Source organism: Ixodes scapularis, unplaced genomic scaffold (assembly GCF_016920785.2).
Source record: "Ixodes scapularis isolate PalLabHiFi unplaced genomic scaffold, ASM1692078v2 PGA_scaffold1__304_contigs__length_218370807, whole genome shotgun sequence".
Classification (NCBI taxonomy): domain Eukaryota; kingdom Metazoa; phylum Arthropoda; class Arachnida; order Ixodida; family Ixodidae; genus Ixodes; species Ixodes scapularis.
In genome coordinates this window covers 126680212-126968569 of record NW_024609846.1, presented here as the reverse complement: position 1 = coordinate 126968569, position 288358 = coordinate 126680212, and the positions used below count along the sequence as shown (strand labels likewise).

Sequence of the window (288358 nt, the reverse complement as noted above, 5' to 3'; positions counted from 1 at the left end):
CATGCTCCGTTGTGTCTCTCCCCTTGGTAGCAAAATATTGTAAGAGAAAATTGGTCGTTAATTGTCATTATTTTCATATCATCGCTGTATCAACGCGAACGTTTCGCCGTGGATTTTTTTAGGAGGCAAAAAGAAAAAGAGCATAATGTTAAAAATTTGTGTAGGACCGTGTTGACAAAAGGAGGCGTTGACAGAAAACAATAACCCGAAAAAGATTTACTGTTTCTTAATTTAATTTGATGCACTAAGTGCTGCTGCAGATGATTTTTATACTTTCAACTTCGATACATTTAATAACATATTTTATTTAGCATAAAAAATATACCACTGGGAGTGCAAACTATTTTATCTTAATGGCTGCAATGCAATTTGCTGGTGTATAAACAGCACAGGATATTAAATGCGTGAACAGAAACAGCCTTGGTTCGTGGTGTGCGTGTTCATAAACTTCCTCTACCCCCTCGATCCCTTACCCCCCTCCCTTTCCTCCCCTCCACCCCCCCCCCCCACCCCCCTTGCCCCGCGTGTCCCTCATTTCCCTAGCAGGAAGGTGGTCACCCTACAGCGTTTGCGAAAACATAATCTTCTATCGTCATAAAATTTGAGTGTGCGATATGTGATGTCATGAGGAAGACACCATAGTAACTTTTGTGCACTAGTTAGATCGAATTTATTGCGTTTCCTACAGTTCATGCGCCAACGCTGGGCTCAACTTTGATAATCCTGTGAGGATGTGGCTTGCTTTTCGCCCAATGAAGTAACAAGAAGCGGACGTTTGACAAACTAGGGCTCAAGGTGACCAAATTTCAGTTGTAGTTCACTGGTACTAGACGGGATTGCTGACATTGAGCTCAAAGATGCACTCGTGGGGTGAGGTGACTAAGCCACGTCTTACTGCGTTTGCATACGCACGCACAATATCCGGTGTTTCGGCAACCAAGGAAAGTGCCCCGGTCTTCGTTTTGTATCGCTCGAGAATGAGTGTAATGTACATTCGTAAAAAGTCGGATAATGGAGAACTCAAGCAGCGCGTTTGGTCGCGGCGTCGAAACCGAAACTGAGTGGCCAACTAGTTTCCAGAGTGCACTGCGTGGTATTTCGCCGCGATGGGGCGCGTCGGTTTTGGAAGAAGTCTAAATGGGGTGACAGGGACGCGCCGAAAGCATGCTTTCCTCGTGTTGATGGAAAGAGTTGTCCATCTGTTTCCTCAGTGTGGCAGCGTCTTAAAGAAGCCCTGCAGCGACTTTTGTTACTCTTCTTTTTAATTTGCACAGAGTCAGAACGCACTAAACTTAATAACTTAGTGAACTTTTATTTTCTTGAAATTCGCTTTATTGTAAAAGTTATCGGCATATTAAAATTACAAAAACAAATAAAAAAATAACCTCCTTCATGACGTCCCTGGTCCTGTCCCCCCCCCCCCCCCCCCCCTCTTTCCCGCGCCTGCGGACCGTGGTGACTGCCGAACGTGGGGAGGGAGGGGAAGACGAGGAAAGCAACACCTCCTAGAAATAAGGCCGTAGCGCTCCGAGTGGTTACGTCACAATGTCGGAGAAGGAAGTCCATGGTGCAACTACGCGAGAAAATTTCTGTCATCGGAGTGGCACGGTGGTGTTCGTGAGCGTTTATCCGACATTAATATATGTTTTAAAAGTGCAGTCTTGTACAATTTATTATATATATATATATAATATAAACGTAATATACAACACGCTATCAAGGTTCAAAGTACCAATTTTATTTTTATAATTATCCCCGTAACCGCGGGACTACGTGCTGTCCCGCAGCTCCCCACACTTCGAATGAACCGGTCCGCTGCGACGTTTTCTTCCCTCGTACGGGCTCCGATTCTGGTAAATTTACGTTGTGTGTGAGCTGCTGACATAGGCGTACCAACCGGGGGGGGGGGGGGGGGGGGCAAGGGGGGCGCTTGCCCCCCCCCAGTTCTCAGAGGGGGGGGGGCAAGGCATGTGTTTTGCCCCCCCCCCCCCCCCCAGCCCCCCTGAAACGGCCGCCAGTGGGCAGGGCAAACACTGGCCGGCGACGCCCGAGGTATACCAAGGGCACCGCCCCCCGACCCGCGCCGCGCGGGCATATTTTTAACGCGGAGGCGATACATACCCTAGCAACGGCGCTCACGCCGGATTGGCTGGTTCGTGGAGACAGGCGCTGCCGCCGTCAACATAGCCAGCGGTACAATACGAGTTTCCGAAGCGGTAGCGTAACTTAGTGGTAAGATGTCTGCCTCATACGTATCAGACCCCGGTTCTATCTATGGTGTAGACTTACTTTTATTTTTTTTTCTCGAACATTTTGTTTTGTCGAGGCATTTGGCGATATTTACGATATTAATTTTTTTACGATTAACACTGAAAAAAATCGAATGTTGTTGACGAAACATCGCTGAACATATGGGACTCTATTTACAGAGGTGCATGGGGGACAGCGGGGCTTGGGTTGCCGACGGCGTGTACCAGGGAAGGGGGGGGGGGGGGGCTAAGTGGGTTAATAGTTTTGTAATTAGCAGCCGCACACTGAACGCACGCGCGGGCGTGGGCTATCGCGCTTCGAGAGATTCACGCACCGTCCGAATCCGAAATTTAAGTTCCGGCGCGTTGCCGAGCAGCCAATCCGACGTGACGGTCGTTGCTAGGGGGTATATCGCATGCGCCGTAAAAGGAGCCAGTGACCAAAGCGCCCGGTGCGCATACACCAACTAGCTCTCTCCTCCCCCCTCCCCTCTTTTAGAACACCTACACACACACACGCCGTAAAAGTTGGTGGTGGACCCAATCTGCCGAACTTCAGATTCGGCAAAGTTCCGTACATGCCGATATTTTGAAAGAAAGTTCGGCAAAGATTCGGCAGAAATTTGGCAGATGTCTGCGCAAGCGCACGGACGCGACGGGGCCATGGATCGCAGATGGACGCAGTAGTAGGAAACCTGTACCAACTCGGCCACCTGTCAATCAAAGTCCCAAGGGGGCGGGGCCAGCCCGGACCAATCACAGAGCCGCAGGGCGGGGCCTCTTCCCTCTCTCCCATCCCAGGGACCAATGACAGGGCATGGGCGTTGGCCAGTGACCAATCGGAGCTCGCCGGGGTCCCGCCCCCCGAGGTACGCGGTACAGGTGTAAGGTCACGTACCTCAGACCTCAAACCACAAGCGTGGTTAACCAGGTGTTGACAGCTGTGGTCATCATCTGATAACAACCACGTGATGTCACAGGGTCCGAGCTTCGTCCGACAGAGGGTGCTCACGTGATGTCGCACAGCTACCGTGATGTCGCAGCTACCGCCCGATCCAAAGGGCTCAGCCGTATTCATCCATCCATCCATCCAACAGGGTTTGTGCTGCATCCGAAAGAGGGCGCTGCGCTGCGGTCACATGATCAGGTTAACAGGGCAGTTGCGGTGAGCGGACGTGTTTCCTGGTTCTGCTCGAGCATCCGAAGCTAAGTGCCAGTTTTTCTTTTCTCTCTCTTTTTTTGAGAGTTGATTGGAGGTGACTATGCGGTAGCAGTATTAGGTTTGAACAGCAGCAGTTAACGTTAGTTTCGCAAAGTAGGCTCTGTTTGAATTTTTGGCGGGAAGGGACGGTTTGTTCGCGGTCTAGACATGGGTCTTGATTTGGGTCGGCATGACGGGTGGTAACGGGTTGGTGCAGTGCGAGGGGTGTGGGAGGTGGTTTACCTAGAGGAGACGGGTTTCGGGAGCCTGGAGGAGGCGGCGGGGATGAGTTTCGAGTGTCGGCTTAGTGTGAAGCTTCAGCAGGTAACTGGGGAATGGGAGGGTAGAGTTCGGGAGATTGAGGCCCAGCTTAAGGCAGAAGGAGAGAGGCGGGTGGGTCTCGAGGCCCAGGTAGAGGAGCTGACTACACTCTAAAAAAAGGGTAGTCATACGTGACTACCTTTGGGGTGGTAAAAAGTTGTCCCAAATATAACGACCCCTAGGGTAAAAATGACGACTTCACACGTAGTCAAAAAGCAGGTAGTCAAATTCGACTACCCCCAAAAGCAACATGGCGGACGGTTAGCGAGGCTCGGATTCCTCGGTAAGGCCTAGCGAACAGCACGGCTTTTCGGCTGAGTTAGAGAATAGGGCGCGTACGCCTATTCGACGTCTTCCAAGCGCCATCAGACACTCAAAACATCCGTCCTTAGACACCGGTACCGTACCAATTAGCCGGGATGACGGCAGCGTGTTTGCCGGAATCGCCGCGATTGCACCCGACGGCATCTCGCTAGATTGACTGTATTTTTACCGCCGGCGGAGAACGCTCAAAAAAGAAATCGTAACGCGAGTAATGGGCACGCTGACTTTATTCAAAACAACGCATCATTGTCGTTTGCGGCGATGAATCGCCGGGGACCTTCGTCGACACCGGCGGGAGGCGTTTAACTCGCACCAACGCCCCGCTATCTTTCTTTCTTTTTGTTTTTTTCCCTATCTCTTCTTGTTTGTGCCTACCTCAACCGACGTGGTTATCCATTGCTGCCTGCACTTCGCAGCTCTTTGACACAGAACAATAATTTAGGAGGCCGAGTGACACAATTATTACGATTGTTTTCAATCTGAGAGGCACGTAGGGAGCCCAGTGGACCGCAGAGCCTGGACGGCTGGACCGTATGCCAGCTGTTTGCAATCAGTAGCTACAGGACTGCACAACACTTCGCTTATTGAATAAGGCGGCAGCTTGCGCCACCTAGGAGTTGTAGTAACCGCTAGATGCACTAAAAAAAAAGTTCATTCACTAACTCTCCTGAGGCTCCTGACTACGTACGTACTGCACCTATGACAACTCATGCGCCAACACACACCAACCACGATACTGAACACCTGTACGGGTACACACATATCAACAGTACGACAAGGCACAAGCAACTGCAACACAACACCTCCGCGACTCTCTACTCTGACGACGCTACCGACCCGATTCGTATATATGCCCTACACGGTTCTGACAAGGATCAGGGAAGTGACTGCCGCTGTTTAGTTAATGAATACAAAGAGTATCTGCAAGTATTATTAGTATACAGTTATTCTGAGTATTTAGATTGGGCGGCTAGCCACCTCTCTTAATCTAACGCTTTGAAAGGCAACATGATATGAAAGTAATCAGCTAAAGTAACACCATATGGCAAATTCGAAACGGAAGTAAAAAGAAAATGGGGCAATTTTATAACATATCGCCGAGAGGCATCCAGTTTGATCAATGCGAAAATTCAGAGAAAGTGTGAGGAATGGATGAGTAACGTAAGTAAGAAAGATAGAAACGCTGCCAAGAAGTTTTGGAAGCACTTGAACTCACTCGGTGAAACGACGCAAGCTAGACAGAAGTCCATACTCTCGCATCAGCGAGATCAATTAGAGGGAGATGATGCGATACAATACATAGGAGCAGTGATGCAGGAGAAATTTCGGGAACTGGTACATGTGGAAGATAGGAGAACCGAAGGAAATAGCAGCCCAGTTTATGACATCGCGGATTTTGGACAAAGAGAATGGGAAAAGGCGGAACGAAGAGTCCCTAGTGGCACGTCGACAGGCACAGATGGTATCCCTATCGAACTGGTGAAGAATCTGGGTCCTAAATCTAAGGCAAAACTAAGGGAGGTAGTGAGTACCATGATAACAAAAGGAAATATTCCAGATGAATGGAGGCTTAGTAGGATGAGTATGATATATAAGGAAAAGGGAGATAAGTCTGATATTAGGAATTATCGTCCCATAACCGTGACACCGGTTATTTACAGGTTGGTAATGCAGATTATAAAGAACAGACTGGAGGAGTGGGTAGATTGCGAGGACATACTGGGCGAGTTACAGAACGGGTTTCGGAAACAAAGAAGGTAGGAGGACAATTTATTTTCTCTAACACAGTGTATAGAAATAGCGCAAAAAGAAAGCAGGTAGCTCTGGCTGGCCTTTCTGGATATCAAGGGTGCCTGTGACAATGTGAATCAAAGGAACCTGTGGGACACAATGGAGAGCTTAAACCTAGATGAAGGACTAACAGCACTATTAAGGAACATTTACAAAGACAACAAGGTGATTATAACCTGGGAAGGAAAGGCGACAGGGAAAATAGAGATAAGACGAGGCCTTAGGCCGGGGTGCCCGTTATCGCCTTTGCTGTTTATGTTGTATCTGAGAGGATTGGAGGATAGACTAGAGAAGAGTGGGCTTGGATTCGACATTTCTTACAGTAAGCTAGGCCAAAAAATTCAGCAATTACCGGGATTGATGTATGCGGATGATATCGTACTAATGGCTAACAACAGGACAGAGTTGCAGGAATTAATGAGCATCTGTGGTAGGGAAGGAGAGGAATTAGGTTTAGAATTCAGTAGCGAAAAATCAACAGTCATGATTTTGAACGAGGATGAAGTTGAGGGGCTGAATATACAGAATATTACATTTGAGAGAGCTAGTAAATACAAGTATCTAGGAGTATGGATATGTGATGGTGCAGAATATCTCAGAGAGCATGAAAAGTATATAATAGGTAAAAGCAACAGAAATGCAGCTGTAATGAAAAATAGAGCACTTTGGAATTACAACAGGTATGAGGTGGTGAGAGAGATTTGGAAAGGGGTCATGGTGCCTGGCTTGACTTTTGGAAACGCAGTGCTATGCATGAAATCCGAAGTGCATGCGAGACTAGAAATAAAACAGCGCGGAGTAGGTAGACTGACTTTGGGGGCACATTGCAAAACGCCAAACCAGGGAGTACAAGGAGACATGGGATGGGCGTCATTTGAGAGCACGGAAGCGGTGAGCAAGATAGAATTTGAGGATAGGTTGAGGCAAATGGATGGGGAACAATGGGCACGGAAGGTTTTCAGCTATTTATACATGAGGAGTGTAGACACAAAGTGGAGACAGCGCACTAGGAAATTAAGAGGAAAGTTTTTAGGCTTTAGCGAAGATACGGAAGAGCAAGTCTCAGTTAAGAAGAAAGTTAAGGCCACAGAAAGATATCGGTGGCTAGAGGGAATGCAGACAAAGACGGCTCTGGAAAGCTATAGATTAAACAAAACAGTTATTGCCAAAGAAAGCATTTATGACAATTCTAGGGGAAGCTCATTGCTGTTTGAGGCGAGGACGGGTGTTCTGCGAACGAGAACATACAGAGTGAAAAAATAGTCAGAGTGCAGGCGAGCTGGTGTAAGTTGAACATGATTGTAAACCTGAGACTGGGGCAGGAAGAGAACACAACAGAAGGTAGTAGTTCTCATTTTTGGAGATGGCCCCAGTTCCGGCTGGTAGCAGTGTATAGTATTGTTTCTTTGGACTGGGTGATTTGTTAGAGGGAACGCACCTTTGAAGGTCAAACCCTTTCTTTGTGTTCAGTAGTGTTTCACCTACGTTCGCCGGGTAGCGGTGGTTATGCTAGAATGTGTCCCTTTGTGTGAGTGTCCCACATCCAAGGTCAAGGGAGATAAGAGAAGGTTTACCGAAGTGTCATTGTCCTCTTGTCATGTTTTTTTTTCTTTGTAGAGACGACGTTGGAGATGGGGTATATAAAGCGTGTTCGAAATAAACTTTGCAGCTGAGTTTGAGACGTTGCCTCCTCTTTTACTACCTTCTGTTGTGTTCTCTTCCTGCCCCAGTCTCAGGTTTACAATCATGTTCATACAGAGTGAAGTACCAGGAAATGGATACAGTGTGCACTGCTTGTGGAGAGGAGGACGAGACGGCTGAGCACTTGACACTCTACTGTAAAGGGCTTCACCCTATGCCTACCGAAGACAGCATAGATTTAAGAAAGTCATTGGGTTTTAGAGACAGCGAAGGGAGGGTGGATTTCAAGACTGTAGAGATTACCGAGCATAGATTAAGTGAATGGTGGCAGAAATCGAGAAAACTAGGTATTTTCTTATTCACTGATGGCAAGGGGGTTTCATATCCTCACTTTCTTTGCACTACGGAGTGAATATAGATTTCACATTTAAATATTCTAAGCTTAAATGGTAAAATAAAATGGCTAGGTGGCTAAGCTACCGCCCGATCCAAAGGGCTCAGCCGTATTCATCCATCCATGATGGTCACGTGACATTATTTGAATCGCTGCGCGGTAAATGCATTTTAATCGCTAAAAATTGGCTCGGCGGCCGGCTGGGAATCGTCCTCTCTACCTTGGGCACAGCAGCTCGACACCCTACCTACCTGAGCCACGAGCACATTGCTTCCGAGACCGCTTAACTCGCCTTAGTTGTCCGTGTGTGTGTGCATTCAGATCACGTGATGTCCCGCGCGCTACTTGGCTTTTGTAATACGGTTAAAAACAGAATGCGTCATTGCCGCAGGTCATGTGACCATGGTCGTGTGACTTTGCTCGTCTCCCTATCACGTGATTTCGCGCGCGTGATTCAAACGGTGCTCGCGGACTCGTCACCTCGGAAATGGCTTTCGTAATATAAGTGAAAAAAAAAAAAAAAAAATCTTTTCACGGAATTTTACCGCGTCATTGCTCCAGGTCATGTGACGAAGCCTATCTACAATACCTTCATGCAGGAACAAGTCTAGACAGGTTTTGATATATCTCGAGAGCTCAGAATGTTATTTTCTTTTTCTTTCTTTTTTTCATATGCAAATGAAATGCATTGTTTTGACCAACGAGGTAGAGGGGCTTAGAGTGATAAACCGGAAGTTCGGAAGTGGCACCCCCCCCCCCCCCCCGGTTGCCGCCATGTTTTACGCAAATGTGACCACTCGTCACGTGACCTCCCAAGAACCGTGACGTCACAGTTAATATGGCAGCGCCCATAGCTGGCGGATGCGAGTTTGTTCGGTGCGCGGCAGCCGTGATGTGCAGCTGCTTTCCGACGATTTCGGGCTTTTTCGTGCTCGCTGACGCAGGTATAATGTGAAAATATGAAGAAATTAGACTTTATACCCTTTTTGCGCAAGATCGCTCTGGATCATCTGAATATTAACACCTGTAAGACAGAATCAGCCGTATCGCCGTAGCGGTGCTCGGATTCGGGATCTGTTCGAGGATCGATAGAACTTTGAGTCCTTTTAGCATGACATTTTCGCATTCTCTTAGCTTTGTTTGAACGTTGAAATGTCTGAGAATCGACGCGAAATGTATGCGTCAAATGTAGGGCCTAGCGGAATTTGTTTCAGCCCTAGGTAACTGCATAATCACAGCAACTTTTAGCGAGGAAGCTCCTGGGATCTTTAACCCTTTGTGCTAATCGACGGTTCTACATTCGATCGCTTTTCTTCCTTTTTTAATGAGTGCGAAGTGCACCCTTATTTTCAGTTACGAGGATGACGCTTTATTGAGTGTGGGGATGAATATTTTCTGTCCCTTCTAGGTTTTGATGTCTCTTTTCTACCCCAGTCTCAGGTTAATTCGATGTGGTTAATATTCACCAGCCCGCCTGCACCCTGCGATTTTTTTATATATTGTACTGTTTTGGTGTATGCATGGATTAACTGCACCTTTTCCTATTTCGTAGGATTTATTGCAGCAATACTTTTTTTCACCAAGAGTGCATTGTATTAGTCGGTCAATTATTTACTTGTTCTAATTACCTAGATAAGATGATTCATATTTGTGTTCATCCCTTGCCTGAAGAGCAGTCTTGTTGAAAAATGTTGACCGTTCCTTTCGGTGTCTTCAATGGACTTTTTTTTGAAAAGTGTGGGTTGCCTATACTTCGTATCATTGTAACCTAGAAAAGGGCAACCGCCACAACCCCCTCGAGCCAATCAGGGAGACAGAGCGAAGGTGTGTGACAAATCTGTACAAAAGAACACTCTGGATGACATGTTGTCATGTGCCTCTCTCCAACGTGCAAATTGGCTCACCGAGACTGTAGCCTTTGCCGTTTGCCAAATTGTGATGAAACGAATTACAATAGATACTATACTCTAATTACCCTAGGCTTTCATACTTTGGTCATTTGTTTGACAAGAATGCTATGTCCGCCATCACTGTGAACTCGGCTCAGCGCCTATTGGAGTCGAATGCTGCATTAGCATTCGACGTGAACTGGGGCCCATTTGTGTGCTTTACGCCGAAAAAAATGGTAACAGTTGTGTTGCTTGATGGGGTCCTGCAAAGGGTCTATTGTGTCATACGTATAGGAAGTGTCCTGCTATATAACAATGCATCAACACATACAATTAAAGTATATGCCCAGAGGTGTGATTGTTTTTGCAATTAACAAGTTGCAGCAGTGTGCTTTAATGTTATTATCATATGTGCAGTTTTAAGTATCCTCTCTGCAATGCCGACGAAGGCCCCTGGAGGGAATAAATTAATAAATAACATTTTCACATCACTGGAGTTGGTTTTCGGATGTGCCACAAGTACAGGAGAAGTGGAGGGAGTGCAGCCTAATGCAACAAGTCTGCAAGTCTGGTATGTCCCATTAATTAATACTGAAGGGTCAGAGATGCGAGTGTCCTCAAACGGACCTGCGCGTGCGGTGAACACAATTCTTGGTGTATAAACTCTCAAGGCGTAAAGGCAAGCAGAAATATGTTTATCTGGTGAGTGTATCAAATATGTTTATTTCCACTGGATTACATAATTATGGATTCTTAGTTAATGGTTCCAGAACGAGTTCTTCCTGCGACAGTTTCCTGTCAGGCGTTCAGTCGTAATACCTGTGGACCTAGTGGGATGACGCTCCTGGCACGTCGGTGTTCAGTTCGGTCGAGTAGCAACTTTGACCGACTGATGCCATCTTGTGATTATACGTCATGTGCGGCCACTGACATCTGATGCACTGAAGCTACAGGGCCGGCTTCTAAATTGCAAAATTTTCCTGGTAGTTTTCTGCATCAATGTAGCAAGCTCGGGCATGTATTGGTTATGTGGCTGTGCCTTTTGCTGGTACCGTTGACTTGATAGCTGGCAACAATGTTTGTTTGCTATCTAAGCCATTTCACTTCCATTTTGCAATGGAGATTCATTCTGCATCCCACGACCACTGCCACTTGTGTAAGTCTTGTGTGGCAAAGTGAAGTCTCGTGGTGCTTGCAGTCCACTTTTGAGAGCAACCAACAATTCTATTTCTTTAAGTCCTGCAGTGAGCGGCATTCTCCCTCAAAGTTGGAAATTGTGTGCTTCGTGGCGTGGACACAGATAATTAGTGTCAGCAAATTATAAGGTATTGCCCTTGAATGACATCCGACACCAGATCAACTCTCCTTAAATTGCCGCTCACCTGCTTTGTCGTGCTTACCTCCCGTCCAGATGAAGTAGATCACGAGCTTCGGGGAAATGTCGGCACCAGGGACAAAGACCGCCGAAGATAATCCTCAATCTTCCGCGGACGCTCGTCGAGATGTGGTCGTGGGTCGTTTGGCACGAACCCTTGCGGGCCAATTCATTGGTACGGGCACCTCCAGTAGACGTGGTCGGCCTCGTGCACTCGTGCAGTGGTAGCAGAGTGGCTTTCGGTTGGCCATTCGCAGTACCTTTGTTTTCCTCGGTTTACTTCGTTCAGCCCGGACCTACACTGGTTCTTCCCGATGTCGGGAATGCTTCGGCTTTGGGGTGTCTCGTTGAATTCGCGTTGAATAGTAACAAGTAGCCGGTGGTGGTCGTTGTGACTTTGTGGCATAAGTCGCCCTCGGTTCGTCAGATGCCGCTTCGCTCGAAGAAGTCTCCAGTTGAAATGCCTGTCGAACTTCTGAAACAAACTCGGCGGTCAAAATAAAAGCCGGGCAACTGATGGCAGGAACTAGCTTTCTTATCTCCTCCCGGACACCGTTGTGGATGATGTCACGGATGCCTGGGGGCTGGCGTCGAAGTTGCAGCTGGATGACTCGAGTGTCGAGACGCTGGGAATTTTTGATAGTGACAGGCTCGGGCCTGCAATGTACATTCAATGTTCGAAGCCTCATTGATATGAACCCTTCGACTGTTGTCGTGGGGTTGCGGACAAGGCTGCCGAAGGTGTTGTCCCTCACATGAGGGACATGGAATTCTTAGCTTCTTGTCTTCTGTAGCATCAGGGTTGGCGTAGGTGCTCGTTCAGAAGCAAAACATCCTCCACGAAGGTGGTGACGCTCTCGTTGGGGCCGTGTCCTCGACAGAATCAGGAATTCGGCTCTCTCTCGTCAATGTTGGCTGAGGAACGTGCACTTCAGCTCGATCTTGCAAACTTCCCACGACGTTAAGGAGGATTCGTGGTTCTCAAACCAGTGCCTCGCAGTTTCTTCCACGAGAAGTATAGGTTCTGCAGGAGCTGGTTGTCCATCTACCCACTGTGGCGGGCGACACGGTCATATTGTTCAATCCAGCCCTCGACGTCTTATGCACTTTGCGTGAAAGGGCATCAGAGTGCGAGGTGTGACGGGCATGCAAACGATGGTGGAAGCGGACGTGGTTTGCTGCTACAGGTTTGTCATTGTTGGCTTAGCTTCGGTTTTGTGGCAAAAGACCTAATTCCGCTGGTTCTTGCTGGTAGCAGCTACTGGCTTGGATTTCAAGTTCTTCGTGGTGTATTTCCGAGTTTCATCCTTGTGGTACTCGCTCGTCTTGCAGTTTTTCTCCCGGGCTCGGGATAGGCCTTGGTTCACGGCTCGCCGGGGGTTTAAAACTCAGGATAATGTGCCACCCGTGTCTTGTTATCGGGGAACTCGGCTGAGGAGCCGCCAGGGTCCACACAGAGTGAAGGGCTATGGGTAAAGTGCGCCGACCCTCCACCAGAACATACAATGACAGCTGAGCATGGCCTGGAACTTTTCAGAATAGTAAATATTGGTAGAAAATATAACTGGAGCAAGCATACATGACAATATAACAAAACAGATAGAAAAGAGTCTATCCTGACCACTAAAGAAGCTGCAATGCTTTAGTGGCATTCTGTCCAAATAATTCATCTCCTTCGGGGTCTGGCGACTGCCGTGGACGAGCTGAACTGAAATCGATGTTGGACCACTTTTCTGGTAATGAGCCGTTGCAGGCTGCCGTCGCAAAGCGGCGTGAGCGAGCGGACTGGGTAGGTAACGCGCGCAATGAAATGTCCATACGGCTTGCAATTCGCGTAAGGAGTGTTGATGAAACTTTGGTGTCGGCGAAGCGTGCGACAGACCAGCGGAATCAATACCAACTGCAACACCTGTGCTCCGTGAAAGTGCAAGTCTACGCCAGAACAATTTAGTAGGCAGCACAGCATCACCTAAAGCACGGCACAGGAACTGCGAGCTTGAAGGCAGCTCTTCGGCGCGCGGCACACCTGTGCTCCGTGAAAGTGCACGCCTACGCCGGAACAATTTGGGAAGCAGCACATGCAGTATCATTTAGCACGGCACGGGAATTACAAACGGCAAGGTAGCTCTCCAGTGCACCGCACAACCAAAGTGAGCCTTCGGTGATTTGAACGAAGCGGCACCACGATTGCACACTGCCAAGCACAACTCACGCAATTTCCGTCGCTAAACTGTGTATCCAAATATATTGCACACTCTTTACTGCAGATATCGAAGGTTCCGATGGTCAACGAGAGCACAGAAACGTCGCCTTAAAAATTATCCTAGCGGTGTCCGAATCAATCCGATTTCAGAGCAACGTAGAGCCGATTGTCTCCTTCGTGGCAATATCCCCGTCGGTCACTAGCAAAATGCACACCGTTCCTCCGTATTTTCACGTTATACCTACGTCAGACGCCACGCTGAACTCTGAAGTCGCTTTCGACCGGCCCCATACAACCTCATATGACGGCTTCCGCGTCTAAAATCAACTCGCCGAGACGAACGACAACGAACAAAGCATCCAACAAGCTCCGGCCAATGCTCCGGCCCAGCTGGAGCCAGCCGCTGCATGGGCGCTGCCATCTTTCCTGTGACGTCAGGTCTTTGGTTTGGTCATGTGACGAGTGGTCAGATTTGCGTACAATGGCAGCCACCTTAGGCGGGTCACTTTCGAGTGCAGACCGGAACCCCGGTTTATCGCTCTAAGCCCCTCTACCTCGTTGGTTTTGACGCTCCGCTCGTTCGCTTTTGTTTATTCAGCTGTCGCATTTGGGCTCGGAACGTCACTTGTGCGCCGGAGGTCGACCTGACAAGATGCTCGTGCGTGAACGTCTCGATGACTGCGCAGAAGAACACACTCGATGAAGCGATGTCGAAGCCTGCGCTACACATCGAAAAGCAAACAACTTCTTTGTGTCTGCGTTCGATCTGCTGGTGGACCTCGTCATTTTTGGCAAGTTCGTTCCATATGAAGTGGACCCCGTTGTGTTCAGGATAATAGTCCACGTCTACGAGAGCTACAAGGGGCGGGACAAGGAGTGGAAGTCGCACGAGCAGCCCTTTGTGCTCTTATCACAATGGTCGGGCGAGGTGTTGACCAAGGTTACCGCATCGGACACGACGGACGTGGTGGAATTCATCGCGGATACGCTGAAGGCCATCAAACGCGCGATGCACTGTAAGCACCACATCGAAGCCACCTACATCCATTGCCTGGCCACCGACGTTCTTCGATATCGCCTCGTCACCGTGGATACCGTGGACTCGTGGAAATAAAATAACTAACCCTAAGATGACTGCGTGTCTCTCTCCTGTGGTTGGTCGCCTTGTTAAAGACTGGACCCTGATAGCGGTTCGGTCAGTCTGCTATCGACCTACGTACAGATCGGTCGCGAAGAAGCGAAATGAGGGATGAGTTTTACGTGAATCTATTCTCAAATGCCTTGTCGGACATTTTTCACGACAATAGTTTGAGCAAGTTCAAAGTACAATTGTCTCAACCTATTATATTAAACGAACCGTACGAGGTAGCCCTAGGGGAACTTAACTTCCCATTTAGCATTACAAATGTGACAAGCCCATCTAACGAGCTGTACTTGGCCAGGCCTACGGATGCCGGGAAAGTGGAAGGCACCAAAAAGCTACGAATACAGCCAAAGCAAGACTATATCACGCTGGTGAAAAGTGCCTTTCGAGAGCTCTTTGGTCCCAAGACGAGCTTCGAGCGAAAAGGAAAATGTTACTCTTTAAGCTTCCAGAGAAACAACGCACTGCGCATGTCACCTACATTGTCGAAAAAACTCGGATTTGCAGAGATCGTTTTTGGAACAGGTCAGCCCGTCGAAGGCAGCCCCGTGGAGGAAGATACATTCGATCGGGAGGTAGAGGTAGAGCTGACGAGGGTAAAGCACCTGATGACTCAGGATCAAATTGAGATCTTCGAGGGCTTCTACGAATCGCCAGAAGATTTCATTAACGCGATAAACAGCGCGTACCAGTCTCAACTTAAGCTCAATTCTTCGAAAATATTGCTTCGTTATAATCCATACATCAAAGTCGTAGAGTTACAGTTGCGCAACAGCGGGTATATCTTAATCAATGCTCACTTATCCCACATGCTTGGCTTTGGTCAGAAAAGCGTGTACACTTCCTTCTCGGTGGCAGACCGTGATGTCATATTCCCCAGCAATTACATTTTTACCTTGTGCGGACCCTCTCCCTGGCTCCTCCGCGCACCGTGACCTTGCCGGTCCCCGCCGCCGTACTGTCGGGCGCTCCTTCGTTCCCCGCGACCTTCCCGTTTTCCGTCGCCGTCCTGTCGCGGAACGTCCGAGCTCTCCGGGAGGAACGGGGCAAGCGCCCCCTCACCCAGCGCTGACGTCGGAGGGTCGGCTCGCAGCAAGGTTCCCGATTGGACGGTCGGCGGGACAAGGACTTGGGAAGGTCTTAAAAGGGGAACGGAGACAAAGGAAGGGGTCTTTGGCTGGCGACTTCGAAAGGGACCGGTCAGGGAGGTCATCGGGACGACAGCGACGAGCGGCTCTTCAACGACGTGAGTTTGAGTAAACTCTTTTGAACACGCACTGTGTGGGTGACTTCTTGGGGAGCGAGCGAGGCACGTCCCGATCGGGCGTCGATCAGGTGGCGACCCACAACCTATTGCGATATCATAGAAGCGGAGCACGTCGGTGACGTGAAAGCTCCTCTCTTGAGAGTCGTCCCATTCGTAGTGTCAAAACGAAACGAAATGATATCGTATTCTTTAAATCTACCCCAATATAAGAAGGTGATCGTAAAAGAAGTCAGCACCATTCGTCTCGAGCTTGTTGGCGAGCGAGGAAGCTACATCCCATTTCTGGACGGATCGGGTCGCGTTGCAGCCCCTCTTCATTTTAGAAAATGCACGTAAAGTCCCCACCGTGTTGTTTAGAACATTTCTCGCGGTTCCGGAGGAAGACCGCTCACGCATTTTGTGTCCGGGCCCCTGTTCCAAGTTGGGAGCGGACTACTGTCGGACATTTATCAGAGGCTATCGCCAGTGTTTACAAAGCGAGTGGCCCCTTACCTGGGTCGAAAACTAGTGTCCACGGGTAGAGATATCGCATAGCGAATGAGGGAGGGTTCCTCGCTGAAGGACGCCGTAAAGAAGGGAATTGGCCGCACGTATCGAAGCACCAGAGACGAGTTTCTCCAAAAGCTGCAGTCTGGCGGAGGGCATAAAAGAAAGGCGTCCAGCCAGTGCTGTTCAGTTTCTGGACGACAAAAGAAACGAAAAGTCGTGCATGACTTTTTCGATGCCTAAAAAAAAAAAAAAAAAAATGACGGGCGATATTTTTACCCTGCACGAGCGTTCCTGTCTGTGCACCAGCGGAGAGCTCGATCTGTTCTCTCTTTGGCCTACGTCTTTTGCTTTGGAAAAGTCCGAATATATCGAATTCTTTCCGGTCGCCACGACAACACCCACTTCCGTCTTAGAATTTCACGTTCCGTCTTTAGGACCTTACTTCTACGATCTGAAATCAAGCTTACTGCACATCCAGTCAAAAATCGTGCGAGCCAATGGCGACCCCGCGAGCACCACCGCGACGGACGGAACTGTCACGCACGATAAGATCATACCGGTTCAGGCATTTGGAAGCTCCCTTTTTCAATACTTACACGTGTATCTGAATCAGACTTTGGTGAGCCAGTACGAGAATTATGCTTATCGTTCCTATCTCGATATTCTCCTGCACGCAAACCAGACCGAGTAGGGATCACTCTCTTTCTGCGATGTTGTACGAAAAAGACCCGGTAAATACGTCCGAAAAGCTCGACCTTCCCGCCGATGCTAAGGGCCTTATGGGACGTTTCAAAAGAACCGAAGGTAGTACGCTCTGTGATTTGTTTTGTCCTCTTAGGAGTGACATATGTCACCAGAACAAGCTTCTTTTGAACGGGGTGGATATTCGCATCGTGCTGCGGCAAAATACCGAAGATTTCAGGCTCTTGGCCGCTTCGACGGTTCCCCAGAAACACGTCGTCCAACTTCCTCGCATTGTGCTCTACATTCGACGCGTGCAAGTGGCCCCGACGGTGCTTGTGGGCATCGAAAGGCGTCTGCAGTCCTCTCCCGCGACTTATCTACTACGTAGGGTGGAGATCAAGACCAGAACCGTTTCTCCCGGTGTGTCGCACATTGTCCTCGACGATCTGTATCCGCATCGAGTGCCGTCAAAGCTCCTCGTCGCTTTCGTGAAGAGCGAGGCGTTTCAGGGAAGTCGCGAGCACGACCCCTTCAAGCTCGAACACTTCAACCTGAAAACGGCGGTCCTGGACGTGGGTGGCTGCCAGCAGACGGAGCAGTTTGATTTTGCTCAAGATCTGTACATGAAGGCCTATATGAGCTTCCAACACCGCCCCAATCGAAGAGACGTCCCCTACTCTGAAGGTGCCTTCTCAAAAGACTCCTTTCTGCTCTACTACATTTTGACTCCGGACAGGGAACAGCAGAGTCATTGTCCAATCTTCACGGCGAACGTGAGACTCACCTTGACCTTCAAGCAAGATCTAACTAAAGTCATCACCATTCTCTTTATGTCAGAAACGCCTCGCGTCCTGGAAATTGACAAGGAGAGAAACGTCAAGTTTGCCACTTGAAATGGAAGAACACGAATTTTACCTAATGTTCGCGGGAAATCACTGCACGCGTCCCTGGTTTTGTGGCACGTTCGCGTGCGACGAGATTGGTCAAGAGACAGCGTCACCCGGTCTTTACGTAGTGAATACGGCACCGAGGTCTTCGTTCGGTGAACACTGGGTTCTTTTCTACGTATGCCCAAAGGACAAGGCAATTAGTTATTTTGACAGTTTCGGAATGATTCCGATTCACGAGGAATTTTACGACTTCAATGGAGGCGCGGCGAGTTTCTTCTACTCAAAGAGACGAATTCAAGGGACTCTGTCGCACACGTGCGGACTTTACTGTCTATACGTGGGTGCGCGCCTGTGTTGCGGTGTACCGCTCCGTGAGTGCATTCAAGCTTTCTCGGCGAGCGACTAGCGACGGAACGACCTACACATTTCCATACTCGTGCGCAAGCAATTTCCTTCTTCCGCTTTAAAGCTCTCCTGCTGCTCCGCTCTGTAACCTGATCTCGAAATAAAGCCACAAAAAGGACACAAAGCGAGGATGGATCTTTTTCTATTTTTTATTCAATATGCATGCATCTAAGATATTCTCAAAACATGGAGAAACAGATGGCGCGCGACAGCTCTTTATACAAATATCGAACACTTGGTGAAAAAAAACAAAAAAAAAAAACCTCGCGCTACACAAAAATGGCTCTTTACAATACCCTCTGTACACACACACACACACACAAATACATCAGCTTGAAATGAAAAAAAAAGCACTTCACAAAAGGCTCCAATGTCCGAAAGGAAGAGTTGAAACGCCGTCGGAGTCGATGAAGCGCTTGTTGTAAAACGGGTTGAGTCCTATCTTCTCCATGACAACAGCCTTGTTCTCGCACAACTTACGAGCGATAGTCCGCTGCGTGATCTTGTGCAGAGTTTGTTGCTCGAGAGTTTGAACGTACAGCTCGTAGGTTAGCTTACGGTACTCGTACCTTTTCACTCTTTTCGCCCTCACGTAGTGCTCTCTAGAGGCTAGTTCCATCGAATAGAGTTTGGGTTTTAAACAAATAAATCCAAGATTGTGATCTTTTGGGAGCTCGTTTTTGAACACTCCTAGTTTTATTTTGTTTGCGGGAGAGAACAAGGGGTGATCGGCTGGGTACCCAGAAGTATCCAGGTGAGTTTCGGCAAGGATCGCGAGCTTCGAGTCTACATCCGGGTCGGTGATTTGGAGGATGAACGAGTCCGTGTCGCTGTACGCTGCGCGAGCGTCGGGGAAAACGCGCCTGACCTGCTTGTAGAAAAATTCGTACATGACCAGTTTGGACATCACTAGGATAGAGAAGCCCGCGTACACGGGTTTGTTTAAGTGTAGGGTTCTCTGGGAAAACTGAAAGATCACAAACTGTCTGAGGTTAGGTTTCTCCAGGTTTTTCAGCACTTCCTCCTCGCTCACGCTAATGACAACGTTATTGTACTAACGTGGGTTTTCGATAGTCTTGCCATAAATTGAATTCATAATGAGCTTAGATAGGTTCTTTTGAAAAGCATTTGTCGCCTGTTTTCGGAGGTTGTGGTTAAAGTCGATGAAATGTTTAAGAAATGCCCTCTGCGAAAACTTCAAAACGCGATGAATGACCTTTAGTTTTAAGCCCAACTCCAGATACAGCTTGAGATTTCGGTAGTGGATAATGTAATTGCGTTTCGGGAAAAAGGTGAGAAGCAGCTTTCGCTCAGACTCTCGCTGGGGTAGGTGACATTTTTCGACGAGCGCTTTTTGATAGGGTGAGATCCATTCGAGCGGGACTCCTCGTTTCTCGGGAGCCAGGGGAAAGTCCGCGTGCGAATCGTGTAGTTCCCCGAGGGTAGTCAAGGTCCACCTCTAAAATGTAACTTTCGGGCGCGTCGTCGGGAACCTGCTGGAAGTGGAGAGCGTCGATTTCCTGGCGGTCTAGCCAGCGAAAATCTGCGCATGGAAGGGATTGTCGCATGATGGAAGCGTAAAGACCGTTCACGTCAAGGTCTAAAATTTGAGAAACCGCCGTGTTCGGATCGAAACATGCGGTTCCTGGCACGTTAGCCCTCGTGTTGCGAATGGCACATTGAACGATTCCTCCACGCAAACCCGCTTCGATGAAGAGATACGCATCCACGTCGTCGAGCAGCTGCAGTTTCACCCCAGTTTGTTTAAGTGCGCAGGCGAAACTGAGCGCGGGGAGGGAAACGTAGTGTAACGGATCGAGCTCGTACGTGTCTAAAGTCCATTTCCTTAAATTTTGGAACACGTCGGCGCGCGAAGTAGGCAGTCGAGTTGCAGGTAGCAGTCACTGTATTCTCCTAGGCTTTTGAAATTAAATGTTTCAAAGACGGTTTGGGCGTGACGGTAGACCTCCTCTGAAATTTGGCTGTCGTTAAGCTTGTTGTAAAACGACTCGGGCGGCGGTAGCTCGGGCTCCCGGTAAGCCTCGAAACTGGTCACGTAGTCGTAGGGAAATACGCCTTTCCGCACCAGAAGCTCAACGTGCTGCGGAAAAGCCTGCTTTAGAAAGCACAGGTCCCTTGGAACGGAGGTCCTGAACCAGCGCGTCCGAGCTGGTGGGGAGAAATGCCAGACTGTCGAGAAACCGCAGGTTACCCACGTTGAGTCGCTTAAATTGCTGGCAGCTATTGGCGAGCACTTTAATATCTTTAGACTCGAATAAGTCGAGTTTCGGTAGTATTAAGGCCAGGTCATACGAATGGTTGTGCGCGAGCACTGGAATGACTTTCTTGTTTACTCTCAAATTAAAATTGCATCCCTGACACAACGACTGCCTGTACGATCCGCTGAAGTGGTCGTGATCTCTGACTTTTCTCTTTCGATTTCCGAACGATTCGCCACAAATCGCGCAGTGAGAGGCCGACGCATGAGTCTCTTCGTTCACGCTCACCATTGGCACTTCCTCACTTCGAATCCATTCGCCAATGAGCTTTGACAATTGATTAAGGATGGAAATGAACTTTTCCGCGCAGTCCTCGCCCCGGTACAAAAACTGCTCGACGATGCGCGAGTCCGTGGCTCGGATTACGAGTATGCAAAACGAACTGGGGACGTGCTTCTCGTAAGCCTGACCCATGTTTTCCGCTTCCAGAATGGCCTCGAAATCGTAGACGCAAAAGTAGGGGAAAGGTTCCATCGTGTGTGGGCTCCGGAAATACAGCGCGTCCCCCTTCGCGGGACACACTGTTCGGACTGCCTTCTTTTCTTTACACAGCGATAAATGACTCCCCAGCGCAGTGTGAAAGCGAAAGCCCATCATACACCTTTTACAGCAAAAACGGTGACTGCGGCTGTTCGCGAACAGTCCGGCAAAGTTGGTGATTAGAACAAAGTGATCGTCTATTAGAAGCAAATCCACGTGCTTCTCCCGCTCGCTATCGTTGACTTTGAGCGGGTAGACGAACCTTTGTTCTCGATCATAACCGTACACGTTCACGGACACGGAGTTTTCCTCTCGAAAGCCTGCACGTCTTGCGGAAACGTCACTGGATACCTGGTGGGGAACCAATACTTGGTCAAATGCTCTCGGTAGCAAGAAGCTCTCGATCGTTTAGAGGGTACGGGATGGAGACCGGCGAGCACAGAAAACCCAAAGCACATGTTTCTTTCCGAGTCATTCAGTTGCTCGGTCACATTCACTAGGCACTTTCTGCTTGGGAGTTCACCGGGCAACACGAAGCTTGCACAACGTATACCGTGGGCGGAATGAAACGTCCAACGGTGATGGTGCAGGTCTGAGTGGCGACGACGACAAGCCCAGATCCTCGTTCTTGATACTGTTCGAGGCGAGCAGAGATTTCGGCGCATGCAGTCTGTAGAGCATCGTGAATGCTACCTTCGGCCCAGACCCTGTGTACTAAGCAATGAAAGTAGTGCACGCTGAATTCGAATTCATCGTCGCCATTGAGACGAGTCATTGCCACGGTTAGTGTGATGAAAAAACGCAATGGCATTTCATAATGCCTAAAAACATTGGCCATTGCGTCGGACTGAAGCCGAAAAAGCGTGGACACATCGTGAGACTCGTCGTCGCGCTCGTGCAAATGCATATCATAACGCGCGGTAAAGTTTCAAATGGCGCACAGCGAGTTGATGAAGGGAAGGAAATCTTGCGAGCGGGATATTGTGAACCTGGGCCAGGTGAACTTGTAACGACTCCGCGCTGGAGTACTGCTGCCGCTTTCGCGCATCGCACAAGTGGCAGGTTGCCATTTTTTTTTTAATTGCTCCGCGTAACTCACAAGTTTTTAGTCAGATCATGAGCAGGTAACAACGGGTGGCCGCACGTCACCGATGGTTTTTTTCCATTAATAGTCCGGTCACTGCCTTCGTCTTATGGATATCTTCCTCGTTGAGCTCGGCGAATGGTTTCGGTAAAAATGCTTTTACGACGTCGCTCTCAAGTTGGAGAGTAACACAAACTGATGGTCCGTAACGGGTGTCCATTCGCCTCAGATCCAGCACGGGTATCTTAACATTACACGGAATGGTGGTCATGCTTACGAAGACAGAGGATGACGACGCTCGCAGTGAAGACAGCTTGTTCAGGATCCCGTCCATTTTGAATTGACCGCGGAGTGGGCGGTGCCGATAGCTCGAGGTGAGAGTACAGGTCTGAAAATAATCACGTTAGTGCTCGGCGGACCTGCAAAGCTTTTTCTCGCATTACCTTTTTTTTTCCGCGGAGAGAAAGCAGTGGACGGAGATAAGGGAATGAACCCTCGGCATTTATACCAAGCGGATTGCGAAATGACGACTCGCCGTGAATCAACACGTGCGTCACTATATAAAAAAAAAACAAAAAAAAACAACAACAACAACAACAACATGAGACTGAAAAACAAAAGCGAACGAGCGGATTGTCAACACAACGTATTTAATTTGCATATAAAAAAGTCACATTCCGAGCTCTCGATACACGTCCAAACATGTCTAGACTTGTTCCTGTTAGGTACGTACTTGGGTAAACATTGTGATTTGGGTATACGTTCGGGCGTCGATATAAACCGCACTGTTGCGACGCGTGTGAGCATTATTCGTGAAGCAAAAGCCGCGCGAGTCTCCCGTCGCGCGGGAATGTGCTTCGCGCGAGTACTTAGAAACGTGTCTGCGATGCCTTCTTTTCACGCGTGCACGAGCGTAGCATGCATGGTCAAAGACATGTCTTCCGGCCTGGACAAATTTTGTTTCCAAACGCCGGCATCAATCACGATGATTGGATCCTCTAAATCTGGCAAAAGCACGTATATTCGCAAATTGTTGAGATTTAGAAGAGAAATGTTCGGCAAAGAGTTTCACGTCATCTACTACGTTTTTGTGTTTCCCCAGAGCTGGTTTTCGGAGACGAGCGGGGTCATTTTCACCAAGGAGATCCCGCAAAATTTAGACCCCGAAGGAAATTCGCTGATCATATTCGACGAAGTTCTCGCAGATCGTACGAAGCTCAAAGACATTTGTGATTATTTTATAGGAGCTGCTCATCACTATAATGCCTCGGTCATTTTCACCGCGCAGAACATGTTCCTCCAAGACGCGTACTTTAGAACAATAAGCCTAAATTCTTCGGCCTTAATTATATTCCGTTCAGTTAGGATTGCCGATCAGCTCCAAGTGCTATTCCGACAGCTCTTTGGGGGTAGCAGGGGGCAGGTTCTACCGCGCATATATTCGGACGCGTGTACAACGCCGTTCAGTTACATTCTGATAGACCTATCGCAAACTTGTCCCGATAATTTCCGTGTGAAAGCAAAAATCTTGCTGGACGAGGGTCCAGAAGTCGCGTACGACACGTCCGTCTCCTAATGAACCGCATCACCAAGCACGCAAGATTCTTGCACCTGTTGTCGGAAGCCAAATCGTGTAGGCAAAGGGAATCACTACTACGTCACGCCAAGGAGGAGCATCTGAAAATAATCAGGGAAATTTGTTTAAACCTGTGCGCCGGAAACCTCCCTCTCTCCGCAGCTATAAAAAAAGAAAGTGAAGAGATTTGCACCCGTCATACGGTCACTGGGAAATCGAAAAGACACGCACAAGAACGTAAGAAAGACGTTGGTATTGAAGGGAGGTTTCGTACCCCTGATCCTTCCTGCTCTTCTAGGCCTCATATCAACGATCGGGGGAAGATCCATCGCAAAGGCTATCGGAGTCTGAAAAGCATGAAAAAGTACCATCTTGTATCTTACAGAGAGAACATTCCCGAGATTCTGAAAGAAGACGACGAACCGGACGACATCAAGCTAAAGAAAATAATTCAAACGCTACACAAAATGTTACGTCCGTACACGTCGAATGAGAGTAGCGCACACATCGACGAGGTTAAAGCGACACCCATCAGGGAACAACGGACAACGCAGACGAGCGAGGAACAGCGTGGGGACGACCCTTCCGTCATAGTCAATTACTTGAGAAAAACCTACAAGCAAAAGGGTCGATCGCTTCTGGCTCTACTGAGGCCGGTGCTCACCTAAGAGCTGGGACCCACAAACCCTGGAAATTTCGATCGACGAAAAACCTCTACAGGGATCCAACATTGTGGACCTGGTTTCCTATTTAGTTTCACGCTCAAAGAAATTGCCAGTTCCGGCTCACTTCGATCGCGTCACGAGGTTATTGGTCAAAGAGAACCTGCCAGTGACCATCGTGGATCGCGATCGCTTTAAAAAAAGTACCCTCAAAGCGCGGGCGATCATTCGTCGAGGTGCGTCTTCTTCTTCGGTCACTTCGCCGAAGCGCCTTGCTTCGTACCGCTTTCCCGGAGCAGCGGACTGGGTCACCGACCCCATCGCCGACCGAACCGGCTCCTGCTGATCCCGTTTCTACCGCCGCACCTCGTGCCTCGCAGCGCCTGGTCGAGAGAGCATGGAAGAAATTCTAGACAAGGATTACTTTGACGAGGAAATTCTTTCCGCTTTTCACCCACGACACCGAGCGAAGGTCGAGACGCTCCTCGGCGCGATTTCCTCGGTAATTGCCTACACCCCCGAGGGAACGCTGGTGGTTCACGGAGAGCCGCTCGAGGGATCCAGCATTGTAGAGCTTCTGCACGACGAGCTGTACAACAGGCAGCCTCCCTGGATGAGAGGCGCCATTTCCTCTCTCGTCAATTGTCACCTGAACCTGACAGCGTTTCGAGCTCGCAACTACCGACCAACAAAGCGGTGCGCCCAGAAAGCATGTCTTCGTCACAAAAGAAGGGGAGCAAAGCCGTCTACTACGAAGCAAGTCATCCAGCCTCTTTCGGTGGAATCAACAGGCTCGCACGACATACGGGACAAAGAACGCGGAAAAGTTTCGAGAAGGATCGGACGCATACACACTGTTCAGGGAAACCAAGCGCCCTCGCGTTTACCGCAAAACGCTATCCTAGGGACTGCGAGACGTCTATCAAGCTGACCTAGTGGAAATTAAAAAAATTGCCAAATACAACGATGGAAAACGGTATATTTTGTTTGTGATTGACACGTTCTCACGATTTCTCACCGTCGTCCCCATAGCTCGAAAGACGGGCGAGGAAGTTGTCAGGGCGTTGAAAATTGACTTTCGGAAAGTGGGGAAAAGCAAGCGTTTATGTGCGGATCGTGGTCGTGAATTTTACGGAAGATTGGTCCTTTCGTTTCTGGAGAAAAACGGCATTAGATTGTATTCCGTGAATTCAAAGCAAAAGGCTTCGATAGTGGAACGCGTAAAACGCACCATAATGAGTCGGGTTTCAAGTACTTTGAGTATGCACGAACCAAACGATTAATTGAAATCCTCCCGGAAATCGTCAAATCTTATAATTTTAGCCACCACAGGACACTGAACGCTAGGCCGGTCGATGTCACCCCACAGAACCAGACCGAATTTTTCTTTCACTTGTTCCCCGATCCCGGTCGCGTGAAAATACCTAAATTTTGCGTAAGTGAGCATGTGCGCATCCCCAAAGATCGTCACGTTCTCTTGAAGAAGTACAAGCAGTCGTTCACGGACGAGGTGTTTATCGTGGACCGAATTCGATTAGGTGTGCCCAATACCTACCACCTAGTCAATATGGTGAGAAAAGAGCCCGTTCTCGGCTCTTTTTACGAGGCAGAACTGCAGCGCGTTTCCCTGGCCGAGAGCAAGACCTGGATCGTGGAAAAGATTTTGAGACGCCGACGTGCGCCCCATCTGCAATACCTCGTAAAATGGAGGGGCTACAATTCCTCGCACAACAGTTTGGTTAATGCGAAGGATTTTGAACAATAAAAGAGATGAAGAAAAAAAAATGTTCGCGTCCTTTACCCGATGCGTCGAGCGATCGTGGGCTCTGTGTGCACAGATCGCGCGAAACACACACACACGCGTAATGAGTTTTATCATTTTTTATTCAAAAATTTTGACAGGAGCAATATAGCTTCACGATCGAGATTTATTCTGTACAATGAGGCTTTCCTTCCTCCGATCAGTCGCTGAATTTGATAGATGTTCAGAGGACATCTTCGAAGGTACATGGACTCGCTGATGATGCAGCTGTATTCACACTCGAGATCATATTTCTGGGGAGCAAGAACGTCCAGCTCATTGAGACAGTGCTTCAGCGCCTCAGTCTGATTCCTGTTCAAATTTACACCGGCTCTTTTCGGATAGCCCTCTTTTGACCATACACGTATTGCTAGCACGGATGTAGGACACTGATGTACTTTGATCTCCTTGTTCAGACTCATCTCGAGCGTGCAATTTCCGTGCATGCTCGCGTTCGACATGCTGACGCCGATGGTGATCACGCAGACAATTAGAAAGGAGCCCATGATGAATGCGAGAAGAGACTTGACGGAGGCGAGCGTCACCGCCATAATGACGGTGCGTCGTCGTCATTTACCACATATATATTGGACATTGCGTAAACATGCGACAGTAATGGGGGCGCCACGAGGCTACGAGGCCGCGAACACCGCTTGAATCGCGCGCGCGAAATCACGTGATAGGAAGACGAGCAACGTTAGCGCCCAGCGATGCATTACGTCACACGACCATCGTCACATGACCTGCGGCAATGACGCATCCTGTTTTTTACCGCATTAGAAAAGCCAAGTGGCAGGAAAACACGTGATCTGAATTGCACACACACACACACACGGACAACTAAGACGAGTTAAGCGGTCTCGAAAGCAATGTTGACATTCAAGAAGTAGTTCCGGAATGGTTACCTTTGTTTAGTTGTCTCATAGATATAAAATAATTTTGACTTAACAAATGACATTGAACCATGCCCGTGAACTGTGAATAAGTGGTTTATGTTTATCTTTCCATGCAATAAAGAAAAAAAAATGTGCTCGTAGCTCAAGGGGTTGAGTGTCGGGCTGGTGTGCACGAAGTAGAGAGGTCGATTGCCGGCCGCGGAGCCTTTTTTAGCGATTAAAATGCATTTACCGCGCAGCGATTCAAATAATGTCACGTGACCATCATGTAAGCGGAGCGCAGCGCCCTCTTTCGGATGCAGCACAAACCCTGTGCGACATCACGTGAGCGCCCTCTGTCGGACGCAGCTCGAACCCTGTGACATCACACGTGAGACGCCCTGAGCGCCGCAATTCAAGTCCTATAGTGCTCTCTGTCGGACGAAGCTCGGACCCTGTGACATCACGTGGTTCTTATCAGGTGATGACCACAGCTGTCAACACCTGGTCAACCGCGCTTGTGGTTTGAGGTCTGAGATTTGAGGTCTGAGGTTTGAGGTTTGAGGTACGTGACCTCACACCTGTACCGCGTACATCGGGGGGAGGGCGGGACCCGGGCGAGCTCCGATTGGTTACTGTCCAACGCCCATGCCCTGTCATTGGTCCCTGGGATGGGAGAGAGGGAAGAGGCTCCGCCCTGCGGCTCTGTGATTGGTCGGGACTGGCCCCGCCCCCTTGGGGCTTTGATTAACAGGTGGCTGAGTTGGTACAGGTTTCCTACTACTTAATATTAATAGTAATTGGGTAGTCGTAATAGGGATATATTGCAAGATAACCATCCCCGGTACAGTATTAGGCAGAGCAAAGTTGCAACGGGGCATAAGTTTTGCACGATATTGGACAATATTAAAGTTAAACTAGCGGTCTCGCATTTCTCATGAAGTTTGACGATACACGAAGACTTGTTTCTTTGCGCACAGGGTTCCTAGCCGGTATCCTACAGGGTGTCTTGCTCTGGAAAGGTCGGCCCAGGTGAGACAATTTTCGTGAGCTGTCGTCGAAATGCCTCGGCCTAGCCCAACTCCTTTCTTTCCAACTACCTCAATTACGGCGCTGTTGGCTCTCAACGGCCACGAAATTACGCACGGCTTCGACGATGAAGGTACGTGGTCACATTAAGCCAACACCAACTATGCTATGAAAGCCTATGAGCATCCTCCTTTAACTCCACGTAACGTCATCCCTCTCGGATGGCGCCAGCCCAGCTATTGTAGTTCTGAGCCCGACACTGAGCGTCCTTCGGCGCATTGACTGGACCCGAGGCCCTGCAGAACGCTGACTTGGTGCTGGTGTCTAATCAGCGTCTGCGCGCCATCTCACTGCGATGATTAGAGCCCTGCATATCCGCAGATATCCGCAGTACACTGGCGGATGCGGGTAAAAATTAGACGAATTTTGGCGGATTGCGGATCGGATGCGGATGTCAGGGGCTGCGGATGCGGATATCCGCTGATCCGGATATAAATTTTTGCCCGGTGGCATTCAGTCAGTCGACTGACGTTTCATCTACAGATAGCTTCGTCGACATGCGACGCTTGATCGAAAGGCTTCCCGTTGTTCGTTTCATCGAACAACCTGAAATGTTTCGTCGCACACAACCCTGCTATTTTTGTAAAAATCTTTTTCCGTCTCGCCTGGATTACAAGGGGGAGGGGGCATGGTTTGGTTAGGCATGCCTTAGTGAATCGCGCGCTAGCTTTTAGCGGCTTAGTGAAGAAATACGTTGTTGACAAAACGTCGCAGGGGCATGCGCCCACAAAACGTACAGCATCGACGAACTGTGTGTCCATGAATATATGTCCGTGAAAAGATGTCCACGAACCGTATTTCCAGAAAACGCGTTTCGAAGAAACGGTAGGGATCTTAAGAAAGATCTGATTCTTACTGAAGATCGCTTCAGTTAGTTCATTTTATCTCGTCAAAAATACTATCTATAGAGAAAGAAAAAGTTAAGAATGCGGGGCATCAATCGTCCCGAGAAAGCTAGTTCTTTGGCAGAGAAAGAGCGGAAAACTTTCTCCGGGCAAAGAAAACCTCAGACGAACATGTCACAAGAAAGTAGAAGAAACCTCCCCCTCTCCGCAGAGAGTGGTGTGGCCATGATAGCAAAAACAAAGGAAGTGCTTCGACAGCGAGGAGGACACTGTGGCGCCACGGTTTGCAAAATTTCGGAATCAGCGGCGCACGCACATGAGCAGCCCGTAAACTGTTTTTTTTTTTTTTTTTTTTTGTATGCTGAGAGTTTTGGCCAAGAAACAGTAGTTCATATTTGTCCGGTTACAATTCCCGAAGCAGCAAAACTGAAGCCAGACAAGCTGTAGGGCATTTTTAATTGACGGAGCTCAGAACGACTGGGGGCTCCTGCATTGAAGCTTATTTTTCTGTAATACACGCAGACATAATTTTGAATCTATCCGACTTAGTGGAGGATTGCTACTTGTGGCGAACTAATCACAAATTTTTATCTTGCAGTTTCTATATGGCTGCAGGTAGCAGGTGCTGTTTTCATTAAAAGGTGAGGATTTCACATTCTGTTTTCAAACATCAAGTTTTTGAATGATAGTCCTAAACAATTAACTTTCTTTCTCAGTAAATGCCAGATCCTCCAGTTCAGGAATATGTTAAATACATTTGGTATGGATAAGCCTAGTGTTTTGCTTCTTCATTCATAATTTGACAACAGCAGCATTTTTTTTTATTTTATCACTCAGAAATACACACAAGGAGAGACTGCGTTGCAAAGAAATGTCGTGCTGAACGAGATATTCCAACTCGTATATAGTCTTATTGGTAGCCGATATAATATATTGGATTCCAATATCCATAATACGTTAAGTACACTGGAATCGTAAACCCTTATTGGATCTCCATACGACACATGGGGATCCAATAAGGGTTTATACGGTATGGGATTCCAATGTTTTTAGCGTAGTATGGATATTGGAATTCCATACCAACCCTTATTGTAATACAATACAATAAATGTAATGTTTTCCAACACACTTTCCATATCGTATTTTAATGCAATAAAAAGATATTGTTTACCAATATCCATAATACGCTGTTCAGATTGGGTCTTTCCAATAGGGCAGTCGAACTGTTGCCCAAGCGGAGGGTTCCAAAGCCTGCGGCGGGATGGCCATACTATACCCGCGTTCCGTAAAGGCCGCGTACAACCTGCGCACCTTGATATAAGCGTCAGCGTCCCGTCCCGTCCGCATGCATCCGGGCCCTAGGGACTCATCGGCCCTCTGAGGGGGCGGCTGTACAGCAAGTAAGCCCGCCTGAACCGTTCACGCCTCAAGGCAAGCTGGCCATCTACAAGCCCACAGGAATGTCTCCCGCCTCATCCCCGGCCTGGTCGTGACGCGACATGACTCATGAAAAATTTTGCTGCCAGTGCCACGAACAGCCAGAGTGAAGTCGCGAAAAAGCATCCGATAAATCAACTCCTCTAGGAACCACCATTGTGAAGGGAGAGCCGTCCCTTTGCCCTTTGCCGTTCGTTGGGATGAGGCGAAGCAACAAGCCGTCTTGGGCCAGCAATTACAAATCGTAGTGCTCATTAACTGACCTGCCACCGTACTCAGTGTAAACTTTCATTTTCGCACATCTTCCTTCACCGGCTGACAAACTCGTCCTCCAGCGTTCTTGGTGTCAACTGGTATTCCCGCCATTTTTCTGACACCCGCTGACAAATTAGTCCACCAGCGTTGCCGGTGTCCACTGGTATCCCCATAATTTTTCTGACGCCCAGTGACAAACTCGTGCGCCAGAGTCCCCGGTGTCAACTGCTATTCCCGCAATGTTTTCGACGCCCGCTAACAAAAACCCAATTGCATCCCGGGCCTCGACAAGCTCTTCCTTGCTCGTCACTTCACCCCTAGCCACGATCTTTTGTCCACTCGTGCAGCTTCCGAAATCTGCAGAAAGTCCTGGCAGTTCCCCTTCTGCCAGTCGCTATCCTGCCTTCGAGCGACCATGTGGTGCCTCTTCTCCGCCTCCGAAAACGACTTTCCTACATCTTACCCGTGCTCCCCGTCACCTCCCCCCCCCCCCCCCCCCCCCGTTGCATCGCCCCCCTCCCAACCGCTATTCTGGGGTGCTCAAGCAAGCGCGTCCTCAACCTAGTCCTTCTAGTTCTTTTGGTTCTCGATTCGACGAGACACCTGCTGAGCTCTCCTGTGAGACAAGTCGACAAAATACCAACAGACTTTCTCTTGATGGGCATTGTTAGCGTCAGTGAACAACCCGCTCAACGAGTCCGTGGGACGCTCTGGGGACAACCAGAAGGAGAGGCATACCGACCGAGCTCCACGCCAGGCGCCATATCTATGTGGGATCGCTCCATAATAATCGCCGGCCGATTGGTCTGTGCTTCGCTCGTCTTCCAAGGAGTGGCAAAACACAACGATAAGACAGCGAACGGGTTTATTGTACTTCCCGATGGCCCGTCCTCAAGAGCCGGCAGTCCGGGCTCGCCGACCCTGGTTGTCGCCCGTCGTTCAGAGCTCGCAGTTGGAGTCCGTGTTCAGGCCTGCGGATCGTCCTTCACACGCCAGCGCTGCGTAGGTTAGCTGTTCCGGACGGTCATAGCTTGAGTCTCGCTGCGGAACCAATTCGGGATCGTCATGGCCTAGGCCGCTCTAGCCAGGGCTCGTCGTTCACACCGGTCCTGGTGCAAATTTCGCTATGAGTCAGGCCAGCTAGAACGGCTCCATCGCTCCTGCCCGGCCCCAGGCTTGCGCAGCAAGCGCTGTCACGCGGCAGCTCGCGTCTCTTCGGCCGACCGTTTTTCACGTGCCCTCCACCCCGTCGTCTTCCACCCTTGTCTCCCACAAGCTTGACAATTCAATGTTGTCATGTCCTCTCCGTGGTCACTAGGAAATGCTTTTAACCCTGAGGGTTCAATGTTGTCATGTCCTCTCTGAGGTGACTAGGAGATGCTTTCAACCTTGATGATTCAATGATTATAATGCAATTAAATGCAAAGGTGCAAGCGAGCTGGACAAGAAAGACGAAAATATTCCCTGGAGAAGGGGAACAAGAGGGACAAAGGACAAACACAAATCTCCAAACGCAGATGGGTGACAGGGGCGCGACCGAAAAATCCACCTGGTCCGGGTATCGAGCCCGGGACCTCTGCATTTCCACTGGAGCGCTCTACCAACTAAGCTAACCAGGGGTTAGACGTCAACAGAGCAAACAGGTTTTATCCGCTGCCACCAGTCTAACACCAACAAGGGTGAAAGGCTTGCATTTTAAGGTTATGATTATAATGCAATTAAATGCAAAGATGCAAACGAGCTGGACAAGAATGACGAAAATAATCCCTGGAGAAGGGAACAAGAGGGACAAAGGACAAACGCAAATCTCCAAATACAGCTAGGTGACTGGTGCACGACCAAAAAAATCCGCCTGGTCCGGGTATTGATCCCGGGACCTCTCCATTTTTAGGAAAATGTTCTACCAACTGAGCTAACCAGGAATCAGCTCAGTTGGATCTTGGGTTCCGGGTTCGATACCCGGACCAGGCAGATTTTTTCTGTCCCGCACCAGTCACCTAGCTGTGTTTAGATATTTTTGTTTGTCTGTTGTCCATCTTGTTCCCCTTCTCCAGGGTTTATTTTCGTCATTCTTGTCCAGCTCGCTTGCACCTTTGCATTTAATTGCATTATAATCATAAGCTTAAAATGCAAGCTTTTCACCCTTGTTGGTGTTAGACAGGTGGCAGCGGATAAAACCTGTTTGCTCTACTGACGTCTAACCCCTGGTTAGCTCAGCTGGTAGAGCGCTTCACTGGAAATGGAGAGGTCCCGGGTTCAATACCCGGACCAGGTGGATTTTGTCGGTCGCGCACCTGTCACCCAGCTGCATTTGGAGATTTGTGTTTATCCTTTGTCCCTCTTGTTCCCCTTCTCCAGGGATTATTTTCATTATTCATTGTTGTAAAGTCCACTCTGTTGTCACTAGAAGATGCTTTTAATTTTGAGTATTCATTGTTGTCATGTACTTTATGGAAACTAGGAGATGCTTTTAACCTTGACGATTCAATGTTGTCATGCCCTCTCTATAGTCACGAGGGGACTTTTAACCTTAAAAATTCTATGTTGTAATGCCTTCTATATGATAACTAGAAAATGCTTTTAACCTTGAGGATTCAATGATGTCGTGCCCTCTTTGTGGTCACTAGGAGGTGATTTAACCTTGAGGATTCAATGTTGTCATGTCCTTTCTATGATAACTAGGAAATGCTTTAACCTTGGGGATTTAATGATGTCATGTCCTCTCTGTGATCACTAGGAGATGCTCTTATCCTTGAGGATTCAATGCTGTCATGCCCTTTCTATGATCTGTAGGAGATGCCTTTAACCTTGAGGATTAAATGATGTCATGTCCTCTCTGTGGTCACTACGAGAGCTTTTAACCTTGAGGATTGAATGTTGCCATGCCCTCTCTGTGGTTACTAGGAGATGATTTTAGCCTTGAAGATTCAATGTTGTCATGTCCTCTCTGTAGTAGCTAGCATCATAGTAGAAAAACCCACTGACAAGGAGCTGAAAAGGACAAGAACCACACCCTCTCAGATAGTATTGTCCTTTTTAGCTCGATGTCTCTGTCCAGGCATAGCAGAGTTCTGGATCAAAATTTGGCTTTTGTCTGGGAGTTTAGAGTTGTGAAAAGCACGAAGAAGACAAATTAGAGCCAAACCTGACCTTCCTTGGCAAGGGTCTGGGTATTTTGGCACTAATTTGCCAAACAAGGGCCAAACTTAGGCTTCGCTGCCTGATAGTTCGGCTGTCGTCTGGCATCTTTGGGCCTAAATTGGCTAACAAATGCTAGAGTTAGGCTTGCTGCCCGGTAGTTCGGCTGATATTTGGCATTTTTGGGCCAAAATCGCCAAACAAATGCAAATGACCCGATTCATTTTCTATATCCACCTGTACATGCTCATCATCATCATCATCACTTCGTTATTATAGATTTTCTCTTTTATCATTTGTTAACATACTGTCGAAAAGGTAACCAGCACACTGCTGCACGGGCTTCTGCCTCTTGGTTACCTCAGGCTCTCGGCAATAAACACCTTGAAAGTTGGCTTTCACTTTTTGATAGTTTGGCTGTCAACTGGCAGCTACGGCTCAAAGTCGCCAAACAGGTGCCAGAACTAGGCTTACTGCCTTGCAGTTCGGCTGATGAGGTATTGGATGTACGCGGGTGGTCTGCAACATAATTAAATACAAATCAAGTTTTCTTCTGCTCGCCACTTTTGACTTTATTTTTTGTGTCTTGATTTCTCCAGGCAAAGGGTGGGCTGAATGTTTTGCCGCGGCTGAACCAGGCTTTGAAAACATATATTTCGTAAGATTGTGGTATTCGCGCGTAGTTACACACGCCAATATCGGTACGATCAATGAGACTGGTTCGACGTTGCAAAAACTGTTGCCATCGAGCAACCGCTGCGCTAGACTGATCTGCGCACGTCATTTAAACAGATATCATTATTAGGCGGCGCATTGCAAAAGCGAGTGTAGCTATGTGAGTGTCTTGCATTGCGATTGAGCACTGTCAAACCCTAACGATAACAAAAAGCGAAAGCGACAGTGGCTCTGTGGTATTGCGCTCGCTTCACATTTGGGGGAACTAAGATAAAATCTTGACGGGGACGATTTTTTTAAAAGTTAATTTTGAAGCATTCGACAGCATGGACCCAGACACTCCTTTCCCTCACAGTCCTTCCCTCCCCCCCCCCCCCCCCGCCCTCCCCCCTTACCAAAGGTGACATTTCAATACTCGGATACGAGATATGGAATGTCTTCACTTTCAGTCAAAAATGCAGAGGGAGCTTCGCTGCTTTGTTCGTACCCCTTAAACTTCGCCTTTTGCTAAGCCTCCCCACCCGCTTTTGTGTGTTCGACTGTCAGCGAGCGCGACGGCCGCATTAAGCAAATCAGAATGGTGGAGCGAAGCGCGTAACCTCACTCCGTAGGACGCGTAGTACTAAAACGCTTGGACGAAAATTTGTAACCTGATTTGTCACTCTGTCGGGCTGATGGGGTCACTGGGCCTGTTGTTTGCGCCGTTTGCCACGTTATAGGTAGGGTGTGTACTTTCCGGTTTTAACCGAAAAACATCGATAAACATCCGTCGGTGACAAAAATATAAAATCGGTTAAAACTGAAAAACACCGGTGGTTGGATATTTTCGCCCTGGTTAAAACCGAAAAACACCGGTCGTTGCATGTTTCCGACCTAGCAAAACCCTTTCCCTGTAGAGGTTCGTCAAACGTGTTATCTCGTGGATCCTGCATTCTTCCAGTGTTTATACATGGCTTGCACGTGGCGTCAGTCCGACCTCCTTTCTGGCGGTCAAAAGCGTCTAGTGAACGCGTTGGAAGCTAAGCTCTCACACGCCTTTCCCCTATTGTGTCTACCATGGCCACCTTTTGTGGAAAAGTTAACGCAGGAGAGGGTAGGCTCTCACGTGCCCTTTTCCCATTGTGTCTGGTCAAGTAATGTCGGTGCAAGCCATGTATTCAGAGGTTGCCGTGGTTCCTGGAAGACACTGCCAACGTCCGTGTCGTACAGGAGCGTGCGTTTTCATAATTGCGGGTTGTGAACCGCGAGGAACGTGCTGCCATGACGGATGCAAGCCTCTCGAAGTATGCTTGCATCTACTATAATAACTAAGAATGAAAATAGATGCTTCCTAGAGAAGAAGCGTATGAAATATGTGAATAAAATTGGAACTCTCTGTCTGTGATCCATCGCATTTTTTTCCACCGATAATCACCGATTTTAGCCTAGTCGTGAGACGTTCCACTGAAATGCACCGGTGCTTTTAAAATAAATGAACACCGAAAAACATCCGCCGATTTTTCTCACTAATAAACACCGGAAAGTACACACCCTAGTTATAGGCAACCTGCAATGCAGTTTAGCGCTACACGTCGCGCCATCTAGCGGCTGCAAAATAATGAAACTGGGTAGGCCAGGGTCGCGGGGGGTCGCGGGTCGCGGGGCTGCGGGCGGGCGCGTCCAGAAACCACGTGTGAACGTTGCATTTCGGATCGGCGTGAGCTTTTTTGGAACCGTTTTTCGTAAAAGTAAGTCCCAACTTCACGTCTCTATAACCTCACCGGGTTCCTGTGACATCTCGACTACTCCTAGAGTTCCCCCCAAAAATAAACGTTGCGACTGCTGCATGAAAGACGGTCACAGTCGCGAAGGTGACTCAAGCGTTGAACTTCACAGCTTCCCCAGCTTCTCTTCGAGATCTTGGGAAGCGACACGGCGACAGAAGTGGATGACTGCAGTGCGACGCAACAAGTAAGTGAATTTTACAGAAACTGTTGGGGGGGGGGGGGGGGGGGGGGGAGTGAACAAAAATCTATGTGCAGACTTGGAAGGTGGTCGGAGGAATTCATTTTGCAGACTACTCGGCAAAATAACATATTTATACAAGTTGTATTACGAGTTGCTTTGACAGCCACATCAGGGAAATACGATAGGAACAATCGGGCCGATTGTTGCTTCGCTGTGACGTCGAGAATCGGGCGATCAGGTCTTCAAGCGAAAGGCCCGTCGGCCCGTTCCGCCACTCCTAATGCCGTTCGGCACGCGTGGTCGCAACCAAAACTTTTCAAACCTGCGAGTTTTCAAAAAGTGGATTTTCGTAGTACAAAGTTTTGTTTGTTTCAGCAACCAAATTTAATGCTGAGTCTGGTAACAAAAGTGGCGGCGTGCAGAAAGCAGAATGCTAAAGTTTTTCATTAGAAAATCTCGTGCGAAGCGTAAATATCCTTCTTACACGTACACTTATTTGTTGCCTGTCGCCATTTTACACCAGGCTTTGCAATGTGCGTACGGTTCTGTAGCATGCAGAGTTTGGTTCTGATTACCCAAATTTTATTCTAGTGTGTGTGGACATCGGGAGGAGAGGACGGCCGAGCGAGGCGCGAGCGGGGGCCAGCCGGCGAGGAAAGAGGAAGAGCGGGCTGCGCGAGGCTGGGGTCGGGCAGGAACGATAGAGCCGTTCTGGCTGGTCTGGACCGGCAGAAGCGGCGAACCCTGATCATACTGGCCTAGTCCATGACGATCCCGGAGTGGTTCCGCAGCAAGACTCTGGCTTTGATAGCCCGGAACAGCTGGCCTACGCAGCACTGGCGTGGGAAGGGCGATTCGCAGGCCTGGACACGGGCTCCGACTCGAAGCCGGGCAACCGGGATCTACAATAAACCCATTCGCTGCCTCCTCGTTGTGTTCTGTCACTTCCTGGGAGACGAGCGAAGCAAAGACCGATCGGGCGGCCACAAGTAGTGAAGACAACTGAAACTGGTGTCCAAATGACGACTCTAGAATATTCTCTAAACACTTGGACCTATCAAGACTCCGATGGTCTTAAAGAAACCGCATAAAAGAAGCAGGGACATGGCACGCAGGTGCACACGGGGACGGGTAAAATCGGGGTCGCTGCCGCTCGCAACGGCCCGACGGGCAAACTGGCCGCCCCATTAACAGAGACGCCTCCGCTTGTGGCGCTGAATGGAGTACTCTCGTGGCGCCGCCTGGCCATTGCCGGCTGCCTATAGAAATAGGCGGGCCACGTAGGTTCGGTCTCCCAAATGCGCTTTTCAGTGGTCTGTTGCTTTTGTGCGTGGCAGACGCGGCCGTGCTTTTTGGTTGTAAACGGCCGGAATACGTCCACGTCAATTTTTCGGTGCGAAACCTCCTTTCTTGACTGTGTTTTTGGGCTGCCCGAGTCGGATTATGCATATATCAAAAATTACATGATGCTGCTTTTATTAGTAAGTACACTAAAAACATGCTTCTGATAGTAGTTCTTTCCTCTCAACCTTCGCGGTTTTTTATGTTTTAATATTTTGTGTCTTGCTTGGCATGAAATCAGTCTTAATTATATTCCATTATTTGCATTTTCATTTTACAGAGAAGTATGACATTTGTATATATTGCCGCGCGCAGGGTCACGGACTTGTAGAAGGTTCTCGTTTATTCTTGCTGCGGACCAATGAGGTAGAGGGGCTTAGAGTGATAAACCGGAAGTTCGGAAGTGGCACCCCCCCGGTTGCCGCCATGTTTTACGCAAATATGACCACTCGTCACGTGACCTCTCAAGAGCGGTGACGTCACAGGTAAGATGGCAGCGCCCAGAGCTGGCGGATGCGAGTCTGTTCGGTGCGCGGCAGCCGTGATGTGCAGCTGCTTTCCGACGATTTCGTGCTTTTTCGTGCTCGCTGACGCAGGTATAATATGAAAATATGAAGGAATGAGACTTTGTACCGTTTTTGCGCAAGATCGCTCTGGATTATCTGGATATTAACACCTGTGAGACAGCATCAGCCGTATCGCCGTACCGGTGCTCGGATTCGGTATCTGTTCGAGGATCGATAAAACTTTGAGTGGTTTTAGCATAAAATTTTCGCATTCTCTTAGCTTTGTTTGAACGTTGGAATGTCTGAGAATCGATGCGAAAGGTATAGGTCGCGTTAGGACCTAGGAGAAGTTGTTCCAGCCCTGCGTCACCGAATAACCATAGCAACTTTTAGCGAGGAAGCTCTTGCGATCTTTAACCCTTTGTGCTAATCGACGATTCTACATTCGATCGCTTTTCTTCCTTTTTTGGTGAGTGCGAAGTGCACACTTATTTTCAGCTACGAGGATGACGTTTTATTGAGTGTGGGGATGAATAAATCGTCGCAGGCACCTGCTTCAAAGCTATTTGACTTGCAATAAGAACAACTGTTTTGGTGTATGCATAGATTAACTGCAGCTTTTTCTCTTTCGTAATATTTATTGCAGCAATACTTTTTTTCGTCAAGAGTGCATTGTATTAGTAGGTCAATTATTTACTTTTTCTAATTACCTGGATAAGATTATTCATATTTGTGTTCATCCCTTGCCTGAAGAGCAGTCTTGTTGAAAAATGTTGACCACCCCTTTCGGTCTCTTCAATAGACTTTTTTGAAAAGTGTGGGTTGCCTATACTTCGTATCATTGTAAAGGGCAACCACCACAGCCCCCTCGAACCAATCAGAGAGACAGAGCGAAGGTGTGTGACAAATCTATGCAGACGAGCACTCTGAATGACATGTTGTCATGTGCCTCTCTCCAACGTGCATATTGACTCACCGAGAGTGTAGCCTTTGCCGTTTGCCAAATTGGGATGAAACGAATTACAGTAGCTACTACTCTAATTACCCCAGGCTTTCATACTTTGGCCATTTGTTCGACAAGAATGTTATGTCCGCCATCACTGTGAACTCGGCTCGGCACCTATTGGACTCGAATGCTGCATTAGCATTCGACATGAACTGGGGCCCATTTGTGTGATCTACGCCGAAAAAAATGGTAACAGTTGTGTTGCTTGATGGGGTTCTGCAAAGGGTCTATTGTGTCATATATATAGAAAGTGTCCTGCTATATAACAATGCATCAACACATACTATTAAAGTATATGCTCAGAGGTGTGTTTGTTTTTGCAATTAAGAAGTTACAGCAGTGTGCTTTAATGTTATTATCATGTGTGTAGTTTGAAGTATCCTCTCTGCAATGCCTACGAAGGCCCCTGGAGGGAATAAATTAATAAATAACATTTTCACATCATTGGAGTTGGTTTTCGGATGTGCCACATGTTCAGGAGAAGTGGAATGAGTGCAGCCCAATGCAACAAGTCTGCCAGTCTGGTATGTCCCATTAATTATTATTGAAGGGTCAGAGATGCGAGTGCCCCCAAAAGGACCTGCGCGTGCGGTGAACACAATTCTTGGTGTATAAACTCTCGAGGCGTAAAGGCAAGCGGAAATAGGTTTATCTGGTTAGTGTATCAAATATGTTTATTTCCACTTGATTACATAATTATTGATTTTTAGTTAATGGTTTCAGAATGAGTTCTTTCTGCGACAGTCTCCTGTCAGGCGTTGAGTCGTAATACCCGGGGACCTTGTTGTGGGATGACGCTCCTGGCACGTCGGTGTTCAGTTTGGTCGAGTAGCAATTTTGACCGACTGATGCCGTCTTGTAATCATACGTCATGTGCGGCCACTGACATCTGATGCACTGAAGCTGCAGGGCTGGCTTCTAATCCACAAAATTTCCCTGGTAGTTTTCTGCATCAATGCAGCAAGCTCGGGCATGTATTGGTTATGTGGCTGTGCCTTTTGCTGTACCGTTGACTTGATAGCTGGCAACAATGTTTGTTTGCTATCCAAGGCACTTCACTTCCATTTCGTAATGGAGATTTATTCTGCATCCCGCGACCACTGCAACTTGTGTAAGTCTCATGTGGCAAAGTGAAGTCTGGTGATGCTTGCAGACCACTTTTGAGAGCAACCAACCATTCTATTTCTTTAAGTCACTGAGCGGCATTCTCCCTCAAAGTTGTAAATCGTGTGCTTCGTGGCGTGGACACAGACAATTAGTGTCAGCAAATTATTACGTATTGTCCCTGGACGACAACCGACACCAGATCAACTCTCTCTGCATTGCCGCTCACCTGCTTTGTCGTGCTTACCTCCCGTCCAGATGAAGTAGATCACGAGCTTCGGGGTAATGTCGACACCAGGGACAAAGACCGCCGAAGATAATCCTCAATCTTCCGCGGACACTCGTCGAGACGTGGTCGAGGGTCATTCGGCACGAACCTTTGCAGGCCAATTCATTGGTACGGGCACCTCCAGTAGACATGGTTGGCCTCATGCAGTAGTAGCAGAGTGGTTTTCGGTCGGCCATTCGCAATACCTCCGTTTTCCTCGGTGTACTTTGTTTAGCGCGGACCTACACTGGTTCTTCCCGATGTCGGGAATGCTTCGGCGTTGGGGTGTCTCGTTGAATTGGCATTCAATAATAACAGGTAGCCGGTGGTGGTCGTTGTGACTTTGAGGCAGAAGTCGCCCTCAGTTCGTCAGATGCCGCTTCACTCAAAGAAGTCTCCAGTTGAAATGCCTGTCAAACTGCTTCTGAAACAATCTCGGCGATCAAAATAAAACCCGGGCAACTGATGGCAGGAACTAGCTTCCTTATCTCCTCCCGGACACCGTTGTGGATGATGTCACGGATGCCTGGCGTCGAAGTTGCAGCTGGACAACTCGAGTGTCGAGACGCTGGGGAGTTGTTGATAGGGACAGGCTCGGGCCTGCAGTGTACATTCAATGTTAGAAGCCTCATTTATATGAACCCTTCGACTGTTGTCGTGGGGTTGCGGACAAGGCTGCTGAAGGTGTTGTCCCTCACATGAGGGACATGGGATTCTTAGCTTCTTGTCTTCTGTAGCATCAGGGTTGGCGTGGGTGCTCGATCAGAAGCAAAAGATCCTCCACGAAGGTGGTGACGCTCTCGTTGGGGCTGTGTCCTGGACAGAATCAGGAATTCGGCTCTCTCTCGTCAATGTTGACTGATGAACGTGCACTTCAGCTCGATCTTGCAAACTTCCCACGACGTTAAGGAAGATTCGTGGTTCTCAAACCAGTGCCTCGCAGTTTCTTCCACGAGAAGTATAGGTTCTGCAGGAGCTGGTTGTCCATCTACCTACTGTGGCGGGCGACACGGACATATTGTTCAATCCAGCCCTTGATGTCTTACGCACCTTGCGTGAAAGTGCATCAGAGTGTGAGATGCAACGGGCATGCAAACGATGGTGGGAGCGGACGTGGTTTGCTGTTACAGGTTTGTCATTGTTGGCTTAGTCAGCTTCGGTTTTTCTGGCAAAAGACCTAATTCCGGTGGTTCTTGCTGATAGCAGCGACTGGCTTGGATTTCAAGTTCTTCGTGGTGTATTTCCGAGTTTCGTCCTTGTGGTACTCTCTCGTCTTGCAGTTTTTCTGCCAGGATCGGGATAGGACTTGGTTCACGGCTTGCCGGGGGTTTAAGACTTGGGAGAATGTGCCCCCCGTGTCTTCTTATCGGGCAACTCGGCTGAGGAGCCGCCAGGGTCCACACAGAGTGAAGGGCTATGGATAAAGTGCGCAGCACCTCCACCAGAACATACAATGACAGCTGAGCATGGCCTGGAACTTTCCAGAATAATAAATATTGATAGAAACTAGGACTGGAGCAAGCATCAGTTACAATATAACAAAACAGACAGAAGAGAGTCTACCATGACCACTAAAGAAGCTGCATTGCTTTAGTGGAATTCTGTTCAAATAAATCCTCTCCTTCGGGGTTTGGCGACTGCCGAGGACGAGCTGAACTGAAATGGATGTGGGACCACTTTTCTGGTAACGAGCCGCTGCAGACTGTCGTCGCAAAGCGGCGTGAACGGGTAGACTAGGTAGGATAACACGCGCGATGAAATGTCCATACAGCTTGCAATTCGCGTAACGAGTGTTGATGAAACTTTGGTGTCGACGAAACGTGCGACAGAACAGCAGAATCAATACCAACAGCAACACCTGTGCTCCGTGAAAGTACACGTCTACGCCACAGCAATTTAGTAGGCAGCACAGCATCACCTAAAGGGCGGCACAGGAACTACTAGCTTGAAGGCAGCTCTCCGGCGCGCCGCACACCTGTGCTCCGTGAAAGTGCACGCCTACGCCGGAACAATTTGGGAACCACTACAGCATCACTTAGCACGGTGCGGGAACTGCAAGCGTCAAGGCAGCTCTCCGATGCACCGCAGAACGAAAGTGGGCCTTCGGTCATTTGAACGAAGCGGCACCACGATTGCACACTGCCAAGCACGAATCATACAATTTCCGTCGCTAAACTGTGTATCCAAATATATTGCACACGCTTCACTGCAGATCTTGAAGGTTCCGATGGTCAACGCGGGCACAGAAACGTTGCCTTAAAATTTATCCTAGCGCTGTCCGAATGAATCCGAGGTCCGAGCAACGTAGGGCCGATTGTCTCTTTCGTGGCAACATCCCCGTCGGTCACTAGCGGAATTCACACCGTTCCTCCGTATTTTCACGTTATACCTACGTCAGACACCACACTGAACTCTGAAGTCGCTTTCGACCGGCCTCATATGACAGCTTCCGCGTTTGAAATCAACTCGCCGAGACGAACGACAACCAACAAAGCATCCGACAAGCTCCGGCCCAGCTGGGGCCAGCCGCTGCATGGGCGCTGCCATCTTTCCTGTGACGTCACGTCTTTGGTTTGGTCATGTGACGAGTGGTCAAATTTGCGTACAATGGCAGCCGCCTTATGGGGGTCACTTTCGAGTGCAGACCGGAACCCCGGTTTATCGCTCTAAGCCCCTCTACCTCGTTGCTGCGGACATAACTTCCATCGTTTATCCCTGCTTTTGTTTTTCTAGAAAGTGCGTGTTCATTCTCGCCCCAAGCGCGCTACGCTCGAACCTTCTCCGTCGAATCTTCGAGATAGTGACTCACTCTAGATAAGAGGCCGCCCGCGACCTTGTTGAGTCAGTTTTCGCCCCAGCGTTTGACTCTGCTCTTTCGCCGACTTCGACGCCCGCGACGTTCTGCTGTTATCTTTTATTTCCTTTTCATTTTTGGGCACAAGTTCGCCCCCATTAAACGTTTCAGTTTCGCCAGTTATTTGTTTCCTCGCCCGTTCATTCGCGACATTTTGGTGGAGGTGCGGGGTACTGCATGTCCGTGCAGCACACCCCTCCAAGTTCCCTCAGTACAAGTCCGAACCCAAGCTCCGGAGGACCCGACGAAGACCATATCGAGACCCGATCAAGTCGCCGCATTCAAGGTCTACCCCCGGAACACGGACTTCTGCCACCCACGACCAAGCCGAAGACGACGATGGCCAACCAGGCGCAGACCCCGGCCACTTCTGCCGTCGTGTACCTGCATGCCGGTCGCACCCAGGACTCCAACGCCTTTCCACGGAGACGTCCACGAGGACATTGAAGACTGGCTGCAACACTATGAACGTGTAGCCCGCCACAACGGATGGTCGACTGAGCAACGCCTCCACAATCTCTACTTCACGCTTGAAGGAACTGCGAGGCACTGGTTTGAAAACGACGAAGCGTCCTTCACTACGTGGGAGTCCTATGCCGCCGAGTTGAAGCGAACGTTCCTCAACCACCACCGTCGGCAGCGAGCGGAGGACCTTCTCCAAACTAGGGTGCAGGGCCCCAACGAAAGCGTGACCAGCTTCGTAGAAGATGTCATGCGCCTATGCGCCGAGCCGATCCCGAGGCAGCCGAGGAGAAGAAGCTTCGCGTCCCTATGCGTGGTGTGAAGGCTGAAATTTTTGGGGGCCTTGCGCGCAATCCCCCGACAACCGTCAACAGTTTTGTGGCTGAAGCCACTAACATCGAGCGCGCGCTGTCGGCCCGAGCAAGCCACTACCATTGACTCGCCGGCGTGCCTGCTCCTCCAACCGACGCATCTTGCCGTCTAGACCTGAACACCACCAATGTCGACGGCCTTCGCGAAATCGTCCGCGACGTTGTCCGGGAGGAGCTCCGGAAGCTGCTATCCGCCGCTGACCGACCCGCCTCGCTCTCCATCGCCGAGGTCGTGCGGGAAGAGGTGCAGAGAGCCATTCAGCCAGAGGCTCCCAGAAGCGTAGCAGTCCCCGAAGAACCGACACTAACTTACGCCGCAGTGGCCCGACGGCCACCGCCTCCTCCTCGCGCCTGTCGCGCCGCCCCGACTTCTGTCTCCTGCGCCGCCGCACGACCGACGCCCCGACGACCAGGTCCAGTACGCCTGCCAGGCGCCCCGCGCACCCCGGAAGACCGACGTGTGGAGAACGCCCGACCGACGCCCTCTATGCTTCCACTGCGGGGAAGCAGACCACACCTACCGCCGATGTCCATACCGGGCTGCGCGGGTTCCACCCGAACGACCCGCGCCCCCGTTATGGTGAACGGACTCGGGAGATTGACGAGTACCTGCGACGACCAGAGTCCCCCGAGCCTGCGCACCGCCGAGAGTCCCGGTTGCCGTCGCCACGACGTCCAGCTGCGCCGATGCACCGACCCCGACGTGAAAGCCTGTCACCCCTCGCTCCTCGCCGGGGAAACTAGGCGCGGCAACCCCTGGAGGTGGAGTTGCCGAAGACGACCGACGCCAAGATCCTCCACGAACTTCGGAGGACCCCCGCTCAAACACCATCAGAGACCGAAACGACGCTTCTGCAACAGTAAAGAATAACCTAAACGACGTCCACGACGCGTCGGCTCTCGTCGACACCGGAGCAGACTACTCCGTCCTGAGTGGGAGGCTCTCCCAACGCCTTCGGAGAGTGACGACGCCGTGGGATGGCCCACAGATACGAACCGCCGGGGGACATCTTATCACGCCAGTCGGAAGATGCACTGCTCGCGTCGAGATTCACGGCGAGACGTGTCCGGTAAAGTTCGTCGTTCTGCGAGACTGTGCGAGAGACGTTATTCTCGGAATGGACTTCTTGTGCGAATACGGCGCCGTCATCGACCTGGAAACCAACGAGTTGAGGCTGCGGAAGCCTGGTGTAGTGTCCGAGGATCACAAAACTACGACAGCCACGTCAGCTACAGTGAGTGTACTCTCCGACCACGTAAACTTGCCCCCTCGCTCGAGTGTACTTGTGCCTGTCGCGACCGAAAAAGGCATCTGCGGAGAAGCTTTGCTGAAAGTTAGCGTCGAACTGCTATTAGCAAGAGGGATCGGCGTCGCAAGAGGCATCGCGGAGCTCCAATACGGACGCACTATTGCACTTATAACGAACTTCCGACAGGAGGTTCAGCACCTTACGAAAGGAACCGCCGTGGGTCATGCCGAGGAACTCCCCGACTCAGCCGCTATCGCCGGAGTATCAGAAGACCTCTCCTCGTGGCCACACGAGACAACGCCGCCTTCGCAGTTCGACATCAAGCCAACCCTGCCTACCCCACAACGGCGACAACTCGGCGACCTGCTCGCCGAGTTCAGTGAGTGCTACTCCACGTCGTCAAAGGTACGCCAAACGACGGTTGGGAAACATCGAATTGTTACTGATGACGACGCACTTCCCGTTCATCGATCGCCGTAACGTGTTTCGGTGAAAGAGAGAGAAGTCATCCAGAAGCAAGTTAAAGAGATGCTCGACGACGACATCATCCAGCCCTCAAACAGTCCGTGGGCTTCACCGGTGGTCCTGGTGAAAAAGAAGGACGGGACTCTTCGGTTCGGCGTGGACTATCGTCGACTGAACGCCGTAACGAAAAAGGACGTCTACCCGCTGCCCCGCATCGACGACACTTTGGACCGGCTGCGCCACGCCCGATACTTTTCGTCGATGGACCTCAAGAGTGGGTACTGGCAGATCGAGGGTCGACGAACGGGATCGTGAGAAGACTGCCTTCGTCACACCGGACGGACTGTACGAATTTAAAGTGATGCCGTTTGGACTGTACACAGCACCGGTGACCTTCCAGCGCGTAATGGAATACCGTCCTCGCAGGCTTGAAACGGCAAAGCTGTCTCGTCTACCTCAATGACGTCGTGGTATTCGCAAGCGACTTCGACGAGCACATGAGACGTCTGCGAGCCGTGCTACAAGCTATCCAGAATGCTGGACTGACGCTCAAGCCGTCAAAATGTCAGTTCGCTTACGGCGAGCTTAAATTCTTGGGCCATGTCGTGAGTGCTGAGGGTGTAAGCCCTTACCCGGCAAAGACATCCGCTGTCGCCACATTTCCGAAGCCATCAGACAAGAAAGCCGTAAGAAGATTTCTTGGACTGTGCGCTTACTACAGGTGTTTCGTTCGCGATTTCGCCAAGATTTCTGCACCACTCACGCAACTGACGAAGGAAGACGTGAACTTTCAGTGGGGGGAGGAGCAAGAACAAGCGTTCGACGAACTGAAGGAAAGACTCCAGTCGCCCCCTATCCTGGGACACTTCGATCCAGCAGCGGACACGGAAGTTCTCACGGACGCCAGCAACGCCGGACTCGGTGCGGTACTCGTCCAAAGACGAGACGGAGCAGAAAGGGTGATCGCTTACGCAAGCCGGGCACTGTCCAAGGCAGAAAAAAATTACTCAACGACCGATAAGAATGTCTCGCTGTCATCTGGGCGTTAACCAAGTTCCGACCGTACCTGTACGGGATCCCGTTTCGCGTTGTCACGGACCACCACGCTCTCTGTTGGCTCGCCAACCTCAAGGACCCGTCAGGACGCCTCGCTCGCAGGAGTCTCCGGCTGCAAGAATTCGACGTAACCATTGTTCATAAATCCGGCCGCAAGCATAATGACGCTGACTGTCTAGGGCTCCAGTCGAACCTCCAATCTCCGGCACCGACGACGATGACGACGCCCGTTTTCTGGGCGCACTTACGCTACCGACATGAGGGCACTGCAACGCGACGACACGGAACTTCGCTCCGTGATCGACCACCTCGAAGGTCGAGGAGGCTCTGTCCCACGGGTCTTTTCTCAGGACCTACCGAGGTTTGTCCTGCGGCGAGGCGTGCTCTTCAGAAAGAATTTCGGAACCAGCGAAACTCCCTGGCTACTGGTTGTCCCTATCAGCCTCCGAGAAGAAACTTTTCAAGCGTGCCACGACGACCCAACGGCCGGACATCTTGGCTACAGCAGGACCCTTGCCCGGATTCGTGACAAGTACTACTGGCCAAAACTCCCGAAGACTGTTCATCTGTACACACGGTCATGTCACGAGTGCCAACGGTTTAAAAAACCTCCCACGAGACCTGCGGGATTCCTGCAACCGAGATCGACCCCTACTACGCCTTTCCAACATATTGGAATGAATTTGCTTGGGCCCTTCCCGCCATCGACGTCGGGGAACCGCTGAATAATCGTTGCCACGGATTACCTTACCTGGTACGCGGAGACGAAAGCGCTTCCGTCGAAAACAGCGGTGGAAGTCGCCAAGTTTTTCGTCGAGTCTATTCTCCTTCGACATGGCGCCCCCGAGGTCTTGATAACCGACCGAGGGTCATCGTTCTTGGCCCAGCTCACGCAAGAGATCCTTCGGCTCAGCCACACCAGCCACCGTCGGACCACGACGTACCACCCGCAGACCAACGGGCTAACGGAGCGGCTCAACAAGGCGATCGCCGACATGAGCTCTATGTACGTCGACGTAGGGCACAAGACGTGGGACGAAGTATTACCATACATCACATTCGCCTACAACACCGCAGCTCAAGAAACAACCGGGTTTACGCCATTCGAGCTGGTGCATGGAAGAAAAGTGACGACCGTGCTGCACGCGATGCTGCCCCATGAGCCTGTGGATGACGGATGCGACGATGCCCATGCGGTCAGTCAGAGAGCAGAAGAAGCACGCCAACTAGCCCGCCTTCGAATCCACGATCAACAGCGTGTCGACGCTCGCCGGTACAATCTTCGTCGCCGCGCGGTCTACTTCCAGCCCGGAGACAGGGTGTGGGTGTGGACACCGATCCGCCGCCGTGGTCTCAGCGAGAAACTGCTGAAGCGCTACTTTGGGCCTTACAAGATCATCCGACGCCTCGGAGATCTGAACTACGAAGTTCTTCCCGACGGAACACGACCATCAACCAGACGTCAGCCGCGACCCGAGGTGGTGCACGTCGTCCGGCTGAAGCCGTATTATGAACGATAGCACTTTCCACCGTCGTCAACGTGTGAACAGTGAACTGTGAACTGTGGCTCGCGATTCTGCTGTCCTTTAGTTGTGGACTTGTTTTTCGCTTTGTGCTGCATCGGGACGATGCGCTTTTAAAGGGGGGTATAATGCCGCGCGCAGGGTCACGGACTTGTAGAAGGTTCTCCTTTATTCTTGCTGCGGACATAACTACCATCGTTTATCCCTGCTTTTGTTTTTCTAAAAAGTGCGTGTTCATTCTCGCCCCAAGCGCGCTATGCTCGAGCCTTCTCCGCCGAATCTTCAAGATAGTGACTCACTCTAGATAAGAGGCCGCCGGCAACCTTGTCGAGTCAGTTTTCGCCCCAGCGTTCGACTCTGCTCTTTCGCCGACTTCGACGCCCGCGACGTTCTGCTGTTATCTTTTATTTCCTTTTCATTTTTGGGCACAAGTTCGCCCCCATTAAACGTTTCAGTTTCGCCAGTTATTCTTTGTTTTCTCGCCCGTTCATTCGCGACAATATGTCGAAAATGAGCTGTTTGTAATTATAGGGATTTAATAAACTTCTGGGAGCGTTTGAAAAAAATTTGTTCGTCCGTTTATGTTATTGATATGCGACAAATGATAGGCAATGTCCTATACAACACAGACTTGCACGACGTTCGGCCAATATGGAGCAGACGTATTATAGAGTATTCGCACAATATTGCGCGAACACTAGACTGGGGCAAAACGACTGTACAGAAATACCTGCTGAATATCGAACGGTGGTGCAAAACTAGACATTTGAGCGATATTGGAACCGACTTTAAACCGGTACTGGCACTACACTGCCAAGTATCGCCGTGCTGCTTGAGAGCGGAAATGATGCGATCTGACTATCCTGTTTCCTACGCTTATTCAATTTAAATTTCTTATGGGGCGGAGAAAAAACTTATGTGGCACACCAGAGAAATTCAATAATTCGGCAGGCCTCTAAGCTTTCTTTGGCACTTTTGGCACTTCTTTAGCACTCCGGTGGCTAGCCAGAGAAGAGCCAAATTCGCCATGCCCCGAATCCCGAAATTAGAATTTTCTTCGGCAGTTATGGCTGAAGTCTGGCACTTACTTTGGCACAACTGTGGTGAACCAGAGGAAAGCCAAACTCTGGCATGTCTGAAATACCCAAATTAGGCGTTGCTTTGGCAGTTATGGCTCCGTTATGGCACTTAATTCGGCATTCTTGTGGCGGACCAGAGAAAAGACAAACTTTGGCATGTCCGAAATACCCAAATTAGGCGTTGCTTTGGCGGTTATGGCTCCAGTATGACACTTCGGCACTGCTGTGGCGGACCAGAGAAAAGCCAAACTTTGGCATATTCTAAATACCCAAATTAGGCGTTGCTTTGGCAGTTATGGCTCCAATATGGCACTAGTTGGGAACGTATGAGGCGGACCAGAGAAAAGCCAAACTTCGGCATGCCCTAGTATCGTCCAACTAGGGTTATAGTATGGCAACGTGCTTTGTCACTGATGAACGCTACGGTGCCAAACCTAACGACAAAAGTTGGGCCCTTAAGTTTGCCAGACCTTGTGGGGTCTTGTCGGCCCCCCTCTCGTCGACAACCGGACGCCGGCGCCTGAGGACTCGTTTTCGGATGCCGCCGTGGCGAAGGCGGCGCCTTTGAAGCTTGGTGCCCGAGTACCTCCTGCCTCGGGACCCATCTTGAAGACGTTGGCGGCGTTGGTGGTGGACATCCAGGACCCCCCCTCCCGGACAGCGTCGGCGCCCGAGGCCCTGCACGTGCTACGGGAAAGATGGGAAAGAAGAGGCTCCGGCCGGTCTGGTGCGGGGTGACGGCGGGAACAGCCGGGAAAGCTCGGACGACGGGAAAGAGGAAAGGGACTCTTGCGCGGGAAACGGGCCACGACGGACGTTCGCGCTGGTGGCGACCGCGCCGCCGGCTCGGGCGACGGCCCGGTGACATGGTCCGGACCTAAACCCCGGATTCGACCCTTGACGGCGACGTCCACAGGATGCGGTGTGGACTAGCACCGCTCGGACGATCCGCATGCAGCATACAGTGGCGGCGCACCCCCTCCAGGCCTCCTCGATTACTTCTCCCGATCCCGAAACCCCCAGCAGAATGCGAGTGGAATAAACCCCTTCTGCCGAGAGTTATGCGTTTGCTGTGTCACGTTCATCCGGATACAGGGGCCTGGGGAATCGGAAGAGAACCCTACAACCTTTGCCCAAGTTGGGCATTGCTCTAGCGTGCTACCTCGGTGAGTTTTTCAACTATGATTCCTCACGCGCCTGACTGCGTGTTTACTCTAATTTCGGTAACAAGGAAATGCTTTTAACATTGATGATTCAATAATGTCATGCCTCTGTGGTCACTAGGAGATGATTTTAACCATGAGGATTCAATGTGGTTATGTCCTCTCTGAGGTCAATAGGAGATGCTTTTGCCCTTAGGGATTCAATGTTGTCATGTCTTCTCTGTGGTCTCTAGGAGAGCTTTTAACATTGAAGATTCAGTGATTTCATGTCCTCTACGTGGTCAAGAAGAGATATTTTTAGCCTTGAGGACTCAAGGCTGCCATGTCCTCTCTGTGGTCACTAGCAGATGCTTTTAACGTTCTCTTGGTCACTGGGAAACGCTTTTAACCATGACGATTAAATGCTGTCTTATCCTCCCTGCGGTCACTCGGAGATGCTTTTAACATTGAGGATTCAATGTCGTCATGTCCTTTCTATGGCCCCTATGTGATGCTATTAACCTTGAGGATTCAAAGCTGTCATTACCTGTGTATGATCAATAGGAGATGATTTTATCCTTGATGATTCAATGCTGTCATGCCCTCTCTAGGGTCACTAGGAGATGCTTTTAACCTTGAGGATTCCATGTTGTTATGTCCTCTGTGTGGTCAATAGGACATGCTTTTAAGCTTGAGGATTGTCCACTTTGTGGGCACTAGGAGAGGCTTTTAACCTTGATTCAATGTTGTCATGTCCCCTCTATGGTCATTAGGAGATGCATTTTACCTTGAGGATTCAATGCAGTCATGCCCTCTCTGAAGTCACTAGGAGATGCTTTTAACCTTGATGATTCAATGCTGCCATGTCCTTTCTGGTAACTAAGAAATGCTTTTAACCTTGGGAATTCAATGTTGTCATGTCCTCTCTATAGTGACTAGATTATTTTAACCTTGAGGATTCAATGTTGTCTTTTCTTTTCTATGGTCATTAGAAGATGATTTAAACTTGAGGATTCAATGTTGACATGTCCTCTCTATGGTCACTTTGGAGGTGCTTTTAACCTTGAAGATTCAATGCTGTCATGTCTTCTCTGTGTTCACTAGCAGGTGCTTTGTAGCTTCAGGATTCAGCGTTATCATGTCCTCTCTGTGGTCACTAGGAGGTGCTTTAACCTTGAGGATTCAAGTGTCATGTCCTCTTTATGCTCACTAGGAGATGCTTTTAACCTTGAAGATTCCATGCTGTCATGTACTCCATGCGCTCACTAGGAGATGCTTTTAACCTTGACGATTTAATGATGTCATGTTATCTCCGTGGTCACTAGGAGGTGCCTTTTGCATTGAGGAATAAATGCTGTCATGTCGTCTTTATGGTCACTAGAAGATGCTTCTTACCTCGAGGATTCAATGTTGTCATGTCCTCTGTGTTGTCGCTGGGAGCTGCTTTTAACCTTAAAGGAGCTGTGCAACGATATTCAATTGGAATGTTTTTCTCTCTACACGAGCTTACTGGCACACCTGGGACTCAAGGATACTCACACGCAACGCCACTGGCCAAGAAACTTCTTTGTTGCGGTGTAATTTCAAGGACAAAAGCGATCATTTTCATTCAATCTCTCCTTCGCAAAATTCGATGACGTAACTCGGGGATCGCAGTACACCCAAGTGACGATATTTGAATGCGGCTCATAGATTGGACCCGAGCATTGCGTGGGCACTCGACTTGGGCTCGTGACAATTGCTATCTCGAGGAGCATTCGGGTTGTAACCCGTGTCCAATCGCTGCAACGACGACAATAGCCGAGCCATAACAATGTCTGGAACTCAGCGCGTGTCCTGCGCTTTGCCAACCCCAGCGCGTGGCTGTGATCAACATTGGCGGCATATAATCGGCTCCAGATCACGTGGCCGCTTGTTCTGGCTGCGAGTTGAGGGGGTGAATGCTGCTCGTTTTTCTTAAATTTTTTTCTGGGACTTCTATTGCGTGAGGTGAAAAACGAACGCGTGTTTCATAGGTCATTAACGTTAGGGATCTGTTTTACGCGGTATTTGTGCAAAGTACAAAAATTGTTGCATTGCTCCTTTAAGGATTCAATGCTGTCACGTCCTCTTTGTGGTCACATTGGTATACTTTGAAACTTGATGATTCAATGTTGTCATGTTCTCTCTATTGTGGCTAAGAGATGCTTTTAACCTTGAGGATTCAATGCTGTCTTATCCTCTCTGTGGTCTCTAGGAGATGCTTCTAACCTTCAAGATTTGATGTTTTCATGTCCTCTTTATGGTAACTGTGATATGCTTTTAACCTTCAGGATTCAATGTTGTCGTGTCCTCTCTGTGGTCACTTAGGGATGCTTTTAACCTTTGAGGATTCAATGCCGTCATATCCTCTCTGTGGTCTCTAGAAGATGGTTTTAACCTTGAGGATTCGATGTTATCATGTCCTCTTTATGGTAACTGTGATATGCTTTTAACCTTCAGGATTCAATGTTGTCGTGTCCTCTGTGGTCACTTGGAGATTCTTTTAACCTTTGAGGATTCAATGCCGTCATATCCTCTCCGTGATCTCTAGGAGATGCTTTTAACCATGAGGATTCGATGTTTTCATGTCCTCTCTATGGTAACTGGGATATGCTTTTAACCTTCAGGATTCACTGTTTTCGTGTCATCTCCTTGGTCACTGGGAAATGATTTACCCTTGAGGATTCAATGCTGTCATATCCTTTCTGTGGTCTCTAGATGCTTTTAACCTTGAGGATTCGATGTTTTTATGTCCTCTATATGGTGACTAGGATATTTTTTTAACCTTCAGGATTCACTGTTTTCGTGTCATCTCTGAGGTCACTGGGAGATGCTTTTACCCTTTAGGATTCAATGCTGTCATATCCTCTCTGTGGACTTTAGGAGAGGCTTTTAACCTTGAGGATTCGATGTTTTTATGTCCTCTCTATGATGACTAGGATATGCTTTTAACCTTCAGGACTCACTGTTTCCGTGTCATATCTGTGGTCACTGGGAGATGCTTTTACCCTTGAGGATTCAATGCTGTCATATCCTCTCTGTGGACCCTAGGAGATGCTTTTAACCTTGAGGATTCAATGTTTTCATGTCCTCTCTATGGTGACTAGGATATGCTTTTAACCTTCAGGATTCAATGTTGTCGTGTCCTTTCTGTGGTCTCCATATGCTTTTAACCTTGAGGATTCGATGTTTTCATGTCCTCTTTGTGGTAACTAGGATATGCTTTTAACCTTCAGGATTCACTGTTTTCGTGTCATCTCTGTGGTCACTGGGAGACGCTTTGACCCTTGAGGATTCAATGCTGTCATATCCTCTTTGTGGACTCTAGGAGATGCTTTTAACCTTAAGGATTCGATGTTTTTATGTCCTCTCTACGGTGACTAGGATATTCTTTTAACCTTCAGGATTCAATATTGTCGTGTCCTCTCTGTGGTCACTGGGAGATACTTTTACCCTTGAGGATTCAATGCTGTCATATCCTCTCTGTGGTCTCTAGATGCTTTTAACCTTGAGGATTCGATGTTTTCATGTCATGTCCTCTCTATAGTGACTAGGATATGCTTTTAACCTTCAGGATTCAATGTTTTCGTGTCATCTCTGTGGTCACTGGGAGATGCTTTGACCCTTGAGGATTCAATGCTGTCATATCCTCTTTGTGGACTCTAGATGCTTTTAACCTTAAGGATTCGATGTTTTTATGTCCTCTCTATGGTGACTAGGATATTCTTTTAACCTTCAGGATTCAATGTTGTCGTGTCCTCCCTGTGGTCACTGGGAGATACTTTTACCCTTGAGGATTCAATGCTGTCATATCCTCTCTGTGGTCTCTAGATGCTTTTAACCTTGAGGATTCGATGTTTTCATGTCCTCTCTATAGTGACTAGGATATGCTTTTAACCTTCAGGATTCACTGTTTTCGTGTCATCTCTGTGGTCACTGGGAGATGCTTTGACCCTTGAGGATTCAATGCTGTCATATCCTCTTTGTGGACTCTAGGAGATGCTTTTAACCTTAAGGATTCGATGTTTTTATGTCCTCTCTACGGTGATTAGGATATTCTTTTAACCTTCAGGATTCAATGTTGTCGTGTCCTCTCTGTGGTCACTGGGATATACCTTTACCCTTGAGGATTCAATGCTGTCATATCCTCTCTGTGGTCTCTAGATGCTTTTAACCTTGAGGATTCGATGTTTTCATGTCCTCTCTATAGTGACTAGGATACGCTTTTAACCTTCAGGATTCAATGTTTCCGTGTCATCTCTGTGGTCACTGGGAGATCCTTTTACCCTTGAGGATTCCATGCTGTCATATGCTTTCTGTGGTCTCTAGATGCTTTTAACCTTGAGGATTCGATGTTTTCATGTCTTCTCTATGGTAACTGGGATATGCTTTTAACCTTCAGGATTCACTGTTTTCGTGTCGTCTCTGTGGTCACTGAGAGATACTTTTACCCTAGAGGATTCAATTCTGTCTTATATGCTCTCTGTGGACTCTAGAAGATGCTTTTAACCTTGAGGATTCGATGTTTTCGTGTCCTCTCTATGGTGACTAGGATATGGTTTAACCTTCAGGATTCAATATTGTCGTGTCCTCTCTGTGCTCACTGGGAGATGCTTTCAACCTTGAGGATTCAATGCTGTCATATCCTCTCTGTGGTCTCTAATGTTTTTAACCTTGAGGATTCGATGTTTTAATGACCTCTCTATGGTAACTGGGATATGCTTTTAACCTTCAGGATTCACTGTTTTCGTGTCATCTCCGTGGTCACTGGGAGATGATTTACCCTTGAGGATTCAATGCTGTCATATCCTTTCTGTGGTCTCTAGATGCTTCTAACCTTGAGGATTCGAGGTTTCCATGTCCTCTCTACGGTAACTGGGATATGCTTTTAACGTTCAGGATTCACTATTTTCGTGTCATCTCTGCGGTCACTGGGAGATGCTTTTACCCTTGAGGATTCAGTGCTGTCATATCCTCTCTGTGGACTCTAGGAGATACTTTTTAACCTTGAGGATTTGATGTTTTCATGTCCTCTCTACGGTGTCTAGGTTATGCTTTTAACCTTGTGGGAGCCACTGGTTTCCCTCCCCCGAGAAGGCGTAAGCCGAGGACGCTCCGGGCGAAGCCGGCTGACTTCGAGCCCGGTCGCTCCGTATCGTGTCGGAGAAACTACGTCACCATGTTGACCTACTCTCTCGCACTCCTCGGAACGTCTCCCCGATTTCGGGGGAACAGTGAGATCGCGCGAGGCAGAGTCCGGCCTGCCCTCCGAGTGGACGGCCGTGTGGTCGAGGAGTCCTGGATTGGACTCCGGGCAACGGGTCGAGTCGCGGCGCGAGCTTGTCCGACTGGCGATGACTCCACGCTAGTGGTTCCCCTGGCTCTGACAGTCGGCGTCCCCACTACCTGTTGACGTCCGTCTGCCGAGAGCCCTAGCCCCGAACCCCCGCAACGACAGGTAGCGGCGTGAGCTCGCCCGACTGGCGATGACTCCGCTCGCATTTACCCCTTTGGCTCTCAGGTCGGCGGGCGCTGCAGGCACACTGTGTCCAAGGCTCGCTTGACCGCAGTGTCTTGTTCGGGACCCCTGGTACTCAATAAACGCTGTTAGATACCGGGATCATCGTTGTTGGCATGGCGTTGGCCAAACCCGGCGCGGCGACCACCCTCGCTGGTAGCCGTCAGCCGCGCGGTGGGACGGGCTTCGGATTTCCCCTCTTGAGCACCGGACCGGTACCCCGGACGTAAAGGTGCGTGATCCTCCCTCTTATTTCCCACAACCTTCAGGATTCAATGTTGTCGTGTCCTCCCTGTGGTCACTGGGAGAAGCTTTTAACCTTGAGGATTCAATGCTGTCATATCCTCTGTGGTCTCTAGATGCTTTTAAGCTTGAGGATTCGATGTTTTCATGTCCTCTCTGTGGTAACTGGAATATCCTTTTAACCTTCGGGATTCACTGTTTTTGTGTCATCTCTGTGGTCGCTGGGAGATGCTTTTACCCTTGAGGATTCAATGCTATCATATCCTCTCTGTGGACTCTAGGATATCCTTTTAACCTCGAGGATTTGATGTTTTCATGTCCTCTCTATGGTGACTAGGATATGCTTTTAACCTTCAGGATTCAATGTTGTCGTGTCCTCTCTGTGGTCAGTGGGAGACGCTTTTAACCTTGAGGATTCAATGCTGTAATATCCTCTGTGGTCTCTAGATGTTTTAACCTTGAGGATTCGATGTTTTCATGTCCTCTCTATGGTAACTGGGATATGCTTTTAACCTTCAAAATTCACTGTTTTCGTGTCATCTCTGTGGTCACTGGGAGATGTTTTTACCCTCGAGGATTCAATGCTATCATATCCTCTCTGTGGACTCTAGGAGATGCTTTTAACCTTGAGGATTCGATGTTTTCATGTCCTCTGGTGACTAGGATATGCTTTTAACCTTCAGGATTCTATGTTGTCGTGTCCTCTCTGTGGTCACTGGGAGATGCTTTTCACCTTGAGGATTCAATGCTGTCATATCCTCCCTGTGGTCTCTAGATGCTTTTAACCTTGAGGATTCGATGTTTTCATGTCCTCTCTATGGTGACTAGGATATGCTTTTAACCTTCAGGATTCATTGTCTTCGTGTCATCTCTGTGGTCACTGGGAGATGCTTTTACCGTTGAGGATTCAATGTTGTCATATCCTCTATGTGGACTCTAGGATACGCTTTTAACCTTGAGGATTTGATGTTTTGATGTCCTCTCTATGGTGACTGGGATATGCTTTTAACCTTGATGCTTTAATGTTTTATGTTATGTCTGTGGTCACTAGGAGATGTCTTTAACCTTGAGGGTTAAATGCTGTCATGTCGTCTTTATTGCCACTAGGAGCTGCTTTTAACATTGCGGATTCAATGTTGTCATATCCTCTCTACGGTCATTACGAGATGATTTAAATGTCAGGATTCGATGTTATCATGTCCTCTCTATGGTCACTAGCATATGCTTTTAACTTTGAGGATTCAATGTTGTGACTTCCTCTCTATGGTCACTAGGAGATGCCTTAAACTTTGAGGATTCGATGTTTTCATGTCCTCTCTATGGTGACTAGGATATGCTTTTTAACCTTCAGGATTCAATGTTGTCGTGTCCTCTCTATGGTCACTAGCATATGTTTTTAAATTTGAGGATACAATGTTGTGACTTCCTCTTTATGGTCACTAGGAGATGCTTTAAATTTGGAAGATTCTATGTTTTCATGTCCTCTGTATGGTGACTAGGATATGCTTCTAACCGTCAGGATTCAATGTTGTTGTGTCCTCTCTATGGTCGCTAGGATATGCTTTTAACTTTGAGGATTCAATGTTGTGACTTCCTCTCTATGGTCACTAGGAGATGCTTTAAATTTTGAAGATTCGATGTTTTATGTCCTCTTTATGGTAACTGGGATATGCCTTTAGCCTTCAGGATTCACTGTTTTCGTGTCATCTCTGTGGTCACTGCAAGATGCTTTTATCCTTGAGGATTCAATGCTGTCATATCCTCTCTGTGGACTCTAGGAGATGCTTCTAACCTTGAGGATTCAATGTTGTCATGTCCTCTTTATGGTCACTATAAGATGCTTTTAACTTTGAGTATTCAATGTTCTTATGTTCGTTCTATGGTCTCTAGGAGATGATCTTAACCTTGAGGATTCAATGTTGTCATGCCCTCTCTGTGGTCACTAGGAGGTACTTTTAACCTTTCAATTTCTCCAAGTATAGCGGAAAAATTAATGTCACGTGACTCATACACCAATTCATTTTCGCCGCTAAATTTGGCGGGAAAATTGATGTCACGTTACCTGTACACTTCAGCTTTCGCGCTAAATTTTGCGGGAAAATTGATATTACGTGACCTATACACCAATTTAGTCTCCGCTAAATTTGGCAGGGAAATTGATATCACGTGACCCTAAACACCTATTCACCTTCCGCGCTAAATAGGGCGGGAAAATTAGTCACGCGACCTATACACAACTTCAATTCCCTGCTAAATTAGGCGGGAAATTGATGTCACGTGACATATAATGCATGTTATGCGTTATAGGTCACTTCAAGGTCCAACGACGCATTTCATGCATTATGGTACTTTGAAGGTAAAGGTCGCTGCCAATGTTTTTATAAAGCTTTGTTTTCCCGCAATAATGCCTATCCAGGCGCTACGGGTTTTTGATGAATTAGAATAAAGAAAAATTAAGGAGCTTTGTGTTGACTCAGACAATGTCGGTTCTCGTAAGAACTTTTTGTACAATTTATTAACGGGCGATAAATATATTGACTGCTTGATTGCTGTGATAACCTTATGTACTTGGCATTTGCTGTGTAATGTATTGTGTTTTTGACTGTTCATGCAAAGGTTTGTTTTTGCCTCCAGCATATATTCTTCAAGAAATGGTACTGAAAAAAATCTATTCTACTTTTCTTTTAAATCAATGTCAATAAATGATGAGACGCATCATCTAAAACGGAAAAAACGCTTTATTTTTTATTGGAGAAAGAAATATCACCAGATGGCATACTGTGGAGAGATTCTACATAAAAAACAATATGACGCTTTAGGCACACAAAAAAATTACATATATATCGCACAGTACTTCGCGGTCGCACTTTGCATAAACACATATGCGGTTTCTTCCTCTTTGCTGGAGCTTCAGGTTCAGAAATGTATGGCACAGACTTTCATGTTGGTGCTTTGTTTGCACAAAATAATAGCACAGAGATCAGCATGTTTGGCGCTTCAACAGCACTAAATGTGGCGCAGGCGTTAAAACAAAAAGTTCCAGCAGCAGAAGCTAATGATGCACAAACATCAATGGCACATGATTACAACTGCCTTTAAGTTGGTTTATCAATACAAGCGAATGGTATATGGCACTTGTGGCATTTGGCACATTTGCGATATATTCATACTGTGCACGTCAATAGAAATAACAATATAATATATGGCACTACAACACACGCGTTTTTCTCTCGTATTTAGGCAGAGTCGTGATGGCATGCTAAAAATAAACGAATCTTTATAAAATCCGAGTCTTTAATAAAATACTTTGCCAGTGGGAGGGATATTATGTAATGCAACTAGTGCGTGTTTCAACCAGGTAATATCATTGCAAAAAGCGAGTGAGACTAGTACGAACGACTCATAAAAGTGACTGCCTGCGGATGTCAACAGTTTTTTAAACACGCCTTCAATGTCCTTTAACGATCCTACCTCCTTAGAAGAATTCATACCACGGAACTTCGGACAGTGAACCATGGAACCAAGGACAGTGAAAATAAATTATAGAGAATAATATTTTGTTGAAGAGACTTCTGAAGCCTCTCTGCGTTTGTTCTTCGTAATGATCACGTGAAACATGTAAATATAGAAAAAAAATATTGAATAGCAGATCATTGCTTAAGGTCTCTCTCGCCAGTTTGTGCTTTGAAATGACTACACAAGAAATGAGCGAGGAAAAATGCCACTGGGAAGTTATATGATTAGCGGTGCATTCGGACAATACCACGTTATGACTCAGTCACATTTGCTGTATGAACTTATCTTCAAAGTATAAAAACAGCATATATTATCAATAAATGAAAGTAAAATTCGATGGTTTCAATTATCCTCCAACTTTTCTTTCATTGTAAATATATTTTTTCGTGTGCTGAACAATTCTGAAAATCATTTCTTGTCCAAGCGAATATGCTTATGTGATATACATCATTTCCACTGCGCTGCATAGCACGTAAAAATGGAACTCTTTGCATGCACGGAGCGGTCGGGGGGTTCACGCCAATAACTGTTATTTAATGAAAATGTTTTTTTTTTCGATGGCCGCAGGTATATTCCGAGATTTCAGTCTTCTATTAACAATTTCTAACGACTCCTCGGCAATTTGCTTATGTAGCGCATCTTTACGTGTTTCTTTTTGTTGAAGAAAAGATGGTAGAAAAATAAGTAAGACACTGCAGTTGACAAACGTTCGACTTTGTACCCACACGCCCCCCCCCCCCCCCCAAAAAAAAAAAAAAAAAACCAAAGCCAAAATGAACAAACCGGTTTGTTGTGTAAAGCTTCAGTGCACTTGGAATCTTGGAATCTTGGAAAGTGTTTGTTCAATCACGAAATAGGCAAAAATCACAGACATTTTAGGGATGGCAGACTGGAGCGATTCAGGTGCATGATATCACGTGAGCATGAAATGCCGCACTGGGAATTAATCGCGATGATGTCCCTACATGAATTTATACACTAATAATACGAACCCCCTTGATCCGAAGTACTGGGCTAATGTCGTCCTCAAATTATCGAAGCATTTTTCATCTTTTGCGCGTTTCTTCGCTCTAGTGCTTTTAGCGCTGTTGTGCCTTAAGGTATCAAATAATAGTGCAAACTGCAAGCGAATTTTTTAGCTAAACGAAATCAGCAGCAGCTCTGACCAGGCTTGGACAATTTCTGCGACTCCGAAGCAAGCTTTGGGTATACGGCCCGAAAGCAATCGATATATGCGATCCTCCGACTGTTCCCCTGTGCTCGCCTAGGGGACATTGAGCTTGAAAACAGGGCTCTACAGACATTGACTGCTTAAGAAACGCAAGGCGTCGCTTATTATGTTCACACTTTTCATTTCGTGATTTTTTCTTTGGCATTCTTATCGGCTATATACGCCGTAAGAATGACAAGATGATCGGCACTAGCCCCGGCCTGTCTTCCTCTCAGTGAATAGAGTGCGGGCAAAGTGCAGTGGAAGTCACGGTGCTCGCGTTCACAAAAACTCAGCACAGAGAGCCGTCCTGCCATTCCTACATTGTCAGTGATTTCGCTAAGAACGAAGGTACATTCAACGATGACGACGCCACGAAGTTGACCAATGAGGGGTTTTCATCTAAAAAATTGCTTAGCGAGAAATGTGCGGCTTCTCGTGCACTCATATTCGCGCGTTACATTAATGCTCTGCATTCGATATTGAAAATCAAGTACCGATTTTTAGAGGCGTAAGTTTCAAGATGCTTCATTATTCCCCCAGCTAAACTAGACAGATGCCGAAACAGGAGGACATTGAAGCCGTTTCAATTCGATATCTCTAAGTGAAAAAAACAAAACAAAAAACATTGAATCAAGGCATATTGGCTTACCTCCTAGTTCGACCAGTATGCATCGGTGTTAGTGAAGATCCATCGGAAAGAAAATATCACGAATAAAATGTATGATATGATACATCCCAAAATATCTCGTTTGCTTGGCTCATATTGCCTTAATGTCTTCAATCCTGCACCATACAAATCTTTCGAATAATGTAGGCCTGCACTCCGTTTTATCTTCCGATGTACCGCAAGGGACGCCACGAGCCACCGGAGTCAATCTATATCTCGGGACGTATCACGTGACCTCCGAATTGGGCGGAGCGACGCGCCGACCGCGATGGCATGCCTGGAACGCTGGGTTGGCAAACGTGGCTCGTAACCACCGTTGCGGTATGTCGTAAAGGCTGATTCACACACTGACGTGTGTGTGTGTGTGCGATCGACTGCGTTGCAACCGATTGCGGCCGCTTAAGGCGACAGAACACACTGACGCCATCTATCGTCAGTCCTGGAACGCGCCTGATCTGCGTTCGGAGACATGGACTGAAGTTTTCCCAGTATTTCCCAGATCCAGTCTAGGCACTGTATGTACGAAAAATAGTCCCTTATATAATTTTCAGGTTAATTGGAAGCAGAAGGGAAACGATGATGCGTAAAATATTTGCAGATCGGAATTGTTCCAGGGCCACCCGGTAGATGGCATCAGCGTGTTCTCTCGTTGTATGTGGTTGCAGTTGCAACGCGGTCAATCACTCAGACGCAGGCATAGGAAAGCACGAGTAGGCCGACTCTTCTTGACATGCGGGCCACTAACGCGACGAAAGGCGCTTAGGCTCGTAGCCTACGGTGCGGTGTAGCTCCGAGGCTACTTCTTCTTCTTCAGCAGCTCATACTGGTACGCCGGCGTGTCCAATGCGGCGCTGCTGACGATGAAGGGCAGTCGCTCCGAGGTGTAGTCCTCGATGTCCAGCACGCCTCTCCAGACCGGATCGCAGAGCCGTCTGTAGTTTGCCCAGTTGGGCTGGAAGCGGTAATAGTTGCAGTCCCGGATCAAGTCTCCCACTCGCTGGACCGCAACGCCGGCACCCAGGAGGTCCTACAAGACGAGATCGGAATTTATGGGCCAGTTCTTGGGGGGGGGGGGGGGGGGGGGGGGGGCGTAACTTTACGGAAAACTTTCATGACACGAACGGATGTGACGTCACGGACGGACGTAATGTCACGGATGAAGATAATTGACATTTCACCAAGAATGATGCATTTTTCTTCAGAAGAAAAACTGTCAAGTGCACTTTTCTCCATAAGAAAAAGTCACCTTTGTGGGCTGGGAGGGAGGGGGGCGAAAGGGGGAGAGGGGGTTCGATTCCTTCCTCTCCTCTTTCAAGAAATCGTCACTGGATTAGAATGTCCCGCAGGTCTATATACCCCATTCACTCGATTGGAAATTTCTTTCGCTGAGGGACCTTTACAGTTCGGGACGAATTGGTTAGCGATCCTCCGCGCGTGACGTGACTCATCGATTGCTTAAAGTACCCATGTTAAAGGTACCTTTATGCTGGCCGTGTGCATAGGGCATAACATATCCCAGCGCTGCTAAATCGCCAAGTCAGCGCTCCATCTCTGTCAGCGCTTACTCAACGCTGAGTTAGCGCTGCATTGTGCGTGTTTGTCCGAGGGAACAGGAAAAGGCAGGGTCACCTGCAGCGGAGCGCCGATACAACGCTGATGCAGCTTAAAGGTAGCGCTATGTCGCTGAGCTAGCGCGATGTGCTGTATGTGTGAACATGCTGTTAAAGGCGTTAACGTTTTCCTTTTCTCTCTTCCCCTTCGTGAATTGCAAGGAGATAAGGTAATTCACAATAGCTGCACTACATTTTTTTAGGAAGGGGGGGGGGGGGGTGGGGGGTATGGTCGGAGGCATGGGCGGAACGTTTTCAATTTCACAGGGGGATAGGGGGGGGGGCTGACGAGCCACATACCCCCCCCCCCCCCCTCCCTGGAAAAGACGCATCTATTTATTTGTTTACTTACCCTCAAGGTCACGAAGCATTACAAAGAGGTGGGCAAAAAAAGTGAAAGCCGTATACAACTCCCTGTAACACCGAATTAGAGCGCAGCTCTTGAGGAGGAGGAGGGAAGGGTACTGGGGGGGGGTGAAGTGACCTGGGGGGTCACGTGACCTTGGGGGTCACGTGACAATGCCGATGATGTCATCAGTGACGTCACTGATGACGTCATCAGTGACGATGACGATGCGGACTCCGATGACGTCATCAGCGATGATGACGATGCGGATGTCGGTGACGTCATCAGTGACGTCACTGATGACGTCATCAGTGATGACGATGCGGATGCCGGTGACGTCATCAATGACGGTGACGTCATCGGGGAGGTCACGCGACCTCGGCGGGGGGTCACGTGACCCTGGGGTGTGGTCACGTGACCTCGAGGGGGGGGGGTGTCACGTGACTTCGCGAGGGGGGTCACGTGACTTCGGGGGGCCACGTTACTTTGGGGTGACCTTGGAAGTCACGTGACCCTGGGATGACGGGGGGGCCGCGTGACCTTGGGGTGAACTTGGTTACGCCGACGCCGACGGCGACGCCGACGCCGCTCAAGCCGGGAACGGGCCCCTAAGACCTGCGCTCTAAAATGAAAGCCGTTTACAACTTCCTGTAACTCCGAATTAGAGCGCAGCTCTTGAGGAGGAGGAGGGAAGGGTACTGAAGGGGGGGTCACGTGATCTCGAAGGGTCACGTGACCTTGACGATGACGATCCGATGACGTCATCAGTGACGTCACTGAGGACGTCATCAGTGACGATGACGATGCGGATGCCAATGACGTCATCAGTGACGTCAGTGACGTCACTGATGACGTATCAGTGATGATGACAATGATGATGCGGATACCGATGACGTCATCAGTGATGTCACTGATGACGTCATCAGTAAAGATGACGATGACGATGCGGATGCCGATAACGTCACCAGGTTGCATGCAACCTGGATTGCGTGCAACAGGTTGCATGCAGCCCAGGCTACATGCCAGCTACATGCAACAAGTTGCATGCAACCCTTGTTGCATGCCAGCTGCATGCAACAGGTTGCATGCAACCCAGGTTGCATGCCAGCTACATGCAACAGGTTGCATGCAAATCCTGAAGGAACCCGAGGTTCTTCCGAAGGAACCCGAGGTCCTACCGAAGAAACCCGAGGTCCTCCCGAGGTCCTCCCGAAGGACCTCGGGTTTCTTCGGGACAACCTCGGGTTCCTTCGGGAGGACCTCGGGTCCCTTCGGAAAAAATTACCCATAATGCACCGCGCGGTTACGCCGACGGCGACGCCGCTCAAGCCGGAAACGGGCGCCTAAGAGCTGCGCTCTAAAAAATATAATTAGTTTTTTCCTCTTGTCGGTTTTGATCACAAACTCCGTCTTAGAACTAAAGTAGCAATTACTATCGTTTTGTTTGTGATATTGCTGGAACAGTATTTACATGCATCATGTGAGGTCCCATTTTACGCCTTCGTGTCTCGATTGTCGAAGTCGAAAGGTACGAAGACAGTGAGAGTTTAAAGACAGAAAGACAGAAAAAGACATAAAGATGGATTGTTTAAACAAGAAAAACACTTGGGTTGATTCATGCTGGTTTTGCTGTCTCCTAATACAAAACGAAAAGAAAAGACGCCCCCCCCCCCCCCCCTTGCCCTCCTCATCACCCCCTCGTTAAATTGAGACAACACCCAAGCAGACAGCTACAGTGGAGCCGGGCTGGCGCTCGGTAACCCGGGCAGGCGCCCCTGAGTCCGCGGTCGTCGGTCGCTGAAGCTTCCTCGCCTTCTCGGTCGCGTCTGGTGGCGACTACGTATTTTGCCGCCTGTTGCCGACAATACGTGCTCTTTTGACGTAGAACTACGTCTTTCGCCGCGCTTGGATGGGGGTGCAAAGTTTAGAAATCGATGTCACGAAAACTTTGTCATGGAACTGACGTCACACAGATAACACCGGAGCGCCGACGGAATTGCATCGGCGCGCTTCTTGATGTCGCTGCTGCCGGGACCCGCGCGTCCTTTCTTGCTTGCTCGCTTGCTCGCATCAACGCGACGCGCTCCTGTTTGATTGAAATGGCGATAGACACCGCTCAGGCAGCCGCGATTTTACGATCTTCGCTCATCGCTCTCGACAGCGTCCGAGCGGCCAAGCTTGCCTGCTCTGCGGAACGTGCAGTTCACGCGACTCTCGTGCGACTCGGCGAAGCATTAAAAACAGTCACAGGAAATTCCACATATCTGCCTCGGAGATAGCAACGCGGGCGGCTGCAGATTTTCCTATATCGGACTCTGAGCCACGGGTATTCGCTTCTTGCGTACCCGACATCCTCATGTGGCAGGAGTCTGTGAACGTTTATTCAGGTGAGGCCGTAGTTCTACGAAAATGTATGCAGCATAGTGACCTATGCACGGACCAATCTTTGTCTGTTATGTCGTTTTATTTTTTTTTTTTTGTTTTTACGAGCCGCCGGGGGCATGCATCAAAGCTCATTTGCCCCCGCTTTCGTCAAAAAAGGCATTTCGCTGCTGTCGCGGCGAGCGAGCGGACCCTCTTCGTCTTGCTTCTGCTTTCCTTTTGAATAGACCCTTTTCAAAATTCCGCGCCATGCTTGTCCGCCATTGCTTGCTCACTTATAGCGAGTTCGTTTCACACGCACTGGCACCGTTCGAGTTCTCTCCCAGAATGCGTCGCACTCACAGAGTGTTGCACGGAAAACTGGACTCAAACGAACTCGCCAAACGCACCGAGTGCAGAATACTGCCGCTGCCGCCATCTATGTTGTAGAAAAGGTACCGACTTCAAACCGAAACTAGCGCCTTTCTGTTCGGAGTGATGCGAGAATGCAGTCGCTACCAACGTTTATCTACGAACGTTGGTCGCTGCAACCTGTAGTTTATAGTTGCGATGACTTCAAGCAGCTAGGCTGCCGTAGAGATAATTACAGACGGCGTAAATTTCCGCAACCAGCTGTCTACAAAGCAGCTGGTTGCGATCTTTCAATTCTTATAACCGTTTACACTGAAGAGAACTGATGATGCTGTCCGAGCAGAAGCTTGATCCGTTTGAGCCTGGTATTATTCGTGAACCACTGAAAGGGTACGGCTTAAAACTAGCCTGTTGGAATATCCAGCAAAACTGGGACTTTCGATTTGGATCGTCATTATAGGTGGATAAGATATTAATTAGCCTTGGTGAGGGCGTCGGTATGGTGATAGACATCTCGGGGGCCGCTGTTGCGTTTGTTCTGAGCATTTCTTTACACACTGGTATATTTCAGCGTTTGTGCGGCAGCAGAGCGATTTAAAACCTGCAAATAAATCACGGGTTGTCAATTGCTTCCTTCGTGAAATAGCAGACGCTCACAGTTCAAGCTCGCGTTTGATTTCGTTGCCCGCGGGACGCGATTTCTATCAGAAAATATACTTTTTTTTTTTTTTTTTTTCCGTTCGGTTTCGCGACACATTGTAGCAGACGAACCCTCGTCGTCTGCTCCCGCTCCTCGCCGGCCCCACCGCAGCGAGGCATGACGGGATTGCATTTTGGCGCACTCCCGATTTTCTCGGTGCAGCGAGTGCATGCACGCGTGGGGTGTCAGCGCTGAAATGAACTCGGAGAGTGCAACCACTCGTGGAGTGCCGGTTGAAACGAACCCGTTCCACGCTGCGAGTGGGCACGCGTGGGCACGAGTGCCGTGAAACGAACTCGCTATTACTCTGAACAAGTATTGGACACGAAAAATGTGTCAGCGTTCTACACGAGCCTGGCTCAGCTCGTATTGAAAACGAGTGCTGCGTCAGCGTTCGGCAGATACTCGGATCTAATCACGTATTTTGTGCTCAAGGATGGATGGATGGATGTAAATGGCTATACCCTCTGTAACGGGCGGCAGGTTGCGCCACCTAGCCTAAGTCTAAAAAGACAGACATATGATTCCTCCCGGCTTTGTAAGCCCGTTTTCTTCCACTATTACCAGGCAGTTTGGGATATCACCATGAAATGGCGATCATCAATATTTCTCGATTGACTTTTGAAAAGGGTCGCTTATAAGGGGTCCCCAGCACCTTTTTCGCCTTTCTCTGTCAGATTTTGTTTAGCATGAGCACTGCAACGATTGCCGTCCCCGAGAGGTTCTATTCCTATGCGGAGCGCAAGTTCGTCTGCTTCTTTTGCAGGCGTTGTGGTGACGTCAGAACGTCGAGCTCTGATTGGCTCTGATTGAAGGATAGTGGGTAGACCTCAAAGCACGCTACCTTGAGGTCTACCCCCTATCCTTCAATCAGAGCCTTTTAAATCTGGGCTTTTATGACGTCCTCATAACTTCTGCAAAAGAAGAAGATGAACTAGCGCTCCCATAGGTATTTCGTGCCATCTGGAAGCTTGCTTTCTTTTTATTTTTTTTTCCGCCTTCAATTTGGTTTTCCAAAATGTTTCGTATATTATTGTTTGCGAAATGTTTGCAGTTAATATATATCGTTGGTCTTTGCTCTGGTTCATGGGCGACACCTGTCGATTAGCGCACGCACCAGTCACAACGCAGATATGAGCCGAGTGTACAGGATGCCCCCCCCCCCCCCCCCTACCCCCCCCCCCCAAAAAAAAAAAAAAATATTTCTTTTTTTTTTTTTTAAATAAACTGCATCACCGAAAGCTTATTCTCCGTCCAAATGTCGCCCTAGCGGTCCGTACCAGATGCGAAAGTTTCCGAACTAAGCGTTACCTTATTCGAAAGTTACGAGTGATTTTCTGAAATTTTCAATGGGAAAATGGGTCCCATTTTTGCCTGTTTTCGCTAACTGACGCCATAGAGCCGCGTGTAATACAGGTCCATTGACCGCCATTTTCCCATTCTAAAAAATTTAGGAAATCGCTTATATTTTTGCCTAAGGTAACGGTTGGTGCTGAATATGTAGCATCTGGTGCCGACCTCTAGCGCTACAGTTGGGCGAAGAATGAGCGTTCAGTGATGCATAGTTTATTTTGCAATTAATTAAAGTTTTTTTTTAGTTTTTTTTTAGGGGGGCATTTTGTACTTGCTTTTCGTGGAGTCCCCAGGGGAAATGTGTGTTTCTGTGTGTGTGTTTGAGGGCGGTCTTATGTCGTGTTATTTTATTGGCATAGACGAGAAGTTAGTGAAAGAGATTTTATTTGATAGATTATTGGGAAGGAAGCGTTTTCAGAAAGAATTCAAAAAGCCGGTTTTTCTAAAACTTTAGGAAAAATTAAGAGTAAGTCAACATATTTGAACTCTATATTTCGATTACAACGTGTCCTTTCATTGTAAGTTCAGTATTGAAGAGACATTGTGACGTACAGGAGGTCCGCTGAATAAGTTGGGTTTATTATTTTCAGAGTCAGTAAAATTAACTTTTTTTAACATACGTATATTAGCATTCAGCAAAAGCTAATTGAGCGAATATAATTTTATACGCACGTCAACAAAACGTTTACCAACTAATAACCCTCTGGTGGCCAAGTGAACTATTCACAGTGAAGCTAGGTGAGTATCTAGTGGATGACATCAAAGGTAATTATATATCCATTGAACCGCAAGCGTCACATCAATGGAAGCACATCTATATCTGCCTAACCTCTCTTTCGCCGTAAAACTGCTCGTTTATGTTCTTTTTTTTTTTCACGAGATAAATTATACTAACGCGTACTTAAGCCAATGATTTTTCACCAGTGCATTTCACCGGCCATTCGCTCCCGGAATATAATCTTGAATGTAACCACCTTCCGGCTTCTATCATCTCTACAGTTAATAGTAAAGTGTTCAAAGACTCTGTTGACACCCTTTGTGTTTTGAATCACCATAAAATAAGTGTAACGTTACTTTTTTTCTTCTGATAGACTTATTTTTCTCTATAATGACGACGGCCCTGAAAGTATTAAAATAAAAAAATAAAAAAAATTCAAGACGGAGCTTTCTGGAAACCTCGAGGGCAAGTGAAAGCATCAAGCAGATGTTCCACAAAGAAAAACACCTGGAAACGCAGCTCTGAGAGGAGTTCGGGACTCTTAGTCAGAAGTACAGCCAGAGTCCTTCAAACTTCGACCAGAGTTCCGTCGGAGTGGTACGGTACCATAGCGATCATTTTTGTTTGGTGACCCACTCTCAGTGAGCTACCACAAATTCGCGATGACAAGTGGATAAAAAACAATTTCTCGTACACCGAAATTTTGTTACGTCTGTAGTTGATCACTGTATGCAAACACCAATCACTCTGTACTGGTCTCTAATAAAGTAAGTTATACGTTTGTTATTTCATTGGTTCTTAAACAAAACGATGCTTAGCAGGCAAAAAAGAGCGAGTTATGAGTTTGCATCGCCTCTATTGATGGCGCTGCTCGCGGAGCTGAATTTTGACGGTAATATCGGTATAAAGAATTTTTTTGAGGCAAAAAGAAGGAATTAAGAATAATAATAATTTGGAGAATGTTGCAAAAAAAAAAAAAAGTTTGAACAGTTGACTGAGAGTGCAGAGGTGAAGACGCTTACATTCGCAAGAAACGCTGCCAGTGCGATGACGCGTCACCGCGAGATATTGGTGGCACATTTAAAGTGGGTTCGAAATTACGATCCAACTTTCTGCTTGCAATACTCCTAGTGGTACTAGCTTGATTATCGGCTCTTAGCCCCCTGGTCGACGCTAGTGCCACCCGTGGCCGCGTACCAAGCTCTCCCATAGCGTTATGGAGAAGCTTCGTAAACAGGTACGCAGTGAATGACTCTGGTATATCTAATACCATCCCTGACTCGGACAGCAAGCACTTTTTTTAAAAACAAAATGCTTCTAGAGATGGCCAGTTCAGAACTAGTCTGGTCTATGCTGTAGCAATATCCAATCTCTGTGTACCAATATCTGTATACCTGTTATACCTCTAGTCAAAACACTCTTTGTGGTAGCGTAAATTCCGAAAATGTGAGCAGTCTCGACACAATATCATATTATTTGATCCGTATCTAATCATATTTAGGCACGTGTACAATCGGGTAGCGTGCCTCTTATTCTTCACGTGTGAAGTTCTTGATTAAGAACTTCACTATGCTTGTTTTCACCTCATAAACCGTAGTAAAAACAAAAAGAAAAGCTTGGCTCCTTTTGCAGTGTTACCAATTTTCTTCTTTGTGTAGTGAATGAACACGCTTGTATGTGCTTTGATAAGATCAGCTTTTAGTTATTTTGTCAAAACATACACGTTTCAAACGTAAAATCTTTGAAATGTTCATTCAACTATGTGGGTACTAACGTTGCAGTGTTTTTAGGAACAAAAATACCCAAATACCTAAAGTGAAAAAAACGCTTTTTAAAGAAATCTGGTTGTCCCTCTATCGGTCTATATGTAAATAGCACAAAAAAAATAAACAACAAAAACAACAGAAGGAATAAATTAATGACTTATTGTTCATTGTGCCCCAAATAGCTGGACGGCCTTAAAGACCGACGACCAGTTCGCGCTTTCCACTTTTCCCTCGCTTCCTCCTCTCCCCCCTTCTACCCTGTCCACCGTTGCCTGTTTCCTCCTCCTCCATAGTGGGGAGGATCTTCTGCCTTGCAGAATCTCGAGTCTGGTCGCCGGTCTTTAAGAAGGGTGCACAAAACAAAAGACAAAAAAAAAAAAAGACCAGCAAGTAATTATTTGTAGTACACTCCTCCTGAGCTTTTCAGCATTATCAGTAAAGAAGTTCGCGTCAGGATTATCTAAACTGTCATACATACGCTGCATGCGTCTCGATGGGGCGCCAGATTCAATGTCAGATGAAAAAAAAAAAGGTCGTGAATCTATTTTTTTGTTGAGGAACAAGAAATGAGATTTTACTTGATAACAGGGGGGGAATCAATAACAGACAGACGTTAGGAACGAGGTTCAGACAGACAGAGCGCTGTCTGTGCACATCGTGAGCGTTAATACATCAAAGCTAAACTTAGCTAACTAGTCCGAATTTTATCATTCTAAACAATAAATCACATTTACTTTGAGCAAGAATGAGATTCACAATTATTCTTTCTTTTTTTTTTTTAGGTTTACAGCGACACTTCTCCGATTACTTTGAATCAATCTATAGAAGTCACTCGGTGCATCCAAGGTTGCAAATTTGCTAGCAGACCTGTCATTTCGGTTATTCATTGTAGGCAATAGACTGTTAGACCAGTGTTAACCCCTAATACGTTTACGGGATATTTTGGCGTCCCAAAAGCTATAGTCATGTTTAGGTAAACGGATTGTGAAGAACTGAGCGTGCAAAGCAAGCGGTCGTTATCTTGACCATAACATGAACTTTAATGTTCATCTAATCGAAACAGCTGTCAACCTTGGTGACTCCTTCGACGTATATACTGTATAATCCTCATTTTCTAGAATAAAAAATAAATGCCGAGACACCCACGCGTTTGGATGATTGAGTAAGTAAATGCGGTGTCTACATTAGAATTTCAGTATGATGGCGCTTCCATGTTGGTGACCTAAGCCTGAGTTGGCACAGGGAGACTTTCAGTGACTTAGACTTTATGTGCGTTAACATTTGCTGACACGTGATTTCTACTTTATAGTCGATTAAACATTAAAACGAGTTTGAATGAGTTGGTTCATACAAAATTAAGATATTAAAAGCGCGAACAATACGTTTACACTCCAATCCATTGTTTTCTACTTTTACAGTACTTTGTTTGCTTGTTTTACAGTATATATTTAAAGTATTTACAGTATTTGCAATATCTGATAGAGTTCTAAGGTGTCAACTTATCCTCTAAAACAATTCGAGAAAAATACAGACCTTTGTCAATTTTAACATCTTGCGAAAAACCTGCAATAAAGAATCGCATACAACCATTGATCTGATCCTTGACTTGAACATGTTTCATTGAAATCGGTGCTATTTCTACGTTACAAATCTTCTCCAGCGGCTGTTTTATAGGCTAAATATTACCAAGAGAAGCATTATACTGACTAAAGTTTTGAAAATGTAACAAAATACAACCTTCTTTATTTGTTCCATCTACTCTCGTTATGAACGAAAATAAGGCTGTCGTTTTAGGGAAAAATTAAGTTTATGGTGGTATCATTAACATACTAACTTTCACATTGCTCAAAATACTTCTGCTTTCAAATAGTTTGCCAAGCTGGCTAATTCACCTTTTGTGGGAATGAAGTTGACATATTTTCACAAAAACCTTCTGAAAGTCAGAAATTTATCGTTCGGTGTTTATAATTAAGAGGGATAAGCGAATATTGAAACTTTAAATGACTATTACTGTGTCATGACCTTCATCAGTAACATTTAAACTATGCTGTCCTAGTACCACATCTTGCGGCTTACATACGAATAACACATGTACCGTCTCCCTCAAAGTTAACCGAGTCACTTCAAAAACGCTGAAGAGGTTATACTGCGCAAAACTAAAATCTGGATTAACTACGTTGGTATACAATGTATTACGTGTGACTATACATTTTCTAAATGTTTTACCGTGAACACAGCATTGGTTTCACGAATGAAGTCGCAATTCAATCGGCACCCCTCGACTCCACCCACTTAGCAACGTGGCCATGTTTCGGTAGCAAAAAGAGACTGACAGAGAGAGCGTAGATCTGTTATTGTTTGCCTGGTCACTAGATGGCAATTGCTGCTATTTTTAAAACTTCGTATTTTGTAATTACTCGAGTTCTAACATAGTGAAAATATGTGTGTACGTTAAGTAATCTAAGTAGTTTTCATATCAATAATGTTGATTTTCTATTTTAGTGTTGAGTTTTTTTATGCAGGTAGGTTCATTCTGTAGGTAACTGTGTTGTAGAACATTAAACAAAACCTTTTTCTAGCGCTTTTGTTGAATTTTGAGGCTTTGTACTGGTTTGGCCCCATCAAGCAATCAAATAGCAAAACGATAATCGTGGACGTTGTGTTGATATTCTAGGGCTAGCAGTGTTGGCTGTTTTATCGGGGAGGCACTCACTTGATCGAATGACGTTTTAGCGAACGCCCACGTTTTACCGAATGACACTTTAGCGAATAGTCGAACGCCGCGAAGCGGCGTTTTCGGGTGGGCCAAATGGGTTCACATTTTTGTAATGAGCCTCCGCAGACTGTCGCCGCGAAGCGGCGTAAAGCGCAGGGCGAGGGATGGGTTAACGCGCGCCCCCGTTATTCGCTAAAACGTCGATTCGCTCAAATGTCGCTGTTCGCTAAAATGTCATTCGCTCATGTGATATGGACCCGTTTTATCGCGTGGTGGGACGAGCACCTAAGTTCACGGCGTTTCGGAGAGGCAAGTAAAGTGCATATTTTTTTACCGTAAAAATAGACTAGGCATCTCCGAACGCTGTCTGCAACTAAATGTAGGGCTAGCAGTCATAACCAGATGAAAAAAATTCACTGGGTAGCCAAGACTATGTTTATATAGAGGGCGTTATTAATACCAAAGGTCGCATTAGAATCGGAAAAAAATATGGCACCTGTACGTAGCAATCTTAAATTTTCATTAAAGGTGAATTTTAGTAGGAAGCATCCCCGTAAATCTTCGTAACGTAGCTACGATTTTTTTCAAAAATAAAATGACACCAACACCCTTCACATGGTCAACGGAGGGCACCAACGCAGATGGTCGAGTTAACCGAGGGTTGCGGCGCCTTCTTCCGATTGCCGCAGGAAGCAGAGGACGGCGTCATTGGCTTTCGATTGAGTGCGTTGGCGGATTGCTGCGTCTATCGGGAGATGGCGCCACATGCGCAACTTTCGGTTAACGCAGTCGTTTGCATCTGCCGTTGACCAACCATGTTCCCATTTTTCACAGAGGGGAGGCACGCCTTGAAATTCCACGAGGAAAAAGTCACCACAAGAATACTCCTTTATTTAAAACTTGAACTCATGCACCAATTTATCGAGCCAATTTAAGGGCAAGGCCCGATAATGGGCTCGGTTGGCCGCCACCGTCTCACCCTAAAAATTACCATTTTTTTCAGGTGAAATTGTACATTTTTTGTATCTCAAACAACTAGCGCTACATTCGGGCAGAGACAGCATTCGGCGATGCGCAGTTCATATTTTGCGGTAAGAGAAAACAACATTTACTTTTATAAAAAAAAACATATCTGATAAACCTTGTCAAATAGGGCGTTTACGTGGTGCGAAACCGATGGTTGGGACTGTTCCAAAAAGCACGTAGCTTTTTCCGGCCTGTCAGCTTCGCACACCGCGGAGAGCATCTTATCCAAACCAATAACGCCTAGATGACAAAGCGCAGTTCTAGGTCTTCTACGTCACGAACCGGGGGCCAGCGTGGGGCACAGCTGGGACACGAGTGATGTATCACTTTTCTGCTAGGACTCGTGTATAATCCCTGCTGGCCGCCGGTAGGTGACGTAGAATATGTAGCCCCACTGCCATGATGCCTAAGAGGTATTGCCAGAACTCGGCGCACTCATTGGGCGCGACAGCAGTATTTCTATTGCCAATCGGCGTCGTTGGTTCCGTCAATGCCTCTAGATAATGGCCAGCATTTGATACTTACGTTGCGTGGGATGGTGCGTATACTATCTCAGGAGTGCCTACGTGTATACTGCCTCATCATGCGTTCGGAACGTCACTCAAAATCCCTGTGATGTCGGCGTAGCCAGGTGAGGAAGTAACAGCTCCAATTGTCATGCGGTCTCAGTGACGAAACGACCAGCCATGAAGCTCTCAATGGCTATCGGGGGCAATAAAATACTATAGACCAATAGAGAATAACTTTTTAACGACATGGTCACAATCTTTAAAATCAGCTTAAAGGGGTTAGGACAAGAAAAATAAACGGGTAGATTATTCTTGAAATAAAACGCTCATACGCTACTTCGTATACACACTAAGTTTCGCGATTTTTAGATTTTTAGTAATTGTAATAATCAATTTACTAATTTTGACAATTTTCATTTGGCGACCAGGCAACACTGCCTAAGTTAGTCCTCCATAGCAGGTTGCGGCATGAGCCGAAAAAGGTGTGGCCGAAGACGGAACCGCCAAGCAAGAAGTTTGAAGATACGTCGTGCCCCGCGTTTCTTACGCTGTCTGTGATTGTAGGGCAATGCATTATGCAAAGATCTTCTTTGTGACCGCATATGCGATGTAGCGATGAGTTCCTTAGCGGCAGGATAAAGCGATTGCGCAGAAAATTATTCTCAGCTTCTAACAAGACAAAGTTGATTGTTGATGCTGATTTCTCGTAATAAGGAACATCAGTGCAGACTTACGTTATAGGAGTAGTGAAGGTACAGAAGAACGGTTTCCTCCTGAATAAACGTGAAACTCGTTAAATTGACAGTTTTTACATATGCTTCTAATACAGGATGGACCCACGTGGTTAAGATGGTTATTCAATGTGTCGAAATATGCATCTAATCTAAGGTAAGGCAGGCTAGCCTCACAGAAGTAGTGGTAGCTGCAGTCCGCCAGACGTGTATCAAACACTCCAAAAGTAGAACAGTTATTGAGTACCCGCAAAAATAATAACAGTGAAGAGCACTAAATATTCAATTCTGAAAGGTATCTGAGTATATAGAGCACTAAGTACTAAAAATGTAACTCGTTAATTGGAAGAAAGTTACAAATTATTCTGAAATTTACAGTCGAGCAGCGAACCACAAGAGTGAAAACTCTAAACAATACTTCACCGAGAGGGGAAAAAAGTGTTTTCGCCAAATGCTTAACTAAACTACATTCTATTCCGCTCATTTGCAATAGACAGCGCCTCTACAGCACCACAGCCTCCCCTATCGGAGTGGGCAGACCGCGCTCGAGAGAGCGCGCATGCCCATCTCGCTGTCCGCACTGTCGCGTTTTTTGCTGCTTCGAGGGAGAGGGGGTCCGCCGACGCACCGAGATACCGGATCCGCCCAGACAGCAGAAACGGCTCTCTCCGATATCTCGAAGGTCGTCCACGACGATAGATCATAGATGCCGTCTGCAACCCCTCCCAAATGAAAAAAGAGAACCCCGAGGCTGCGTCCGTTCAGCCGTTCAAACTACGCAAAAGCTGTCCGCTTCAAGGCCATTGCATTTTTGCGAAGATGTATTCCCTAGTAAAGTGTTGGTTTTGGCCTTCCTCATCCCCCAAACTATGTACCAAAGGGGAAGAAAGGTATCCGGTTCACTACCAGCTTTTACCAGTCGCAATAGTCCTTCCTCTCTAAGACACATGATGTCCTCCCACATGGGGTTGTATACACCCTGCACATTTATTTGGAAGTTTTAATAGATCGATCTGGCAACTCCAAAAACCATGCCCTATACTTCGTCCGTGTCTTTGCGCATGCAGCCTATCGCTCCAGAGTATCGTTATCGCGGTTATCGCAGTGATCTACTAAAACTCCCTATTTACGGAAATAATCCACCTACTCTCCTGGTTAGGAATGCTAGTCGAAAAGCGCTTTGTCCTACCATGTGCCACAAATGAGCGTGTAGGAGATGTTGTTTGATGTAAAGCTCTACCAGGAGACATGCTTCCGCTACTTATGAGGTGGCCACAACTGCATTTGTGGGTCCCCCTTTCCACAAAATCACGAGGGCCACGCATACTTCAGACTAAATGTATATAATCGCACACAACCTAGCGAACACCGTAGCAAAACGGATTTAAATTTGAAGTAAATGCTGACTTTTTAAAGTATTTGTAAGATACCCAGTCCCAGGATACCCTCAAAGTATTTCAGATAGAGTAACTCTAGAGTATTTAGGAGTGTATCCATTACATCAAAACCAGCGCCCAAGGCAAAGAAGTGGCATTTCCCGGGGAAGTTGTTGATTTGATTATTATCGCAGGGTATGCCTTAATCTCATTGGCAATAAAATTTCAACTCTCCGACGTCTGCGCCCATTTCCACCAGGAAAGTAACCTCGCAAAACTGGTGAGATCTAAAGTCACTGACTTTAGTGATACTCAGTGATTGCTGAGTCACCGACAATCTCAAGTGATTAGCTAACGGCGTTGCGTGGTTACGCTTAGGGAAAAGGGCACTGTACGTGACTCTGATACACCAGGCCCATCAAAAAGACCTTCATATTCAAGAGCAAAACAGCAAAGTCTCCCGGTAGTTTGTACCTAAATGCAGGCGACTGTGGGATGACGGTCACAGTAATGTTCATGTATAGCTCAAGTTCCCAAACTACGAAGTTATATGCAAAATTTAAAAAAAGTATCCAAAAATAAAATAACATTTATGTTATCACTTAGCCCCTGCGGTGGTTCCCTTAAAAAAATTACTTTATGTTGTTCGTATTAATTAAGAGCGTGGAGAATCTTTTCTAACGTACGCTGTTTATTAGCCCTTGTCTTGCTTGGATTTGGTCAATGTCTCCAAAGGCGTTTACCCCCTGAGCAGCATATGTTTTTCTTCGGGAGCAAAAAGTTAAAGCGTTGAATGTTACTAGGGCATGGCAATACGTATGGCGCTGGATCACTGACATTATAATCTAAACCATGCGACAAGGAGAAATATGATGTTTCCTAGCCAGCCTTGCCGGTATACTTTCGCTCCTTGGAAGTCACTGACATGTTTTCAGCAAAAGAACTGCTACAAGAAAAACGACGGCGTTGGCCTGTACGTTGTCATAAAGGAGTTAAGGCGCGTTCACACTCTTGCAACCGAGTACGACCGAGAAAGACTTCTTGGGACCGGATGCACTGAGCGGAGCTGGTCCTAAGAGATCGCAAGAGGCTTAAAAACCGGTTTGGTCTCTCTCGGTCGCACTCGGTTGCAAGAGTGTGAACGGGCCTTTAGCCTTGCGTGTGACAATGTTTTCAGCGTCCTGTCTAAAAAAACTTGAAGCTGATATGGTTTGAGGCTGCTCGGCTGCACAGCTTCAACATTTATCTGACCGCCGCAAAGGGCTGAAGAGCAAGCAATACATCAGCGTGCTTTTTATACGACTTCTCTTGACTCAGTATATTTGGTCGCGGTGAATACAGGCTGTTCCTGGGCCTAACAGTAAGCCTATACATCACCAGAATTACCTTCAATGAAAAGTTCCCGTTGTCACTGACCTGGTCCTGAAATGCCTCATTTCTTAAATTATGTCGGCGCATTAAATTTTCGGCAACTCAGATATGCACTCAGTTTGATTCTTACCATTCGGAAGAGCTGATGGCCTGTATTAATTAGGAAAACTATATACAAATATCCAAAGTTTTTTTGATTTTTTTTTAAATTTTGGATAAGTATATATTTTTCTTGGTGTGGTTAGTTTCCTAGTTTAATTTTCAGCTGTACTACGCACCAGCTGAAAATACTGTGATTGAAGGTGGAATTATGAGTTACAGTTCGGGGAAAACGCCAATTCAGGATTTCTTTTTTTTTTTATACCTCTTCAGCCTGAGCTTCCGTAATCATGTAACCTAAGGTTAGTTCGACAAACTACTGCATGACGCGCTTTACGCAAAGATCCTGGATTGTTTAGGAATGAAAGGTCAATTTTAACTGGCCTTAATATAAGAACCAACAGTGACGGGAGTTGAGACGTACGACAGATAGATACTTTACTAGAGGAATACAGAACACTCTCCTCATTTTCATTAGACCGAATGACGGCCGCGCCATAAACCACCCCTGGTGGAGTGGTTTATTCGGCGATGCCTCTCTCCCCGACCCCCTCGCCACCAGATCCACGTGAAGACGACGCCTCGGTATGCAATGCGCTTGACGTGGTCGCGGACGCGAAGGCGGTACCGCTGCCGCCGTTATGCGTGTTCCCGCAGATCTGAGTTGTCGATAGTTTCTATGTAAACTCTGGAAATGTCCTGTATTCCCCTTGTAAAGTGTTTTGCGTAAGGTGTCGAACCCCTTTCGGTGGCGGTAGAGGCGGTATCACTTTTACCCGAGGGCGCGCTCGTGTGAAGCCGGGTGAACCTATAGGAAAAAACCCGTCGGGAGTTGAGGACGTACCTTGTTTCCATCGGCGAATCCCGCTTCGGCCAGGGCGTCGAAGAGGTCGTCCTCGAATCCACTCAGCTGAAAGTGGTGCACAACATCGCCATCACCGAGCAACTCGACCGTGTAACGAGTCCCTCGCTCGAAAAGGACCCGAGAGAACACTTTATGCGCCGAGAAACTGAGAGAGAGGAGGATATGAGAGAACGCGGGGACATAAGAACGCCGAGCACCGGTTGAAACGATTAGCCTTTGTGTCTACTGCACTCGTTGAACGCGTTAGAACGGGCATCGCCGGTGTCAGGCGTCTGGCTCTCGCATTGGACGAGTAGAGTGGAGTCAAAGGCAGCTCTACTTTTGGGTCTACCCACTAATTATTCTAACCAGGGTTCGACCTTCTAACGTCCCCCCGCACTCTAGTCTCTTCCCCTCCCTGCAGTTTCTCGGCGCATAGTCCCCGTCAGCTGAAGAAACGCAGCGCGTAGCGAGTCGCGAGCATCTTATTAGGGAATTTTAGGGAACCGTTTCCGCACATCCGATACGGTAAGATGGGCCCTCCGGTACGAACTGCGCACGTACGATCGCAAAAGACTCGCACGTGTGCAATTCGTACCAAAAGGCGTATTGTATCGTATCGGATGAGCAAAAAACGCTTCCCTAAAACTCTATTTTTGCTCCGCAGCCAGTGAGGTTGCTGCTAACACTTAAGAAACATGGGGCGTAGCGAGACCCTGGCGTCATATTATTGCTCCGCCTCCGAAGAAATGGCGATATTAGCTAATAATAACGCTAAAGGTCGAATCACCAAGGAAGAAGCGGAATGGTAACAAGTCGCGTTCTGCGTTCCTTCAGGTGTCAGTCACTAAGGGACAATGCGCAAGTGAAACGCCACGCTTTGTCCCCGTGCACATCGCGTGCCTCGAGTCTCTTCGTACTCAGAGCAGCATCTATCGCGGAGATCCTTCTATTGTTAGCCGTGATTGGCTGGCTGTCTCCGCGTTCTGCACGAGTATTATAAATCTTTGGGAGCAATTCCATGCGGAGAGCGAGTCGTCTGCTTCTTGCGCAGGAAATGCGGTGACGTCAGAACCACGCCGAGTTCTGATTGGCTTTGATTGGAAGGATAGTGGGTAGCCCCTCAATGCTAGGTGCCTTGAGGTCTACCCGCTACAGTTTCCAATCAGCCAATAGGAGCACGGCGTTCTGACATCATCGAAACCCCTGGGCAAGAAGCGGACGAAGTTGCGCTCCGCACTGTTAGCCGTGATTGACCGGCTGCCTCCGTGTTTGGCGCGAAAGGGAATTCGCTGTCCTCGCTAATGACGAATCATTTTGTGCAACCGACCAACTCAACTATCAGTTGTGCCTCGATTTTAATGGTTTATCTCAAAACTGACGCCACAAAAGCGCGGACTTCGTCACTGTCGCATCCGCTTACAGAGATCAATTAAATTGATTTATCGCAAACGAAGCATACTCTCAAGCTCCTTCTGCCACTGAGAGAGAGAAATGACTGTAAGCCATGAGACGACCCAACATCACTTAGAATAATCAAAGCCTGTGAATAATCGAAGCCTCCTCTACGTCTATACTTAACGTCATCACACTCTTATGGCGCCAATACAGCCATTGGGGCCGAGCCCGGCGCCGAGCGTCCTTTGACGCATTAATTGGACACGAGGCTTAAACAAAAGCTGACGCAGGACTCATATCCGTGTCTCCGCTCGATCTCACCGGGATGACGTCCAAGTGCTAGTGTACAAGCTTTGATCATTCCACGCAGTGTTGGATGAGCGCACTGCCCTGTAGTATACTTCAGCATAACTTGGCAAAAAGGAAAATGCCACGGCCCCAGCGAAATAAGGAGTGTGTTTGACTGAGGAACGCGGCAGCGCTTCATATGGGACTTTGTTGTTGCTACATCGTCAGGTGCCTTGCTCAGACGCGTTTACATTCTCACAAGAACCGCATCGTTCTTCCTGTGGTCCATTTGTGGTGAACGTTGCGAGAAGGGAATTAAACTAGCATAGAGAAGATTAGATACAGAATGGAGTGTAAGCGACGATGAGGAGACCTGCATGCCACGGCCGTACAACGACAAAACTAGCACTGACGGCTGATGCCTTAGTCACTTGTCACTCAGTATTTTCTCCACAGTAAATGGTTGAGTGGATGCATGCATTTGACTCCTTGCGTATCTTGCCGTTTCAATCACTGCCCAGAGCAGAAAAAGAGATTTAAACCTTGAACACTTCTTGGGCCTCATGTTTCGCTGACTTCTTTCTTTAGGTCGCAGAGACTGAGTCTACTACGTGTTTCAAATAGGGAATTGGAAGCACGGACAATCTTTAGAGTGTATAAATATTAGGGGTGGGGTGAAACACCAAACGTTTGGTTTTTGACTGTTTCGGAAATATCCGAACTTTTTGCGTCTGGGGAGGCCTCGCCGTTACCGCACAACGGCGTATATTTGTCTTGTTCGGCCTACAGCGGAGTGGCAAGGTTCGAGTACAGGCAGTACTGTACACTTGCGCTTTTAAAAAATCTTGTCTGAAATTTCGAAACAGTTAGTAGCTTGCGGTGTTAAGGTTACTAGTCCTGAATCCGCTGGATTTCCTTGCCTACCATACGAGTTAGCAATCAAAACGCAACACTTGGGCGCCTTTCTGTCTCCAAACTTGGAGATTCTGGCAACGAGAAATTTGGATGCATTCGTTCGCTTTTTTTTTTTTTTCTATGAACTGTAACCTATAGAGGGAAACCTGACGTGATAGATGGACTCTTACACCAACGAACGATCAGGCTTCGTCGGTAGGACAGGAGGTGGCAGGAAGAACGCCCAGGTGTACCGCATTTATTTACTTATAATGCCTAAGTTACCGATTACAAAACACAGTTCAGTCGGTTTCATTGATTGTTAGCACGATACGGCATGGTGCTTCGTTGTCTGCTTCCTCGCAGCCCTACTCACCTATGTTTTGCTGTCACGACCGTTTAGATATACGAATGACCCAAAGCGCAGTGTGACTGACATGAATAGATGGCTTTCACATGACGTCATCGCATTGTTCTGGTAGCCATTCCTACTTGCCCTTGACAAAAAAAAAATCTCCGATGCGAAATCTGAGGTACGCACTCAGCCGAAAGGCCACCAACAATGGCCGCTGATGTGATGCCAATGGAAGTCATCTATGAGCTAAATGGCCAAACGTCACGATTACGGCCGATTAATTTCTCACCGACAAAGAGCTCGCGTGGGGGCAGACGTCAACAGCGTCCGTCCAGTTCACGGTGGTTCAGTTCCGAGCTCGTCGCCTCGTCGGCTCATATCTGAAGCACGCAAAGGCGTGATGTTTTGGTCACGTGATTGTTGGAATCGACGTCATCGCACCAAGCTGGTGGTCGTTCTTCGTCGGCCCTACTTTTTCTCCCCGAGGGAAACATATTCGCTGATTCGAAATACTCGCTGAAGAAGGTACGCGCTCAGCTGCAAGGCTACCACACCACTGCTGCTGATGTAAGGTCAGTGCAAGCCATGAGTGGGATGCCGCCATCGCTGGTAACGATTGTGAAATAGAAGCCTCTTTGATCACCACTGCTAGCTACAGCACACGGCATACACATCCAAGTTGCAAAAAAAAAAAAAAAGAAAAAAAAAAAGGACAAGACAGCGATGTTTTTCAGGGAAAAATTTACACGAAATATTTAATTAGTGTATGCAATTTGTCAGGTTAATGGTCAGAAAAAGTCACGATGTTCACGAACTTGGGCTGGCATCACTCCGAAATCATCCTAACTTATTCGAAACACTGGAGATTTGACCGTCCTTTCGAAGCTTTCCAAAATCTATTTTGGGCCCGAAATTTGATTCGAAAAAAACGTTTCACCCACCTCTATGCTGGAATAACTCAAGTTTAACTAAACTCTCTACGTTTATTTTGTGAGTATCAGGTGTTTTCAAGATCAAACTTGCACCATTTTATTGATAGAACTGCGAGGATTAATTTTTTTTTTAATGTCACGAACTCTCTAGATTTTAAAATAATAAGCATAAGATAATGTGTTACTTAAATTCCGTCGACAAACCGAATGTTTGCAAGGAAATTCATTAGAAGGAACTTGCGTGTAATCTGTATGGTGAAGACAAAATGAGGTAAATTTATTAATATTTTGTTTTTAGATATCTGTTTTTACTTTATCAACACAGCTCTATAGTGTAAATGCTTTGTTTCATTCCACACTAAAAAATGTGCCCGTGCTACAACTCCGATTAATGACGACAGTTCGGCGAATAATGAGTCCTAAATAGAATAAAACATTACGATTGCGATGTAACACTGAGCAGTACATCTCACGTACCCACGTCAGGCTTGGTGACACGTCACGTGTCTCGTTTTTAGGTCTAAACCTATAGGTTCGGCTTCGCTATTCGCCGAATTCTTTCCGATCCGGGTGCTCTGCAGGAAAGTACACACACACAACCGCATTTTTAAAAGTGGAGTGGCATTTTTGATTCTTGAAATAAGTAGATGATGTTGTTTCTTTGTCTGAAAACCTTAAAACACAAAGGGCGAGGTAATACCGAAGAAAACAAATCGCAGTGATTCGAGTGGAATGCGTCATAAACAACCAAGTTTCAGGTGGAATGCGATGAAACCTCGATAGAATTGCGATTTGTGAGCGTACATAAGTTGCACCTTTTGCCGACAGTGGCCACGCAGGTCGCGTTCGGAAATGAAAGAAAGCTGGGGCCATGTACCAGGAGGAAAGGAAGGCAAAGAGGTTAATCTCGGCAATTAGTCCCGGCTCAGAGAAGAAGGTGAAGGTGGGAAGAACCAACACCTCCCAGATGGCAAGGCCATATTCCTGGGTTTCTCACGCCACCTATCACAGGCCAGCGCGGCCGATACAGATTGAACACTAGCGTTGCGTCTCTATGTTCGGCTGGGAGTGGTGTTGAGTCGGCGGAACGCTAATTGCAACCGAACGCTTAGGCTGAACACGTGTTCAATTCATGCCTCGAGCAGGCCTCCGCTAGGTGACGTCAGAAATCCAGCAGTGCGGCCTTGTTACACAGGAGGTGTAAGAGGAACACGACGCTGCTGTAACAAACCGCTGCGTCAGATGTCAGTGAAACCAAATGGTGAAAGAAAATCATGCAGCGAGTCGGGACACAACGTTCAACCAACAAATTTTATTTCGCGATAAATATATAATTTTCTTTTTCTCTCTTTTTTTTCTTTGTGGTAGATAAACAACAAATAGAGCACAGGGAACAGCCATTACAGGGACTGCCACTATGCAATCGAACCACGGGGAACAAACATCGGGAGAAAAAAATAACAGAAAAGTCTTAAATTACGTCGACATCAACAAGGACAGTGAACAGAAACCGTAACGACAATTCCAAGAACTCGAACCTCTGTACAACTGTGTGTAAAGGTTAAAAAGTATGACCTTGCTCTCGCATACGTCAAAGGGAGTATAAGTTTTCTTTCTTTCTTCCTCTTTTTTTTCCTTTCACTACAGTGCGCACAAACACCGCTGAAGGGCATCCAAAAATAATGCGGACACAATCGAACCTTGCTGACAAATATTTCATACTTTGAGGGGCGGACCGAAACATAACCACAGCTCTGTTACAATCTCGCACAGTCATGCATGGTATGGCAACGGGGACGACGCCCTTGACTCTTTTCAAATCAGAGCAGCACATCGACAGGCTCACGTAGATCATTCTAAAGAGCTCCTGAGGCCTGAAACCTTGTAGGGGAGCATCGTCTTCTTTAAAAAAAGCAGGTGTTCTAAATATTTGCAACCCAAGGCCAAGAACCTTCCAAGTGCTCGTCCTCGAACTTTTCCAATCATTATCGTTAGAAAAGATATGGTGTGGACATCGCGTGCCTGCTGATCAGCACCGGCAGGAGATTGACTTGTTACAAAATATTATTGTACGAAAGAACAAAATGCGCACTGGGGTGTAAACGTTTTAGACTTCGTCATTCTCTCAGCTTAGTGAGGTGTGATAATAGAAAAGTATTATCACACCGGATTAATTGCTGAGTAATTATGCTTTAATGCCTCGCTTGGCTTAACTGATAAAAAAATGTTTTTTCAAATGCTGATGCTGCATGCATCCTCTTTGGGACGACTATCACCGGTTCTCTTGAGAGCTTAGTGTTTTAACGCCGAGTTTCAGTCGCATGGCGTCAGCAAGGTTCGATCATCGAACAAACTATTTGGCAATTCCGCAGTGTTGGCGGCACAACAACAGCCCTATACTCCTTCTACTGTGCTCTCCTTGCTTTGGTCGTGGCATCGCTACTCTACGTTTTTTTTCGTTGTAGGTGATCCTTGCGCCTATCCGACAATTTCACCTAACATGTTTCACCGCTTACGTAATGTCGCTATGTGCGTGATCGCTAACGGTCCAACTTTAACATTGGCGAGCACGCGGGTAATGGGCCAAAATGCCGAGAGGGAAGACTGTTCCTCTATAAATGTTCGGTAACTGCAGTTACTTCAAATGCAGTCAGCATACCTGCGACGCCTTTCTCAGAACTATACGACCCTATTTTAAATAAAGATACCATGCACTTCTAAATCACACGTCACAACGACACCTGTGTCAGTGTGACCCTATTTGTGAATTAAGCTGGCGAGTTGGCGATGGTCTTTTGTGCGCAGATTTTCGCTATCTCTAACTGAGAAATCGTTCTCGCTTTTTTTCTTGCTTGGTTTTTGCCTTTTATTATTTATTCCCGTTAATTTTGATGGGTATATAAATTTTTACGAGTTGTAAATATTTTTTCTCGTTAAAGGGGTCCCCGATCCAAATGTCGATTAAACGTTCGTCAACAACTCTTCTGTCAGTGGCCATTATTTCCGCATAGTGCATATTTCCTTTCAGTGAATTCTTCCAGTTGGTGCATATATCTCTTACTAATTAACACTTTCCGGTCACTGTTACTTTACCTTACTTCACTAGTCGTATGTAGCATATATATATATACACATGTAGACATGCATGGATATACATATCTAGGTAATTATCCTCTGCATTGAAGACAAGGAACGATCACGGCACAGAAGAATGTTCCTGCTAAAGGTAAACTGGAGCGTTAGAACAACGTTTAACAGGCAGCTCGTGAGGAGTACAAAGCCAGCGCTCAATTCGCGAGAGGAACATCTGGACAAACAACAAGGCCACGTGATCACTTTCGCACAGGGGTTCTTCACGCCGGCAATCAAATCCTTGCAAACGCAGGCTTCTTTCAGCCGCTTTTGTTCCAGATGACCGCAGCAGGAGACAACAGCAGGAAGTCAAACGTGGGACACATGCTAAGTTTTTTTTTCTTTTGTTTTGTCAATTGCACTTTTGCAGGACTGTTACACACTAGCAAGACTCGGAAACCAACACGCTCAAAAGATGCTACAGCGAGGGTTCGATTCTCAATCCTATGAAAAACCATTCATTAACGTATGCCATTCGGTTTTGCGGCCAGTTCTTAAATCATTTCTTTTTGCAGACAGATAATTTGGCCTAAATTACACCGAACCGCAAGTAAATGCTTCATATATTTTCCTGCTTCTGTTGGCTTCGATTTTTAAAAACCGTCTCTAAAGTCGAGGCTACAGGGTTCGTTTGCTTTCGTCGACGAAAGATCGGTATTTTAAGACGAAAACGCACGAAATTTATTAATTTTTTTAGACTGTCTATGCCGCTTATTCGGTCAAAAAGTGATATGTCGTTCCTACACGCTCGAGCGTTTCAAAAACAAACAAAGAAATAATTCTCGATGCCACCTTGCGCTGATTTCGGTATCTTACTTGACTGAATCTGATTAGATCGATCGGTCGCATTATACACATTCCGAAATTAACTTGGCAACAACAGAGAAGAGCAGTGCAATGTTCCAACACATGAAAAAGAGCAGGATCACCCAACGAAGGTCGCTTATCACGGAGATTGGAGTAGAGTGAGCTCCAAATTAGAATGGTGTTTCATTTTGAACAATGTAATGAAAATGAACTGAATCGCTCTTCCGATGTTCTAATCTGCGCAAATTGAGAAATGTGAACCCTCGCTGAAGCGTGACAAACGTCTGCGACGCTGGTTTCCGCGAAGATAGTTGCCGGGACTCGGGATCCCTACAGAGACGAACCCCTTTGGCACATAGTACATATGGACAAAAATAATTGGCTCGTACGTCTAGGCGTACGACCTTATAATTGGCTACCCACGGAAATTTCGAAATCTTGTGAGAAATAAGATTATGCGAAATTTCCTGGACGACTAGTGTCACGTTGTGTGCAACAAAATATATTGCCGCTTGGATCAGTTTTGTGGTCGTCTGTCCGCGCTGTTATCCCTTAAGGAATTCCCAATTCATTTCTACTCTACAGGGTTCATCGAAGCAAACACAACGGTGTTATGCGTATCCACTATCAACATTTTTGCACGTGTTCCGAAGTTTCTAGGTTGCATTCAAGTAGCGGTCCGAGGACAACGAGAAAAGCACGATCCACCGCCCGTCTTGGGAAATCCACGCATTTCTTTGCAACTATTAAACGAGAGGGTGACCTTCGACTCTTCTAATATTTAATAAAATAATATTAGTCCTAGGTGACCCATGACTTATTTTCACTTTTGTTCTTTTGCCGTAGCTATCAACATGTCCCATGCCCACTCATTGCCTTGCAGATGAGCAAAACAGTTCGGAACTGCACCTAAACCGCTACAGTGGTGTCGCGAGTCTCGTAGCGCACACGCTGACAGGCCGGCTACAGCACTTGTCTGTGACTACTGCGTCTAGTGAGTGCCTGTCCATGTGGATGCTATGGGATTCTGCTTCGTCGTCTTGTCTTAAGTATAACGGTGCTCCGAGGCGCCACCTAGCAGAGGAGCGAGCGTCCACCACCATATGCAAGTAGAAAGAGCAGTACCGACGTAGCGCCCTCTGTGGGTCTGAAGAGCGGCGTGGAGGCCGACGGGAAGCTCCTGAACACTTGGCGTCCGTTCAGTGGAAGCACGGGCCTGTAGTTGTCGACCAGGAGCGGCGAGTCGTCCTGGGAACCGGCTCGCAGCTGCCGGAACTGTTCCATCTTGAAAAATAGAGAACAAAATGGCGGAAGGACAGAACATGAAGTTAAGCAGAACACGGGAGAACTGTACTGTGAGTAAAGACCGGTTTAAACCAAACCGGGTTGTGCGTCCCAGAAACCGCAGTCTTCGCGACTTCCGGCGGCCGTTGCGGGAGGCAATTTTGCGGTTTACTATGTATGGTCGAGCTAGCTGCATAAGACCCGAGGGATGGGACTGCATTTTTTCTCTCTCTCGCCCGCGATGCGTCGCGAAAGGAGAGTAGAGCTTTCGAGCGCAAGTGAAGTGAGCTTGAATGCGTCGCAAGGCAACGGGGTTGGACAGCACTATGGTACCTAAAGCGCGTTTCCGATTGGTGTTTTTACCGAGTAAAAAAAAGTGGCACCTCGTTTCCGCCTGATGACGTCACACAAGTGTCACGCTGTCGCCGGCCGCGACACTGTCGCTGTCACGGCAGCGGTAATGGAACTGGCAGACGCCTGTTCCGCTGGAGGTCGCTCCCCAGCCTGACAGTTCGCAGAAGCTTCGGCAGTCAGGTGTTGGGACGCGCGACGACAGCGACACTCGCGTTCGCTCATGCTTTTCGCCAGCATTTCTACGACCAACCGCTAGGATCGCAACATCCGTCAGAATGACACTCCGGCTTCTGTGACGTCATTCGTTGACACTCCGGGACCACGTTCGAAGTGTGGGTGGGATGGGACGCTAAACACACCACTCGGAGACGCGCTCCAGGCAGCGTAACAGACTAACAGGAGGAAAGCCACCGTACGAATGAGGTTAGCGGAAGCGGCAAAAACGTCCCCAGTGACGTCACATGAGTCGTAAGTACTCTGCGGTTGTCGGTGCCCGCAGTCCGGTTTGGTTTGGACCGCGTTTAACCCGGATATTGGTATCTTGAGCTTGGGGAGATACTATAGGAAAGGACGCAGAAAAAAAAAAAAGCATGAATTGAGACTGGTGGACATTGTCTTTACTTTATTTGTGTAGATATCCCGAAGCCGAAGAAGTTTTGAGAAATCTGAAGCTGTCTTTATGTATCCGTTTCTCCGCAATTAAATACTTTTCTTTTTTTCTTTTCTTTTTATAGCAGAGGTAAATTACTCGTCGCCAAACGCTTTTCCCCCCAAATGAAGCGCGGGCGGTTGGGACCAGGTTTTAAAATTTCAGAACTTAATCTGACCTGATTCAAAAGCTATCAGATTTCTTTTTGAAAATTTCAATGGGGACGACCAGCACTATTTATCTACAGGGTGTCACCAAAAAATTTACAGGACTTTTTTACGCAAAAATGAACTAGGCATCGGCGAACGCTCATTTTCCGGCAAAAGGTAGCGCTAGAGGTCCCAAAGTTTCAGCCCGATCCGATACAAAAGTTATGATTTACTGAAAATTTTAATCGAAAAATGGTAGCCGACGGAGTTTTCGAATACATGGGGCTCTATGACACCAGAAACCGAAAACGGCCAAAAATGGGCTCCATTTTCCAATTGAAATTTTCAGGAAATCACTTATAAATTTTGAATAAGGTATAGGATCGGGCTGAAACTTTAGAATCTGGTTGTGACTTCTAGCGCTACCTTTGGGCGGAGAATGAGCTTTCGGCGATGCCTAGTTTATTTTTGCGGTGAAAAAAAAAAAAAAAAAAACTGCAAATCTTTTTTTGTGACAACCTGTACATCTGTTCCCAAACTCCGTCGGCCGCCATTTTCTCATTGAAACTTTCCAAAAATCGCTTATAACTTTTGAATTTGATAATGACAAGTTCTGAAACTTTGGCATTTAGTTCCAACCGCTATTGCTATACGTTTGGGTGATGAATGAGTATTTGTCGGTGTAAAGTTTATTTTATCTGTGAGAAAAACGCCGTTCTCTTTACTCCCAAACATCCGTTGTGTTCTAGACTTTACCTGTTTAGTACCTAAGGTACACTTAACATGAGATGTTTTGAAACATACGCCTTTCCCGCTTTCCCTGCTGTCATGCAGGAGAGGTCTCAAAACAGACTATGTTTTGAATCACTGTCTTAAATTTGTTTGACTGTTGTAATATTTTGCAACGCTGTTTTCACTTGTCTTTCGCTCACCTGTTCGTTTTTCTAAACCTGGCATTCCAAATTGTTTGACTCAAAACAGAACGAATACACTTTTCAACCAAACGACTGTCAACAAAACATGACACCACACTAAAAAGATTTACCCCCTTGAGGGTGTAAAAAGGCCGTTCTAGATACTTACACCAATGGCTGCATCCTTTCAGCGTCCTTCTTTCGAGTAATACACCTTTTTAATCTTACCATAGGGTGCTATTACACCCTATATGAAGATTTCCACCTTTCATTTTTGAAGGGTGTAAAAAGGGCGTGGAAAATAGTACTTAAAGAGATACTTTAACGAAATTTGAAATATACCCGCCGGGTTCAGAAATAGGCTGAATATGATCCACAATATCCCTAAATGACACTCGCACGTTTGTATTTTGAGCCTGATGACTGTATCTTTCGTTATAAACGGCCCACTCTGGCCAGCGCTCGGAGAGCAGCCAGCGTAAAGCACGTCACATCCGCCGCAATCGTGACGTAGTTTGTCTCGGAATGAGCAAAGCTGCGGCGAGGTGATGTCGTCAGGATGCCCTAGCCGTTCCAGCCACCGAAGCGGTTGAAGCAGGCCAGCCATCGGGCCACCGCAAGTAACCGCAAAGCTGCTCTTATGTGAATTTTAAGTGACGGGTTAATCTTCTATAATCTTGTAGAGGGAGAATAGCGACGTCTGAAGCACACAAAAGAGAGTGTGGGGAGTTTCTCCCTCTAAAGGCCGCAGAGCCGTCGGGTTCAAAGACGTCAGGTTCAAAGCATGTATGTATGCTTGGCGAGACGGTTATCGTCGCTACCTGTCAAGTTTTCTAGACGGGACTTACAAACCAGGTTTTAGCGATATCCACCAGGTGCTCTCTGCTAATCGTTTAATTTGTTTTCAAACTTTTTTTCGTGTGTTTCTTAACAATATATCAATGGGTCCGATGTGATGCTGCTCCTTTGAACACGTATAGACCAAAAAATAACTGCCGAAATTTCGTTGTAGTACCCCGTTAACATGAGACGTCTTGGGACATACGCGTCTTCCCTGCTTGCCCTGTCGTCATGCAATGCAGGCCTAAAAACAGACTGTGTTTTGAATCCTTGAGTTTTTTCTGTTGTACTAGCAAAATTTTTAACGCTGTTTTCACTTGATTTGTTTTCCACTCATCCTGTTAGTTTTTCTAAGCCTGGTGCTCAAAATTGTTTTATAAAAAAAAGCGAACAAAATTTTACGCCAAAAGACTGTCAACGAAAACATGGCACCACACTGCACACTAAACAAAGTTACACCCATAAGAATGTAAAAAGGCTTACTTATACTCATGGCTATATCCTTTCAGCGCTTTTATTTCGAGTGATACATATTTTTAATCATAAAATAGGATAATGTTGCACCCTGTTTTAAGATTTACACTTTTTTTTATTTTTGAAGGGTGTAAAAAAAGGTGTGGAAAGGCTGGTGTGGTGAAGACAGGCAAGCACCCCCTTTTCATTTTTGCCGCACTGGCACCACCTTCGATCAACTTGAGCGGAGAGTTTTTTCGTTTTTTTAGCAAATATGTCGAATAATTTTTGCCGGTGTCGATGCTCTCCACATAGAGATAATTCCTTGAACGTATAAAGGGTGTTTCTCAAAACGTGAACCAAGTCGTTCCAGCGAAAAGTGCCCATCGCACAGAAAAACAAAGGATAATGTCGTACTGGTCTCTGGCAAAGGGTCCATTTGGGAAAATGAATAACATTCAGTATAATTAGTTAATAAACTATAGGGTCCGATCGAGAAAAGTAAACCCTACTTTTCGGCCCGCGTAAAACAACTACTCATCGCAGAACGCTCAAACTCTGCCAGAATGTAACCCTAGCGGTCCAAGCAAGATGCCAAAGTTTCAGCCCGATCCGATAACTTAATCAAAAGTTATAAGTTATTTTCTGAAAATTTCAAATGGGAAAATGGCCGCCGACGGAGTTTTTAAACGGGAAAAAATGGGATCCATTTTCCCATTGAAATTTTCAGAAAATCACTTATAACTTTTGATTAAGTTATCGGATTGGGCTGAACCTTTGGCATCTTGCTTGGACCGCTAGGGTTACATTGTGGCGGAGTTTGAGCGTTCTGCGATGGGTAGTTGTTTTACGCGGGCCGAAAAGTAGGGTTTACTTTTCTCGATCGGACCCTGTACTTTCTAGTAGTTAACTTTTTAATTAGTGATATTATAGGTTTGGTTCCAATCAAAAAATTCCTGGAGATAATCGAACGCCACTTGATCAACATATTTTAGAAATATTGATGGCACGTACAGCAATGTACTGCGTTCCAAAAAAAAATGAAAGCCGTTTACAACTCCCTGTAACGCCGAATTAGAGTGCAGTTCTTGAGGAGGAGGAGGAAAGAAGGGTACTGAGGGTCACGTGTTCTGGGGGGGCACGTGACCTGGGGGAGGGGTCACGTGACCTGAGGAGGTCACGCGACCTCGGGGGGGGGGGGGGCACGTGACCTTGGGGATTACGTGACCTTGGGGGGTTACGTGACCTGGGGAGGGGTTGCGTGACCTCAGGGGGTCACGTGACCTAGGGGTGTCACGTGACCTCGGGGGGAGGTCACGTGACTTCGGGGGGGGGGGAGGGGTTACGTGACCTCACGTGACCTGGGGAGGGGTTGCGTGACCTCGGGGGGAGGTCACGTGACCTTGGGGGGGGGTTACGTGACCTCACGGTTACGCCGACGGCGACGGTGACGGTGACGTCGCTCAAGCCGGAAACGGGCAACTAAGAGCTGCGCTCTAAAAACAAAAACAAAAAAAACGCTCAATTTGGACGCGATTGTTTCGGTTTCCAATCGGAGCGCATCACTGCGCCAGCGGTCCTGCCCGGCATGGCCGAGGCGCACAGCTACCGCTTCGACTTTCTTGTAGTCATAGAAGGGAAGGAAGAGTGACGCGCTTGCGTTGCGTGCCTCAGCCACGAGGGGCAGGACCGCTGGCGCAAAGATGCGCTCCGATATGTAGCTGAATTCTAGAAACGCATCCAAATTTCGCGTTTTTTTTAACGCAGTGCAACGCTGCACGTGCCTTATATTGTTTCTAAAATGAGTTGATTTAGTAATTTCCGATGATCCCCAGGAAATTTCTAATTGCCCAAGCAGGCCCCCATATAAATCCACTAATTAAAAAAGGACCGAAAGACACTTTTTGCACAAATATTACTCAACACGTTAAACGTTCTGCAATAACAACAAAAAAATCGGTACTAATAATTTGAGGTGTCTAGTGATCTTCACAGCAAAATGGAACAATCCGCTATCGCGATGCGATAGCGGATTGTTTGACCCTCTTCCGACCACATCGATGTCAAATCTTATCTTGGAATTAGTAATGCTGCTTTAAAAATATCAAGTAAAAAAAATGAAAGACGTTTACAATTCCCTGTAATGCCGAATTAGAGCGCAGCTCTTAAGGAGGAGGAGGGAAGGGTATGGAGAGTAGGGTATCCTCTCCACCTCCTCCCCTCCTCCTTCCGCTCCTCCCGTCCTCCCCCTCCTCTATCCTCCTCCTCCTCCCCTTCTCCTCACCCTCCCTCCTTCCTCCCTCAATACGTCACTCGTGACCCTCGTGACGTCACTCGTGACCTTCGTCGAAGCCTTCCCTCGTGACCTTCGTGACGTCACTCGTGAAGGCCTCGTGAAGGTCACTGTGAAGGTCGTGACCGTCGTCGTCATCTTCACGAGTGACGTTTGAGACGTCACTCATGACGCTAGTGACCCCCGCCATGTCACTCGTGACCCTCGTGACGTCACGTCTCACGTGATTATGGGAAAAGTGTTATAATGCAACGCGCGGTCGCGCCGACGGCGTAGGCAACGCCGCTCAAGCTGGAAACGGGCGCCTAAGAGCTGCGATCTAAAATACAGTACATTTGTTGCATATGGATGACAACGCCGCGGGAAATCAATCTGTCTTAAAATACTGCGAAGTTAGTTTAGACCAGTGCAGTATAATCTTAATTTTCTGGCGTGCATCACAGACACAAATCGAAGTTAAACACAACAGTGGGTTTGCAGGCAGTACGTTTGCTCCGCGTTAAACACAGTCGGCTACCGAAAGCTGTCTGTGTGTGACAATTCCCTCGTGATGCAAATGGTCGCATGGTAGAGAGTGCACCTACCTGCTGCTCGCTAATGGGGACTGTGTTGGTGAGGATGTTAAAGATGACCGCCTGAGAGCACGGGGGTGTGGTCAGGGAACCGTTGTAGCGGTAGTATTCACTCGAAATAGCTGGCAGAAGGTCGTTGAGCACCACTGGGTTGGGAAGTTCCACCCCATTGGCCTCTTCAGTTCGAACGCGGGACAACGCGTCCACAATCGTCTGGAAGTTGGGGTTGTTTTCCCTGGAGATCTGAAATAGACAAAAAGCGATGGGCGGAAGAGCTCTTTCTATATTAACGAAACATTTTAGTTGGCATGTCTTTTAACGCAATTCACAAACAATGAGCCTGTCAAATAGCATTTGGCTACCAGAATGCTGGTTTCAGTCGACGAACATATGAGATGTCTCCCACAAAAATTTCAAGCTTCAAAGGAAGTCCGGTCCCGGGTTGTTTTCTCTGGAGAATAGTGATATGAGATGAAACATGGGCACCTAGGAAGCCTGGTCCAAGCGAGAATTTGAGCATTTTTTTAATCTACATTAATGATCTCCACCATGGCAGCATTTCTGAAGCACGCTTGTTCGCCGATGACTGTGTCAGCTATAGGCTGATTCATTCACGCCATGATCAACTAATCTTGCAGAACGATCTCCAACTTATAATTAAGTAGTGTCATAAATGGCAAATGGCTTTAAACTATAATAAATGTAAATCGCTATCTTTTTCCCGCAGTTTACATGTTCTGTCCTCCTCTTAACACCTTTCTAGCATCCCAGTAACTGCTTGTTCATCGTATAAATATATAGGAATTCATCTGACATGTGACCTGTTATGGACCACTCACATAACACCTGTCATCGTTGATGCTAACCGCACCCTCGGATTTCTTCTCCGTAACCTCAGACAAGCTACATCTCCAGTAAAACAAATAGCTGATACTACCTTGGTCAGAACTAAACTGGAATTCACTTCTTCCATATGGTCACGCATACCTATACCTAACTAACAACCTGGAATCCGTTCAAAGCAGAGCCCTCCGTTTTATTTATTCCGACTATTCCCCTTACGCAAGCATATCAGGATTTCGCCAATAAGCTAATCTTGACACTCTTTCCCACCACCGCAGGGTGTCTCGTCTTTCTCTTCTTCATCGGATCTTTTATTACAACAGTCATCTCAGACAAAGTTTGCTATCGCCTCCTTACCGCATTTTCCCTCGTCTCGACCATTCTTGTAAGCTCCGTCCGATTTCATCGTCAACTGGCACTCACCAAATGTCTATATTTACCATTGGCCATTGACGACGGGAACTCATCGCCTGACGCAATTGTTTCCTTATCGGACACTAAGAAATTTTCTGCAGCCATTGGCTTATTTTTTCTAACCTATAACTAGATTGCAGCGAGTTTTTGTTGATAAATAGTTGTCATTTATTTAAAGTGTTCACTCCCTTGTGTAATGCCCCCCTCCCCCCCCCCCTGGGTCTTCAAGGAATACGAAATGATGATGATGATGATCAATTAGTCACGCAGACTCGCCGCTACTTCCAAAACTTCGAGTTCAGAAATCGAAATGAAAGTTTCTGGCTACTGCGTTTTGAGACAGCGAAGTCCTACGTCTGCGAATTTTATCCGAGACGACTATCAGTCTGGAATGCTACGCTGCTACAATAAGCAAGTATTAAGCCATTAAGCACCTGTGTAGGGTCTTTAATCTCTACGAGTGCCATGTTCCTGCCTAGGCCCAACCAAATACTTCCTCTTCAGAAAATTTTAAGTCTGTAAAAAGACGTTTTCGAATAATAAAAATGTAAAAATATAGATATATATTTTAGTGGTTTGCTAAAAAGACATCGAATTTTTCCACAGTAGGAGTCTTTTGCTTGACAACCACGAGGTCATGTTTGTTGAGACGGGAACTACATAATAGATAAGCATGTTTGCTTTCCTATGAAACTACACATCGAATGGATGCGTTCGAATTTAACCCCATGGTATGCCGCCGAAAAGAAGGTGCCTAAACAACATTACCCTGAGGTGCTGCGATATATGTGTTCCGATAGGGATGTTCGGGGGGGATCGGTGGCCGAGTGGTCTAGCGCACACCAGCTCGGAGCACGTGGAGCGAAAGCTCGCGCTGCAGAACCCAGGGATCCTGGGTTCGAGCCCCACCCCTGCCCGCTTCGATCTGGATGAGCATCGTACCGGCGTGCGGTCGTGTATCACTACTGCGTGATGCACGTTAAAGACCCCAGGCTAGCGGTTGTACCGCACTGGCTAAATTTCTCTCTACAGCTGGGAGACTCGTCGCCCCTGTGAAGCAGACCAAGTTCTAGGCTGTATAAACACACACACAACCCAATTAATTAAATAGGGATGTTCGTGCTGCGCCTTCTGAGATCGCCAGTAAACCATTTTTACGTGCTTTCGATGATAAATTAGAAAAAATCAAGTGCAATTTCCTAGGTTTATAAGGTGAAGATCGCTTAAAGTGAAAACCACTAAAACGAGGAAGGAAAGACAGTGAACATATCAGAAAACAAGAAAACAAGAAGGTCGGCATACCGAGAGTATACCCGCCAGCACTATAATATATATCTATTTTTACGTTCTTCAGACGAACATTGTCCCCGATAAGAACAACGACGCTTGTTTCATATTCTGAGGAAGCAGACTGGGTACCCACCTCAAAAAGAACTGCAACCACCAAGAATCCGTCACGGCGCTTCATCGCTTGGGGAGCGCTTCCGTAATTCTGGTTGAAATGAACCAAATGCATCTGCGAAAGAAACGAAAGGAATGAGCAATTTCAAGTCGTTTTGGCACAAACGCGCAGACGCAAAAGCAACACGGGTTATGCGATGTTGGAATTCACACCTTTCAAAATGAACACACGCCTGTGAGATGGAGATCATGGACTGAACTGCAGGACACATTAATACGCGGCGCCACAGAACGCGTCATCGACTGGTATGTTGGCCACGTCCAGAAAACTGGTCCCTCCATTTCCTCCTGACGACGACATAAAAGTATCATGCTGTCGCCGCGGCCGCAATCCTGGCAGTGTCACAGCAGCTGAGCTCGATTTGGCAGACGCCCCCTTTGCTTCAGGTCGCTCTGCTGGCTTGACAGTCCACGCGGAAGCTTCGGCAACCAGGGCCCGTTTGCTCGAAGCTGGTTAACTAACCGCGGTTAACCGGATTTCCCTACGAGGGGGAATTTTGGGTCACGTGACCGGCAGAGTAACGACGGCGGGGAAACATGGCGGAGCCCCGGTGAGTGAGCACCGCTCTCGCTTTGGAACTAATACGTCGTAGTAGCTGCAGTAGCGGGCGCGTTAGTCAGCAATGAATGGTGCAGGAGGTTTTCGCGTTGCCTTACCTCACTTAAAACGCAAAACATGACTAATGACCTCGCCGCATTTTTTAGATAGACTTTCGACTCTGGCCGTTCCTAAGCCTAAATGAACGCCATAGTTGTCGGCATGGCAACGTCTTTGGAAAGTGGACTGTCTTGACTCAATCGGCCGGGTATTGATAGCACACAAAAGCAGAGAGCGTTCCCATAGACCTTTTGCTAAATTTGAAAAGCACCGAGGTGCATGCTACGGGTGTAGTTACACGCGCTGCACCTGCTGGTGTCTGCAGTAATAACTGTTCTGAAGCAAAAAGCCTAAGACAAATTTTGCCGTGCACGCGCGTTCGTCAAAGATTTATTATGATTATTTACTTTAAATCTTTTATAAGTGGAAGGCCAGCGCGCGCGGATCGTAGAATTACACTTCCAGCGTTCTTCTCGATGTTCGGGTTATTTACGAATAGGTCAGTTTTCAGTGGAGCCGAATTACAGGTTTTTCAATTTATGACGGTGTTATATACAGTTCTTACATGCTGGCCAATTATGCTACCGGTGTACCGCCCGCCTTTCACTGCTTACTTCTTTCTCATCGTTTCTAGGACTCGACTTCGTCGTCCTTTTTCGAACTCGGAAGGATATTTCAACCCAAGCTTTTCTTCACTTCATACAGCCAAATATTCAGAAGATTTCCAAACAAGGGTTAATTTAGTTTTACCTTGCCGATTATTTGTACCACGAGCAATAAAAATTGTTTCTTAAGCTCAAATGTGCGTCGCGAAAACAAGGCAGCGGGCATTTTTTGAGGCCCCCCTTTTCGGGAACCTTTCCACGGAAGCCACGTATATTAGATACAGCCAGTAGGTGACACCAGCTACCACCCCATAATAAAACACGGAGCTACCGCTCATCCAGCCGTCGTCAAATTTGGCTAGGTACTTGTAGGTACCTAGTAGGGAAGGGCGGTTAACTTTTAACCGCGGCTAAAGTTAACCGGCTTCGAGCAAACGGGCCCAGAAGTCGGGACGCCGCGACCACGACGATGACGACACTCGCTTTCGCTCGTACTTTTTGTAGGAACGTCTACAACCAACCTGACGTGCCCGGCTCCTGCGACGCCGTTTGCTGCCACTTTAGAACCACTTTCGGTGCATGGGCGGGATAGGACGGTAAGCGGACCGATCCAAGACGCGTTCAATGCACCATACTATGCGGGGCGCAAGTTAGTCTGCATCATTTCCAGGGGTTGTGGTGACGTTAGAACACCTAGCTCTGATTGGCTGTGATTGAAGAATAAAGGGTAGACCTCAAGGCAGCTTGCTTTGAGGTCTACCCACTATCCTTCAATCGGAGCCAATCAGACCTCGGAGTTCTAACGTCACCACAACTCCTGCAAAAGAAGCAGACGAACTTGCACTCCACGTTAGCAGACACCGACAGCTCAAGAAACGCAGGACGTGGCAAGCCCCAAGCATCTCATTATCGCAGCGTGGCCAATGAGGTCGCGGCATTAACCGATAAGAACACGGGAGAACCAATCACGAAGCAGGATAAGCCACGTCCTGCCTTTCTTAAGCTGGCGGTGACTAAGAGGGGCCACTTTGCGGAGCGGAAGTTCGTCTGCTTCTTTTGGGGGGGGGTTGTTGAGACGTCAGATTGCCGAGCTTTGATTGGCTTAGATCGAAGGTTAGTGGGTAGACCTCAGCTAGCATCGAGGTCTACCCACTATCCTTCCAATCGGAGCCAATCATAGCTCGGCGTTCTGACGTTACTGCAGCTTCTCCAATAGAAGGAGACGAACTTGCTCTCCGCATACACATACTTTCGCGTTCCAATCGTCGTGCAATCCTAATGGCAAAAAAAAAAAAAAAGACAACCGTTTGCTTGTTTGGTTCTTGAGACTGCATGGCCTCTGGAGGACGGTATATACAGCTCGTGTCTCTCCGCTGGTGAAACTGGTTAACGGCAGATCGAACATTGGTGTTGAATGGCACAACGAAAAGTACGAAAACCTAGAAATGGTAGGGCAGCGGACAACCTGGAACTTACTATAGATCTTTACAGCGCTTATCACACAGGAGAAAAATGCTGAGTCACGGGGCTGTGGACGCATGCGCGTCGTCTCATATTCCGTTGAAAAGAGAGCTACTGCGCACGCTCAGAACGCTCTCAACAGCCAAGTAGACAAAGATGGCAGCCCACAGAAGGCGATTATTGGAAAGGTTTATAGGACGATTGCAAGCAGGGCATCTAACGGCCGCCATGCCTCTGCTCGTGCCGAAGAGTACATTCAACTGGCCATATGCGAAACTGTTTGAAAGTATGTCAATACTCTGTGCGCTGCCATCGTTGTTGCGTCGAGATTCCTCTCTTGTTTATCAATTTCGTAGCGTTGTCAGTAACAATCGAGGCCCACATGCTCACCGTCATCGATCCTCACCCACACCTGCGAGCTAATAGCGTTGTTTGACGAGCGCCCTTCTTGCGCATGTATACGCGCTCGTCGCCCCACCGGTCGCAGGTTTCTCGCCGCAGCCAACATAGCGCACGTACACTTCAGCTCGATATCTGGCTTTGAATGCCGGCAAAAGCACGGGCGCAGGCGCCTGGTTTTCGAAAGCGCTTTCTCTGCGTGAGTGCTTGTGCGAGCGAAGTACTCTTCAGAACTACGCTTTCGCGCCCTGGCCTTTGACAACGCAGGGGCTAACTGGTGAGACGGAGCATGCCCTTCGGCTCCCCACTAGATAGCGCTGTGCATTTCGCATATGGTCTATTACAAGCTTGTCATAGCTACGTTCACGCGCTCTGCACGTGCTTGCAAGCATGGGGCACCAGTCGGGCGACATGCTTGCAATTGTCTATTTACTCGGGGGTAACTTCCTATGGTCATTGGGAAGAAGTGAATAGTGTGCCTGCGCAACCTCCATTGGTGCTCAAGGTGCGCGATCTGAGGAGGGCCTGTGGCTTTGAATGGATTGTCCCACAAAATCGTGGGCGACCAAAATCGTCGCTCTGTCGTCGGTCTTTCGAGACTGGCTAAGATTTCACTTAGACATCTTTAGTAAGATTTAGTCTGACGTAGTCGAGGCAAGTAAGGATAATATCAAAGATCAACTTTGACACATGTTGTTGTCGAGCAAACAATTATTACAGGCATCTACCGCGCTTTTGCTACCCGCATATTCAAACTCCTCGTTCTTAACTGATGATAGGCAGCCAGAGTTACATCATCGATTGAAATCGTTGCCGTGACGTCACCGGCAAGAACTAGTGTTAGAGGGTGCCACTTAAACATCTCGCCGTTAGTTTGTCTCTCGTCCCCAACGCAGATGGGTGTGCCTTTGAATGTTTCCAATAGAGGTAATGCTATCGGAAGGGGTCATTCTTTGCGACGAACGTGAGCATAAAGCGTTGGTCTTTAACCTACAACCCTGCCATGTTCACACGACCCGCTCATTGGTGGCCTCTAACCGTCCTCAAACAAAGATGCATGTTGCTTCTTAAGTGATCCTTCAACCTTCCCAACCATCTATTCTAACACAAAGAAACCAGCCAGGACGATCACCCAGGTTAATTCTTGTCTACCTGTTCTTTCCTCTCTGTCTTCTTCAGCTGATGCTGTATAAGAAGACAGTGTTTCCCTAACTCCCTTTTTTCAACAGCACGTACACGCCGCGACACTGTTAGCCCGAACAAGCAATCACCAGTTGTAAAGCATGAACTGCTTTTAACGATACCCCAATCCCTAAATTTTCCTCGTCCGTCCGTGCATATTCCGCTACATTTAGCTGGGACGTCACGTGACCTAACGTCACTTGATTTATACGCCAAGCGGGGAAATCGACATCGCGTTTTCTATACGTAAATTCAGTTTGCCCGCTAAGTTTAGCACGGGTTTTCCAGCGAAATTTAGCGGGGAAATTAACGTCACGTGACTTATACAATTCAGTTTCTCCGCTAAATATAGCGGGGAAAATATGACCTAAAGACCAATCCAGTTTTCTCGCTATATTTAGTGGGAAAAATTGACGTCACGCTACCTGATGTCGCGTCACATATACAATTCAAGGCTCGTTCACACAGTTGCGTTCGGAGCGACCACTACGCTTACGAACGAATGCAACCGAGTGGAACGACGAGTTACCATAGCAAGGAAGCGCCAAACGGTCGTTTCGTTCGTGTTCGTTCGCAGCGGAAGGAGTTGAGCCGGGCTGAACTTTTTCGTTACGTTCGGGAACGACGGGAGCGACAGACCAATCACAAGTCGAGGAGAGCTCGGTCGCGCGCGTTGCATGCCGGTCGTACCAGGCTCCTTCTGTCTGCGAACATGGCGTCGGTGGTGATCGTCGCTGTGGACGGCGTGGAGGAAACTCGTCGTTCCGCGTAAATGCGCTATCCTTGACTGTGAATTTTCGTCGCGTGTCGTTATAACCCAGCACGTACTAGAAGGGAAGATGCACCTACTCGTGCGGCGATCTCGTGGCGGCACTCTCAAGACAGTAGAAACGCCCGTGCCGTCGTGTTTGTTCACTTCGACTACAGTGGTGCTTTCTTAGCATTTATGTCTTCGAACATCACCCAAATTTCTTCTTCAGCGCATTTCATGCGTGTGCTCAAGTTGAAGGTATTACTGGTGCGTACCGTATAAAGGTAGCAAATTTTCACGTGTTTTCATCACCCGAGGAAGGTGATTAGCGTTAGCAATCCTGAACGCGTTCGCAGCGTCTCGCTCCCAACGTCTATCTGATCACAAAATTATATGTCTACGTTGCTATATCGCTGCTAAGATTACATCGCTTTTTATAATCGTAGAAAAGGCGTGTGGCGGGATTTGTACTGTTGGCAAAGTCGTGTATTAAAAGTCGTGATCGTGCAAGACGGCGTACTGCATCTTTCTTTTTTCCTTTTTTTAACGCGCTACCCTGCAAGCGCATCCTGAGAAATAAAAAAAAAAATAAAGTTTGTGGTCATAGAAGACGGTCTGTCTATTTTCTGTTACGCAAGTAAGTGGCAGCGCGTCCCCTTCTTTTTAGAGGCACCGCTGAAACAGCTGACGGCGGCGGAGAGGCGGTCGCCGTGCTGCCGACGCACTGCGCTTGTTGCAGGCTGTAGGGTTGACGGAGTGTACGCGCGGCGCAGAGCGGTCGTTCCAGTCACAACGGATGCAGTCGTGGATAACGGGTTCGTGTCAGAACTCTAAACCAGCCTTTACACAGCTATTGTAGGCGCAGAGCAGATCTTCGTGACTGTACGCCGTAGCCGAAACCTCCGGCTGCTCCGGTGGACCTCGCGTCGGGCAGGGAACCGTCCGCCATGGTTGTAAGCGTACCTGGGTTGATTACTATTGGCTAGGACCAAGAGCTGAAGCTCGTTTCTCATTGGCTGTTGATTCGTGTGGTTGCATCCGGTTGCATGTGTGTGTACACGTCGCGCACAGTTGTCGTTGAAGTCGCAGCGGTTGCATTCGTTCGTAAGCATATTGGTCGCTCTTAACGCAACTGTGTGAACGGGCCTTCAGTTTCATCGCAAATTTTTGGGCAAATATACGTCACGTGACACACCACATCCCTCTTCCTATCCCACTCCTCACTTACATTTCCCTCTCTTGCCCCTCAATCTTTCCCCTTACCCCTTCCTTCCCTTCCTTTCTCTCCCCTCCTTCCTCCCTCCCCTCCCTCCCTCGCACCTCTCTCCCCTTTCCTCTCCCTCCTCATCCGCCCTTTCCCCCCGCTCCCTCCTTCCTCTCCCTCTCCCCCTCCTTACCCCCTTCTACAGTGCTCTCCTTCTACAGTATTGAATGACTGTGATAAGAACTCCTATAACGGTGAAAAGTGCTCACTTGGGTAAGTAATAAATTTGGAAGCCCGCCAGTACCCTTTCGAAGTAAAAGACAAAAAGCACCATGTCCACTATCGGAGTGTCCGCTATCGCGCAGTGTCCACTCTCGCAGCTTCTGGATCGGCCTCACTGCATACAGCAGAGGAGTGGTGCGTGCTCACCTCCAAGGGGTACGTGGTCCCGCTGAAGGTGTGCTCGGATCCCCGGCTCGAGTTAGCTCCCCAGTGGAAGTGAAGCTGGGCGAACTGGTATTTCCCGCTCAGAGAGTTGCCCTCCACGTACACCTCGCGGTCGGGAGTGCCAGACACCATCGCTGCGGGAAAGAGAAACCGCTCAAGCTTCTTCGTTCACACTGGAGGTTGAACCGCACCCACAGTGAGGCTACCAACGCGGTCGCTTAGATCCAGATTAATTTCAAGCGTAGTTGACAACAACAGCACGTAGATCTTTGTATCGGTTGCAGTACCACGCAGTGAAGATCGAATAGCCCTCAAACGATCCCCGAGTATTTAGGGACCAGACAACAAAGAGATGCATGAGTCCCAGGTAGCACCGTAGTCTGAACTTTGACGATAGCAGCTTAAGAGCGACACTGCGTGGATAATTCAGTCTTATACAAGATACCCGACAAAGTGTTCAAGATAAGTCACTAAATATATGTTTCATTCAGTATTTAGAATACTACTCAAATTACTTTCCCAGCAAAACATTTTGAGCAGAGTTACTTAGGAATGTAATTCAAATACGTTCAGAGATGCTTCCTATTTGTGTAATTAATAACAGCTTCATTGACACCAGACTGCTTTATTTGCAAGTAACAGGGGCAAACAAAATAAAATCGCAGTTCTATCTTATGCAGTCCCAGTATAAGAGGTAGCATCACTAGTGCATGCTACATTATTATATTTTTAGGACAAATGAACAAAAAGATGCCACTCTGCTTAGAACCACATCGCTGAAAATCACATCTTGTGGTTTTATATTGCGCACCTTGGCCGCACTGTTTTACAAAGCGCTGTAGTACGGGGCTCATGTTAAGCAAATTTGGAATACGCAGAAGAATGACTTCGCCTTCCTTAAGTACGTTACCCTAACGCTGCATTTAGATATGACTAAACTTCGATAAGAAGTCCTCAAGGGGACATAGAAAAGCACCGCCATCTTTCTGGCGGTTGTCTGGTGTGGTATTTTTACCCCATACTCCGCTCTATAAGTGCGTCCAGAAAAGCGTCCAGCTTTAAGAGGACTCTTCGATTGTGTTTGAGAGCTCATCCTGCTCGTAGCTTCCTTTCCTTCCTTGTCTATATCCTCGTCGAGCTGTCATCGTTCCTTTACAGACAGCGTTCCCGAGAGTGCCAGACTGGCGAAAGAAATCGTCATTCATGCCATAGGCTTATTCAAACTTGAAAACGTAAACAATAGAACAACTTGCGTCTTTCTTCGGTATAACCTCCTCATTTCCTTTTCTATACAATTTTGATGGCATTTTCAGTGCACCTTTGGTCTAGGCGTTTTTAGCTGTTCAGTGTTCGGTCGTCTCCGATTCAAGCTGGCAATCGGTTCAACTTTGCGCTGGGGTGTGCCGATTCCTATTCCCGTAAAATAATCCCGCCACAGATCTTCCTAAAGATTAAAAAAGTGTATTTGAAATAACCAATAAAATACTAAAAAATATAATTAAGATAGAGTAGCAAATATTTTAGATCAAATCTATTTGCAAAGTACCAAATTTTTACCAAACATATTTGAAATGTACGGTATCTTAAATAGAGTATTTGAGAAAGGCACAAGCCTCGGCTAATTATAGCAGCGTTTGTTACTTCGTGATTTGTTCTCAATTTTCATGATGGGATTTATGCGTAGTTTCGCCCGGTGATTGTTCAGCGGTCAGTATATTTAATTAACCCGATTGATTACAGTGATCTCGGGTGCTTTTACATGGCGTGAATTCGATTGTTTATCCAGAGTTTCCAACGTTAGCGTCATCACTCATATCGCCCTCTGCAGATGCCCACAGATACCCAGAAGCCTTGTCCGCCTTTTTATGGCTGTCCAAGGCGTTTTAGGGGCGAAACTCCTTAGGGTCTAGTCATGTCCGTCCGGCGTCCGTGCTCACATCGATCTTGCTGGTGCTCGTGCTCGTGATCGGGCTCGTGAGCTCACGTGCTCGTGTAGGGCAAAAAAAAATTATGGTAAAAAAAAAAAATGTTTGCGCAGTGGACAGGATTCGAACTTGTGCGGGGAGACCCCAATGGACTTCTAGTCCATCGCCTTAACCACTCGGCCACGACTACGGGACGACTAGGGGGCTCTAAGATGTGTTAGTAACTTAAGAGCTGGGGTTACTATATCGCGTTAAACTTTGCATGTATTGGCTCAACGTTTATAGACGAGAGGGCGCTGCGATCAAGTGCTCAAATGCGTATATAACCATGTTCCATACCACACATTCTTTTTCTGACATGGTTGAAAACGAACGAAAGGCTCGGCATGCTGCGGCTCAACGTCTACGCAGACAAGCACCACCAGAGCTTCGCTCCTATCAACATCATTCACCACGTGGAGATGCGGTTAATTTTTTCTTTAGAGTTTTACGATGCCTTAATGCTCTCGCTTTTCGGCTCATCTTATTCCTAGAGGAATTATTCAGTCGTGAATCATTCAGTCCTTGAAGAAGGTTTCGCTCTTGGGGGACTCAACCGAAACCTTTGCGGGTCGGGTTTCTGAGGCGTGTCCCTTACAGGCGACGAGGGTCCCCAAGGTGGACGACCTCGCCTTGTTTGTTAAGGCACAACTGTGCGAAGAGCTGGAAGTATATATGTGTCGCGTTGCCTCCCGATGTCAAAATTACATGGCGATGCGCCCCGCAAGATTGCGACATTCAGGGTTGCGACATCGGTGAATAAATTTAGGATTGCTCGCTTCACGGACGAAAACATCGGTTCCTTTACGTTATTTTCTTGAGCTCCGTAAAATAGAATTTAAAAAAAAAATATCCAAATTATTTAATGTTACAGCGATGCGCGAGGCGCCGTGTTCTACACGAGTCGCAACGGTTAAAGTTCGACACTGAGTGCCGAAACCATCTTCCACGATGGCAGCCTAAAAATCAACAAGTAATTAAAACAGACACGTCTCGCTAACGTCATTTTTGACAGGCGTATAAGGCAGGCCTTTGAGGCGGCATTGGGCTGCTAGGTATGGCAAAGATATGTACGCTCCCATTTCTGCCAAATTGAAAAACGTCAATTCGAAGGTGCGAAATATTCGAAAAAGTAGTTCAGTCAAGTCATTCGGCACTGGGTAGAACAGGAAATGAGTGGAGTACTGAATACTCATTTCTAAAAAAAATTGAATACATTAATAATACGCGTAAAAGCAACTATTTACTTTCAGGTACTGTTAAGGTAACGGGAGATGCTCACGTTACAATTTTTTTCTACAATTTAGTTGGACAACTAATTCAGAACAATCGAATATAAAAACGTCATTACTAAAACGCTCCAGATGATCGCATTACAGGTGTTTCGCTAAAACTTGTGTCCCCGACAGCTTGCCCTTTGCCGAACAAACACGGGAATATTAGAGACGACATGATATGCATTTGGAGATTGCCTAACAAAAACAAGTGAAGTTCTTAATATTTAACACTATTCCCTCTTCCCGAAAGAAATTGAGGAAGTACCTTGCGAGTAACTTAACATGTGAGCAGTGGCGTCACTAGGGGAAGAGGAAAGAGGAGGCGGGGGGGGGGGGGGAGGGGGGGGGGGGGGGGGGCGGACCGCCTCGAGTGCAGCGCTCAGGGGGGTGCAGCTAGGCAGTGAAAGAGGGGTCGCGGCGGGCCACCACCCGGGGTGCCGCTGACCGTAGTGACGCCACTGGATGTGAATGTAAGTTACTTTAAAAATAAAACATTTAGATTAAAGTATTAAATACTGACTCTTGAAACCATCTGTAAGATGTCATATTACTGACCATGGTATTTAAGATAAAGTAACTTGATCGGAGTACTTAAGTAATGCACAAGTGACTGACTCAAACCGTCGGGCATCACTTAGAGGCGCGAAGGCCTGCCTGGCGTGCCATCTGCGGAGAAGAAAGTGCGACATCTCTCAGTGACAGTACATCATACAAGAAACAGTGTAGGGACTAAGTCAGAGGTCTGTTCCTTTCCTGTATAACGGTCATACAAAAACTGTCTTCGGACTTGTCCGAGTCGTATGCATGAGGCAATCATGCTTGGTGCGTCAGATAATTTTTTTCATCTTGTCTGCACCGGACACTGTGTCTTGTATGGTCTCTCTATATGGGCAATGTGACTCAAGACAACACAAAACTGCTTTGTTTAGTCATCACGAAAATGAGTCGGTGCAGACATTCTACCCCATAGGTCTTGGAAGCACAAATGTCCGGGTGGAAGCACGAAACAAATAATCGACGCTCGGTCCTACCTGTGTGGCCGTTGTTGACGATGATGGGACTCTTGAGCGCCCTGTGGTAGTTGTTGAACCTCAGCGGCCCCATGTTGCCGTCGTAGTCCGTGTACCGTTCGCTGATGTCCACGGGCGACTGGTACTTGCCGCCGCACTCATTGGGAGTGGAAGATCCGAGGTCTAGGTTTGGCCAGAAGTACGGACCTGCAAGGCAAACTCTCAGCTGCCGTTGAAGTGACGAGACCAACTCTGTGGCCGGGGGTGCGTATTTCTAAACGGTAGGCGATACGCGGCATGGCAACGCCGCTCGCACCGGATTGGCTCCTCCTCAAAGAGGACGCTGTGTTGTCATACATAGCAACGGGCGGATGCTGCACCGGCCGGCAGTGGGCACCTTGCGCGTGTATCACTGGAGCGCGTTGTAACCGATACGCGAGCGGCGTCGCCGTGCCGTGTATCGCCTACCGTATACCAGTGATGGGATTGCTGCGCCAAACGTTTACCAAACCTCCCTCCCCGCGAATGCTACGCCCACTTGCATGCAGGGTACCAGCCAGGGCGCTATCCTTACGAGTGTATATGACAGGGCTGCGCAACTACAAAAACGGCGAGGGCCAAACAGAATTCCACTTAAATCCTCACAGGCCGCTGCTGAAAAAAATTGCTCTGACTTGTTGTCGCCGACGGTCGAGAATCATGAGGGCTCGGGTCGGTTTTCTTAACGTATTGAAGAATGTTTTACCAAACAAGGAATAATACAGGTGATTCGGTAATTTCGAATATATTCTAAAAAGTGGCATGAGGACTCGTGAGTGTAAAGCGCTTTATGATTGAGAGTTTATCCGAGAAGTTCTATATTCCGGAGTATACCGATAGGGAGGATTCAGGCGCATCCAATTTTATCTCACTACAACGACACTCTGCCTCTGCTGAAAAAAGTGGATAATTATTCTGGTCAGCAACTCCGACAAAGGCGTTTCGATTTTGGGGGATACAGCGTTCCTGTCCGATTACCCATTTCTCTGCAAGTACCGAGCACGCGCGTTGTGGAACAACCAAAAGAGTTAACAAATGGCGTCAAATTGGAAGCAATATATTCGCGAATATCTAACGTTTGGATCAGCACACATGAAAACTTGCGCTGCTCCCTTTGGCACAACGACACCGTGTTTCCAGCACTTTCATGTGTGCGCAATTGACAAAAACAGACCAATGTTGTTTTTTTTTTTCTTTTTGTAGGTACTAAAAATCTGTGAACAATTCTATGGTGCGCGATAAAATAAGGGCATCTCCTCCTAAACCAATTTAGTACCAGCTTTTTAGTGAAACTGAGTTCGGCGCTTTTTTGGCAAGTGACCTAAATTTTAAGTGGCACTGCGGGCCGCATGTGAACGTATGTTGTGAGGCCCTGGTCCACGAGGAGGCCACATGAGGCCGTTCTGTCGTAGCTTTACCGAGCCCATGAAAGGGCGTCTCGTGACCCTAAGGTCTTGATTTGAACGGTTTCACGAGCCCTGCGTATTTCCTATACCCTGCAGTCTATAGGTTAATAAAAACGGTATAGTACCGGGCGCTATAGTCGGCCACACGAAAAGAATTCGGGGGAGCTATCCTCCCATCCCTTCCCACTTTAGCAGAGCGAACGCTGAAGAAGAGGCGACCTTCTCTCCAGCGTCCGCTCTGCTAAAGTGGAGAGAGGCGCGAGGAGCTTCTCCGAAACTCTTAACTTTTCACTGACTAGGGAAAGAGTGAGGTACCCTTGACAGACCACAAAAAGGGTCTGTTTAATGTCTGCTGGAGGATTGAAAGCTATGCGAAACGCAAGTTCGTCTGCTTCTCGAACAAGGCTTGCGATGATGTCAGAACGCCATGCTCTTATTGGCTGATAAAAAAAAATAAAATAAAGGGTAGACCTTAAGGAGGAGGCATTTAGCATCGAGGTCTACCCACACTATCCTTTCAATCGAAGCCAACCAGAGCTCGGCTTCGTTCTGACGTCACCGCTATTCCTGCGCAAGAAGCAGACGACTTACTCTCCACAAACTCCGTCTCACTTCAAGACCGACTGCAACCGACACCGTATACGGTTCAGTGGAGCCAATCAAGCAGCCCCAAAAGTGCATCGTCAGGGCGCTCGTCGCTTTTGTGCGTTTGTCATCGCCGGCTAAACCAATATCAGGCACAGAAAAGCGCAGGATCACGGGTCATTCGCTGTGCGAGGATGCACTTTTTTTTGCGCCGCTAGATTGGCTCCGTTGAATCGTATAGACCAACTCGACTCACTGACGTCACACGCCACTGCGGTGGCGCTGCTGTCGGTACTGCGCATGCGCAAATGCTTCACTCCTCCCGAATTTGGTTTCTGCGCACGCGCAGTGCCCACACCTCATGATGTGGGCAGAGCGGGCTCCTTTGGAAACACTGTGTTGGTGTATAGTGTCGACTGCAGTCGGACGTGGAACGAAGCGGAGCACAGGTGTGCCTCCATCAGCTGCGACGCAGGGATACCACCGAGATCGCGTCCGACCGTCAGTTTACCACAACAATGACGAAGGCGGGGCGTGCCACTGTTTGCTCCGTCGGCGAGGCTAATTTACTTGGCCAGCTGGCGGGAGCACCTGTGCGTGCAAACAACGCGAGGACAAGCGAGCGATATTCTTATCCATCTAGAGAATTGTACGCGATGTACTGCAGTCAGAAACGGAGTTCGGATTCTGCCAGAAGCGCTCAAGTCGTCGAATTCTTTTTCGCCTGATTACTAAGTTATGTTAAACGAACGGGCCGTGCAAACACATCCCATTTTTTTTTCTTTTTCTTTTTCTTTTTTTTTTTTTTGCGTGGAAACTCGTTTAGTGGTTTTTCTCTCCATTCCGTCTCAACCAATGAAATTTTTTGCTTAGCTCTTTCACGCTATAATGCAATGATTAATTCGCCGTTCCTTAATGCTTACTATTTTCTCGACCACTGTTATATGCTCAAAGTCTTATCCGGGAAAAAACACAATTTCCCACACTCGTATCGAGGGAATAGGGAATTCCACTAAACGAGCGCAATATTGTTATCACAGTGACGGTTCCATCACCAGTACAGATACTCGCTTAATGCTAATGCATTAGTTAAAAAATCTGTTCAGCATTAGATTTGTCAGCCGAGACGATAGGGTTAAAATACTCTCAGGTTCACACGCTGATTCTGAAAAAAAAAAAGGTCTCTGGGATATTACCTTCATTATTTTACATGTGATCTTTTTGTCCACTTGCATGACTTAAGATCGCACTCTACCTATGCGAAGAACAAGTCGCATGCTTCTTGAGCAAAAAATTATGGTGACGTCAGAACAACACCGAGCTATGATTGTTTTTGATTGAAAAAGTAGTGGATAGTCCACAACGCTAGATGTCCTGAGGTCTACCCACTATTTTGTCTTTCTTCAGTCAGCCAATAAGAGCTCGGCGTTCTGTCCTCATCGCCACCCTTGTGCAAGAAGCAGACGAACTTGCCTCCGCATAGGCAGAGAATAATCGAAGTGATTAACACTTTAGTCATCAGGCGTAATAAAGTCTTCCCCTGATTTATATGCATGGCTCTTGTTCTCGAACAAGCTCGTATAATGCTACGGGGCATATACAGGGTGTTTGACTTTCATTTCGTTTAGTTTATAAATCCTTAAGGACCCCAACAGGGACACCACAGTGGCATGCGCGTTTTCGTATCGTCTGCCTTGCGCCTGTTGCACGCGTGGTAACTTTAGCGCACCCCCCGCGCTTCCCACGTGCTTTTAGTCCACTAATTAAAAAGTTAATTAACAGCTGTTAGTTAAGCATGTGACTTATCGCGACTTTTGTCCCACTATATTATGTACCCCCGGCCATATAGCCCACCTGCACCAACCGCGTTAGAGATCGTTTCACGGCTTTGTTTAACCAAAGCTGTTCAAATTAAAATAAAACATCCTGTACGCAGTATAAAACCAATTACGGCGCATTACCCAACTTTCCCCGGAATGCCTTAATATTATTCCCCAGTACATTATTGCTCGCTCCGGGAACAGAACTGTATGCATATTGAGATTATTTTGTCATTGACGTTGTCACATTTCTAGAGAATTGCGTTCGTATGGAGATATTCGGTGATGAAGTCATCCGCCACTTACCAGTTTCGCCAATGTAGGACCAGTGGGTAGCGTAGGAACCTGGGCAAAAAGAAGAAACAAAATGATCATCCAATACTTTGTTTTATGTAAGAAAATAGCATACTCGGACAAGTGAAGAGTCTTTCTGTGTTCAGTTACCAGCGAGACATATTTATTAATCCAAACTTTAAGGAACGTAAGTAGATGCAGCTCTGACATTACCCGCAAAAGCGCGTTCTAACTCAAACAAGCAAGCCCCCGGAATATGCATACCTCTCAGCTATTAGAAGCACGAATATCCCACAATACTTTAGCAGGTTAGCATGAAAATCTCAGATTCTACCTAAGCATGTGCTGATTCTAAGCATCAGAAGAAAAGAACATCGCACCGCACGACAAAAAGTTGACTTTCAGTATAGGTGCGTGGGTGTGGTGTTGCTGAAAGAAAGGTGTTTCCGCAAACTTGAGAAACGAGCAATTACTTTCGGTTATTTGACATACAGGCCCCTCTCGGGACACCTTCCGGACAAAAACAATAAAGCTAGTTGTCAAAAGCGCAGCAGACAAAATGTTTACGCATGTGCAAAGACATGCACAGGCACGCAGATAGACACATGTATAGAAGACCCGGACTCTCACGTTCAATATCGACATTAGGTAAGACAAAATCAGTAATGGAAGCGACATTTGACCTTTTGTAGCACGTCCTGTAGCAGGCAAAATATTGGTTTGGAGCAGCCACTGACGCTTTTGGAGCAGATGCCAACATCTGTTAACACATCACTTGAGAATTAAGTGATTAGATCTCTAAATGAGTTTATTTATAATAGTGATCAAGAGTTCCTCTCTGATACTCGAGCATATTACTTATTACCGCTTGTGCTAAGAATAGATAGGGCGTAAAAGTAACACAGTATTTTAAAATAAGGCTCTAGTCAGAGTATAGGCTTCATTTACGATGGGTATTAACAAATGGTTGAAAAGTGAATCATAGCTCAACATTTCACTGGAATAAATCCACTCTCGCCCCTCTATTTTACACTCGGTGGTTTCTTTAGCCCGTAAAAATAATTTCTGTAAAATTCCAGAAAAAATTAGCATATCCGCTAACACGTCTACCAATAAAAATGCACCCCCCAAGTTTTACCAACCTGCCAAACTCGAGACTCTAATATCGTAAACTGCAAAAACAACCACCCAAAAATATTATTAAAGCCTACAGTCGCGCTTTGAATTTGACGCTGCTATTTAGCGGCGTAGGAACCAGTTAGGTCAAAGTTCGCTGCTCTTTCGATCGACAGCTGTACAGGAACTACCGTGACTATCGTATTTATTCAAATATATATATATAAACTCGTCTTTGCTTCTCTCTTTCTCTCTCTCTCTCTCTGTATCCCTACTGTGTTACTTTTTTTTTAAATTAGAGATCGATTTACAATTAGGTCATTTACCTATTTACCTATCATTTACCCGTAATAATCCTGAGCATAATTTGCGTGCCTATCGCGGTAAGCCAGGCGTTCCCCCGGGTCAGCCACTGCTCCTTGCACACCAGTGCAAAGCAGTGAAGCTCGACGCGCGGCCGCTGGTGAAAGGTTGTGAAAGGTGACGCTGGGCGGCGCACCGCCCGCGTCAGTGTACCGGGCGCACGGTACACTGAAGTCACGGAACGTAGGCAACGTGGCAGACATGCTAATCAAGTGATCTCATCAGGAGTACGAGGCCCTGGTCCTGCTTTATCACAGTAGCCGCAATCAGCAACCCTACTATTCTGTAAAGCTTTCTCCGGACTCCAAGTTCCTGACATCGACGACATTGTTTGAAAATTTAGACGATGTCGGCAATCAACCACCCAGCGCATCAACCTGCTAGAGCGGTTGATGCCCAGCATCGACGGCTCTGGCCGGTTGATTCGCAGCGTCAAACTGCGACATCGTGGCATTTGTCACCTCCTTGTGCGTGTTGCTTCATCGGCTTAACCAATCGAATGCAGCGAATATCCCGTGACTTGCACTTTTAGCATGTGTCTTTGTGGTAGTATGCGTTCGAGCCTTCGACTGTGCTCTGACCTAAGACAAAACAAACCATGTGGTCAGTAAGGACGCTGTGGAATTCATATTTGTACACTTTTTCTTTCCTTCTACCTCTCTGAATCGACCAATGATAAAATATATATTTTCTCGCTTTAAGCCTCTCTGGGCGAAGGTGTAGTCTAATTCTTAACAAAAGTGGCATTTTGGCGCAAGATGTAGCAGACTTTCGTTCACGAACCAATATGGCGCAAATGCCGCAGCACTTCCATCACTACTGGTTTGCTGAAGAGCGTATGCAGTAAACATGTTTGGAGCACATTTTTCACCCTCGTTCCATTCGTCCCAGTGAACATGTGGTTTATCTATAATAGGCACTTTTGACGTTAGTAAACAATTAATTCAGCACGTTCTCACATGCACGTCTAGAACATAAGAAAAGAGCTTTGAAGCAAATTGGAAAGTAAGACAAACACACCTAAAATGTTTCTATATAGTTCTAAAACAAAACACAGTTCAATTCAAATCTGTGTGCGCAGCATACCACTAAAATTGATATATGAGTTTTTTTCTTCTGCCAAATGGGCCTATCTTTTGTATTTTTGCATTGTCTCGTACAGGCCTTTTCAGCATATTTGTTATGTATTATTTGTTTCATTGTTTAAATTTCAAATTTCACCCATCATGTATGCTCTTCGAGGCACTTGTCAAGTATAACAGTAAATAATAAATGACAAAATACATTAATTACTTTGTGCAGTGCGCCTAATTTAAGAAATCTAAAAAAGAGGGGCATTTTATCTTTATTCAAGCGTTTAGCTTCGACACTCGCCATTTGCTTCTCAGGAGCAAACCGACATTCGTCTTAAAACCACGTAATCTGCGTTTAAATGAGCAAAGGTTGAACTAAAGCTGAAATCAGTCATGTATGCATGCGCGTGTTAGAGACAATTCGCAAAAGCGAAGGTTGCTATGGAGTTTTTCAATGGTGGCTTAGATGTCGTTTTACTTAACTTTTGCTTCCTATTCGCACGACTTTGCGGTTATCTTAAATGTGGCAAATCAAGGTCGGTAGGGGCTTCAGGGTGAACACTGTAACCTCGACGACCTTTGAGCGGCGTCGAATCCTTTCTGCATTTATATTACACGCGCTTTAAAATTTCCAAAGCGTGCATCTTCGCTTTCCAATATAAGAACAAATATATATGCAGTATATAAAAAAAAAAAAAAAAACTTTTCGCAATATTTTTTTTTTTTTTGCGTTGGGTTCGTCTAGTACGTGCTTCGAGTTTCATTTGCTACGATCTCCTTGCACAGCAGACATGAGCAATCGCACCGTCGAACGGACGCTTTACATCCGCCTCAATTGACTTGCTATCGCACCAAGCAAAACACGAAAAAAAGAATGAAAAAGAAACTAAGCGAATCGCGAGGATAAGAAAAGGCGGAAGCAAGCAGCACGTATTCAAACAGGCGAGCGATACGCCAACATTCGAAGAACGCCGGATGTTGAATATTTTTGCACGAATGATTATTATTATTGTCATTACTATATTTTTACTGCAACCTAAGAAGGGTGTCCAGATGAACTATATAACAAATTTGTGGTGAACAGGGAATATATATTATGCGAACTGCAATGCAGCGTAACGAGTCGTCATTTTTGAACCAGCGGAAGCAAAAATAATGCATCAAGATATACCAGGTATTAAAAAATTAAATGAGCAAAAAAAAAAAAAAACACAAAAAAACAAAAAAAAAACAACGTACGTATTCCGAAAACAGAATTATTTGAAAGAAAATTCTCAGCTATTCATCTTTTCACGAGGCAGTCTTCCAAATCAGACACAGAGAGAATAATCAGAACCAGTTCACGCACAATTTAAAGGCCGGATTGCCAATATACCTGCTGCCAAATTAGCCAAGTACCAAAGAGAATTTCGGGAACTTAGATACACGGTCTGCACTTCACTCGCCTGATCGGTGTAAAAAAAAAAAAAATCGAAGTAAATAATAATAATTAAAAAAATGGCGTTGGCAGGAGCTCGCGCAAAATGTCATGTTTTTTTTTTTTTTTTTATTCATTTCTTTCTGCTTTAAAATAGCTTTTGTGTAGATGCCATCACATGCCCGTAGCGCGTGTAACACACTTCACTCCGGGCGTGGCCTCTGTGATTTTTGACATAACGGGCTTTGCTTTGCGCGCAGAGGTATGCGCGACAAAACTCTCGGAGGCTGGAGTTAATATAATGTACGCTAGAGCTTTAGATAGCGTTAATGTGCTGTTGAAAATGGGAAAATAGAGAGCAACCAGTCGAAAATTGACTTCCGGTAATGCATTTCTATGGGGAAAAGCGGGTGCCTTTCTCTCTCTCTTTCTCTCTACACTTGTTTATAAGAGCAATATTACAAATAATGGTAACGTATAGTATAGTAAATAGCTTAGAGAATTTCTCAGTCGCGTAAATGAAAGCATTATTCAGTTACGTTTTTTTTAATTTTTAATTCATAGCCCTAGACATGTGCTAAAACAGCTTCATACACGCATTTATGCGCACTGTCAGACACTATTAGCGCGAACACCACGTCTGCGCTTTTCTGGATGGGGGATTTACTTGTGAAACGAACGAAGGACATCTAGAGAACTACGAGAGATGGCCAAAAACTACGCAGTAACACTGCATCAGTAGCTCCCTGTGCATGTAAACAATGAAAATAAAGTGAGGCTAAGTAATATAGCCCGGTTTCCTGTAAATAAGTACTGGTCCTTTCTCGCTGATCGTGCATATGGGCGAAGATGCTCGTTCCGCGATCGATAGATCACCCGCACGCTCGACATCTTGGAAAATGGGGAACAGCCAAGAAGCCGGAGCCCCGATAAAAGCTGCCCGGCATAGGAAATAACAGAAAGAGACGGCTTTCATAACCAACGTACATTGTTCTTTGCGCATCGAGTGTTTTTATCCGCTCGTAAAGATGCATGACGCGGTCATTTTTATATCGTGCCAGGACTGGCGTATTAACCAAATATTGGATGCCCCGACATGCTGGCGAACCTTGAACAAACTCTACGTTTCACTCGATTTTCATTTTGCTTAGAATCGTCGCTCGTTTTTACACACCTGCCGTGGAACGGAGGTTTTGGGCTTTAAATATTGCGAAGTCTAACATCGTTCAATGATGAAGCAAAATGCGCTGACTGACGCAATTACACTTTTTAAAATATTAATAAAGGTTCCTTACCATTCCGTACGACCCAAATAACAAAAGTGAACCATTTTATTTTCCGGCGAAGAGACAAAACGCACGTGCGTTTTTTCGTAGGAATTCACAGGAGCACCGCAAAAGTAAGACTGCGCTCGCTGTTTGCTTCACTTTGCACCCCGAAAGTCGCGCAGACACTAGCGCCGATCGAACCTCGCATTATGATAACTCTGCGTTTCGGAGCATGGCCTCCGAAATTTTTTGGCGCGCAAAGCTTTCCAATATAGAAATATATAAACTAAAAACTTAAAAAAAAGAAAACTAAAAAAAAACGTCCAGAAATATTTGTCGGCGTCAAAAATATAAAATCAGTTTCAATCCGAAAGACACCGAGAAACACCTGCATGCCGGGAAATTTCTACTCCAGCTAGGCCTGTTCTTGTAAAACATTTTCCACTCTTGCCCTTGAATTCTATAGAGCCGCGATGACGCTTCTCGCACATGGCACACAAATCACGGTGTTCGGTGTACACATGATGACATCTGACGCCACATGCCTGCATGTTTGCTTCGAACATGCTTAAGTCCTCAGACTGTCTTTGGTATAATCTGACCGAGGATTTTTTTTTTTCCTTAAAATTTTTTTCCCGGTAATTGCCGTTTTTAACGTTTGTCCATAACAGATCGCAAGAATACGTCAATATCTTAAGATATATATATATATATATATATATATATATTGTGCACGACGCTACCAAATCTTTGTTTGGGCAGCAGCTTACGCAGAACGTACGGGTAGAGTTTTATAAAACGAAAGTATGGAAAAGAAGCGTAATGCCCAAGTTGAACACGAAATCTCAGCGACAAAATGTGGACTTGGTGCATAATTATACACGCTTTTGATTTTCTCGCTATATTTAATAAAAAAAAAACGTAACAGTCATTTAAAAATAATAATGTTCATCTCTCACTGTATGCACCTAACCTTTATCAGAGAGTCAGACACCTTCGTGTGTTTTGTTGTTTTTTTTTGTCTTTTTTCCGCGCAGTTGCGAATGTGAGCAGATAATTTGGCGGGCCTCCGACAGTGGCAAAGTGGTCAATCGGGCTAAATGGTATAGTGTAAAAATATAAATTGAGCGCCGAAAACAACAAGGACCAATACGAAGTAAGACATAACTAGCTGCATTGTGTTGTTGTCTTACTTCGTCTTCGTCTTTTTTTTTTTTTTTGTGCTTTTATATTTGTAAACACCGACCCGTAACACACCCACAAGCTGAGTTACCCCCCCTCCCCCTCCCCCTTGAACAAATTCCTATACAAAGAACAAAAACCTCCTGGCCTCCAGACATATAAAGAATGTCGCTTCTTTTCTTTCTTTTTTTTTTCTTTTGTTTTGTAGTTTAAGCACGACAATGTTTGACCAGCTAACCCGCAGACTTTTGCCCAGGTGCAAACAAGCGCCGATACGTCTTGGAACAATAAACTCTGCCCGAAATATCCCCCATGGGCACGCTCGGCGGGCAGCGCACCTTCATCGACGCTCCCGACTCTTCGTATCCCCGGCCAACTCGGGGGCCAGACCGAGAAAGGCAGCGACACACGAAGAACACGACCTTCCCCACCGAAAATAGTCCAACTGGGAAGTAGCGAGAGCCGCGGCTGCCGACGGCGTTGGTGGCAGTCGGTCGCGGGCTTTTCCCGCTCGCAATGTCGCTTTCTCGACGCCGTCTTCTGCTTGTCAAACTCGTCAACTGTTCACGAGAGAGCGGAGACTATGTTCAGCTTAAGATTGATCGTGCGATCAGTCTTAACCCGGCGAGTCATCGGAACCAATCCCGTGCCGCGTGAGCGTCACGTGCCCCGTGGAAGAAGAGCAGCAACACGCGGAAAACGCGTAGGCACGTGCCCCACTCGCAGTGCTGGATTGGCCGGAACGTCCTGTAGCGCCCGCTGCGTTCCATCGCAAGGTGACGCGGGATACACGGCCTAGCCTTTACCCGTCTCTTTTTGCCCCAGTGCACGTGGAGATATGCGCTTGGGCCGATCACGTTTCTTAAAGACCACGCGTCCTAAGGCAGCCGATCACGTTTCTTAAAGACCACGCGTCTTAAGGCATAACATCGTATCAGGAAATTAAAAAAAAAATAAAATAAACGAAAACGAAGTGCGACGTGGGGGACATTTTGTAGCGATGTAAAAATAGGATACAGGAAAGCTGCCGCGAGCTCTGGTAAATAAAATGGGTACATCCACAAAAAAACTTGGAAGAAGCTTAAAGGAGCAATGCAACAATTTTTGTACTTTGCGCAAATACCGCTTAAAACGGATCCCTAACGTTAATGACCTATGAAACACGCGTTCGTTTTTCACCCCAGGCAATAGAAGTCTCAGAAAAAAATTAAAGAAAAACGAGTGGCGTTCACCCCCTCAACTCGCAGCCAGAACAAGCGGCCACGTGATCTGGAGCCGATTATATGCCGCCAGTGTTGATCATAGCCACGCGCTGGGGTTGGCAAAGCTCAGGACACGCGCTGAGTTCCAGACATTGTTATGGCTCGGCTGTTGTCGTCGTTGCAGCGATTGGACACCGGTCACAACCCGAATGCTTCTCGAGCTAGCAATCGTCACGAGCCCAAGTCGAGTGCTCACGCAATGCTCGGGTCCAATCTATGAACCGCATTCAAATATCGTCACTTGGGTGTACTGCGATCCCCGAGTTACGTCATCAAATTTTGCAAAGGAGAGATTGAATGAAAATGATCGCTTTTGTCCTTGAAATTGCACCGCAACAAAGGAGTTTCTTGGCCAATGGCGTTGCGTGTTAGTATCCTTGAGTCCCAGGTGCGCCAGTAAGCTCGTGTAGAGAGAAAAGCATTCCAATTGAATATCGTTTCACAGCTCCTTTAACACGCCCCGAAATTGTTATTCATTTTTTTGCCAGGCGATTCATTACGGTGTCGGAAGACTACTCAATCAATATTTTGCTATAGCGTCACGTATATTTTTAATAAAGTCAAGACAACGCAACTGCTCGAAACCGAAACTGGACTGAGGAGGAAGAAGCAATATACAGGAGGAGAAAGTTTCTAAAAATCACGTGACTGTGCAACGTTCTGCTTAGAATCAACGTATTTAGTTTTATTCGAAGCAACAACAAAATGGGTATCATATTTTTTGTCTATTTTTATAACTGAGTGTGTGCCCTCGATGACCCAGGACTTTGATTACCTTTGCTGGTTCCATCTAAACCATAGAAAACGGCACGTGACGACGGAGAAGAGAGTGAGCACGACTCAAACGGGCCATTTCTCGATCGGCAGTTTTTGAGCGGAAAGAAAACGAATTTCGAGCCGCAAATTGTGTTCCGGGTAGTTGGGCTCTCATCAGTCACGTACAAATAAAAACATTGGCGAGCATAAATACTCGTTGCCCCTTTCTTTTTCCACTGCGTATCTTTAAATTTCTTTATATATATATTTATTTATTTTCAGGAAGGCTCGTGTAAAAAGAATTATAGGTCAACGAGTTCGAATGTACCATCTTGTCTTCTGAACGCGTGGGAGGCCCATTTTAGACAGAGTTTTGCTGCGCCCCCTTCATAGACAGAGCGGACGATTGGTTTTAAGAAGTGTTAGATCAAGCGCTCGTGGGGAGACGCAATCACCTGAAAGGGCTAGAAAAAAAAAATGCGAGAGCAGGGTCGGGTATTTTCTAATCTTTAGACGCCTCTGGAACGTTCGCTGCCAATTAAGTGTGTCTCGGGTACTGCGGCTTGAGAAAACCATAGGGAAATCTGCATTGGGGCAGGAAGGAAGGGGGGCCGTTGCCACGGGGCGGATGTATTTTGAAATTATCTAGGTACTTTCATTTCTCGTCCAATTCTGCGTACACTATGAAAAAAAAAAAAAAGTTTTTTTCAAAACAGTTTTTTTTTTTTTTTTGTCTTTTTACAGCGGCGTGTTTAGTTGCAAGGTGTTGGGGCTGGCGCGTCGTTGGCAGCATTTCCTCGAGCAACCACAACCGAAAAAGAAAAGTTCCTGAATCAATGTTCCGTACGAGAGCAAGGCAGCAAATCACGGTGAACGACACGCGGATCCCAGCGAATGACGAAGCATAATGATGGCGCACATGGAGTTTTTCGGCGGCCTAACAGTATTGCGAGCTTCGCCACTGTCACGAATTTCTCCGTGTTCTAGAGGAAAGTGAACTCACAGGCATTTCAGTTACCTCGAGAAAGAAAGCCACTTCGCGTTGCTCGAGAAGTTGCAAGATCCACCGCACCTCGCCGGCATGTCCGGAATAAAGTATGCGAGGAAGGGCAATTGCTAACGCACGCTCGTGCAACAATATTGACACTCCGGCCCGTGTTGATTGCAAGTTCTGCAAAGTCAGGGGAAATGCGAGGTGTAGCGGCGTTCCGGGGAAATTGACACGGTGGCGGCCGACCTCGGAGTGTTGAATCCCGTGGTGCGCAGCCGACGCCGGCGCAAACGACGATTATCTTTCTCTCTCACTAAAGCCGCGGTCACTGAGCTAATACATCACGCAAAAAACGCTCTGCACACGATGTCTTTTGCGTGAGCAGCCTTACCAGAGGATGCGCATAGTTCAGCCGGAGTCTGCGCGGAACAGCGCCCTTTTTTTATTCGAAGCTTTTTAAAGGCCAGCACTGTCTTCTTGCGTTCTTTTTTCTCGTTACGTACAAGTCACCGAAACATTTGTGTCTCGAATGTCACATGCCAGGCTATCTCCTCGATTGGGTGGCCAAGCTGGATGTAAAGCGCGGATGCCCTTGTGACTCGTGACGTAAGCAAACGTAAGCTTTCGTAGCTTAACGTAACGTAGGAAACCAGGGCTGCGTGAGCAGGCCTTTACGACCGTCACGAAGCGAAGTCGTGTTCGTGCGTAAAAGCTCCCCGGCTGCACGGATGTGCTACGCCCGACTATACGGAGAGCAAATCGTCTGCTTTTTGCGCGAGAGTTGCGGTGACGTCAGAACAACGCCGCGGGCTCTTACTGGCTTGGATTGAAAAGACAGTGGGTAGACCTCAATGCTAGATGCCTTCGGGTCTACCCATTATTTTTTTTTTTTAATCAACAAACAAGAGCTCGGTTTTTTGATATCATTGCAATCCCTGAGCAAAAAGCAGACGAACTTGAGATCCGCATAAACGCCGAAAAACGAATCAGAGAGCGAAAAGCGCGAACGTAAACCAAGCCGTTTTTTAAGTTGTCAGAGACCGTATAGAGCCAATAGATAAGCCATGCTTAGAGTATATATAGATACTTCATTTCCCAACTTTCGTGCGGGGGCCGCCATTTTGTTGCCACGGTGCAGAGCGGGCGCAGTTGGCGACAGTTATGCGTTACGGAGATGCGACTTCCTTGGCTGTACGTACGGAGTGAGGAAACTCGAGAGACAATATCGCTTTACTTTGTCGCGGATTGCTTCAACATTTATAAAGTACGAAAAAGCGTTTCCTGCATTTATTACTGATCAAGCTTCAAATAATTGGCAACAATAATTTTAAGCAACAGCGTTTCTTGTTCTTTTTTTCTGAGCTTCTAGGCTAGGTGGTGTGAGTTACCGCCCGCTATAGAAAGTGCCGCCATTAGTATCCATCCATCCATCCATCCATCCACCTGGTTATTACAGTGCCGTACGTTACTTTGAAGCGTGGATTATTTAGTGGCTCTATGCGTGGCTTAGGAACTCCTTAGCTAAATTATTATATACAAAACACGGTGCAAGAAAGTATATGGCTAAGTGCATCAGTAAAATTTTCGAGAGAAAAAAGCGTTACTACATATAATTTTCGAGTGGATTCAAGTCTATTGTTGTAGACATATTGGAACCGATTAGTAGTATAGCGTAAGAAAATTTTCATGAATGTGGCCTCCGGCTTGTCTACCTTGCGTGTTAGTTCTTTTCTGTCCTACTACGTAATATACGGCGAACAAAATTCGAGCTCAATATCCTTTTACGTAACTTTTTTAGCTTCAGGGGCCCTCGCCCGTACATCACCGAGCTTAATCAAAACAAGAACTAAAGCGTACCCTATCGAAGAAGTGTCTTAGCGAGCACGCTGGCAGCGATCTCCAAAACGAGCCCAAAGCTTACGCCGAAGATCAAATGTGGTTTCAGCTACCGAACTGGACATCGCCGGGCTACGTTTTCAAATACTAAATACGCACTTTTGTTTTGAAATTAGAACTCGGCACACCCGCGATAAAAGACAAAAAATAGGCAAGATGGTGCCAAAACATGCTTATCTCGGCTTTCGGGCGTAAGTCACGGATTTCCCATGCACGCGCTGTACATTCAAAAATAAAACGAGAAAAGAAGAAAAAGAAAAACGTTTTTGAGATGCAGAAAGTTCCGCGTGTCGAGTTTGGGAAACCTTGGCTTTATCCGCGCCGTAAACAGAACGTCCTCGTGCGCGTTTCAAAGCGCTTACTCTGATGGTTAGGTATAAGGCGGATATGTACCCACCTACTCGTTGCCTTGCTTAACGACAAGTCGCGTCCGCGCACGCTCTGGCGGTAGCAATCTTTACGAGCAATAAGATCGGAATAACCAAAAGGGAGATTAGGGTTGCTTCTAGTATGGATGGTTTAAGGAGCGAAGTGATTTATGGATAGACGCGACTCTGATAGCGACGAAGAAGATGGAAAGCGGGATTAAATAATGCATTCACGTTCACGGTCACATTGCGACGGAGAAAGCAGTTTTACCTTGAAAAAACGGCGGCTCGCTGTTGAAATGGATGGCGTGCACGCGACCGCGAGATGTTTCATAATTTGCGCGGTATTATACGCGTGTATCATGTACGAAAACAATCGTGCACGGGGGAGCATCTCGTCCGAAGTTTGGACTATTTGGGAGTAGGAAGCGTATGAGCAGAGTCCCGTCAAACCTTGTAGTTTGACTGTTTTGAGTGGACGCGTAATAGGAGGGAAAAAGCCGTACTTCTATTATCTCCCGCTAGTACCTCTCAGCATTTCTTTTTTAGTTCGTCGTTTTCATTTGTGTATTTTAAGAGCACGGTGTGCAGAACAATCGAGTACATTCGTGCTGCATAATTGAAGGTAGAAATAAGTCTTGAACAAGATTTTGACGACCGAGTTTACACCGACGTAATAAAAAAGTAAAAGAAAAAAAAAGAATCCGTCTTTCGAAAACGTGTTTTTTACTTCGTTACTAAAAAGAAAAAAAAGTTTAACTTAGCCGCGAGACGGAAAAACCTCACAATGTTATTTCTGTCCTTTCAGAAACGTCGATGAATTAGTAATCCATACTGAGTAGGCGCGTTCTTTCTTTTTATTTCATTTTTTTTTTTTTTATTTTAGGAAGGCAGGAGATCGGGTTGCTCTGGTCTTACGTCTTCGGGTGGTTTATAGTCGAAGCATACCGTATGATAATATTTTTTTACTATTATTTTTATGTATCTCGTATAATCACTTCACGGGTCACGTCTTGAGGAAAACTTTGGGTAGCGGTGTTCCGAAGTTCCGTTACTCAATCTTCGTAGCCTTGTACACCAGTCGACTTGATCTTGATTCACAGAGAGCGGCTGCAGGTGCGTCGAGCACGGAACGTCACCCGAGTTTTTCGATCGCGTATATTATCTTTGCTCGCGGATATGTGTTCGCCTGGGCTGAACTTATTCTCGTTACCGTTCATTACGTGGATCAAAAGAGACTCCATTGTTAATCGCCTACATGAACGTCAATTTATTGGCGAGGGATTTTTTTTTTTTTTTGAAGTAGCGTAAATTATGAATTATATAGATACCAGTCTTAATTTTACAAAGATGTTGGGCAACCAGGGGATACATACTCCGTAGATTTCAGCTAAAATTGTTTTAATAAATTACGTCTGATTCACAATAATTTGCGTTTTAAAGTATTTCCGACCTGTGAGGCTGGTATTTTATAATTCATCATTCAACCGTATATATATTACCTCGAGACTCATTTTCACCTTAAGGAAGTCGAAAAATCGATATTAAATAAAAAATAATTTTGTATTTTAAGGTGTTTTCTAATAATAATATTATTATTAGTAAAGTTTAGTTGCATTAAAAAGTAGAAGATGCTGGAGGCCTGCAGAAAAAGGATGTCATATTCACACCTTTACAAAGCCAAAGGCTCCCACACTGACAGATGCACAGCATGGATGACTCACCTAATAAATAAAACAAGCAAAGATAGTCCGAGTATTGGTAACACAAAATAATGCATAATTTTCAGCACATGATGGTTAAGAAAAACTATAGTCTATATGCACATAAAAAAAAAGACTAAAGCTAAAGAAGCTATGACGTCGACAGAAAACGTTTGATCCGCATAGAATAAGATTGACATAAAAAGATAGACAGACAGAGATTTTATAAAAACGATATTCGTTTTTTATACAAAGTTGAAAGTTGAAGACGCGCTAAAAAAGCTTCGTTCCTTAAAAGAAATATGCTTTGGCTGAATAATTTTTTACATACTATTATTTAATAATCTTATCAGTTTGTTTGGTAGGAATTCAGAGCATTACGCAGTCCTGCAGGTGTCTATTTTCCAAGGTTCATTACTTTGCGTGTTATATATGTTCTAGCTTGTGCTCTTAGATTTTTTAAATGTCGTAAAAGACGTCTTATTTCTCGTTTTTGGTTTGTAATGGCTTCCATAGTCGGAAATCGGATATTTTTCTTATTGGCATTGCATTGCACTTTAGAAATTAAAATAGCGCATGATAGTCATATGGCACATTTTCTACCATTCTCAGAAACTTTTTCTTTGTGGTATATAAATTTTCTGCAGATATTCTTGATTGTTGTTTTGTGTTCAACGCAGACTAAATGACGGTATTTAAATCTAGTCATTTTAAACCCTCTTTTTTATGTATAGATTTAAGAAAAAAGTAATATACGAATGTGATCGACAAATTAGAGGTTAGCTAGAGTCTTACTCTTCCGCAAAGCACTGAAAAGAACCAATCGCTGCAATCTAGTCGCAACTCGAGCCCGCCGCTCACCCGCGAGAGCGTGCACAAAGAACCAGAGGAGCGCGTACGGCGGCGGAGACGGTGGCATGAACTGTCGGTCTTGGTGCTGATGTTACCGCGTGGTTTTAATGCGAAATCCTCAACTTTCCCATGGAGTTACACAGCTGGGCGTTGTCTGTAAGCGTCTGTAGCAGCGGAACGGCAGTTAAATTCCCATTGGCCGAAAGCACAGCAACGCAGATGCTTCGTCACGCAAGCCTGCGGAGGCGCTCAAGGTCAAAGCGGACGCGCCTCAGCAATAAAACACAAAGAAAAGCACAGCAACACAGATCCATCGTCCCGGAAGCCGCGGAGCCGGCGGGGTTTGCCGCGCCTGCGCAGTGGGAGAGCGTGTCGCCGCCGCAGCGCCGTGCGCTATACGATGACGTGGCGCACTGCTTGTAGGAATGCCCTGCGTGTAGGAATGCGTCGCATTCCTAAACGTAAGCATGTTAAGTGTCCTCCTGTAGTTTTGTTCGGCGTGCTCGTGCATCGTGCAGTTTTAACGAAAAAAATAGAGTACGCCTTAATAGAGAAATTGTTGTGTTCCGCTTCGCAACTTTTAAGAATCAACATGATCAATTTGTTAACGCCCGTCATTATCTCCGTCTCTGTGACATGCTCCTGCCGTGATCGCTTCGCATTTGCAGCCAAATAAATTTATATTTGCACACTGACCAGCGTCAGCGAGCACGGGCATGGGAAATCCTGGAGAATCTATCCCCGTCTCTTCCGCCATCTTGGAATACCGGCACAGCCATCTAGAGGGCGTTGGGGTTACAAATACGGAGAAAGCCCTGCGAATGGCAGGGCTGAAAATATGTCTAGATTTAAAAGTAACAAAGATACTACAGTTTGCGACATGGCACTAAGCATTGCGAAACGCCAAGTTTAATGCCACAATTTCTTTTTTTTTTTTCCAGGCATAAAATATTTTCAGCGCGTTATTCACCGAGATCCGTCCGTACAGCGATAAGCTCTCCTAAGTGCTACGCAAAAAAAAAAAAAAAAAAAAATATCGCCTGCGGTTTTTTTTTTTTTTTTTTTTTTTTAGCAGTAAATTTTGCGTTTAAAGCGTTTCTGGCAACCCAACAAAAAAAATTCACGTTTGAGCCGTTTATATGTCCGCGATTTCTCCGATTGTTGCGTCGCTCACAATCGCATGACTTTTCTAAGAAGTGTAGGTTCAGCCCTTTTCTCTCCGTCGCATTATTTCGGTGGTTTCGTTTCTCTTTGAAAAACAATAATAAGATTTTTTTTTCTGAACTTGAAAACGTGTCACATATATGGTAATAATTCAAATATGTGAGTGAGCGTGTGTGTTTTAAATTTTGGCGCATCTTCACAGGTATTTTGCAAAACTTTTCGTGCTTAGTGTCACAACACATCTATAATAATAATTCCATTTCGTTTTCTTTCTTCTAGTAACTTTGGGGCATCTTCACTGTTTACACATAAATTTTTGTGCCTGGTGACAGAACAAATCTTAGTAGTAATTGAAATATGTTTTATTTCTTCTAGTAATTTTAGAAAATCTTTGCAGTTTGTGCAAAATATTTGTTTTTACTTAGAGTCACAACACATCTAAGGTAATAATTGAAATGCGTTTTTTTTCTTTTAGTAATTTGGGGCATCTTCACTGTTTGTGCACAATAATTTGTGGTCTTTATACTATCTTATCACCACTATATTTTGTATTCCTGTGCCTTAGGAGCTGTAGATGGCAACTGTCATGGTTTTGTTACACTGTACATTTTTTAATTATGAAAATTTGAAACACATGCTTGTCAGCCCTTTGAATGACGCCCTTTTTGTTATTTTTAGGTATTTTGAAATCAAATAGGTCTTGCACACATTATTTACGTTTGTTGCTCATAGCATTCAATGGTTTACAAGAAACGAATTAACTTCGTTTACGATACTCTCTTAAGCAGTGGTCACTCAAGATACAAAAGATAGTCTGCAAACAGGAATCACCTCAATATCCGCGGTTCGAAAGCCGCGTGCCCAAGTGTTCTCCTTGAACTCATTGCCATACGGCATTCGAAGCACAAATCTCACGCTGGCTTGAGTTCGAATCTGTATGCAGACTTTCCTTTGTATGGTGTAAAAGCAGCGTGACCCCGGCTTTAGGCTTACTGTTGCCACTCCCCACGCTTGCACGAGAACATTGATTTGTGTTTAGCATGTACGTTGCATCCAAAACATTAGCAAAACAAATTATGTTGAAACTAACACCATATTTCGAAAAAGGAGATCCAGTACGATTAACTGTAACATTTTTATGTAGCCATAAATATTAAAAAAAAAAAGTTTTCCGTGGAGCATGTTTCATTAAGTCGGAGCACAGCCAAATGCACGACTTAACAGAAGCACAGGCACGCAGGCTGAAAGCACAATATCACGTCGTATTCTTTGAATAGCTTTATACTCAGCTATTTATTCTGTAATGAATTATTCAATGTGTTTCACCTGTGCACGCGATGTCAGTGTTTCATCATTTTCGTTTTCCTCTTTACGAAAAGCAGAAAATGAGATATAAACAAAATAAAACCCCAAGATCCGTCACATCGTAGTTTGAGATGTACCAAATGAACGATTTACGCTAAATTTGGCGGGCGAGACATCAACTGCTTAGCAGACGGTGATGATGTGACCATAGTGGCCACGTCACGTGACGCTTATGAAGTCTCTGTGATAGCATCACTTCCGTATCGCTTTTTCGTGTCGGGTTCCTTTGTCTGTGTGTCGCTTTTTTTCTATCTTTTCTTACCCGCCCCCCCCCCCCCCCCCCCCCCATAGCCAGTCCTATTCTACAATAAAACGGACATCTGTCGACTTTCCAACGAAAAAAAATTACGGCAACCAATAACTGTCATTTACTGGTTCAAACTAACCAAGAAGGACGCAATGATAATTTTTTTTATTCGAGCGGAAAAGTAATCTCCGCGGAGACCCTGAACACGAACGCTTTACGTAATCCCATTTCGCGTGGCATGTCTGGTTAATGGCTCAGGACGCTTGTCTTCGCCAAAACATTGGTTGATCACAATGACTTTTTTTCTTAACGTTTCCTGCTTGGAAGTTAGACGCATAGATATATTCAAAAGCTCATGCACTGAAAAATACTGCTCATCCATTTACTTGCCGTAGAGTGCTCCAAAAGCCAATCACCGAAGTTACCAAAGAAACTATGCAAATGCCCATTATAAGCACATCGTTTCACAGGCACACCCCATCCTCCCTGTCACGCCTCAAACCACACTTCAATGTCGAGTCATCGATAGGTTTGCCTCGTTATTCGTCAAGCTACCTCACGTACAGCGTGTCCCCCCTCAATAAATTACAATGTTTTTTTTCCTCTGTTTTTTCAGTTACCGCTCGTTTAAGTTGGAGCCTGAGAAAGACGACGCGTACACGCGTGTGCGTGCTCACTCACGAGCGCATCCATCCATTCAGCCGCGGTGACAGCGTCAATTTCAGCCCCCGCCCATTGTCTCCAGGCAGTCCCGAAGCCGCGGCGTCTTGTCGGACAGTTGCGAATCACCGTGCCGTGCCGGTTTGCCTTCCTGGAACGCTGCCCGAAATGGCTGCCTCTCCGACTCGAGCTCAGGAGACCAGCCGTCCGTGCCAGTCCCGTGCCTCCGCCACCACATTCTACGGCCACCGACAGAATGAGAACGGCAGGAAGGTCTTTCAGTCGTCCCTCCTCCAGTGCGACCTTTCTACCTCGCTTCGGCGCTTCGTGAGCCTCGACCCTGCACGCGCAACGCCGAGCACGACGGAAGGCAAGCAGCGCGTGGATAGGTTGCAAAAAGAAAGGAAAGGAACGGAACTGGGGAGGTCTAGGAGCATTGACGAAAGGACAAGAATGGAAGAGAGTCAAGGAAGATTGTAGGGAACATTTGTGGATGAAAAGCAGCATTGGGGGTTTGCAGCACTCTTGGGATTTGTATATTTGTGGACAGGAAAGGATTCGAGAGAGGAAAACGTAGAGCACATAAGATGTATAATAGTAAACATCATGGAAATCGAAAATGACCACGAAATACTAATCATAGGAGATGTGAATGCTCACTTGGAGGAATTTGATGGTTTCACAAACGCGACAGAGAGAATGTTACAGGAGTTATGCGATGCCTTAGGTCTGGTGCTGGTAAATGCACAAATCAAATGTGAGGAGAAAGTAACATGGGAGAGGAACAACTCTTAATCGACAATAGACTACTGTATAACGTCTCACAAATTGTACAACAAATTGGGTTGCATGGAAATAGACGAAGAAGGAATGAAAAGCTTAGGGAGTGAACCATAAACGAATTAAGGTTAATTTTGGTAGGACACAGCAGGAACCAGAAGTACAGAAGCAAGGAGACAAGGCAGGTTTTAGTGACACACAGCTGAAGGAAATATCAAAAGGAATGGAGGACACAGTAGCCACACAGGCAGAGGAAGAGTGGTCGTACGATAAGTTAGTAGAAATATCCAAAAAGGAGTTGGAACGAAACAAAGCCAGATTTAAGAACAAATGCAAACACAGGGAAAACGCTGGTGGAATAAGGAAGCCAAAGCAGCCAAAAATCAGAGACCAGAGTCATCCGGGGAAAATAGACGAGCAAAAAAAAAAAAAAAGGGGGGGGGGGGTCACTTTAGCAGAGGAAATAGAAGAAAAATGGAAGGACTTCCGGGAAAAGAAGTCAGCAGCATATGCTGTGATCTAGGACAAGATTGGAAAAGATTAAATGAAATGGACAAGGGAAATTAACCGAAAATGATAGAAATGCAGCCAAGAAATTTTGGGAACACTTAAGTTCACAGGGTAGAAAGACAGATGCGTCACCACTCATTAACTACTGATGAGGGACACAGGTAGAAAGGGAGGAGACATGCCAATCTATTAGGAGCATAATTGAGGAAATATATTCAGATCTAGAGCATCCAAAAAAACACAAAAAGAATAGATTATGGTGACAGCCAACCAGACATTAGCGAAGCACCACAGAAAACACCAAGAGAATAGAAAAGAGCCAAAAGCAGAGCGTCAGCAGAAACATCAACGGAACCAGTTGATGTTATTTTGCCCGATCCCCCAAAGGTCTGCCTGGCGATCATCTTCATGACCTGGCGATAGTTAGAGAAACGCACTGTCTTGAAGGGGGAAAGAGAAAATCAGTTTTTTGTTTATTGTTTTCCAGGCTAGATGGTGCAAGCTACCGCCGTTACAAAGGGTACAGCCCTTATCATTCATCCATCCATCCATGGACACGTAGCATATGATTGGATCCGAGTCGTCGCCGAACGCTGACACAGCACTCGTTTTCAATACAAGCTGAGCCGAGTTCATGCCGAAAGATGACGGAAGGCTCGTGTCCAATACGTTGTCAGAGTACGTGATCAAGCAATAGAGGAGAGGCGATGGCGAGGAGACATGAAAAGGGTCTATTGGACACAACTTCCGGATCTCGTGTACCGAACCAATACGTGGTACGATGACCTTGAAAGGTACGACCAAAGTACTGCCGAAAATATGCTCTGTATACGAAAGTTTTTTTTTAATATATTATGCATGTTTTGAGTCAAGCGTTGGGAATGTTATCGGCGCTACAGCAAAAGTTTTTCCGTGTGCATGTGGGGGCGTTTGTGTGGCCCCTTGTTTTGACTGCCACGCGGTCGTAGCAAAGCCGAAACGTGGGATAGGGTGTCCAGTTGCGCCGAACGGACGTGGACGGGTGTCGTGTGAAGCTGTCAGGCGTACCGACAAGTCCCTTGCCTTCCACGGGGCCACTTGTATTGGATTGCTCGTGTTAATTTCGCTGGCTGCGAAGTGCTGCCCGGACGCCTTTCTGCAGGCGGTCGGGTTTCGGTTTTGAAGATGCCTCGTTTTATAAGCGGCAACGTATTCGTTTTGGAGTCGCGTCATACAACACAGCGTGGGGTTGTATCGATATGAGATCCACGCAAATTAAGAAGGATGTGCAAAAAAAGGTCTTCCTACTGCATCGGTCTTTTTAAACATAAGTCAACAGCGAGAGCGGTATGGTACCATTTAAAATTGTCATCACTGAGCTCAACTACAAAAGAAAAAGTTTAAGTCGATACCATATATTATACAGAAGCTAATTCACCTTATCTTTCTTATACTATATTACGTGGCTAGTTGACAATTAAAAATGCGAAAAGAGATCGAGATATTATCGTGGTTTAGGTTTCGGCCACTATAATTGTGATGTCAACTGCCTGTTCCTGATACATTAGACTTGCATCTGCTGTTGAATTCAAACTTATTTTCTTTCTTCTTTTTAAAACTAAACCGCAGAAAAATAATTAAGATACCCGTTCTTTTCAACACACAAGGGACTTAAAAAAAAAACTTAAATGTGAAAAAAAGACAATGCCGCGTGAAGGCTTTATTAAGGCAATTCTCAGTTTCAAACAAGTAACCTTCTATCTTCAGGTCGGTGTGGTGTTTAAAATTAAATATCGGCATAGTGATTCTGCAGCGTTATGTTGTAGGCAGCATGTAACCCAGAGATGGCAGTAATAAAATTCATGTAATAAAATTACAGTAATTAAATTACTTCTTGCGGTAATGGGCAATGTAGTGGATTACTTTTCTAGGCCGATAATAAAGCATTGTAATGAATGATTTTCGGGCAGTAATTTTGATAAAATTACTAATTACTTCTGAAGTTACTTTTTTCTAATTTAGATCGTCCGTTGCTACGGAAAAGTCATTAAAGAGACATCAGAGCAACGGCCATCTTAACACAAAGCTTCGTACAAAGAATATGACAGACGCACAAAGGCGGACTTGAAGGCGATGGAGATGCAGAAAAGCTTTCGTGCGAAGACATTGCTGAAAGGCCACGACGGCTTACGAATTCTAGACAAGACAGATTCACTACGCCACGTCATCACGACGGTGCCACACTCCGTTCACCCCTAATCCGAAACTGTGGCGGGAGTCAAAAACCCGCCGGACCAATCAGCCGCCTCCTTTTCATCATCTGACCCGGCTCTCTGTGCCTGAAGATGGGAGGGAGCGTTATCGCGTGGCGAGGGAGAGACGTAGTACGATTTGTGTAACTAGGACCTAGCTTCCACCGCAGGCAGTCTCAGTTTAGGGGTGAATGGAGTATATACTTCGTTCACCCCTAAGCTTACTGCGCGGTGGGAGCTACGAGCTCACTGAAACCAGCCTCATCCTTTTCATCACGTGACCCCTTCTCTGCGCGATGGTATGAACGAGAGCGTGATTACGGGGCGAAGGATACACTTGTGACTGTATCAGGGGTGGAACGGCTGCGCCATTTGCGCCATTTTGCGCCAGACGCATTGGTCTGCGCCATCCTGCGCCATTTCACGGAAACTGCGCCACAGCCAATACCTTGCGCCATTATGCACCAAATCGCACAACGTGCGCAAAAAAAAAAAATTGTATTTTGTCTTGGTTTCGGTTCCTGTCGACTCGATTGGCAACAATTAACCCGTTTATCTTGGTCGGCCTTGCAATCCTTTGTTCTGTTTATTCTCCCTGTGTATCCCGAGTCGGAAGCGCGAAAAAACTCGGGGATCAGATTCGAAGCGCTACACCTGCGACTGGACTGTAAGCGTCAGATTGCCTGAGACTCTGCGGCCCGGGATCCGGACGTCAGCCGGTTGAAAACAAATGAGCAGAAGATTCCTTTTACTACTTCATCATTAGAAGTTGAAACCGCATTCCCGCAAGATAATTGCGATTTGATAGAACTGAAACGCGGTCCGATCCGGAACCTTGCCTGCCAGCTGCTGTCACGCGAGCGGTAGATCTGCTCGGCGTACTTTAACCTTGCTCCCGCTAATCGCTTTGAATACGATAACTCCGTTAATTGTAGTCTGCTGCTTCGATATTAAGTTGCACAATGGGATAAACTCGAAATTTGTTGCCCTGTTCCCCCACGCTACTGCACGTCCGTTGCTTACGCACGTCATGTGGTTCGCACATATAATTACTATGTCGAGCACGTGTGGGAATTGTGCGATAAGCAGTGCTGATTTGCATTTTGAGCAGCTGAAAGCCACTCAGAAAATATCAAGGACACCATCTTCAGAAACATATGGTACTTGCTTTTTGATTCTCATTAAGGCTCACAAAGTTTCAAGTTTTGGCATCTGTTACACTGTTATCCCATTACCTAGGTCCCTAACCACTCATGTTCATCTGTGCTGCTAAGCACAATTGAAATTGCTCCCGTGCTCGTCTAAGACACAAGCTGAAGTGCAGTGAAAACTGATCTGAGCTGCTCCTAGCCTGCTCCAGAATGTAGTTTTAGCTGCTCCCAACCTGCTCCAAAACAGCGGTTTCAGCTGCTCCCGTGGCTGCTCCCAAATATATTTCATGAGTTCCACCCCTGCTGTATCAACGAGTTGGTACCTTCCACCACACTGTCACCTTGGGGGTGAACGGCTCGCAGGCTGCAATGCGAAAAGCACGTCACCAGTGAGGTCAACACATTTTAAAACACGAAAAACTGCAGACGCAGACCTCCAGCCTTCTCACCCTTTCGTCAAGCAAGGTCAAACAGTAAGCTTCGACCATCGTGAACAACAAACGACCGGAATGAATAGTTAATCTCAATTGCCTCGCTTAGGCCCCAGAACGTTTTGTGCGTATCCTTGACCTTGGGTAAGTAAAGATTATTTTTGTAGTAGGAAAATAAGGGAATCGAGCATAAAAGGATCCGCTCGCGGTATGTCTCTCTGCCTTTCCTTGAGAAGTTTACTCGGGAATAAGCAACAGAGAAGATACCGCCACCCATTGGTTGGGAAAATACAGATTTGAGGAAACTCGCGCCATCCCTTTTCTCAATTGGTGACCATTCTGCCCAGCAAACATTCAGCCTCCTAGTGGGACAACGCGAAATACCTTGGGCTCTTCGGGTGTTTGCGAACAATTCACCCCGAAAGGAATGACCGGGAATGGGTCCACTAGTGCTCTTGGGAGAGAAGAATTAGTCTACGCCCGAGTCGGGAGAAAAATGTTTTATTTGACTGTTTCTTGTAAGAACGAGCTCACACCGCCCGACTTAAGTTACTGACGCGGATCATAACTTCTTCAATATCAGGAAGACGGAATCATATATCACCCATTAACTAAGGACCTTCACAGTCGAATGAACAACGAAACCGGTGAGTCGACTGTTTTAGAGTTACACCTAAAAAAGAAGCTATTCGTCATGTTTAGCACTTGTTTCGTGTGCGCCAGCAGACAGACTGCAGTGTGGCTGGCTTTGAGGCGCATGAGGCTGTTGCGGCGCAGGAAGATCTGAGTTCTGGTATATATTTCTGTAAATACAATGAGCACAAATTACTGCCTCAGGGTATTGAAAAGTAATATCAAAGTAATTTTATTACATTTGGAAAGTAACTGTAATATGTCATTACTTCTATCCCGCGGTAATTTGTTATCTTATTTAATTACATTTTCGCAGTTTTCAAGAAAGCAATTAGAAATGTAATTTATTTACTTTCTTAAAATAATTTTGCTATCTATAATGTTACTTCTTTCTCAGATTACGTGACTTCCCAAATTGCAGAAAACGCGTCCCTGTGGCGTCCATCCAAGCAATATAGAGCCATTCCAACCGCCTCGTGATGTCACGGAAATCGTCACCGAGGCTCTCTCCGTTCAAAGAAACGAGAGTTGCTGTGTTGAAGACGTGCTTGCGTAAATCCCCAATTTCCGAAGGAACCAAATGGGTAATTTTGTCGCCGAAAACGCACATTCAGGGAGGATGCGTGCCGTGCTTTTCCGGGTTCCGTCCTCTATTGCAACCACGCATGCAACGCGCACATCGAGTCCATCTGCTGCCTGCGCTCGGTGACGCTCTCAATACTCCGTTTCGCCTTGCGATGGATTGCAGCGGACGTTACGAGGATATCCAAGCCAATCCAGCGCTGAGAACGTATCACGTTAGTGTGGGTCATGCATGCGGGGCGTGCGCAAACAACGCCGTCAACGTGCGGAAAATATGTATATTTGTGTTTTTTCGCGGGAGTCAATTAAATTTATTAATTGACTTCCACCTAAAATAGAACGCTGCTCGCGCCTTTTAGGCGAATGGTGACCGCTGAAAATATCCGCCTGGTTCGGGTTTCGGTCCCGGGACTTCTCCGAGACTAGCGGAGCGCTTCATCAACTGAGCTAACAAGGAGACGGCCATCAGTAAAGCAAACGGATGGTAACAGTTGCCACGAGCCTTGATCATATCCACAGCAAGGGTGAGATCTGACGCTAATGCTTTGTCAGAACGAGGCTTGTGAGTAGGTAACGTAAGGCTAAAACAAAATGCGACAAATGTCGATCGGGATGAACTTTCAGATGGCACTAGTATACCTTATAGTAGGTGACAGTTGAATAACTCAGGGGAAACTCTTCCCACCCCTTTCCACTTCTACGAAGCGAATGCTGGAGGTGAGGCGACCTTCCCTCCAACCTTCGCTACGCTAAAGTGGAAAGAGGTGGGAGAATGTTCCCCTTAATTCTTAAACTGTAAACGGCTCCATGTTATAACGAAGTTTGAAATCTGAGCGATGGGAACGTGTTTTTCAATGATGCGCTTCCCGATAACTTTACACACCCAGACGTTCATAATATTTCTATGTGTCAGACACGAAGCACAAAAATATTAATATCGAAACAATTAATGCAATTAAGGTTAGCGTCGAAGATAAAATACAGTGTACATTAAAGAAGAACGATAAACCAATGATGCGACCAATTTGAGGATTGTTTACGTGTTCGAAGTGCAAAACGATTAACTAGGTTAATATTTACATGTTGCTACGCAAATTATGGACATTCGTTTTCAGCAACACGTAGAGTAGAAGTCATTCTGTCGGGCCTATCTCAAGCCGGTGTAGCACAGTGTAACTAATTGATAAAGTAATAGCGAAGCTCTGGTGCACTACTTCAATGAATTACAATCCACCTGTCAACTACTCTCATTCTCCTCGCAGCTGCTGACTTGTTTCGGAATACCCTACGAAATATTTCTTAGGATAAATCTCTAAAAATAGTAAAACAGTCAGAGCTTTCTGCGAAAACTTAGATTGTAATCTAGGGCTGGGCAATTGATCGGTTAACCTACCGAATAATCGATTAATGCTTTAATCGTGATTAAACATTTAACCGGTCAATCGGTAAACTTTTCACGAGCCAAAAAAAAGTAAAAATTAAGCGATTTCACCACGCAGATGTGGACAAGTACACCTGTATAAAGGGCAAAATTTCGGTCAAATTTTAGAATAAAGTAAAATGTAGAGGCGAGATTTGTAACTCTAGGGAATTACACGTGTCATGGCCACTTCAACGCCGTTCGAGTGTCTGTTTAGCGCAGCACAGAGTATTGTGAACAATCAAAGGAGGTCGCTCTTGCCGGAGATTATCAACAAACCTCTCTGCCCCATGCAGCTGAACTTATAACATTTGAGTGGGAGTGTCCTTGAACTGTTCTTAACTACACATCGAGACTGCTTCAGAATCCTAGTTCTATATTGCTCTGTTTGTCACATATTGCGCAAAGGCAAAAAAAAAAAATTCTTTTTAAAATAATATGCATAGAAATAAACGAGACCGACTAATTGATTAATTAATCGATTAAAGGGTGGCGATTAATCTGGTTAAAACGTTTAATCGACGGCCAGCCCCTGAATAACAACTTTCGAAGACGATCGCACGCGAATATATCGTACATATATTCGGGATAAATTATGCACCAAAGTTTCGCTATCATTTGCGACGCTAACGAACTAAAATTTCAAGACTGCTATACGCCCTGAAGATGATACTTTTACGGTCTAATGTCATGCGTAAGACACGTAAAATAAAAATAAAAAATGCTAACAAATAAGAAATATATTGCGCCTATTAAAATTTTACTATTTTGACTAATGAAATGAACAGGATATTGAAACGAATAAAAATTATGTTTGTGCAGTCAACGTTGGCGATGAAGGGCCGTCAACGATCCGTTGCGGTCATCGGAAATACTGCTGTATCGCCGTCACTATCAGCGAAAAATAAATCTTAATTCTTTATAAAAAAAAGATAAAACACGAGAGAGAACTAAATGGGCGATCTCTGACGAATGGAAACGTGCACTGTTCGACGTAGTTATTGCGAACACGACACTACAACTAGTAGTTATGAACTCATTCAAATTGCGAAGAAAAAAAAATGGTGAATGCTCCTTCGTGCAATGCCGCGCTTTGTTCGCATTTTTGTGGACGTATTTTCTGCCAGGCAGTATGAGCGTATATTGAAACGTTGACGGAGTAAAAACGCAGACGAGTTAGTGAGTGACTTTAATACTTAAATCGGAGACAAGGGCGATTCCCCGTCACGCGACTACCCACGGACGCGCGTAGCCACCCGATTCGAGCAAAAGGCTTCCGCCATTAAATTGAGAACGCTCTCCGTGATGTGGAGTTGATCCCTCTCTGAAATCTAGGCTTTCTGATGTGAATATCATGTTCCCATCATTCTTCCGCTAGCCTTCTTCGCGGCACTCGTGCATTAACAAAAAAAAAAAAAAAAAATGCGCAACAGAGAAAAAGAAGAAGAGAAACGGGACACAGATATAAGAAAACGAAGAACGTAGGGCGCCGAAAATGACTCTGTAGACACAGGGATCTCTTTGGGCACGACCATGATACAAAGGCACGCACGAGGAAAAAAAAAATCTTTAAATGAAAATGCGAAAATACGGAGATGGGCGTCATCATTGCAAATCACAGGTTTGGGGCAGGCCGTCGTTGAGAGAGCGCCGGTGTCCTCTTCTGGAAGAAACGTAGACGCCTTACAAAGGACTCGAGATGGTAATCGCGCCGCCCAAAGCGTCGTCGAAGACCGAAAGAAAAGACGGGAGAAGTCTCCGAAGCCGTGCTTCCAAACGGACGAAACTGCGCCCGTGCATAACTCCGCGTACGGCCCACCTCAAATAACCGAGTGTAAGAACTACCTAACAGTTGCTCTTTGGTCGATACACTGTATAATGTAGTTTGTGTTCGCTGCTGAAATATTCGGCGAATGGCAGCTGACACGCACTCGACCTTTCTCTAAAAACAAAGAAAACAAAAATACGAGGACGAGGTGAGCACGGGAGCGAATGCGTCGGCAAAGGTTTTTCGCTTGAACGGGAAGCAGTCTTGAGAATATAAAGAAGAAAGTTGCATCAAACGGGCAGCTCTTTTTACGAGCTTTATACGCCTGTCTTACGGGCACTTCAAAAGTCTTCGGAACAATAACCTTTATTGGAGAGGAAATCCAACTGTAGCTTTGTCCAGCTTGTTTCCCACACAGCTCGAGGTGTCTGCCCAACACAAGCCGTGTGCATTCTTTACGTCGCCTTCCTCGACACAGACTGGGCACGATTGCTACGTCGTTATTCACCTCGTGTTCAATTGGTGCTTCACTCATTGAACACGAGGCCCAACCTACCGCTAACGCAGCGTTCAGCTACACTCTAAAAAACGTCTGTGCGTCTACTTTCACGCACAACACTCGGAGAGCCAATCAACGCAACTTACGGAGACAGCTCAGCGAATGACGATGCCGAAACATATGTTTAGACCAAAAATAGCAGACTGAGTTTTGACATTAAGCAATGCAAGCGTGACGTTCTGCATTGCTTAATGTCACAACTCAGACTGCATGTCTTGGTGTAAACATATGTTTCACCATCGTCATTCGCTGAGCTGCCTCCGTAAGTTGCGGTAATTGGCTCTCCAAGTGTTGTGCGTGAAAGTAGGCGCACAGACATTTTTTAGAGTGTGTCAGCCAAGCGCTGCGTCCGAAACGCAGACAAGTAATTCGTCTTGTTGTCCTCATAGGTCGAGTTCTCAACTGAGGGGCGCTAGGGGCGTAACGCTTGGATCTCGATCCTCCCCTAATAGACCCTTTCGGAAATTCAGTTTGGTCGCTTCGATCCCTATCATAATTCGAAAAATGGCATTAGTGCCATACTAATGGCGGCCTTCCGTTTACTGATGACGAAAGAAGTTGAAGATGCTCCGTACGCTCCAGACGTTAGCACGATGCGAAGCAAGAATTGAATGCAACAGCTGCGTAAGCGTTTATTTCTAACTCGAAACCAGCCAATCTGTAAGTAGCACACAATCGGCGTCAAAGCACCTATTGATGTACGGAACTTTATCAAGACGTCTATGTGGATTGGCGCTTCGTTCTGACTGGTTGCATCTAGTGCCACTAAATAAGCTACACTTCATAGTAATGACATTTGGCCATATAGTGTCTTAAAATCATGGTTTCCAGTTATCCGAAGCTGTATCTGAAATCCCAGAAAACGCTTCTCCGCCCTCCACAAGTGTTTAAACAGTTCGCGATAAAGCAAAGCAATATTACATAAACTTCCTAACACCGAATCTAATGCTGAGGAAGTCGCACTTCTGAATCATGACGATCGGCAGTTGCGTCTGCTCTGCACAAGCACCACAATGGCGGCTACCGCAACAGTGTCGGGGGACAGAGTGCCGATACTCTAAGCGCAGCTCATTTAGTGGCTCTAGTTGCATCTGTGTTGCCATCGACACTGAAAGAGATCGAGAAAGCACTACACAGTGAAGAGCACGTTCTCGTCTGCTGGCTACAGGTTCATGGCCGCCATTAGTGCAGTAAAAGTTAAATTGTTATTCGAGTCACCATATGGCACCAAAATAGACCGATCTCACCAAGTGTTCGACGCATGCGCGAGGCAGCCATAACTTTAGTTCACAGGAGGCATTCGGCAGTGCACGAGACTGTTCGTGCCCTGCACGCGTAGAGCTCCAGCAAGGTAGTCGCACGCGCAGAAAGACTAAAGTTCCCTCGATGCATTGCGGCAGCGGTGGCGTAGTCAAACTGGCATGTGAGATCGGTCTATTCCGAAAGGGTCTATTAGCGGCGAGATGTATTGGCGGCGCTTTCCTATGGTTCCCTCTCGTGACGTCATTACGTTGCGAACAACAAGTTCAATGATGTTTCTAATTAGCGTGCTGGAAGCTTGAAATTATTTAGCTCTCAAAGCAACACTGCCGACATCGTCAAAAGTAAAGTTCCTAGCTTCCTCTTATTTCTGTCGATAAGAAATCCTTTTCTGAAGTCATAGTCAGCATTCGGCCAATCTTGGCATGCCGACCACAGCGACGCTCTCGATCGCGCACGTCGCCACTAGATGAGTGCAAGCGGAATGCCTCGACTGGTGCCCTATCCGTGCAAGCAAGTGCAGCGTGCGCGTGAAGATGGTTTTGTCAAGCTTGCAATAGACCGATTTCACCAAGCGTTCGACGCATGCGCGAGGCAGCCATAACTTTACTTCACAGGAGGCAATCGGCAGTGCACGAGACTGTTCGTGGCCTGCACGCGCAGAGCTCCAGCGAGGTTGTCGCACGCGCAGAAAGACTAAAGTTCCCTCGATGCTTTGCGGCAGCAGTGGCGTAGTCAAACTGGCTGGTGAGATCGATCTATTGCACGGGCTTGCCCGAACAAGTAGAGACTAAAGTCCCTTGCTAAAGGCGTTTTTTACAAGTACCGCCAACCATTGTTGTGGAAACGCGCGAGACACGTGCCGCGAGCGCGTGCTCCGCCACCATTCGCTTCCAAGGGCCGCTCATTTCAGTGCTGCGCCGCCATTTGCTTCCAAGGGCCGCTCGAGACACGGGCCTCGTGCACGCGCGCATTTGACTCTACTTGCAAGACAAACGCAAATACATCGAGGGGCTTTAGTAGAGACCACTGTTTGCAAGTCCTCAAGCCAGCGTGCGATCTCCTCAGCCCAGCACGCGCATGCTTCGGAAAGCGAGCAAATCACGCGCCATATGCACGAACACTCAAAATGGCACCGGTCACACGCTCTTTCTTGAAAAGTTCTATTGGCGACGTGAGCGATCAAAAGCGTCGCTGTGGTCGGCCCACCAGAATTGGCCGAATGATGACTATGACGTCAGCAAAGGATGTCTCATCGACGGAAATAAGAGGAATGTAAGAACTTCAATTTTGACGGTGTTGGCAGTGTTGCTTTGAGACCGCTATGATTTCAGACTTCCAGAATGCTCATTACAAACACCATCGAACTTGTTGTTCACAAGGTAATGATGTCACGAAAGGTACCCGAACGAGGGCGCCACCGAAACATCTCGCCACTAATAGTATAGGCCAGAATCGGCTAACCAGCGCGAGATGTTTCGCCAATCCTTTGATGAAGTTCGTTCTGAACTCCGTTGAGATGTTCCAAAGCAGGGGTATCATCCTGCGCAGCGGTGAGCAGTGTCTTCTCATACTCAATCATGCATGTATTTAAACAAAACTTGGCTCAACGAAAACGGAAAAACGGGTTTACCTTGAATGTACACTTACAAAAACTTAAAAAAGCCCGTGAGTAAACTTTCCGCAAAAACATAAAAAAAAAAGAAAAAATATCGTAATCTAAGAAGACAACCTGATCAATGGACGTTTAATCAAAGAATCACGAGTGTGAGAAGCCAGGAGACAATCGGGGGCCAAGTGCGTTAAAGCCCACCGTTATGTTTGCGTTTAGGGGGATTGGAGATCAAGTGAGCTAGTGCACACCAGCTCGGAGCACGAGGAGTGAAAGCTCGCACTGCACAACCCAGGAATCCTGGGTTCAATCCCTCTTACTGTTCGTATCGATCTGGTTGAGCATCGTATATATACCGTTGTGCGGTCGTGTATCACTACTGCGTGGTGCTCGTTAAAGACCCCAGGCTAGCGATTGAACCGCACTGGCTAAACTGCTCATCGGCAGCTGAGACACCAGACTCCCGCTGCGGTAGATTAACTTCCGGCTGTATAAACATACACAGACCAAATATATATTTGCGTTTGTCTTGCAAGTAGCGTCAAATGCGGTGAACGAGGCTCGCGTCTCGAGCAGCCCTTGGGAGCAAATGGCGGCTCAGCACTGAAATGAGCGGCCTTTGGAAGCGAATGGCGGGGAGCACCCACTCGCGGCTAAAGCCCCTCTATCCTGAGAAAAGTGGCGCCATTTGTTGTGGATATGCTACAGACACGTGCCGCGCGCCACTTATGGGAAGAACATGGTGTCTGAAATCAAGCTCAGTACTGTGCTGTGCCGCCATGATACTTCCAAGGACTCCACGTGTCACGTACCTCGTGCATCGACGCACCTTGCGCAACTTTTGAAACATGAAGAGGCTCGTGGCGCGTCTCTTGCGCATTTCCACAACAGTGGTTGGCGGTACTTGAAAAAAAAAAAAAAAAAAACATATATCGAGGTATTTTAGTGTGTGGTCGCCCGCCAGCTCCGTGCACGTGGAGCGAAAGAAAGCTCACGCTGAAGATCCTGGGTGTCCCGCGTTCAATGCCGATCCCTTCCTATTTCGATCTGGATAAGCATCGCACCGGCGTGCAGCCATGTATACTCCGTTTCACCTTTAGTTGTACCGCAGCGAAGGCTAGAAGCGCGAGCTCATAGCATTTGCAGCTGCCCTTAATGTGCGAGGGCTTCTGCCGACGAGATGTGCCCTGAGCTAGGAGCTCGCGCTTGTAGCCTTTCCTGCGGTACATCATAATGTGAAACAGAGTATAGCACTGCTGCCTGAAGCACGTTAAAGTTTCTAGACTAGCAGTGGTACTGCACTGGCTAAATTTCTCGCTACAGCGGAAGCACCAGGCGTCCATTCGGGACGACTATTCGCGATGATACGCTCGCCAGGGGCGCTTCTGTTTTCTTCACTATGGGCAGTGCACGTGCTAGCCACGTGGTTATGTTTTAATTTTCATTGTGCATAGAAGCTTGAGTCTGCACGTGCCTGAACCAGCAGAGGAAGTTGAAGTTTCCTCACTCCGAGTTGTGAAAAACTTTCACCAGGCGGATATACTCAAACTTCTCGCCCCGAATACTCCGTTTCATACTTAGTATGCAACGTTGGCAAAGCTATACTGGCACGAGCGCGTGTCTTTATCTGCGGTTTCGTTTGAGCGAGAACGAGTGCAGATGATCAACGAGATCAAACGCCATGCTCGCTCCAGCAGCTTATAGCTTCCTGGGGTCTAAACAAACACACCATAAGATGATGTTCGTGACATCTGCACTCCGAACGTTTAGTGGAAACGTTTGTACCGCGGGCTCATTTCCCGCTCTCAACCTCCCGACTCATCTCAAACTTCCCCCGCAAAAAGAGAAAACAGGTTTCGTGCAAAGGGTTAGCCTTGTTGCCGAAAAAAAATACGCAAGTTCCTCTTTTGTCTTTGACGAGTAAGGACCGTGCTCAAACACGGAGTTGGAAAACAGGCGACGAACACGCACGTCTTCCTTCGCCAAGACCCGAGCACAAGAAAATCGGGTAACGGGCAGCGGTCGAAGCGGAAAGGGGAGGGCTACTAAGCGCCGTACACCGTCTAATCGTGCGCTAACACGCGAGTTGGAAGCCTCGCAGTGCGCTACGCACGTCCATTTAAATAGAACCGTAGAGGCGGGACGATCGGAAGGTACGAACGAGGGAGTCGCCATCCCGAATACACATGTCCGTCCTCTTGCGCCGGTTTGTCCTTCGACATTGATTGGCCCTGACCTCGCGTGGAGAGAGTTGAAGGGCGCACGCGGAAGATGCATTACTACTTCGATCTTTCCGAGGGCCTTAATCGAGGATAAACTACGGCGTGCTTCGGACCTTTTACGAAGGGAAATGTGGTCGCGGGGGTGACCTCCGAAGTTGCTCGCGTACGGTGCTCGGGGGAGTGGCCCTCGTGTCTCTATAGGCGCCCGAAAAACAAACCTTACGTACGTCATACAAATGGCACGGAGTTTCTCTGCAGAGATGGTGACATATTTATCTGTGGACACGCCTGGCATATGTTCGAAGCGTGTTTTCTTCATTGATGTCTGCAGAGGTTTTGTATGACCCATGTGACGTCGTACAAGGAAGGAACAGACCTCGGGCAATGTCTGCGGGCTGCCTTTTGTACGATGCATTGGCAGTGTGAGCGCGGCATGGGAGCAATTCGACGTGCACCCTTAAAAGTCAGCGAGTTCACTTTTCTCCAGAACACAGAGCCAGCCAATGACGGCGAGCGTTTAAGCCGCGGGCACGCGATGAGTGTCTGAGTCTTTACCATATTTACTCATTTACTCGAGTAATAGCCGCACTATTTATGAACAAGGCCGTTGCGTCTACTTTACCGCAGAACACATATAGAGCCATCATCGCGTCGCGCATAAATAACATAGGGAATAACCAAATAGAGAACACGATTCTCCGTACAAGTGCAATCTTCACGGATGGTATCTTCGCGCGAAGACGTTATCTCTGTCGTGTAAACCGCCGGAATCATGCTGTCGATCGCGGTGATTGGCAAGCCGCGTGCTCTGCGGAAAAGCGAACCCTCAGGTTTTCTTCGTAGACAGTGCGGCTAATACTCGAGTAAATACGGTATTTATCGAAGACAGAAAGCAAATGGTCACGCACATTAACTAGAATAGACATGTAGCTAATTGGGCATACACAATGGCAAGTAGGGTATCTGGTCATCGTCGCGATCTTGCTCGTGTGAGCAAGCACGTGCAAGCCTGCGAAAGCAACCTTCACACGTACGCTGCACAGGCTTGAATGCATGGGAGACCAGCCAGGAGGCCATGCTTGCCGTTGTGTATACAATGCACGATAAAGCAATTAACAGATATAAAAAAAAGATTAAATAAAAAAATTTTCGGAGGTTTCTTTTTTTTTTTTTTATGCAGCCCGTTTCTGGAACGATTTTGTGGTCCAAAGAAATTAGAGGAAGGGAACGCCCTTTCCAGGTCCTACATTCAAAGAGGTCATTAAATGTAGGTTGATACTGGGATGATCTGCTACTGATCGCCCTTCTTTGACTCGGTTTACCTACAATTAGCGTCGCTGATGGTATCGACTGTCCGGCTCGCTCCTGTCACAAAATGATCGTCTGCACAATTAAACATGTTGAATTGCGCCAACTTTAAGAAACAAAGACAACAGAACTAGCTATTGGCGAGGAGATCGAACAACAAGGGGCACTTTCTTTGTCCAGCCTGTTATTCACAGAGCTCGGTGTTTACCCGACAGAAGCCCCGAGAACTGGACTACTCACGTCATCTTCTTCGATCGACCTCGGGGCACAGATTAGAAGACTGCAACTTCACTCTCGTGTTCAATAGCTGCTTCACTGAGTGAGCACGAGCCTCAGCCGAGCGCTATATATAGCAGCGCTTGGTTACGTCAACCGAACGCTGCGTCAGAGACACAAACAAATAATTCATGTTGCTGTTTTCGTTCCCGTGGATTTAGTTCTCAACTCAGTCGCTAGGCGCACGACGGTTGAATCTATTCCCTAAATAATCGCCAGCACCGTTCATATCACCGACTTGAGAAACGTGCGTAAACAATTGAACTGTACTGGCTGTGCGAGTGGTTACCAGGAGAGATGATGCAATCTTAGCTTATTTGTATTGAACATACAAAGCTAAAAAAATAGTATCGTTAATTATAAGTATATTAAAAACACTTTAACAGGGGTTCTTTAAACAAATACTTTGGGACAAACCGTCATCTCTAGACTAGTCGCACGAAGTTTGTTAAAAAAATACTCAGTAAAAAAAATGTATTTTTGTTTAATGCGATAACGTTTGTTTGTTCATTTCACTATCTTCACAGAATGTACTGACATCGTGATAACAACGCAAATATAAAACTTTCCTCTGAAGTCGGTGTGTACCGAAAACGTTCAAGCAAGTAAAGTCACGTGCGTCTGGTTTCTTGAAGTCGCGTGACTGCTGGGATTGCGCACACAGCGACTTTTTTTATGCATTGCATTTGCTATACTCTGTTTCACCTTATGATGTACCGCAGGAAAGGCTGTAAGCGCGAGCTCCTTGCTCTGGGGCAGATCTCGGCGGCACAAGCTCTCGTGCAGTAAGGGCAGCTGTCAACGCTATGAGCTCGCGCTTCCAGCCTTCGCTGCGGTACAACATAAGGCGAAACGGAGTATAGCTTGGATGTCAAGAGCGATCGAGGAAGCCTGCGCGCAATAGACCGATCTCACCAAGCGTTCCACGCATGCGTGACGCCGCCATAACTGTAGTTCGTAGGAGGCAGACGCCAGTTCACGAGACAGCTCATGCCGCCTTGTGCTCTGCTCGCGCAGAGCTCCAGCGGGGTTGTCGCGCGTGCAGAAAGACTACAGGTCCCACGATGCATGGCGGCAGCGGTGGCGTGCTCAAACTACCTGGTGAGATCGGTCTATTGGACTCGCATTCTTCTTATTTCCTTGGTGATAGGAGGCCAAGTGGGGTACTGGACCACCAGCTCGGAGTACGAAGAGCGAAAGGTCGCACTGCAAAACCCAGGGATCTTAAGTTCAATCTCCTACCCCTGTCCGTTTCAATCTGGATGAGCATCGTGCCGGCGTGCGGTCGTGTATCACTACTGAGTAGCGCACGTTAAAGACCTCAGGCTAGCAATGATACTGCTGGCTAGATTTCTCATCTACAGCGGACACACGCCAGACGCCCATTGGGGCTGACTAACTTCCGGTTGTATAAACATAGACAACACAATTATTTTACTGTTTTCTAATTTAACACTCACATTTTTATTTCTCAATCGCCGTCACGAGGTAGTACGCGATCGAGATATCCGAGTGAAAGTACGCAATCCGCGTGCGGCGGGGGACAGTCCGTGTCATCGAGATGTTAGCGAATCATACAGATTTAGCCGCGCTAAGGAAAGATAACGACAGCGGGAAAAATATAAAGGGAGAGTTTTAGACGAAGCACCGGAATGTCGGAGAAATCACTTTGTCTTGCATGGTTTCGAAATCCGGTTACAAGACGATCAATCACGAGAGGGGGGAGCGCGCAAATTCCTCTCGTGACAAGCCAAGGACGCCAATCGTCATGAAAGTATAGTTCACGAACAAATCGTCAACTATTTGTGGCCGACTAGTCAAGTCCCAACACGATTCCGCTTTCTTGTTCGCATGTGCCTCGAACATGCGTGGTCATTTTGTAAACATTTCGTGACAAGGTATTTTGTAACTCCCCATCCCCCTTTTCTTTTAATTTGCGCTTGATGAAGAGGCAAGGAGCTTTTACTATTGATTAGCATATAGCCAGACCCAACGGTGTTTTCTCAGATTCTAATTATTTTTTTAGCTCTATGAAAACAAGACGCGTAGTTTTAAATGCGGAACGATGTCACATGGAAGAGAGAAGTCAAAGTGATCATCACGTTAGTTACGCAAAATTCACCGAAAATTTTAAACCGCTGGGTGTCATTGACGATTTTCTGTTACTAAGTGTTATCGTGTTCTAACAGTTGCGTGAATATAATTTCTGGAGTGATGGTTGGATCACTAAGATCCTGGTTCTGTTTACGCTGCCAGAAAATGCAGTCATATCGGGTTCCGCGTGCAGTCGCTAAGCAAAGCGAAACTGAGTTGTATTACCTATGGGCTTTCTTATTCCTCCCAGAGCGTATAAAATCAGCACTGTGAAAAGAAAAACAAGGGTCCGTTCGGGTGTAGTAACTGAGCGTTTACGGTCGACCAGTTGTTCACTGGTCGACCGATGAGCTCGCATTATCACCGAATAAGAACAACGGGGAATCAAACGCGAGAAGACACCATACTTAGCAACGTGCTGTAGTCCTTCGGCTCCCAACAAGTGGGATTGCAAGCACTGCGTTGATTCGACCACCGCTTTCAACGGAAAGACTTCATAGACGTCTGCTTGTGAAGAAGCGGCTCGGCTTTGGACATTGGGTATCCGCAGGAACGCATCTTTCTGCTACCGATTTGAAGTGGAAGCCTTCAGTACACGCGTGTTGCCTTCCGCCGTGAAGCTCCCAAAAGCGCTTCATTGTTGAGAACAAGAAGTGTCAGGTGTATATGGACACGCGGCCATCCCTTTGATTGCGATGCCTCGATTGTTTCTGAGCCATTTCAAAGGTTCTCGTGCTTTCATGGTAGTACTCCTTTTTCACAAGGGCGCCGCCATCTTGAATTGTCGTCACTTCCATTATGGGCGAAAACAATGTTTTGCCATCGCCACGCCAATAGAAGGCATTTAGGACATACCGTCACCCCTTCTCGTTTTGCCTCTCCTCTATTTCTTAACTATTTGCAGGTTGAAACGTTTTATTATTTCTTCGTCGCCCATACCGGATACGCCTATTAGATGGCTGGGGACAAGAGTACACGAAAAAGGTGTATACGGGCAGTGAAGACATCTTTTTAGTACTTGGTCAATTTTTTCAGTGGCACGGTTCTATGCTTTGCCACTGGCAATACCGTATTTTCCGAACTATAGTCCGCACCCGGTGTATAGTCCGCAGAGGCAAATTTGGGGTCGAAAATGAAAGTTTTTGCTTAGATAGTCCGCACCCGCTGCATAGTCCGCACCCAGTGCATAGTCCGCGCCTGGAGCTTAGTCGACACGAAATTCTTCTCATACGCGGCACACCTTGACATATGTATGTTTTCTCAGCTCACAAAAAAAAAGCCTATAATATATGCATAAATTATCAATAACATACTCTTTTATTCACAAAATCTGTCCCGTCTCGTCATAACCAACGATATTGAAAAGCATAATTCCTATATAGTCTGCACGCGTAGATAGTTCGCACAGCCAGAAATTTCAACCTTTAAACATGTATAGTCCACGGACTATAGCCCGGAAAATACGGTACTGTAGTGGCAGGAAATGCAGCTATTGGTCCTTTCGCAGGCGCCGGACCGAATCGCACGCTTAGGCAGTGCCAGGAACTGCGTGTAAGCTAATGCATTAATGTGATACTGCTATGCAAACGATTTCTAAGAAAGATACCACAAGCCGAAAAAAACAAACAACGATAACATAAAATTAAATTTGCACCCAGAGCCCAATCAACTTAAGTTCACGGTAAACAGGCATCGTGGCAGCAGTCGCTACTTATGTTCACGGTAAACAAGCATCGTGGCAGCAGTCGCTTCTTCACACCCGGAGGCGCGAAGGTTGAATCGATCGCGTGTTAAGCTGAGTTGCCGTTCATGTGTCCGATCCAGATCGTTGAAACAAACACGCAACCGGACCCAAGCAGTTTTTATTTTCTTTGTTTTCTAAACCCGGCTCGAAGTATTTTGAGTTTTTATCATAGTTTGTAAGCAAGAGGGATTTCCTTTTTCCAGGTTGTGACTACGTGGTTTTTCACAAGTCTCAGAAAGAGCTTAGTGTACCACCCTAAAAACACTTGCTTATATCTTGAATCTTTCATAGGTCTCTCCAAAAACATCTAAAACATTTTTTTTATAAAATATTTAAGGATGTTATTGTAAAAACAATTAGTTTTTTTTTCATCCCATGTCACTGTTGCTTGTTTTTCCCTGGTTGCTGTTGCTTGTTACCGTATGTCAATTGTAAGGCTGCAGAGGCCTTGTCAAGTCAAAACTCTTTTGACTTTTTGCCTCTGCAGCCCACATCACTATCTGATGATGATTTAAATAAAATCGATTGATTGAAAATAAAAAGAAAACGCGTTAAAAAGAAAATACATTGGGGATAGCCCTTATTCGCGTCTAACATTTCGACTTCTCAAGATACCTGGACAGCTTGTTTGGGAATGACGATAATTTCCTCGTTACTTTCGTACGCCAAAACACCATTCTATTCGAGGCCTATGAACGGCCTACTTTACCTCTATGCAACATCATATCACACTATAGAGCAACTCAACTCACTGACGTCACGCCACTGTGGTGGCGCTGTTGTCGGCGCTGCGCATGCGAAGACACTTTACTTCTCCCGAAGTTGCTTTCTGTGCCCACACGTGGTGTGGGCAAAGCGGGCTTGTTTCTAAGCACTGCGTTGGTGCATACTTCGCTTCAGCCTAAGTCCAGACGCAGGCGACGCTACGAGCTAATGGGAACAACCAAGCAGCGTTAAAAGCGCAAGTCACGTAGCCTTATATGTTTATGATTGGTTCAGCGATGAGTAGAACACGTATAAAAACATGACGAACACCATGATGGTGCGCTTTTGACGCTGCCTGATCGGTTCAATCAGCTCGTAGCGTCTGCTGCGTGTGGACTTAAAATGAAACGAAGTGTACGATGACACCAACTTGGCGATTGGGCAAGTTGGGCCCGAACCAGAGCGTCCCCCGATAGCACGCGTTGAAGAGAACTTTCAGCCGAACGCTGAAGCAGCATTCCTGTCCAATCAGTGTCGGCGCTCGATTTGAATGTGAGGACGTCAACTTGCTAGTGCACGGGCTTCGATGATGCAACGGTGGTGTTGGTCGAATGCGCCCAGAATCGAAACACCGAAACCCGAATGCTCGGCTGGACAACGCGAACTGGCTGAGTGGTGCAGTGGTGTGCCGCGGACGGGAGCAGGCTAGAGGACACCAGACACAATAGGGAAGGACAAAAGAAAAAAAAAAAAGGCTAGAGAGATACAAAAAATGTGGACAGCAAGTCCTCTGCTTTTTGCGCCGGGGGTTGTGGTGATGTCAGAACGACGCCGAGTTCTGAAAGGATAGAAGGTGGACCTCAATGCTAGATGCCTTCGGGTCTCCCCACTATTTTTTTTTCAATTAGCCAATAAGAAATCATCGTTCTGACATCATCGCAACCCCTGTGCAAGATGCAGACGACTTGCTCCCCGTATAATCCTCGGCAAGTGCACCGCAGCGCCACCTGAACCTCGAATTTTATATCGGCGGAGAGTGCCAAGTTTGGTTCTCGGTTCGGTTCCGCTATTAGGTAGTGTCAGTGGATTGTTCCTGTAATTCTGATAACGACACCCAATAAGAATACTATGCATCCGCAAAAGCGCCGGCGGAGTATCGGGACAGAGTTAGCAGAAGAATATATTGAAGCTCCCTGTTAGGGAGTTTTAGTGGATCGTTCCGGTAACTCTGACAAAGATACCCGACGCTCTGCCAGCACCCTCGTGCATGCATATAGCATTGTTATCGGGCGTCGTCAGGTGAGATATAGGTGACAATCTAAAAATACCTCAATTAAGCAGAAGTCCCGGTAATATTTGAGTTTATATTTTTAGTTAATCATGATCAAGCAAAATCCGGAGTCGTTAGGCTGTTTGTGCGTCATTCAAAATAAATAAATAAATAATTGTTATACCGCCTTGCAATAGTGGCTGTGATGATAATGGCGATGATGATTGCAGTTTTCATAACACAGGAGAAATTCGGGCGATACTGCAGAAGGCAGGGTTTTCCCCGGGAATTGAAATCAGGGGGGTGCCTACATTTTTAGGGGGGGGGGGGGGGGGGTGTAGGGAAATCACTGGCAGAAGGAACTAGGTTAGAATTACGGAAGCATGTATATCGACAATATAAAAGTGTTCGAATAAGGAGTCGTGTATGATGAGTCAAACATGAGCCACGGGACCGCAGTGGCATACGCGCAAAAAATAGACAATAAATGTTCACCAAGCAAATGACACCCTGAAGGTTTCCCACGGACATTTTTCTTCCAATATGGTACCATCTTAATTGACACATTTGCAGGAACCGATCTTTGATGTCGTCGAGGCACCATCAAGACGTTTCAATCAATCTTTCAGGTGGCAACATATAACAATACTTTCTTGCATCGAAGGTGTGCACACCACCTTGACAACAGAAATACATAAAAATGGCAGCCCGCAGAGAAAGGGACAAAAGAAATAATCGAATCGTTTCTAAGTCCACGTCGCATTTTAGCTCGACGCCGATGTAAATTTGAAAGCGTGCTGACAAAGCGACAGTTGAAAAGGAAAAAAACGGAAGCGACACACCTCGCAGAGTCGTCGAGGGCTTTTGTCATTTGCCCGTTGTTATAATCAATCGTTAAACATGTACAAGAAAAAAAGATTGTACAGAGCTTGTTCTTTTATACTCCTCTTCACCTTATGGTTGACCTGAGAAGAGTCTACGATCAATCCAAGCCAATCCAATGCCGTGTGAGTGTCACGTGACCTTCAGGAGGCGCGCAGTTAGGCGCAATGTGGCTAGTCACGTGACTAGTTCACAGCACTGGATCGGCTGGCATGGCTCGTAGCTTTCGCCGAGGTTCATCGTGAGATGAGAAAAAGTAAATTCAATGCCGGAAGGGCAGTTCGCGGGTTGTTTCGTTGTTCGAAACTCGTCGGTTTGAACGTTGCAATAAATCTGGCTATTGCGAACAAATTAAACTCCTCTTTGAGATATGTTTTAATGTGCTACGGTGTAAAGTTTACTGTAAAAGGAATTGATTAGGCAAAGTGAAAAAATAAGAAAAATGTCTAACCGGTCAATCCCGCTTACTGAAAGAGACAAAGAATATACGAGCAATTTTGGCAGCAAGTAAGATGCATTACGCGGTCTGCAAGGGTCGTTCGGTGTCTTAAACATGTAACTTAAGCAAGTGCGTCCTAAGCGAAGAGGAAACGTGCGAGCGATTCCGTTTAGCATTGAAGAAACAATTTTGGGGTTCATGCGCACCCGGGCGCTAGAACTCAGTCCCTTTCCTTTGATAGCTTGCACCTTTATAAACTTACTGTCATGTTACGAACATTTGTTTTAATACTTTTCCCAGAATATTTCGAGTGATTCTGCGCCGTGCGTTCTTTTTTGATTCAAATAAAAGCGTCCCTCGCTCCAGTTTAATCTAGTCAACAATATCGAGAGTAAACGAAATAATGCATGGACGAAAAAATCGATCGATATAAGCAAGAAGGCAAATGTCATTTTCCCCCCGGTATGATTTGCGAATTACCACGCTTGATTCATGCAGCCACATAGACCGTGTTAACGGGTGAGTCAGCACCTGCGTCGACATATCTGCTGACGGTTTCCCAAAGTGGACGAGCAAACGCCACGCACATAATTACCGCGTTGCGAGGAAGAGCGCAAAAAACGGGAACACGGGCGACATAGTGAAGGCCCTCGCGCCGTGTGTCGGCGCAAGCTCGCCGATGCGTGCAATCGGGGTTGTTGGTCGCTGCGCTCTTCGCCTCGAAGCGCCCGTACCGGAAGGTATACATGGCGCGGACATCGGGGGAGTCTTACACGCAGATCGCGTTTTCCTACAACTATAGTCCCTCACAGCTGAAGATATGTGGGGCGGGGTTCATTGTGGTTGCGTGCCTCGTGATGCAGCGCTCCTTCTTATTGGCATCGACGATGGCATGAGCATGCTCGGAAAATGCTAGCGTTTCTAAAGCTCAGGCAAGCTTCGCAGTAAGAAAACTACGGCCAACGTATTTTGAAAAAAAAAAAAAAATGTACATTGTCCCCAGGTATATTTTGTATCTAAGCGTGTTCGGACCTGAGTCATTTGCTGTGATACCTTTGCTGCTCGCTGTGATTAAATATATCTCCGTGTTCCGCACGAAAGTGAACTCGCATTTATTATTAGAGCGTAAAGCATGATACGGCGATCTGTTTTTACTTTTTCGCGCCAAATAGTAAATTAAAAAAAGAACTTTTTTTTTTTCTCGAACGGCCGATCACGTGAACGCGACACGGTATTGACAAACGCTTCTTGCGGAAACAAATAAAGGCGGGAATGCCTCTTAGTCAGGCTTGCAAGAGGTATACAACAGGCCCGCTACACCGATGCCCCGAATCTCGGCTGTAAAGAAATAGAAAAACCAATAGAGTGAACAGCCTCTTTAGAACTTCACGCAAAGGACGCTGACTTCAAAGAGACGACGTTTCTCGTGGCATAATCACGGGCGATAAAAAACGATCATAGCGTACGTATGAAATCACTCTTGATCCCGGCGCAGCACAATATTTTTGTCTTTCCACTGCGTCGTAACCTTTGCTCCAGTCGATCGAGCACGGTTTATTCATACCCAAATTTGCGTCTTTGGAGATCGCTTAAGATTATAAAAGTGCCGCACATGTGTAAGCATACAAGGCCCCCCAACAAACAAACAAACAAACAAACACACACACACACACACACACACACACACACACACACACACACACATTTACTGTTGTTTTTTTTAACCGCAAAAATAAACTACGCGTCGTGGAACGCTCATTAGGAACTTTCATGAAACCGTAACCGTGTTCCGCGTACCGCACTATAGCGGAGCCTTTGAAGGACGCTTTTAAGTGCGCGCCCGGGTGATACCTCGACAGCGGGGCGGGCGCTTAAGAGCATGCATCAAAGGCTCCGCTAGTGCCTTACACGGAACACGGTAACGGTTTCCTAAAACTCCCTATTCTCCGCACAAATGTAGCCCCAGTGGTTCGAACCAGACGCCAAAGTTTCAGCACTAACCGGTATTTTATTCAAAAGCAAAGTGACTTCCTGAAAGTTTCAATGGGAAAATGGCGGCTTACGGAGCTCTCAAACACATGAAGCTCTATGGTGCCGGTTACCGAAAACGTAGAAATATGAGCCCCATTTTCCCATTGAGACTTTCAGAAAATCGCTTATAAATGTTTAATAACTATTAATGCTGAAACTTTCGCATCTGGTTAGGAATGAGCGCTGCATTCGGGAGGAGAATGTGCCTTCGATTATAATTTATGCGTAATTAGTTTTCACACAAAAAAACTTTTTTTGGAGGGGGAGGGGTAGGCAGGAGGGGCAAGCTGTATATTGAACGGCTCATTGTGCATTCGAGATAAAGCAATAATGATGTAACTATTTAAAAAAAAGAAACTCGCAAAGAAGGTCTTAGCGTTAAGGCCGATATTATGCTTCACACATTCTTTCGCCAAAACGCAAGCCGCAAGTTTGGTGTCAACGCGCAATCCAAAATTTATGTAGGGGCATCTCGAGTATGCACGTTTCCGCGGCTGACTGAACAAAGAAGAGCACGCAAACCGAAGGGAGCTTGATCGAATGCGTCGTTTGTTTTTTCTTTGGTCTTTCCGATGCAACCTCAGGCATTGGACGCTTTGAATGACTCTGCATGCGAATTGAATGTTCTCTGGTCTTTGTGCACCGACGTGCGTTGTGCGACGCACATAATGCCGCGTCAGGTGCCGGCTTTAGGGATGCAAAAACAAATCGGCAGTCCAGTACAAAAAAAAAAAAAAAAATAAAAAGGAAAAAAGGAAGTTAGAGTCTTGCGAGGGTCGTGTTCACCGACAAAAGAAAAAAAGCGTTTCCGACTAGCGCATTTTCCGGACTCTCGTCCGTAAGTACGCAAAAACGAATTTCGGCTGATTAAATTTTCTTTTTCCTTAGCCCCTGGTAGTTTGCACGTAAAATTCTAATACACAGAACAATTTCAAATAAGTCTGCTTTATTAGAGCACGAAATAATTTGTATCGTAAAGAAATCATCATTAATATCATTTGTCATTCACACGATCCGTCACATCTTGTCATGACGAATATTAAAAAAAAAATAGAGCAAATCATTTTATAGTCCGCACCTGTAGATAGTCCGCGTAAAATTTTCAACTTTTAAACACCTAGGGTCCGTGGTCTGGTAGGCATATGGGATTTTAACCAGCGTTTATGATGGCATCACCCAGACTTGACAAGCAGAGCAAACAAAATTCGTGTAGTCATATATGTAAACACTCTACGAAAGTTTGCAAGTACGGCCTCTAGACGACGTCATCTTGCTGTCGGCCTATAGGTCTGCGAGCCTTGCTAAGGCGTGTACACGGTTGCCAGACTTGCTCCCAAACAAAGTCATTTACGGTGGCCAGACCAGCGTTTGAAGAGTGAATGACTGCAAACGTCTCTAAGAATATGCGACGTCGAACTTGCGCGCAATGGAAGGCGGTGCGGTGCGTCTGCGCGCATTAAACATTCTTCGCGTTTATCCGATTCGTAACAATACACGAAACTACGATCTTTTTTTTGCGATTATAAAATTTGAAGCGATCCTTCAACAACTCTACTTATTAAAAAAAAAAAAAAAGTTGTATATACTTCCACATACAACGTTTTATTTATTTATTTTTATTTTTTTTACGGAGCAAGGTGTTGCACGTGGAAGAAAAGTATATATACTACACTGTCGTTATCAAACGCACTGTAGACAGATAGGTAACCGGACAAAAGCTCACCGGACAAAAGCTCACCCGTTTTTTGACAGACCCGGGCAAAAGCTCACCTCGCTTTCTTTTTTTTCCTACCCGGGCGAAACACGGCTGAAATAAAGTGCGGACGCAATGGACATTGAACCATTTTTAGGAGAACTTGTACCTCATCCACCATTGAGTTGCGAAGTTTTTCAAAAAATACTTTCAAAGAACGGGAGTTCGGCCTTTTGAAAAAGTACAAGACAGATGACCAATTTAGAAAATTGTACGGGATTTTAGATAAGCTCGGGTTCCTTCCACCACAGCTTGTTCCACAAGAACTATCCACCAGGGAAAAGTCTACCGGTGACATCGGCTACCTGCTGGACTACTTTGATTGCACGTATGTCAACGGCCGCTTCCGTTATGCTTCTGTTCCATCTGCGGCGGCACCCAGAGCGAATTCTTCCCTTTGCCTGACTCTGCGCCGACGGCGACCGGAGTTTCCCCCGGTACGGTGGAATATGTACGACACCACTCGTGAACATAAAGACCGGATGAACACCTGCGAAGATAGAGTACCGGGTTCCAGAAGCTCGTTGGCCACGCCCATCCAAGTGTCTTGACGCTGATTGAATGCCTACAGCAAAATCAGGCGCTCGTTGCCACGGCATTGACAAAAGCCCGGAGAGGTGAGCCCACAGTAAAGCGGGTGCGAAAAATTACTCTGCACCTGCAGAATCGTCTTAGAAATATTTGCGAGGGCTTGCATGTACATCGAGATCTACCAGGGCTGGTAGAGCTAGTGGGGGACTGCATTCGCTTCAAACCAATCGATAAATAAACTTGTTTCTATTAAAATCAACAAACCATGCGCCTGTCACATTTAATTTATCGTTGCCTTTTTGTGTCGCACGCATGCACCCAAGTTGTCCACACTCGTGTTAAGACCAACATGACATTTTCTCGTGGTGAGCTTTTTTCCGGGTCTGCGAAAATATGGGTGAGCTTTTGTCCGGGTCTGTGAAAGAATGGGTGAGCTTTTGTCCGGTGAGCTTCTGTCCGGTGAGCTTTTGTCCGGTGAGCTTTTGTCCGGTGAGCTTTTGTCCGGGATTCAGACAGATATATACAGGGTGTCACAAACTAAAATTTACACGGTCTTTTTCACCGAAAAAATAAACTAGGCATCGCCGAACGCTCATTCTCCGCCCAAAGATGGAGCTAGAGGTCACAACCAGATGCCAAAGTTTCAGCCCGATCTGATAACTTAACCAAAAGTTAAAAGTGATTTTCTGAAAATTTCAATGGGAAAATGAAGCCCATTTTTGCCCGTTTTCGGTTTCTGGTGCCATAGAGCCCCATGTGTTTGAAAACTCCGTCGGCCGCGATTTTCCCATTGAAATTTTCAGAAAATCAGTTATAACTTTTGTGGGAACCATGGGGTTCCCTCTATCCCTATCTAGGCCTAGCTTCAAGCAGGCCGTGGGAGTCGTCGTCACCAATGGCGTCGGCCTCCCGGATACAAGGAACCACGAGGCCGAATTCCCCGAAGGGGCCGGTTCTCCCTTGCCCATTTGGGTGAATGCGCCGTCGGCACACCCTTGAGAGTTATGATGGACGTGACTGCTAGCGGCCTCCCCGGGCGCGTCCATTCTCCGAGGCTACATAAGCTGGCCCCGAAAGAGGGCCAGGGGCTCTCGTCGGCGGAGGCCCTGGCTCTACGGAGCTCGGTTTTTCTTTGAGGGCCTCCGACTTACCGTGCGGGAAATCGACCGGGCGATACTGGCAATTGAGCCAGCGCCCAGACTTCTCATGTCTTAGAGCGAAGCGTGTTGGCATTTCAGTCAATAAACACGTGATTATCCGGACCCAAGGAACCTTCTGTGTTTCTAAGTGGTACCCCTCCAAACGGCAAATCCCACACTTTTGATTAAGTTATCGGATCGGGCTGAAACTTTGGCATCTGGTTGTGACCTCTAGCGCTACCTTTGGGCGGAGAATGAGCATTCGGCGATGCCTAGTTTATTTTTGCGGCAAAAAAGACCGCGTAAATTTTCTTTTCTGACACCCTGTATTTACATGATTCGTAAGCATACATTTATGACACTCAACAAGACGCATTCAGTATTGCCTAAAGTACGGGCGGAGTCCTTCAACACGTAGCGTAGTGGCACTCTTATAGGGGACGGCCTGATGTTTTAAAGCATATGCAGATCATTCCAGCACGCTAAACATTCAGACAACCAAACATTAACGCTTTCAATATTTACACTCACAGCTTATACGTCCATTGAATACACCTCCGCGAGCAGATGGTCACAACCACTTACGTAAACATGCTATTATGTTATTATTTGTACGTGCTGCGTGCAAATTATTTGACCCTCACATAAAATCGGTTGAAAGACTCGTTCCCACGCCTGAACGAAGCTGCCTCCACTGGATGACACAGCAACCCTCCGAAAGCTTTGGCGTCTCGAGTGCCTATTATAACCCTGGCCGTGCGGCACCCAAACTATAAAGCCCGCTTCACCTGGTGCGATTTTATTCGCGATTTTAAATGTATGGCGGTGAGCACTACGGCTTCCACCCCGTTTTTTTTTTTTTTTCCTCACGAGGGACGTTACAATTGCAAAATCGCAAGCAAAATCGCACCATAACGAAATGTAATAACCCTAATCCAACACTGCGGTGAAGGTTACAGGCCCGCCGGACTAATCAGCCACCTCCTTCTCATCACCTTTACCCTGATCTCTGCACGTGGGTGCAGGTGGGAGCATGAGCCCAAGGCGAAAGACAGTCGCAAGACTGGTTCAACGCGCGCGTTGCTTTTCCCGTACTGTCAACTTATGCGTAAATGGAATATGGGCCAAAACACTGAACTACAGGGGCCACCTCGTCCAGCTTGTTTTCAACGGGGCCCGGTGTTTACCCAACACAAGGTTCGTGAACTGGAATAGTTTCGTCACCCGCGTCGTTCGAGCCCCGGACGTCGACTGTACGTCACAGTACGACCGACGAAACACGAGCCCCAGCCGTCATAGGATGACGCAGCACTCGGCTACGTCAGCCGACCGCTGCGTTAGAAACACGGACCAGTAATTTACTGTCGTGTGACCACGTGAGTGTATATAGTTGTCAACTTAGACGCTTCCGAGCCCCGATGGTTGGATATCGTCTTCCGTAGCGGTCCCCTGGGAACTTTCTGGTGGGACGAACTGCCAAGTCCGTGCGTGGCGTGACTTTTGACAATCAGTCGCGAGTGTCGTGCGTGTATTTGCGGAGCGTGCGCGCCCGGTTAATTGGACGTTCCGCTAATCCCTCGTCGTCCAGGCGTCGGCGAACGAGGCACAACGGGAGGCTCTGTCGCGACGGCAGGCGTGTTCCCCGGTGTTCGCCGGTAGGGTTGACGTGTGGCCTCGTAGAGCCGAGAAAAACCTTGTGTGGCGAACGAAAAATCGAAAACGTCGCAACCGTGCCGTATTTACAAACGTTCCTATTGATCACCAGGCGCAGGCTGATAACCTCGCGCAGCCGTGCGGCGAAAAAGGAACACACGTGAACGGCGCACTAGTCTAGATATTTATTTTTAGTTGTTATTAACCACACATACACAGACAAAAAAACGCTCTTACACGTGTTTTTTTTTTTTCTTTTTTGAGTAGAATAGTTTTTGCGGGTTTCAATTTTTTTACGCAATTTTTTGTTTGGTTTTGCGTACATGTTTTTCAGCCTTTATTCCGCGAGAGAAAAAGGAAACGCACGGGCATTTTTGTTTCTAGAGTTTGGGCATGAATGTATGCATACATATTCAGCAATTCGTCTTGCCGCCGAGACTGCGTCACGCGCGGCAGAAAGTGATAAAACGAGCCGCCCTTGGTATGCAAACGATGTCGCCGTAGATCTCGCCTGCACAACTTCGGGAATAATAAAAAAACGAACACACACACACAAAAAGTCGTTTTATGAAACTCTTCCTCTACTTGGCTGTTTTGTGTCGTCCGCAAAAGAACATCTCTATCTAATTTTATTTTTTTTATTTTTTTTGCGACATTGCACAGAAAGGTTTCGAGAAACCCTCTTGGCCGATCTTTCGGAAGATGGAGTACACTGCAGAAAACGACTGTGAATGCACTTTCCTCCAAACGACGAAGTCGAGCCAATCACGGCAAACGTTAGAAAGATCTCAGCGTATGACGAAGCTTAGACTAAGATTAGATCTGAAAGATTCGTCGTCAATGCTTATGTTTATTTACTGATGCCCACCAACAGCAACATGCCTTCCCGGTGGTGCACCACAACACAGACGAAGAGAAAACGTGCGCACACACATCAAACGCACTAAAATTATGCACCACACAAAATACCAAATTAAAAACAAAGAAATCACAGCTTCTATTATAATTCTGACATTGCAAAGTTTTTAAAATAGTTCAAAGACTCGAATATGTCAATTGAAGGTGACGAAATACCATTACATAAAACTTCCGTTCGAGTAACAGGCGAAAGGTGGGAGCACCCACCATCATAAAACAGTTCCATTGACCTCAAAGAGCAAGATTGAAAACAAAAGCTTAGGTTGGATAATAAGCTAGGGCATGACACTTTACCGTTTAAATGTTCGTGCAAGAAACACATACAATGAAGACCTTTTTTTTTTTCGGAAAGTGTGTTCAGATCTATTTTACTCAGCAGCCAGTTGTAGTCATATTAATATTTCTTTCCGAGGTATCGGTCATAAATTAAACGAACAAAGCGTCTCTGGACGCTTTAATACACTTAGGTATTGAAGAAATTTGTGAAGTTCAGGCAGTGGAAGCAAGCTCCGACTTTGAGCGGACAATGAAATTGTATAGCACAAGCGCAGATGACAGCATATTAAACTTTCCCCCAAGGACAGCGAGCAAGTGGAACGTCATAATCATCGTCTACAGCACACAACACACTTTTCTTTAAATCTAATCGTGTTTCGAGCTTCGTCAGTCCCTGGAAAAGTTATGGCGAGCACTTGTCCTTCGAACCGGCGGCCGCCCGTATCGCAAGTGCAAAGACGATTCCTACCGACAGAGTTTTCAGTTCGCCCCTCAGAAGCGAAAAACGCCCATATATTTACCACGTCGGATTTGCACTGCCGATTGAAACAACTACGACAAACATCGGCAAAAAAAAGAAAAAAAAAACTTGCGTAAAAAAAAAAAACATAAATTAAACAGGTTATATTTACGCCTTCCAGAAATAAAGCGTTCTTTCTTACTCCTATGAAGTCGGAAACGGACAGAAAACACACAATACCCTGATAGCATTGCTTCCCGTTAGTGTGTTTTCAAAGTAATTTCATTTATGGCATTTGTCAAGCCGTTGCGCACCTTCCTGGTTTTTCGCTTGTTTGTTTTATAATGGGGGTTTCATTTAGAATGATAGATCGCTGTGTTAAACCGCGGTCACACTGCTTATACATCATACAAGAAACAGCCTGCATACAGACTCGAACGCGAGTCACCCCGAGATCCCTGCTTCGAATGCCGCATGGCATTGAGTTCAAGGAGAAAACTTACCACGCGGCATTCGAACCACGGACATTGCGGTGACTCCTGTTTGCAGACTGTATTTTGTTTGATGTATGAGCAGTGTGACCCCGGCTTTGTATACACCATACAAAAGACAGTCTGAATACAAATTCGAACTTGACTCACCGCGAGATCCGTACTTCGAATGCCGCATGGCAATGACTTCGAAGAGAAACTTGGCACGCAGCATTCGAACCACTGACATTGCAGTAACTCGAGTTTGGAGACTGTCTTTTATATGACCTATAATGAGTGTGACCCCAGCTTTAGGCTTCAATAGTTCGCCATGGTTTCGTCCCTTTCAAACTGCACGCGAGCTCCTGGGAAAAAAAATTACGCACCAAACTCATTCATTCCCGAACTGTCTGTCGTCAAGGGTCAACTAGCACGACGCAGCTCATTTTTAACTATCTTTTTTTTGTTGTTGTTGTTGACGCCGGATGGGAGTGACCCTACATTATAGTCGACCTTAGAGAGATCGAAAGTTTCCAGACGCGCGGCGCACCTAACTGCGCTAGCTAAATTAGCTTTGGCGTCGAACGTTCGTATACGCGAAAGTATAGGACCGCCAGATCCAGCGTCCGTGGTAAAAGATTAAGGGCAGTATGGCAAGAGGAGCAAGGCCGACACTAACTAATCGTGCACCGAGCGCAAGACCGAAGTGCTGCCTTCGTTTAGTTCGATGGCTGGAATATACGGTCGAGGTCGCGTCTTCGAATGGTAAAGCTTAGTACCTTCTCTGCAGTGTAGTCGCTCTTGGCATGCCACGTAGTAAAACGAATTAAACGATCGGCGATATTTTCTGTCCATCTCCCGACAATAACATTTCAAGGAAGAAAAAAAAAGAAAAACAGAAAGGTACCGAAGCGCACTTTTCACGTATCAAGTCGCTTGATTTCAATGTCATGACGACGGAATCACAGACATAATGACGAAATTATACTTGCGGACACGGCTCCAGATGCATGTTCCGGGCATGCATGTTTGCGTTGTGCTTTGAGGATATCTGACGTGAGCTTCTGTACGATCAAAGGACCATCATCCGAAAGAGAAAAAAAAGAAAAAAACGTTTACAGGCTGTTTCTCGTATATCAGCAGTGTTTACGGCGGCTTGAGAGGCACGGACGAAAAAAATGGCCGGTTCCTCGCCGTTCCCGCGTACCAAAGCTGCGGCGACAGTCGAGGTGCTGCACACCCACTTCGCACGTTCAGATTCAGCGGACGGTGTTCATGCGACACCGCGACTCCACTTGATATCATGACGTCAAGTGGCACTGCGACTTTCACGTGACACTTCCCGCTAACTTTAACGGATACATTTTCCGGCTAGATCTTGCTTGACAGCATGACGACACAGAGTGCGTGACGCTATGATTCCCCGCCAAATTTAGCGGGAAATAAGGGAGTTTTCGTAGATCGTTTCTTCCATCCCGCAACGGTCTCCGCAACCTGCTACGACATCCGGAACTCTGCAGTCAAGGCAAACGGCACGCACGCGCACTAGCAGCGTCTTCGTTGCAGAGAGCGTAGCGGAGTAGAGAAAATGATGTGCAAAAACTCCCTACTTCGTCCTTAAATTTTGCGGTCCACGACACACACGAAAAACACCCCGGGTTTCGTTGTAAAACCTTTCAAATAACGTTTGTCTTGGTAAAAAAAAAAAAAGAATAACCAGAGATTGCGAGGTTTTCTTTTTTTAACTTATTCGATCGTCCGTTACGACGAAGAAACAAGCGGGGGAAAAAAATGCGAAGATTGATACCTTGAGCCCTTGACCGAATATTTATGCGCCCGTGCATCCGGGGAGATATCGCATCGCTAATCAGCAGGCAAATAACCCGCCGAGAAAAATGATCAAAAACAAAATGCGCTGACTCATGTCGAGCCTTTCTTTTCATTTCGTAAACGCCCATGATCCACAAAAAAACAAAAAAAAAAACACTCACGCACGTGGCGGTATGCACCTGTACAGCACGTACATCTTTCGTACAGTGTATAGGTGTCGAAGCGAGAAAAAAAGTTTGCAGAGGCCATAAGTGAGCTTCGATTGCGCTCAATAGTCTCCGTCATATTCGCATATGCCGAAAGGATTTCACGCTCGAACTACGCTTTAATAAGGTCACTCCAGTCATTTTGGTGCGTAGAATCAATGTCGCCTGTGGTCGCCAGCTTTTGCGGACGTCCCTGACGGAAAATGCAAAAAGTACTTTCGGTCGTTCTGCTCGCTGAAACAGTTCACCACGGAGGAAAACAATAGCGCGATGATTTCATCACCCCGCATCTGTCGCTCAAATGGTCGTATGTCAAGACCATAAAGGTCGGTTCAGACGACTGCGTTTGACTGCGTTCAGACTGCTTGCGTCGAACTGTTTCTATGGCGACCCTCACGACGAGTCAATGGGGAGGCGCTGTGCTGCACGACGCAACGCAATGCAACGCAGTCGACGCCCGAGCGGTACCAAGATGGCGGCGACCACGAGCCGCTAACAAATGTCACGTGACGCGAACGGACAAATGACCGTCTTGGCGGCATCGGATAATGGTGAAAAAAAGCGTCGATGCTCTAAACTTAGTTTTCTATTCGCAACTCCAGCCCTCTGCTCGCCCTCTCGCGGACGAACGGAGAACCAGACGAGCGGGGACGGCAGCGGTGGTGGCGGCGGCGCGGAAACGGTGGCAGGGACTGTCAGTCTTGATGCGTGAAGCCGTTCTAACGAAAAAATTGAGGGCGTTAAAATAGGAATTTTTGTGCTCCGCCTTGCAACAGCGTTCCACGAAGGACCGGGATGTCTACATTCATTGGGGACATCTCGCATATCGCATACGCTGCATGCGGATTTCTGGTCTTGTGCATGACCGCCAGCTCAATCTGTGCTCAACGTGACGGCGGCAAACGCTCCCGCTAATAATGTAGAGCTCTATACCACGGCCTACAAAAAGTCTATTCTTTGCCATAGGTAGTACAAAACTTGTCGCGCAACGGTATGTCGAGAAATACACATCGGGAATGGGTTTGCGTTTTAAGGCCGTTACAAGGGACATGGCCATTTGTCCCAAGCATTTTAAAAAGTCATAATACCCGTACTTGCTTTCAGGTAATTACAAAGCAAATAAAGAGATGGTGGAAGCATTTTACACGAGTCTGTGTTAGCCAACCTTTCGTGACGAGAGCTTAAACGGGCAGTTGTGGCAAGAGGAGCCGCAACGTTGCAAATAACATGGTAGAAACAATGTATGGTATATTAAAATATTTATTTTTGATAGAGTAATAAATAAAACCCCTAAACACGACGATTATGTTAATAGGCAGTTTTAGCGTAGCATATGACACCCCAAAAGTTCAGCTGGACGTACAGCGCACTGACGTTCAACCGACGCTACCAACTTTCACGAGCGGCTTGGTAGCCGAGTTGTACAACTTATTAGGATAGCTTAAGGAAGTGTAAATAACTGTAAAAAAAGGGGGAAACAAAATAAAATGAATCGGGGCTTTCTTGGCCCTACTGCAAAACCTCGGTAGTTTTTTGTTGTTTTTTTTTCTGTACTCTTTGATGCGTACTTTAGCTATTTAGTATCTTATATCGCACCGTCATCAAGCCTCTCGTAAAAGTGGGGGCCGTCAGTTGGACGTCAGCGCGCTGCACGGCGAACTGAAGTTTTAGGGTGTCGTATATGTGACAAGAAATGTAAGAACTACAACCTTTTCTTTTTCTTTTTTTAGAGCGAAGAGCACGGCAACGCTCCTGGCGCGCGCTGAAAATTGTGCTTCAATGGACCTTTTGTAGAAACATCGGTTCGAGAGTAAATGTTTCCAGCACCCTCTCTCTCTTCCTTCTGGCCGAGCAGAGAGGGAAGTTGGTTTCGTTGTGTCGACTTCGGGGCGGAAGATTACGCACGATGGGGACAAACGTGAGTTTGGGGGAGCCGTATCTAGGACAGATGCCCTCAATGGGTGAACAGAATATAGCTGACGTTTTGGCTGTGGAACGGGTGGGAAAGGCCTTGCGCGCGCGTTGTTTTCTCGCCACTTAGCCTCGAACCCAGTCGCGTGTCTAGGTGGCAGCACATATTCGCCAAGAGGTCCATTGTTTCCAAGCTGGACACGACTGTAAAGACATAAACATCTACCGACGAAATGCTGCATTCTAAAAAAAAGAAAAGAAAAATTGGTGCGTTTACTTTCCTGCACAACACCTCGGAGAGCCAATGACCGCAACTTACGGATGCAGCTTAGTGAATGACGATGCTGAAACATATGTTTAGACCAGAAAACGCAGTCTGAGTTGTGACATTAAGCAATGCAAGCGTGACGTTTTGTATTGCTTAATGTCACAACTCAGACTGTGTTTTTTGGTCTAAACATATGTTTCAGCATCGTCATTCGCTAAGCTGCCTCCGTATGTTGCGATGATTGGCTCTTCGAATGTTGTGCGGGAAAGTAGACGCACGGTTTTTGAGTGCTGCTTTGTGAAATTGTTGCCTTTATAAGTTCGGCTTCGGTTTTGTACCACACCCTAAAAAAAAAAAAAAAAAAAAAAAAGCTTTTGGGAGTTTAGTTTTTAGCAGAACACGAATATAGCAAATCGTGGATATACAACAGAAGGATTCCAGACAATGACAAAGCTAAAAATACAAATAGACAAAAGAAAAAACTGCGATGTGCGCATGCAGAGACAGTGCAGCAAGACGTTTCACGTTGTTCCTACGCCCAACGCGTTTTCTTTTAAGATCCAATGTGCCGAACTTCGTCCTTCGCTGGACGACCTCTACTCTTCCCCGTGATTGGCTACCTTCGTGTTGTACAGGAAAGTAAAGTTACGAAAAGGCAATGTTTTCGTAGCACCTAATCCACCTCCGTAAATATACTTTTTCTTTTAATCTCGTCCCCAGTTATTTGGTATTCACTAGACGCCATATTTGAGGCCGCTTTTTAGAGCGCATGCTCAGAACGAGCTCACATTAATAGGCTGCTAAGACCGGCACTCTTGATGACGCGGAATCCACGTTGCAAAAGAACTGTGGAAGCTCGCCATCAGCACGCGCTCAGCATTCGCGCACACAGGTATGGTTGCCAGTGAAATAATCTCTATAGACATATCCGGTATGGGTGACAATAAAATGATAAGACCTTTCAACTTTTAAATAGTAAGCAAAGAGAAGTGGGGCAAAACGAGAATAGGACACGGTTACGCTTATATCCTGAATGTCTCCTAATGGCGTGGCGACGGCAAAACAAGGCTTTCGTCCATACTGGAAGTGACACATTCAAGATGGCGGTGCCCTCCACCTCTAGAAAGATTTGTACCCAAATAACCTTTTTGTGCCATATACACTAAAGTCGAGAAAAATAGTACGAGAGCGAACACCGCTGGAAAACATACCAGTCATATATCTTGAGGGTGCATAGCGACGCGGGTAGTGGCCCGAGCCCGGCTGCATAACTTGGAAGGTTCGACCGCCGGAACCCTATTTATAGCAGCCTCCTCCTCCTACAGGCTTTTTCGGTTCCGCCCGAGAAATGAGGAAGAGGTTTTATTTTCATTCGCTTCGGGGCCATTCGCCTTCCGGAAGCCCTTCATAACCTTCGATTATAATGTGATTTCGCGCGTGTTTTTTCCGAACCGACCGTGCACGTGGAAAGTAATCGCCCCGAATCGTAAAGCGCAAATCCCAGACACTTTGAACATACACGGGACAGCTTGTTTATATACGGGCTTGAAATTTATCCACGGCCTCTTTGTAGATGTCATCTTCGACTGAACCTACTGGTCGCAGGGTCCACACACCCTTGCGTGTAACAGGTAAAATACGGGGCAGACGGGCGGGCGAGCGATCTCCTCTCTACTAATATCTTTGATATCTGCTCATTCGTGTGCCACTGCAGCCGCGCGTTTTGTAGCATCGAGTATCGATGTCAACGTACAAGCTGTGTGTGTATGTGTGTGTTTAAGTTGAACAGGTTTCTTTAAAAAAAAAAACGTGAAAGCTACATTAATACGGTTTGTGCAGGTGAGTTATACGGCCAGGGTCTACTCGTAACGATCGGTCGTCTAATTAAGTAAAATTCCTTAATTAACTTTTTAATTAGTGAAAATATACATATGGTTTCATTTAGAATCTTGCTGAGCGTCATCGTAATGAGTGCGTGTGAAGCAAACTAGTGCCATAAAGTTACCGCTCATGCAGCAGGAGCAAGGCTACCAGTGGGGTGATGCGCCCGTGCGATTTTTCCGTCTCTTATGAGAGCCTCTGCAGCCTCGTGCCTGCTGCACGAGGGGTAAATTTAGCGTCCTACTACGCTTCTCACGCGCTCAAAGTCTTTCTAAAAATTACTGATTTAGTGGTTTTCGATGATGCTCAGAAAATTTCTAATTGGAACCATATGTATATTTTCACACGTTAAAAAGTCAATTAACACATTTTACTTAATTAGACGACTGATCGTTACGATTAGGCCCCTATACTATGTCCCCCTGGCCGTATCTAGACTGCACAAGCCTCATAGATGTAGCTTTCACGGTTTTGTTTTTCTTTTTTTTTTTTTTTTAATTCGGTTGAGCTCAAGGGGGAAAAAAGCAACATCTTGTATACCTAGGCAGGCAACATTTTGGCCGTAGGGAAGGCAGAAATCATCATAATTATAGCACGTCTAGTCCTCGCAGCAATTTCGAGTGACCACTGCTTGCGGCGCGTATTAATGGAGCCTGTTTTATGCCCACTTTCTTTCTTACCCTAAAAATACAATATTGTTTCGCCGATGGTTCTCCCTTAAAGTCACTTCGCGAGTATACATGTCCACATCAATACAAATCGGGTACTCTTATTTTTTTTTAAGGGTTATCTTTTTCCGACAATTAGAGCGCAGCCATGCGCGTATACATGAGCCAGGCACGAACAGTCATCAGCAGCCAGGCGTGTAGCGACAGTCTTCGCCCACCGCTCGTGCTAATGCTACCCTCCGTTCAAGCTGACAGTGCGGTGGGAGCTACAGATCCAGTGGACATAATGGACCATCTCCCTTTTATCGCCCCGATCCCGCTCTGAACTGCGCGTGGGTATGGACGGGCAGCTTGGTCACGTGGCCAAAGGTGAACATATGACTGGTCCGACGAGCAGGTACCTTCCACCGCACTGTTACTTAGGGATGAACGGGAACGTCGGATGATGTGAGAAAGGGAGCGCGCCGTGTATATCTTCCAGCGCGCTCGGTTAAGACCAATTTAGAGCCTCGCGTGCTGGAACACAGCGTTCAACATTACGCTTAAGCTCAGCGGCCATCTTCCTTCACAGTTCGACATCGTTGTGAGCCGACGGGACAAGCATATGCTTTCAGCTCGGGCCGTCTTTATCGCATCTTTCCTGCTTGGCCGCACTCGCGGTGGGTGGACACAAGTATATATGTGATGGACCGCAGTGGATGCTACGAGCCAACCCAGCCAATGAAACGCCGTAAATGTATCACGTGCTACGCGCTCTGCGCGTTGCTACGTCACTCTGAAACACTCTAAAAAAGTATGTGCGTCTACTGTCACGCACAACACTCGGAGAACCAATCAGCGCAACTTACGGAGGCAGCTCAGCAAATAAAGATGCCCCGAAACATCTGTTTAGTCCAAAAAACGCAGACTGAGTTTTGACATTAAGCAATGCAAGCGTGACGTTTTGCATTGCCTAATGTCACAACTCAAACTGCATTTTTTAAACCAAACATATGTTTCGGCATCGTCATTCGCTGAGCTGCCTCCGTAAGTTGCGGTGATTGGCTCTCCGAGTGTTGTGCGGGAAAGTGGAGGCACATACTTTTTTTTAGAGTGAGGTCAAGTGGGAATCACCCCCTATAAAAATGATTTTTGACTTTTTATTGAAAACGTGTTGACTTCTTGTTGACTCTGTTTACTTTCTGTTGACTTTGACTTTCTGTTGCCATGGTCGACTGAAAGTTTGTTGACTTTGTGTTGAAACTTTTCTGATGATTTTCTTCAGCCTGAGTCGAAAGAAAAGCTGTTGACTTTCATTGAACTTTATGCAGATTTTTTTTCGATTTTTTTCTCCCGACTTTCTGTTGACAGTGTGATCAGAATGACTGCAGACGTTCTGTTTACTTTGTGTTGAAAATGTACAGTTGACTCTCTGTAGCCAGTGTCAATAGAAAAGCTAGACTTTCTGTTGAATATTTATTGAACATTGCACGCCTCGACTCGAAGTCAAAAGTCGCTAAGTTTCTCCATAGTCTGACAAGGTGGGAACGGTAGGGAGAAGCTTCAGTTGTCCCGCCTCCAGCGCGGACCTACAACCCTTGACAACTTTTTGGCGTTCGTGCAACTCGAGCGCGCCTGTGCAGTCGAATCACGACGGAAGGCATGGGGCGCGTCCTGGAGGACAGGCGTTCAAAAGGCATGCCCTGCCGTTCTGACTTTGTAAGCGAGTATACTGATTTTAATAACCATATTAAATAGTCAACTAGCAAAGAAAACCAAAATAGTTATTGAAAGTGGAGAAACTGCCTTGACTCGCTTCGTCCTGAGTGGTGCTATGCAGAGAAGCGATAACATTTCTTCTGGGAGCAGTTTTTGTGCATGATGTTTTTGCGACTGCGCGGAGTTATTATTAGTTGTGCCAATGGTTTTTAGTAAGAGACATCGTCCACGAACTTCGAAACACTGTTTTTCCTTTGACAGACGAGTAAAAGATCAAATACTTGGAATCTTAATAAGTGCTGAGGTGGTCACCGGCCAAAGGATTACCTTCATTATGTAGGCTATAAGGCTCTGGAGCAGCCAACGGGACTGTGATTCAGGTGTTCAGTGCGTCATGATGGAAAAAAAAAAAGGTTCAGTGCTTTATGGCGTTTGTGTTTGTGTTCGTTTCTAATGTGTAGTTGGGGGATGTATGTAGTAGTGCCTTCAAACACCACAAGGACACAACTTACTAACAAAACTAAAAAAAATCGCGTTGTTTTTACAATATTTTGCTGCAGCCATTTTCGAGGAGAGTGGAAAGTCATAGTAAGCTTTCAAAACTCTGTTCAATGAATAGCTAAGCTGTAAAGAATATTTTTTTCTTTTTATTCTTCTGTAATTTTTCTGTTGAAAAGCTGTAGCATTTCAGTTGAAAAGCTACAGAAAAAGCAGTTTGGAGGCGACAGAAAGTCTGTTGACTTTCTTATTACAAAGTGGGCCAATATTCAAAAGAAAGTCAACAGAAAAGCTAGAGAAAGTCAGATCAAAAGCCATTGACATTTTATATCCTCTGATGACTTTTTTTCAACGGCCTTTCAACCTAAGCATCACAGTTTTTTGTAAGGGACACGGCATTAGATTGGCTTAGTAGGCTCGTAGCGCGCTCCGCGGCGCATCGTAACGCGAAAGGGTGTATGCGGACAGCAAGTCGTCTGCTTCCTGCGCAGGAGTTCTGGTAACGTCAGAACGATGCCGAGCTCTAAATGGCTTCGATTGAAAAGATAGTGGGTAGACCTCAATGCTAGATGCCTCAAGGTCTACCCACTATTTTTTCAATCAGCCAATAAGAGCGCGGCGCCGTTCTGAAGTCACCGCAACTCCTGCGCATGCAGGAAGCAGACGACTTGCTCTCCGCATTCACTCTGCTCCAAAATACCACGGAAGAGGTCGAACGCTACGACTCCGGGAATGGACCAATCAGGACAAGGGATAAAGATGCACGTGAGAACGTGCCGTCGGAGCGCACTCCTCCTGTGGAAACCTGTCACGTGGTCCGCTCCGCAGCTGTGATTGGCTCACGTGGTCACTTAGAACGGTGCCCTTCGCCAGTTTATGCAGAAACTGGGGAAAGACGCGTTTCGGCGATCCTAATTTTTTTTTTTTATGACAATTTGCGAATCTGAATTATTGGGAAATAATTAAACACCTAATAACCTAAAAATCTACGTGCGCCTTAATAAAAGAAAATATACTTTGGCAGACTGCGCGGGGGGGGGGGGGAGGGGGGGGGGGGGGCAGACGACGCTCTTCATCGCTCCTTCTTCTTCCCATCAGTTTCTTTCACCGTATAAGCAAATATCGAATAAATTACGAAAGACAGCGATTTCTTCTTTTCTTTTTTTTTTTTTACATTACGTGCGTGCTAACAGGCGCTTCCGTTCTCTCTTTCGCGTATTAAGACGACCGTAATATGCCACATGCCATTGCGTTTGTACTTGGTCTAGCAAATGTGTGACCTTTGCTTGACCAGTAGGTCAGCAAATGTGTGGTCGAGGAAGTACGTGAAGAAAATTAACGTATTATGTACGACAATCACTCCGATAGAGGACATATTAAAGGATTTAGAATTAGAGTACTGCGGTACGTACCATGGCTTCTGTCAAGCCCCGCACTTACGATAATCAAGGTGATAGACACAGAATAAACTGGGCTAAGTGAAGATGACGGCACTCGTTTCTTTTATCCAGACAGGGGAAGTACCTTGCTGGCAGATAACTTAAAAGCTTCGATCCCAGTTTGCAGATACTGGATTACTAAGAACTTCGAAGATAGCAGGGTCCTTATGAAACACAAGGACGGTAGATTTTCTTTTTATAGATCGCACTGATCAAGTTAAGGCGGCGGTTATCTGCGCTTTCCGGATACGCACTTTCTACGAGTCTCGGAGTGACCTAATGTTTCTTTGCTATATTTGGTAGAATTCATCGGATGATGTAAAGTCGTGGTTTGTTTTCAACGGACGTAATGTTTGTAGAGAAGCTGAGTGCATGTACTCTAAAGCCGGGGTCACACTGCTATACATCCTGCAAAAGACGGTCCGTATACAGAATCGAACGCGAGTCACCGCGAGATCCGTGCTTCAAATGCCGCATGACAATGCGTTCGAGGAAGAAACTTGGGCACGCGGCATTCGAATCACGGATATTGCGGTGACAAGTATTTGCAGACGGTCTTTTATATAATGTATGAGTAGTGTGACCCCGGTTTAAGAATACTCGCGATTCTAATTTTCCACGGAATAGTCGTGCAGCCGATCATCGTAAGGTAACCCAGCGAAACCTCAGCGAACGATTAAACGAAATAGAGTTCCCACTAGAACACGACCCGAACTGAGAGTTACTCTGAACCCAGACTCGCGAACCAAATTGAGATTTCAGCCGACCTTACAAGTGCCCTCAGCTTTACTAGAAGGAGGCTGGTTTTCCGAAGTCCCGTATTAGTCCGCGTACCAGCTGGCAGTCTTCCGGTGAACTCTAAGAAATCCTGTGCGTCTACTTCTCCGCCAAGCAGTTGGGGAGAGCCAATCGCTGCACCACATCGAGGAAGCTTAGCGAAGCAGGAAACTTAACCCCCCCCCCCCCCCCCCCAAAAAAAAAAAAAAAAAAAATACTGTTTGCATTTACATGTGACACTCAGCATAGTGAAACGGCTACCCAGTGTCCCAGCGTAGACTGCCTCGTAATTCGCCGAGCTCTCGCTGCAGCCAGCAGCGAATGGCTCTGCCAATCGCAGACACACTGCTCGTGCATCGCACAAAGACACGGTCGCTGCTCGCTACAGACATGACGGAAGAATTGTCTCCGGACATGCCCAAAGCATGACGGACGTCGAACATGTCTGCAGAGAGTTTTTGTATGCCCAATGTGACGTCATACAGGGAGGACCTCGGTCAGTATCTGCAGACTCTCTTTTGTATCACGTGACCGCGGCGGCTGTGATTCTGAATCCGTGCTCCGTGGTCCACGTACCAGGAGACAGACAATCCTGAAGAGACGACAGCCGGGCACTTTCCTGCTAAAGGACCAGGTAAACGCGTAGGAGACGAGCCTCCGAAGAAGCGAGTTATCTCCGCGCTCATCTCCCTGGCAACCCAGAATTGTCCCGGCGCCGTCTATCTTTGGGAACGGGAGCGGACCCTCTTCTGCGATACCGTTAAGTACGTTCACTCGCACTGAGGGACAGTGCACAAACACGCTATTGAGGCCTTTAGACCATTCTCGGTGCGTGCAAGATCTCGCTTCGCTTAAAATGACTCTTCATTGAAGTTTTGATTTTTCCCCTGAAAATGTGGACTTGAAACAATTTTTTAGCGTATTAACTTACATCCCCATTGACACTTTCTGTCGTGTGTGTTCTTTTTATTCGTTCACTTCGCACCTTTTTTCTTGTCCCATTCTAGAAAGCACGTAGGAGCTGTGCTCTGGCAAACATCTCAGACTTTTCATAAAGATATCGAACCAAAGGTAAGCGAGAAGCCAACACGTATAATGGGTAGTATTAGACAACGCGTTTTGCTTCGCTTATAATTACTGTAGTTATGTTGTTGTTGTGTTTTTTTTTTTTTTTTTGCAATAGTACTAACCATCGTTAGTGTACGTTCGAATTCTGTGCACACTCATTAGAGAAACACTCACACGGGGCCCGCACCCCAAGGTCATGGCTTGCTAGCTTTTTGTACGCGGCTCCGACATGTGTATTCGAATCCGAGACAAAAATGCGCAAAATAGATTATTTGATTTTATTCGATCTACGTACCCGATTTAACAACAAAGCTTCGCTTTTGCTGAGGATGACGCTCTGAAATGTGTTTATGCTGTGTTTTGTCATTTAAGAGGCTAAAATATATTGACAAAGCTCATTGGAGTTCACCATTATGACTATCGACTGAGGGTAAAAACAGTATTACGGCTTTGCGTGTCTAAGCTCATGATATGCAGACTCATACATCTTACACCGACTGATTTTTCTTTCTTTCTATATTATTTTTTTTTTTTTTACAAGACAAATTTTTGAGTGATGCGGCGTCCAGCGTTGTTCAGCGAGGCTCCGTTTTTATATCTGTTACATTATCACGATGTTCAGTGGCTGCGTATTTTTCAGGGCGATCTAAACCAGTAGCTTTAAAATAAAAGGTACGCGTTACCGTTAAAAAAAAATTCAGGCACGTTACTTTCACGTTAGTTTTTATTCATGAAACTGTAGCTTTTCTCGACACTGGGACAAAGGGCGTGGGTGTTGGGGTCTTTCTAGAGTGGGACTGTTTGCGTACGGAAAAGATGGACAAAAATTTGAAGGTGTACGTGGATCGAGTGCAAGAATTCGTACGACTTAACGCCTACAAACACATACAAAATAAATTGAAGTGTGTGTGTTTTTCTTTTAAGTCTCGAGAAGAAGGTGAAACGAGAAACGTAAATTCGTTACGCGCTACTCGAAATAAGTAGCGTAAGCATGTTATCAGTTACGGTTTTGAAAATAAGAAAATTAACAAGTTATACGTTGCTACGTTACCAAAAGAAGTAAAGCGTTACGGCTAACGGCGTTACCGCCTACACTAGCTTTAGGCAGTGTTGTAGGCGTTACCGAAAAAAAAGTAACAAAATACATAAGTCGTTACGGGAAAAATGAAGGAGCGTGTTATAAACCTACGTTACTTGAAAATAAAAGGAACGCGTTACCGTTATCGGTCAAAAGTAACGCAAGTTGCTCTTGCGTTGCTTTTTATTAATACACTGACGGTACCAGCGTTTCTGTTTTCTTTTTGGCGACGGCGTTTTTTTTCTTTGGGTCAAAGGGCGTGGATGTTGGGGTTTTCTCAAAGTGGGGCTTTTTTGCGTGTGGAAAAGACAGGCGCAATTTTGAGGGTATGTGGAATGAGTGCAACAATTAATGACGGCACCTATGCTTCCCGACACTGCGAACTCAAGGGAACGATCAAGCAGCGTCCAAAGCATATCGCAACTCCATCCCGCCTCTCGCCCTCCTGCGGACGAACGAAGAACCAGAGGAGTGGTGACGGCGGCGGAGGCGGTGGCAGGGGCTACAGGCCTTGGGGCTGCTGTTACCGCATGGTTCTGGTCGGCGTATTCGTGCATCATAGAGTTTAACGGAAGAATAGAGTACGTTAATATATTGTTAGTGTTACGCTTCGCAACTTTAGAAAAAAAAAAACATGCTCATATTTTTTAACCCACGTCAACATCTCCGTCACCTGTGACATGCTCCCGCCGTGATCGCTTCGCATTTGGGGACAAATAAAGTCATATTAGCACACTGTCCAGCGTCAGCAAGCACGCGCATGGGAGATCCTGGAGAATCTATCCCTGTCTCTTCCGCCATCTTAGCACTACTGCACCGCCATCAATGAGCGTCGGAGTTGCGAATAAGCCTCTGAGCAGAGATACACGCTCTCCGCCGAAACATACAGGATGAATGGAAAGCAAACGAGCGATGACGAACTTCCCGAGTTTCTCGATGGCTCTTTGCTCTGTCTAACCCCTTCTCGCCGCAACTTCTCGTTACCTAACCTGACGTTGACATCCCTCCCGGGAAAGGAGGAGAATTGTTCGCGCTGTCCAAATATGCTAACGACGTCAACGTCGATGATATTTATGTACCCGCGGCCATGGCGTCACGCGTTGCATTCCCAGTGGGTCGTCGGAAGTATCCGTCGGAGGACGATTAACGAAACTTACCCGTTGGAAGGGCTGCACGTGGAAGGATGTATGGGCGCTCGTACACGAGAGCCCCAGTCCCGCTGCTCGTACACCATACAAAGAACACGGCGTTCGCTACAAACATTATGATAGAATGATCCGCGGACCCGCTTCAATCCTGATCGAAGCCTGCTTGCTTCATACAAATATGTCTGCTTCGAACGTGTCTGTCGCGTTGGGCCCCGGCACGAGCCAACGACGCTAGACAGAGTCACGCTCAGATCCCGCGAGACCAACCAAAAACCCTCCCCCTTTCTTCGTCTTCCCTCACTATATTAGCGGCGAGATGTTTTGGTGGCACCCTCCTATGGTTCCCCCTTGTGACGTCCTTACCTTGCGAACAACAAGTTCGATGGTGGAACCCCTGGAATCATTGCACTCTAAAAGCAACACTGCCAACACCGTCGAAACTAAAGTTCTTTCATTCCTCTTATTTCCGTCGATGGTATACCCTTTCCGACGTCATAGTCAGCTTTTGGACCAATCGTGGAAGGCCGACCACAGCGACGCTTTCGGTCGCGCACGTCGCCAATACACCTGGGCGTCTGACAACTGGCCGCGCGATCCTTCTCGAACATCACGTCATTGTTAGTCGATCCGATCAGGCCTAGGACTCCGACTTAGTGGGGCATCCGCCCGCCGGCTGACACGAAACACCGTGAGACTCGAGGCGCGGCCGCATTTGCTTGGTAACACCACAATATCTGCGGACAAGTTATGTATGATCAATGCGACATACAAGGAAGAAACACGCCTGAACCAGTGGATGCAGACTGTCTTGTATTACCTGCGTGACCTCGTCTTAACGAAACTTACTCGATGCCATAGACCAACTTAACTGTCTGACCTCACGCCACTGAGGTGACGCTGCCATGGGCACTGGGCATGCGCAGATGCTTCGCCTGGTGCGAATCTGGCTTCCGCGCAGGCGCGATGCTCGCAACCGGTGTGGTCAAACGCGGGCTTGTTTGTAGGGAGTGTGCTGGTCGACACCTAGGCCGTACATAGGAGGATGTAAGGGCGCTCGCATGCATACCCTAATGGCGCAGTCTGGCCCTTGTAGCCGTGCGTGACACGAAACATAATGTAATCAATCAGTCGCATACACGCGAAGAACTCGGTCGCGTTTACTTTACCGTGCAGAACACTTGAGACACATGACGTGTATGCGCGTAAAACGCCACGTTCAGCGTCCCAACGCAAACTGATTTTGTTAGGTCGAAAGATATTTGCAGGCTCATCATCGTTCGCCAAACTCCATCCGCAAAGGTTGCCGCGATTGGCTCTTACGAGTGATTGTCGGGAAAGTCAACGCGCCAGAATTCCTGAGACTACGGCAGAGACGCCGTGTTGGGGTAAAAAGCGAAACTACGTTCGGGCAGGAAAGGGAAGCGAATGAGACAAAATGCGTGACGGCGCACGCGGAGCGCCCAAGTTCGATCCATTGTGTGAGCACGTTTGTGTGTTGGGAGCGGATTGGGTGTCAGCGGTATTTCCTGACACACCGAGGACGTGGCGAGCTCGCGAGGAAACAAAAGTGTTCAGCGGAGCATACAGGCGGCTTCGGCTATTTTTTCGCCGGTTGCGTTCACAGCTACTGAAAAGCGACAAGCAATGGAAGCATGTCCGGTACAAACGCGCTTCGTGTGCAGCGAGAAGAAAAAAAAAAGAGGGACGTTAGGCGGAGTCTGCGTGCATTTGAATGTTGTTGTTGCCTTCACCATATTCAATTTATTTGATCTTACTTGCTTCCAAATGTTCATTCTCAGCTGCCCCTTCAGCGTCGAACAGCCATGCAGTAAGGTCAATCTCGTCGTAAGTTAATGATTAACTCATTCTCAGTCTGGCCAATTCTAAAGCGTGGTTGACACTTCTGTGCAAGTCGCGTCCAAAGCAAGGAAAACGGCAAAAACAACCGGGACGCCGGGACAACTCTGGCTCATGCTTACTTGTTCCCAGAAGCTACTTGATGCATAGGTTGCCACGTTCTGTATAACCGGGGTCCCACTGCTCATACATCACACAAAAAAAAAACAGTCTGCAAACACGAGTCACCATGATATCCGCGGTTCGAATCCCGCGTGCCAAGTTCCTCCTTGAACTCATTGCTGCGCGGCTTTCGAAGCACGGATCTCGCGGTGACTCGCCTTCGAATCTGTATGCAGACTGTCTTCTGTATGATGCATACATGTTTTCCACACGGGCGCAGCCATCTTGAATGTCGTAACTTCTGGTATGCGGTAAAACATTATTTTGATCTCTCCACGCTGCTGGAAGGTGTTTACGAAAAATGCATGGTAGTCACACATTTTTGTTTTGCCTTACCTATTTTTTTTCTCGCATATTCCAGGTTGAAATTTTGTATTATTTTTTGTCCCGCACACCAGATACGGAACCCACGTGACTGAGAACGACAGGAAACAGAAGAACGGAACCTTCGCAAATGCGCTAACCGGGCGCCGCTGGGAGTAGCACGGGGAGATCAGAGTGTGCGAAGCGAAAGCGCGCGCTGCAGAACCCAGGGATTGTGGGTCCAACCTCGCCCGCGGTACTGATCTCTGATCTGGATGAGCACGCGACGCCGTGCGCGGTCGTGCATCGCTACACTGGAGACCGCAGGCTGTATTCACCGATGTTTACTTGCAAACAAGCTTTCTTCCGCCCGCAATTGATGGATTCCTGCGCGCTTCCGGTTTTCCTCTTTTTTTTTTTTTTAGTTTCTTTCACATCTTTTCTTTTTTGAACAGTTCTTCCAAACCTATTACAGGTATTTCTCTGAAGGAAACTCTTCTTAACCGGTCGCGGTGTAACGCTGAAGAACAAATAAAACACTACCGGAAATCCACTGGGGCAACAAATACTGTGGCGCCCTCGTGATACCAGCTCCCACCGAATGCGGTGAATCGAAGCCGTATACTGCACTGGCCAAATTCCCCATCTTATAATAGCGCATGCGAGTGCGAGGCGGAGTTGGGAACCCACTCGGCTGCAACGCGGAGGAACGGTGTTCGAATCACGCTCAGCCCGCCTAGAAGACAAGGCCTTTCACCCGCGAACGTCATCAATATTGATCCTGCGCAGCGCCGCCTATACCTTGCGTCAACATCGCCGCCAGGGCATTTTGCAGCGTCTAATAACGACTCCGACGCTAACAGGCGGCGTCAACAAGACGAACACGTCGGCCACTTTGCGCCTCGAGCTTCTGCGCGTTTGCCGCTTGGAGCGAGTCGGGACTCCACTAAAGATGACGCCACGCGAAGGCCTTCTATACATGGTCACTGACGGCTTAAGAAGCGCAGGGCGTGGACCGTCACGAGCATCTTTTTAAAGCTCATGAACCAATCAGGTTGCGGGATTAGTCGACAAGAACGCAGAAAAACCGATCGTTAATCTAGAAACCTGAACATAATACGCAGCGCAAGTTCGTCTGCTTCTTTTGCAGGGGTTGGTGGAGTGACGTCAAAACGCCGAGATCTGATTGGCTCTGACTGGAGGATAGTGGGTAGACCTCAAAGCAAGCTGCCCTGAGGTCTACCCACTATCGTTCCAATCGGAGCCAATCACAGCTCGGCGTTAAAGAAGCAGATGAACTTGCGCTATACGCATATCAGCTGTCACTGGCTATAGGTGGTATTGGCTCAGCCCGGTTCTCTCTTTGAGCTTTCTTTGCTCTTCTGGGAAGTTGCAGTTCATCATCGGCTGTGATCGTCTGTTCTGGCTCAGAACCCTCCCGAACGTATCGCCTGTGTAAAAGCAGCGGCAACGCACTGCTTGTAGTCAGTCGCCCTTGCGACGCCGACGCACAAGCTACGCTTGTCTCTATAGTTTAAGTTTCGGGCACAAGTTCGCGTCATTAAACCTTCATTTTCAGCTCTATACAAATCTGCCAGCTTTTATTCGGGAGAACCTTACGTGTATACGGCGCGAAACAAATCGTCAGAAGTGCTGGCAGTGTATAAGCTCACGTTGTATAGATATCTAGCGACGAATTTAACGTTTGACATTGGGAGTCGCATACGTGAGCGCATAGAAAAGTAAGTTAGGCGCCTAAGGGTTTAGTCAACGTAAGGTCGGTCGGCCGATGTGATGTGGCAATTTTGGAGCTAGCGGTCGACATGACTTCCTCTTGCGTGACCAAAGTTGTTTCCTAAACTGAAACTAGCAAATACAAATCCTTGGAAGGCCTGTGTTCGTGACAACAATACCACAGTGTTTTCAGAAGTAATAACCTCCTTTTTGACTGAGCAGTGATGTAAAACGAACCGGACGCAAAAAAAGAAGCGAAGGCTATTTCTAGTGGCGCTTATGCAAAGCTACCAAAACGTGTTTTTGGACGTGAGCATAAATGGTTTGTGCGAAACAAAACTGCTTGAAGTAACCAAACCGCGATAAATTTGGTTTGCCCGCAAAACTCTGAAGAATATCGAACACATTCTGAGCAGTTTATGTAAGATTTTATTTGTAAGTATATGCGTTTCCAAAACGTAAAACGCTTTTGTTTTTTATATGTACCGATTTGATAGGAATAACGGGCGTTGTTTACGAGCGTGGCCCTCGCACATCTTTTTTTCCGAGGCGTGTGGACACTCATCGAGTTCTACAAAAAATGCCAATAAAACGAGGAAGCCTCGGGTGTGTTTCTCTCCAAAATTGCAATACGCGCCGAACTTTGTGCGTCTGAAACGTCATGCCCCATAAACTTTTCTCGTGCTTATCAGTATCACTCAGTGAAACTATGTCTGCTCACAAGGTTCTCGTGGACGCACGCGCAGCATACGATATTATACGGAAGAAGCCTACTGCGCGTAGTTGGGAAATGTAAGCGTAGCCGAGTATGTAAAAAGGCAGACCGTAAAAGCGATGAAGTGGTCCATATAGAGCATTCGGAGACTGAATCGCTGCAATTACTGACCTGAAAGACGGTCCCGCCTCGGGTATGCGCATAGTAGTGATTTTTCGCTGATCATACATACGCAAGAGCTTTCCGTTGCCCGAGGAAGCGCCCGCGGTGCCCGCAATCCGAAAAGTATACGAAGCGCAAGTTCGTCTGCTTCGTTTGCAGGGGTGGTAGTGACGTCAGAAAGACGCCGCGCTCTGATTGGTTCTGACTGGAAAGGTAGTGGGCAGACCTCGAGGCAGCTTGCTTCGAGGTCTACCCACTATCCTTCAATCAGAGCCAATCAGAGATTGGCGTTCTGACATCACAAACTTCCTGCAAAAAAAAAAAAAAAAAAAGCAGACGAATTTGAGCTTTGCATACAATCCACAAAAAGCCCCAAATGTGTCGAATCAAATAGCGCTGCGTCATTTATAGCCTTCACGGCAAGTGCACGCCACACATAGCAGCTCTCTTTGCGGTGTTACAACAAGTGGCACTGCCCTCTTCAATTCGAAGCAGTATTGGCATACCCCTAAATGCGGCTGAAAACTTCCTCCTGGAATGCGACATTGTGCATGCCGCTTCGCGTGCTCGCTTCATGCGTACGAGTCAAAACGCGGATTTCGTTGCTGTTGTTGTTGTTTTAAGTTGGAATGTGTTAGATTTTGTCAGTCGTCGAGCAAATGCGCCACGATCAATTTTCAGCGGGCAATTTCTGAAGGCAGAACAAGACTCGATACGCCATCCGAATTGACGGGCCGCCCCTCGTCGAATGCATTGGCGGAAAACAAAAGAAAGGGTTGGAATGCCGCGGCCGACGCGCGCTGCCTGGGCATGCTCAATGAGGCGTGCGGCCAGAGTTGCGGCGCGGTCGAGGCCGAGCCGTCGGCGGCGCCCTTGTCACACACGCTCTTCATCGAGTAGCATTCAGGTCTCGGCGACCTTTCGCGACCAACGCGACACGCCGTTATCGGCTCACTCAATTACGTCCCTCTCCGATGCACGTCGAGAGGATCGCCGAGCTTCGGAAACGGACGGGGGAGGGTGCGCTTCATCTCGGCCAATGTTGCGCGAGGGACGGGCGTAAGCGCGCGGCGCTTTTTCTCGTCTTCCTCGCTCGACGGCTCCATCAGACCATTTGTTTTTTCGAGGTTCAGTGTGGCCACCCTATCATCATCCGGGTGTAATGAATATGGGCCGTACACACAGCGGCCTTCTCGTGACTGGCGAAGAAAGAACCATGATACGAATGAGATTCCATATTCATCACGACGTCTGACTACGGGGAAAAGGAAAAGAAGTGGACACCACCCATGCACCTTTGAGTATCTTCGAGTCAGCATTCTCTTTTCGCCCACCGGGAAGCACTCTCGCATCTCGTGTAGGCTACCAGGGGGGCTATGTCGCAAGTTTTGAACCCCCAGGAGACTAGGGAGAAGGAAGTGACGTAGGCGTGGATGAACGTATCTTAGCAGCACCACGCAACGCGTCATCAGCGACTCCACCAATCAACATCCAAAGAGCGTTGCTGACGTCACTTCCTTCTCCCTAGTCTCCTGGGAGTCCAAAACTTGCGACATAGCCCCCCGGATCTCAGTTGGGGAGCTTAAGAATATCTTGACGAAACGGTTAACAGAGTAGAAATATCAAATGACACGTTTCCTCAAAATAAGATGCTATAAAACGCTCCACAAGGTAACAGCATGCTCTGTGTCATATCGCAGACTTGAATTTCAGGTTAGAACGCTTTTTTCTATGCCTCGTCATTCGTCGCCAGCTCTCTTCGTATATACTGCAGTGACTGGTTTTCGTGAGTACTCTACTGAAAAATAGACCCCAGTTCAAATTTTAGAGTGCGCGGGCAACAAGCTGAAACAAAGAATCGACCGCAGTCGGTCAACAGAAGCGCCGTCGCCACGAAAATTGAATTCTGGTTCTGCCGTATACAGAAGCTATATACGCGTCACGACACATAGAGCGGTCAGTATACGGCTTTGCGACGCGTCACCCTACGTAGTATAGGCTCACTCATCCACGATTTCCGGGTTGTCGACGGAAGTGCCACAGACCCGCGCATTCTGGCGATTAACCCATTCCGGGCGAAATGCAGGTTTTGCCCCGTTGTCGTCCGTTCGGTCATTACTAAAACGACAGCAAACGCAAGACTTCCGACGATTTGCGGCTCGAGCAAAACGGACGGCACCCAGGGGGAAAAAACAGTGAACTGAACGAAACAGGTCCTTTCACGATCTCTGCTCGTCCCTTGTGGCTTCCGTAACTGCATATCGGCGGTTGGCGCGATGGAAGAGTTATCCCGGTGACTGTGTTGTTACTGTCGTATCGGCGTCTTGCTCACGTCACTCTGCAGCAACGAAACATATACACTACCGCGTGAACCAAGCATTGCGCGTTTATCAACATTCATTAGCTCCGCAGTGCTTCCATCGCTTCCCAGAAGAAGGTGGAGCTTCTGGAAGCTCTCTTATGCCAGCACATCGCCGCAAGTTTGACACGGAGTAGAAAAAAAAAAAAAAGAAAGAAAATTGGGCAAAGCATTTTGAGTTTAATGCTTGCCTGCTCAAACCCGAGCGTTGTGTGTCGAGCTGGCATATGGCACGGCACGACCCCTTTTAGACCGCCATATTTGCCTGATAGTGGCGACCCCTATAGATCGCCGGAGTTGCAGCGCTACAGTACTATTTGACAGTGCCATGGAGTTTTTGCGAGCCTTGACAACGCTGAGTATTCGCGACTCCAGCAAAACTGATGGCACCTAGCAGACAAACACTAAAGTGGCCGGAGCAGGTCCTTTCGCGATGTTTACTCGTCTCCTGCGAGGGAAGTTGCTTGGTGGCGTCCTCAGCAAACTTGTGCCTACCTCAACTACTCTACTCAAGATCTTGTATTTCAAATACGTACTTTTTTTGTGGTAAATTGGTATCTTCTAGATACATTTCTTCGAAACAATTTGCTACTCTATCTTAATTACAGTTCTCAGTATATTGTGCTCAATATCGCTAATACATCTTTCAATCTTTAAAAAAATAATATACTGTCGTTCGAATATTTTACGGGAAGACGAATCGGCTCAACCTTGAGTACAATTCGACCAATAGCAAACTTGAAGCGGAAACAATCGAACACAGAACAGAAAAGAACCCAGGACCAAAGATCTGTTCAAAATTCCACCAAAATAATGACTCAAAAGAAATGAGAAGAGACTACAAAATTAAAGAGGACACAGTGTTTTATTCTTCGTGTTTTTAAGTTTGACCTAGCTATAGCATAAATGGCAGTTTCTTTCGCCACTGTCTGTGGTGAAGGGGAACGGTGATAACTCGACGCTTTCACGAAGACGGATAGAAGGACTACGAGGCGCCAAGTTCGCAAGCGCTGTAGAAGGACAGAAGGTAGCATCGCTCCCCCGAAGCCTCTGGAAGCTCGGTTACGCCATAACACCGCCGCAGGTTTTAAATATTGCGGATAACAGTCGAGGCAAACCATCGTGAAGTCAATGATTTATTGTGTAAACCTGTATATAACCTTATGCGTTGAGCTGGCACATGGCACGGCACGTTCTGTTTTCGGCCGCCATATTTGTGAACAGTGGTGATCTATATAGGTCGCTAGAGTTACAAATAACGTTGTCGCCAAAAGCTTAACTAAATTCGAGACCCGCAAAACAATTCACAGCTCCTGGCTCACTCAAAAAAAGGGCAGTCGTCCCGAGAAAAAGAGAAGACGAAATGAATGGTAAAAAAAAAAAAAAATAGTAATAAAAAAATTTAAAAAGAAAATATGCTTCACTAAACATCCGGCAATATTCTTAGGCAAGAACCATTCGATGCATTTACATCACTGCCATCGTGTCGCTCATGTCATCGGCGACATCAGCGTTCCAAAGCCACATTACATTCGACTGACCCGCGGGTAATGACACCACGCATGTCTTTCGGAAAATTAGGATATGGACAAAGGAAGGGAACCAAGACAGTGATCGTTGTCATGAAATCGATTTTCAGAGCTTGCGAGTGTAGTATAGAGGGGCAGTATCACTTAATCGTTTTTCCACTCAAAGTTACGGTCGCCATACTCGCCTGGCAGGATTTCCTTTTTCTCTACTTTTGTTTTTGTGCACGTGGCTTTGAGACCGGTTGGGTGATCCGTTAACTTTCCGTACCCGTATACGCGGCTTGAAAGCTGGTAGGAAACTTTGTTCATTACAAAATCCTGTCGGGACACGATGCGTTTGGATAAGTAGTCTCATACCTTGCACGGTGTTTCTTTTTTATCTTCCTTTTTTTCACCCGGCAAAGGAGAAAAAAAGCTTGCCCATGAGGATGGTGCAATGAGACATGTCACGTGTTATCTTATTTGTGCCACCGAATCAAACGTTGCTGTGAAAAACAAAAGAGTAAAGGTAACTGCGCGGTGTGTTTGTTTAGACACTGGCAAGCTAGTCAGCCCCAACGGGCGTTTGGTGTCTCAGCTCTAGATGGGAAATTTAGCCAGTGCAGTACCATGCACTGCTCGTCGGGGGTCTTTAACGCGCATCACGCAGTAGAGATACACGACCGTGCGCACGCCGGTACGATCAATCTAAATCGAAACGGGCAGGGGTGGAGATAGAACCAGGCAAGTAGCCAGGATTTTGTTTCGGGGGGGGGGGGGGGGGGGGGGGGGGGGGGCCGCCCATGACAAAATGCTGTATGAGGGGGAGGGGGGGAGAGAAGGTCCCAGCAAAATCGAAGATTTTTTTTTTCTTGGGGGGGGGGGGGGGGGGCGGGCCTTATGGGCCGCCCCCCTGCCTACGTGCCTGGATAGAACCCGATATGCAAACAGCTTTAACAACGCTCTGCAATAGGTACGAAAATTAGCGTAATTTTACTTGTCGACGGCCAGACGGTTGATAGAACACTTTAACATGCCGTCTCGAGTACATTAAAACCGGGAGATAATATTTAGAATACACAAAAAATATCTAAAAGACAAAAATAACGCGATAAATCGAAACCGGCTTTATTTTGACTGAGAATTTTGACCCGGTCCTCTCGTAATTAAAACCAAACAACTCGAAGGGCCAGTTTTGTTCGCTAATTAGTAATTAATCTTACAAACAGGCGAATGTTAATGACGGAAACCACTTTTTTCGTGATGCACCACGATCAAAATGGATAAAATACGTATAGTCAAATATACATACACACGCCTTCAAAGTAACTTTTATCTTTTTATTGTATTTTCACGGTACTGTACTCACAACTTAAGACAGGCAGGGCGTGGTGAGGCATGAGGAGATAAGAAAGAACGAATAACCAGCCACGAAGCAAGAAGCGTTAATAGGCCACGCCCTGTGTTTCTTGAGCTTTGAGAAACTATATCAGCGTTTTAATGAGGACTAAAAGTAATACCCGTAGAATGTTTCCCTTTATTACTACAGCATTTAAACTATTGCTCCTAAGGCACTTTAGACGTCCCGAAAAGATTGGTTATCTCTACCTATCGTGACGCAATTTACTACAGAGGTGCAAGCAGGAGGTAGAAGTTTACATTGAAAATATAAAAAAAAATAAACTAACCTCGTAAAAAAAAGAAGCTGCTTTGGTCAATTGACGCCATCACTTCGCAGACGATACACGCTTAGGGAGAAGTGCTGCCGACAGATGGCATACGCCGCGTCGAGGGAGCGCTGCCCGAATCAGGATCCTTTCCCCCGAGGTCGTTTAATATCAACCAAAATCGGACGGCGCTCCCACGACGCGGCGTACGCCATCTGTCGGCAGCACTTCTCCCTAAGCGTGTATCGTCTGCGAAGCGGCGGCGTAAAATGCCCAAAACATGTCCGTTTTTTTTGTTTTTTTTTAAACGAGGTAAGTTCTATTCCTTGATTTTTTTTTTCCGCCGTAAGCTTGTTCCACCTGCCTGCACCTCTGTACAGTACATTGCAGCACGATACGTTGAGAAAACGATTTTTGCAGGTCTTCTAATATGCCTCAGAAGCGTTCGTTCAGGCCCTGTATACTCCTCAACCCAAGAAGAAAAAAGAAAAAAAGAAGTTTTGCGCGTAGTTGATACGCTGCGTCAAGCAGTTCTCACAATATTTTGGTTGTTGGAGGAAGAAGCGTTTCTTTTGGGTGTTTGAAAGTGTGCGTCTCGATAAGACAACACATATCTAATCCTCAAAAGCACTTACATATATCTTAATTCTCAGCATAAAGGAGGAAATTGGTAACGCTCTGCAGAGAGCCAGACTTTCTTTTTCTTTTTTTACTAAGGTTTTAAGGTGCAAACAAAACATTTTCTTAATTTTTTTTTAGTCTTTACATCATTTGAATGCGCAAATAAATAATTAACCCGTACTACGGTCACTAATAGCTTAAGTAACAGGGCACGGCTGTCAGTACACGCTGTTTACAAACAAGCCCTGCTTTGTCCGCACCGGAACTGCGCACGCTTCTGCGCATGCGCAGTGCCGACAGCAGCGCCACCGCAGCAGCGTGACGTCAGAGAGTTGAGTTGGTCTATAATATAAAGCGGAGAATCCATATAGTATCGAACCGGGACGAAGCGTAATTAGACCAACATAAAATGTTGACTCCTATTGTCTTAAACAAAAAAAAAAGTTAAAGAAGCTGACCTGTTGTTGGCAGTAAGTGCAGGAGATGCTCCCGCGCTTTCTGCAAGGGTGATAAGCAGAAGGAAGCGTAATAAAAATGTTTCAGCTGTTTTTTTTTGTTTTTTTTTTTTCAATTTACTGTATTTTCGTGTATTTACCACTTAATCTCTCATCGTGTAAGATCTAATACTTTGTTTCAGCTTAAAGACCGACGACCAGTTCGCGCTGTCCACTTTTCCCCCGCTTCCTCCTCTCACCCTTCTTCCCTGTCCACCGTTGCCAGTTTGCTCCTCCTCATGGTGAGGAAGATCTTCTGCCTGGCAGAATCTCGCGTCCGGTCGGCGGCCTTTAAGGTCAGACGCAGCCGACGTTACGAAACAATCAGACAGCGTCAAAAGCAGCGCATTATCAAGGCGTTCGTCATGTTTCTCTACGTTCAACCAACCATAAACAGAAAAGGCCTATTGACCTGCACTCTTGACGCTGCTTCTGCTCCCATTAACTCGTAGCGTCGACTTCGTCTGGACGTAGGCTGAAACGCAGTGATAGGGATGCTACGTGCATGCATGTATAGTTCAGTGCATTATTGATTACGTACGGATTTCATAATGGTAGTTCAAACATCTTAAACCCCATTTACTTCTTGGGTTTGAAGTCGCCGGTCCCAAAATAGGAAATCATTCGTCAAATAAACATTGAATTGAGAAAGCGACGACACGTCGTCTCTTTACGCCATGCGCACAGTGACTCCGTGACGTATATACCCACCAGCACACGGTTTAGAAACAAGCCGGTGTTTGCCCACACCAGGTTGAGTTGAGTCAGTGTATAACAGAGAGTTGAGTCGGTGTGTAATAAATGAGTAAGGACGGGAGCAGAACGCGGAAAATCCTGGACGCTGACATCGGCGGTCCCGAGAGAAAGAGCGGGAAAGAGAGCTACAGAAGAGCGTAGAAAGAAAGCAGACGAAAGGTTAGGCGTGTGCGTTTTGCTGCGACGAGCTCAAGTTGCTCGAGCGCTTGTCAACTTTATTTCATACAATGCACGATTTGTGTGTTTTTCTGCAAAGTAATTAGCTAGAAAAGAACAAGGTACAGAACTTACAGGTGTCGTTTTGCTGCTTCTTTGTGCATATTAGGGACCTTTAGCAAACCGTTACCGTGTTCCGCATACCTCACTACCGGAGCCTCTGAAGCCCCGTGGCCACGGCATCACCCGGGCGCGCGCTTAAAAGCATGCTTCAAATGCTCCGGTAGTGCGGTACGTGGAACGCGTTAACGGTTTGCTAAAAGTCGTTAGTAAGGCGTCGCCAGCGATATGGGCCCATCGGGCCCTCGATGTCCGCGTCTATGGTCCGCCGTTCCCAAGCGGCCCCAATGCGTGGGACCTTTCCCTCTACATTATTATATTTGCTCTATTGTGTATAAGTGCAATCAATGGAACTGCGATAAACGCTGACGTTTTTCGTGAGAGGATTCCTAAGAGGAATCCTCTCACGGATTCCTCTTAGGAATCCGCGGATTCGCTTTGCAGCCCAGAAAAGAAGTGCTTCAGAAATGTCGACTACTCCTCGTTTCTTAAATTTTTCTTTGGCGGCAAGATAAGTGAGTCTAGCTATCATAGAGTGCACTTGGGGAGGGAAAAGGACGGGTGAAGTGGTTTCTTTGATAAACAAGAAGGTATAAATAAAAGCAATTGTGGGCAGGCGGGTGATCCTTGGATGATTGAAATACAGTTCAGATACAGTTCAGTTCAGCCGGAGCGCATGGCCCTAGCCGGCTCAACACAGCCTTGGGTTGTTGTTGTTTACGGTTTTAATGGCGCAAGAGCAACAATGGCCATACTGCGCCAAACAAGGCACAGCCCTGGGGACAAGGCTGTAGTGTTAACATTTTTGCGTCACCAGCAAAGGCCAACGCTGGACACAGACTGGAAACGAGTGCTGCGTCAACTCTCGTCTTCGAATTAAGTTCGAGCTAAACGTTGACGCGATTCGTCCTGTCCAATCTGTGGCCAGCTTTGGCCCTCGCTGATGACACCTCTATCAGCACCACGGCTTTGCTATCTAGGAGGTGTTGGCAGGCTCCACGCTCGGGGGAAGGGGATGGGAAGGAAGAGATTGGCAAGACGAAATGAAGAAGGAACTATATGAACGACAGTTAGGTGATAAGCGTGACGTGCCACTTCACATGCCCCTCCTAGGCCGCGCAAAAAGATAACCAGCGTGTATGTTGCCTTAATGGAGCATTGGAGTGAGCCCAAGACACCGAACACTTCCTCGGAAGTAAGTGTCTTATCATCCAAGTTTGAGAGTGTCATCACAAGTACCTGTTTCTCGGTAGCGTGAAGAGTACATATAATCAGGATGTAATCTATGGTTTTCGAAGCGTTATATGTTGGACAGTTGAAACTGGCGATTTCATTGACACTATGCAGAAAAGAAAACCAAATGCTAGCCTAGCTAGCTGAGATAGGTATAGATCGAACTGATCATCAAGAAATGAAACGTTTGTTTTAATGCCTTCGAAATAAAAACCAAAGAACGATAAACGACCGAGCCGTAGTCCCTAAAGAGCTGCCGTTCAGTCTTGCAATGTTGCCAGACCTTCCTTCCCTCTTTCTCACTCGCCCTTCGTTATTTGCGCCTATTTTTAACCTCGACCTGGGTTCAGCGACGGAACTGGGTGCGATTCACGCCCCCGTTATTTTTCGTTCGCTTCGCTTCCGACCGCGGCCGTGGCCGAGGGCAACGGAAGGCGGAGAGAACTCAGCACTTCTTCCGTTCTCCTCCTCCCCGTACGTGCGTGGCTTGGTGGCCCGAAGGAGTACGGTGAACTTCCAGTGCTACGCTGCTGCGTGCCCGGGCAACATCCGCTCAATTGGAGCCCAAACACGCGGCCGACTTCCCTTTCAACGCGCTATCAAGACGAAGCACTCGAGACCTCAAGGTCGCGCAGCAGCGGTTTCACTTCAATGAGGCCAACGTCTCCGGACGGCGTCCGCGCGGATACGTCGAAGGCAGCCGCGTATCAGTGTCGCACGCGTTCCTGAAAAAAAGAAGCGCGAAAGGAAGCCCGTTTCTTGTTCTCTTTTCGCTTTCGGAACGGTATCCCGGGTCGGTTTGCCGGTGCGGCTATCCCCCTCCCGGCGGTTAAAATAGAAGCAAGAGCGATTTTGAGGTCACCTGATCGGCTCCGTGAGGACAAGGACCGAAAGGTAACGAACGACCAAGCGTTTCAGGCAAATGGCTGCCGTAAGTTCGTCTTCGCTTCGATTATTCGAGTCAGAGTTTTGTCCGCATAAGGAGGACGAACAGGCTCGAAATATAAGTGAAATGAATCGCCTCGGTGCACTTTAGGAGCGGCATGTGAAGTTGTTTCTGGGAAAGGTCGCGTTAAGCGAGAATTAAACAAAACGACCGACAGTCGAGGCTGTTGGGCTAAATCGGCTGGAATGCTAGGCAGTTTCTCCCCGACAGTGCCGGTCAGGATGGCATTGAAATACCGGGAGAGACACTGGCATCCACCAGCAAGCCGGCGCCTGAGGGGATCGGTGGCTGAGCGTGTTAGCACACGCGTTAACTCGAAGAACGTGGAGCGAAAGCTAGCATTGCCGAACCCAGGGAGGGACCCATGGTCTGAAATACCATGTAAGCCCCACCCTTGCCCGTTTCGATCTGGATGAGCATCGTACTGGCGTGTGTTCGCGTAATCACTATGATGCACGTTAGAGACACCAGTCTAGCAGCGATGCTGCGCACTGGCAAAGTGTCTCATCTACGGAGACACAGGATGCCCGTTGGGGCTGACTGACTTGCCGCCGTATGACAGACGTACAACACTATTACTAGAGTTTTCTCTTTTAAAAGGACGCCGAACTCACAAAAAGCTTTTTAACGTGACTGCATAGCATACACGCAGCGTGTTTGCTTTACACATATGTATGCTCGGAACATGGCTACAGACAGGTTTTGCATGGCCAATTTGACAAGACTGTCATGCAAAGAAACTCGGAGAGTGTGTGCTGACTGTCCTTTGTATGGTTTGTGAGCGGAGTGACCCCGGCTTAACCGTTCGCAGAGAACACACGAATGCACAAATGAAAATCAGAAACATATCCTGCCACATGAAAAGGACGATAAGCGCGTAACGTTTCGGGTGAACGCCCATTGTCACGTTATGTTTATATCTTTTTATTCGTGCGCTTAAACAACTGTGCCGGGTGCGCCGTCCCCTTTTCGATTCAACCCACCGAGAAACGTGTTTGTGAACATGTAGTGGTGCGAAGGATGTTGCACTGTTTACCTTCTGGGAAACTAACTGTCGTTACCACTGTTTGTTTGTTTCTTTGTTTTTGTAAAATATCGGCATTAAAAGTTTGATTTGTGTTGCGCTAAGAAGAAAATGTAATTTTCTATTTCTCAGCCTCTGAAGGATCGAGTATTGGGGCCTAAGAGGGTAACAACCATAAAATTTACGTTACATTCAGATAGGTGTGTGATCAAAATTGGGGCATGATTATTAATGAGTAAACAACATATCGGAAGCGCCCCTCTTCAGGTGTAACTACTCTTCACCCTTAAAGGGTAAAAAAATTACGGGTTATAATTTTTAAAAACAAATGAAAAAAAAAAAGAACTACACTATGTGGATGTAATATCGTCGAGAGAAGAACATATCCGGGGGGGGGGGGGGGGACCCACCGTGTTGATATTGATAAGCTGGCCTTTTACTATCTTCACAATACTTGAGGACAGGACTAGAACGAATCAAGCGTGGTTTTTAAGCTAAAAGCAGCTCCTGCTTCGTTTTAGTGCAGTCCTTAAATGCATTTAGAATTGAAAGGAAAGAAAAAAACAGCTGAAACATCGGACATTTTCTAAAATCATTTATATATAAGCCACGCGCTGCGTTTCTTAAACTGTCCGTGACTCTATGCATTGTTTTATCGATAGCAGCGCCACCTTGAACGCCGTAGCGCCATCTCTCGGGTGTTGGGCACAACAGCCGAGCTAAACCATGGCCTCCAAGATTTTTCCCGCGCTCTGCCCCGGCCACGGCTCCGGCCTTTCCAAACGCTCGGTCGCCCAGCACAAAAAGCGAGCAGAGTTAGTTCTCTAGATCTCCGCATGTGGCGCTTACAACCGAGCCAGAAACGGAAACACGAACGACTCAAATCACGCTGTCAAGCGTGAGCCTTTGGCATGACGCTTGCATCTTCATCGTTCTCATAATTAGAATGGAGAAATGTAAGTCGATCTTTGTTGATTCGTAATTTCTATTTGCTGCTCCGTCTTTGCGCGGTTTTACTGGATGATACCTCAGAATGCAAGATCGGAAGAAAAGAAAGCCAGCTTGGCGTGGGACGTGCTTTCCCCGTCGTCAGGAAGCCAGCCGGACCAGTGGCACAGGCCATGTCTTCGATCGGCAGGGTGGTCACAACGCTCGGTTACAAGCTCGACCGCGAACTGGGAGACTTCAGAGCCCGTTCCCACGAGGACAGCAGCCCGGCCAACACCGGCGCCAAACCCTGGAGCTCCACCGCGGTGGTGCGGGACTCCCTGCGTCGCCGGAAATTCGAGCGGCTCGTCTGCCAGCCGTGCACGCAGGGAGCCCTTGCCAGGCGCTCGAGACCGGCCTGCTAGACGTCAGCAGCCCATGGCGGCCCTACGAAAACCACCGTCGCGAAGACCTCTGGAAACCTAACGCTCTTAACTCACTCTCTTCAACCGTAACATCAACCTCTCATCCTTGTCCACAAGCTCCACTTAAACCACTATCACCATTTCTTTTAAAAATTCATCTGTGGATTACCATCTCGTCATCGTTGGACGCGGCACCGTGGGCCTCCACGGTACGGGCCACTTGCCGTTCTGCGACCCTGTGGCTCTCCTGAGGCGAAAAAAATCACTATCACTATGTAGTGCGAATCTATGTTTTCACTCGCTTTCCTGGATTTGATTGCTCGAAAGAATGTTCACGTCTGCTCTTGCTACGCCCACACCACTTCATACCGAGAAACTCGGAAAATGGAGGAATATCACAAATGAATTTGAGATAATAAGTAGAATATACTCAGAAATGTAATTAAAATACAGTATCAAATACTCTCGATCAAAAGTATTTGTAAGATACCAAGATACTGTACTTGAAATACAGTATCTTGAGTACAGTATTTGAGACAAGCACAAGTCTGAAGGGAACACACGCTCGGTAACGGGAATGAGCCTTCAGCCACTAAGCAGCCCCTAATGATCGCAAATAATGCCCCTGCTTCACGCGGTTTGTAAGGGCTGAAGTCGTTTTTGTTCATTGAAGCAATCCAGTGCCGTCAGAGGTCCTGGTCATGTGGGAAGTGGTGAAACTTTAAAACATTGCAGCCGCACTCGCATTGCAGGATTAAATACGCGGTATACAGGTCCCCCAGTATTATTTTACGCTTTCACTGGTTGTTCGCGCGACCTAGAACCGAGCAATGGTACCTCGATGATCGGGTCGTCATCGAAACCGGTAGCTTTAATTAAATCTAGGGGAGCACAAACAAAGAGGAAACTGCACATCCGGGGGTTCCCCTCGCTTCGCACAGTTCAGCGAGGAAAAAAACGGACCGGTAGCCTTCTCCCAATTTTCTCTCGCCGCCGTTTCTTCGCGCGGCGTGTGGATAACAACTATTGAGACGACGTTGTCTTAAGACCACGCTCCGATGTCGAACTCCCGACCCCGTGCGTACGTCACAAATCGGAAACACGTGAACCATCAGCAACAAAAAAAAACAAAAAAAAAACGGTATGACGTGCAGCGCATTACGACTGTCTTCAGCCGAGCCCCACGCACGCACTCGGCTCAAACGCAACAAAGCAAAGGTAGGCGGGAATCATTCGCCCGTACCGAACGCGAATTACGTCCCCTTCTCTTTTTTACTTCCCTTTCTCCATTGCGCTTCAACTTACGATAGACCGCAGCAGACGGTACCAGCCATCCCAGCCCATCCAGCGCTGCGAACCTTTGTCGGGTGACTACGCCCATCGCACTGCGCATTCATGCGCAGTGCAATGCCGCGGTCATTTTATGAGACCAAAAGCGTGGGGGCCGCCCAATTCTAAAACACTCTATTAGCTCCTAGAGGCTCGTAACGCCCGCTGCAGTCCATCGCAAGAGGAAAGCGAGTCTAGTCTTTGTGTCCTTTCGATACCAACGTCACCGAAACGGCTGTAAAGGTAGAAAAAAGAAAAGAAAGAAGAAATGTGAAAATGAGCTCGCTTCGCGAAAACAAATAATCTAAATCGGCACCGTGTGCTATAATAATAAAAAAATAAATAAAAGGTTTGCCAAAAAAGAAAAAAAAGTCGTATGGCTCGGCAAGGCGCAGGTTCTCGAGAGATAAGAAACGGGATCGGCCCCACATTCCCGAAAGGGGTTAGCTCGGGGAAATGGGGAGACTTAATCGAATCCATGACGGAGAAAAGAGCCAATGATCCGGTGGGACTCCCGCGGCAGTGTCCAGGAGCCATAGGTCGAGGCGCGGTCCTTGAAGCGGAAACGTGCCCTTCTTAGAAGCCCGCAGCAGTTCTTCCGGCTCGTGAGAGAGGTCTTCCCAGTTCCTCACCGGCGCCTTTTCTTTTCTCTCTCTCTTTTTTTTTTACGAGAGAAGAGATAACCCCGTTATTTTGTCATCGCGGGGAAGGTCATTACAGATGTTAGCAACGTGCGAGTTCAACATTCGTTAGTTTCAATGGTTTCTTTTTCCTGTTTCTAGATTGTTTGTTTATTACCCGGAAAACCCTTTTGCTGCTTCTCGAAATCTTTATGAAATACGGCGGTATCATTCTCGCGTAGAAACTGCGGTCGGCAGCTATAATTATCCAGTGTTGCGGTGAGCGTTCAAGCACACCAATGTGAGTAAGATAAGGCGCTTTACTGCGCCGCTATGCTATGCTCTGTTTCGCCTTAGAATGGGCCGCAGACGACGCCATGAGCTATAAGCAAGACAATCCGGCACGTAGGTAATGAGCCCAATGTTGCCGCAAAAACAAGCTTAATCCGAATTCCGAGCTACAAACATGCTTTTGCGTGTAAGGTTTCTAAAAGTATTTGGCGCTGAAGAAAATCAGCCATCCGCGTTGAGTCCTTGTTTCGAACTTTTATTCTTCATTAAGAAGTCATCTGAACAGCATGGTGAAAGAGCTCAAGCAAGCTGGTGATTTTGCCACACCGCCGCCTGATTCCGCACGATGAAATTCGTCTGCTATGCTCACCGTCACCATGGTAACGAAGCGTCTCCTGGATAGACTCACACACGAACGTAAACGCTATTTTTGTTTGTTTTAAATCTGTAATTATTTTTAAAATAATTTTACGTGTTCGAAAAACAGAATTTTTCTACGACGGACAATATTCAAAACAAAGAAGACATTGGTAAGACAGAAATTATTCCTGCGTTAGGCCGCGTCGGACGTCGAGGCACGAGTATAAAAACAGTTGGTGACTTAAATAATTTAAACTCGCTCATTAACATTTCTTAACATTTTAGCTGGAATCTTAATTGGACATTCGTAACCTATCGTCGATAGAATAAATTATACGTTGTTAGATCTTTGAAGACAAAAAAATATACCTAGCCATGCAGTGACGAATTTAGGTAACTTGCAAAGAATACTTACAAAGGTGTTTGGTGAATTCAAGTTAATGTGCTACTAATGGTTTCCGTACACTCGTGCCCAGACACCTGCCGCAATTAAAAATATTATTCCGCAAAGTTTTTTTTTGCTCTAGAGGAAAGCAACAAGAACGCATCTATGTCCCCATGCAAACAAGAGGCGTTCCCTTAAACCCCCATCGACCACCGCAAGAAACCAGGACAGCCAAACCGTCCAGCTCTCAGCATTGAGTCGTTTCTCTGTATAAAATGCGCCATCTCCGCGTAGATGTTAGTTCCCCAAAGTCAATCTCCCTGTGATTGGGAGACTGGGACAAGCGCCTTCCAATCGAAGCTCGTGTTTCTTCTCTTAACAGATTGCCGCAGCGGTTTCTCCGTCGAAGAGGGACCCTGTGCGAAGCAGCAAAATGAGGAAAAGGCGGTCCCTATCCCAAGCGCCGGCACCATTCGCAGATAAAGAGCGATCAATTCTCCCCCACTCTAAACAGCGGCCCACTCGAAATGGTGCCGCACGCGACCCGGCACTGTTCTCTGCAGGCGCAGTTCATGACGGAGTGACCTACAGGGTGCGGCCGTAAGGAGAAACACATTTGGCACGTCTTGCAAACTTAGAATTCCAAACGTACGTAGCTGAAATTTGGCACGTGAACGTGGTTTCGCAAAAAATATTAAAAATGAAGTAAAATCGAAGGCCGTGTATATCCTACGTCCTATACCAGTCCGTTTATCGACTGCACACTAGATTATGAGATCCATTTCGGGTGGCTTACTACACGCAAAAAAAAACCGCTAAAAACCAAAGGCAGAGGCTGGCGATAAGTAAGATAATCGCGATAATCAATAATGTTAACGAAATGTATGAACAATGACCACCTGGCAGCAAGCTCAGGAACCCATGCATCCGGACGAAAAACATCCGGTGTACGGCATGGGCAATGTACGGCCACCGTTTTCGCTATATGTGAAATATTTTAACACCGCTGACTTGAGCTCCTTGATATCCTTGATGCCTGGGTAATAGACCGTTTGCTGTATTACCCAAGCATCAAAGAGAATGCAGGGATTGATGTTCCACACTCCACACGCGCACGCCTTCCCCGTATAAAAGATTCGAAGTAAATAACCTAAATAATGCGTTGACGAACGCGCGTGCAAGATGCCATTTGTTGTAGGTTTTTTCTTTAAAAAGGTTACAACTGCTGACGCCAGCACGTGCGGCGCGTGGAACACTAATCCCTGCATTCTCCTTAATGCTTGGGTAATATAGCAATAGGTCGATTTAGCAATAGGCGTGCTTCCGTATGCTTTGTGTACATATTCATTCTGACATGGTCTAAGTGCACTTTATGTTGCCTTGGCCGGCGCGTCACGCCTTTTCATTACACTCGAGCTTAGGCTTTTGAATTAAGTCCGTCGTTCGTTTCTAACAACAGCGAACAACGCGCATTCAATGCGGGTAGCATTTGCCGAGATGTTAATGCAACCTACAAAAAGTATAGATATTTATATCGACGTGAGGGTTGTGACTAGAACTGATTAGTGGACGAAATAAGCATGGTCAGATACCCTCACGCGGGGGCATCTAACCAGCTCGAAGGCGGAACGCAAGCCCGTCTGCTTCTTTTGACAGGGGTTGTGGTGACGTATTAATGTCGAGCTCTAAAAGGCTTTGATTGAAGGATAGTGGGTAGACCTCCAGGCAGCTTGCTTTGAGGTCTTTCCACTATCCTTGCAATCAGAGCCCATCAGAGCTCGGCGTTCTAACGTGACCACAACCCCCAGTAAAAAAAAAAAGCAGACAAACTTGCGCTCCGCGCAGACAAGGATTTGTAAGGAATGCAGCAGACGGTCATACTGCTCGTACATGACAACAACACCAAAGAGACACGGTGCATGTACGCTGCAGACAGGATAGAGGATTATGTGCGGACACGTCTCAGGCATGTTCCATGCATGTTTGCTTCATACGTGCTTGGAACATGCCTGCGGACAGTTTATGTATGACCAGCATGACCGTCATGCAAGGAAGAAACGCGCCCCTGCAGACATTGTCTACAGGCTGTCTTTTGTATGTTGTAGTATCAACAGTCTGACTGGAGCGTCCCCTTTCCCGCAAAGAATGTATAAGAGCCATATATTGCTCCGATGTACGAAGGAAGCTCGCCGAATAACTTGACTGAAATTAGCTATAAAGAACAGTGTGTGACACTGAGCATAATGGGTCACGTGCTTCCGTCATTCTCAGTGCAGACGGTTCTTTTAGTTCTAAACGTATTCTCAGCCTCGTCATTCCACAAACTTCTGTGGATCGCAGCGATGGGCTCTAAAGAGTGATTTGCGGAAAAGTATACATGCACCAGATATCTTGGAGTGCGACTCGGCTGAAAGGCCGACCTACAAAATCATTTTCCGCAAGGTATAAAAATCCTTCCAGCCACGGCTTCGCATTTCCCCCTCTGCCACTCTTGCCTTAAAGGCGGGAGGACTCCTTTTGTGGGTGCATCTTGGGGCCGGATAAGCCGGGAGCTTATCCCGGCTCGTCCAGCCCCAACGAAGGGAGTCCCCCTCCGTCTAGAGGGCAGTGGGAGAGAGGGAAATGAAAGGGGTAGCGAGGAGGGTTTTTCTATCTTGCGGGAAAATGTTTTGTAGGTCGGACTTCAAAGGACGACCTACAAAATTATTTTCCGCGAGGTAGGAAAGGTTTTTCGCCACCCTTCCCATTTCCCTTTCTCCTACGGCTATCTTGACGGCGGGGAGATTCTCTTTGTAGCAGCGTCTTGGGACTGGATAAGCCGGGTAAGCTCCCGGCCTATCCAGCCTCGAGATGCCGCAACGAAAGGAGTTTCCCCAGCCGTCAAGATAGCAGTGGAAGAGGGTGAAATAAGAACGGTGGCGGAAAGTTAAAGACAGACACACGCGCGCGCGCGCACACAACACACACACACACACACACACACACACACACACACACACACACACACACACACACACACACACACACACACACACACACACACACACACACACACACACACACACACACACAGACAGACAGAGAATGGAAAACTTTTTTCCGAGATTACACTTCCTGGGGGTCTCGTGTCAAGTTACGTCGCGGGAGCTAAGTCGCAGGGCCCAACGCGCTCCCCGCCCTGGTCGTGAAATGCACCCTCCATCTAATCACTGCTCTCTCGGGGCACATTAAGCGAGCCCGAACACTCAGTCCCAGTCGACGACTTTCTCTTTCGCGTCTCATGTTTTGTTTGCAGAACAGCCGAGGACCCACGGTCGCCTTCGCGGCTTCCGAAGGCGAGAGCCACGGCACCACCGCTTGTGAAGGACCGATACAGCAGAAGTTGCACGATATATGCACCCGACTTCCTGGCTGCACGCGAGCGAGACAGACGCGTGCTCCAGGTTGCCGATCGGTCGTGTCTCGTTAATACGGACCCCGTTAATGTGACCACTCCCTTTTATAGACAGAATTTCCGGAATCGAACTGGGCAAAAGCGTGCGTTCTTGTTTCGTTATTAAGCGGACAACTCACGTTACGGGCGCTTTTCGGAGGGAACGGTGGTGTACATATTAAACGAAACATCACTGTATATACACCCACGCTCGGCTATGACGTCACACTACTGCGGTGGCGCTGCTGTCGGCATGGCGCAGACGCTTCACTCAACGTAAAATCTGGTTTCTGCGCATGCGCAGTCCGGCGTGGGAAAACACGGGCTTGTTTGTGAACAGCACCTTGGCTTCTACACAGAAGCGCAAAAAACCGCTGTTTTTTTTTAAATCGCATTATTTTTTTGCAAACGAAGAGATCGGTCTTTATGTTGTTGGTTAAGACTTCCTGTGGCTGAGGCATCTAAGAAACCCTGATTTAAGATTGGCTGGTTGGTTATCAGGACGGCCAAAAATGAACTCTCTAAAAGATGAAAACGTCGGAATAGTGGAGGCTCCTTCGTTCGTCAAAAAAGAAACGAACTTCTTTTTTTTTTTTTTTTCAATCCAAACTGTATAGTGCGCGCATTTGAAGAAAGTGGCTTGTAAACCGTCCCGTGATTCTGCTTTTTACCGTAAAATAACTCAGTGCGTCTAGATTCCCGCAAAGCACTTTGGCGAGCCCATTGCTGCAGTCTATACTAAAGGATCTCGGCAAAGGATGGTAAAATAACAGTGAGTGTGCGAGCGAGCTGGTCATAAAGAATCATAATGTATAACACCTGAGACTGTGCCGCGGGAAAAAAATTAAGAAATTTTCGAGTCGAAGAAAACGGCAACAATAAAAAAAACGCCTCAATATGTTTTTTTAGACGTTTCCTTCTATTGTTGTCTTTCTCCGTCGACTTGAAAGTTTCTCAATTTTCCCGCAGCACAGCTTTCGGGTGTTACATGATGATTGATAAAAGATGACGTTCAAAATATGTTCCGAATACAAAACAACAAAAAAAGGCAATCAACGCTATGACAACGAGCGTAAGGTTTCACGCTCTTACGTCAAGCGCAGTGCCACAGCGTAGAAGACGTTTTTGGGGTCTAAACACATACCTCGAGCCTCGTCATTCGCCCAACTTCCGCCGTATAGATGGCGTCAAGAGAGCCTTTTCAAACCTGCACGCCATCTAGTAGCCGCTGCGCGAATTACTCGAGTCCGCCATTGTTTCGGGCACGTGCTCTGCGCATGCGTTGGATCCGAAGGTAGCGTCTGCGTTCGGCGTGGACTCGGATCCAGGCACACGCTTTCAGCCCAAAGAATAGCGACTCCCAATGTTACACAATAAGCTTTTGTAAAAACAAAAAAGGCAAAGTTTATAGATTTCTTTGAGTGCTTTGCAAGAAAGTAGATGCACCGGAGTTATTTATATTGTACTCACACCCTTTTCCGTCCCGAAAGTGTCAATCACAGCGACAAGCCCACGTCGTCTACCATTTCGTGCCTTTTGTAAATGCGGTAGCATTTCCTTATGTCACCCGCCCCGAAAAATTCCGGTCGTCACATCGAAACGCACGCGCATGTGCGGGAGTATAAGGTACACGTGCCGTCTTATTGTGCGCACGCGCTGTCGCGAGAGAAAAAGCCCACTGGGTGTGCAGCAGTCTTCACGATGCCTCGCAAGAGGAAGAGGCGAACTGAAGAGGAAATAGCTGAACAGGAGCGACTGAGGAAATGGCTGAACAGGAGTGCTGAGCATGACCGACCGTGCCAGAGAGACGCAGGAGGAGAGAGGGTGCGTTCGGCTAGGGATAGACAAGCCTCTGCTACGACGGAAGGTCTTTCGAAGAAACGACATGTACACAGAGGACCGTATGTATACGAGAAGCTGGGCACGAATTTGCGGTGGTTGGCGTCGGTCAACGAGCATTTCGAGAAGGATCTGCTCGGTGTCGTTCTTTGGAGCGGCGCCTCTGGTTGGTACAACGTAATTGAGTTCGTGTTTTTCCTTCGATACGGACCATGGCATATGCCGTCGCCAAGGCGACGCTACGTGTTCAAAAAGTAAAGACACGAAAATTAAAAGAACAAAGCGTCTTCCTTCAAGAAAAATATGCGGACATTTGATGAGTTACCCGCTATAGGGTTCGTCGCAATTTGTTTCAACGGAAGAAAATCTTCGTAGAAAACGAGCAATGCTATCACATTTCGAGCTGTCGTGTGCAGCGAAGCACCGCAACAACACAACCCTCCTTTTTTTTAAGGCACGTTAGCGTACGGTACAAAACAACGACGTGTGGCGGTCATGAAGTCGGGTCGCGGAGCCAACAACTGCGGGGTGTCGCCGATACTTTGCGATCTGTCTCCTTTCCTCCCGGTTGTGCAGCTCAGCCTTCGACTGCCGCTGTCACAACGCGAAAGCAGGAATAACAAGACGCCAAGTGGTCGGCGGAGCGAAGAATCCGTCCGCGACGACCCTCAGGCTGTCTCTACGCGGCAAAGAAGAAACGCCACACGCAGCGTTTGCTCTTCTCAAACGCACGATTGTTAGCGAGGCTTGCAAACGCTTAGTCGTTCCCAAGCGACCACGGCGTAAGAACATTTTTGAAAAAAATCGGTATGTTACAAAACATTTCTCGGGTCAACAAAAAAAAAAAAGGAAAAGGATTCTTTTTGCGTGTGTGTGTGTTAAAAGCATAAAGCAATAATGTTTGCCGTGACAGTAGAATTAAGTAACGAAACGAAGACACAACATAGATGACTCGTTCGTACGGACACTTCCGTTACCTCCCAAAAAATGTCTATAATGCGAATTGTTCGCGGTAAAAAGTAAAAATAACTTACTCAATTCGTATCTCAAAAATGTTGCCTTTATAACGGCGTATTCATATTAACTGGGTCTGTATTAACGATACATGACTGGAGAGACATTTCTTTCCTTGATATATGATAGACTATTTATAAATCCGAGTATTATAAGAAAACAAAACACGCATGTCATGGCGGTGGGCGCACGAAGTGCACAAGCCACTCCGGTTTACAACAACAAAACACGTTTATATGCAGTTTTCTGCCGTTCTGTCTTCTATATACCAATCTAGTCTCCGGGGAGTGCTGGGAACAACGTGCGGGATAGCTCAAAGTCTTCATATTTTTTAACATGTGTCTGACAATGGTTAGTTAAGTACACGCTGGCACGTGCAAGCGATCGCTGGCCTTTTTTTTTTCCTTTTTTTTTTCCTTTCTTTTCGAACTGAAACTCCGTCATCAAACTGCCCGCGTCGCGAATAGTGTGTTCGTTGAGAGGTACACTCCAAAGTAACATCATCATCATCATCACCACAATATCTGAGACCATGAACACCAATTTTCTGCAACGTGACACAACGTGTTTTCCATAAACTGCGGATGTCGTTTGAAGGCTGGTCCGCACATTTGTGTGTAAGTGTGACCGAATGCGGTGGAACCACTTGTGATTCTACTTTCGAAGAGAGGAAGACACACTGGCGCCATCTATCGCGTACACCTGAAACAATTCCGATCCGCGCATAAATAAATCGGAGGTTGCTGTATTTTCGATATGAAATCTACGCACTATCGATGAGAAATTTAGTCGGTTATAACGTTGGCAGAGTTACTTCAAGTCCAATGTGAAATAAATTGCTTTACAAATAAATTAAGAGCCATATGTACATCGCACGTGTTGTTCCAAGACTGCCCGGTGGATGGCGCCTGTGTGCTCTCCGTCGTATGCAGTCACAAGCAGTTGGAACGCATTCGGTCACACTCAAAAGACATTGTGTGAACCAGACCCTGTTGTGCGGTCTACCGACGGTGCATCCTTTACATGACCGTGTTCTCTAGTAAACAGAAAATTGAACTGCAAAACGTACGGAACTTACCAAGAATAGGTATAATTTTTCTCTATACGCTTTCGCTAAACAATAGCCCAGCTCGTATATTCCTTATATCTCCTACGAAGTTCATAGCTTAACTTGTCCACAGTGGCTAATTCTGTTTCAGTTGTTTCTTTTAACTCGTTCACGATTACGCTGTTTACAGAGCAGTCCGCATCAGATTCTGGTTTCATCCGACACTCGGTGGTGTCTTAAAAATTAAATAAAATTTTGTTTTAATCACGCTCCTCAAAGGCTATGTTTAGTTTCTTGTCAACAGTGTAACTGTACACTCGTGTAAAAAAAAAAATTAAAAGGAAGTGCTCGACTCAATTTACTCGTTAATTACTCAATTCAATCAAATTACTCGTAATCGATTACTTTTGGAGTAATTTTGTAACCATTTGATTATCTTTAATACGTTGTATTTACAGGAGTATTCTGATTACGCTTGAAAGTAATAAATTTCCTGCAATCGTTACTATCTTCCCCTCCGCCGGGAGGACGGTTTATCAAAAGTGGTGAATTTAAAAGATGAGTAGTTAGTAGCCCGGTAATTCTAATCGAATAACGGACAGCCCGAAATGCTCGTTTTCAAACCCGCAGAAGGATATGGCGTTTCGAATATCTGAAGTATTCGAAAGGGTAACTGTTACTTCTTCAAAGTAACGGTCAATTACTTTCCCTCTCAAGTAATCGAATAATCTAATCGAATACCTTTTTTCAACGGTGAGTTGTTATTGTAAGCGATTACTTTCTTCAGTAATGTGCACGAGACTAAGTGTAAAGTGTAATAACTGTAAACGCGAGATTTCGTCTAAAGGTCTCGATGCTTAAGTTACTCCAGAACAAGGCATGCAAACGTGTAAAATCTCTCCATATTCCGCGAGCACTGACTTTCTGTTTTGTTAAACACAATTTTTAAGCGTATTCAATAAAGTGCTTTGAACATTGGCGGAGTTCAAATAACCGCGTGCATCCTGCGCATTAACTATGTTTTTACGCGATCAATAAAATATTATCTGTCACAATACAGTGACCTGAGAACGTTGCCCACGCGACTGCCATAGTGTACCTGGAACTGCGAGCCAATACATTGACGTACGCGTTTCCTTTCCATTCTCTCTTTCTTTTTTTGCGAACGTCGGAAGTTTGTGTCTTGCCGAGGATGTGGAATAGTATTGCGCGTCCTGTGGCAGCGCGGCCGCTGATGGAATTCCCCGGTATGTCAGGCACCGACGCGGAGCCCGTGTACACGTGACCAAGTGCATTTGTTCTTTAACAGGTCAGGAAGGCGGACAATGCCGAAGAAGAAAAAAAACACATCTTGCTTTCCATTTAAAAATAAATAAATTAATAAAAAACGCTCGCATTTCTGTTCTTCTGCAAGGCATGCGGAAGACCCATTTCTTCGATCTACCGAATACATCCAGTGATCAAATAACGGTTGTGGTTCGAAAACCCGAAGTGTGCACGGGAGACAACGAGCGTGACGTTTCGGGTGCTCACAGCATCTGCGCAGACTTTGTTTGGAACTATACATACGCGTGAGAGTGGTTCGACTCGAATAGCGCAGTAAATACTTCACTGGGGCGAATACATTCCACTTCGCTCAGTTACATTAGAAACAGAGAGCTGTACATACATTACAGAGAGTTTCCAACTACCCGTTCGTGGTCACGTGGTTTATGGGCCGCCTTTGCAGTACGAGCTGCGACCAGGTGACGAAAGCGTGATCGTCTGCAAATGCCTCCGCCTTTCCTCCTCGCTACGCGACTACGCAGCGCATGCGCTCTTGGGACCAGTTTCCGAAGAAGGTGTCCGCAATTAAATTGTAAACGCTCCCCAGGGATTAAAATGAAATCTCCCTTCAATGTAGGCTCTCTAATTAGATGGAGCGCTTACAGCGCCAATTCATCACCTGCAGGTGTGGGCACCTTCTGTCAGAGAAAACGCGTTAGCATCGCGCTCACCACGCTGTCGGGCAGTCGCTCGGCGCTTGAGGGAGAGGGCCGCCGCCAGCGCACCGAGATATCGCGTTGGCCAAGACAGCAGAGACGGCCGCCTCGAATTGTACTCAAGTGTCCATGACAATATAGATGGCGGCAGCCACTTCTCTCAATCCAAATAAGAAAACCCCGAGGCTGTGGCGCGTCCAGCCGTTCCAACTACGCAAAGCCTGTGCGTGCCCAACGTCATTGGAGTTTTGCGGAGTGAGATGTATTCCTTCAGTATTTGAGCGCAGTGTGGTCCCTAGCTTAACTGGATGTCGTGGCTTCCCTGGCGCTCTGAAGGTTACGAATGGCTTAGCGCTTTTTTAAACCCAACCACTGTTTGTACATCCCTGTTTAGAAGCCACAACCGTTCTGTTGGGCTTGGTCACTCATGCTTCTTAGGTCGTGTAGTGATTGATCCTATAATTCGAATCTAGTTTCTGCGCACGCACAGCGCCCCCGCGTGGTGATTTTGTTGATCTATAGACCAAGATGGCAACGGGCAGAAGGAGTCTACTGCAGCGGTCTATAGATTGACCTTGTTTTCGAATAAGCGATCGACACACGTGCAAATGCAAAGACACTATAGAGAGTTTCCCACACCCCAACATTAAAGAGATTATAATGCCACACTGTGCAAACATTACCGAAACGGTGTTTCCCCTTCGCAGGATGGCAAGTAACGCAACAAACAAAATCGCCAGAATCGCGAATAACTTCCTGTCGTTCGGGCCCCACAACGTTCGGCGCTTTCATTTTTATTCCACGTCTCCGGCGTTTTTAACCATCAAACTCAACATGTCAAGTCACCACAAACGCATTTGAATATGAAAACAGAAACTTTCCACCGTCGCTTTTCAGTCGCGGGCATCGGCCGCCTCTCTAAAAACAACATCGAACAACGCAGCGGAAAGTTTACGCACAGACGAGTATGGAGCAAATGAATCGCCACGACGCATTCCACTTTCAAATTAGACGACCACTCGATTCATTACGGTGCGTTCGCGCAGCTGGCCTATCTGTCTCCCGAGCGGACCGATTTTGCTAACATGTGCGTGCGAAGTGGCGGCCCCAAAACGTGTGGATGGGACGGGACGGTTGATTCGCTCGTTAAATTATTTCCCGTTCTCGGGCGATAGCGCCGAAGCGACCTTCTGTTGCCAAGGTAGGAGGCATCCATGAACGATCTGATACGGGTCTCGAATAATCCTTTACATTGGGAACTGGGATACGATCACTATTGAACAAATTCTGAAATGTCTGACTTTTGAGATATTCAACGATGACGCAAGTCGCATAATAGTTCGTGTTTTCTTTTTTTGTTCGTGAAACTATATATGTATATATATATATATACTGAGCCTCGCGCTTCAAGTGTAAATGTTTGGAAACATGTCTTCCCTGATATTCGGTTATGGTAACTGGCATATTATCGTTAAAAAAACAGGCAAACGTAAAACTGAAAATAAGCGTGTAGCGAGGCGAACTTGTGCCTGAAACGAAAATAAAAGGGCACATCGTACATTCTCCAAAAATTTCAAAGACCCATTCGACGACGCATAAGTTTCATGCCGCTGTGTGGAATTCGTTTTGGCCATACCCACCTTCCTGGGAGGGTGAGGAAATACACGAACCTTCGTTCTATTCTCTCTCGAAAATGAAGCGCTTCTGACCAACATGTGCTTAGCGACACCACATGAATTAACCGCCTTGACAAATTGATGTTTTGTATTATTAAATACTTCATCCTGGCGACTGCGACTGGAGGGCGACTGACAGCATGTCCTCTTCTTTTTCACAAATAGTGCTGTCCAGAACGTTCTGAACGGAAACAAGCGATACGTTCCGCGAGATCTTGCTAGAACATTCCACAAGAGCAGCAAAATGTAAGATGAAGATCTATAGGCCGGTGCGGTTGGAAACCCGTACCACCGTGTGAGAACCGTGCGCGCTGCCAACTTCGCCGCTTACGATGCATTATCCACTCTATATAATCACTCTACGTAGCTTGGTCAATGGCGAGCCTAAAAAGATGTTTTAGACATAAAAAAAAGGAGTTTGCGTTGCTACACGGAGCACGACTTCTCACGGGCTTACGTCATGCTAAGTGGCACAGCGTAAACCGTTTTTCTTTTCTTTTTTTAGGTCTAAGCATATGTCCAGTCTCGTATTATACGCTGCGCTACAAAGCACGAAGCTTGCTTTTGCTATACCCAGACCTAAAGTGACACAGGCGCCTGCCAAACGCACACACCCTGCACGTGAGACAAAACATAATTGCCACCTCTCTGAAGTGACGTCAAAGATATTTGTTACTGCATATAATATTTAAAAAAAAAAATTGTCCAGCGTGCTATAAACGCAGCCGATGCCTGTGCTTGTGACCTCAGCAAATATGCGAAGGGCACTTTTAAAGCACTATCATGGAATGAGCTACAAGAAGCTTTCTAGTGGAACGGTGTGCACCTAAAAAACGAAAGACGAAATGAATCGTCCACCATCAGACTGCAGGTCAATCTTTTCTTGTTTCGTTTTATTTTTGCTACGATTCCCAGTGCAGCATAAAACTTTCAAGCGCATAAATTTGAAAAAGAAAAAAAAATCTGCCAGGTCAAGGCGATCAGCAAACAAGCTTCCGCAGCTCTACTAGGGCGCTTATTGACCACGCGTGCTCGACATTTCAGGAAACAAACCGCTTTCCCCGCCCACGTACGCGTGGGAACTTTCCGCACTTGTCTTCCGGCGGAATGGGTTTTGTCATTTGTATTGGTTGTCGTTACTTGTAAAAGAAGTATCCCGGCACTTTAGTGCTAGTTATTGATTATAAAGTTTTAGCAGACCGTACGCTGAGGAAAGCCGGCCCAGAGGACGAGAGCTCAATCTATGCTTCGAAGTGACGGCACGAGCTCCCGCCAGTAAAGCGTAGCTCTGGAATACGCTCTACTAAACCTCTATTATTGCTTGCCTCGATGTACCACTTCTACAGCATAAAGTCGTGAGGACACGCTCGCAGGACACGTGCCAGACCACGTGACATAAGAAGGGCGGATGCGTTCCGTATACCAACGTAACGCAAGAAAACGTAGTCGAAAGCTACTGGGGGAATTGACCTGCATTAGCACCGAGATTCTTTCGGCGGCGCGTTCTTACGATACTCCTACGTGAAGTGACTAAAAAAATAAGCTTGGCCGTCACGTCACGAGTTGTGATCCTGGCTACTTATTATCAGTTGCGTAGAAGCTCGATTTTGCGTCTAACAAGCACGGTGAAAGCTTGGAGACAGTGCATTCTTGAGTCCACTGCCCTTATTTACGTCGACGAAATCTGCAGGGCAACCTTGCTAGAAGCGACGTCTCAGCTGAGACTGGGTGAAAGAGAGCACTGCCAATGCCAGCGCACAAGCTGAGCGTGACTGAAACCGCGTCTCAAGACGCTCGCGTGCCCCAGCCTTTGCAGCGCTTTTTTCGCCCAGTCACGGCTGAGACGCTGTTCTAGCGTGCCGGCCCTGAGTAATCGGGAGATCGGCTGTCGAGTATGTTAGAGCATAGCCTCCTCTATACGCACAACGCCTGGCAGTTCGACGACGGGGCCATAGAGTGTCCGGTCGCAGATTGGGAGCGCGAGCAGCACAGAGCATTTCTCGGGGAACCTGGACGTCAGCGCACAGCTTTTGGAACGGCGAGGACCCGAAACATGGTTTTCAAACCCGACGAGAAAAGTTGCGGTAGCTAGAGGAACGCGAGGTGCACGAGCGGACGTTCCATCGCTCGGGAAAAGTGTGTTCTGGCGTCTCGCCGCACCGGAGCACCTGTCACGTGGCTCTCCTCTGATCCGTTGTCTGCCGCTCTACCTATTCAATTTCGGCGGCCGCTTCTCGCCGCGTTCTGCCAGGCTTTGTGAGTCAGTATAGAAGAGGCTATGATTAGAGCACCGCAGCTCTAAGCATCTGCAGGAGCGAAAGCTCGCGTTGCAAAAACCAGGGATCCTGGGGAACTATCCGGGCCTCGTCCCGTTTCTATCTAGATGAGCATCGTGCAGGACTGCGGTCGTGAAATCCCTACTGCGTGATGCACGTTAAAAACCCCAGGCCAGCGGCGGTACTGCACTGGCTAAATTGCTCACTTACCGCGGAGACACCTTAGGCGCCCATTGGGGTTGACTCACTTCCCTCTGTCCCAACATAAACACAACACAATTATTAGGTCTGCTCCTCGTTGCGAGGACGGGCGTAGATTTTAAGGTGAGTTTTCGTGCTATAGATGCTCACGAACTATATAGCACAGCTAAGGGCTAAGCTCACACACCCGCGCCTTTCGGAGCACTGCACGCAACTTGTGAGACGAAGTATCGACCGCGAGGTTCGACTGCCAAGCGGCATGAGCTTGGAGCAGAGTGAAAGTTACGGGTGCGATGTCAAAGATCTTGGATGGCGTTGATCCTATAGTAGGTGCCGTAATTGTGTTGTGTGCATGTTTAGAGAGCAGGACGTTAGCCAGCCCGAATACCCGTCTGGTGTTTCGGGTGTACATGAATAGAAGTGCAGTAAATGCCAGATTCCAAGGCAAATTGCGTATGCTTCTATGAGCTATTTCAGTAGTAGACATGGAACGTACATAGGTCATGTCTGACCTGCGTATTGACGCAATGCCAGATTCGCTAGCAAACGCGCACCACGTGTGTTAAATAAGATGTTTAAAAAGAAATTACCCTAAAATAGCGATAAGAATACAGTGTTGAGTACAAGAGTGATCAAAATTAAGATTGTACGACTCACCATGGCGAGGAAAAAACGCAATCTTGGAAATTAATTATACATGCAAGCCCACGAAAGTTCCGCGAAGAATTAACTTACGTCTTAAAGAAAAACCGGAGAGCACGTAAACTTCTTTGGTCGTCGCTTAAGATTCACGAGCGCACCCGTGTTCCAATTCTAGTGAAGTTAGTTCGTGATTCGCCCAGATAAGACGACGTTGCATAATCGCCAATGAAAGACAGAATGGCACGCAAGATGAACGAAACGACCAAAATAGAGTTTAAAAAAAAAATATCTTATAACATTCAAGATAGTCTAAATGCCGGGAGACGTGACAAGAAAAATAAACACATCAACTTGGCATAACAAAAAAAAAATGAAAAATGAAAAACAAACTCAAGTGGATTCTGAGATCGTCTATATATTGTGATAACTTACTATACGGGCTCTAAGCATCTGAAAAGTATTCCAAGAAGCTACACTCATGGGTGGTCAATTTTCCTATTAAAAATCTCATCAAAGATTGTAACACGCCTCTCTTTCTGCGCCTTAAAGCAGACGCCAGGGAGCGCCGTCACGCGGCGTTTTCCAACAATATTGGCTGTGTTACGCTTCTTACACACAAATATTTTGCTTTTTCCTGAAAATATAAGGCAGAACGCGCTTAGAAAGAGCAATAAAACAGATGGTCAAATTTAATGAAGGTGGGGGGCACCCGAAAGTGCCCCCACCCCCTTTCCGAGAGAAAATAGTGTCCGTGTATTTCAACTGCAGTGAGTTTACATCTAGAACTAGTCATTTTTATCGACTAAAGTCAAACAAACAATATGACATCAAAAACAAGCTTCTACAAAAAGCAGTTGAGCGCCCCTTTAAGCGTTCCGTTTTGCACGGGGAAGCCGTCATAGGTAGGGTTCCGTGATTTCGGTGTTTACTTTTCTTCAAAGTTGGGAGTGTCTTTTCGGGGGTTATTTCTTCCTCACATATTCGATGTTCCTCGATGTCGAATTTTGGTGTCGGACAAAAATATTCGCGTTTATCGGGTGTCCAAGGAAAAAGAAGACGAGCATGGGATTCTCCAACCCCTCTGAAAGCATGCACGTGCGTCAGCCGAACATTGGAAAACAACCCGGTACCGATAAGAGAATGATACCCGATACGGGATGGGGTTCGGAAGAACGAAGAACACACCGCGAAAAGTTCAGTGGGTACCGTGTTCCGGATCAAACCAAAATAGAGATGCAGGTAAAGATATTTTCTCTTCCTGAAACTTGAGCTTTTCTTATTCAACGGCAACTCTCATTCGGAATTTTCTCAGTTTTTCCTGATTTTTATAAAACCGACTGGTGGGTTAACTTTTACAGGCTTGTCAATATTTACCGGAAACACGGAGCCGTTGTCAAACTCCTCTTTACTAATGATGTCTCTCGCACTGGAAAGGGAGGGGGGTGATCCTTATTTAATTTTGTTTTCCTGTCACGTCGCCTTCTACATGAATTTAACAAAAAATTGTCAAAATTTAGAAAGCACTGTTCTTTAATAGACGACGCTAAATACTAGTGAGACGTCTGGTGCGCTCCAATGATATTTTGCATTGCCCATCCACTAAACATTTTATGGGGATCCAAGAAAGTTCAAACAAAGTTTCAAATTAATTTAAGCGGGATCTGCACTATGCACTCCCCACTTTATTTACCCGTCATTTAAGGTAATGTGGTGCCTTATTGCGCGATGTTCTAAGAAAAAGAAACGAGGGTGTTGCGGTACTATCGTTACTGCACTCTTCCAAACACAGGTCACAACTCGTGACCACACAGATTACCCAGAGACGCAGATCTCAAATATGGTTTCGTTGGCAGCATATTTGGGATTTCCATGTACGGTAAATACCCAATTACAGTTAGTTGTTGAAAACAAATACAACTATGTTTGTATGTTCATACTTCCGTCCGTCACGTATTTCAGTCTTAGCACTTCTCTAACGTGTGTCCCGCTTAAAACAAAAATAGACAAAAAATAGCACGTCGTTTCAACGTCAACCGGAATATATGCTGGAGTTTCAATACGCACATCTGCAATGCCGCAACTAGACAAATAAAAGTACATGTCTAAGGAAAGAACGTCTGAAACACAGCTTCCTGAGTCGCGTTGTTTTGCCGTATGTTTCTTACATCAGTTCCTAGATTTGCCTAAACCAACAACGCGTACAGTAATCTTGACCGCTGCGTGGAAGGCGTTCTTTGAATGCCGTAGCAAGCTGAGATTGGAGACCCCTAGTCGGTTAAACGTGATAGCGAAATAAACTATCAGTTATTAAAAAAATAAAATACATGTTTTTTTTTAACAGTAAAACGAATCAATAGGTCTAACACCGTATGTCGTAGTATTGGGGTCAAAATCTCCACCAGCTGGACCGCGTACTCTCTTCTTCACATATAAAAAAATAAATCCGCTTTCTTTTTCCTTTTTAGTTCTTTGGCAACGAGACGTAATTCTTGTTTTACTCTGTATCTTACACTTCAGAAAATAAATTGTTTGTGCGTTCGCTTTCCTGTAGAACACAAGACAAAAAAAAAAACAAAAAAAAAAAAACACGGCGAACAACAGAATCTCAGCGCATGACAAACCTCATAATAGGACAATATCTGAAAAATGCGTTGTGCGCAGGGACCAGCAAAACGACACGATCATAATCCTAGCGCTCATTGCATGTAGTGCCAAACGAATGGCGCATGCACGTTTGACAATAGGCGCGCGTAGCTGCTGAGAAAAAAAAATCAAAAAGGAAATTAATAAATTTTCATTTAAGAGCCCGATCCGGCTCAACCTTTTCAGGCATTCGTCTCACAAAACCTGTGGTGCAGGTAATTTCCCTACACCCCAAGCAAACTGGTACTCGGAGTTACGTTACGGCCGATCGAAGAAAGGAAGAAAAAAAATTATTCGATGCGGCTCACGCCTTGCTTTTTCGCAACCGCATAAACTTCGCTAAGTGTGCTCAACAGAATACCGTCTTTTTTTTCACTGAGTGAGCCAAGAACTGCTTTTCGGAGTATAACTCTGCAAAAATAGTTGCCTGTGCAAGTCTAGCATTATATTCCTGGCTCCGTCCCTCTACGCTATTTTATACAATAAAAGAGCTAAATCACGCCCTCGCTCAGTGCCAAGTATCGTTTTAACTGACACGGGGGACACCGAACATTATGCTGGTTCACTTTATATCTCTGCAAGCGAGGATTTCTACAGCGTTCGGTGCAATCTCATTGGTTCAATGATACCATCCCTGGGAGCTTACCGTGCGTGCGTCTTGCAATAAAAGCACACGCAGCTATATACTTCCGTGAAGTTTGACATCCGTGCTGTTAGGAGCAGCCCACGATTGTCCACACAAACTGTAATTGTAACGGGCACAATGTGACGGGGTTGTGCGGGAGATTTCAGTGAGGGAAGAGTTCGAAAAATGCGTAAACGCTCATGTTTCAATTAAATTGCCGAAACAACAAACAGAATCATAGTTATCTCAATTCTTAAAAAGATGTTTTTTTTTTTTTTTTTTGTAGCTTCCCAGAACATTGAGTGCTAAGCCTACTTACTGTCGATCTATTTGTCTGGGCAAGCTGGTTTATTCATACTCGGTTTCGTGATAGTGGCACTAGGGTGCCTGGAACGCGTCTCCAAATAATGTGTTCACCGTGGCAAAAAAAAAAAGAAAAAAAAAAGTGGCCTTTCAATTTTGCTTGATGAGGTCATCGACGCGTCACGTTGTCGCCGGCCGCGATCCTGGCGGTGTCGCAGGAAAAAAGGTGAATGTGGCAGTCGCCCGTCCTCCTGCAGGTCGCTCTCCAGCTTGGCAGTCCAGGGAAGTTTCAGCAGCTATGGCGACAGTGACACTCGCGTTCTCCCGTCTTTTTCTTTTTTTCTTAGCTTCCACGTTTATCTGTCAGGATCGCGACATTCGACAGCGTGACACTCCGACTTTTGTGACGTCATTTGTTGCCACTTCGGGACTACTTTGGATGCATGGGCGGAATAGCACGCTAAACACACCAATCGGAGACGAGTTCTAGGCATTGTAGTTAAAGGGGCTGTGCAACGACAGTGGATAGGAATATTTCTTACTTTACACCGGCTTCCTGGCACTAGTGGGACCCAAGAATACTCGAACGCAACACCACTGACCAAGAAGCGTCCTCGTCGCGGCGGAATTCCAAGGATCAAAGCGGAGCTTTTCTTTCAGTCTCTCCTTCCAAAGCCGCCTTTTTGCTCCTTCGCGAAATTCGATGACGGAGCTGTGGGGACAATGACAACAGTACGATCCCCGGGAATGCGTCATCGAGCTTTGCACTGACGATATTCAAATGCTGCTCACACAGTGGACGCGAAGACTGCGTACGCATTCGATCTGGGCTCGTGACAATCGATGCCTCGACATGCATTCGGGTAGTGGCCCGTGTCCAATCGCTGCAACTACCACAACAGCCGAGCCATAACAATGTCTGGAACTCAGCTCGTGTCCTGCGCTTTGCCAACCCCAGCGCGTGGCTATGATCAACATTGGCGGCATATAATCGGCTCCAGATCACGTTCCCGCTTGTTTTGGCAGCGAGTTGAGGGGGTGAATGGTGCTCGTTTTTCTTTATTTTTTTTTTCTAAAACTTCTGTTGCGTGGGGTGAAAAACGAACGCGTGTTTCATAGGTCATTAACGTCAGAGATCCGTTTTAAGCGGTATTTGCGCGAAGTACAAATATCGTTGCATCGCCCCTTTAAACACTCAATCAACAGCTGCTAGGATGTTTATCAACAAGGCTGGAAGGCACGTGACGGCATCTGGAATTCCCGCACTCTGCGAGCCTTCACATATATTTCAGGAGGCGAGCATACGGCGCCCGTATACGCACGTGCAGAGCGAGCGAGAAAATAAATCTAATGCGGGTAGAAACAGCGGGAGAGGAGGAAACGAGAGCGCGCGGGGGCGTCAGAACACCGAGCTCTGGTTGGATTGATTAGCAAGTCGACGCGAGGCTAGCCGCCGTTTTCTATACACACTTTTCGAACGCGTTCGAACACAAAATGTCGATGTTCGACGTTGGTCGTTCACATCTGAATACGCTCGAACAGCGAGTAGAGGCAAAGCGGTGTTGTGGTGCTTCGGAAAGCGGCGGTGTTGTGTTTCGGAAAGGCCTGGTGAATCTGCGATTCGCCTCTCTCTCTCTCTCTTGTGTTATTTCTGCTTCTAAAGTTCCAAGTTGACGATGTGTTCTGGGGGCGCATTCCTGTGTTGGCAACCTGTCGATTTACATTCGGTCTGTACGCGATTCTAGAAGGTTCAGCCAACGAACCTTACTGTGTTCTCTGGGTGAAGGACATTCCCAGAGGTAGAGCTCGACCGGCGTGTTCATCAAAAAAACGTTGCCGCCCTGTTGTCGCCGGTTGTTCTTCGCTCTGGGTTTCCGTAGTAGTGGTGCGTGGGCTGTGATGTTTGTGTGTGTATTATAAACGATGGATGCGGTTCACTCCACGAGTAATGCAAATGCGGTTCGCTCCACGAGTGATATGTATGCGGTTCCTTCCACGAGTGGTAAGGATGTGGTTCTTTCCACGAGTGATATGGATGCCCGTATCCAAGGGCGTCGACGTACTCTGACAGGCAAAGTACAAAAAAGTGTGAAACAAATTACAGCAAGATCCATTGGTGGATTCTTGAGGAATCCGTTAGCATGACCCTTGGAAAACGCCTCACACGTCCCCCTTTAGGAAACGATAACACGGACCCCGTAACGAGGCCAACAAGAGGGAGAACAAATAAAGGAAGCATAAGAGAAAGTCAAACAAAAAAAAAAGTAAAGGGGTCAGCGTTAGCGTTTTTGAAAGGCGGACTAGTGTGGCGTTTCCAAGGGTCATGCTAACGTATTCCTGAAAAATACGTCATTAAATCTTTCTGTATTTTTTTTTTTTTGCTTTTCTTTTGTTATGGGGATGGACTGTCCTTCCTCACATTTAGTTCATACGGATTAGTTACTCCTAAATGACAGTGGCATTCAATTTTATCATAAAATTAATCACAGATTAAGGGTCTTCTTTGCATCCGCACTAGGTTTCAAATCGCTGGAAATTAAACAAACGCAATATGCTGCACGGCCGTTCACCGCAGAAGTGCAGTACACCTCCACGTGCCGCTGCAAAGCTCAGTCGACTTCGCTCGAAGCAGGATGCATGAAATATGCTCAACAATGTGATGTTTGTTTTTAAATTGACGGTACTGTCACGATCCCCAGCTCAAAGAGGCGCTATATGGATATTCACTGACGTAATTTCTTCAACCATTTTCTTGATATTAGTTGCCTGGCAAGTATTGAAGGTGAGCAATCTGAGGACTCTCATGACAACCTCAAGTGCAGATTATACAAATGCTAATGGGTATCATAACGTCGACATTGAACAACAAAATGGCGGATTTACGTCATATGAAAAACCCCTACTCTGTTTCTCGTACCGACTCGGCTCGGTCACCCTGAGCTATCAAGCCCACTGGTAATAATAATAGTAATCTTTATTCATATTTTGTATACATCGAAATTACTGCATATCCCATCTGGATCCTTAGCCAGCAAGGCTAGTTCTGGATCCATACAAATGTACCAATATAAGGCATGCGGTGCGGTCCCGGCACTCGTGCTTGTGCCTCACAAATAAAATGCATGTTATAAAACATTTCCAAATAATGCTTTCTTACAGTCAGTGCAAACGTTTTACTTTCTTTTTATGTTTGTGCTTAATGAGTTCCAAATTTTTGTACCTACATACTGTATTAGACGTTGACCATAAGTATTGCTATAGGGCGGAGTATTGAAGTTATTTATGAGAACGTTCCTCGTGACTCTACCTGATTCCTCGTGACTCTACAAATATACGTGATGGGAGTGGTATATTATTTATTACAATATTATGCACCAGAATTACAGTTCTATAGTCTCTTAACACATGAAATGGCATTATTTGTTGTTTTTGAAATAAGGGAGCTGAATGGGGGCGTTGTTTGAAAGTTTGAAAGTTTATTGGGATTTTCACGGGCCATGCCCGGTAGGGAGGTAGTGGCAAAAGGCATTTCTGCCTGACTGGGCCTCTACCCCCCACAGTTTACAGAAGTGCAAAAGGTGGCACAATCATTGTATCATTCCCTCTGCCCAAACACACATGCCTGTGTACGCAAAATACATTTCATTCAACGGACTGAAAAAAATGTTCATTTCACACAACAAAATAAAGAAAGAAAACTCAGAAGTTCTAGTATTCACATGTCCAGTGGTGAACCCAAGGTAACAAAAAACAAAACATTTCTACAACGCGTAACAAATGTCCTTGTCTATAATAATTTGTTTTATCCCTTTCTTGTACTTATAAAATGACAGTGCAAAATCAGTGTAATCTTCCATAGTGTTTAGTAATGCAGGAATCTGATAATCGATTTTTTGTTTTCCATAGTTCGTACGCACCTTAGGAGTTCTACGTTTACTATTTCTCAATAAATAAAGTTGTGAAGCAGATTCATTCACTCCGTAGAGTTTTCTTTTGTGTATTGTCTGCATAAGTTTGAAATAGTAGATTTGATTTGCTTTGAGCATGTTATGCTTAGTAAAATAAGGGCTGCTCTGAAATTCGCGAATATTTCCACGTTAGTTTTCCAAAATTCGCAGAACCTTTTTTTGAAGTACGATTAGTTTACCATAGTTTGTGGACGTGGTTGTTCCCCATACCATAATTCCATAACAGAGCCTCGAGTAAAACAGGGAGTAGTATAAGTTTTTGGTAAGCCAATTGGGTAACTTGCATATTCTAGTATTCTCAATGCCCGCTCTTGCAGCGTTACTATCGGTTGTAGATAGCTTTGGTATGTAAAACCCCACGATACTACACAATATTGTAAGTGACTATGAAAAATACTGTAATAAATCAATCTTAAAGTTTTCGAATTAAAGTATTGTCTAGCTTTAAGTAACGTGTAAACCGAATAGCCCAGTTTTTTATATAATGTTTCGATGTGCGGTTTCCAGTTGAAACAAGAGTCAAGAATCACTTCTAAATATTTATTATGTTCTACCTTTTGAATGGACTTATTACCTATTTGTATATTTTGCGCCTCTGTTGGAGTGACCTTATGTGGGGAAGCAAACACTATATAATTTGTTTTTTGGTAGTTTAAAGTTTACTTATTATTCAAAAACCAACTCTCCATCTGTTTAAGGTTTTGATTAATCAGCGCCACAGGGCTCAATACCACTCAATGCGGTCTGTCTGGGAACTTTAAACTGGCGAAAAGAGACATTAACCAGGTTGCTTCCAGCGCGGCACGAATTAACTAGCATCGAGTGACCGTGACCTATAGCATGCACTTTAGAATTCACTGACTGACACGTCTAAGTATCTTGTTCCCGTTTATCGCAGCGCATATGGCCCGACTAAGCTCTCCCTTAAGGTCTGCCACGAACGACAATGCTCCATGGTGTGTAATGCCAGTTGCAGAAGCGCCCTGCGACTTCGCCTTCAGCGCGCACTCGCCTAACGGGAGAGACCATAGAACCGCCCAGTCAGCAGGACAGCCATGTTTGTGAGCATTGGTGACGTCACCAGCCATGGTGTCCTAACTGATGCCCCTTACGTAAGTAGGTGCAGCACGTGCACGAAGCTAGCTAAGCTCTCAATAACACGTGCACGTCCGTACGGGCGGAAACACGGCAGCTGTCGCATCTGCAAAAGTTCCGGGCAGCATTGCAGGAAAAACGGACGCGAGAGCGGGGCTTCAGACAGGGCTCTCGTTGGGCAAGTGGTTGTGCAAAAGGGAACATGGCACGGTGCAAGAACACCTCTGCCTTTGATAGCGTTGCACACAGCTTGTGAAATGGCGTGTAGTCCCATAGCTTTTATGAGTTACAAGTGCTGATCTCCGCAGGATTTGCTTTAATTGCCGGTACCGGCTGCCGCAGTTGTAGATTTACAGCAGAGCGAAAGTACACGCACATGTTCTGCCGCTCTATATTCAAATTTCGATGCCACAGCTATAGATTTGCGACCTTAGAGTTCTTCTTTCTTTTGCTTCTTCGAAGTGACGGCCATTTTTTGCAGAATAAAAAATATATATATTGAATATCGGCGCGAGCAAATGACACGCTAAACTATAAAAAATCTGACAAGAACATAAGACCATTATTGCGTTGCAGCTGTATGCGTGCGTAATTTTCAGTGCTAGTTGTTTGATCAAATTGCTGTCCTTCACAGATTCAAGAAGTGCTGACTGAGTCTTACGGGACTGTAGCAAGTTTAGCTTTAGCGCGTGCTGAGGCTTGTGGGCTCTGCGGACGCCTACCCAATCCCTGCACTCCAAGGTGACCGCCTGACGGCACAACCTCCCGCTAGCGAGCCATCTATAACAAAAACAGTAATCTTAAACTTTCTAGTGATATGGGGAAAAGACCCCTCTTGCGTTTATCTTAGGGAATAGAGACATACATTCGCTTCAAGAGCTGAAATTAGTTAGCAGGTCGTCGTTGCCGGGTAGGCTCGATTTGTTTCGCGTGGGAACCCTACGAAATAAGTGACTTTTTTTTTTTAACGCTACCCTCCAGTCCTAAAAATTTGTCCGTCCCTTTGTCCGTCCGTCCGCACCTGTCCGGCCAAATTTAGCGGGGAATTTGATATCACGAGACCTATACATGAATTCGGTTTCTCAACTAAATCTACAGAGAAAATTGATTTCACGTAACCTGACGTCACGGAAAATACAGATCAATTCAGCTTCTTCACTAAATTTAGCGGAAAACAATTACATCACGTGACATTTACACCGATTCGATTTCCCCGCTAAATTTGGCGGGAAAGTAGCGTCACGTGACGTCACCTGACGTCACGTGACCTATATACGTGGGGGAAATTGACGGCACGTGACCTATGCGTGGAATTTCGTATTTTCGGAGTTTATTTTTAATTAAATTGGGAGGGTGTTTTTCGAAGTTTAATTTTCACTGAAAATTCGGGGTTTATCGGAGTTCATTTTTTTTTTTTTTTTAATTTCCAATTAACCTAAATTCGGAGTTTAATATTACTGTTTTCACATTTTCGGAATTAAAGAAAAAAATATTTATATATATATTATCCGGACACAAACGTACATTAAATTCATATAGAACTCAGCTGGATCAAAGTATACGTGTGTAGCTGCATGTGGCATTGCGTCCCTTGCCATTGCCAATACTAACTGTCCCACGACCAATCTTTCATGAAGCATGGCTTCAGTTAACATCACTCCTTTGAAATAACTAAACAGCTGGACGTGGTCGCTGGGAAGCTCCAGCTGCAGCCCTGTCCTTTTCTATGAAATCTGCAGGCTCATAGGTTTCACTCTTATAAAAGCACAAGCACTGCTCCCTCCGAGAAGTACAAATAATATGCTCCAAACTGGAAACCGGAACAAAGGCTTTTGTCGTGGTCCAGATATACAATGACCCGTTGTTCTGAACGAATTCCGACGAGATACACGCTAAACTATCTTTTGCCGCCAGAGTAAGATTTCAAAGGTCTCTCCTCAGTAGCATAGACTCTGTATTCCCACAAAACTTATTCGTAAAACAGCGGCATTTTTTTTTTCTACTTGCTTTTAAAATTTTGAGTTTCTCGGATAAATCCGAAGTGACGAAAATTTGACCGGCGAGTGTTTCTCGGAATTCATCGAATTTATCCGAAAACACGGAACCTACCATACGTCAACCCAGTCTCGTATCGCAACGTTCCATGAACCGTTTCTACGTAATCACCCACCATTTGTGCTCACGATCTGTACTTCGCTGCGGGAAAGCGTTTTCGGTGTAAAGAGTCACTCACCATACGTTTTATGTTTGCCCTGGATCTTTCTTTGTTTTATCAGTACGTTGAAATACTTGGGTTTGCTTTCACCGTTTGTACTTAACACGCATACGGTGATTTACTTTTTTTTACATTTTAAACATTTCCCCGACAATGAATGACAGACGCTGCGTGCAAAGCGCGGCCTATGTTACACAAAAAACGATGTCAGATATTGTATTTTTGTAGTGTTTCCCCTTCGCAGCTGGGGGACTCTGATCAAAAATACTAGCGTACGGGAGTGTGCTTATGGGGGGTATCCTCGTAGGGTATAAAATTTGGTAGTAACAAAACTTAAAAATAAAAAGAATTTGAAAAAAAAAAAACAAAAAAAACGCGCCGATGTCGTGTTCCTGGTATGCCGCGCAGTGTACGCGCGTGTACAACCTTTCCAAATATTTTTTGTGATATACTTTTTTTTAGTTACGCGAGTTTGTTTTTTTATGCGCATTAACGCTTAGCGAGCACGCCTGTGAGCTTCACAGCTATGCAACACGGCAGTTTGCGGCACACGTATACGAACGATGTCAGGGAGACGTAGAAAATGTTACGGAATGTCCTACTTCAACGAAATTAGTCGCTACCCTTCCCTTCATTCATTCATTCATTCATTTATTTACCGGCTGCATTCACCTCCAGGTAAAACATGTGCAAACAAATGAGTCAGAACTACACGTCTATTTTTTTTTTCTTCACGATATCATTGACGGCGGAGAATGTATATATATACAGTGTTGTTTAAAATTTAACGTTGTAAAAAAAAAAGATATATATATATATATATACAAAATTAAGCAAAACATTATAGTTTAAACACTCTGCGTCAGTGAATCTGCGCAAGCCATTTCACGTGCTCATGTCACGCTCTGAGACACAGTGCAGCCTGTTCTTTTAGCTCTAAACACATCAGCCTCGTCAGTGGCCGCGCTTCGTCCATGAATAGCAGCGATTGGCTGCTTTGCGGAAACGCTGACGCACTAGATTATTGGTAGATGGTATCGTTTTCGCAAACTCGGCACGCAGTAAGCATGAGTCCCAAAGTTTTAACATTTTGCAGTAATTAGAATCGTCATGTAGCCTCGCTCGAATTGTACTCAGCACGTTACAGCGTTTTGCAGTTTATGATTATATGAATCAAGGCACACACGTCATTCTGTCGCACCGCTCCACAGCGACGGGAATGAATCCGCTCCTCGTGGTCGTGGCGCGTTTCGGTGTGCCGAAATTTTTAGTTGCGGAATACGGATGTTTATGTTATATCTTGAGCGCCCGACGTATGTGAGGAAGAAAGGACAACCGATGTGGTATTTTGACGGGCCTCCGTAGCCGACGCCGATAAATGCGAGCAGTCGATCGGCCGACACGGTGGGCGAATCAAAAGATAGCACCGATCCGATATCCCACCAGCAAAACAATGGCCAGAGGGTGCCGAAGCACGTGCGGTTGTTTTTCGACGCCGTAAATATTTATCCCCGAGGACAAAGGAGGGCTCTCTAAAACTGCCCGCGCACCCACTCTCCCGCTGAGAACTCGGAAAATGCCAATGACCGCGATCCACGGAGGGAAGTCTGCCAATGATAGCACCACGCTACATGCATGACGTTGTCGATAGACCAGTGACTTAAAAGGCAATGTGACGCCGTCTTGCATCTTTCCGCGCATACGTAACCGTTACAGCTGAGAGTTTTATATGTGTCTGTATTTGTACGTATTCAGTTCTCACTGACAGCTTAAGAAACACCGTGCGTATAATTAATTGTGCTCAATCTTCTTGCTTCGTGATTATTTTTTTTTTTCGAAATTCTTTTCGGCTAATGTCACGACCTCATTGGCTCTGGAAAGATAATAAACTTTCGGACTCATCCCACTCTGCGTCTCATAGGCTGTCGGTGGCACACACGGAGACCAAGTCGTCTGCCTGCGCGGGAGTTGGGGTGACGTCAGAAGGACGCCGAACTCTAATTGGCTCTGATCGAAAGGATAGTGGATAGAGGCCGATGCTAGACGCCTCGAGGTCTACCCACTATTTTTTTTTTCAACCAGCCAATAAGAGCTCAGCATTCTGACATCATCGCAGCCCCCGTACAAGAAGCAGACGAACTTGCGGTCCGCATAGCTCTCGTCGTGTTCGGTATTACATCGTATAGACGTTAACCTTTTTCGAGCTTGTACCGTATTTTTGCACCCGACATCGGCTGAGCTGCCGCCTCCTCCGTCAGTCGCACTCATTGGCTCCTCGAGTGTTTCTGCGGGGAAAGTAGACGCACCGACGCCCTTTAGCGTACACGCGGCTAAGCTCGGTGTGCTTCGGGCATAGCGTTTCAGCAGACGCCCGTGATAAGAACCCGAGGACGGGATGTCGCCGCGCAGCTTTATCGCGACGCACTGCTGCCCCCCTTGGCTTCGAGACAAGCTTCAGCAATTCGATAGACACTGGAACGTCCCCAAGTACGCTCTAGAAAAAAAATGCCTGTGAGTTTGCTTTCTCGCAAAGCACGTGCCGCGATGCGCGGTGGGACAAGAATCATAACGTTTCACATGTTTACTGGGCACATCGTTCCTTTTTTTTTTTAACTTTATTATGAGCTCCGTCATTCGCTCAAAGACGTTCTTTGTTTTTAGATTGTGTGCCTTTCGCGGTGCTCATTTGGACTCTTTGAACCACACAGATTTGTTTATAGCGGGAGATGTGCTATATGCCAGTGTTGAATAAGCCTGTCTGAACGGTCTGAACCATGGACAGCTGTCCGACTCGCGATAGTTCATTGGAGACGCCTCGCGCAGCACACACTTTGAACAGAATCTGCTCTCCGAACTTCGTGTGTGGCAGTATGAGTATCGCTGTAGTGTTTGTTACATGGTGACCGGGATCCGCAAAGCGCGGGATTAACGAGTGCCTGTGTCATTTTGCAACCCACAAACAAAACAAAAACTTTACCTTCAGTATAGGTTTGGATTTGGGCTAGTTGGTTGAACATGTTTAGGAGTTAAAAGCGCTCTGTGGTGTGTGTCTCTCTTACCTTCAGTACCGACAACAGTCCATACCCTGGGACAACTTTCTGTGGCAATTTCGACGAGAAAAGAAGTACGCTAGCGCAGCTTTAATCGGCGATTCAGTACGCGCGCCTGCATCTTTGACTGCGTAGCCACAAAAACTAATCCCCGAGAATTGTGGCAATAGAAATATGCAGAACATTGTCACTATATTAAAAAAAAAAAAAAAAGAACTTCCGCTAGTGGGCGCAGACACTTCAATGGCTGCGAGGAAAAGTGTCGAACTAAGGACCTGTTATGTACCGGCGCCACCGGCAGGTGGACTAAGCAGCCGATGCCGCGAGCCTCGTGACAATCGCGTGCTAGTGAGAGCTCGGGCACTTGTTCCTGGACCGAGAACCGCGATGGACGCACCGTCCACACTCTAAAGCTGACAGTAAAGCTTGTATTTATCAATTGGCGTCGCCAATTGATAAATACAAGCTTTGTTCCTGGACCGAGAACCGCGATGGACGCACCGTCCACACTCTAAAGCTGACAGTAAAGCTTGTATTTATCAATTGGCGTCGCCAATTGATAAATACAAGCTTTACTGTCAGCTTTAGAGTGTGGACGGTGCGTCCATCGCGGTTCTCGGTCCAGGAACAAGTGCCCGAGCTCTCACTAGCACGCGATTGTCACGAGGCTCGCGGCATCGGCTGCTTAGTCCACCTGCCGGTGGCGCCGGTACATAACAGGACCCTAAGTCATCGTGATAGGAAAGCCGACGCCGAGTCTGCAATTTGACTTAGAGTTACTACAATTCTGAAATCGCGCAATAAATTATTGAATGTATAAAGCGCAAAGGGACAGACGAGAACATGAAGTAGACGGGACAACGCTATACTCACAACTGCCGTTTTAATAAAAAAAAAAAAAAAATCTCAGCAAAGAGAGGAGCGATAGAAGTTTAACGGAACACAGAAAGGACATATGAACTTTTGCATTTTATATTTTTAGTAAGTTGAAATAACTATCCCACCTTTAAGTAATAACGCTTTCGGTTCAAGGTCGAAGAATCTCCGTGCACTCGAAGCAAAATTTCAGTCTTCGTTAGGAGCGTGCCATAGTGACCTTCGTTCGTTTGACAACCACCAAATGTTTCTTTAATTACATTTCATTGTCTGTCCCCGTGTTAACGTGCATCGCAACAGATAAACCGCTCTACACAATCAGGGCACCACACCGCACCTGCTGTCAGGATTCTGACAGCGCAGTGCCCGAAATCATTGTCGAAGTACTGTGATTCCAGATCAGTTAAGTAAAAAATCAAATAAAGCTTCTTTATGCTTTTCTACGAACAAGAAATATTGAGGCTTTTGTGAGTTTTCACAAAATATCTTTTGTCCCAGTTCAATCACTGTTCTATAATGTTGAACAAGAAACAATTGTATCCACACTGCCGTCCATACATCTACGAGTTAGGCACATTCATGCCCTTCGATTTGGGTAGCAAAGACAAGGTACATCATGTTGTTTCTCTCCATCCTCCCGACCCACCCTATTCACAGAGGAAAGAAAATATGTGCACACGGTTTTTAATTGCATACTTCGACAGCTAACGCCCGAGTATTTAAAAACCCATTTCCCAAATGCAAAAAAAAAAAAAAAAAAATGGTCGGAGTGTACAACGAGGTTCGCAAGAGAGAAAAACAGGGTTCAGGCGCATTACCCGGCGCGCGCGAATTTCGTGCTGTGTTTTAGGACACCGAGTTCTCACCTTGGCTGAGCGTGAGGACGAACAGGACTAGCGACAGCGCGGGCTGGGTTCTGGACGAAGCCATGTTTTCCGTTCGTGTGCCGGTCCCGGAGTACGGTTCCAAATATCAGGAGGAGCGGTGTAGCACGTGCGCTTGAAAGGCGACCCAGAAGCGGCGACGAGCAGCGCTCCGTTCCCAGCACGGCATCAAAAGCGAAACTGTTCGCGGGACTCCCTCACGGTCACGCTTAAAAAGTGCCTCTCCGCCGCGCGACTGCGCTTTGACGTCAGGGACGTCACCCGCCGCACGCCGCACACGCGCGCGCGGACGTCCCTCCGCCGGAGAGAGGGACAGGGAGAGCAGGAGAAGACGCTACCACGTGACGGATCCCGACCAATCAGACGCAAAGCAGACGACACCGGTTATTGTCGTCTGCTCGCTCGCGCTCTCGCGGGCCGACCGCGGCGCGCGGAAGATAAAAATACGCGCACTCTGGGGAGAATCGAGAATCGGGATGGTGCCCCATACTTCTGACATCCGAGGAAAGACGGGCTGGCTTTTGTTCTAGCGCCGCAGAAAACAACTTTTCTTACTTTTCATGTTTTGTTTTTGTTTTGAGTACACAGTCCTTTGTCTTCGTAGAAGACTTATGCAGTCGTCCACTTTCACACAGGTGGATCTCAACACCACTTTCATTTTGTTTTTCCTGTTTGTATTTCGATATTTCTTTTTTATCTTACGACTCTCTGTTTTTACGATTATTTTATGGGAGTCGAGGCTTTTAATACCAGAAAATGATATCTAGGATTTCATATTTCTTAACGTAAAAGAAGGGCACGCAAAAATTATTATTTCGAGCTGTTTGTTTATTTGTATTTTGGGCGGGTGGGATTTTGTATGATTTAATTGAACGTTTCTTTGCGCGTTAATTCTTGATTTCTGTACCACACAGATAATGCTCGTAGAAAACATCAAATTATAGACAAACGGTAAATAACATTATGTTCGGGATTATTTTTGCGGGTGAGGCTCGATTTAAGTCAGCGCAATAAAATTGGTCTGATTTTAAATCACTATTTCAATCGTGAATGAAATCACGATTTAAATCAACTTGATTTTTATTTTTCCGCCCTCTTGAGAAGTATGTTTCCACCTCATAGCTTCCTTGGTTTGCGGTGAAGTAGTGCAACAATCGAAATTTTGGGGTTTTCTCGGGCGTGTGTGTGTGTGCGTGCGTGTGTGTATCGTATGTGTGTGTGTGTGCGAGAGTGTGTGTGCGTGTGTCCGCGGTGTGTGTAGCGTGTGCGTGCGTGAGTGTATGTGTGAGGTGTGTGTTCGCACGTGGTGCGTTTCTGGCTGGTGCGGGTGATGTGTGTGCAGTGTGCGTACATGTGTGTGGTGTACGTGTATATGTTTGCTCGCGCGTGATGTGTGCGCGTGTGTTGTATGCGCGTGGTGTGTGTGTATGTGTGTAGGAGTGGGTGTTTTAGCGCGTGTGGTATGTGTGTGTGGGTGGTTTGTGCGTAATGTGTATATATGTGTGTGTATTTGTGCACGTGTGGCGCGCGCGTGGTGTACGTGCGTGTGGTGGGCGTGCATGTTGCGTGTGTGTTTGTAGTGTATGGGAGTGTTCTGTGTATGTAGTGTGTGTGTGTGTGTCACACCTAAGGAAGGCATCTGACACGGGCAAACAAATAACGCTGAATGAATTTTGACTACCTCGGTATTCTTTCTTGCGCAACATACATACATAACACAGAGGATTTTGCACCATAATTGGTCTTCGTTCGAATCCAGTGAGCTGGCGCTCTCAGTTAACTTGATTCAAGCCCGCCAGCTGGTGCACCAAAGGCTAAGCCAGATGAGAACATCATGCGGTTTCCAAACCGCGCTTGCGTGTGAACAGGGGTTGAAGGGGGGGGGGGGGGTGGGGGGGGGGGGCGCAGGTAAAAGTAAGGGGGATATTGCTCGTGCAAAGGTTACAGAATGCATGGTTCCTTCTGAATGAAATAAACAGGCGGGTCGAACACAAGTACGGTAGAAATGTCCGGAAAAGAAAGAAATGAAGTACCGAATCAGAAATTGGGTAACAATCGTAACATGCTAAAGTAACTTCCCCTATTGTCGATAAACCAGGAAACCGAAAAAAATATATACTACGCGGAAATTGCAAACGTGCCTTCCATCGAAAGATTACAATGTCCTTGAGGTAAACTCGCTCATACAACTCCATTTTCTAGGAGGCTGCAATTTTCGCTCGTTCCGACCTTTCTCAAATTTCTTGTCGCGTTTTCTTACATAAAAATGAAGTAAATAGGAGTCTGTAGCAGCCGAAGGGAGCAACTCGATCTTCGCGCGGGAACATCGTCAGGATTTTGTCTCCGCGATCATCCTCAATTCATAACTCCGTCCGTTTTGTTAGTTTACTCAAAATCGAGGGAGGTTTAAAAAAACATCTTCTGAGACTTCCTTTTTTTTTTCTCTCTTTTTTTTTTTTTTTTTTTTGCAACCAGCTTGTTCGGTAGGTGTACGTTTTCTTCGACGCTGTATAGTTTACTGGACCATTTTCGTGTTGAACGTTTAGAGGCCAGGTTGAGCATTTTACCGCTTTGTTCAAGAGGGTGGTCGTCTAGAAGTGACGGAAACCCATGGAGCTCGAAATGAAATTCGTTCTTTCGTTAGGATGATCAAAGTCTGGAATGCATTAGAAGAATGTATACAGTTTGAGCTGGAAATGCCGGAACTTTCTTTTAGTTATTGTTCTCTCACAGAAATAACGCCTTCTAGGTGCTGCGGGATTTTTGTTAGTAAAGAACAGAGAAGAAAGAACGAGGGGAAGCCACAGGCAAGACACGACAGGCGCAGTGCTCGTCGCAGCGCTTACCTAGAAACAAGCTTTCAGTTTGACCTCTCAAACGACCCTAGCTTCCTCTATATTCGTTGTCACACACAAACACAAACAAAAAAAAAAAGGAAGTTTCTTTTTCTTCATTATTTGAGTGCTGCACGAAGCATAGTCCTTACAAGATTTAGTTGTCGAAGAAAGAAACGATGCCTTTGGCGTTTGAATCGTGCACGCTTCTTAATAAAACATTATAAAGCTAATCTAAAAAGCACCTATATATAGCTTAATTCAACGCGTGAAGCCGAAAATGCGTAGGAGCCAGAATTGTTTTACACTGTGGTTCTTGAGGTGAATACGCGTATCTCTATTCCTCTAGTCATACCTTCCACACGTTCCAGGACGTGTTTTTTTTTTTTTTTTTTTTTTTTTCTTTGCGAGTCAGTGCCATCGGTACGGAAGAAATAAAAGAAGACGACGTTCGAGGCGTCCCTACAGTCAACGGCGGCTTAATAAACGCTGGGTGTGGCTCGTTACGATTACACCTTCTACTTTCTGATTCGACGCATACTTTCTTCTCGTCTGTAGTGCCGATACGTCACTGGCTGCGATGAGAAGAGGCGTGGAACTCTCGCCACGCCGCAGCCGTTCTTTAGCTGTCAGCAGGCTCGTACGGTCTACCCTTTATTACAAGTAATACAATTGCTTTTAATTGATCCCATGTTTGAAGTAATTATGTAACCGTTCGAATACATTTACTAGTAAATAATCACGCCGGTAATTCGATTTACCGAGGTACCGAAATTACTTGCAGCGGTTACTTTTCTTCCCGCCCCTTTCCTGATGGGCGGTCTTTGTAAAAGTTTTCCACCGAGGAATCCTCGAACTGAGTCTCGGACAGAAGAATGGTTGAGCGAAATTCATGGATTAAGAAGATAATTAGTTTATAATTTGGTGATTTTACTCCATTCGTGAACAGAACAAAACGCCCACCGTTTTCCGAACCGGCAAAAAAAGAAAAAAAAAATCTGCCTTTCTGGTAATCCGATGTAATCGGAAATGTAACGGTTACTTTAACGAGTAACGGCCAATTACTTCTCTTCTCGTGTAATCGAGTAATTCAATCAAATGCGTTTAACTAAAAGTAATTTCATTGTAATCGATCACTTCTTTTTTTTTTTTTTTTCATCAGTGGCTGTCAGTAACTTTAAATATTCCTCAGTTCCGGTTCATGCAAGAGAAATCGCCCTTCCCCTTCCCGGTGTTATTTTAAGTCTCGTTTCTCTCGAAATCGTAGGACGTGAACGTGCCAGGTCAAACCATAGAGTAATTACAATAAACGCTAGAGGCTCAGCTGGCGCTAGTGTGCTGTTGCATTTTGAAGCAGACAGCAAGCAGTCAGAAATTGACTTCCGGTGATGCATTTCTATGGGAAAAAGCGAGTGCATTTTCTCTCTGCGCTCGATTATAAGAGCAAATATCACTAATTGTTTGCACGTAGTACGTACTAGGCACATTGTAACATTTTTCAGTCACGCAGACGAAATAATTGGTCAGTTACAGTACTTTTATTTGAAATTCGTGGTATGAAAAACGGTGCTAAAACCGCTTCGTACGTGTATTTATGTGCATTGTCGGACACTGTTAGCGCGAACACGGCGTCGACGCTTGCCAGCATGGGGGATATATGTGCCAAACGATCGAAGGACATGTGGAAAACCAAGAGAGACGGCAAGAACTACGCAGTAACACTAGATAAGTAACTCCTTGTGCACGCAGACGATCCAAATAAATTGAAAGACACGTAATATAGTCAGATTTGCAATATATAAGTACTGCTTTATTCTTTCTGGTCATGAATATGTGCGAAGATGCTTGTTCTGGGTTCAAATCATCACCCGCACGCTACAAATGTTTGCAAATAGGAGGAGCCAGGGAGCAGGTGCCCGATAAAAACTGCCCGACAAAGAAAATAATAAAAGTACACACCTTTCGTTGCTCACGTGCTTTATTTTTGCGTTCGAATGTTTCCTTAACCAATCGTAAAGGTTCACACGGAGTCATTTTCATCCAATGACAGGACGGGCATATTAGCAATATATAAGCACCACCGAAATGCTAGCAAACCTTGAACACACTCTACATTCCTTTCGATCGTTAGTTTGCTTAGAATCGTCGCTCGTTTTCACATACCTTCCTTGAAACAGAGGTTTAGACCTGAAATAGAGCGAAGTTTAACATCGCTCAGTGGTAGAGAAAAATGCTGTAACTAAAGCAATTACACTTTCACAGTACCAATAAAGGTACATACCACCCGGTACAACCGAAATGACGAAAGTTATTCTTGTTATTTTCTGGCGAAGAGACAAAATTCACGCGCGTTTTCCCATAGAAATACACAGGGAGGCTGGAAATGTAGACTGCATGCTGTCTGCTTCAATTTGCAACCGGAAGTCCCGTAGACACTAGCGCCAGCTGAGCCTCTAGCGTTTATTGTAATAACTCTATGGATCAAACACCGTTTTCCCAATGTGGAATGTGCAGTCCGTGCAATATACCGACTCCCATTGTCTCATGGTAAGGTTAATGTAGGTCAGACGGGGAAATGCAGAAACGTGCGATGAGCCCTATTAGCGCGAACGCGACAATGGCGCTTCATTTTTTTTCTTTTCATTTTGTTTTGAGAGAGTATTGACCAGCGTCAATGTTACCGCTTAAGTGAGACCACCGGATGAGGAATAATGCGGCCATAAAAAAAAAATAAAAAAAAATAACGAAACAAGCCGGTCATCGATTGTTCGCATTAACAGTTCCGCGATATGTACGCAATGTCTTAGATGAGACTGTTCCCCCGGGTTCAGGGAACCACCATTGTCGGGAAAAGGTCCTAACATATTTGCTAGGAAAGTTAATTATAGTTCTACGTTATATTACATTATATATTACATTAATAAAAAAAAATCAAGGCGATTTGAATCGTCATTTAAGTCGTGACTTAATTTCTGATTAATTTCAGACTGGTTTTATTGTGATGTTAAATCATCATAATAAAACCAGTCTGAAATTAATCAGGAATTAAGTCGCGACTTAAATGACGATTCAAATCGCCTTGATCAAGCCTTTCCCGCAAAAATAATCCTAAATTATGTATTTGTTTACCGTTTGTCCATCATTTTATGCTTTTTGCGTTGATTTACGTTGCATTTAAATGAACGAATAATCATGTAAGAAAGATTTATATCGGCCTGAACACAAGCGCCAGTTCTTTTCTGAGCAAATCGAAACTCTGGCTTTTCTTTCAACCCTCCACTTCGTTGGCCAGTCACGTAACGTGTTATAGCAATTAACTAGGAATGCGAAAGAATCAAATGAGAACTAGAAAAGTAATGCCCTATTGCAGGAAAATAAGGGCACAAAAGAAGAAAAATATTAGGCTTTTTTTTCTTATCTAGAAAAAATCAAGCTGTTCTTGTTCTTCTATGGCGGGGTTTACTAAAAAAAAAAAGTTGCTAATTAAAATGCACATTAAATTTGCTCTTTACTGAACACCGCATTCGTTTCACTTATCAGACAAATTAATCAACCAATCTGCAATGTTTGAATATACAGCTATAATGATCCGAAATCACTAATTTGTAGCTACAGTGAATTAAATCAAATGAATCAGATTTACATAAAATTAGTCTGGTTTAAATAAAAAAATTTAATTGAATTTATTTTTAAAAATTTGATTTTTTTATATCTTTTTAGCGTGCCTGGTGGCCATACATGCGTTAGTGCGATGTTAAGTACGATCTCAAGTGCCGAATTTAAGGTACTTGAGGGCTTGGTACTTTTTGTTTTTTTACCTTTTTTTTGGCGGCGCATTTTTATTTTATTTTTTGCACTCTGGCATTTGGCGAAAAGCTTGTCCTGCCGTGGCCTTTCTCTGTGGATCTTCTGATTTAATTTCCATATATATTTAAGCTAAAATATGCAACAGCTCTTTGCGTCTTCTACTTGAACTGCATTTTTCCGTTTTTTTTATATTTTGAACAGCACTTGGGATTGTATATAAAAATATAAAGACGTTGCTGAAAGCCAAATTTCTTTTTAGTTTTTTTAGTAGATCTAATTGAGTTCGTTTCAGTTGCGAGTTCGTCACCTACAAATAGAAAATAGCAGTTGTGTACGAATCTCGTCGGACACGATAATCCACATTGAGCGTGAAAATTACATTTGTGGGGTATTCATCGGGGATTTGTCGGGTATAGCTTACCTGGATTAGGCTTGAATCAGGCTGCTATCAATAACAAAAGTAAGAAAGAAACCACTTTTCTCCATACTCTTCTCCTCTGGGCGGTACGCGTAAAACCCTTAATGATCACGAAAGCCTGAATTTTCGACCTTCTCGAATTGGAAAATTCGTGAACGTTAAGGGCAGGGGAATCTTTTCTTTCCTTTCTTTAATAACTCACCAAAATTGATCAGTTATTAAAAGCGTGCCTTTAGAGCTGCGCTCCAAAGGCACGCAGTGAGGTCACTCTGTACTGCCAAACCCTCGGGGTAAAATGAGGAGGCGTGGATGAAATGTAAGGAAGGTTTAAAATCATATAAATACGAAATTTCAAAGGAAAAATAAAAATTGTACGACACAGACCTGATAAAAGTATTGTCGGAGAAACCTAAGCAGTTATAGAGCATGATAAATCCTAACGTGCACCTCTCTGACTTTGACTGATGTTAAGGGACGAGCTTTATCTGGTAAGTTGTGCGCTGATTTGCTAGAATAACTACTTTTGTTTCGCGTATAATAACGAAAGCTTTAACATTGCTCCGGAACTTCCGATCCTTAATCACACGCACATGGAACAGATTATAAATGTTTACACTGGTGTCGTTGAAGACATCGAAAATCAGAAACTTTTCTCAAGTTCTAGTGACGACCTCATCAACTCCAAAAATCTTGAAAAGCACTAAATGTATATCATTTCCGTTTCTAACTGACATTTTTCGAGAATCACTTGCATCTAGTAGCATATTTCTTGACTAGAAAATCGGACGCGTAACGCCTGCGCATAAAACGGGAGATCGAAATTCACCTCATAATTATCGCCCCATAAAGATACTTGAACCCGTAATATTCTCAAACGTCATCAGAAACACTGAGTCTAATAACCTTCGAAACAAATACTAGAACCGATTTAGAAAAAAAAATTGTCGTGCGAAACACAACTTCTAGACTTTATGCATTACGTCCATTTTATTTTGGAACGTAAACAATAAACCTATGCTATCTTCCTAGACTTATCAAAAACATTTGACAGGGTGGCTCATAACCGCATGATCGTGACAATTGACAATTTCAAAATTGATCCCTTCAATGTTGCCTGTATTTCCCAGATTCTTTATAATCGACTTAAATACAACGTCATAAATAACTCAGTGTCATACGAATCCAACGTACCATCGGCCGTTTCTCATGGGAGCGTAAACGGACCGCTCCTTTTTCTAAGCTATATGAATGATTTTCATCTTCGTGGTTCGTCCTGCTTTTCGCGGATGCCTCTGTAATTTACCGCGCATAATCACAGATTTCGGCGATCACTTATCTTTGCATATGGACTTGCCCATAGCTCATTAATGTTACCAGTGGCAGAACTACCTAAACATAAACAAATAAAAAGTGCATGCATTTACCACCTTTCGACGCCATATAATTTTACGTCTACAGTATTAACGGCACCATCCTCAGCACATCATTGTATTATAAATTTGTCTTCATATTGTCACGGGTGGTGACCAAAAAAAAAAAATACAGGAAATAAACAGGAAGAAATAAACGTTGAATGTGGCGAACTTGTGCCAAAAATAAAAGGGTACAAAAGATAATAACAGAGCGTCGCGGGCGTCGAAGTCGGCGTAGCAGCAGAGTCGAACACTGAGGCGAAACTTTGTTATTGCCCAAACGACAGCAAGGCACTCCTTTTCAGTTGTAGAGTAGTTCCTCTCCGCCTTAGACAGCGTCCGACTCGCGTATGCGATCACGCGCTCCGCACCGTCTTGTCGCTGGACCAGTACCGCTCCGAGTCCTGTATTACTGGCGTCCGTGTGGACCTCCGTTTCGGCTGATTGGTCGAAGTGGCCGAGAATCGGTGGTGACTGGAGCCGTCGCTTTAGTTCGTCGAATGCCTGTTGTGCCTGTTGTTGTTCTCCACCCCATTCGAAGTTCACGGCGTCTTTCGTAAGGCGCGTTAGCGGCGCAGAAAGCTTGGCGAAATCCTGAACGAATCGCCGGTAATATGCGCAAAGTCCAAGGAATCTTCTCACGGCCTTTTTGTCAGGCGGCGGCGTAAATGCAGCTACGGCGCGGGTCTTCTCGGAGTCAGGACTTGCCGCCCGCAGGGCCGAGAAGGCAACGCTTGGTCACGGTCTTCTGGAAGATTCCCAGTCATTCTCGCAGCAGACGTAACTTTCCCTCTGCTTTCTTATTCTCGAAAGTGCCAGTTCATCCTCGCCCCGAGCGCGCGACGCTCGAACCTTCTTTGCCGAACTTTCGAGATAGTGACGCACGGTAGATAAGCAGCTGCCCGCGACCTTCTCGAGTCAGTCTTAGTCTCGCTCGCGCTCTCTGATTCGCCGCCGAATCGCCGCCTCCTTTTCTGCTGCTCCGACGCTCTTTCGTTACTCATTTTTGGGTGGCACAAGTTCGCCCATTAAACCTTTCTTTTCAGTTCACTTTTCGCCTTCTCGTCGCCTTAATTCGTGACATTTTTGGTGGAGGTGCGGGGTACCGCATGCCCGTGCAGCGTTCCCCTCCCAGGGCCCGCAGTGCAAGTCCGATTCCCGGCTCGGTGAGAAGACCACTCATCGCGGAACCTGAAACTCGGACCAGCCGCCGCACCAAGGGAGAGGACCCTGAGTACGGTTTGCTGCTGGACAAGCCCAAACCGAAGAAGACGACGATGGCCAACCAGTCACAAGTCCCCGCCGCTTCTCCCGTCATCTTCATGCCCGTCGCAACGCGGACGGCTGCCCCCTTCCACGGTGAACTCTGCGAAGACGTCGAGGATTGGATTGACCAGTACGAACGTGTCGCCCGCCACAATGGCTGGACCGACGAGCAGCGTCTGCAAAACGCGTATTTTTCGCTCGAAGGGACTGCCAGGTACTGGTACGAAAATCACGAGCCTTTGACATCGTGGGATGTTTTCAAGAGCCAGCTGAAGGCAACATTTCTCAACCAACACCGCCGAGAGAGAGCCGAAGACCTACTTCAAACCTGAACCCAGGGCCCCAACGAGAGCGTCACCGGCTTCGCGGAGGACGTTCTGCGCCTGAGCGCCCGCGCCGACCCTCAAGCTACTGAAGAAAAGAAGGTTCGAATCCTCATGAGGTGCGTGAGAGACAACATCTTCGGCGGCCTTGCTCGTAGCCCTCCGACCACAGTCGAAGATTTTGTCACTGAGGCGACGAACATCGAGAGTGCCCTGCAAGCCCGAGCCAGCCACTACCATCGACCACCCGGCCTCGCTGCCCTCGCGCCGTCTAGCTGCGAGCTTGCCTCCAGTATCCCGGGCATCCGCGAGGTCATTCGAGACGTTGTCCGGGAGGAGCTTCGGAAGCTGCTGCCTGCTGCCAACCAGCCGGTTTCGCTGTCGATAGCCGAAGTGGTGCGCGAAGAAGTTCAGCAGGCAATTCAACCGGAGGCTCCTGCCAGCGTAGCTGCACCCGAGGAGCCCACCCTGACCTACGCCGCAGTGGCCCGACGGCCACCGCCTCCTCCTCGAGCCTATGTTGCGCCGCCCCGACGTCAGTCTCCTGCTCCGCAGCACGACCGATGCCGGGACGACCAGCTCCAGTGCGCCAGCCAGGAGCCCCGTGCACCCCGGAAGACCGATGTGTGGCGAACGCCCGACCGACGTCCTCTGTGCTTCCACTGCGGGGAAGCAGACCACACCTACCGCCGATGCCCATACCGACGACTTGGGCTGCGCGGGTTCCACCCGAACAACCCGCCCCCCGCCCCCCGCCCCCGCCCCCCCCCCGCCCCCCCCGTTATGGTGAACGACCTCGGAAGATCGACGAGTACCTGCGACGACCTCAGTCCCCCGAGCGTGCGTCCCGCCGAAGGTTCCGGTCACCTTCGCCACGACGTCCAGCTTCGCCGATGCACCGACCCCCGACGTGAAAGCCTGTCGCCCCTCGCTCCACGCCGGGGAAACTAGGCGCGGCAACCCCTGGAGGTGGAGTTGCCGAAGACGACCGACGCCAAGATCCTCCACGAACGTCGGACAGCCCCCACTCGAACGCTACCAGAGACCGAAACGACGCCCCTGCAGCGGTGTCCAATAACCTAAACGTCGTTATTGACGGCCACGACGCATCAGCACTCGTGGACACCGGAGCAGACAACTCGGTCTTGAGAGGGAGGCTCTCCCGCCGCCCTCGAAAAGTCACCACGCCTTTGGATGGACCACAAATACGAACCGCCGGAGGGCACCTCATCACACCAGTCGGGAAAGGCACTGTTCGCGTCGAGATCCACGGTGAGACGTGTCCTGTGAAGTTCGTCGTTCTGCAAGACTGTTCGAGGGACGTTATCCTCGGAATGAACTTTCTCTGCGAGTATGGCGCCGTCATCGACCTCGGGGCAAACCAGCTGATGCTGCGAAAACCTGTTCTACCGCCGGTGGAGACCAACACGACGTCAACCACGATCCGAGTTATCGCCGACCATCTGAACTTACCGCCGCGGTCGAGTGTTTTCGTCACCGTCATAACCGACGCAGCCATGCATGGTGAAGCTTTTCTGGAAGGCAGCGTCCAACTGCTCCTTGAGAAAGGAATTGGCGTCGCACGAGGCGTAACGGATCTCCAAGAAGGACGTACAACTGTTCTTGTGACAAACTTCCGAGAGGAGCCGCAGCACCTAACGAAGGGTACCACTGTCGGCCACATTGAGGAGCTTCAGGCGCCATCCGTGGTCACCGCAATCTCCGAAGAAACCTCGTCGTCACAGCAGAACAGCACGCCGCCGCCGCCGATCGACATCGACCCCGAGCTCCCAGCTCCTAAGCGCCGGCAACTGGTTGATCTCCTCGCCGAATACAGTGACTGTTTTGCCACGTCGTCGAAAGTTCGCCAAACACCAATGGCCAAACATCGCGTTATTACCGACGACGACGCGCTCCCTGTCCACCAGTCGCCGTATCGAGTCTCCTTAAAGGAAAGGAAGATGATTCAGGATCAAGTCCAAGAAATGCTCGACGACGACATCATTCAACCCTCAAGAAGTCCATGGGCGTCCCCAGTCGTCCTTGTAAAGAAGAAGGACGGAACCCTGCGGGTTCTGCGTTCACTATCGTCGACTGAACGCTTTGACGAAGAAGGACGTCTATCCGCTCCCCCGCATCGACAATACGTTAGACCGACTGCGCCACTCCCGATATTTTTCGTCGCTGGATCTGAAGAGTGGCTACTGGCAGATTGAAGTCGACGAACGCGACCGGAAGAAAACTGCCTTCGTCACTCCCGACGGACTGTACGAATTGAAAGTGATGCCGTTCGGGCTCTGTACTGCGCCAGCCACCTTCCAGCGTGTCATGGACACCGTGCTGGCAGGTTTGAAATGGCAGAGCTGCCTCGTCTACCTCTACGACGTCGTGGTATTTTCACGAAATTTCGACGAGCACCTGAAACGACTTCAAGCCGTGCTTCAAGCCATCAAGACCGCCGGCCTGTCACTCAAGCCAACAAAGTGTCGATTCGCCTATGGTGAACTTAAGTTCCTTGGCCACGTCGTGAGCTACAAAGGTGTTCTGCCTGACCCCGAGAATGACCGGGAATCTTCCAGAAGACCGTGACTAAGCGTCGCCTTCTCGGTTCTGCGGGCGGCAATATAACCAGCAATTTGCCATGAATCACGCACGTTAAATATATTGGTTGGGCCAGCAGCGCGATTGGTTTTCTACTACGCAATTTAAAACTAGCCCTCCTAACGTTAAATGTATTGCATGCATCAACATCATGCGCCCCAAATTATAATGATCAGCATCTGCGTGCTGCAAAACCGTAAGGCGTGCTGGCAAGACTATATTACTGAAGAATTAGAACGCGTCCAAAAATGGGCTTTGCGATTTATTTATTTCGACTACTTTTTTACACCAGTTAGAAGGAGTGGCAGCCTCTCTGGATTGCGGCAGCGAACGATTCTCCCGGATGTGACATTAAGACGTAAAATATCTGGATTAACAGTGTTTTCCCAAACTTACTATCATCATCCAGCAGCTGAAAACACATTGTTGCCATACCCCATTTGTTTTCGTTTTTTTTTTCTTCTTTTTTCTTTTCAAGATTAGACAACACATGCAAAATGCAGCCCACCTTCGTGTCCACCACCTCTTCGATACCCTTAACAATAATGAAACACAACTCTGCCCAAACACATAGTAACTGTTAACAATATTGATACTTTTAGAAAGTAGCTAACAGAATATTTGGAACCTGTGCAGTTGTAATACTACTGAAGTTATAACTTGTTCCTGGTCTATTTTTTGTTTTTGTACAACTTTTGTTCGTAATTGTATACGTGTATATCGTATTGAGTTTACAACATTTGTCGTTCTTCACTGTACTTGTTAATTTATCTTATGTTGTTAATTTATCTCCCATCCCTTCTGTAATAACGTGTAGTAGGGCTTTCGAGGTATTAATAAATGAAATAATACTAATAGATGACAATGCCAAATTTTGAGGTGCTCTCGTTTCCACCCGATCACCCGCGGCCCTGTGGTTATTAAGAGCAGCGATTGAAGGGTGCGCCTATCATCAAAACGGCGAATGTCGCGCCACGTGTAGCCACGAGTAAAGATAATGCAACGGCGGGAAGCACCGATAATACTCTCATTGAAGTACCACCAAGTTCCCCCAGGAGGTCCTGCGTGCTCAGAAAGGCACGCGCTCCGCTGTTCCTATTCCTTTTACTATGACTGTACGCGTCTTTTTGAAAACAATCTCTTTTTCGGTTTGCATTACAATTTAACGATCATTTAATATTATCTACTCTGAGACATTCCGTATCTATGTAGTTTTTTTATAATTTTTTCGCGAGATTGACTTTTTTTTTTTTTCTGAGCTTATTCTGACAGTGAGTTTCTGGCGTACATAAAATGCATTGCCTTGCTATAGTCACCGTAAAAGGTGTTTCACAATCCCGGCATTTGACCTGTCTACGTACCCTGCTTGCAACATAGTGTTTCCTTGTATGATTTATAGATTTGCTTTAAAAATGCAGTGAAAAGGTACACTTCTGCGGTCTCTGCAGGTGAGTTAAACGGCCAGGGGAACACAGTATAAGGGAGAGGAGGGGGGGGGGGATAGTCTTCACGATAAGCCAAAGAACTAACTACAATGTATTGATAATTATTTTAATTGGGAAAAATAACTACATCGCTCCAATTAGAAACTTGCTGAGAGTCATTGAAGCTCACTAAATTAAAACTTTTAAGATTCGTGACGCGGGGGAAACGCGGTGGTGCGCTTAAGCTATCACCCGTGTAACAGGCGCAAGGCTGGCGGTGCGAAAACACGAATTATAGGAACCATATACGTTTATTTACACTAATTAAAATCTTAATTAATATTTTTTAGTTAATCATTTGACGTACTATCAAGATTATCCCCCTATATTCTCTCCCCTGGCAGTATAAGTGACCTGCATATATCATATTATCTAGTTTTCACGGCTTTTTTTTTAAACAAATCAGTAAAGTCTAAAACGATACACCTTGTATCCGTGCACAACGTTTTGTCAGATGCAACCTACTATCGATGAACAAAACTTACACGGGCGATGCAACGAGTTTTGTCCTTTGAGTAAACGCCGCTTTGAATTAGTCCTTAACGTTCATAACCTACCAAACACTCATTAGATTTTATCTTCAAGCAAAGACAATCTCAGATAAAAAAAAAATGCAAAAAAGTAAACAGCCTCCCCCCCCCCCCCCCCCCCCCCACACACACACACACAACTCTCGGCCAGAACAAGCAACCCCGTGATCTGGCTTCTAATATATGCCGCCAACGTCTATCACGGCCACGCGCATGGGGTTAGCAAAGCACAGGGCACGTGCTGAGTTTCAGACCTTGTCAGGGTTCGGCTATTCCCGTCCATGCAGCGACTGGACACGAGCCACTACCCGAAGGCTCGTCAACTGTCACGAGCCCAAGCCAATTGCTTACGCAGTGCTCGTGGCCAAGCTATGAGCCGCATTTGAATGTCATCACCTCGGGAAAATCCCCATAACCACACTAAAACTCGACATCCACCACTCAGCATTGCCAGATGTGAAAGCTGTCGTTACAGAAAACTCTCGTAAAAATTCCGACACATTTCACCAGAAAATAAGATTGTCATATAAAACGCCTTAAAAAGATTAAGTATTAGTTGTGAAAACACATTTCCGGAAGAACGTAAATTAACCTGATCAGTTCCAGGTAAAGATACAACTATCATCGAAACGGGCCATCGAAGCGCGAATATTCCTATGCTCAATGCAAATACCACCCCCCCCCCCTAATATATATATATATATATATATATATATATCAGTGTGTCAAACCGAAAAAAATACGGGTCCGGTTACGGTTCAGGTTCAGGTAAATTTATTTTGTTCCGGTTCAGTTCCGGTTCGATTAATTCGATCCGCGAACCGGTTCGCGAACCGGTTCGGAAATTATAAATGACAAATTGCAACACCAAAATAAATTACAAATAAAACATCTGAAATCAGCACATACGAAACGTGATACATTGTAGTGTAAGGCTCAGGGATTTCTACCAGGAATGGTTTCTTTATGTGCACTCAAAGGTTACCTCACCGACGTTTACGCATTCGGACTTCATCTAATTGGGTCCGACGCAGTAGCTGTAAAATCCGCGACCTCCTTACAAACCCACTTGCAAGTAGAACTCGCTAACTATCCCGCCACCTCGGCGTGTAAGCAATGGAAGGAACAGTGGGGAGAAAATACAGCTTTCTTTATTTGAACTAGCCTTCGGTAACTCAAATTAGACCCTTAAAAAAGTTTTCATTAAACAAGATACGGAATATGAAAAACACCTCACCGAACGCAACGCCAGAAGGACGTAATAGGATAAATATTAAAATAGAAGAGTTCGCTGTCTCACAAATATGTTAGCTTCTAAGTGCCTATACGAAACCGGATGCATTATTATCAAACTCCACAGCCTTTTCTTTTCTCATTCCGATGGAAGCAAGCTTTAAGAACTCGCGCGTTCTAGAAACGTGTTATGAAATGAGCACACAGCAGCATTTAGGATTTACGAGATTGTAGGAAAATAAAATCCCGTGACGCGATTTTTTTTTTTTTTTTTTGCACAGCTTTTCAATTCTTTTTCTTCCGTGCAAGCCGCGACCAGCGCAATACTGGTTCCTATGTGTAGATTCATGGATGCAGCGTTTGTCAAGATTCATGGATGCAGCGTTTATATTCCTAAGACTGAGTGGAGAAGAAAAATATGTAAGCGAGGTGTGTGTCAGTTGACGGCACTTAAAAAACAAATGGCATTGATAGCACATTCATTGTCAACAGCGCGTGGCCGAACCGTTTTGACATGAGCCGGTGACCGTTATTTTTTTCCGGTTCAGTTCCGGTTCGGGTTCATCGCGATAACAATATAACGGTTCGGGTTCGGGTTCGGTTCTGGAAAAAATACCGGTTCGGTTCCGGTTTTCGGTTCGGTTCGGTTCCGGTTCGACACCCTGATACCCTGATATATATATATATATATATATATATATATATATATATATATATATATATATATATATATATATTAAAAAAATATTTATGGCTTTTTTCCGCGTTCAACAAACCAGATTTTACAACAGCTTGATGTCAGACAAAAGGAAATCATTGTTGCGCTTGAAACATGTATGTTAGCTTAACCACCGATAATAAGAAAACATTTGGTAGCAAACTTCCTAATGAAGTTAATAATTATTTTGCAGGCGCACTCCCATAAATAGTTTTAGCTGTGGCTGTACAGCCATAAACAGTACTGCTATAAATAGTTTTAACCTCTGTAACTAAAATAATGTTTTGAATCCTACAGATGCAGGTGAAGTGTACTTCACGTCTATGAACTTGCAAGAATGTCGCAGTAATGACTGCGAAAACCTCGAAATCGGACCTGTGAAACTCGTATTGGATTTGTTACTAGCACGCACAACTTATTTGTATAACTTTATATTGCCGTCTAGTGTATTCTGCAAAGGTATGCAAGTTTATAAGGTATATGTCCTCGATAAAGGCGGTGAGAGAAATTATCTGAACAAATATCGTCCAATTTCCATCCTTCCAATATAGTTTTCTCAAAGCTCATTGAAAAGATAATGTTTTCTCGACTTTCTCGTTCGCTTTTTTTTCTTTTTGTTTCAGATCTGGTTGACAGAATCGCAATTCGGTTTTAGGCAGCATATGTCAACAAACGCAGCTTTACTAGCACATAAAGAATAATATTAGAAAATTTAAACAATAAACTCTCAACTTTGGGGATGTTCAGACATTTTAGAAAATCGTTTCATCGGACTGAACACCAGTCTCCTCTCGACAAATTAGAATGCCATGGTATACGAGGTTTCTCATTATTACTCCTTGTTGCATATCGCAACACCGCTATTCAGCACGTTCAGACTGGGAACTAGGTCCACCGTGCTCGCAGCCGCCTCGGTAGCTCCGAGGCGAGAGTAAGTTTGAACACTGACTCGGAGCTCGGGAGGGCAAGAAACAAAAAAAACCGACAACGAGATGGCGATAAATCTCACGTGGTACGGCGCAGCGTAAGAACTTAAATAGACAGGACAAAAAATAATTACACAAAAAGAAAAAAAAGAGACGAACACGAGGAAAGCACGTGAATGCGGGTAACCTCAACTGGCTCCTGACGGACTGAGCTTTGCCCGCGGCCTCACGCCATGCTTACACCAGCTCGGGCGAACTTGAGCAAGACGAGATGGCGCCGCCATCGTGCGAAAAGCGGACCGGGAAAGAAGCGGAATCTGAAACGTCGGTCGGAGGAGGAGAAGGATATGATCAGGGGACTACGGGTTCTCAGAGAGAGATCGAAAAGGAACGCCACGAAAGGCGCCACGCAAAATAACTCTTGCCTGTTTAACAAAGCTTGAGTTGTAGATTTAGACTAATAAACAGTTCGTATTGGGTTAAACCTTGCGGTTGTCATTTAACAACAGAGAGCGCCGGCCTACGGATCCCCATGTGGCGGGTTCGAATCCCGGCCGAGGTGCCCGCAATCTGACGGAGGCTTATTGCGGAGAAGGCGCTGTGTAACCGAGCTTTCGGTTGCACGTCAAAAGATCCCCAGGTGGTCTAAATTAATCCTCAGTCCTCCGCTGGGGCGTGCCAGATGCCCGTCGTTGGTTTGGCACGTAAAACCCCCAAATTTGGCCACCGTGCTCGCGGTGAATTCACTCGGGGGATACTTGGGAAAGCATATTAGGTCCCACGTTGTTTATAATGCACCGGCGGGAGCTCCCGACAGAAGTAAACCGTGCTTTTTGGCCCGAGTAAATAATATATGCATTCTCCCTCCTCCTGTCCGAACCGGCGGTTCGGACAGGAGGAGGGAGGATGCATATATTAAACCGCTAGCGTCACACTCCTAAAAATGGGACGCTATACGGTTCGGACAGAACGCGAAAGTTTGTGACATGACGTTACCTGGATCAATATATAATTGAGAAAAGCGAAATATCTTTATGAGCCGACGTCCACCTAGGTCTAATATTGTCAAAACAAGAAATTTCATTGTGGGCGCCTGTAGCCTCTATTTCCGTGAAGAAGAACTGGGGCTGGGGCGCGGTTCCAATCGATTCGACTCGAGTCATACTTAGCCTCAACACTACAAAGAGAGCCTGTATATGTGTTGTCGATTTGCCCAGCACTGGGAAGTTTATGAATGACGCAGCGCTTTTCAATACTACTGCTATTCGCCCAACTTTGAAAAAAAATTATCTTGTTAGCAAGAGAGAACACATTATCTCCTTTCGCGGTGACAAGTGTTTTTCACCGATATCAATGCACAAGCGTCCATCTTGTCAGTTTTTGTTTTGACAATATTAAGCTTAGGTGGACGTTGGCTTATAGAAACATTCAGTTCGTCTTAATTATCTTTTGATTCAAGTAACGTCATGTTTTCGAACTTTCGCGTTCGATTCCTACAGCAGCGTCACATTCTCACAAAGTCTGAGCTTATTGTAATGCACAGTTTGATAACCTGGGCCAAAAAACGCTGTTATCTTTTCTCAAGAATTCCCTGTACAGCCTCTACCAATATGAAAGACCCTTTCGCCAAGGTATAGTTTATGTGGCGATGCTAAGCTGCTCGCTTTATTTACTTCACTTCGATGTATATTGAAGCGCCAATTATTTTCTCTGGCACTTTAAACAAACTAATTTCATCGTGTTCTCCTCTTGTGTTTGTGTCAGTGCCGCTCAGCTGTGTTTAAGGGAACCGAAACCCGTCAGGAAGCCACACCTTGCAGATTTTTCCCCCCGGCCTCGTCGTCACATATGTGTACGCTGTGACGAAATAAACTGACTTGATTTTATTTGTTATCGGATCTTTTCACTTCTAAAATTAATATCAAACGTTGACTAGAATCGCTCGAGTCCATCTTGTTCGTCCCTTTTGTAGCCGCTGGAAAGCTCCCACTCTAGGTCACAGTCCCTGAGAAGTTGTCGCGCACACCGGAACACGTTGTGCAGTCAAAATCCATGCCCGTGAATATCTCAGTGCAGCCAACGAGGCCCCGTCGACATTCCCGTCATGGTGTGCCGCTGCTTCGTGTGGCGTCGAACTCCCACTGCCGGCTCGTCAAGAGCAGTCTACCATGACCACCAGAAACCGCCGCTGATGAGCTGCATCCTGTCGGGTCAATACCAAATATAGTCACTGACAAAGTAAAGAAAGCAGGGCGTTTTCTTTAAACGCCCGTCCCCCAGCACGCGCTCCATGTGCCTTCCTCCGTGCTTTAGGTACGCGAGCGCAATGGTGGTGCAAGAGACGTCGCCTGTTGAAGACAGGAAGCTCGCGCTGGAGACAAGACACCTGTAGCTCCTTTCTGCCATTCTCGCCTTGTCGGTCAATGCAAAAGACAAGACGTAAGCATTTCCCTTTCTAATGGCATCACTGTAGAGAATTGTTGACTTCCGCGAAATTGACAGCACGGGGGCGGCATGTTCGCTCGCCAGCCTTCTCGAACTGGTCAGATATTCACAGCACCTGGTGGTCAGAAGACGAAGCCGTGAAAGTAGATTCGAAAACACGGGATGAAATTCGGGAAAGGTTCCGAAGACACCTTTCCCGATTCGTATAAGTTGTGAATGCGAAAGCATTCTCGGCGCAGAGAGTAGCGTTTGACCACGTTCCAGTGCGGAACGGCATGCTTGCGGCCGACTGCAGAAGCGGGTCGCCTAGCAACCGACGACGCTTGGCGTTCCGCAACGCACCGCAACAGTGTTGGGCCAGGCTGAACTTTCCAGTGCGGAGGAGCATGCGGTCGGTTGCGGTGGACCAATCGCAATTCGCAAAAACAAGAACGCCGAAGCGCATGCGCGGCGCTGGCAACTACATCCGGTTCGTCCCGTTTTTCCGGTCGGGGACGTCTGCTTCTGAAGTTTCTTCTACGTGCTCACCTCTGCCTCGTCATACGGAAGTATTGAAAGAAGGCCTGGCCGTTGTCCAGGCGCATGTCGCGCACCAGATGGTGGTACTCCCCGAAAGTTTCGCAGGACCGCAGGAGTGAGCGCACCCACTCGCGGTCGGGGTGGCGTCGCCGCTGGAGCAAAATCATCGCGGTGGTAGCCCGCACAACCAGGGGCCAGTTCGCCTCACTGCCCGCCTGTGCAATGTATCCCCGCACGCCGTCTAGGAAGAGATTCCTCAGGTTTTCTGTTTCTTCCAGTCTCGACAACCCCGACGAACACGGAGAAGTCGCGGCCATACCGACGCTACCGTCGGACGCCGCCATGTTCGTTGTGATCATAGTTGCTTGAATTCATTCGCTGCAAGTCGCGGAAGTCGCGGTTTCGATTGGTTCGCTGCAAGAGCCGATAGCAAGCTCCTATTGGTTCTTGACTGCGGCGGACGGCGCTTCGACGCAACTGTGTGTACGAGCCATCCGCAAGCGCACTCCGCATCGTTCCGCAGTCGCGCTGGTCGCGCTTCCGAACGCACCGCAGTCGAACGCAAGTGTCTGAACTGGCCTTCACGGCTTCGCTCCATAGGACAGTTAGTCCTCTCGCACTAATAAACAGCTTTTGGGCTAATGCCATTTTTGGAGCTCGTGCGTATACACATCGCGCGTGCCTTGCTCGTACGTATTACGAGGCAAAGAACACGCACGAGCTGGGCTGTAAAGCTGTACGCTGAACTGTATGCGGGCAGCAACTGAGGGAGAAGGTGAGACGAGACCGCGCGGGGGGCGTCAGAACGCCAAGCTCTGGTTGGAATGATTAGTGGGCACTCGTAAAGCTGGCTGCCTTTGTCTCCACTGCCTTTGTCGAAAGCGTTAGAACGTGGAACGCCGGCGTCCGGCGTTTGGTTTTTGCATTCGAGTACGTTTGACGAGTGTAGGGGACACAAAAGAAGCAAGCTTTACGTCTACCTTCGAGTCATTCCAACCAAAGCTCGGCGTGCTGATGTACCCGTACTCTCTCGTTTCCTCCTCTTCCTCGGTTTTTGCCCGCATTGGCCACGAGATCTAACTATAGATGGCGCTTTATTCCGTTTTTTTCCCGCTCGGTGTTTACCCGACACAGACACGAGTGCGTGCGTGCGTGCGTGCGTGTGTGTATGTGTGTGTTCAAGGGGGGGGGGGAGGGGAGGGGAGGGGCGCTCTCGGGACTGTGTCACCCTATTACGCACAGGAACTGTCTAGTTCGGTGCAGTGGTATAATTTGAGGGGCGGGGGGGGGGGGGGAGGGGGGGGGGGGCGCCGGACAGCCCCGGGTGCAGCGTTCAGGGGTGTGTGGTTGGGCAACGAAAAGTGGGGGGGGGGGGGGGGGGGGGAACCACGAGAGGGGTGAGCTGTCGCGGTGGGCGACCGACCCGGGTGCCATTGACCCTATTCGCGACTCCAGCAAAACGGACGCCGCCAAGCGGGAAAACCGGGAACCAGTCGGTCCAGGTCGCTCCGCGCCCCGCCGCGTCTCTGGTGGCTTTCGCGGACACGTGCTGTCGGCGAGGGGGCGAGCAATGTAATTTGACGAAGGTCCAAAAATTTCTTAATTTTGCCTGAGTGTTTATTAGAGTGGTGAAGCCTCAGTAGATTGTTTCTTTCCATTACGTGTTTGAAAGCCCGTTTACTCCACAACACACGGACGCGTGCTTTCAATTTTTGGATGGGGAGGAATCACGGAAAAACGTTTTGATTTCTTGTCTGTTTCTAATCACATTTAATGTGACGACTGCTTGGTAACTGATAACTGGTTTCTTTATAAGGATGTAGAACAGTGGACTGAGGTCGACAGACGAAGTATTTCCCTGGAGGGAACACCAATGTTGCAGTCAAGTGAATGGGAAGGTTCGACAGCTGCTTTTGTTGAGTTTGGTTGTGCTCGATTAGCCTCAAGCTTGAGCCACTAACGCCGGCCGGTGCGTTGGCTACTCATATTGGCTGGTTTTTGCCGAAAAAGACCACACTGAAGGAGTTGGGCTAATTTCGCAATTACTTGATTCAGAAAACCTGCTCGCTGCAAATGATGAATGAGGGAAATTATCTGCTTTCAAAAGGTGGGGGACGCGTCTCGCAAAGTTAGAAGCTGTCACTTCATTGGGATCTATCGCGGCTCCAATATTTATATTATAACCCCTGTCGAAGCCAGCATCAATATACGGCTACAATGCCCAGGTTGACCGGTCACAAAAAATACTGATTTTATTCGTTCAGGATTCGAAGTCAAGTTCAATGCAGAGAGGCCTGAGTGAATCTCCGATGAAGACTCTTCTCAGTTTGTCCGCATTCGTCTCCGTTCTACCGGCTAGAACCATTTGGCTAAGTTTAAGTAGTATCTCTCTGTTTGTCAAATATACTTTTATTCAGCAGTTCACCTAATAGTTAGTCAACTAAGTTCATATTTCAACCCGAAGAATATACTAATATCGCTTTAGTGGGACATAGTACGTAATATACTTCATAATCCGCATATTCGTCAAAATGACTTTTCGATTGCTACTAAAACCTGAATTTAAATACGAGTATAAGCTGCTTAGTGAAGCGCCAGCGGATTAACATGCTCCTTGGCTCAAGAAGCGCTTGCTTAATTTTCGTAATTTTCCTGCAGCCTGTGTTCTTGACCGAGCACACGACTGGAGCTGTTTCTTGAAACGCGGACACGCACAAAAACTCAATTTCGCGGACAGATAAGTCGCATGGTCGAGGCATGCGAGTTAGCTAAACATTACTCTCGGTGGAACAATTTTGTAGCCATCGCCGCTTTCCCTAGATGATCAAAACTAATTAGAGTCTATTAACGTTTCTCCGGAGCCCATAGTTTCGGTTTTGAACGAAGTCGCCGAAACGAAAGTTTGACATGAAAAGGACCAAAAACACCGGGAAAACAAAACTATGCTCGGCAAGTTTATGCGCACCGGCTACACTTAAGCGTCTCAGGTCAAATACTCATAAAATTGGGCATTAAACAAAAGAAAATCTGTTAAATTGAATGTGCCACCCATTCAGGCGGCCGGGCCGAGCCGACGCGACCTGGAGCCAGCCGCCATGTTTGTTTGGTGGTGGCGCCCCCTATAGGTCGCTGGAGTCGCGAATAGGGAGTATTCACTGGCGGCCATATCCGAGCGCACTGCTGCTGAGCGCGTGCTGACGGCGAGCTTCCGCAGTCCTTTTGGAGCGTGCATTTAGCAGTTGAGTGGTTGCGGACGTTGCCCTCGGTATCCGGTTCTATGTCGAAGCTCTGGCCGGTAGGAAAAAGTTGCCGAGCGTTTGGCTGTTGCCCCGTTCTTCTATAGGATTTGGGGACGCTCCCGGATCTTGCAGAGCTGATTAAGAGGATTGGAGCGCAAGAAAGCGACAAGCCGAATATGGATACCATCCGTAATCCAAAGAGCGGCGTCTTCTTCTCAGTGAAGTTTTCGGCTGACAAAGTACATTTTCGATCGTGCAAGTGGGCTGATATATAGTAAACTGTCACAGGACTGCGAGTCCCACAATGAAACAAATAGATGTTTGAATATGTCCTCCGGTTCAGTGGGAAGAAATTCTTAGCCAGAAACGGAAACTGAATTCAGTGTTCAGCGTCACTTCGAGATCTTGCCAGGTCGTAAAACAGCGGCGGCATTAATCTTGTGCGCCTAAATTTCAGTGTCTCCAGCTGCTCGACAGGGGTCACGTGGTTCGCGGACCGCCTTCGCAATTACGAGCGGCGAGAAGGAGCCGAAAGCGTTGATCGTCTGCAAACAACTCCACCTTCCCGCCTGCTGTCCTCCTCGCCACGCGACGAGTCTGCGCAGGAGGTGGCCGCCATTCGATTGCAAACGTTGGTCAGGTGCCTAAATGCTTAAATCTACGCTTTCTGCAATAACCGGAATGTCGTTCATGCACGTGTGCACTACTCGTATGATGGGTACTTTACTTGGCGTTGAAGGTTTGAATATACTCACGGCAGAGGAATTTGTACGTCGGTATAGGAATACATGGTTGGGTCAGCGAATTTCGTTTAGCGACCATGCGTCAAGAAGACGTCACCGCGCAATGTCCGGACTCCTAACGTGCCGTTCCGCTTGTACGCGCACGAAGCCAGCTGTCATTGACAAGAATCTTCGTCCTGTGAGCGGTTTAACCGGAGGCTTACTTTTCATTAAGTGCACTGCGTCATGTCAGTTTAGTTTTCAGCAGGCTGCAACTTTGAACAGACACTCGAATTTTCGAGTATATGTATAATCATCTTTTTCACATTCCAATGCGAAAAGAGGTAGACGACGACTGCTGTTTTACTTTTCGCCTGACGAGTGGCGTCTTCCATTTAAAAATGTATTGCTGCGCGCCCGTTTTGTGTATGTGTGGTTCCGGGGGAGGGGGGGGGGAGCGAGAGAGGGAGGAGTGCTACACTGTACTTAGTTTTAGCTTAAATCCAGAGGTAGCCGACGCCTCGAGGTAATGAGAACAATCAAGCCGCGTCAAAAGCGCAAGTCATTGGGTCAACGCGCTAGCGCTAAGAAGCTCGTGTCGCAGAAAATCCGATGTCGGTGGCGTGACGGGAAAACCCTGATTGGTCGATAGGCTCATGACGTCACAGCCACATGGCCTCGCGCGCGAATTTCGAACAACCCACAATGCTGACGTGAAACGTGACCTCACGCGTGGAATGAAAGTGATTAAAAACATGACATAAGGGTCGCGGAATGTCTCAAATGATTTCACTTTATAAAGCAATTCACTTGCCTTAGAGAAAAATTATAATATTTTTGAGCGGTATTCGAACCCACGACCCTTCGTTTGCGAGCCAAACACACTACTGACTATTGGCGGCGAGGTGATATGGTGGCGCCCTCCTATGGTTTCCTCTCATGACGTCAATCACCTTGCGAACAACATGCGTGATGGTGTTTGTAATAAGCATGGTGGAAGCTCGAAATCATTCTGCTCTGAAAGCAACACTTCCAACACCGTCAATATTGAAATCCCTTCTTTGCTCTTGTTTCCGTCGATGAGAAATGTTTTGCTGACGTCATAGTCAGCACTCGGCCAATCGTAAAAGGCCTACCATAGCGACGCTTTCGATCGCTTACGTCGCCAATAGGCCAGGGGGGGATCGGTGGCCGAGTGGGCTTTACTTCGTTTCAGCTTCGGTCCAGACGCAGCCGATGCTACAAGCGCGAGCATGTGGCCCAGAACAGTGCTTGCACTGCACGAGCGCGCGTGCTTGGCAGGGACGCTGAAAGCCCGGAGCTCGCGCTTGTAGCTTTGGCTGCGTCTGGACCGAAGCTGAAACGAATTATAGCGCACACCACCTCGGAGCACGTGGAGCGAAAGCTCGCACTGCAGAACGCAGGATCCTGGGCTCAATTCCCACCCCTGTCCGTTTCGATCTGGATGAGCATCGTACCGGCGTGCGGTCGTGTATCACTACTGCGCGGTGCGCGTTATAGACACCAGGCTAGCGGTTGTACTGCAGCTGGGGGACTCGTCGCTCGTTGAGGCAGACCAAGTTCTAGGCTGTATAAACATACACACAACCCGATTCTCGCTAATGGGCCATGTACGCCTTACTTCCTGCTCACTGGCAGGAAGAGCATGAGAAGCGAATGAGAAGGCGATGCGAACGGGGCCCGATAACGCTATCGTGTTCCACTCTTAAAGGCGAAGCTTCAGCTGGAAATGCCCTTGACCTTGTTCTGCCGTCCAGCGTGTCGGTTGGACTCTCTAACTCCTAGTTTAGCCCCCTTAGTGCAGATGGAGGTTTTCCATTCTCCATTCACAGTTGAGCTCTGTCTTCCTCGTAAGAAGCCAGCAACGTATTCCTACTCTACTTACTGTTACTATAAAGGCGATTACCTGAATATGTATAAATACCTCAAAAACTGCGACTGGAGCGGCCTGCTCACCATTTCGGATGTCGAACTGGTGACCGAAGCATTTTCTTCGATGGTTAAAGACGGAATTGATCTATTTGTGTCGCAGCGTATTGCAAAACCTTCAATATATCCCGAGTGGCTTTCTAGAAAGTTGAAAACGTACATGCGAAGGAAAGACCACTTTCATGGACTTTTCAAACAAACGGGCTCTTCCTTGTATTACACTGAGTTCATTGTATACAGGGCCTTAGAGAAAAAGGTATATTCAAGGGACAAGCGCCTACACCTGGACCAGATAGAGAGTAGCATAAACCGTCGCCCAAAAACCTTTTGGCGACTTGCAAAAAAAAAGCACACTCGCAGTTCTAACCAAAGCATTTGTTTGCGTACAGATAACGATGCGAGCTATGTTACATCTCCTTTAAAAATTGCGAACATATTTGCTACTTACTTCAGTAGCTGTTACTCAACCAGCCAGGGTATTGCTCCGCCTCAAGAAGGTAAAACGAACTGCCACGACTTCTTGACTGCATGGTTTCAGGGTAGATACGGCAGAAATCGTAGAAGCAATTAAACAGTTAACACCGAAGTTATGTACAGGTGCTGACTGTATTCCATCGTTTATTATAAAGGGCTGCAGTGACATTTTCACACCCATTCTGTTGCACATCTTTAACCACTCTCTGAGTTCCGGTGCCTTCCCAACACTATGAAAGAAAGCGGTTGTGGTACTTTTCTTAAAAGGAGGCGATAGCTCCGTCACAAGTACTTATAGCCCCATATCTTTGTTGTCGGGGTTTTCTGGAGTTTTTGAACGGGTTGCGCTTTCCCGAATTCTTTTTTTTTTATTTCCGCCAAAAGTTTGTATCTATTTTGACATGTCGAAAGCTTTCGATAAAGTCAATCATGAGTTGTTCTTACACAAATTATTGTCATGCGGTTGTTGTTCACAGCTGTGTAACTGATTCGAAAGTTACTTATCATCTCGTCCAAACATTGTTCGTATTGAAAACGGTTATTCCGACTTATTCTTCTCAACATCGGGTGTCCCTCAAGGATCTATTCTTGGCCCCCTTTTGTTCTTAATTTTCGTCAACGATTTACAGGCTTATGTAGATAGTGCTGAGTTACTAATGTTTGCTGATGACATCAAGTTTTTTATGAGTGTAAAGCATTTTATTGACTGTCATGCTCTGCAATATGATGTCTTACGTGTTGCCCAGTGGTATTCTGCAAATGGCTTATCACTGAATCGCCTGAAAACAAATGTATTGACTTTCCGCAGGCGTCGCAGTATAGTACACTACGACCACATTATAGACGGAGTCACAATCAAGCGTGCATCTGTTGTAAAAGACCTTGGCGTGTATCTCGATAATGCATTCAAGTTTACCGCTCACGTGTCGTTTATTGTTGGTAGGGCGACGAGAATGTTGGGTATTATATGCCGCATTACTCAGCCATTCAAGAACCCGGCCTCCATTATTCGTTTATGTTGTGCCCTAGGTAGGTCTAGGCTTGAGTTCGGTTCTGTGGCCTGGAGTTTGTGAACAATAATACAAAAAATAACCATCGAAAACGTGCAACACAAACTAATACGTATTGTTTATGATCACTACTTCCAACGCCGTTTTTATTTTGACTACAATTTTTTGCTTAATAAGATTTCGTTGATACCATTGACCAATAAAAGAGCAGAGCGCGACTTAATTTTTTGTGTAAAAATTGTAAATAGCGTATTTGACAGTGCTTCGCTTTTACGTGATGTAAACATTAATGTCCCTCCTCGTTCCACTAGGACCCAAGTACTTTGAACATTCACACCGTTTGTAGACCATCCCCTCTGTCACGGATACAAAGTCTGTTTATAAATATTGACAATGCCGACCTTGATATATACAGTGACATTAAGGTGTTCAGGAGCCAAGTGAAAGTGCTTGTTGCCGAACTTTAAATATTGTGTGTTTGTTGCTTTGTGTTTGAAACTTGCAATTGTGCGTTCCTTTTTTTTCTGTTCGTATCTATATATGTGTGCACCAAAGAGGAGATCTGCATGGTTGTTTTGGGGCACGTAAAATAAAAAATAAAATAAAAAATAAGCGTCCTCAAATTTTTCTATTTATGATTGGCTCGGCCATGATAGAACACGTACAGAAACGTAACGAACACCATGATGATGCACTTTTAATGCTGTATGAAAGTCCCATCAGCTCGTGTACCGTCGGCTGCGTACTTAAAGATGCCATAAAATGATTTTTCAACTTCTTCTTAGCTTTCATCCTTAACTCAAAAGCGAATTGAGAAATCACGTACTCGTGGCATGCTTGGGTACAGGTGCGATGACTCCAAACTTCCACCGTGCTTTTTAAGCACACCATAGAACTTGTCATTCGCAAGTGACGATAAGCTCCGTCAGGGCACTCATTGGCCACGAACGCGAATCCAAATAATCGCCGATGGATTGATAGTGACGCAGCTTTCATGTTCATTGCTTGATGTGGGGTCAGCTGACGTGCTTTGGGTACCGCTGGCGTGGTTTGGATATACCTCGGATGTATCATAGTGAATAGGCGGAGAGCTTTCGAAGGAAAAAAGGTACGAAATAGTTCGCTTTATTTTCAAATGTTCGTACCGAAAAGCTGGCTTTTGACCTTCTACCCTCTCTTTTTTGGCCCACTTAACGATATGCGATAAGTTAAGTCCCAATCTAAAATCATTTATACCAGCTTAAAATTTATTTCATGGCCCCTTTAAGATGAGACGAATAGTACGCAGATATTTTTTTTTCGTGAATGGCATATTAAAACAAGAAAGAAGTGTTCGCTAGTGGTCGTCATTTCTATGTTTTGCAACGTCACACACTATAGCGCCACGCGCCACTCTAGCAAACATCCGGCTGAGCACGGTGCCGTCGCCAGTGATGTGATAGCTACAAGTCACGCAGGCTGCCGACGATCATTTCGGTCATAGCTTCATAAGTGCAATCTGACACAGGTTGCGGGCCACAAAGCCCACGCGTTTTGTCGCCTAAGCTCATTCCCCGGTTCGACAGGTGGGAAATCTCCGCTACAACATGCGAGACATTCCCGGTATATGTTACGACATGGCGGCGGTTCTCGCACGGTTGCCCGAACTGCAGCCCACGTGCACTTCGTCACCGACAGTGCGTCTACTGCGAGTCCAGATTCGCAAACTTCTCGGAACAATTATATTTTTTTTTTAAGGTGCAGTTTTTTTCGTTTAGCTTCCCACCGGCCTGTTTGTTTCCCTCCCTCTCCGCAGCCTATACACGAGCCTTGTCCTCACACAAGGAAATCAATGGGGAGTTTTAGTAGACCTTTCCAATAACTCCAATAACGGTATACGATCGACACACGCACCAAGGTGCCAGTGGAGTATCGGTTACATCGTTGTCGGAGGTACTGAACAATATACTAAAGACTTCTTATTAAAACGCGTCGGCATGCCCTCCTTCTCAACAGTACTGTCATATAAGTGGGAACGCATCTTGCGTTATATGGCACAAGTGCTGGCTGGCTGTGTTGGCTGACAGATGAGCGTGACTCGGGTAGCGCGGGACGGATGCGCGTGGAAGGCTGCGATGCGCGCGTGTGGGCTCGAGGTTTTGGGTTGTTCGATAAAGGCCACCGGCGTAGTTGGTGTTCTCTTGCGGCTCCTGTCTTCGGTCCTCTTGACTCGACCCGACTCGGTACACGACATGGTGGCAGCGGTGGGATCAATGACCCTCTAACGTCTCCGAGGACCTGAGAAGCGACAACAGGGTTGCCAGCGTGATCTCACGGCCAGGTAGGAAGCGACCCAGCGGCCGAACTACGACATGCCTAACGACGCAGACGGTTCGGGTTCTTCGAACACCCAGGCCAGCGGAGGGGCATCCTTCTTCAATCCTTTCGCAGTCGAGCTCCCGGAGAAATTGGATTTCCGGAATCCTAATGACTGGAAGAGATGGATAACCCGATGGGAACGTTACCGCATAATCTCAGGACTCCATCTCCGGGACGCATCGACTCAGGTCAACACTTTCCTTTATGCGATGGGCAGAGAGGCAGAGGATGTTCTCTCCTCGCTCAACTTAACCGAAGATCAGCTTATCGACTACGATGTAGTCAAGGCCAAATTCGACACCCACTTTATTCCTCGGGTGAACATCATCTTCGAGCGAGCCAAATTCAACTCGAGAAAGCAAGAACCGGACGAGCCAGTGGAGGTCTTCATCACGGCTCTACATAAACTGGCGGATACTTGCGAGTATGGCTCTCTGCGGGACGAGCTCATCCGAGATCGCATCGTGGTAGGACTGCTCGACACAAAACTCAGTGAGAAACTCCAGCTGGACGCTCAACTTACATTGGAAAAAGCGACCAGGACTGCACGATCGTCGGAGACAGTTAAGCGGCAACAGTCAGAGCTGCGCAGCGCAAAGACTGGAAGCGACGTCCTCGAAGAACTTAAAAGACATCCGCGAGGAAAAAGCGTGAACAAAGATACCAAACGTCAGAGCACGTCGCAAGACCAAGAACGTCCTAACAGTTTAACGTGGACATGCCGATGGTGTGGCAGTTCGCAAAAGCACGCCCAGCTTCAATGCGCTGCGAGAGGCAAGAAGTGTAACGCCTGCAAAAAACTAGGCCACTTCGAAAGCGTCTGTTTTTCGAAGCATGCGATAGAAAATCGAAGAGCACATGGGCAGAGACTAAATGAAGTCTTCCTTGGCGAGCTGGTACACTCAAGAAACGGGAGCCCCTGGTTCATCACAGCTAAGCTGAACGACCGGGAAGTAAAGTTCAAGGTGGATACGGGAGCGGACGTCACGGCTGTACCTCCTAGCGCGTGCGACGCGACAACCTTGGCAGCGCTGGAGCCAACAGAGACGCAACTTTTTGGAGCCGGACACTCTCCACTCAGCACACTCGGCAAGTTCAAGGCAACTATAACCTGGAGTGGGCGAACAACCAGAGAGACGATCTACGTAACCGACCGGCTGAGATACCCTCTGCTTGGACGAGCGGCTATTCAAGCCCTTGAGGTGCTGCCAAGCCTACAGGAGGTCAACGTTGACAGCAACATAGAGTACGATCAACAACTGCACGCTAAGTACCCATCGCTTTTCCAAGGACTGGGGAAAATGAACGTCCAGTACAAGATCACCCTCCACCCGGACGCTAAGCCGTTTGCAATCACCTACCCGCGACGGGTACCCTTTCCGCTGGTACCCAGTGTAGAAAAGGAACTACAACGCATGCAAGACATGGACGTGATCGAACCAGTCGACCACGCCACAGCCTGGTGCGCACCCATGGTGGTTGCCAAAAAGCAAGATAACTCTATCCGGATCTGCGTGGACTACACTCAGCTCAATCCGCAGCTGGTGCGGGAGCGCATCATCATGCCCACGGTAGAAGAGACCCTGGCAAGGCTTGCAGGAGCTACGGTATTTAGCAAACTAGATGCCAATTCCGGCTACTGGCAAGCCCCACTAGCTCCGGAATCAAGAGAACTGACCACTTTCATCACACCAGTGGGGCGTTTTCAGTTTAAGAGACTCCCGTTTGGAATCGCGACGGCGCCAGAATTCTTCCAGCGGGAGATGCTGAGGATTCTAGAAGGAATCCCGGGGCATGTTTGTCACATGGATGACATTCTAGTTTTCGGCCGCGACAAAACAGAGCACGACAGAAATCTCGAGGTGGTGCTCCGCCGCCTCCGTAACTCCGGAGTGACCTTGAACTCCGCAAAGTGCGAGTTCGCCAAGAGTCGCGTCAGGTTTCTGGGCCACATCCTGGACGGCAGAGGCATCGCGGCAGACCCTAAGAAGACGGAAGCGATCGTCAAGATGCCAGCACCGGAAAGCATGGCAGAGCTACGATCGTTTTTAGGCATGGTAAACCACCTCGGCAAGTTTCTACCTGACATCGCGGACAAGACTATGCCACTTAGAGATCTACTACATCAGGATGCAAGCTGGCTCTGGAGTGAGCCTCAAGAGAAAGCATTCTGCGAGGTCAAAGATCTCCTGTGCAAGACTCCTGTCCTAACCTTGTACAAACCAGGAGCGCACCTGACGTTAACGGCAGACGCTTCTTCGTATGGACTGGGGGCGGTCCTACTCCAAGAGGAGGAGAACGGCAACAGACGCCCCATGGCGTACGCGTCGAGAGCCATGACGCCGACGGAACAAAGGTACGCCCAAGTCGAAAAGGAGGCTTTGGCCATCGTCTGGGCGTGTGATCATTTTAGAACCTACTTGGTAGGACAAGTATTTCACGTCGAGACAGACCATAAGCCCCTTGTACCATTGTTATCGACAAAACGTCTCGACGAAATGACACCGAGGCTACAGCGGTTAAGAATGCGCATCTTCGAGTTCGACTTCACTATCTCTCACGTACCAGGCAAGAAGATGTACACCGCAGACGTCTTGTCCAGAAAGCCGCTAACAACGACAGACAACTCTACAGTCACACCGAGAGATGCTGACAAGAGTGAAACATTCGTTCAAGAGTACGAGATGCTGACAATGGAGCTTCTTCCAGCATCTTCTTCCTTTTTGGAGAGGCTGAGGACTGAACTGTCCAGAGACCCTAGTACGGCGAAAGTTATGGAATACTGCCAAAAACAGTGGCCCGAGACGGACATGCTTCCTCCAAACCTAAAGAAGTTCGCCAGTCTCGCAACAGACCTTTCGGTTGTGCAAGGTCTACTTATGCGGAACGACAGGCTGGTTATTCCCCCCCCCGTCTGCAAGGAGAGGTCCTAGAAAGAATACACTGTGGACATCAAGGTGTCGTCCGATGAGAGCGAGGGATTCTGTCTGGTGGCCCGGGGTCAGCACAAAAATACGAGAATACGTAAGTCGCTGCCCTACATGCCAGCAATATCGACGAGCTCCTACGGACCACCTACTTCAAACTCCACTACCCGATCGTCCATGGCAAGAGATCGGAACGGACCTTTTCCAGCTGGGAGGGAAGAAGTATGTAGTCATCGTCGACTACTACTCGAAGTTCTTCGAGCTTGAGGAACTTCCACGAACGACAACGGAAGACTTGACCAAAGTCTTCAGTCAAGTTTTCGCAAGACATGGATGTCCGGAAGTTATACGCTCAGACAACGGTCCCCAGTTTGGATCGAGCGAGTTCCGGCGATTCGTGAACCATTGGGGAGCCCAAACCATTGGGGAGCCCAACTGGTGACTTCTAGTCCATATTACCCCCAGAGCAACGGGGAGGCCGAAAGAGCGGTACAAACTGCAAAGAACCTGCTGACGAAATCATCGGATGTGGCGCAAGCTCTTCTGGCACACCGGACTACCCCAGGGCCTGAAGGTTTCTCCCCTGCAGAGCTTCTGATGGGACGGAAGCTCCGTTCAACACTTCCGAGTGCGCCAACTACACTGAGACCTCACTGGCGCCACTCGAAGAAATATCGACAACGGTACCGGTTTCGTAAGACGAGAGAGGCGTCTGACTATAACAGACGCCATAGGACGAGAGACTGCCAGGTGCTACCCCCCCACTCAGCGGTCTGGATCCACGCGGGTGCGGCTTCGCAGGGAATGATACAAGGCCAAGCAGGACAGCCTAGGTCTTACCTCGTGGAAACGGACCAAGGGACAGTACGACGCACCCGGCACCATCTTCAGCCCGCGAGCTCCGAGATGGAAGCAGCCGGTCAACAGGACAACGACCTTTCAGCAACCGTAACCCGGAGTGGCCGAATTTCGCGTCCTCCAACTCGTTATGGACATTAATGCTTAAAAGGGGGAGGTGTCATATAAGTGGGAACGCATCTTGCGTTATATGGCACAAGTGCTGGCTGGCTGTGTTGGCTGACAGATGAGCGTGACTCGGGTAGCGCGGGACGGATGCGCGTGGAAGGCTGCGATGCGCGCGTGTGGGCTCGAGGTTTTGGGTTGTTCGATAAAGGCCACCGGCGTAGTTGGTGTTCTCTTGCGGCTCCTGTCTTTGGTCCTCTTGACTCGACCCGACTCGGTGCACGACGAGTACAACACACATACACACATGCACACGCACGCACACACTACTGCCAGGTCACAAATGCCAGAACCAGGTTTGTACACTTACTGCAGTTCGCGACACGTTTTACCGAATTCCTAGCGATAGAGTATATGCGGCGTTCTCACGCGAACAGTTATTTTCCTGAGACACTGCGCCATATTCCGAACTGTACGCTCCCTGCGCGAACTATAGGGGGCGCTTTGAAAAACGCGCGTAATGCGTACTAGCGGGGGAGCTCGCTTTCGACAGTGAGACCAGCTGCGGCGCCTTTCGCGTGCGAAGCTGTGCCGGCGGAAGCGCGCGTGAACAGGACTTTGGTTCTTTGAGCCGATATGTTGAGAGTGACGTTACATAAGGGCTGCGGCAGAGCTAAGAAGGTTATCTAGCTTCTTTTTTAATTGTCACCTTTTGAAGTTTTATTTGACTGAGCCATCAGCACTTACACACCGAACATGCGTTTGACCGGCCAGATTGGCATTCCACAAGAAGGAGACCGTCCGAAGAACATAGAAGAAGGAGCTTCGCTGGAGACCCAAAGTTGCCAGACTATATCATCTCCTCACCTTTTAGATCAAAAAACACTTTTTAACTTTTTCTCCAGTTCGTGACAATACGCTGGCAGACTTTTAACGAGAAACAAACTAACACATGTTTAAAAAGTCTCCTTAGGAGCCAACAGATTAAAAACAGCCTAATCATGGGCTAAAAAGCTTTCTTGGTTTTCTGACGCAACGCGGACAACGGTGCGATTTGTTCTAGGCACTTGTGGCACTGGCACTGGCACCGGTTACACTGACACGGTCTTCATGTGGGCTGCCAGAAACTGATGTTGCAGGCTGCGACACAGTCATCCACCAGTCTTCGGATTTCCCAACAGTGCCATCTTTAGTGATGAGAAGCTGGTCTTGGTGTCGGTTCCAAGTGAGACCTCCAGTTGGGGTCTTCACACACATTTGGTAAGAGTCTGGACCTGTCTTCTTAGTAATCTTTCCTGACACCCATTTCTCCGCACCTCTGTAGTTGCGCACCCGCACAGCAACTCCCTCTTGCATCGTTCTTGCCACAGTTGACTTGTAACGACTGGCATCGAATTGACTTTATACGACCACTGCAGGTGTCGATTGTTTTAACAGATCGACTCTAGATCGGAGTCTTCGACCCAGCATTATGATATCTTGTCGTCGTGTCGATCGAAATCGAAACCGTGCCACTTCCCTCTCTGGCACGCTAGTTCCCAGAGTGCCACGCGCAAAGTGTTGCGTGCAGGGATTTATGGAAGTAGTCTATTAGGAAGACATGCTGGTATCCTCCGTCCTTTGGCACCCGCGACATTAGATTTAACTGCGTTCTGCACTATGTGTGAAACAAATAATATATATACGTAGCCTAGAATATCAATCACTACGTATATTGATTCATATTCTATTTTACGTAGAAAAGAATAGAATAAAGGGCAGTTAGCCGCTGCCACAGCTTCTCGGTCATCAATAGACCGATCCCACCAGCCAGTATCGTTACTGCACGAGCTGTCTCGTGCACTGCCGCCTGCCTCCCGTGGACTAAAGTTATGGCGGCGTCAGCATGCGTGCAATGCTTGTGAGATTCGGCTATACGGCAAACTCGTTCTTGCATGGTTCCAGTATATCCAGTGTATCTGAAATGGTCACCGAATATCGTGTCCTTTAATTTCCCGGTTTCACGGCGGCCATCTACAGTGGATATAAAGCGGGTTTTAATTTATTAAAAGAAATGTCGAAATATATTTCAAAGGGAACTTCGTTAAAATATTCCCCGTGTTTTGGGGGATTCTAGAGCAAGCTATTAATGTAACGGGTTAATTCCTTAATCAGTTAATTAACGACTCAATATTCCCACGTTCTTATTTTTCTCCTCTAATATGTAGGTCAAGAGGGTAATAATTTTACTCATCGCACTTAGTATAGTAAAATAAAAATGAAGTGAAAGATAGTTTTTATAAACATTTTGTTTCAAATTGTGTTATAAAATTATGTAACTTGTACCACAAAACATTTCATTTTTAGAAACACTTTAAAACAAGAATTTTGACAAAACGTTCTCGTCCACATCTTCATCGTTGTACCATCGGGTTCGAATGAAATCCGAACACTGACGGAACTTTGAGCCCACTACCGGCGTAGCCTTTAAGCGATTGGGTTGTGCTTGCATGGCTAGGTTCGAGCACATCGGAGAAGGCCGCTGCGACGTTGTGCGTCCTATTCCGATGTGCAGGGATAAGCAGTATTTCAAATACAAGTATTTGAAATACGTATTTGAAATACTTTGTGCATTTTGCATTTGTATTTATTACAGATTGGGTAATGTATTTGACGTGTGTATTTATATACTAAAACGTGGGTATTTCAAATACAATTGTAATTAAATACAATTTTGTGGGCAAAAATACATTAAAGGCACTGTCCAGAGCAGGAAGAAAACTACGTTCTGCACCGAATGCAGTGTCTCTCAATCAAGCACGAGCGTTTAGTGACTTTGTGATTACGGTGCTAGTCCTGGGCAAGAATAGTGACGAAATCGACGTTCACAGGCAGACTGACTAAATAAGTGCGTGTGACAACTTGTGATGCTTTCCAGCCTGATTTCCATCCATATTTTTTCCTGGAACATTCTAAATGCGCGGGTCGCCCAGATTTTCGTAACTGGTGCGAGTTGCAACAATAAAAAATTATCTAGCTAGTGCTGCGCGTCTTGGTCGTCTCGGTTCTTTGTTGGTCTATACCAAAATGTAATCGACAAAAAAAGCTGCTTGAAGCTCTGTACTTTTTTCACCTATTACGTCCAAGCTGATTACATTTTTTGTGATTATATTTCTATTACGTTACTAGAGCCTCGCACACTAACTCCCGAGTGTGCAATGCCAAATTAAAATGAGATACCCAGAAACCCTTTGCCGGTGCCCTAAAGTCGCTGACGCAAATTTTGAGGAATGTATTTGGAGGAGACCAAATACATTTGGTTGTATTTGTATCTTGTGCTTAAATGCTTTTTTTGAGATGTAATTAGATTTGTAATTAAATACATTTTTGACGAAGTATTTTGTATTTGTATTTCGATACATGTTTGCATGTATTTTGCCCATCCCTGCCGATGTGTTTGAACTTTGAACCTGCACAACCCCAGCTTGGAAGCTGCTCCGGTAGTGGGCTCTATGTGCTGTCACTGTTCGAATTTCATTTGAACACGAAGGTGCATAACATAATTTCGGCTTGTAGCTCGTGAAAGTTTATATTTTCTTAATGTGGGCAAGGCCTCAGCAGAGAAGAGTCGCGAATTGCCTTCGCTAATATCTGAAAAGTAGAGGGACGTGGTCGAGGCCGCTTATTCTGCATGCCCCTAGATGTATCAGGGGGTACTTTATGTATGAGTTGAATGCGACGCCAACAAAGCTAACAGGAAGCTTTTTATACAATTTGAACCTGATGACCACAAGTGCGAGTTTTCATTTTTATGATTACAACAGAGCAGACAACATGTTTGCCTGTTCTCGGGATATTTCGTTAGAATTATCAACAGTACATAAGGTTACATATGGAGAATTCATAGAACTGTTGTCGCGTTTTTTGCTGAACATTTTCTAAGTACCATCTGGTGCTATCGTTGTACTCTATTTCGTCGAAAAAGAAAAATAACATAACTCGTGCGTGAATCAAGAGCAGCACAGATCCACATTTTGATCAAAAAAGGAAACAAATGAAAACGGTGACGCCATGTTCGTTCTTTTTTGGCCATCTGTATTTAATGACACATGAGACGACTTGAAGCAAAAAAAAAGTGATTAGATCTTGTTGATGAATCGGCTATTTTATCAAGGTGTGTTATGAAATGAGTGTGACAATGGCGAGAAGAGAAGAGAACGGCATGTGTTTTTGAATTATTAAAGAAATTACAGGAAAATTGACACAATATCATGTGTAAATGTAACAAATGATTCCGGAACTCTGTGGCATCCCAACGCCCTCTTGAAACATTATGGGAACGTGATGTATGGCACAGGGGGGATTACTGATGGCTATAAGAAAACTATTACGTTGGTTTCACACTTTTGTGAGTTCACAACGCAGAGAGGGTCGGGAAATCAGAAAACAGGGTTTGTATCGACTTAGATTTTGGGCATGTCCTGCATCCTTTTGACTTTCTAAACAAAGAACGATAAACGAGGGTAAAAAAAGCCGCTTCCATGACATCCGAAGCATCTTAGTCGTATCGAAACCAACTGGCAGGCAACTTGGCCACACATTATGGACTCCTCTCGCAAAGCTCTCCACTGTTTCCCTCTTTCTACCCAATGGTGCGTTTACACATGCGAATCCACGGGCGGATCCGCACCGGGGACGAGCGGAATTTGGAGCCGAGTGACGAAGTCTGTTCGTCGCTGGCGGAAAACCTATAGATCTGTCCGGGACCCAATTTTCCCTCCAGGTGGAGTGTTTCGCCTGATGTGAGCCAATCAGGGTTTGCCGGAAGTTGCGTGGCGCGGTGCATCCTTCCGGTGTTTCCTGTTTGTTCATACACTGTCAGAAAAAAAAAAAGGAATATTCTTACACCCCCCTGTCACATATACGACACCCCAAAACTTCAGTTCGACGTGCAGCACACTGATGTCGAACAGATGGCCCCAAGTTTTACGAGGAGCTTGAGAACGGTGATATATACCTCATTAAACAGCTAAAGTACGTAGCAAAGAGTACAGGGAAAACAAACACTGAGGTTTTCCAGTAGGGCCAAGAAAACCGTGATTACTTTTTCTTGCAGTCAGTAACACGTACATTAGCTATTTTAAGAAGTTGTACAGCTCGGCTATCAAGCCGCTCGTGAAAGTTGGTACCGTCGGTTCGACGTCAGCGGGCTGTACGTGTTACAGCCCGTTTTTTTTTTTGTTTTTCTTTTTTTTTGTGGCAATGGCGTCGCTCGTCGTGGCTTGGAAAAACCATTCACCTGCCAGGACGATGAAGGAGGTGGCATGCATGTTCAGTCTTTTCGCAGCAGGGACGAATCACCAACGGCCAACGGTGCACCGCTGCTTCTTTGGTGTGCTGTGCATCTGCTGCACAGCAAAGGGCGCACGGGAAATGAATAGTCGTGATATTGGATGAGCGCTATCGCATTGCTAACATGATCGTCCGTGTCTATACGTTTCGATCCCCGTCGCCTCTTCGACAAAATTCTACTCAAGTAATCAAAACACTAAGTATACCACGAACAAAACATAATCCGTGTGGCGTTTATTTGAGTTCAATATAAAACGGAAGAGCATCACTTTGCGACGAGCGACGGCGTCCGACACACTAGTCTGACACCATCGAAACCACGAGTGGCTTGAAGGAAACGCACATTCTTCAACACCACGGCTCTCTAGTACACAAGAAATAACGCAGGAACGACGAAGGAACCAAGGGGAACCAGCAGATCCTTGAAACTAAGTCAGCTATCCAAGTGGGAAAGGCCTACTTGAAACAAAGAATCCTACGTTCATTCGAAGTGCAGGGCGAAGCGAGGAGGGGAAATTCTTATTGTTTGCTTTTAGCAACTACCTCACCGCCCACGGCTAGGAACCGATTTTCCTAAATCACACGTGAGGTCAAGATATAAAAAAGAGCTTAAACAATTTGTTAAAAAAAAAAAGAAACCTTGAAAGCTACATTTACGCACTTTGTGCAGGTGATTTATACGGCCAGGAGGACATAGTATACGGAGATAATCGTAACTATCAGTCGGAAAATGAAGTAAAATTTGTCGACTACCTTTTTAATTAGTGAAACCTGACATATTAATCCAATTAGAAACTTGCTGAACGTCATCAAAAGCCACTAAATCAGTAATTCTTAGAAAGACTGAGCGCGTGAGAAGAGCAGTAGTGCGCTAAAGCTACCACTCAGGCAGCAGGAGAAAGGCTACGGGTTTGACAACGCGGCCCCGCAATTTTTCCGTCGCTTATCAGAGCCCCAGGCTTGTACCTGCTGCACGAATGTAAACATTACGTCTCACGCACTCAAAGTTCTTCCAAAAGTTACTGATTTGGTAATATTCGATGTCGCTCAGCAAGTTTTTTGATTGGAATCATATGTCTATTTTCACTAGCTAAAAAGCTCATTAACAAATTTTGCTTAATTAGTCGACTGATCGTTACCATTAGCACTCCCTACACTATGTCCCCCAGGTCATATAACTCACCTTCACAAACCGCACAGGTGTAGCTTTCACGACCTTTTTTTAAAACAAATATGTTAAGCCTTAAAAAAAAAAAAAAAAACTGCATACTTACATTGCATTAAAGTTTCATACTCAGGCTGTTTAGAAGCATGTTTTGAAAGGCTTTTCCTGTTTTCTCGGAGTTATTCTTTTTGTGACAACATGAAGTTTTGTCCACAGTATCAATTGGATCTAGAACTTGAACCTGAATACTTTTCTTAGGGTTCCATATCTCATAAATTAGAGAGTGCTACAAGCCTAGTATTTCAGGAAAATGTCAACTACAAAAGTGTCATTGGCAAAGATTTTAAGGACTCATTGCTAATCATCTGCAAAATAGTCTCAAGTTGTGATAACTTTTTCAAGAGTTAAGCTAAAATCGTAAAATGGTTTTGTTGCACTCTCTACTGTTTGTGTAACATACAGGCGTACTTTATGCAATAGCAATTGATGGCCGGTAGTATCTAATATTAATACTTAAATATTTGTTTTCTTTAATTATCCAGTTGATTATAAATTACATAAGAAATAAAAAAACATATTATTAAAATCTTTCTTTAAAGACAAAATATACTTCTGACGAAATTGCGAGTGAATAGGTCAAAGCTTGTAGTGCGGCAAGTGACTGACTCAAAATGAACCACCCCGAGGCATCATTCTATTGCCGCGTAGTCCCTCGTTTGTTGAAGATCCTCTGTGAAATCTCGAAAATAAGAATTACAGTAAGAGTTACAATAACTACAGCTCGTATATATATATATATATATATATATTGTGTCGTCTCACAAAATCATCTCAATTAGCCCCATGGCACGTATGCAACACTTGTACAACACTTTTAACTCAATTTTGTTTTGTATTTCAATTGTGTCTAATTTCAATCTCACTGTTTTTGTGCATCATAACAAAAGCATCCGCTGTTCATGAGCGCAGAAAACAAAGAAATGAATGAATGAATGAATGAATGAATGAATGAATGAATGAATGAATGCACAGATCTTTCTGCTTTGTTCTTTATTCCAATCGCCTATGACCAAAAAACCCGCCGGCGCCATCTATCGAACACTTGCGATATGCGTAAATTTCTACATTTCCTCTTTCATCATTTTTCCCCCATGGGCTCGGAAAAACTTTGGAAATCGTATAAATGACCATTTCTCACCGATAGCACGTATATTTGATCTCGCAACTACCGCAAAACCTCCACTCTAGTTAAATGCATTTTCAAGGTTTCCTTGAAGTAATGCCTCCGTCGTAAAAGGGGAACTAGGCTTCGCAACACAGTGCGTTGCAACCAAACGCTAGTATGTGATCATGTCTTTAAAATTCGGCGAGGCACTCCAGGAGAAAAAAGATTGCGTACTTAGTCCTGGATACTCGTCATATTTGTTGCGAAGGAACTTCGCACTACCGGAAGATCACACCTGACAATCTGCTTGCCGACGTTCTGGAGATATTTGCAACCACGCTCCCATATATATACATATCGGCTAACTACGACCACAGTTTGCGATAGTCTTTCTTGACTGATTAGCATACATTGACATCATCGATTCGTGCCATTGTCAAAGCATAAATCGATGGGTCTGTTTGATTTGGAAGCTTTAAATGCAAAGATATTAGAGGAGCTTCGAAGAGATTATAATCTAAATGGCTCAGTTTCACTTTTGTTTTTAGAGCGCAGTTTTTTGGCAACCGTTTCTGGTTTGAGTTGCCTCGCCGTCGGCGTAACCGCGCGTTGCATTGTGGCTTCCAGTCTTTTGTCAAAACTTTTTTGACATTCAGCTATTAGTGATATGATAGCCGCCATCTGTTGCTAGCCTTCTCGTGTCATCCGCATTGTTTATGGGCCAGGTGTTTATTTTCTTTTTATTCAAGGTACGTCCCAATCTGGTTTCTTCAAAAATAAATAGCTATGCGCGTAGAAACTGAGGGAGAGGAGGAGATAAGAGCGCGCGAGGACGTTAGAACGCCGAGCTGTCCGAATGATTAGTGGGTAGACCTAAAGCTAGCTGCCTTTGATTGAATGATTGATTTGGGTTTTAGTGGCGCAAAGGAATGTAAGGCTATAATGCGCCAGGTACACACACTATTGATGGAGAGGACTAAGGAGAAGAAAGAGTTTGGTAGCAGGTGATCGGATAAAACAATGGACATCATCTGCATCTAAGTGTAAAAGGAGAGGACATGAGTTTAAAACATAAAATCAAATCACATTCGGTGTAGGAGGTCGATTGCTTTGAGGAAGTTAGACACAAGAATGTGGTAATATAAAAGGTTCCTCGCCAAGTAAAATCATTAGATGTAGAGGAGTAGGCTCTTTGTAAAGCTGCGAAAAGTGGTTACGGCGTTCTAGGCCATACGTATTACATTCAACTAGAATATGAGGTATAGTCAGAGGGCTACGGCAATGAAAGTTTAAATAGTAGAAACGCTTACCTTCCGTTCTGATAAAAAATTATGTTCTTGCTTCTTGTATTTTTTATTGTATATTTCTTCCACTTCCTGCATGCGTTGATACCTTTAAATAACCTAGTTGCGCAAAAATCTAGTCACGAGATATTACCGAGCTTCACTCCGCCAAGTACTTTGCTTTCTATTCACGATCCATGCGATGTCGTTTCCTTTGAGTTGGATTAAACGATGTTTTCGTATCGATCCAAAACACAGCCATTAGACAGGCGCTACTAGCTTTCAGAAACCAGGGACGATCTGCTTCACGTTCCGACAGACAACGATCTTTGAATCTGTAATCCATTCATCGCCTAGGATCATTCCCGTTGAAATACCTCTCGACCTTCCCCTCTATGCGATTAAGTAAAAACAAACTTAATCGACGTTCCTTGCGTATCCATCTTCATCTTGAAAAGTGCTAACCTTGTGCACTATGGCCGTCCGATCTGAAAATACCGATTTTGCACTCCATCCGAACGTGTGCATAGAATGAGCAATGGCGAGTTCACGACCTCACCGCAAGGTCGCGCTGCCGTCTGTGCAATGCGCTCCGTCTTGCAACTGAGACTACGTGCTGTAGAGACGGCAGAGTCGAGCACGTACCTGGGCCACTTATTTTTACGAGGGATCCTACATAGAGCCCTCGTCCAGGTGATGTACACATGCACCGTTCTGATAAGAATTGGGGCGCATAGTTTGTCATTGTGCCGTCAACCTCGGCATCCATGCGTGTACTTAAACAATTCCTGGACCGAGCGAATCATTGAATACTCTCTCTGGTATGTTGTAAGTCGGCAATCCTGTGTGAGCTTGAACATGTCCAGGCAGCACCAGTTCCCCTGCGGAGGTTTCGACAGGGCAGGACGACATACCAAATTAATGTAACCAATGAAATGCAATGCCACGTGCATGACACTGTACATAGTTATCATGTCTGGGGAAGCCCCTAAAAGGGAAGAATAAAAACCGCACCCTCATATGGGTTAGTGGCTCTTTTCAACCAATGTTCGCAACTGAAGCTGCACACTGGCCTCTATATTTTTTTATGCTGTCTCGAACAAATTTTTTTTCGCTGCCCTTCTGTCCTTGTCGGCCGCCTGTAGCGGCGATGCATTCGGTGTCTTTTCTCCTGCCTAAAGGTACAGCTAGCTGTTCCCACCGGAACAGGTACAAACTGGATATCAGCGAAAGCTCCAGGTACAGTACTCGTCGTTACTCTGAAGCGTAGCTTATTTAGTGGCACAAGTTTTCCCCAAAGGCATAACCAAACGCGAGAAAACACGAGAAGCCTCTGACCAGTCCTGACTTCATTAAAGGGTCTTTCGGCAACCTTTCGGCCGCCAAGCGCGTGTCGCTCGTGCGGGCAGTTCGTGCGCCAGATATCCTCCCACGCACGGACATCAGTCATGACGTCTTATTTGGATTTTTTGAAAACAGCAAGAATGCGGGTGCATAACTCTGACAGACGCTGAAGTTGCGCAAGAGCGGAGATTCCAAAAACTCCTAATACGACGTCACGCTTCGTGAAGGAGAAGCTTCAGCGGTACTTTGAAAATTATTTTTCTGCAGCCTCCGTGCACCACGTTAAAAACTAATCTCGATATTCGTGATCCTAGGGGCCAAACAAAGACGATTTAGGTGTTTTTCCTCAAATACAGAACCGCTTCAGTTTGCCTTTGAGAATGCGGTAGACGCTCCGCCTCTAAAAGGAGCTTTCTTCCTTAAAGAGCACTGGGGGGCACGCGCAGCCTACGGCCAGTGGAAGGCAACAAACGCGTACCGGAGGTGCAATACTGCGCTATTAACCAGTCACCGACTCTAAATATAACGACCGGTGTTGCCTCGTGTTCTGCAGTCGGTGACATGTTAAAAACCCAGTAAAAGTTATGCCTACACCACGCGCTCGTTGCCTTCTGCGGGGTTTTTACAGCGCGTGCCACGAACTGTTATCAAAGGCAGAAATCTCGCGCTCCGACGCGGTTCATCCATAACTCTATGGGTTCATCTACTGGGTTCTTAACTTCTCGCCGACCTTTTTGCAAACGCCACCAGGCGGTGCTCCAGTCATTGACGTCCCACAAAACTTCCGGTTTTAAAGCTAGAAAAAAAAAACTACAACAGTTTTTGAAAATTATTTTAGCTGGTCTGGTATTGCCGTAAATGCTGCAATGGTAATATGACCTCTAAAATCAATAATTAAAACGTTATTTAACTGATTTTAGTTAAATAAAAAGCCATCTTACCATAGCAATTATTTCCTCATATAATGTCAGCCGAGCCTGATAGATACACGGCGAAGACGGCACTCGTTAACTTTCACCCCCTCTTCTAAAACTTTTTCGGGGTTTAAGTCAAACACCCTGTACCTATATAGAACTAGTGTGTCGTCTTATTAAAAGAAACAAGGAAATCTCAGAGCGCTATATACTTGGCAGCTCTAGTCAATGAGCTGGCATTGTTCCGTCCGAGAAAGAAAAGATAACTTAAAAGGTGGAACGCGTATTAAAAAGGTGAACAGTAATGAAAATGATGGGAACATAATACGTGTAATTGTGGTGTGTGCTTGGTTAGACAGCGGAACGTTAGTCATCCCCCATGGGTGTCCGGTGTCGCTACTGTAGACGAGAAATTCAGCCGGTGCAGTGCCACTGCATGCCAGCTTGCGGATCTTTAACGTGCATCGCGCAGTAACGATACACAATACCGCACACCGGTACGATGCTCGTCCAGATCGAAACGGGCAGATGTGGAAAGTGAACCCAGGATCCCCGGTTTCTGTAGCGCTCAGCACAAAAAAAAAATGCTTTGTCATCCACGTCATTTTCACATTCAGTAGAGCGCTGATACAGCGCTGCTCACGTGTCGTCAGTTACTTATCGACTGCCATGAACAACTGTTTTGACGTTGAATCTGGTGAACGCTCCCGTCAGCACGCGCTTAAAGGGACCATGAAATGATTTTAAAATCGAGTTTCATCCACCGCACGTCGTAAAAGGTGTGAAAAGAAACACAAAAACACAAAAATAGGAAGCCAAAAAAAATTATTTCCTATAGAACTTTTAAAAGAAAACTGGACTCTTTTGCGCCTTCCTTCCTTCGCCTGTTCACTACGATGCATCCGCGGAAATGGAGCACGTCAGCCAAATCCAGGTCGCCTATTGGGTAAGAGCCTACCTCACCAGCTCCGCGATCGTAAACAATAAATAGCCGGCGAATGCTTCCTAAAAGTTTTGTTAAATAATATTCAGATCCACATTTTGTAGCATAATTAGAGATGTGTGGCGAAAATTGCCAAATTTGATAATGCTGAGAGCCAAGCGCCATCTATCGTGTGGTAAACAAAGCAACTACTGCGCGTGCGCAGTAGGGCAGGGCCGACAGTTACTTGGGTGGCGGCGGCCGCCGACGAACGTTTATTTTGTTTGTTTTCCACGAACGTTTATTTTGTTTGTTTTCCTTCCTCTCAAAACTGACTGACTGAACGTTTATTTTTCTACGTGTTTTCCCGCGCGTGCCGACTTCAAGCAGCAAGAAAACAGTACTTAAAACAGACCACGACGAACAAGAACGCTGGATCCACCGACTCCGACGAAGCGAGGTGCTCAGAATATAGGCCTAGCAGGCATTCCGACTCGGCGCTGCGTTGCTTCGTCGCAAGACTGTCTGCCTACGACCGGCTGGCGTGCTAAATGGAATATGCCCGCGCGACTCTTGTGGACCCTTCCCGTATTATAGTTTGATCACTGACCTCAATTCTAGATTAAGAGGTGAGGTCAATCTCTTCCCCTTGTTTTCCGAGGCAGTGTTGACGAACACTCGTCGAAAAGGGACTCTCGTCGATTCTATCTTGTTTTGTGTGATATAGAGCTGAAATAAACGCCGTATGGATTACCTTCGTAGCACGGTATGTACACTTTGTTATTGGTATGCCATTTTTATTCTGACAGACTGCACGTCACTGTCGAGCTATAACAGTTCGTGGGAGGTATACGTACAACCCCGGTCCAACCTTTCTTTGCCGAGTGTCGCGTCAGTATCGAGTTGCAATCGTAAAAGAACGGTCCCGAAGCGCTTACAAACAGCGCGAATACAGCACTTCCATCGAACGCGCGCGTCCGCTCCGAGTGTAAACAGGTATTTACGTGGCTCTTGCTGACACTCGTAGTTCAAACGTATCGTTTTTAACATCGGCTCGCTCCTGCATCTCCGAGGCCGCGAAAAACGCCATCTACGTCGCTTTGCAAACGACTGACACGGGCCGGCCCTTCTGCCAACAATGACAGGGTGGTTGACTTGTGGAGTCTTCACCGGAAGACTCGCTGCACTTCCCAACAGGCATACCGGCGTATGGGTCTAGTCCCATGCTGTCGCTGTAGCGCAACATATCTCATTGATTTTCGCTCAGCTGCGATGCGGCGATGAGAGGCGCCGATTCAGGAAATACGTCGGTGACATCAGCGCAGTAAAACCTACCGGCGCACCCCAACTCGTTGCCGCTAACACTCCCATTCTCCTATTGCCGAGAGAACTTCCGGTTCCGGAAACGGTTTACGTCACGGCTTGTTTTGCGGTCAGTTGGAGAGAATGAAAAAGTCGATATTTCAATAATTTTTTGTGTAGAAGTTAATAAACCGAGACGAAAACGGATGCCTGTTCGGCATTCAGTGAACATTGACGGTTTAATGTAAAAGTTATCTGGAAAAAGTAAAAAGGTCATTTCATGGTCCCTTTAAGCAGGAAACACTAGAGCTCCTTCTTAAAAGTAGCGCAAGGTGAGTCGATGCAAGAGGCACGTGCAACGTGCAGCCCTCGGGGAGATCATGGCGGTACAGCGCAGCACTGAGCTAGATTTCAGATGCCATGTCCTTCCCAGAAGTGGCGCGCGGCACGTGTCTAGAGAACTTCCAGAACAATGAATGGTGCCACTTTTCCCAGGATAGAGGCACTTTAGGGAACACGTGACCGACAAAAACGGGCGTCGCCATGATGATTCCCATAGCAACAGCCCAGGTCGCTGTGACGTAGATCAATGCCAAGCCCCCACGTCACAGCGTCTGTTTAATAGCGAGTTCGTTTCACACGCACTGGCACCGTTCGAGTTCTCTCCCAGAATGCATCGCACTCACAGAGTGTTGCACGGAAAACTGGACTCAAACGAACTCGCCAAATGCACCGAGTGCAGAAGGCTGATGCTGCCGCCATCTATGTGGAAGAAAAGGTACCGACTTCAAACCGAAACTAGCGCCTTTCTGTTCCGAGCGATGCGTGGGAATGCGAGAATGCAGTCGCTACCAACGTTTATCTACAAACGTTGGCAACTGCAACCTGTAGTTTATAGTTGCGATGTCTTCAAGCAGCTCGACTTCCGTAGAGATAGTTACAGACGGCGTAAATTTCCGCAACCAGCTGTCCACAAAGCAGCTGGTTGCGATCTTTCAATCCTTATAACCGTTTACACTGAAGAAAACTGATGATGCTGTCCGAGCAGAAGCTTGATCCGTTTGAGCATGGTATTATGCGTGAACCACTGAAAGGGTACGGCTTAAAGCTAGCCTGTTGGAATATCCAGCAAAACTGGGACTTTCGATTTGGATCGTCATTGTGGATTAGATATTAGCCTTGGTGAAGGCGTCGAGAACGAGAGCTCTCTCGAACAAAATACGACGGGGCAAGTTAGCTGCGTAGGTAAATGTTAAACATGATGATGTTGCCCAATCCTCGGGTAAAGTCACCATCTTTAGCTTTCTCTTACAGTTGAAAACGAGCGTGTTGGTTAATAGATACAAAACTTGAAAGTATAAAACAGAGAGGACGAGGACGGGAACAGGACATCCCAGCTGAAAATTCCCATTAGATTCAATTGGAATTCTAACTGGTTTTAATTGGAACCAATTGGTTTTAATTGGAACCAATTGGTTTTAATAGGTTCCAATTGGAAGCACGCTGGCCAGTGGGTTTCACCAATTGGAAAAAAATTTCCAGTTGGAATCTTAATGGGTTCCAATTGGTTCCCATTGCAGTGACCAATTGGTTGTCCCAAAACCTAGCTGGTACCAATTGGAATCTAATGGGAATTTTCAACTGGGATCTTTCATTCAGCAACAACATAGAATGGCACAACAATAAAACCGCCCCCCAAGGGTCTCAAGACCCTTGGGGGGCGGTTTTATCGTTGTGCCATCCTATGTTGTTGCTAAATGAAAGATGTCCTGTTCCCGTCCTCGTCCTCTCTGTTTTATACTTTCAAGTTTTGTAGCTTTCTCTGCTGCTTATTGGGCAGTCAGAGGTTTCTGCTGGGAAAGTTTCATCGAAAAATGTTAAATTTTTCACCCACACACGGATGGTGATAGACATCTCGGGGGCCGCTGTTGCGTTTGTTCTGAGCATTTCTTTACACACTGGTATATTTCAGCGTTTGTACGGCAACAGAGCGATTTAAAACCTGCAAATAAATCACGGGTTGTCAATTGCTTTCTTCGTGAAATAGCAGACGCTCACAATTCAAGCTCGCGTTTGATTTCGTTGCCCGCGGGACGCGATTTCTATCAGAAAATCTACTTTTTTTTCCCGTTCGGTTCCGCGACACATCGTAGCAAACGAACCCTCGTCGTCTGCTCCCGCTCCTCGCCGGCCCCGCCGGAGCGAGGCATGACGGGATTGCATTTTGGCGCACTCCCGATTTTCTCGGTGCAGCGAGTGCATGCACGCGTGGGGTGTCAGCGCTGAAACGAACTCGGAGAGTGCAACCACTCGTGGAGCGCCGGCCGAAACGAACCCGTTCCACGCTGCGAGTGGGCACGCGTGGGCACGAGTGCCGTGAAACGAACTCGCTATTAGTTGCCATAGAAACTGCCGCGCGGCGCCCGTTTTTGTCCCTAATGTGTTCCTTGCTTTAGTGCAAAATCAGCGCTGTGCTTATAGCGCTCCGCAGTATATGTGAAGAGGCCATTAGCGCCGATCTTGTAGACCGGTGGCTCGGAGGCAGATTTGTACGCTACCTATTACAAGTAATCAAAATACTTGTATTCGGTTACTTTTCAGAGTAATTCCGTAATAATTTGATTACTTTTATAACGAATTAATCACAAAAGTAATCTGATTACTTTCGGAAGTACTAAATTTATTTGTAACCGTTACTTTTTTCCCTCTTCCCGTTTGTAATAGCGTCCTTCGTACAAATTTCCTAACCATGGAATCGTTGAAACATATTTCCAACAACATAATGGTTTACCAAAATCGGTGAATTAAGAAGATAAGCAGTTCGTAATTCGGTGATTCTAATTCGATAATGGAGACTACCAAAGACTCGTTTTCAAAGCGGCAGGACATGAAGTCGTCTTCAAAATCTAAAAAAAATTGAGGGGATCGGTGGCCGAGTGGGCTGGCGCACACCAGCTCGGAGCACGTGGAGCGAAAGCTCCCGCTGCAGAACCCATGGGTCCTGGGTTCAATACCCACCCTGGGGCCCGTTTCGATCTGGATGAGCCTCGTGCCGTCGTGCGGTCGTGTACCACTGCTGCGTGGTGCACGTTAAAGACCCCAGGCTAGCAATGATACTGCTGGCTAGATTTCTCATCTACAGCTGATAGACAAGTCGCAAGTTCTATAGGCTGTATAAACATACACAAACCCCACTTTTTTAATTTTTTTTCAAGTAATTTGAGAAGCGACGGTTACTTAATTCTTTAAGTAACGGTCAGTTAGGTTTCGGCTCGTGTAATCGAGTAATCTAATTGAATACTTTTTAAGTAAGAGTAATTGTAATTGTAAGCGATTACTTTTCTTCGAGTAGTGTACTTACAAGACTGCTCGGAGGATGTTGGGTAATATCCTCTAAAAGTAACTTTCTCCGGGCACGAGTACCAAATGAGAAAATAAATTCTTCGATATCTTCAACGGCAAAGTGATGTATTTTTAACTCTTACGCCACATGTCTCCTTTCTTTATCGGAACTCCGACAGTATTCTAGAATATGGTTAATACATCTTCGGCGACACCATATATGTGTTACAGGCGTCTGGTCACGTTTCTTCCAGCGGCGGAGTAAATTCCCCGTACGTGCGCTTCCCGTACGTAAAGGAAAGAAAAGTGTGGCCTCTGCACGTCGAATACTTCTTGTTCCTCGTATGTGCACGCTTCTCACTGCCGAACACGGGAAGAGAAAAGTTGTGAGGATCGAATCTCCCGGCCACAACCGCATGTCCTTTTTTTAATTCTTTTTCTTCATCTTTTGCGCGGACGAGATGCATATGGACGCAGTGCACGTTTATTGCGGACTCTCCCGTCGCCACGATTGGTTTTCACTTAGATAAGAACTCCGGAAGACCAAACGCAGCGCGAAAAACGTGATTATGGCTTCACGCAAGATTCGTTTTTTTTTTTTTTTTATATTATTATAAGGGTTAGGGGAGTGGGCTACATAAAATATTCGTGACAATAAACAAACAGCACGATGGAGCTTTAAAAGAGCGATTACGGTTAATTTAAACGATAAATGTTATTCGTGGCATTTCTGAAACTGTTAAAATAGTGGACAACTTCCTGTGGCTCCGCAATGAATGCTATGGGCGCACGAGTGCGGCAGCACCTTGAGCACCGATCAAAGCTGTGGACGAGCACTCGTCTCTTGTGAAATGCCGCAGAAAGTTGTCCATGAGTGTATTGCAAGCAAGAAGACTTGCCGCTGCCAGGTCTCCGCTCGTGCGGACAAGCCCGTGCAATTGCAAGCTTGCCAAAGCTATGTTCACGTGCAAGCTGCATGTGCTGGCACGTTTGGGGCACCAGCAGGGCCCCATGCTTGCAATTAAAGGGGTATCCACACGAAGGAGAAATCCGCCCCTTTCCTCCGCGGATCGCGCATCACGTGAGGCATACGTCATACCTTTTTGACGCCTCGCGGCGCGTTCTCCTCCGTGGCGGAGGCGCGGAGGGTTTGTGCTGACAGCACGAAAGCTCCGCAAGTGCACGCGGCGGAGCCGGGGACGGAGTTTCCCGGGATGTTGACGTCACGACATCCGTCCGCGGAGTTCTCCTTCGTGTGGATACCCCTACGTCACGACATCCGTCCGCGGAGTTCTCCTTCGTGTGGATACCCCTTAAAGGGGTATCCACACGAAGGAGAACTCCGCGGACGGATGTCGTGACGTCAGCGATCCGGAAAACTCCGTCCTCGGCTCCGCCGCGTGCACCTGCAGAGCTTTCGTGCTGTCAGCACGGAGCCTCCGCGCCTCCGCCACGGAGGAGAACGTGCCGCGAGGCGTCAAAAAGGGATGACGTATGTCTCACGTGATGCGCGATCCGCGGAGGAAAGTGGCGGATTCGTGTGGATACCCGGATTTCTCCTTCGTGTGGATACCCCTTATAGCCGATTCACACGACGGACCGAATCGCGATTTTCGTCCGCGGACCGTGTACCACGTGACCTGCACGTCACCGATTCCTGCGATCCGCGCCTTCTCCGCGGAGGCGCGGACTGATAAAGTCGAGCGCCTTTTTCACTCGCGGACGTTTGGCGGCAGATTGACTTGGAAAGCGTTTAGTCTGGCAACGGTACATTGTTTTCTTGGTTTTTTGCTTCTGGGCGTTCAAAACAAAATGGCGCATCGTTGTGTTTTGTGCGTTGTTGGTTCATTTTGACGCGCGATTCTTGGTTCCACGAGTGAAAGAAACTCCAGAAACTTGTCTGGCTGACGCGACGCAGGTTTCGGTACTCTTCCGGGTCCGTGTCAAGAAGCTCCCGTCAAAATTTGTCTAGCACGCCGCGGTAATTCTTGCACGTCCGATCAGGATTTCGCCGAGCAAGACCTCTCTTGTGTTGTGAATTTGGTGTGCTTGAGTGTTGTGCACAAGCGCGGAGTGCGTGAAGGCATCTCCAAACGCCCCTCCGCGAGCCCAGAACTTCGTCGCGTCTACGCCGAGGCTTTCTCGAGCAGGACCATGCCCGTGTCACTGTCATGCTTTGGGTTAGTAAAGCTGCGCTTGGTGCGAAGCCTGCCCCGGTGTTTTGTCTCGATCTGTGCGTAACAGCAGCGTACGATTCTCAATCGCGGTAGCAAACGTCGATTTCTCTCTTGGACAACGGTGCCACGGTGCGATGTTGGAGTTTCGCGGCACTGTGGGGTGGCGAGCTGGATCGGTCCGTCCTCGCTGGCGTCTGCTCGTCGTCTCCCTCGTGTGGATGCGCTTGGGAGACAGATGAACCGCGGATATGTCATCACGTGATCAATCCGTCCGCGGATCAGTCCGTCGTGTGAATCGGCTATTAAAGGGGTATCCACACGAAGGAGAAATCCGCCCCTTTCCTCCGCGGAGCGCGCATCACGTGAGACATACGTCATCCCTTTTTGATGCCTCGTGGCGCCGTTCTCTTCCGTGGCGGAGGCGCGGAGGCTTCGTATTTTAGCATGAGAGCTCCGCAGGTGCACGTGGCGGAGCCGGGGACAGAGTTTCCCGGGTTGTTGGCGTCACAACATCCGTCCGCGGAGTTCTCCTTCGTGTGGATACCCCTTTAGGGGGTATTCACTGTTTGCCATATTTGAGGGCGATGTTTGGAGCGTATGCTCAGAGCGAGCTCAAATTACTATACTCCGTTTCACCTTATGTTGTACCGCAGCGAAGGCTAGAAGCGCGAGCTCATAGCATTGGCAGCTGCCCTTACTGCACGAGAGCTTGCGCCGCCAAGATGTGCCCTACAGCAAGGAGCCCGCGCTTGTAGCCTTTCCTGCGGTACATCATAAGGTGAAACAGAATATATGCCGTTAAGACTGGCAATCATGATGGTACGGAATGCGCATTGGAAAAGAACTATGGAAGCTCGCCTACAGCACGCGCTCAGCAATTGCGCACACAGCTATGGTCGCAAGTGAATAACCCCTGTTGTATCAACAATTTCATGCTTCGTTGATGGAAAAAAAATCCAGTTCGATTCGGTGTTTGGAGCAAAATAAATGTGAAACGAATCCATGCTGCAAGACGGAATGACAATTTGTGTCTTTGATACGGGTTGATAAGTATTAGGTTGATGTTAGTAATTTTTGCCTCGGACAAAACCAATTTAAGATAATATCTATATATTTTATGAAACAAGCTCAAAAGAGACAGATTCCTCCGTTGGCAAAGGTTAGGTAATAATACTGATTTTCATTGCTGTGGTGGTGCGGTGGTAATTATAAAGTGCAAAGCATGACTAACGATTACGGACGTCATCCAATATTGAAATTAGTGATTCAATACCGGTGTCCCAGAAAGATGTCACATAGTTCAGCCTATTTAGATCGAGGGGTTTGTAAATTAGTGACCTCCACGATGACGGCGCGAGGAATTAATCTTTTTTAAGGCGATCAAGCATGCAATGAACATTAAAAACATTGCTATCTAAGTAGTCTTTCGAGACAAGATATGAACACCCAAATACTTATGCTACGTTGCCTGGAACGCTTCTTCGACTGGTGCCTCTAGAGTCCTACCCCGCCCACGTTAAAGGTGGTTCCCAAGTGGCAACAAATGATGTCACAGAAGCCGGCGGGTCATGTTCTCGGACATCGCGATCCTGGTGGTGGGTGCTAGAAGTTCCGGGAAAAAGTACGAGTGAACGCGAGGGTCGCTGCTGTCGTGGCGTCCCAACTACTGGCTGCCGAAGCTTCCGTGGTCTGTCAAGCTGGAGAGCGATCGGCAACAGAACAAGCGTCTGCCACATTCACCATCGCTGCGGTGACACCGCCCGCCAGGATCGCCGGCAGCGACAGCGTGACGCTTCCATGACGTCATGAGGCGGAAATGAGAGGACCACAATTTAGGAAGCGGTAAGCACACCATTCGATATGGGATACCGGCTTATGCAAATACACAGATGCAAGACGGGTTAATATTATCAGGGGAGCAAATGGGACGTGAAGATATTATACTCCGTTCACCCTTAGGCTGAGACTCTGAAAGCTCTGCCTTCAGCGCGAGCTTTCTGCCCCTGCTAGCACAAGTGTGAATGCGCAGGCAAGCGCAGCCAAAGCACCAAGGAAGCCAGCGAGCTCGCACTGAAGGCGGAGCTATAAGACGGGCATCTATTAAAACATAAATGCTTTTTTGACGCTTCCCCCAATCCCAAAACTTTGTCCGTCCGTCCGTCCGCCCGTGCATTTCCCGCTAAGTTTAGCGGAGAACGTGATGTCACTTTACCTAAAAGTCAAATTTGGGGGCTTTACGTGCCAAACCTACGACGGGCATCTGGCACGCCCCAGCGGAGGACTGAGGGTTAATTTCGACCACCTGGGGATCTTTTGACGTGCAACCGAAAGCTCGGTTACACGGCGCCTTCTCCGCAATAAGCCTCCGTCATATTGCGGGCACCTCGGTCGGGAATCGAACCCGCCACCTGGGGATCCGTAGGCCGGCGCTCTCGCCTCGGAGCCACTGAGGTGGCTGTCACTTTACCTATACGCGCATTCAGTTTCCCCACTAGATTTAGCGAAAACCTTTAATAGGCAGTTTTCGCAGACCGCGTCCCCCCCCCCCAGGCTCTGCCCTCCGCAACGAAGTAGCCGCTACTGCGCCGGCGCGCCGATGGCTTTGACTGTAGAGTTCCGGCTAGCGTAGCTGGTTGCGGAGAGCCGTTGCGGGACAGCGGAAACGATCTACGAAAACTCCCTAATAGCGAGTTTTAGTAGACCGTGTTTCCCGCTCCGCTCAGCCCCTCCGCTACCCGGAACTCTACAGCCAAGGCAATCGGCGCGCAGGCGCAGTGGCGGTTTCTTCGTAGCGGAGGGCTAGCGGAGCGGGAAACACGGTCTACTAAAACTCGCTAATGTCATGATAGGGGTATCGGTGGGCGAGCGGGCTAGCGCACACCAGCTCGGAGCACGTGGAGCGAAAGCTCACGCTGCAGAACCCAGGGATCCTGGGCTCAATCCCCACCCCCAATTTCGATCTGGATGAGCATCGTACCGGCGTGCGGTCGTGTATCACTACTGCGTGGTGCGCGTTATAGACCCCAGGCTAAAGGTTGTACTACAGTGGCTAAATTTCTCACCTACAGCTGGAAGACAAGTCGCCCGTCAACTTTGACGGTTTGAGGACGCGAAGACTTCCCCTGCGCGTTCTGCACACGCCACCGAATTTGTCGATCAACTGATAATGCTACTCGTGACATCACGAGTATGAACCATTAAATGGCGCCACTGGAAAATTTCGTCACCATTAAGGGGGCACGCACTTCGGTTTATCAATGATTTCCTCTGGGCGATGGAGCGATTTTTATGTGCTCCCACAGCAGGTGTAGACTAGAATCCCTAGTCACCAGCGGAGTACGCATACAGTGACTCGAGTGAAATCGTCACTAGAGTCCATAGCGTGAAGCATAACTTTAGTGTAAACCAAGCAACTACACTAACGGTATCGAACACAGAAAATGAGGAGGGATATATTTCATCTCACAAACCGGGATGTATCTCACCACATACACTCCATCTCACAAATTGCGTGCAGTGCTAGCAAATCAACCCAATCACGAAAGCGTAGCTCTGCCGAATACGTACCTTGATTGAACGGGCAATCGTGCATAGAAATACGTTTGAAGGTCACGCGCTCGCCTACAGATATAAACGCACAAAAAAACAAGAGTAAAACAAATAAAAAGGAACGCTCTTTTAAACGCTAATACGCGGGGGAAAATGTCTTTCAGATTTCCAAAGACATTTCTCTACAATATATATATATATTTTTTTTTTTTTTGCTACTCCAGTTTTAGTTTAGACTTTAGAATACCGTAACGTAACTCAAAACAAACAATCGCCTTCGTCGATTGCTGTTGGCGCAAAGAACGTAGTTTGGCACTTTGAAGTGGTAACTTCTGGAGACTTTTGTAAAACCTCGTCCGCAGTTCAACGTTTGGTAATAGTCGAATCGTGGTGATCGCCGACCACATGCAAAGAGCAAAGGGTTTTGTAAGCTCTGCAAAGCATCCCACAGGTCTCCTAATTCCCCGCGCCTTGCGGGGTTTCTGCTCCACCGTAAAAACGACAAGACGTCAAGGAGGTACGTGCTGAGAAACTTGCACCTCCTTGATTACATTATGGTCAGAAAAAAAAAAATGCGTTCAAAGGCGTCAACTCTTTTTTCTTTCTCTTAACCAAAATGTTTAGTTTTTCTAAATAAAACTGGAGAAAAATAAAACTGTACATTTTCCAAGTTGTTCAAAAATATCAGTATATTTAACACCTCAACTCACAGCCTCACGGAACACTCTGAACATAGGACATAGGTCTGGACAGGACTTCCTCCACGGTCTTGTCTTTATGCTGAACTTCCAAGTCTTTGTGTCCCCCCCCCCCCCCCCCCCCAAATAAATAAATAAATAAATAAAGATTTTTTATTGCAAAAATAAGAACGCATCGCCGAACGCTCATTCCCCGCCCAAACATATCGCTATGGCGGTTCGAACCAGACGCCAAAGTTTCAGCATTAACCGTGATGCCATGCAAAAGTTACGAGTGATTTTCTGTGCTTATAAAACGGTGAGTGGGTCTTCGCTTCGGCCACGGCGCCCGTCGCGGCCCGCTATCGCAGCCAGTGAGTGGTATTCGCTGGGTGCCATATTTGCGGGCGGTATTCACAGCGCATGCTCACAAAACAGCCCCACTTATCTTCTAAAAGCTAACATCTTGGGGGTGCAAAATGGGCATTGCGGACGCGTTGTGCAAGCCCATCGTAAGCTCGCGCCCATGCAGCAACGCGCTCAACGCTCAACCATGCATCCGCCATTGAATGCCTATAGGTACTTGTTTAACGAGGCAGCCCATCCAAAATCCAGCTGTATCCCTCCTAAGCTATACACGCAAAATCACAAGCATACATCACAAAGAGAGCTATAAATCTTATTTGGATTGCCACGCGTTGACTCTTCATTCACGTGCGGTAAGCGCTTTCGACGCTGCTGGAGGATGAAACATCGGCGTTGACTATACGAAAATCCCCCACGCGTTCAATATATATTCATAAGCTCGACAACTGCGTCCTAAAGCTTTTTTTTTTTTATTTATTTATTTTATTTTTTTTTTTTTTTGCATTTGAACTTAACAGGATGTTGTTGACAGAGAGGAAACGAGGTAGCATCCATCCAAACAGCTTGTCTCCGATCCAGCTACTACGAGCGCTCTGGAAAATACGTTTTATGCATCTGGCGAGTTATTCATGCAAATGTGCAAATAAGCACATTTGCACGAGCCCCGCACTCTAGTTAAACACGTGCTATGCCAACACTACTTGGAATAATCAAATCCCGTGAACAGCTGCCTCACGATACGTCGTCACGCTCCGATGAAGCCAGCTCAGCAACTGGGCCTGAGCCCAACGATGAGCGTCCTTGGACCCGTCGATTGAACACGAGGCTTAGCCGAACGCTGACGCGGCGCTCGTGTCCAATCTCCCCTCGATCTCACGATGATGACGTCACAATTCTATAGCACACGAGCTTGGATTATTACGGGTTGTGTTCGTTCGGCAAAGGAATATGCGTAATATTTCTAACATCTGGGAAGAGAGTCGCAGAACGCCGGCGCAACAGACGCTTTTCAAGATACTATCAAGCAACATCGGCGGTAGACATTGATTGGGCACGAACGGTGTGATTGTATTGGGTCCGAGTCCTCGCCGGACGTTGATGCACCCCTCGTTCTTGACACGAGCAGCAAAGAGCCGAATTCACTCTGAACGATGACGCAGCACTCGTGCCCAATTTCTTCACGTGATTTAGTGGATAGAAAAAGAGTGTTTGCCATTATAGACCACTGTCATTGTTGAGTGCCTGCAGTAAGATTCTTGAACACTTCACTTGCAAGCACACCATAACTTTTCGAGAATCTACGGCGCCTCTAACGGATGAACAACACGGGTTCAGTAGAGGGTGTTCGACGGTGACACAACTTCTACACACGGTCCATACTTTTGCTACAGTAATTTATTATGATGAAGAAGGAGTCGATACTGTTTCTTAGATTTCGCAAAGGCGTTCGGCAGGGTTTCGCATCGCAAGTTTATGCATTAGCTGAAACAGGTACAAGATAATTATTGCGTCCTGAAATGGTTCGGCTCTTACTTTACCAACCGTAAACAGTTCGTGTCTGTGGGCAAAGCAGAATCCATTGAAGTACTCTATCTGGACTACTCAAGAACTCAGTACTCTAACCAACTTCTTTTTTTTTTACAGCGGAGCTGGCATGGGCTTGTTTTCCCAGTATCGCGTCCGTCAGCACACAAAGGACGACACGAAACCCTGGGCAGCTACCGCCATCTATAAGCGACGGTGGCAACCAGACAACCGGATTACCGGTTGTCTGGTTGCCGCCGTCGCTCATAGATGGTGCAACCTTTCCAGCCTTTCCATCCTGGCTTGCCGACTTACGGCCGGCCATAACTTCATTCACCATAGTACAGCTTCGCTGGTCTTCCTTCTTCACCAAAGTAAAAAGGCTCACTTTTTTTTTATCAACCTCGATGTTTTCCAAATAACTGTATACAGTTTTTTTTTTTTTTAAATAGCTTACGTTTTTGATAAAAAGAAAAAGGTTTAGGTGATAGCCTTCAAATTATCTTTTTGTGGTGTCAAAAGTGGCAACGTAGCTTGAATGTTAAAAAATGCGTGCAAATGACAATAACGCTGGAGAATTTAGCGCTTTTACCGCCTACACTATGAACTCCAATGCTATAGCAGTGGATAATGCTTTAGCTGTGGGATCTAGGTGTTACAATTGCTTTTAACTTAAGCTGGATTTTTCAATTGGGCAGGTTATTGCAAGGCGTACAGAAAGCTGTGGTCGCCGCGAAGCGCTGTTACATTGCACTCCTGAAACGAAGCTATATACGTATAAATCTCTAATCTGTCCTTCACTGGAGTACGCTGACATCTTATGGGACCCTCCTTCACAAAAGTACATAGACCAGTTGGAGAGGCTTAAACTTCCTTAGGTTCATTTATAATTCGTTTGGCAAAGAATCACATGTTTCACCGTTGTATGCTGCGTCTGGACTGCCTGAGTTGTCACGTCAAAGGAAA

General features: G+C 46.7%; 1 protein-coding gene, 1 long non-coding RNA gene and 1 other non-coding gene across 3 annotated transcripts; 2 read left to right on the top strand and 1 right to left on the bottom strand.

Moving 5' to 3' along the window:
• The first annotated feature begins 32852 nt into the window (after positions 1-32852).
• Trnas-gga lies at positions 32853-32927 on the top strand. The gene has a single exon. It is a non-coding gene; the product is annotated as a tRNA-Ser (tRNA).
• A 33350-nt stretch (positions 32928-66277) lies between these two features.
• LOC121836151 lies at positions 66278-263448 on the top strand. The gene is made up of 3 exons (XR_006077805.1): positions 66278-66358; positions 99653-99744; positions 263395-263448. It is a non-coding gene; the product is annotated as an uncharacterized LOC121836151 (long non-coding RNA).
• LOC120846751 (carbonic anhydrase 2) lies at positions 85078-228471 on the bottom strand. Its single transcript, XM_042290940.1, has 7 exons — positions 228155-228471; positions 113000-113038; positions 108865-109050; positions 104575-104726; positions 97908-98000; positions 95240-95470; positions 85078-89003 (listed from the first exon to the last, which is right to left on the bottom strand). The coding sequence occupies exons 1-7, from the start codon at positions 228216-228218 to the stop codon at positions 88794-88796; spliced, it is 975 nt and encodes a 324-aa protein (XP_042146874.1). The 5' UTR covers positions 228219-228471; the 3' UTR covers positions 85078-88793.
• Positions 263449-288358: the final 24910 nt, after the last annotated feature.

Coding starts and splice junctions, on each gene's coding strand:
- LOC120846751 (XM_042290940.1), bottom strand. CDS start 228,218: ATGGCTTCGTCCAGAACCCAGCCCGCGCTGTCGCTAGTCCTGTTCGTC. Junction 113,039..228,154: donor CGTCCTCACGCTCAGCCAAG/GTGAGAACTCGG, acceptor CTTTTTGCCCAG/GTTCCTACGCTACCCACTGG. Junction 95,471..97,907: donor TGGTTGCAGTTCTTTTTGAG/GTGGGTACCCAG, acceptor TGTCTATTTCAG/ATCTCCAGGGAAAACAACCC.